The 205830-nt window shown below is 43.3% G+C and overlaps 3 protein-coding genes across 21 annotated transcripts in view; all 3 read right to left on the bottom strand.

The window, feature by feature from the left end:
- Positions 1–19044: 19044 nt before the first annotated feature.
- On the bottom strand, positions 19045–31441 carry Msantd1 (Myb/SANT-like DNA-binding domain containing 1). 5 transcript variants are annotated; one of them, XM_011240753.3, is made up of 4 exons: positions 30931–31441; positions 28119–28383; positions 24355–24630; positions 19045–22710 (listed from the first exon to the last, which is right to left on the bottom strand). In XM_011240753.3, the coding sequence occupies exons 1-4, from the start codon at positions 30944–30946 to the stop codon at positions 22470–22472; spliced, it is 798 nt and encodes a 265-aa protein (XP_011239055.1). In that variant the 5' UTR covers positions 30947–31441; the 3' UTR covers positions 19045–22469. The 5 variants fall into 5 exon arrangements, with proteins under 5 accessions (XP_011239055.1, XP_006504075.1, XP_017176449.1 ...); XM_006504012.4 differs by having other exon boundaries at positions 28119–28330; XM_017320960.2 differs by lacking the exon at positions 24355–24630 and having other exon boundaries at positions 28119–28507.
- A 2058-nt stretch (positions 31442–33499) lies between these two features.
- Htt (huntingtin) lies at positions 33500–184313 on the bottom strand. 4 transcript variants are annotated; one of them, NM_010414.3, is made up of 67 exons: positions 183925–184294; positions 163209–163292; positions 155647–155767; positions 151870–151929; positions 150063–150142; positions 146519–146657; positions 142175–142316; positions 141354–141532; positions 139257–139461; positions 138118–138165; positions 134519–134599; positions 132842–133182; positions 128765–128891; positions 128218–128336; positions 127324–127435; positions 127000–127137; positions 125925–126083; positions 125735–125832; positions 124184–124323; positions 122110–122173; positions 121576–121676; positions 121073–121219; positions 119967–120087; positions 118703–118779; positions 117410–117561; positions 116155–116357; positions 113341–113467; positions 111646–111773; positions 103133–103243; positions 99967–100044; positions 98357–98580; positions 97225–97303; positions 96936–97097; positions 94760–94815; positions 93803–93951; positions 93138–93274; positions 91243–91359; positions 81666–81788; positions 81156–81388; positions 79317–79459; positions 75117–75324; positions 69987–70128; positions 69125–69304; positions 68833–69009; positions 68530–68606; positions 67093–67231; positions 66108–66230; positions 62971–63184; positions 61917–62062; positions 60505–60682; positions 59434–59529; positions 56517–56704; positions 54557–54683; positions 51589–51689; positions 50541–50695; positions 50011–50150; positions 49064–49146; positions 47375–47505; positions 47108–47237; positions 46107–46262; positions 42635–42825; positions 40606–40720; positions 40290–40503; positions 39830–39935; positions 38788–38950; positions 38441–38601; positions 33500–37402 (listed from the first exon to the last, which is right to left on the bottom strand). In NM_010414.3, the coding sequence occupies exons 1-67, from the start codon at positions 184125–184127 to the stop codon at positions 37189–37191; spliced, it is 9363 nt and encodes a 3120-aa protein (NP_034544.1). In that variant the 5' UTR covers positions 184128–184294; the 3' UTR covers positions 33500–37188. The 4 variants fall into 4 exon arrangements, 3 of the variants coding, with proteins under 3 accessions (NP_034544.1, XP_006503807.1, XP_017176172.1); XM_006503744.3 differs by lacking the exon at positions 155647–155767 and having other exon boundaries at positions 36632–37402; positions 183925–184311; XR_376798.3 differs by lacking the exons at positions 33500–37402; positions 38441–38601; positions 38788–38950; ... (11 more) ...; positions 54557–54683; positions 56517–56704 and having other exon boundaries at positions 59448–59529; positions 68530–68601; positions 183925–184313.
- A 6415-nt stretch (positions 184314–190728) lies between these two features.
- Grk4 (G protein-coupled receptor kinase 4) overlaps positions 190729–205830 on the bottom strand; it is a 95056-nt gene continuing 79954 nt past the window's right edge. For 4 of the 12 annotated variants that reach the window (XR_003955585.1, XM_030254136.1, XM_030254137.1 and 1 more), the window contains 5 exons: positions 200663–200871; positions 197718–197855; positions 194342–194479; positions 193767–193898; positions 190729–190890 (listed from right to left, as the gene is read on the bottom strand). Coding sequence is in view for 8 of the 12 variants with exons in the window: in XM_030254136.1 (XP_030109996.1) it covers positions 190840–190890; positions 193767–193898; positions 194342–194479; positions 197718–197855; positions 200663–200871 (668 nt within the window). In the remaining 4 variants the exon portion in view is untranslated. Of the gene's footprint in view, positions 190891–192316; positions 192438–193765; positions 193899–194341; positions 194480–197717; positions 197856–200662; positions 200872–201318; positions 201651–205830 lie in introns of those variants that run through there. The other 8 variants (NM_019497.2, XM_030254135.1, XR_003955582.1 and 5 more) reach the window with 7 other exon arrangements.

The following is a 205830-nucleotide window of genomic DNA, read 5'->3' as shown; positions in this document are numbered from 1 at the left end:
CATACACAGGCCATGTTGTTGATTGAACTCCCTGGCCCTTTCCTAAAATGCTGGCTCAAGAGCTCAGACCCCTCTGTCTGGAAAACTGTCCATCGGATCACCCCTCTTCCATGGTCTGTAGACACCACCAGCTGCACCGTGTTACAAAATTCATGAGAAATAAACAGATGAAATATATTAAATGAAGCATTATGTTTTTCACCAGAACACACGAAAGAAATTAAATAGGACATACTGTTACTAAATAGAGCCTGTGTTAATTAGGAAGACTGTTACCAAATAGAAGATGCATCAATTAATAGACCATATTGTTGCTGAGCAGAACAGAGAATCATTAACTACAGCAGACTGCTCCTGCGTTGGAGCCTTTTATTTCTCTTGGTTCTCAGAAGCCGGGGGATGGGGGACAGGGAGCTCCTGCAGGTATAGGCCTGGGGCAATTTCACAAAGCAGAAAAGGGCTTTGCTGCACAGGTGGATGTCCACATGCATAAGAAGAACGTCTGCATCCTGTGCAGATCCCACTTGGAAATGCTCTTCTTAAGGGACCCATCCATGCTATCAATATCACACTGGAAAGTTGCCAGAATGGCTGGGCATGGCAGCATACAGCTGTAAACATGGGACCTCCAGGCAGAGGCAAGAGGATCAGCAGTTGAAGGCATTTTATATAATAATAATAATTATTATGATGATGATGATTATGGTAATTCTATATAAGGCCAGCCTGGGCTATGTGAGAAAGCAAGGTGAAGTAAATCAGAAAACACCTCAAAGTGACAGCCATAGATGTTTAACTGCTGCTCTCTGGTTCCTTGTGATCAACCCTGGTGATGATGGTGCTGTGAGAGCTTTGAGGTAGAGTAGCTGTACCTCGCTGTGCTGGAGGCATGGGGCAGGGCTGCATGCATAAGTTCCCTGGAGATGAGGAATTTCAGGGAATAGTATCTTATTGCTGCTATTGTGTTTGGGAGCAGGAAGTTAGCCTCAAAGATAGGAACACGTTCCTGCAATATGCAAGATTCTGGGTGCCTCCCTAACAACACAAAAGAGCAGCAGAAGCCAGCATCGAAAATACTGCACTTGGTTTCCTAGTGACTTCCTAATGTGAACTACCAACCTGACCTGCTGTCCCATGAAATCCGAGGTGGCAGCTTTGTCCCTGAGAAGCGACTCTAGCCTCCAAAAGTGTCTGCTCACTGAGCTTTGTGGCCAGTGGAATAGGGACAGGACTGGGATACGCACTTAGCTAGAAGTTAGAAGGGTTGTTGGACCCTTCGTCACAAAGGGACAGGTTGCCTAATGAGAAGTGATCAGGATCAAAGGCTAAACTAAGTCATGTAGATGACACAAGCTGAGGCCTATGGTGGCCTCCACTCAGATTCTAGAGATGTCTTTGGACAGTCTTGGGGCCCCAGCAGAGACTTGTCAATGGTAGGATTCCTGTAGACATAATCCACTACATCCTCATGGAGTCTTCAGGGATGTAGGACTGTAAAGTCACCTAGCCTGGAGAGTTGTAGTTGGGGGAAGCAAGAAGTCATGGGTGTGGCTGCCCAGGGCCAAGCTCATCGTGAGTACTCAGGAGTTAGGACTTGGGGATGATTCTCCAGCTTCAAGATTACCATCCTCCCTCTGGCTTTTGGACTTGCTTGGATCCCTGTGAATGAAGGATGCTTGGAGAACCTGGAAGCCAGGTTAGCTTTGATATGTTAAATAGTTAGCTCAGCTGTTTACCCCAGGTTTGGAACTTAACAGAGCAGCACAGCAAGACAGACAGACAGACAGACAGACACACACACACACACACACACACATCCAGGGATTTAATAGTGACACTTATATCTCGAAGTAACCAAATAGTTGTCTAATTGGACTTAAGGTCCATCAGTAAAAGTAAATCTAGCCAACTATCTATGGCTGGCAAGGCTGTGGACCCTAGAAGAGAACCTACTGTCACTTGCCTAAGCCAGTATAATTTCTAACTGCATTCTAATACTAACTCTTAAAGTATAGCTCTCGCTTCTCATCAATGAAGCTTCCTTTTTCAGATTCAAACTATTACAGAAATCCAAAACTGATCAAAATGCAGAGAGCAATTGATCTTGGGTACCTAGCCCCAAACAATACATACACCATACAACCCTACACCTAAGCCTCAGGCAACATTGCAGATGAAGGGGGCAGAAAGATTATAAGCCAAAGGACCAGGACATCTGCTGTGAAATCATGCCTTTTATATATGAAAGAGAAGCTGCACCCATGAGATCTCAACAGTATGGTCACCTGAACAAAACCTGTACAATGGCAACAACAGTTGGCATACCAATGTGAATGCAGGAAACCGCACAAGGCCCTCTCCCTAGATAAGGAGCTACAAGCTATGGCTACTAAGAAAGGGAAATCAGTCTACCCCAGAGATGAGCTCCCTGATGGGTTACCCAATCCCATGTGGTCAGCCCTAAACACGTGCACTCACGAGCAACACCAAATGGACTCACAGGAGTGTGTGTGTGTGTGTGTGTGTGTGTGTGTGTGTGTGTGTGTGAATTCAAAAGGAAGTGGGAAGGTAAGAGTTGGAAAGGGGGGATGAAATGATGCAATAAAGTGTTTGTGACATTTCCAAAAGTTTAGAATTCAAAAAAGATTCTTTTTTCACAGATTCTAGGCCGTCCTTCTCTGTTTTCTCCTCCTCTTCCTTTTCATAGATAATCTGCATCTATTTATAATCTGTTTCTAGTCTTGAAGGCAGGGATAAACGTCTTGGGAAGAGACTAAAGACTCAGTAGAAGATAGGGACTGCAAACAGACCGAGCTGAACTTTCTCTTTTTGTCTCTTTATGGCTTCAAACTGCTAAGGCAGAAGATAAAATGAACCCTGAGGTTAAACAGGCAGATAGGCATGGCTGAAGGGTGTTCCTCTTCAGATCAGCCTTATAGCATGGTTAAAAGAAAGAGGCATGCAGTTCCTCAGGAAGGGATGAAAAGGTTGACTCCAATTTTTTTCTAAGATTTATTTATTTATTTTATGTATATGAGTACACACTGTAGCTTTACAGATGGTTGTGAGCCTTCATCTGGTTGTTGGAAATTGAATTTAGGACCTCTGCTCTCTTAGGTCAACTCCCCCCCCCCCCAACTCAGTCCCTGCTTGCTCCAGCCCAAGATTTATTTATTATTATTATAAATAAGTACACTGTAGCTGTCTTCTGATACACCAGAAGAGAGCATCAGATCTCATTACGAATGGTTGTGAGCCACCATGTGGTTGCTGGGATTTGAACTCAGGACCTTCGGAAGAGCAGTCAGTGCTCTTAACCACTGAGTCATCTCACCAGTCCGGTTGACTCCAATTAGCAACAGCCTTCCTGAGGATGGAGGCTCCGAACCCCAAGACAACACCCCAATATTCTCTGTAAGGAGAGCAGACTAATCCACTAGTCTAAGATTTGAAGCTATAAACCAAATGGCTCAGAGTGGTGGTCCCAAAACACCTCCACCCTCTTATCAGAGATTCCTTATGGTCAAAAATGGCTCAGTGTAGTAAACCTTGAAGATGATTTTTGGGCTTGTATTTGGCAGAGGAATGTAGGGATTTGTTTGCCTTTGAATGGGAAGATCAAGAGACTGGAAGAAAGTAACAGTGTAGCCAGACCACACTCCTGGGGGGTTCACTGAAGTCTCTTACCACTATCACCACTGAGACTGAAGAGCAATTCATCAAAAACTGTACTGTGGGTCTCTCCTCACTTTTTTCCTCTTAGGATACAAGGCACTCGTGTCTACACCCTAGGCCCCAAACCAAGAAAGAACTTAAATATTTGAGACTAATAGGGTGCTGCAGACTCTGGCTTGATGCCTCCACTGTCAAACCAAAGTCTTGCACACAGATCCTAGACTAGGAACCCCAGCCTCTGCTGGAGGAGGCAAAGGAAATTAAGACCATAGAATTAAGCAGGAATGAGTGCCTGCCCCAGCACCAGCCTTGTCCTCTCTGGAAAAGCCTTTTCATCTTTTTGTAAGCGAAGACAAAGCTGGTGTGCGTGGAGCCCTCTCGGGGTCATGGGAAAAGACTACCACAGCCGACTCGTCAGAGTTGTCAGACCCAGTGCATGGCTCGAATGCATTCAATCTGTAGCCCCCGTGAAAGATGGCTGAAAAGAAACCTCTGCAGCTGTCCAATTGTGTGCATTGCTCCCCAAGTAAAGAAGCCCACAGCAGACGGCTGGGAGATGATTAGAAGACATGAAGAATAAAGCTATTCCTCCTGAGAAGGATGATCTCATCCTAGCCACTAACATCCCTGCAGAATTCCCGAGCCCAGGGACCCATCTGTGCTCATAGAACATTGTTGTTTAAATTTGACTGATTTGTCTGTCCTAACATGAGCAAGATCCCTTTCTTCAGGAAGCAGCACCGGATAGATGGGTCCTTCTGTGTAACTCAGGGGAAAGACATCATAGGTATTCTGAGATCGCTAGAATTAAATTAAAAAAATACTGAATGTGGCTGAATGGCAAAGAACTGGTTTCCCCAGACATTTGAATTATATGCTTTAAACCAGACCCTTATAAATGAGGAGGTATAATAATGACTCCAGCTATGCAATGCATTTAGGTATTTTTCCTGGTGTGTGTGTGTGGTGTGTGTGTGTGCGTGTGTGCGTGAGCATGTGTGCCTGGTTCCTGAGGAGGTCAGATGAGGAAACTGAATCCCCTGGAAACTGAAGTTACAGATGGTTGCTGGCTAAGACACCGGTGCTGGAAACCAAATCTGGGTCCTCTATGAGAACTCCTAACTACTGAGCCATTGCTCCAGACTTTCATACTTTGGGGAAAATCTGAACATGAATGGGGTTAATTAACAGAAAAGGAAAGAATTTGATACACAAGGAACTAATTGCTGAGGTATTGGAAGTCTTGCCTAGGATTACTAATGACTAATGGTTACTGTGAACCACCTCACTGATTGGTGGACATGTCCCTCCTCCCCAGTGCTACAGGCAACTGCGTAATAACATTCTTAGCATTTGGTCTTGAGATTTGAGTTAACACAAAACAGAAACTTGGGTACTGCCTTAGTTAAGGGTACTGTGGCTGTGATAAACCACCATAACCAAAGAAACTGGGAAGGAAAAGGTTTATTTATTTTTAATCACTGTTCATCATCGAAGGAAGTCTGGACAGGAACTCAAACAGGGCAAGAACCTGGAGGCAGGAGCTGATGCAGAGGCCATGGAGGGGTGTCACTCACTAGCTTGTTCCCTCTGCTTTCTTTTAGAACCCAGGACCACCAGCCCTGGGATAACACCACCCATCAATCAGTAAATGAAGAAAATGCCCTATAGGCATGCCTATAACCCAATTTTATAGAGTCCTTTCTCAATCAGGGTCCCCTCCTTTCAGATAACTCTAGCTTGTGGTTGACATAAGACTAGTCAATACAGACACTAACCGGGATTACCATATGCTTTGGTGCCCTCGTTCCTCAGGTAAAGTTGAAATAATATGAATGAGATTCCTTAAATGACAAAGCACTGTGCCAACCCTAGAGACTAAACTTTCTTGGACCAAATACTAGCTGAGAATTTACACAGCTCCTCATGAAATGAGCTACCGAACCAGTAAAGGAGCAATGACATTCCCACCATGGACACTAAGGACCACTTTGTCAAAAACTATGTGATGGGTCTCTCTTCGTCTTGGCTTTCTCTTAGGTTCCAAGGCCTCCTTGTTTAAACCTGCCCACTCGAATTCCCACTCCATCCCTTCCAATTCGGGGACTGAATGAGCTAGAAAGAAAAGAAAGGCTCAAAGATGGCTCGCTGTCAGAGTACTTATTTTTTCTTATAGAAGACCAGGATTTAGTTCCCAGCACCCACATCAGGTGGCTTACAACTGCCTTTGAATTCAGTTTCAAAACATCTCTCTTCTGGGCTCCATAGGCTCCGATATATGCATGCTATACACAAACTCACATGTACATAAATAAGAAAAAATAAACATATCGTTTTAATTTATTTATTTTTTTAAGTCTGAAAGGAAAACAAGTTGGAACCAAATACTGTTCACCACCAGAAGCACGGTTCAAGACAGCTCAAAGAAATTGACACATTACACCTAAATAAAGAAGACTGCTAACAACAGTGCCCAAGCAGAATGGACAAGCTTACCCCCAAAATAACTTTAACTGTTCAGAGACATACATGTCTATCCTTGCCTTATGAAAACTCAGAAAGTCAGAAATTACTTTCTGGGAAGGATAAATGCATGTGTCCTAAGTTCTTCCCCACATGTCTTCTCCACATCTCAATTTAAACGATACTAAATTTAAAGCCTCCCAAACCAGGATGAAGCCTATCCCCCAGGGACATATTCCCACTCCCTCCTAATGGTACTGTCCTTAGAGCCTTCCAAGACAAGATCCAACTAATAAGGGAAGATGCTCCAAGCAACAGTAAGGACATTCAATGCAACCTCAAGCTCAGTGCAGGAGCTACCCATCAGTGGACTATATGAGCTTGGTGTATGGATGTCATATCTGGGGATAAGGGGAGACCCCAAGAACATTCTGTATTACCTTGGTTACTAAACCTAGAGATTCCTAGGGATGACATGAAGATACATGTAGTAGAAATTAAAGATTTAAGACAGCCTAGAGGTTAAAACTGGATGTGGGGGGGGGGGGATGAATGTAGGACTGGAGTTGTTCTGCTTGCACAGGGAAGGCTGGAAACCCAAGAGGTTCTGATCCTGCTTGTATGGACTCAGATGCCTTATAAACAGACTGCATGACATTCCTTTTCCAGGAGGAGGTCCTCTGGAGGGATCCATTTTGTAAGTCCTTATTCTTTCTGTTCCTTGTCACCAAGGTCAACTGAAGTGGGACTAGTGCTTTGGTCCAGACAACTCTCCCCTTCCTAGTGTGTATCCCCCACACTCTAGAGTCAACCTTAATCATCTCATCAAACTACAGACCTTTTGACTCCAGTGAGGTCCCTTGATATGCACATTTACATACATTGATTTTACTGGAGTGGTGAGAGCAGTCCCTGTAGGGTTTAAAGCTAGGAAGCAGATGGCAGTAGGACTTAAATCCATGCTATCCAGAAGGTCTGAGCATCCGGTTTTCCCAGGTCTGGCATGGCCCTGCCAACATTCCTGAGAACCCCTAAGTCTGACAAACTAGATGATTGACCTCTCTCTATTCTGTGGGCCTCATGAGTGACCAGGACTCCAGGAGGGACAGGGACAGCATCTTTTACATCTGAGCTCTCCATATTCACAGATGTCTCCTTTTGATAGCAGACCTCATTAGCTCCTGAAGTGAAGCCAGGGAGGTTTGACTGTGACAAGCAAAGCCCAACCATATTGGGCTAGCTGTGTTTTTAGGACTCCCTTTACAGTGAAGCTGGGGGTTGATGGGAGATAGACAAAGAAAGCCATGCCCTGTGCAGTCCCCAGAGACAAGAAAACCCAGAAGCCTATTCCCTCCCATACCCCAGGACAGGGTCCGGAGCCTTCCCAAAGAAACCAATGGTCCCTGCACAGGGACACAGCCCTGGCCAAGCTGACTGTTTGGAAAAGGTTGTGTATAGAGGGTTTTGAATGAAAGAGAGATGAGCACCTACCTGCCCTACCTTCAGTCAGGGGACCAGTCTTGTGGAAAATGCACTGTGTGGGAATCATGGCTGGGGTGTCAGGCAATGTAACCCTCATCTGTGGCCCATCACCTGGCAAAGCATCCTTCCACAGGAACTCCTATAGGTACCTGAGAGCAAGTGAGAACATGTGTGCCCGTGGAGCCTAGGACCTTCGAGGGGTGAAAGAAGCAACAGAACAGCACACCATGACCACTGAAAACTCACAAGGGGATCTGAGGGCTCAAACCTTAACTTGGTCTCTTTCTGCCCCCCAACCCCCTTCTTTCCTTGATCTGTGTTCTTGGCAAGGACAGGCAAGAGACCAGGTGGGTTTAGTTTCAAGTGGGGCCTCAATCTCCTGCACTGCAGATCATCATACCCTCTTGCAGATAAGAGAGTTATTTAGCTGAGGGAGTGTACTTCATTTTCACGATGAGTCCCTCAAGCCCCTCAGCTTGTCTCTGCCCTCACGGATGCTCTACGGTGGCACCATAGCCATGATGGTTATTGGTTGCTCCACTGATGCATTTGTAGTTGACTGGGCTAAACGGAGGTGGGGCCTGGTTAGAGAAGGTAGGTTTCTGGTAGTGTGTGCCTTAGGAAGACATGCCTCCTGCCCCTACCTTCTCTCTTTTTGTCTCCTGGTTGCCATGAGGTGAGCAACCTCCTCTATCACGTTTGTCCTTTCACCACCATGTTCCACCTCAAAAGCAATGGAGCCAGTCTGTCCCAAAAAGACGACCTCCCAACCCATGAACCAAATAAGCCTTTCCTTTAAAATGACTAAGCAAAAACAAACAAACAAACAAACAAACCTTAAATCTATCTATATTCATCTAATGAACCAATGGCAAAACATTAGAACTAATGTCTTACTGTGGGGTCGGCTGGCCAGATGAGTGGATGCGGGACCCACTGGATTCAACAGCATTGGACTTTGCTTCCCCAAGTAACTTTCTCTGAATTCATTTCGGCAAACCCAGTAATTATGCTGTTAGAGTTCCACATTTCCCTCATAATCTGTGCTCCATTTTCCATTTTGAGAAGCTTTTCCCGGTTGAAGCAGATGCAGCGACACCATCAATTAAATTGTTCAAGCAAATGTTTATAGCTGGGAAAGAGACTCATTTTGTATATCATGGTCAGCCCCCATCATGAGGTTGCCAGTGACATGGTTATCACAGAAAATATTACTGCCTGTGCATGCTCTAATAGAAACCATTATAACGGCTGGGCATGGTGGCACATGCCTTTAATCCCATCACTTGGGAGGCAGAGGCAGGCAGATTTCTGATTTCGAGGCCAGCCTGGTCTACAGAGTGAGTTCCAGGACAGCCAGGGCTGCACAGAGAAACCCTGTTCCGAAAAAAAAAAAAAAAGAAACCATTATGACATATAGCACAATAGCTCACTACTGCGTGTAAGACCCACACAGTGTGCCTAACACGATGTGCCTGAAATCGTCCTTCAGATGTGCCAGTGCTGAGATTCTGTTTTGTAGCTGAATGACCCTGAACTCCTGCTTCTCCTGCTTCTGCCTCCTGGTTGATGGGATGACAGGTATGTATATATACCACCCTGCCTTGCCTTTGAGACATTAAAGATAAATCGCTTTATTTATTTATGTTTTGCCTACATGTATATCTGTGTGCCAAGTGTGTGGAGGTCCGTGGAGGCAGGAAGAGGGAAATGGAGGTAACAGATAATAGTGAACCACCATGTCAGTACTGGGAACTGAACTGGGGTCCTCTGCAAAAGCAGACAGTGCTCTTCACCACTGAGCCACCTCTCCGGTCCCTGAAATGCTCTTCTAAGAAAGGAGATCATTAATGAACTCCAGTCATTAAAAACAGCAGAGAAGCCGGGCGTGGTGGCGCACGCCTTTAATCCCAGCACTCAGGAGGCAGAGGCAGGAGGATTTCTGAGTTCGAGGCCAGCCTGGTCTACAAAGTGAGTTCCAGGACAGCCGGGGCTACACAGAGAAAACCAAGGTGGGGGGGAAACAGCAGAGAGAAGTCCGTGCATAAGCCTTGGCGATCATTTTGATGAGACTTATCTCCCTCATAAGAATGCAGACATTTCCACTCCCTTGTCTATGTCTCAAGAAGGTTTTTCCAAGAGGTAGATGCTATTCTCTCTCCAATTAAAAAGACACTTTACATTTGTCACCCTTATTCTTGTTCCTTTGTCTTTTTGAGGAAGCCTTGGCTAGTGCTATCAACAGCAATGAGCGCATTGAGTGACAGAAACGGAGGGCACTGAAACAGGACTTCGGGCTCTTCCGAAGCCAGGACTTATCTCTCAGGAGCTATGTGGCTGCATCTCCTCCCACTTGCTGTGCATCTCAACCCTGTCTAATTGCTCTTACAGCACTGGGTGGCCATTCCCTCTGTGGGTCTGGGAATGGCGAGAGAAACAGAGGACACATGTTGACTAGAGATGTCCCACCTTTTGGGCACCTGCAGAGCCTGCCTGCCAACTGCTATTGCTGACTTACTGTAACCCCAGAGCCACATCTCCACACAACAGAGTCAAACTCTGCAGGGGACCCGGCACATAAAGCTTTAAGGTGCCAGCCTAGTTTTGGCCTACACATCTTTTCCTTGACCCGAGGCCATGAAGTCAAGATCACTGCCTCCACTGACAACCTTCTTGTGACTGCTTCTATTTACTTATGAGTATTGTGACTTTATCTGCAGCACATGTGTACAGGCGCCTGAGAAAGCCAGGGGTGGTCGAGCCTCTGGAACTGGAGTTACAGGTGTTTGTGAGCTCCCTTGTAAGCCCTGGGAACTGAATCCAGGTTTCTCTGCAAGAGCAGTAAGTACTCTTAACCACTGAGCTGTCTCTACAGCCACATTTATTTGGTTTTTAATATGTAATTGAATCCTTTTGAATAAAATGATTCATTGCTTACATGGTCCAGGTCACAGCAAGAAGATGCTTAGTCAGCCACAGGCTGCACCTCTGAGACAATCACAGGTAGAAAATGACAGGACCTTACTTTCTTTCCAATGTACAGTGTGGAGCAGAACAGGGGAGAGAGAGGAACCTATTCCCCTGAAGGCCCACATAGCAACTACACAGGACTTCCTAGTGGAGAAGTAGTCTAGTGAGCAGGGCCAGGCCCTCTTTTGCCTGCTTCAGCAGACTGGGTTTCTGTCTCCACAGCAGAGTGGAGAAGCGAAGCAAAGTAGCGTGGCATGGCGCACGTCCCCATGCCAACTGGCTGAAGAAGCAACTGGTCCACACAGCCAGTGTCCTCAGCTACCCGACCCCATGTGCTGTCAAGGAGAGGCAAAGCTAATGATAGAGAAGACATTTGGAGATCGCCACAGCACCATGTGAAACACTGACGAGTCCACCAGAAAAAGGACTGCTTCTGTGGAACAGGAGGCAAAGACACCAACAGAGCCACCTAGGCCTCCTGGTTTCTCATCTCCAGCATCTGCCATGGAACGAAAAGTCAGAAAGTATGCAAAGAGGTAGCAGCCCCGGCCTGTAGCCACCAGCAGCTATGGAGAACTGGGTTCCTGAAAGGAAAGCTGGGGCTGTATGGGATGGATGGGAGAGAAGGATGAGACCAAGACAAGTTTCTGATAAAGGTCCAATGTTTACTTTTGAATCTGAACTTAAAAAGGGGGGAACCCATCCCCCACCCCCACTATGTCAGGATCTTGTTGCTTTGTCAGGATCTAGTCAGGACAAGCTCAGCCTCTCAGGAAGCAGAGGTGTAAGACCTGACTAGCCTTACGTCCAGGATGTCCCACTCACAGAAACACAGAGACAGAGATCGATGCAAAAAGCAAGAGGTTTATTGATCTGGCGTATTGGGGTCATCCTGCAATTGGGGCAGAGGCGACCCCAAAACTCCTAGGCACACACTTTTTATACAGTTTAAGGGTAGGGGTTGATAACAACATGAGTTGGTTTAAGCCATGCCAGGTAAGTGCCTTCCAAGTGTTTGGGTTACAGTGTGAATCACCACACACAGCTAGAATCTTTCTTTCTCTCTTTCTCTCTCTCTCTCTCTCTCTCTCTCTCTCTCTCTCTCTCTCTCTCTCTCTTCCTTCCTTCCTTCTTTTCTCTCTCTTCCTTCCTTTCTTTCTCTCTCTCTCTTTCTTTCCTTCCTTCCTTCTCCCTCTTTCTTTTTTAAAGAATTATTTATTTATTTTATATGAGTACACCATTGCTCTCTTCAGACACACCAGAAGAGGACATGAGATCCCATTACAGATGGTTGTGAGCCACCATGTGGTTGCTGGGAATTGAACTCAGGACCTCTGGAAGAGCAGTCGGTGCTCTTAACCGCTGAGCCATCTCTCCAGCCCGTGTGTTACTTTCAAGTGCACACAAATCATTTGCCAAGTGAGGACAGAGACCAGATCATAACATCAGTTGTACTCACTTTAAAAGGACAGAAGTCATTAGAAATCAATAATCATATCCCAAAAACAAAAAATAAAAGTAGCACACATAGGACAAAGGAGAAATCACAGAGAAATTAGAAATATATCTTAAGTAAAAGACATACTATATTAAAGTTAATTATGTACAACTAAAGTCCTTATACAGGTAATGCTATAATTTAAATTTTTTGTTGATGTGGGCCTGGAGAGATGGGTCAGTGGTTAAGAGCACTGGTAGAGGATCTGGGCTTGGTGTCCATCATCCATACTGTGGTTCACAACTGTCTCTAACTCCAGTCCTGGGGAATCCTATGCCCTCTTCTGGTCTCTACAGGTACTGCATGCATGTGATAGCCATACTTTCAGGTCAGATTCTCACATACACACAAATTTTAAAGGAATTTAATGGTTTATATGAGAAAAGATGGTTTGCAATGAATTGCATAAATTTTAAAAATCAGCTGGGTGGTGGTGACACACGCCTTTAATCCCAGCATTTGGGAGGCAGAGGCAGGCAGATTTCTGAGTTCGAGGCCAGCCTGGTCTTCAGAGTGAGTTCCAGGACAGCCAGGGCTATACAGAGAAATCCTGTCTCAAAATAAAATAAAATAAAATAAAATAAAATAAAATAAAATAAAATAAAATAAAAAAAAATAAAAATCAGTGTAGTAATTGACACATATAATTCCAGCAATCAGATGCTGAGGTAGGAGTAGGAGGATCACTAAAAGCTCTAGGCCAGCCTAGGCTACTGTGTCAAAAAAAATGAAGAAGGAAAAGGGGGAAGGAGAGGAGATCGCAGGGAAGGAACTAAGGATGAGAGCAGAGGAAGAAGACGGGAGGGGATGGGAGGAAGAGCACAGAGACCGACAGAGATCCCAGAGCCTGGGTGATGAGAGTGGAAGAGTACAAACAGTTTATGCAACCTGTGAAAACACAGCACTCGGGAGCTTACCCATGAGTGTGCTTAGCCTGGAGTACAGAGCAAGGATCTGTCAAAAGTGTGGGTTAGAGGGAGGGAGGGAGGGAGGGAGGGAGGGAGGGAGGGAGGGAGGGAGGGAGGGGAGAAAAGAGTCTTTTTACTAAGGTCTCTATGGAGTCAAAGACAACTCAGTCAAACTTTCTAAAGACAGAAATTGACAAGGTGATTTAAAAGCTATATAAACGTACAAAAGATACAAAATAGCAAACCCTGATTTTCAGGAGAGAAAGATTGAATGTTTTTGCCACCCAACCTCAAGTCTCCAGGAAGCTGGATTGACAAGGTCCAGTGCACGTGCAGTAGGGAGCATGCCCTCACTGCAGCCTAGAAACACACTCGCCTTTGTTCCAAAAAACCTTCTTAACAAAGCCAATAGAGGAAGGAAACAGTCTTAAACAAATAGTCCTAGAACAGGATAGTGCTACAGGAAAATAGCTCAATGCCAACACACGGCAGTGAATGCAAGGTAGATCCGAGACCTGAACACAATTACAGTTTCTGGGATCAGATGTGGGAAAATAGTTCCATGGCCTCAGTGAAGATTTTGAAGAACACAGGAAGCTTTCTCCATGAAAGAAAAACAAATGAGGTAATTCTGATTGTATCAAAAGTCTCTTCTGCCCAACAAGAGACTGTTTACTTCCACTTCCGGTCAGGATGGCGTCTCAGGATCCACGCTCTGGATCCATCCTACCCCTGCACTGTGATTCCTGGGGCCCAGGACAGTCCAGGCACTAAGGCATGGCTGTGGAGTGGCCTGTCCAGAGAGCAGCATCTGGGGCCAGAGACGTTGATTCAAACATTGAAGCCTGGCTCTAAGTTGTATCTTAGGGACATACACTTGGTTGTAAAGTCCTAAATGCAGGTCCATTTCCGGAGGCTCCTTTCCCCCCTTCAGGGTAGTTGTTTAGGGTTTAATCAGGCTACCCACCCCCATAGCCAACCCCAGGTTCTTCCCAGGTACTCAGCTCCTCCTTGCTTGCCTCCTGTCCAGGGCCCTGGCTCCAGCTGCTCTGCCCGGCTGAGCGCTACTATTTTTGGCTGTAACCTAAGCAGCTGCCCATTAAAATTCCATTAGTTTCGAAGGCTGGAGCTGCAGTTGATATTTCTAATTATTGTGAAATTAAAATTGTCTCTGTAATTTAATGATAATTGCACGAGATGCCAGCTGGTGCCCCAGGAAGCTGCCCTGTTCCTGAGCAGAACTTGGAAAGTCTCTTGAAAGTTCTTTGAATAAGGAAACAGGAAGGGGAGGGGGGGGGCAGCACACAGTTGGAATCTAAATTTCCGGCATCAATAGGCTGTGGGGAACCCAGGCCGCTGAGGAGGTAGCCTGGCTCCCTGAGTAGGTGGGCTGTAATGAGAGGTTGACACCAGCCTTCTCCCAGCACTGAGGACAGGATTGAATAGGGGTGGGGTGGGGTGCCTTGATATATCACAATCCAACCCTCTGGGAGTAAACATGATATTATGGGGAAGGTTCTAGAAACTTACAGAAGCTCTTTCTCAGATAGGCCTTTAATGGACGCTTTTATTTTTGTTTGTTTTGTTGTGGTAGTGGTGGGGATGTTGTTGTTTTTAATGTAGTGAGTCTCCACGGAATGTAGCCAGTTCTGGTTGATTTACTGGCCTCCCTTCCAGCCATGCCTGGAGAACTTACAACTTGAAGCCCTTTGAAGGTTTGCCATGTGCAGACATGTGTGGTCTCTGCTGAAGACCCTGCATGCCTCCCTGTCCCCAGCTGGCCATTGCCCTCCCTCCTGCTCTGCAGTGTTGGGTCTGGGAACCTAAATCCCTCTCTCAAGAGGCTCCTCATGCCTTCCCTCTCTCTGATGCCAGGCCATGGCTCCCTTCTGCTGTCCTCACAGCCATGATGCTGCCTTGATGAATGAGCATCCAGTTCTCACATCCCTAAGGCTCAGGTCAGATGCCATGGTCTGCCGGCTCCCAAGGCCCCATGCCCTGGATGCTACATGGTCAGTGATGCTCTCTCTATGTTAGCTGTCCCTTGAGGCAGGACAGGCTCCAGGTTCTGACCAAGCCTGTGTTCTCAGGCAGAGGCAGAGGCAGAGCACGGCTATCCTGTGGAGAAGAAGCCTTACCCGTCAGCCTCATTGGCAGAATGACCGTTCAGCACAAAGCCATCTCCCGTAGTGAACTTTATTGATTTGCAAGGAGGCTCTGTGCGTGGCTGTTTCTGTTCTTCTATCATTCTGTGTGTAGGTATCTGCTTGGGCAATGATAACTGTCCATCACCCTTCCCCCAAGACAGCTCTGCCGTAAGTGGAGCCTCCCCACAGGGCTCCCTATTCAATTGTTATTGTCCTTTGAGCCAACTCTGTGCTTAGTTTAGTTGAAATGGCTATTTTCAATTTTTACTTCCTGTTAAAACTGTGTTTGGTGGCAGATATGAGAACAATACTGATCCAGTTTGGATTCATTTCTCATTTACATAAGCGAAGCTAAGTTCTGTACCAGTACTATGGTGCCCTAGGGCTTTCATCCTTAAAGTTCCCTCCGAGTGCTATAAAGCCGGGAGCCAGACACCTCCACCTCACTCTTTCTGGTGAAGAAATGAGAGGACATTTGGAAATAGGGTCTGGCAAGATGGCTCAGCAGATTAAAGGCAGTTGGCCAAGCTGGGTAACCTGAGTTCAATTCCTAGAACCCACATGGTAGAGGGAGATAACTGATTCTTGCAAGTTGTCCTCTGACCTCCATGTGCTCATGCCAAGGCCACCAACACACACACACACCAGAAAAATGACAGAAAAAAAAGTACCTGCCTGTCCATTTTTAAAAAGGCTGTTTCATATATTTTGCAGCAACTTTCTCAGATATCTTGCCTGTCATCATAAACTCTGAGGGACATGTGACTGGATTTAGCTAGGAACATTGCTTCCCAAAATAAAGTAGGAAAGAATGAATATTGACAGTGTCAGAAAGTGCTGTGGGCAGGGTCTCCGGATGACAAGGAGAATCTGAGCAGACCTAGACACAAACTCTATGGAGTTAGATAAATAAACCATGGGGCCATTCTGGTCTCTGTGAGGGCAGGACACAGTCCCCACCTCTGAGCCTGGTACCAGGGCAGGACCTAGCACATCTGAAGCCCTTCAGGAAGGGTCTCCTGGGTCAATTGCAGTAACTACCAGGGGAAGTAAGTCCATGGCAGGGTCACAGGTAAGCAAGCACCCACTGGGAGAGTGTGTGTAGTAATTGCCATTATGGGAACTGGACCTTGAGCCTCTGTGGGACAAGATTAGGAGGTGAAGTACAAAAAGAACCAAGCCATTGCAGAATTGGAGCAACCCTAGGTGGCAATTTCCAGGGACAACTGGGCACCAGGCATGTCCTGTTGTGTGGAACTTCTGATGGATCCATGACTTCACAGTAAGGTACCAGGGATGGGTGCCAGTTGGGGGGGGGCACATGGGAGCTCCTGAGGCATCTGTATGCCCACAACCAAGAGCCCTCTGACCCCCTGTCTCTATGTGCGTCATAGCCTCCCCTTTGACCCTGCTTGTCCTAGAACACAAAGTAGAGATTGTGGAGCATTCCTCAACTACCATAGAACAATAATCCACCAGGAACACTCAGGCCCAGTGTCTGCTCAGATGGAGGTCCCTAGAAGAAGCCGGGCCAGGATGGGTACCACTAGAGCAGGGCTACCCAGGCTCCTCCCACCAAGTTCCCAGAAGCTTCAGTTCTTGCCTCAAAGAAGTCTATCTTACATAGCACCCTTTGTCCAACCCATGTCACCTGGATGCTTAAAGCTCTGTCATAATTGATCTTTTTTACTTTAATAACCAAATTACTTTCCAAGTCACCCTGCTCATAAGTCTCTGAGAGCCCAAGTTTCTACCTCTTTCCAAAACACCTTCTAGAATGAATGTCTCTACTACTAACATTTAAGTCTTGCTCTCCAGTAACTTCGTGTTAGGTCATGATTTCAGTGCAGCCTCATATCTTGCCCTCTATACCTGGGCCACTGCTCATCACTATCAGGGTCACTTCTGCCAAACCTGTACAATATCAACAGGGCTTCAAGCTGGGCCTCCTCCTCCGACTGCTCCTTGCAGGCTATGACAGAGCCTTGGCAACTACCCCTAGTGGGAGGCACCACCAAAGCTTCCATCTTGGTGAGACCTCTGGTGTTGATTCCACCTTCTCCACAAGCTGGGCTCTACTGGAATTGCATCTGGATTCCCTTTCTCATCCCCCCCCCCCACCTGAGGACAGCCTGTGCCTGTCTGTGCTGGACTTCTCTCGTGTGTTCCACAGTGATCCTTCATTGGCTCATTTATTCAAGGAACGTGAAAGTTGTTGTCATCTTCTTCTTCCTCTTCTCTTTTTCCTCATTCTCCTTTCTCTTCTTTCTTCTCCTCTCTCCTCTTCTTCCTCCTCCTCCTCTTTCTCCTCCTCTTCCTCCTCTCCCCCCTCCTCCTCCCCTTCCTTCTCCCCCATTTCTTTCTCTCGCCTTCTTTTCTCCTTTTAAGAAGGGTATTATTATGTAGCCATGGCTAACTTGGAACTTACTATGTAGACCATGGTAGCCTCAAACTCAGAGACTTGCTTGCCTCTGCTTCCTCAGTGTAGGGATCAAAGACCTGTGCCACCATGAGCAGCACAACTCTGTAATTTTTTGATGCTATTATAAATGTGATTTTACAGCTGGAGAGATGGCTCAGTGGTTAAGAGCACTGATTGCTCTTCCAGAGGTCCTGAGTTCAATTCCCAGCAACCACATGGTGGCTCACAACCATCTGTAATGGCATCAGATGCCCTCTTCTGCTGTTTCTGAAGAGGGTGACGGTGTACTCATATACATAATATAAATCTTTAAAAAAATTCCTTCAGGCTTTGTGTTTTACAGTCATGAGAGACTAGAGATAATCACAGAATTTCCTCTTCCAGTACATCTAAGCACAGTTGCAGTGACTTTCTTAAGGAAGCCATGCTTGGTTATGGTGTCTGGCATTTATTAATATTTTATTCAGCACCTTTCTCTTCTTCCTTCCATGTGTCATATGCATGTTCCCTTTCTTCCTCTTTCCTTCTGAGTCCTGGGATTACAGGGTGAGCCACCCGTTCTGCTTCAGCATCCGTGACGAGGCACTGGGATGACTGACAGACTGGCTAAGTCTTGACCTTGAGATGATGAAATGGCAGCGCAATGCAGGGCTTTTGTCATGTCTGTGTTGGGCTGACCAAGTAAAGGCCTGTGTGCAGCTGTGTGTGCTCTTTTAAAATACAGCTTACAAAGATTCCTTGAAAAAAAAAACTGGCAGGCCAGGGCACTGGTAGGTATATTCCTGAGACATGAAGCAGGCCTGTTCCTTAAGAGAAGCAGTGGCAACATTTGTTATTGGTAGTAAAATCCACACATTCCTGTAAGAGTCAGACTTTGGAAATACTTGTTCCCACCATGATGAGCTTTCAAACTCCCCACCTAAGGTCTTCCTTCTGAGACTGTCAGTGAGTGGGCAAAGGTGACTAGCTATCTGGCATCCCATCGATGACATGTTGTAATACTAGGAACAGTTGTATCACCATGGGTACAATATTTTCCAAAAATGTCTCCAAATGCCTACTTGGGACCCAAACACACAGAAGGATAAAGAGCCATTGAGGCCTAAGATGAGTCACAAGGAAAGTTTGAGGCTTTAGGGGAAAGTGGCTTAATGTATGAGCATTTGCCTAGCATGTAGGAGACCCTGGGTTCAATCTCCACCCCAGAAAAACAAAAATTCTATCTCCCTAACTCCTCAAGTTTGAGATGGGACAGAGTTGGAATAGCCACATTGATTTGTTCTTTTCTTTCCAGGTAACTATTCCTGTGAGGTTGGACTTCTAGACAGAATCCTGCACTTACGCTCCCAGCAGCAGAGCACACAGACGCCTGGGGAGCCCTAGCTGGTCCCTGAGCCAGAGATTTGTACAAATATAAAGCGATGCCACTTTTCTTGCTGAAACCTTGTTTTAGAAAATACATTTTTCATACATTTGGTCTTGATAGCAACATGTAATAGGTTTATTGTTTTGAAATAAATAACATTTTTATGTCTAAAATTTAATTTTTTAGTAAGGTGTTCTATAGGTATTGGCGCTGCTGCCTGGAACTCTTCAAAGTTCTCTGGGATCCTTGATCACTCTTCTGCGTCACCAGGATCCCTGAGATGATGGTCAAAACTCTACCATGCTCCAGTGATATGCTGAGCTGCTCCGCTGTGGCGCTGTGTGAGTTGTGGAGCTCCTGCTTAGAAAGGAACATCTCCTCAGATGGAGCCTTGAGGCTGTTACGGTCCCTTAGCTAGTGAGTGAGTTCTTGTCCTGAGGCTCTTCCCAGTTTCTGAGTCCCTCGGACTCCCCTGTTGCCATTATAAGTCTCCATGATCGAGCCAACTTATAGAAGGAACGGTTTATTTTGGCTTATGGCTCCAGAGGGATAAAAGACTATCACCACCACAGCACAGAAGTGTGGCAGCAGGCAGGCATGGTGGCAGGGACACCTGGGAACTCTCATCTCAAACCACAAGCAGGAAGCAGACAGAGCTCACTAGGAATCACACAAGTCTTATATTCTCAAAATCTGCCTTCAGTGACAGACCTTCTCCAGCAAGTTCACACCCCTAAGCCTTGAAAACAGCACCACCACCTGGAGACTGAGCATTCGATTGTGTGAGACTGTGGGTGACATTTCTCATCAGCACCACCACAGGCTCCTGCTGTGTGTCCCAGCTCCGCAAACAACTGAGCAAGTCTTCCCACCTTCAGCCTCATTCTTTGCTTCATATAAATTTAAATGTAATTTTTGTCGTTTCACAACAAACTCTACAGTTCCTTCAGAAACATACTGGGATCACATGAATACAATGAGCAGGCTTTCTCTGCAGGCTTTCTGGTGCACTCAGCAACCCACGCCTGCGTACTGTCTTGCATCTTTCAATGACACTGCATATCTTCTCAATGGCTCCTGTCTTTCTGGGTGAATCCACTCTGGGCAGTCTACTACTCTGGTCTCAGTTGAACAGACTCATTTCTCATTCTCAATTTTAATACTTTTAGGTTGAAGCGCTTGAGGTTTTGTGTGTTTGGTCTTCTGGCTCATCAAAAGTGCAGTCTGAAAATAAAGGTAACTGTCATGTCTTCATTCTGTCTCCTATCTTCCTTTGTTTGCTGACTGGTATCTGGTTCTAGATGTCAGAGGATCAGGTAGGAATGATGAAAGAGCTTGATGCGTTTTGTTTTCTGTGTTCATGCTTGGTTGAACCTGGTTAGATATTTCAGTGTTTACTAACAGAGTTATTTTACTCCTCGAATGACCCAGTAGCTAAAGAAGAAACTAGGAAGTCCTCAGGGACACACCAGGTGGTTAACAGCTGAGTCCCACGGAGCGCTGAGGGGGCAAATGAGCAGGCCCAGACCGCTCAGACATTGGCTGCTTCCAAACACACAGCACAAAGATGCTGACACCTGAGGACTAAAATGCAGTGTGCCTCTGCCTTGATTCTGGAACACAGGGGTCTAAACAAGAAGACATTGGCTCTATCCTGAACCTCATTCTGTCCCCTCCTGTGGAGCTTCAAGACACAGGTGGCCGGGGCTTACCTTCGGTGGCCTCTCAGACACCACTACTGTTCCTTCTGGAAGGCTGGAAATCCCCTCTTGAGGCTCAGGAACCTCATGGCAGCCCAGCCTTGGTGGCCCGCAAATGAGAACAGGCAGGTGTGTGTCAGCAGATCACTGTCCATGGTGGGGACCCCAAGCACCTAAGGCTGCAGATGAACTCCAGCAGGCAGCAGGAGGGCAGGCTCCTTGCCTTGGCTCTCAAGTACTACCAGCCCGATTCCCATCCTCCTGGAGCCATCCAACCATTTTTCAGAGAGGGCTGTGGTCACTTGTACTGGTGTCCCAAAGCCAACTATTTGATCTCTGCCAGGTTAAGGACACAGGAACATCACATGGACAGCTGGCACTTTGCATGATATACACCACAGATATCGACAGGTACTCCATCGGTACCACTAAAGGAATGTTTCCCACTGCCTGGGGTTGCCAGCAAAATGCAGAGTCCACAGGACCCGGACTCAGGAGCCCTATGTGAGGGCAGAGGACCCGAGAGCTCAGAGGACCCGAGCAAGGAAGGCCATGCCTGCTTCTCTGTTTCAGCTGCACAAACCATACAGGCCTCCCTATAGGCAGCCTGGGGCAGGGCTCCACACCATCTGGATGGCACAGACTCATCGCCTTTCTCTTATGTCTGGCTGACCGTTATTGGAGAGTCAACAGAGTTGGCACCCTCCCATCAGGATGGTTGGCAGCTGCTTGATAAAGGTTCACTATCACCCTTGACCTTGGAAGTCTATTCTAAGTCTCAGGGCAGACGGCCACATGTAAACATCTAACCCAGCTCTACTGAATCTGGTCTTCTGGGGCTAACACTGGCCTGGTTCCCGTCTCTTCTGTGGCCTCAGTCAAAGAGCCAAGGCCTAGCCAATGAACTATGGATATTCAGTGAGGGGTTCTGGGGAGAGACTTTCATATGGCAGAATGGCAGTGGCAGGCTGGATCAGTGTGCTCAGTCTTCTGCCTATTCCCAACAAGCTGAGAGAAAACACAAACTCCTTCCAGAAGTGCATGGCTCTGGGTGATCTGGCTGCTGGCATCAGGTGTTCTGGCTATTGTTCGCAATGGCTGCTCCCACACGGGATGCTGCTCTTCCTATCTCCACCTCAATCTGGTTCCTTCTGTCACAGGCCCAGCCTTTCCCTTGAACACTTACTCTCACTGGCTACCATTTTTCTGATGACTGAACTAAAGCTTCATAAAGCCAGGAAGACCTATGCCTCACTTAGCACACCACTGTTATCAGCAGGCCAGCAGAGAACAAGCAGCCATGAGTCGGCTGGATCCTGTGCTAATGTGACGCTCCAAACTTACTGAGGGGTGACTGGGTAGAGTTAGCACTATGATAACTGGGTAGTTCAGGAAGCTGCTACAGATCCTGTGGAGGAAAGACATCCCCCTGCACACACATACACACACAACTTGCCTCTGACCTATAGCATTTGCTTTTGTCTACTGAAGAGAATCATCCAAGCCAGCAATTCCCCTTCCCCTTCACACCAGAGAGAGGAAAGCTGGCTTCCAGGCAATAATGGAAAGTTATGTTTAATATCAAAAGCTGTTTCAAGTATCAGATAGAGACTATACTGGAGAGTGGCTTCTGGGACCTTCTCACTACCTGTCGTCTTGGAGTCCCTAGATTAATGCTGGAGATGGGGATCCCAAGGTCTCCCAATGCCACTGGAGTCCTAGAAAGCCCTTCAGAGAAGCACAGAGGCCAGGCTGGAACTCGGCCTGAGTGAGCAGAACTCTGAGCCTGGGTGGGCCTCGGGATAGGACGGCGTGGCACCTGGCATTCTCTCCATGGACTAGACGTTGGACTTGGCAATGATCTTCTCCAGTAGGCTCATCATTCGCTCCTGAAGCTGCAGGCTCTGGACCTGCAGGATGTTCTGCTGGTCCAGCACACGGCGCACCTCTCGGCATGTCTCCTCCATGGCACGGCTCAGCCGGCGCTGTTCCTCCAGCATGGCCTCCAGCAGTCGCAGCTTCTTTTTCTGTAGGTGACAGCTCCGCATCTTGCGTTTCTTCACGGGGCGTTCCTCTGACCTGTTGGGGAGAGACAAGTTAGTCACAGGGACTGGAACATGGGAGCCACCAGACCTTCCCAAACACCCCACTGGATAAACAGGAACACTGAGGCCCCAGGAGCCATATCTAGGTCTCGGGTCTCTGCTCACAGAGGTGAGGAGGGGTCAGAACTCACAGCAAAGAGAACAGCTGGTGAAAGCTAGTGCTGGCTTGTGGGAGGAGCAGGTAGTGCCAAACCCATCTACATCCCACAGCATGGACTATATAGCTCCATGATGTGACAGCACCCCAAGGTCACTGAGCTGATGGAGGGTGCTCACAGGTAAAGATCCTACTCCTGGGAGCAGCAGAGAGAAAGGACCTGGGCACTGTGTGGTACTTGGTGCTCTTAAGGGAAGTGAAGTCTGTAGTCCCCACTGGCCTATGACATGGAGAAATGGGTTCAGAACGAAGGTCTACCCTGAGCCCTCTGTCTCCAAGTATGCCTTTGGCAGTGTGTGTGTGTGTGTGTGTGTGTGTGTGTGTGGTCAGACAGGCCATCTGGGCTCCTCCCCAAGAGTTGCCCCATGGGTGCTCTCTGCTCGTCTAAAAGCCCCTGCTGGACAGCAGGAAGCTGCTAAAGCCTACCAGACCCTAACGCCTATTTGGGGAACTGCCAGTATCTCCCTGTGCTCTGTGTTTTGAGCAAAGTGATCAGCTAGTCTTGGGGACAGAGCCACAGGCGACTGTGCCTGGGAACTGGGCTTGGTAAGCCGCGGGAACAATTGGCCATAAATCTCAGACTTCTTTGTGAGTTTGGTCTGGCTTTAGTACAGACAGATTCTGTCTGGGCCCTTCAGAGAGAGATTCCCTCTAAAGAAGGACTTATTGGGTGAATTAAGCAGATGTTCCCAGCCCTAGGGGCAATGAGTTATGAGACCTCCATAGAGACACCTTTCCTACCTTAGCTGTTGTCAAATAGGCTTGAAAGCCCATAACTCAAAGCCATATTTACTAGTTTCTTCAACTGCCTGACTCCTCTTTTACCTTGGAAACCCTTCCCAAATATCCCTTAGAAGTGCCTGCTCTGGACCCCATGGTCCAAAGCTACAGGGTGTCTCCTACTTGTCCCCCAACTCATAGGCTCTGTGAGTACCCTCAGGCACAGGTGTGTGTTGACAGAGAAGACAGATAATGCAGGCCCACACATTGCTCAGGAGGTACAGACCTATATCTCCATGTTGTGAGGACCTATTGCTGAGATGGGAACCCAAGAGAGGGCCCACGTTGGGATTTGGCAGTCAGGGAAGGCATGCTTGGGGCCTGGCCCTGCATCTTTTCTCCTTGAGGAATACTGATTTAATCCCCATTTTATGGTGGGAGTCAGGGGTCAGAGAGGTCAAAGAACTTTCCATGCAGGTAAGAGGTGATGGAGCCTTGGACAAGCCCGACCTATCCATTGGCAGCAGAGCTCTCACTGCTCTGAGGGTGACCTGGCCCTGAACCAGTCCACAGCTACAGCCTTTGTAGCCGGTCAGGGCAGAGGATATCAGAGCGTGTCACTGTGCCGCTGCCAGCCCCTTGCTCTGAGCGCTGGAACTTTGGTCCTATTTGGGAACAGGACAGGGGACAAAGATGCCAAGGCAGTGCTGGGTCAGGAGAGGGAAAGCGAACACACACTACCTGAACTTAAGGGACAGTAAGCTGGAGGAGCTGTCGGAGCGATCGTCCTCGAAGTGGCCTTCATAGGAGCACTGGGTATACGGTAAGTACAGAGGGGTGGACTTAGCAGACGGCGACAGGGACGCCTCGGTCTGGGACGTAGAGGGCCCCGGCTGCTGGCCATCCGGCAGTTTGCCCTCACAGGACTCAGGGACCTTGGCCAGAATCCTATCAATGGCTAGGTAATAGGGCCAGTCCGGCGGGATGGACTCGCTATCTGTCATGCATTTTAATTTCCTGAAACGAGAGACACAAGAGCCAAGGTGAGAAACAGCAGGTGAAGCCTGTCCTGCCTGACCCTTGGGCAGAGTGGCGCTCAAGAGGTCTAGGTCCCTAGAGGGAGCCATGCTAACACAGGCAGGAGCCACTCTCAGCCAGCATGGTCCTCCTCAGCAAAATCAGCCAGGCTCTAGGGCCCCTGTGACACCGGACAGAAGGTAGAGGCTTTGGGACCTGCGCAGCATGAACAAGGGTACCCATAGGTGCTGGGAGCTTGGGGCTGGTTCCTGCAATCTCTGTTCTTCTGTGGGTTCTAAACTCACTGCAATGAACCGAGTGCTTTTTATGTAAGTTAACCTTTAGCGACGAGACTGTGTGAGATACTGACACAGTAGCAGTTGTAGTCTACAAAGGTGCTTCCAGGAGAGGGAACAGCAGGGCCACAGGAAAACAATACTCACAGTTCTGAGCCTGTATCTTGCACATACACACTATGATCTTGGACAGGTTCGTTAACCTCTCTGAGCCTTCACGTTTTACATTAATAAAATGGGGATGAGAAAGTAAGTCCTTCTTCACAAAGCCAAAGGGAAGAGTTAATAAAATAATGTCTGGTAAGCAGGGGTCCGGGCTCCCACCTGTTCTCCCCGAACCTGCCAGGAAGATGTGTTAGGCCGCATCAATGTAATGCTGCTACCATGTAAGCCCTGAGCTAAGCCTGACCTAGCTCTCAAATGCACAGCCTGCCCAGAGACTGTGGGGCTGGCCGGCCAGTGTCATCTCACACTGCCTCACACCCACCTTCTACTAGTGCCAAAGCCAAAGGCCTGATCAGTGTGACCGGTGCCCTCAAGACCCTATGCCCTGCCTTCTCCAACAGATAGGTTCTGTCTCACTGAGAGGATCTCACATCCCTGTCCTTGGCCATCCCCTGGGAAGAGAGGCTGGGGAGACTGGATACAGGCTGGTTGGAACAGTTTTAGTCTACAGAGAAAGAGGCAACATAGGAGCACTTTGGCCCTCAGGGCCACCTTGGGCCCTCTAGGGTTATTTGCAAGGGCTGGCTGTAGTCTCACTGGTGTCTGAAGATGGAGAGCTGGCTGAATGAGCCCCCAACACAGGTACAGCCAATAACAAGGGGCTGCTGCCCAGGACAGACTGTGGTTCACCAAAGCAGAGGATGGCCTTGGGGAATAGCATCAAGGGCCTAGAGGGCTCCACCACATAGCATGACTGCATCAGAAAGCAGAGGCAGGTCACACAGAACAGAGCAGACTGCTCTGAATGAATAGCAGGCACCATCAAGCTACCTGGGGACACAGGGAAGGTGAAGTTTACCACCATTAGTGCCATTTCAGCCTTCTATACTGGCTCCTCCTCTCCAGAGAACCCCTGCCCCTGCATTCTCTGCTTCACTTAAGCTGGCCAACTCCTTGGAGAAATGAGGACTGTCTTGTCTCCAGTGTGGGGGCCTCATGTTGTATTCCAACAAATCATGGTCCATGGGACCTAGCTACCTGGTCATATTTCCTTTAAGTCAGAACCTTAATATATAAACAGCTCTTATAGAAAAGAAAAGACTGCTGTGAAGTCAGGAATGGGCAGATAAAGAACTGATCAGCTATGAGAAGCCATGGTCTGCATGTGCTTTGTAAGTTGTGAAGTGCCATGACTCCTACCCCTAGACTGCAGTGGCTGATCTTTCCATGTACTCTCATCTCCTGGCTCACAACCACCTCTAGGAATGGAGACAGAATCCCTCCCCTAGGACTCTGAGGGAGGCTTTCAAGATAAATAATGAATAATACAGTTAGACAAAGGGAAGCTAAGGAAAACAACCAGCGGTGCCTCATCTCCCCCAGAAATCCCTTCTTCCTCCAGCACTGGGACAGGATGATGGGGCGTGAGAAAGCCAGGCAAGCCTTTGCCATCGGTGCTATCTTCATGTGTTCATGTCTGTTCCTGCAGGCAACAGACTTGGTCTCAACTCTCTCCTCATCAGACAGAGGCTTCCATGTAACACCAGTTACAATAAATGACTCTGATGCCAGCAAGCCTAAGCAACTGCTAGAGCCGCGGGTTTCTGCTTTCAGGCTCAGCTGTGGACCAGCACTGGGGGTCAGAAATGAGCCATGGACAAGACAGGTTTGAGGCCCTCTCTCTTCTTCCATGGCCCTTATAAGTCAAATCAGTAGTTAGAGATGGAGTTTTAGGGTCTCACAGTCTGTCCAAGGTCTTGTCGGGCCTTATCTCCCAGGGGCACAGGATTCATGGGCCAGGCAGGGGTTCCCCTCCCTTTCTTGGGGCATCTCTTTACTGATGAGGGCATGAGAGCTCTTTTCTTCCATGGATTCTGGCTGGGGACCTTACAGATATGCCTGCAGAGCAAGGTCTGAACCAGCCTCCCTATCTTCCCAACTCACCAGATGAACTACTAGTACATCTGTGAGCCCCAGATAGCACCTCCTATCATGGGATCTGAATGCGATCTTAGGCAGCCCCAGGCCCAGACTGTCTAGTCTGCCTTTTGGGGAAGTACTCTTTACTGTCTGACCTTGATACTCTTCAACTTCTCCTGTGACATGCCCCTCATAAGGGCCTCGTGCACACAACCTTCACTTTATGTTTTGACCTTCATCTTACCCTCTCTACTTTTTTGTGCCTCCAAAGTCCACAATCTCTAGCCCATCCATGATCCCTGCCCTGCACTCGACTCTACAGAGAGGTCAGACCCACCACAGCTACTCCATCCTGAATGCCAGGGATGCTCCAGGCTGTGAACTGTGTATCAGTTCCCCCAGGCTCTCCTTTGGCTGCAAGCTAGGACAGTCAAACTGAGAGGCAGCAAAGTCAGATACACAGATGGGGAGACCCCAGCCTAGAGTTGTGTGCTGCCTGGAGAGCCCCCTAAAATCCTATCTTACCAACCCTGAAGCTGGCCCTGGGCTGGGCTCACCTAGTTCTCGTAGTCTCAGGGTATCGGGGTGAGCCAGGCCTGGGAGTCAAACCTCCTTTTCACTCTAGCTTCAGTTTCCATACATGAAACAGGAACCCCATACCCTGCCCAACTTGGGTACTTGTGGTAGGTGGGACAGGCAGAACCAAGCCTAATTGGTGCCCTGTAGTCCCAGTTGAGGAAGCAGGGTCATAAGATCTGATCTATTTGTCTACTGCTGGGGCGTCACGGCAGGTAGGAGGCAGGTCTAATGTCAGCCTTAGAACCATCCTCACAACGATGCTGCTCCAGCCCTAGTCCCACAAAGTCTATCTGAGGATGCTCTCAGCCTTGCCACTTGAGAGTTAATGATCAGTTCTTTTGCTTGTGGGCCTCAGTTTCCCCATCTTCCCAATGGTAGGCTACACAAACGGTTTTGGAAGGCAATCTTGCCAAGTGGAGTTCTGACAACTAGCCCAGACGACACACACCCGCCCTGCCTCAGAGCACAGAGTGCCGAAGAGTGGAGCAACCTTGCCCGGACCCTCTCGAGACCGTCCCACGTGCTCACCTGTACTGGAAGGTCATGTTGGTGATTTTGATCTTGATCTCCTCGCCTAGCCGTCGCTCCCCAGTCATCTCAAAGAGCTTGCTGGCCATCTTCTCGTACACCTTGGCATTGCGCTTGGTCTGCTTGAGCTCATCAAAGAACTCCTCCCAGACCAGCATGAGGCCGCGCATCTCTGCATCTGTCCAGTTGCGGGCCCTCCGATGCTTCTCCGTCTGAGGAGACACAAGGTAGCCAGGCACTTCGGCTGCTGCCATGTTGGAGGCACCTGCAGGGTTAAGGATGGCACTCAGGCAGGGCCTCAGGCCTGGCCAGCGCACCATGGGCGAGAGGCAGTGCGCTTGTTCACTCGCTTGCTCGAGGCAGCTCCACGCTCAAAATGGGGCCTACATCTGACAGGCAGGAATTTAGTTAAAAGCTTTTAAACGGGAAACGTCATTTTGATGTCATGTTTCCATAGCAACAGAGCAACTGCATAAGCTACAACAACAGAAACCTTTTAACTGAAAGCACAGGAATCAGGGCCGCACTAACGGGCCATCAATATTGCAGTGAGAGGCTGTACCCAAGCCCACTGTGGCTCCCAGCCCTCCTCCCACCCTGCTGGCCCTCTAGGCCCCAGAAGAGACTTGCTTTCACTGTGCCTGACAGGCTCCTACATGGGCATCTAGGCAGTAGTCCCTACCTCAGCCCCACCTGATTTATATAGGTTAGAGTCCAGGGAGGCCCAAGATGGGCAAGTAGTATGCTGAGACATAAGGTGCAGGGTTACAAAGGAGGTGGAGGCCCTGATACTGCCTTGATGGCTGTTCGTGTGGTGAGGTCCTTGCTGAGAGGTCACCCTCTTCTCAGAGGCCTGCCAAGCTTTACTGAAGCCGGTCCTCATAGGGCCCAGCCTTCTCCCCATTGACTCTGCTTCTCTTGTTTAACTAATGCAACCCCCTGGGTGTCAGGTTGTGTGGGTGCTGGGAAGCCAGGCAAGTCAGAGCTAGACCTTGCCTAGCCATGCCGGCCTGAAGGACACAGATGTTGACCTTCAACATGGGGAGAAGCATAAGCACAGCCCTGACGGAAGGGGCAAACCGAGCTGAGCTGAGGAGGCCCCTCAGCTGAGGAAAAGTGGCTGCAGTCAGAGGGTAACTTCAATGTCCTGAGCAGGGCTAGTCCTCAAGAGACACAGCAGTGTTGGGGTGGGGACAGGCAAAACATCAAGAGGAAGGGTTAATATGCCCACAGGGCTAGGCAGGGACCTCAGGCTGAGGAGGCAGCAGAGCAAGAATGTAGAATGTGGAATCCGCAGAGGGGAAAGTTACCACAGGGCATCAATAGCTAACATCTGGAAGGCAAGTCACAAATGAGACTACATGGACCTAAGACCCTCATGCTAGGCTGGCTGTTGTGGACACACAGTCTAGTCTGATCCTAGACTCTCTGGGCCCAGTACTCTATTGGTAGTCATGCCTGGTCTCCAAACAACTAGTTAAAACTCTCTGGTCAGCAGAACAACAGTGGTCTTTGTTGGCTTTCCCCCTGCCTGATCAAAGATAGGAAGAACTTAGACTGGAGAAAGCAATGTCTCTGGGCTTCCTGTGTCCACTGTAAGGAGCATAGTCAGTAACTTACTGGGTAGGGGGAGTGACCTGAGTTTCAATCCAAAATTAGAAATGAAAAGGAGGCAGAGGGTTGCCCCTGGAGGTCTTGCTGTCATTTCATAGGTTCAGGTGAATGTCAGGCTTCCTCTCTGAACCTTGGGAGTCATTTTGGGACTTCCTACTGCTGAGCTAGCAGACAGATACCCACGATTGTTCCATTTCTCCTAAAAGAGTACCCAGAAGGTCTGCAAAAACTCCTCTTCCTGCCAAAGTCAGATAGATACTGAGCATGCCAGGCATACTACTGGCCTGCTGGTTCATTGCTGCCCCCTAGTGCTGAGCATGGAACCTGGGTCTGGTTCTCAGAGCTCAGTGCCTAGAAATTACCTCCTTCCTCCAGGAAGGACCCCCTGTTCTTTAGGCTCAGAAGATTGATCCTTGAGGAGCAAGGAACTAGGAACCTGCCCTACTGCCTCCACAGACAGCATCTCCAGCTAACAAGGAAAGACAAGACAAGCACAACCTGGGGCCTAAAAACTCAGTATGTATATACTAGGCTGGCCCTGTCTCTGCCTCCCGAGTACTGGAATTAAAAGTGTATTGTCACTATGCTTAGCTTCAAGCTGCTAGCTTTTAAACCTAGCTCTGTGTGACCTTAGCAATGGATTCCAGCCTCAGTGTCCTCATCTCTAAAATAACAAGAGCCGGCTAAATGACTATAAATGACTTAGCAAAATGTTGGCCTAAGGGATATGGGGAGATCCTAGGTCCTCATCCGCCATCTCTTAGTCCTTTCTACAAATTTCCTTAGAGTGTCTGGAGTGTTCAAAGCCAGACCAGTGGCTATCTGTTGGCTAATGGATATCACTGCCATTACTCAAGGTCCTATAGTTAGATGGCTGAAGAGGAAAGATCTATAACAGCTGCTTGCCCAAGTTCCAGGATATAGAAGGCACCAGAGCCAGCCTGGCAGGAGCTACTCCATACCAACATAACACTTTGGTTGACACCTAGATGGGGGTAAGATGGGCTCCCACCTCCTCTTCTCAGGCATGTGGGCATCAGCAGTCCCAGGTACAAAGTGGCCTTTGTGGAGGCACCTCCTAGAGCAGAGTCCTTGCCTGGCTTCCATGGACAAGAATGAACAGGTGTTTGTCCAAGCCTCAGCTGCCCCTACCTAGGGTGGGACATTTCCTATTTCTATTCAGGGTAGAGTTCCATACCTTGACACAGCTGCATGGCCTGCTAGGACCCTCAGTTGTCACAGGATGAGAAGGCAGGAGGCTGAGGACTAGGTCCCCAGTAGAACCTGAAGGGAAAGGGGGCAGGTCAGCTTTAGAAAGTATCTCTTAAGAGAGGCCAGGCACTCTGAATGGGGTCAAGACTGGTTCTGTTGTGAGCTGGCGAAACCTACTTAGGCTCCCTGGGTTTGGTTTCCCCTCTACATAATGAGTGTGGGGCAAATCTGAAACTTGTATTTATGGAACCTGTTCAGGATGCAAGAAACCAGGCCTGACTAGGGTGATAGCAGCCAAGCTCAGCCTATATTGATAGAAGCCAGAGTAGAAAATGACCAGTTTTAGTGGGATGCCAGGTAACTTTTGAGAGAACTGAGCCTGTACTGGTGGGAGAAATTTAGGGGTTGAAGACTTGACAAAGGCCTGGAAGTGTATGAAATGTGTGTACATGTGACAGTGGCTAAGTACAGCCTTGACTAAGGTAGTAGGACATGGGTCTAGGAAGCTTTGGAGCACTAAGGCGTTTGAACTGCTCTGGGTGGTTAGTGAGGCACAGCTTATCTCTGTGGTGGGTAGTGAGAGGGATTATGACCTACCTTAGAATTGGATTGTCACAGCAATTCCTGGGGCCTTACAACCTAGCCTGGGATAGAGGCCTGGGCAGCTAGGTAGTTTAGCTTGCACGTTAGACGTTGCTATCACACGTCAATAAGGAGTCCAGACTCTTAACCTTTGACACTCTGCCTTTGTGGCCAGCTCTTCCCACCCCAGCTATGTCCCAAATGTCCACCCTGAGCTTGAAGTGAAGCAGGCATCTCTTTCAGGACCACAACATGGAGGAAGATGAGACTCAGGCTTTCAGGGCTAAGGATGTGTGTGGATCCCAGGAAGGTCTCAGTGATTCTCAAGTACCTGGGTCCACCTCTGCTCATGAGCCTTCCCTGGGCTACCCAAGTAGGTCTTCTTGATTTGGCTGAGCTTTGCCACCTTGTATGGAGGTGAGGCTCACATCCTAGGAAGCCTGGATATAACTCCAGGAAACTTGGACCCTGTCCACTCAATATGTGGACACATATGGCCACAAATGGCACACATACCATGACTACCCATCCCCGTATTCAACACAATCAGGCTGCTTCTTCAAGCTCCTTCAGAATGCTTTTTGGAAAAACTGGAGACAAACACCACAATGAGGCTGAGGGGTACCTCAAGTCATGTGCTCCTACATTCCCCAGGCAGGAGGGCTGGACTTGCTATGGTGAGGGCTTGCGTTCTGCTTTAGTGGCTAGAAGGAATAATGTGCTGCCAATACCCCAGGGAGGCTTACCTTATCCTTTCTGGAATACCACCCATGCCTGTTAGGTCAAAGGTCTGGCTATCCACCAGGAGGGCAGGGGTACTTCATTTTCCTGAAGTGAGCAAAACTCAAGTGTTGATGAAGATCTTTTTGTTTTTGTTTTTGTAGACAGGGTTTCTCTGTATAGCCCTGGCTGTCCTGGAACTCACATTGTAGACCAGGCTGGCCTCAAACTCAGAAATCCCTCCCAAGTGATGGGATTAAAGGTGTGTGCCACCATGCCCGGCGTTGATGAAGACCTTAAGGGCAATATCACCGTAGTCCTAGAGAGGACTGCTGAGGTAGATTCAGGGAGTTGAAGCAATAACATCCATGCTGCCATCAAATGCTTGAGTTACTGGGCAAAGACCTAAACATGGTGGGGCACCTACCAGGCCCTTCCTGCCAAAGGTTCATTATCTTGTACAGAGAACAGACCCTGTGCCATGTCCTAGAAGGGATAGTGGCATGCACTGGGCTCTATAAGACTCCCAAGAGTTATCCTGGCACTAACGTCAGGGTCTGGTGGGTTGAAGGATCAGGTAGACAACTCCTGCCTCACAACTGAAACTTGACAGGCCTTTAGAAAGTGTTCCCCAAACAGCCTTGTTCCTGCAGGTTGGTGGATGAAGTACCTGCATTTCAGGTTTAGCCCAGATACTAAAGAAGGGACCTGGTAAGACAGGCAATGTCATAGACAACCTAAAAGAAGTTGTAACCTACAAAGGACAGGGTAGGTGTTGCAGACACAGCAGGACAAAGGTGGTAAGACCAGTCATGTTGAAGGGCAGAAGAGGATCCATGTGGATCAGGAGCATGTCCAGAAAGGCAGAAGGGCTGGTGGAGAGCATGCAAAGACTCCAAGGACTACTAACTGTGTCCTGTGTGAGGACAGAGCCTCACCACCCCTCTAGAACCCTGGAGCAATGTGTGGAAGCTGAAACAATACCTAGGATCTCACACGACAGGCTTAAAATGCCAATAACTATGAGAACTTGGCACACCATATCTCCCAGACAGGGAGACCACTTCAATAGGGTCTGCGAATACTCCTAGGCCTGGTCCCAATTCCAGGCACACAGTCTCATTCTATACCTAGTATTGCCTGATCTTTACAGTGTCAAGATGGCTGCTGGTAGTATCCTTGCCCCACTGGAGATAAGCAGGATGCTCTCCTCAAATGCTAGAAAGGAGGTTTTATAAGTAAAGCAAGCCTCAAACAGCAACAACAGGTGGTTTAATCGCTTCTTTAATTCAACTGTACAATATCTGCAATTTAAAAATTTTAAATATACATTTCATGTCAGTCCTTCCTTTTGGAAATGGACAGCCAGGTCTAGGCTGGGCTCCGGGGCACACCCATCACAGCCCTCCTAGTTCCCAGTGAAGCCCATGGCATACAGCAGCAAGGCTTGGACAGGAGCCCCCTAGAATGCAGCCAAATCTCTGCAGATAGGTCTCTGCCACCTATTATCTTACACCCAGCTTGCGGCAGAGGGTGTTTCCAGAGACACTTGAGGGGAGCAGTTCCTTCGATGGCTCTAGAGTGTGACAAGCACACATGGAGGGTGGCCCTGAACCTTGATATCATCTTTAGTTGTCACACTGCTCAGCATTGGTTCTTCTTTCCTGGAGGCTCCAGACCCACTGAGGAACAATTCTTTTCCCAACCATGATATCCTGAGCCCACACCCAGCATCAGCAGCTCAGTGTCTTCGACTCCCACATACCAATCCCTGGAGGACAGCTTCATGCCTGTCCTGGTAGCAGCCATGATCCTAGTGCTCAATGCTGAGGGAGGGAGGGAGGGACGGAGGGAGGGAGGGAGGGAGGGAGGGAAGGAGGGAGGGAAGGAGACTGTGTGGGGAAGGATGCTCACAGGTGGCAAGGAGACCAATTCTGCAGCCCCACAATGGGAGGCAAGACTCCTTGTGACGTGGCTGTGAGACAAGCTATTGCTGTATAAAACCTGTCCCATGAGCCGGAAGCAGAGCTGCTTCACTCACTCACGGGAAGGTACTTCCTGCCAGGGAAGGCACCTGTTAGGATTGGTCCCTTCCCTGGCACTGCATTCTACAGGGCAGGAGGTGGTTCCACTCCAGTTCTTCCCTCCTGAAGGGTACATGTGCAGACAAAATGAGAGAACCATAAAGGGCACTTGGCAGTGGCTAAGTCACCTACATGTCAAGGGGGCCATCAGTGGGAGGGAGGGAGGCACATTTTGGAGAAGAAACATGCTGAAGTGCATTGCCAAAAGTTCTACCCTGGTTTTATTAAAATCTTTCCTGACAGTACCACCATGGAAACAGAAACAACATCCCACCTCCTACCCCTAAAACCTCATAGTCAAAATAACTTTTGTTTTTAAATAAAGCTTGGAAATCTTTAGATTTTTGAGGAATTTGATAAAAAGTTTTAGTCCCTCCTGCAGTTAGACAGGTGGGGCAATGTCTCCAGTGAGACTTTAATGAGCTATGGACTTTTAAAAATTGAGTCCCATTCTCAGATGCTAGACTCACAAAGCTGACTGTATGTGGCAGTTGCAAGAAAAGTCTGCTTTCAGAAAAAACAGGCAGGCATTTTTAGAGGCCTTGCATATGTCTTTGAGGATTGTGTGTGTGTTTATGTGTGTACACAAATACATACCTGCCTGTACCCAGGTGCATCTCTAGGTTGTGGCACCCATGAGCAGACAACAACTTTGTGGCAGAGGCTGTCCTTGCCCCATACTAAGAATTGTTTCTGATCACACTAAACAAGAGGCCAACTAAACTTGAGGTTGAGCTCACTGATATAATCCCCTGGTGAATGGCTCTAGATTTTATATTGAGTTTCCTTATGAACATCTACCATGAGGAGTAATCAGGCCTGCACCATGCTCATCTCAGAGCGGTTGGACCAACCTCAGAGTGTGGCAGCAGCACTGTAAGAACTTTCACATGGTCCCCGAGCACTTCTAGGCGGGAAATTGAGGGTGACAAGAAGAAGCCCTAAATCAGCAAAGGGGCATTGGTGAATTTCTTTCATTAAAATTCAGTAGCTTCCCTTAACGTCCTCTTGAAAGACCTAATCCATGTCCACTGTTCCTGTTACCACGCCTTGGGGTGGTTTTTGCCAGGGCAGATAGGAGGAGAGTCAGGCCAAGTGTGAGGCTCCCCACAACCTGTGTTTGGTAGGGAACCTTGCATCCCAGCAGCAAGGCTACTTGTCATGATGGAAAGATAGAGGGAAATTCAAGGGTCTCAAGAAAGCAATCCATGGACTGAAGCACAGTTAGTTAATCACAGGCTGCAAGCTCTTTCCTCCTGTGTAGCCTAGAAACATCTCCAAACTATTCCACTCCCCTACTCTACAGCTGAGAAATACAGATATGACTTAGCGGAACAGCAGAAAATCTGCTTGGTCATATAGTCAAACAGCAAACAGAGTTCCCAAACCAAGCCAGGAAATGAAGGTAGCTCATTTTCATTAACATGACCTGGTTACTCTGGGCTTGGGCTTTGGGAAGAGGTGGCTCTGACCAGCATGGGAAGCTGTCTGAGGCCAGAGGCTGACCTGATTTTGAACCTTCCCTTTGGTGCCTCATCTTGTCAGCTGAGTCCTCCCTGGGCTCTGACAGGCATAGGTCTGTACTCTACTGGGCTGACAGAAGGCAAGATGGGAAGGGGCAAAAGAGGCTCTGGGTCCATTCTTAACTGTTGCTAGGACACCAAGCTTTCCCTTGACTATGAGAAACTGAGACAAACCAACAAACCATAGCTCAGAGACACCTTTGGGGTAATCAGGTCAGCACTTCTCAGGTCCCAACCATGCAGAAGATACAAAGGGACAGACAGCATCCACAATGGTCAGCTGGTGTGTGGGCAGGCTACAGTGCAGGTCAGCCACAACCAGGGATGAGGTTATTGGGATAGCCACTTTGGGTCCAGCAGATGCTGTTTCTACCCAGGCTGAGAGACTAGGAGAGTGCATCAACACCAGGGAGGAGATAGCTTGACAGTCATGCCTGGGAAGGGGAGAGGAGGGCAGCTGCCACAGGGCAAGCCTCTTATAACTCTAACAGTGGAAGTCAGTTTTTCAGTTCCTCAGTTAGGCCACAGGCAGGATTCTCACACAGGCAGTCAATACCAACACCTCTCTCTGTGCTGGCTTAATGGAATGCATAAGAAAAGGGAGCTGTATGAAGTGCAAGTGCCACAGGGTGTTGGGAGGGCTACAGGAGGGACCTGCCCGACTAGACTGAGTAGCTACAGGAGAGGGAGTGGCGGCCAGAAGGCCCCTCCACTTCCATAAACTTTGTCACATGCAGCACAGGCCTTGCCAAGTCACACACTTTACACGGGCATAGGAAAAGTTACATTAAAATTAATCTCTTTACTGATATAATTAAATTTTAACTCCTGAGAAGAAAACACAGAAAGGAAAATGGTGCTGGACACCTGGCAGCCCCAGTTCCCAGCCCCACACACCATTCATTTTGTGTCCAGACACTGGTGTGGCAGGTATGCCTACTGGGTAAATGTGGGAGGGAGCTCTCCAGCCCAGTGGAGCAGGCGGGCTCAGAACCATCTGGCAAGAGCTAGGACTTCTGATCCACATACCAGGGCAGCTGCAACCTGGCGACTATGGCCAGGGGAACACTAGGAAAAAGACAAACACCTGGTCAACCTAGCACTGTCACCAGCTGCAGCGAGGCCAGGACCCAGGACTCAGGCTCAACCCCAACATAGTGCATGTTCCCTGCATAGCCCTCATTGCAAAGCACTCCTGCCATTGCCTGGCTGTCCACTTGACACAAGTGGAAGCCTGCACGGCCAAGGCAGCCCCAGCAGAAGCTTGGAGCAGGCTCCTGGAGGCTCAGGCCCCAGCAGCTGCCTTCTTTCAGCCTTTTGTCCCACAGGCACTACTCAGCAGGTGGTGACCTTGTGAACATTTTGCAAACAAGCAAGCAGCCTGTGGTATGGACTTCCTGGTGCAGCCACCACCTCAAACACAGACTGGAAAGCCCTGCGGTCGAATTCCTCCTCTATCTGGTGTCTGTAGAAGTCTGTGGCAACCAGGCAGAAAAGGTTCACATCCACCTGTTCCAGTTTGCCCATCCTGCTGATGACATGTGGAAGGCTGGTAGAAGAGTTAAGGAGGAACGATGGCAAGGGTGGAAAGACAGCCTCCCCAAGCGGTTCCCCTCCTAAGTCCACCAAGAGGCCCAGGGAAGACTGAGGGCAACCAAAATAGAGGGCAGCCTAGACCACATTAACAGCAGCAGCTGCCTGTAATCCTTTCTCAGCTGCAGCTTGCTGTCTGCCCAGGAGGACAGGGGTGGGTAGGCAGAGAGGCCCAGGAAGTGGGAGTCATGCAGTGCAGACAGGATGCTGGTTCCCAGTGCTCTGCACAACAGCACTTACCTGGGCTGTGCTCCCCACACAGTGCTAGTGGCTGGTGTTCCTGCTCAAACTGCTCCAGTGCAGGGAGGGCAGAGCTAGCTAGCACCCTGCCTGCAAGGCTTTCCCAGTACTTAGGGTGAGGCTGTACTGTCACCACCAAGACAGCTTTGCTGCTAGTAACTCTTGTGGTCTACTGAGAAGGAGGCTGCCAAGAGGAACTCCTGGCATCACTGTTAGGGCGGGAACTGCAGCTTTACTTACGGCTTTCCCCAGGAGGGTGACCACAGCGTAAAGATGAGAGCTAATGAGAAGCAGCATTGAGAAAACCTCAGAGGGACAGATTATGCCAGATGATGGGGCAGCCGCAGGGCCAGTGGCTGGCTGGCCTGAGCTGCCCTGCCTCCCTTTGGACTTCCCTTTCCCTCAGCAGTAAAACTGCCATAAACCCTGGCTGGCAAATGGTTAGACCTTCTGTTTCGTGTCCCTGTCAACATTTTAGGGAAGGGTAAGCATCACCTGTGGGGTTCTTGTTTTTTTGAGACAGGGTTTCTCTGTGTAGCCCTGGCTGTCCTGGAACTCACTCTGTAGACCAGGCTGGCCTGGAACTCAGAAGTCCTCCTGCCTCTGCCTCCCAAGTGCTGGGATTAAAGGCGTGCGCCACCACCACCCACCTGTGAGGTTCTTTAGAGTTTAGGTTTGAAAACATTCAGTGAAACCTGAACTGGATGCTAAGTGAACAAGGAACCTGGCCAAAGTCCCATGGAAGGAAGGATACATCGCAGAAACCCATGGGCTGGTAGATGCGCTAACAAGGAAGCAGGAGAGGCTCCACATGGCCATGGCAACTGGAGTTCTTTGTGTGAAGTTGGACAGGGACAGCATGACCCAGTCCCGGACCATGGATGACTGCCCAGCACTGTGCAGAGTCTGAAAAACCTAGGGACAAGAGAGCCCTGAGCACAGGGTCAGACTGTGGGGTGGGGTGAGGGGACTGGGGCCACAGCTGCCACTCATCTTAAAGGATGAGTCTAGCCCTGATGACAGGCCTACGGCAAGTGTGGGATTGGCTCCCCCTTCCTCCTCCTGCTCTGTCCTTACCCCACAAGGCAAGTACACCCTCACCTTGTAAACTACAGTGGCCATGAACTGTGGGTATGGCTGCTGATTGGACAGGAACTCTCCAATGACTTTGTTCATGACATCTTGAGGTGGAAAGAAGTCATCTAGGAACTGAGGCAGGATCCTTGCCACAACCCTGGCTTCACAGGGAAATCCCTTGCGGATCCTGAAATGAGAGGAGCTGATTTGAGCCTCACCCTGGCTCTTGGCCTCTCAACCTTGCCCATAGAGCCATCATGGACTAAGGCTCAGAGGTCCTTGACCCACAGGAATGTTCCAAGTGGGGCTCAGACCACAACTAGGGTATGAGTTTTAAAAGCCAAAGATGATATCCAGGCTGTTCTTTTGCTGCCCTGATTGATCTGGGCACAAGGTGATCTTTCCCACTCTGGGGAGAATAATGCAGTTGTGGGACAGCCTTGTAAAGGAATAGCAGCAAAAGGGTGGGGTGGTGATATTACTGAAGAGACTCTCCACATCAAAATGTACCAAAACTTTTCACTGTTGTATGTCCTAATACCCAGAGTACTACTGTCAATCAGCAACTTTTCTTCCCTTCAAAATTGGACACCCATCTATGCTCCTGTTGATTCTTCTCTCAACATCCAACACTTTACCCTTACCTCAGCAGCATCCTTAAAGACCGCTGACCTATGATTATTCCACTAATGCCACACAACTGTGGTATACAGCTGAGAAGTACACAAGTGACTCAGACCCTTAGCCATGCCTCCTTCCTGTGGATATGGCCTGAGCCCCACCACAGCACTTGGCTATACTCCAGGAGTATCTATTTCCTCAGCAGTGGCCTATGGGATCCACCAGGGCAGTGGTTTGGTTGTACACCTGCATGGGTCCAGTTGTCTCTGAGTCTGGTTTGCAGGTGGTGCTCTGTGAATATGCATGCACTGGAAAAATGGCTGCAAAGATACATTTTAGAGTTCAAGAGAATGAACAAATACACACAGAAGAACTGCTCTGGCTGTGGCTCTAGGGCAGTCAATGACTACTGAGGTTAGAGGTAGAGATTTGCTGCATGTCTTACCTATCAAAGAGAACAGACACTCGCTCCATAGCTACAATCACAGACTCGCTGTCAGGTGTAGCAGGGCTGGGGTCAGAAGCTCTGCCTGGACTGGCTTTTTCCTTTCCTGAAACAAAAACACTAAGTAGGCTATACAGAACAGAAGCCCAAGAGTTTTGAAATCTGCACTCAGTGGCTCAAACAGGACTTTACCAGATAGGCAGAGATCCTTCAAAAACAGGTGATTACAGTCCCTAGCAAGGCAGGACCCAGCCCAACTTTCTTCCAACTCTCAGGGATGCAGTGGCCAGAGGCAGCTCTGATATCAATACTTGGTGATATCATGTGAGCTACTCTCTTGCCTTGAGCCCTAAATTTCTGGAAAGGTGACCAGGATGTCTTAGGGCCACACTAAGACTGCCACACCATGAGGCCTGGCTTGAGTCTTTGGGTGAGTCTATGACCCTTACAACTCACTCACCTGTGTACATGCAGGTGAGCATCAGGCCTAGGGCTGCCATGGCCCTGTGTGGGCTTTGTACATTCACTCTGTCCACACTTAGCTTGACCAAGGACTCTGTGTCTAGCCGAGATAGCTGCTCAGACAGCAGGAGCCGCTCCAGACCCCGGAGGGCACAGTGGTAAATGATGGAGGGGGTGGACTCCTCACTTCCAGACAGCATTACTCCACACATCTAGACAAGAAGAAAGGCTTATTCTTATCTTCCCCAAAAGCACAATGACCCACTGGTACAGTTAATATGGTAACCTGCCTATGTTCAATAGAGCCCTCTCACCTGTATCACAGATGCTGAAAATTCTGGTCCCACATCCAGAGGGTAGTTTTCCATCAGGTAGAAAGCAGTGGCACACATTACCAGCACATGCTGCTGGCTGTGAATGTTCACGCAGCTAAGAATGGGAGACACATAATCATACCCAGTCACATACAGCAGCCCCTGCCTGTCTGCAGAGGGGACAGTTTTAAAGCATTATCCACCCACATCTATTGAGTACAGAGCTCTGGGGTCATGTCAGCTTCTCCAGGCCTTTTCACCTGGATGGCCTAGGGATTACACTCCAGAGCTGCATGGCCTTAGCTTAGCATGCCATCTCCAATTCTGTACCTGTCCATAGACCACTTCACTCTCCCTGAACATTCTTTATGTTCTTAGTCAGGGTTCTTCAGGGTGTCTGTTTGCTCCATGCATTTGCTAACTTGTAACACTCTAACTCATGGGATCTCCAGTTGGTGCCTCTTTGCCCAATGGCAGCAGCAGGGGCCTGGCTGGAATATGAGTTAGACCAATGGCACCATAAACAAAGGAGCCACACTCTATCTCTTCTACCCCCTTTCAGATCTGTTCAAATGACACTGCCACTCCTAGGAACTGGCCACTGTTTTGTACAGGACCCTCTGCCCAAAGCATTGAGCAAGGTCTATGTGATTATCTGATTTGGACTTGTAAGCTCCTCCTACCTGTCTTCAGTCCTCTGTGTCCTCTTCATTCCTTAGCACAGATTATGATTTCACAGAACCTACCCAAATCTGCTCCAGGCCAGGATGTGTGATCACAGGGGCAATGGGTGGCTGCTTGCCCACCCTGTACATAGTAGGTTACTATTCAGCCAAGGACTACAAGGAAGGCTGGCTACAAGCCACTATCTCTGTTCCAGTTCAACTTGCCACTGCCTGTTGGGCCCCCAAAATGCACTTCTGATCATCTGTCAGAATGCCACCTCCTCCCAGTAGCTGTCTGTCAGCCTAAGACTTTACCATCTCCAAATTTACTCTCCACCTCTCAATCTACAATCCCGTCACAGAACACCTGGACTTTTCCTCCAAGACCCGTTGCATCCCTAGCTCGTGCCTCTGAGTGCCTAGCTATGCTCCATCACACCATAACACCTCCTTCTGCTTCTAAGATAGAGCTGTGATGGACCCAACGTATTTTCAAAAGGACCAGCAACATATCCAGGTACAGCTGCATGTGAGCTGTCTTTAGGGGGAGGTGGGAGATCAGAGCAGGGAAAAGGGCCTCACAGGAAACAAGGTGCTGATCATAAACTGAAGAGGAGGCTGAGTCTGGCAGCACGGGATAAGGCTGCTATCCACACAGCAGTGTGCTAAGTGCCAGTGGAGAGCATCTTGCTAGAAAAATCCAAGAAACCATCTGATGTAGATTTGTGTCCTGTGTCTCATAACTACTATTTCCCTGGGTTTCCTGTCTGCTACTTACCAGGACCTGGCATACACTCTGTTACTCTTTTTGGGACAGGATCTCATCTGTAGCCCTGGCTGGTTTCAAGCTTATGTCAATTTTCCTGCCTTTCCTTCCTTCCTTCCTTCCTTCCTTCCTTCCTTCCTTCCTTCCTTCCTTCCTTCCTTCCTTTCCTTCCTTTCCTTCCTTTCCTTCCTTTCCTTCCTTTCCTTCCTTTCCTTCCTTCTTTCTTTCTTTCTTTCTTTCTTTCTTTCTTTCTTTCTTTCTTTCTTTCTTTCTTTCTTTCTTTCTTTTTGGTTTTTCGAGACAGGGTTTTTCTGTATAGCTCTGCTGGCTGTACTGGAACTCACTTTGTAGACCAGGCTGGCCTCAAACTCAGAAATCTGCCTGCCTCTGCCTCCCGAGTGCTGGGATCAAAGGTGTGCGCCACCACCACCTGGCCTGCCTTCGTTTCTTAAATGCTGGATCATAAGCATTTGTTACCATGTCTGTTCTGGCATATACTTTGAAAATCGAATTAGAGACTTTTATTTTCTTTTTTCTTTTTTCTGTTTTTGTTAAGACCACACCAAAGCCTGTAGCCCACCCAACCAGCCCCACTCACTGGGCTATTCCTTTGAGGTTGGACAGCAGATAGTCACTAACAACTGGAATGAGCTGCTTTGCAGTGTCATCCAAGAGGTCACACTCCAACACATAGAGGATGCCGTGCAGGGCTCCGATCTGGCTGGGCAGGTGGCTGCTCCTCAGTGTGCTCTCCAGTAGGCGGCTGACTGGCTCTGCCACAGTTTTGTCCTGGATACAAGCACAGACATGAGCTGTTGGAGGCAGACTGATGGCTGATTGCCAACAGCCTGCTTCCCTGAGGTTGAAAGAGCCTAGCAATAGTTGCGCACATAGCAGAGTCCACAAAATGATTGAAATTCATCCAGGAGATGTTGGTGTACAGTGCCAACCCTATCTAAACACTTCAAGTTGAGAGAGGGTTTACCTTATGAAGAAAATGTGATTTGTGACCACACTTACTTTCTCTTTTGGAGCTGTGGTATGTGCTGGGCAGCGGGTGTTCCTGTAACCTGCTACTTCTAACAACCCTGGATTCTGAGTTCTGCTGGCCCCTGTAGCAACAGCTCATATATGTTGTCTGCTCCTTGTCTACCTACTGGATGATTTGTGATCTGTATGACTATTCAGGAATAGTATTCACACTGGTTTTCTAGGCTTTACCCAGGAACCTTCTCCTTCAGCTGATTTTTGCCTCATGTCTCTTCACTATAATAAACCTTGGTCTGGATCCTCTGTTGGTAGTTGTGAAGCTCCTGACATTAATTTGTGCTAACCTTGACTGACATGGTATCACTTCCACTAGGTTTTCTAAATGTGGGAGTACACACCTTGAAACATGACTCCTTCAGCACTGAAGACTGCTGTTGTGTTCTGCAATCCAAGGGCAGCATTTCATTGTCTGACTGCCCCACCCCCAGGAAAGGCTGGCTAAGGACTCATTTGATCTCATGATGTAAGAGGCCTTCTGGTCATCTAGCCCTCCAGGGGAGTCTGTATCTGATGGTGTCAGGCTAAAGAGGGTTAACAGTCTTTGCCAGTTACTTCCTTCTCATCCCCCTTCCCAGGCTATCCCCATTGAGCTGTGAGTCCTTCCTAAGGACAGTACAACCTAGGGCTCTGGCCACACTCCTGCAAGCATAACATCAGGATACGTTGTTGAAGGCTGCAGATCTAATGACGGGCAAAGAAAAGTGACAATCTGACACATACTGTGAAACACTGTCCTCTGGACATGACATGGTTATGCCATCTAGAAATCAGAGGAGCTGGGATTACCTGTATTCCTACCAGACTCTCTCTCCCAAGCACAGGATTCTAGTGTTCCCTTATCAGATGCTGCACACCATCCTGCCCCCACTGCACCTGGTCTTGGGAAAGGTTAAGTGAAGGAGGAGACTATGACTCTATTTATGTAGCTTTGGGAGTATTATCACCCATGCCGTGGTAGAATTTTTTAGTATGCAGCTGTTTTGGGGTCCCTCAGCTCCAATAAATAAGCCTTCACTCAAGTTCCTATGAGGAAAGCCAGTTAATACAGTGATTCACAAGCTGGGCTTGGATCATCAGTAGCGCATCTGAGGTGAGCGTCCCTTTCCCCTGGAAAAGCAATGCAGCACAGCTTGTAGCAGCACAAAACAGGCTGGAAGCCTCTCAGAAGACACTGCCTTCAAGCAAGCTGCTTGTATACACAGAGCTGGGAACTGGAGCCATTTGCCATTCTGCCTTGGGGTCGTTTCTTAAAAATGACCATTCTTTATTTGCCTGATGCATTTGATTTACATTTTGCCTGAGGAACTTGGGCTTGAGCACAAAACCACAGTTACAAGGAAAGTTAAGCCACTGAAGCCACCCCAAGAAGGAAAATGGACCTCCCACAAGCACACGGTCAGTCCTGACAGCACCCAGAGGACGCCTGCTTTGAAGAGTGTGCTCACATAGGGGGACTAAGTGCTCATTGTTCCTGTTCTCTGGATGGTGCTATGGCCACCCATGCTGTATACCTGTTCTAGCCCCTAGGTTCAGTGACAACAGATCCTCTAGCAGAGCAGTAAGGAGAGGTGGGAGTCATGCTGTGCCATGATCTATGTGTACTGCTGCTCTGTGAGACTGCACAGGGTTACACAGGTATGTAAAAGATGCCATCAGATAATTGTGGCCACAGTGATAATAGCACTGTCTTACTAACAAGAGAGGGCATGGCACATATGACCCATGGGGAATGGTCCCCAGCAGGCTCTTCCACACTACTCCTGCCAGCAGTCCTAACTACATCACACATAGCAGCCACTCACGTGTCTATGAACAAAGAAGTTTCCTTATTAAAATTACTCTTATTTTTATATGTGGTATACATGTATGTGTCCACATGGTAAATATGCATGTGTACTTGTAGAAGCCAGAAGAGGGTGCCGGTTATGAGCTGACAATGTGAGTGCTAAGAATGAACCCAGATATTCTGTAAGAGAACCAAGTGCTCTTAACCACTGAGCCATCTTTCCAATCCCTAAACAGTTTCTTATGTTGTCACAAAATTGGATCCCAGGAAACAGAGATTAAAAACATGATAATTTTCAACATTTAATGATAACATTTTAACATAATTTAAAAACACAATAATAATTTAATAGTAAGTGACAGGACAAAAGAGCCAATATCAACAGTCTAAGGTCTGTCCCCTTTCCTGAGTGTTGATGCCCTCCAATATGCTCCAACAAGAGGCAGAACCCATAGGCGATTACTTTCACGTGTATGTCTGAACCATGTTCTGAGAAGCACCTAAAAATATGTACATATGAAAGACAACCAAGTAGTACTAGCTAAATGCTGATAACTCGGCAGCAAAATAATGGGAAATGCCGATGAGCTGGAGAAGCCAGGAGGTGCACACCAGGCGTCCCAGAGCACCTTGATTTGGGGCTTCCCAGTCTCGAGAATTATAAGCAGTTCCTATCTGTTGTTTATTTACCCTGTCTAAGGTGTTTTGTGACAGCAACACAACTAGACCAAGAAAATCATGATGTTAAGGATCAAGATCTACATTTCTCAAAGTAGAAGTGAAAGGTTACTATGACAACAAGCTCACCAGGGAAGCCTGTGTAGGCTGAGCAGTACAGTGGGAGCTAGACCCCACCAGAGAAATGGAGTGGGGCTGCCAAGTGACAGACTGGCAGAAGTGTGACCCAGTTTCACTCTGTGCTGTCCTAGTGCTACCATACCTTCTGCATTCTGTATTCTGGAGAGGTGCTCACTGTAACAGCATACAGTGAGCCAAGGGAGACAAGTACTCCAGCCATGCTCACCACATCCCAGTCTCTGTGGGAACAGCACCAAAAGGCACCGAAGTCTTTTAGCTGACCAGAGCCATGGTCCACATGTGCCAGGGAGCTTGGCTTGGGACAGGACTCTGAACTATGCAGATGCATGTAGCACATGTGACCAATACAAGGTCCCAAAGCAGTGCAGTCCCAAGCAGCTTCAATGGGGGCGGCCTCTGCACTACCCTCACTCACCATTCCAAGGACAGCAGCTGCCTTACAGGTGGCAGGCACCAGGTACTGAATGAGGATCTCATCTTCTGAAGGGTGCACTCTCCGTAGTTCTGTCAGCGTCAGATACATCATTTCAAACTGGGTACGTTCGGTGAATAAGTCTGACACTACAAGAAGCTGGAGACATGGAGAATCAGAACAAGAATTACACCTGGAGGGATGTTAGAAAGGCAGCCTAAAATGTGAGCCCCTGTGTAAGTTCTGGGAACAGATCCGGGTCCTTCAGAAAAGCAGCTGTTGTCCTCTTAACTACCACTCTCTCCAGCTCCCTCTATCACTTTCAGACCAAGTCAGTGTCTTAGAGCCTTTCGATCCAGCCCTGACGATATTGAAAGATGTCACTGACGACCCTTTGTTTGGGACTGTCGGGAAGTGTGGAGTAGTGAAGTATAATGAGACTACTCCTTCTCTGACACTGCTCTTCTGAACCAGTGCTTCTTGGAGAGTATTGGCTTAGAAGGATAAGGCACACAGTTGTTTGTTACTACTCTGGAAGAGAGAGACACGCTGGGTCTCTGGAAGGCACACCACTCACTGCTGTTACATTTCAGAGTATTTACCTGATCTGGATCTGAAAAAAAAATATCTGTCTCGCCACCAACTTCACACATTCTGTCCCTCCATACCTGGGAGGCCTGCAGGAGTCCTTTACAGGTTCTGAGACATTAGAGATGAGGTGTGTATGTGTCTATGTGTGCGTATCTGTGTGTGCTTGTTTATTTGTATATATTTGTGTGTGTATGTGTCTGTGTATCTATTTGGTGAATGCATGGCACATGTGTGTATTTATGTATATGGTATCTGGTGCATATAGGTGAAGTTTGTGTAATGTGTCTGTCGCTTGTATTTAGTACACGTGTGTGCATATGTGCCTGTGCATGATTGTGTGTGTGTGTATGCACACGTTCAAGTGTGTGTGTATGGTGTACAGATGCCTCTGGGTGAGGGGAAAGCAAACTTACAGATCGAACCACTTCACTGATCAGGATGACGGGGGTCCTTCTGGCTGCACTGGATGGCAGGATCCATCGGCTGTACAATTCAAGCAGAAACTGCGAACAGGAGTGAATATCAACCCCGGCACGGTGTTTTCTGCAGAGTGTGAAACATGGATATTTTCCCCATACAGAAATGAGAGGTTAGCCTCAAGAGGACCCCAAATAAGTGACTGAGAAGAAATCTCAAATTTCTTATTAAAAAAAAAAAAAAAAAAAAAAGAGCCAGTAAACCTGGAATTGACTGGAGACACAGGTGGTGACGTTGGTGCAGGGACATCACTTTCTTCCTCTTCTTCCTCATCCCATTCCTCCTCTCTCAGGGGTGTGATGTTATTTCCCAGCCACACGGAGTGTATGGACACCTGTCATAGAAGCAGGCACCAGAGATAAGGACATAGGTAAAGGCCTCAGGTTCTTCTTGGGTAGGTACAATCAGGTCTTCCTGGTCTGAGCACATATGGCCACAGTAATGATTCACTCAGACCCAAATGTTACTATCAGTGGAACCCCTGGGTAGTAAGGTAAATGTTCTAAACTGTTGGCAGGTGATGAGTAAGATGCCTGGGGCTCCTGGGCACATGATCATATTCTAGGTTCCATGTCCCTGTTGTCACATTGTCCCTTATGGCTGTGTTGAACTCATCTGTCTGTTTCCTTCAGTACTTGAGGCCAGCTCCAATGTCTGACCTCAGGTTCAAAGCCTGAATGAGTGTCTGGAGAGGGTATGAAGTAAAAGCAACACCAAAGAGTGACACTAAGTGCTTCTAAGTGACAGCTGACCACACCCTGGAGAGAATGCCCATACATGGATTTTATACACCTGGTCCCACTCATTTGTGTTTTCCAATTATAAAACCTGATTTTCTGGGCTGCTTGGTTACAGAAATTTCTCCAAGGATGCAGAAGGAGATGCGTTTGTTTTAGGAAGGTATAAGGAGCAGCCAAGAGCCCCAAGCTCCTAAATGTAGTTGCAGATGAAGTGGTCTTTGCATTCTCAGGATGAACAGTGACTTCCGTTTTGATTGCTCCTCTACAAATCCTCCTGCATTTTTCCTTATGATCTCAGATCTCAGCTTCAGTGAAGACAAGCTGTGAGCTGTGACTCCAGGTGCCAGTGTTCTCCATGCCCAGCCCCTTCTACCATCTCTTTCCCCAAAATGGAGTGGCAGCGCAGCCCGGCAGTTTTTTTTAATAGCTGGCAGGTATCCCAGGCAAGGCAGGGCTAAATCTATACTTTGGCCCCACACAGTCCTACTACATTCAGGTTGCAGACATTGGAGCTGGCCTCAAGTACTGAAGGAAACAGACAGATGAGTTCAACACAGCCATAAGGGACAATGTGACAACAGGGACATGGAACCTAGAATATGATCATGTGCCCAGGAGCCCCAGGCATCTTACTCATCACCTCATCTTCAGAAACACTGCATCAAAAGCACATCACATTCTAACCATCACTGTGACTTATCTTAGGGTGGAAGTTTCTCTGTAAAGGTAGGAAGGCACAGAAGAGTTTGTCTAGAAAGGCAGCAGGTACCACATCTCCCTGACCCTACAGTCAGTAGCTGTCAGCTATCCCTACTGTTCTGAATGAAGTGAACTGTCCAACTGCCAGCTGCCTGCTGAGCTGGATACTTAGCTACCCTCTCAGCTAGCAGCCAGGAAACTTTCAGTAGTGCATCTGCCTGACAGCACTCAGCTGACTCCATTCTCTCCTCCCTGACCTTTCATGCTTCTTGTTTCTCTCCTGTCTCACAAGTTTTATAAACATCTGTATGCTTATATGTAAAATATATTAAAATCTAGAATAAAGTACATAAAAACTTTTCTCTGAATGTGGTATGTGGCTCAAGCTCAAAGTGGTTATAATTCCAGCCTACAGTCCTTATAGAAGGGTGTGGATTGGTAAAACTGACCTACCTGGCCCAGCTTGTAGCTCATGTTGCCTGGCTCCCGCTCTGGGTTGATCTGCAGCAGCAGCTTGTCATGGCTGATAAGAGCACCTGCCAAACATCAGCACAGCACTGCATGAGACCCTGCTCCTGCCTGGACAGATATTTGCCCAATGAGACTGCTCCCCACAGGCAGGATACTCCAGCTATGCAGAGGCTGTAGGTCTTGGAATACTGTCCGTTTGCAGCCTGTTGAGCTGTCAGGCCCAGTGGGCAAACTAGACTATCTCTTCTTCGATGGCTGCCTCAAGTTAACTCCATTGGATCTCACACTGCCCACCCTCCCCCAAGGTACTCTACTGTCCTCCCCACAGCTGTACTCTGAGCTGCCATGCCATCTATCCACACCTCTCTCAAGACGTTCCAGAGCAAGTATGCCATTTCTCACCCATGCTACCTGCACAGAAAGAAGCTCCTCACGGTCTAAGTCCCATGAGTATTTAAAGTCTCAGTGCTCTGTTTACTTCAAAGCTGCCAAAACCGTTTTGGGATAAATGACACATTGCATTTCCATACACAAACTTTCCCAAATAAAGTCTTCAAGGTACTTAAATTTACAACAACAAACAATTCCTAAAACAATTTAGTAATTATGAGATGGAAGCAGTTTGTACAACAATAACATAGTGGGGACAGCAAAGGGAAGGGAAGATGGGCAAAGGGAATGGTAAGGAGGTTTTGGGGGTGGCTCATTCAATATACATTATGTGCTTGTATGAAAATGTCCTTATGAAATACAAAACTTTGTACAATTAACATACACAATGGAAAGAAAGTGCTTTTCATTTAAGTGAGGTGATACACCCTGATGCTCATGGTGGTCTAGACGAAGCATGAGACTTGTGAATGGGGGCAATACACTCAGCACAAAGCCTCCTTGTTAAGCCACACTATTGTTCTAGCTTCTTCCTGTACCTGTAGTAGCTGGTAACAGAGAAGGGACAGGATCCCACGCCTGGTGAGAATGGTGAGTGGCAGTATTCTCTCTCTGGGAAACCATCTCTTGGATTTCTTGTTCTACAATCCCTCTGATCATGCTCAGCTTTCTTCCAAATCTAAAATTCAGAACCAAGGAAAAAACATGTTTGCTTCCTTCAAACATCAGAGAAGTGAAAGCCACCAGGAATTATCTTTCACTTGCCTGAAGCAGCTGGTTTAACAAAAAACAAACCCTTCAGTAGGTGCTCATTCTTGACCCACAAGTCTGAGCCAGAACACCCAGTGAAGTCCATAACATATCAGACTAAATTCTCAGTTGTCACCATTGACAAAAATCCCTTTTGTATCTGTATCTCAGGGCAAGGCCACAGACGAAAAAATTAACAGTACTGAAAGAACCAGTAAGAATTAATTGTTACATCAATTCTTATTACAAAGGAGAGGGCTAGGGGAAGTGGGCTACCTCACCATCCTCTGCACTGGCCCACATAAGAACGCAGGCAAACCTGGTATCGAGAGCCTTCAGTGGCTTGTTCCGGGGCTGTTGCTCCAAGCAGCTTACAGCTGGATTGCCAGCCACAGGCACGGTCATTGCACTGAGCACTAGAGAGGTGATGGCCTGCACAGCCAGGACATGGATCTGGGTTCTTTCTGTGTCTTCCTAGAGAAACAGTCCACACATTGACAACATGATAAGAAGATACCAACTACTCATCCTGCCTCTAATTCACACAGTGCCCATAGGCCACATGGCCTCATACAGGAATATCAGATCACTTAAGAGCTATGGCTTCCCACAGCCAGGGTCTTAAGTCCAAGTTTGCTCAGCACTGGTTATACCTACCTACATACCTGAGACTTGGAGTATCCAAATGTTTGGCATAGAACTCCAAATAGAAATTTACCTTGGAGAAAATTGTTCTTAAATTCTATCATCATTTTAGAACACTGCCTATGGCAGCCTGGCAGTTACAGATGAGTTTGAAGATAATACTGATGGCCTGTGATCTATATAGATTTACCTTCTTCTCTGTCATTTCCACAGTTTACTACATATTTCTTAGAATCAAGGGCTTATATCCCAGTACTTTAACATTCAGAACCTCCTTCATTTTACAAATATATGGCGGTTATTCATGTCATATTAATACTAACAAAGCAATTAAGCTAACAAAGCAAAACCTATAAGTTAGTTAAAACAAACAAACAAACAACAACAGCAATAAAACCCAACCAAACAAGTACATGTGCATGGCCTAGATTCATTGTCTTTTTTGTTTTAGCTCAATGACATTCTTTCAGATCATGGTAAGTAAGTAAAACATAACAGTACTGAAGAACCAGTTCATTGATCATCAGAGTGGAATGTATGTAGTGAAAGACACAACCTAGCTACTGGAAGCCTCAGTCTCCAAGCCTCTCAGGGCATTTGTCTTTACTCTGCACCATCAGTTGGTACATGATCAGCCTGTTTTTCTGTTTCAAAACACAGAGTCACCAGCTTTCACAGCTATAGGATTCCAGTTAGCCACCCCCTAGTTATGGAAGTCTCACCTCTGGTGGGCTCTCTTCCTGTTCCATCACCAGGGGCTGAGTCACCAGGACACCAAGGAGGGTGGCCCAAGTTTCTTCGAACTGGGTACGATTGGTCCACCCTGGGAATCAATCATTACATTAGTTTCCTGACTCGCCAAACCCATGAGGAGACACTGACGATGTAATCCCATCAGTGCTGCTCCTAGGACACCACCTTCAGAGCAATCCTACAGCATGAGGGCTGCCATTCTCTCCATCTATCATAAAGGATATAGCAGCACATGGAGACCAGTTATGCTATCAAGGCCAAGAGGCACAGGCCAGATTGCCCTTCAATCCCCCACTGTATAGGACAGTGACAGGCTGTCTACAAAGGCATTAATCACCTAGGCTAGTCCTGCCCACGAAGCATTTTAAAAGTCTCACCTTAAGTGAGACCTCAGAGCAGACCACAGAACCATAGAGATAATAATTCTGTCTCTATAAAACCAGTGAGATTAAACAGACTGCCAGCGAGATGCCTGACAATCTGAGTCCAATTCTCAATTCAGGGACCACATGGAAGGAGGAGGGAACCAATTCCTGTCAGCTGTCCTCTGCCCTCCATGTGCATGCTGCACTATGAGATGTTCACGTGGGTCCTGCCTCCACAAAGTAAGTAAATGCAAACAGTGAAAGCCACCCCGGAGACAGACTTTAAAAAAAAAAAAAAAAAAAAAGCATGGTATCAGGCTAGGACCACTCTAGCAGTCTAGGAGGCCAATCAGAGAAAGTTCAATAAATAGCTGCACTTGATGTTCCCACCAAGACCCAAAAATATCTACAGCACTCCTTGTAAGGCCAGAATGCAGTAAAGAGGAGCAGAAAAGTAGAGCATCAAGTGCTAGGACCTCCTGGAACATGGGGTATAACTCAGATTCAAGTGAATACTGACACCAGGAGACAGACCCAACTGATAACTGCCCAGGGAAGGCATAAGTGGGCAGGAGCAAAGGCAATGTGCTGGCTAGTTATGTCAACTTGACACAAGCTAGAATCATCTAGGAAGAGGAACTCTCAGTTGAAAAGCTACCCCCAAATATTGGCCTATAAGTAAGTTTGAAGGGAGTTTTCTTAATTAGTGATCAATGTGGTAGGGCCCAGCCTATATTGGTAGAACCACCTCTGGGGTGACAGTCCTGAGTGCTTTGAGAAAGCGGGCTGAGCAAGCCTTGGTGAGCAAGCTGGTAAGTGGCGCTCCTCTATGGCCTCTGCTCCTGTTTCTGCCTCTAGGTTCCTGTCCTGTGTTCCTGCCCTGGCTTCCTTCAGTGATATACTTATAAGCTATAAAGAGAAATAAACCTTTTCTTCCTCAAGTTGCTTTTGGTCATGGTGTTTATCATAGCGACAGAAAAGCAACTAAGATTGGAAGTAAAATGTCCTTCATGGGAGGTGCCGGATTCCTTCTCAGGAGTTACTGCGCACAGTGATGAAGTAGAGGTAGGTTGCTGAGATCCGAATAAGAAAACTTGAAGAATCCCTAGGGCCTAACTTGGACCAGGCAGTGGGTCTGGTGACCAGACTCTTAGGAAATACCCCAGAAGGGAAAGGCTATGAGGACTATAACCACAAAACCAAGTCAGATTGGTGTCCATAGGCTCATACATTTACATCCTTGGTAACTAGGTGATATACTATTTGTGAAGGATTAGGAGGTATGGCCTTGCTGGAGGAGGTTTGTCACTGTGACTGGGCCTTGAGGTTTGAAAAGCCCACACCAGGCCCTGTCTCTCTATCTCTATCTCCCTCTCTCTGCCTGCTGCCTGTGGATTAGGATGTAAAGCTCTCAGCTACTGCTCCGGCACCATGACTGTCTGCTTTCGCCATGATGATAATGAATTAACTTTCTGAAACTATAAGTAAGCCACCAACTAAATGTTTTCCTTCATAAGAGTTGCCTTGGTCATGGTGTCTCTTCACAGAACAGTGATTAAGACACATCCTCAGGCAGGTGGTGGTGGCGCACGCCTTTAATCCCAGCACTTGGGAGGCAGAGGAAAGTGGATTTCTGAGTTCAAGGCCAGCCTGGTCTACAGAGTGAGTTCCAGGACAGCCAGGGCTACACAGAGAACCCTGTCTTGAAAAACAAAAAAACCCAAAAAACAAAAAACAAACAAAAACAAAAGACACACCCTCATCCAGAAAATGGGCAAAAAAGAAGGAATCAAAGAAGGAGGAAGAGGAGAGGGAGGAGGAGGAAGAGAGGGAGGAGGAGGTATAATAATAATAATGATAAGCAGCAGCAGCAGCAGCAGCAATTTAGACTGTGCTTCAGAAAGCAGAAGAGTCCTGACAGGAAAACTACTCATGCTACTGCTTACTGAGACACTAAGTGTATTTTTCATGTTCACATCCGTAGCAAACATAAAAAATAGACCCAGTCTCCATTCTATGGACCACAGCACTGAAGATCCTACCCTGTCAGCAAAGGGATGAGCAGGGCTGTCTGGCCAAATCTACCTTCCCTCATTCTATCACTCTGTCCCTGTGACACCTAGCTTGCCATGTTTTCCCAAGCTGCTCATTCTGCATATAAGAAAAATGATTCGAGTGAGAACACAATGTCAAAGTGGCAAGCAGGAAGACATGAGGACATGACTTCCACTACTTAGTCTGTTGTTGCGGCTCTGGAGACTGACGCCTGGGCTTCCTCGTGCTAGACAAACACTACAGTGAAGCACATCCCCAACCCACCTATATGGCTTAGTTTGAATAGACAATGTGAAGACAGAACTGGCTTCCTCTGACAGTTACAAAGAAGCCTGGTATGCAACCCCCACACTATACTCATCCATCTACACCTAGGTCTACTTTTCACCATAATTCTATTTGTACTGCATCATTACCACCCCAGAACCTTTTCAGTTGCCGAGTGCGATGGCCCTACCCTGAGGCTTCAGGTCTCGGAGGTGGCACATGGGGACTGAAGAGGACTGTGGTGGGATACCTAGGGTGTTGATGCGGTAGATGAACTCCTTGAGGATCTCCTTCTCCTGGAGGAACTCTACAGGGATCTCAGGAAACACTGTGCCAAAATCCCCTCCAGGCTTGGGTGACCACCCGAGTTTCCATACCTGAGAAGATAAAAAGCGTGCCAGGTGGATGGAGATGGCATGAGGAGGACAAGAGACCCCCAGCGTCCAGTGTCCCTTGTCTCTCAACTGCCCTCCCCCCCCTTTACTACTCTGATTTGTCCAGAGCCTGTGCCCTTTCACAGAGGCTCCCACCCTTGTGCCTAGAACCTTCAATGCCAAGCTTGACTCCCAGCACTCTGCCCTGCCCCCCACTCCCCCAAGGCCAGCCCATCACCTGCTTGTTACACCCCTCAGGCTGCCTGTACACAGCCACATTCCTTGTAGGAAATGCTGCTACCCACAAACATCAAGTGTGTTGGAAAAGAGGCAAACACTAATGAAATTCAGTCTCAAGGACAACCCCACTGCTCATTTCTATCAACTGTGAGAGGCTGAGTTTTGCCATTCGATATGTAGATAAGCACCATGCACAAAGGAAGCCCTGAGGTATACCCCACGCTGTTCCAGTGGCAGGACCATCTAGCCAGCTCAGCTATGTGCCTCAGTAAAGCAACGAGGACCTAAGGGAACCTCCCCAGATTTCTACAACACAACCAACCTTCTATAAATCTCTTACACCACCCACAGAAGTCTCTGGAGCATGCCCAGGGGAGGTTCTGCAGTGTTTGCTACAGCTACTTTTCTGCCCAGGGCACTCAAGGTATCGGATTAAGAGTTTTTTGTTTTTTTGAGACAGGGTTTCTTCTGTGTAGCCCTGGCTGTCCTCAAACTCAGAAATCCACCTGTCTCGGTCTTTCAAGTGCTGGGATTAAAGGCGTGCACCACCACTGCCTGGCCTGGATTAAAAGCTCTTGATGGAGATTTACCTACAGCACATAGCCTATGAGGTAGATTCCACAAGAGCCTTCCATGACCCCATACCACCTTCTTATACAGTCTTTATAAGGAATACTCCTGCTCAGGGCTGAGCCTCATGCAGCAGTGTTAGATGATCTCTTGGCTTTCTATTGCTCTCTTCCCAATGTCCACACCTCTCTGTTCTAGAAGCACTTCCAGCATAGGTGGGTCACAGCACTCAGACTGGGCCCCAGCAACTCTAAGGTCCAATGAATGTCATGTTCTAGATGTGAACTTTTCTAGGATCTTACATGCAAGCACACACACGCTGTAGCTATGGCCCAGCAGCAGGCATATGCCCTATCTATGCAGAATAAATCACCCTTTCTTATCTGGCTTCCTGGTCTGGCTCTGCGCTATGATTCAAATCAGCTGCGGGCCACCTTTGCTTTCTTGATGAGGATTTTTGTAGGAAAGAATATGTCTGGTGTGCTATTTTAGCAGACTGAGGTCAGCCTAGCTGTTGTTAACCCTATTTCCATGACTGTGAAGTGGAACAAAACCTAAGAACCAGCCTATTTTAAGTTGATTCATGAAGAAAATTTCAAGAGAAGACCCACAATAGTGGTTGTCCCTAAATGTATGAATCAATCCTTCTTTCTCTCTCTCTCTAGACAGAGTCTCACTATGTAGCTCTGGCTGACCTAGAACTCAGAGATCTGCATGCCTCTGCATGTACCACTATGCCCAGCTCTGTACGAATCTCTTCAGAGGTGACACTTTTGAAGTTTTGAAGTTTAGTACTTCAGTCAGTTTTTTGAAATGCAGTATTTTTACTAATACCTACTACACAGAATGCCTGGGGGACAACACAGTGTCACAACCATATGAAAATGCTGGGACTATCACAGGGAGTGTCACAATAATGAAGACTATGTGACAAGCTGGGCATGTAATTCTAGCTTTGGGAGGTAGAGAGGAGAATCCCAAGTTTGCTGCCTGGTTACATATCAAATTGAGCAAGATCCAACTTACCAGAGGAGGCACACGAGTATAGCTGTTAACTAGGGGGAGTCGGGCCAGACTGATAACAATGTTCTTCAGCACAGCTGTGAGAAATGAAGGCAGGGTGCTGTTCCTCTTGTGGCCCAAGGCCAGCACTGACTGCAGGGATTCCACCATGTCTGCCACCATCTCGCAGGCCGAAGTGACATGACTGAGGTCTACACAGGCAATGGTGATAAAGAGAGAAGTCTGTAAGAATACAGTGTCACCCTTCCTCTGCATGGCCATAGAGAACCCCAGCCTAAGAGCCCTTCCAGTTGACTCAGATTTTTGGGCTGCTCACTTAAGGCCTGAGGTTTTACTTCCTTAGTATGCATCTAAACCCTGCAATTCTTTCCATTTCTACCAGGAATACAGCAATGGTTTTGAACTTGAGTTTCAGCCGTATATGGGAGTTCTAGCAGTGGAGTGAGAAAGCATGAAAACCACCCATCTGCCCTGTAAGAGTCTTGAGGGCAGGGACTGTTCATAGTAACTGAGTCTTGATACAGCATAGAATTTAAGAACAACTTGTTTAGTTGGTGAAAGTTTAAATAAACAGATAGTTACCCTTGTCTATGAGATTCAACAATTTAGGCACTTCCTGGTACAGAAAAAGGATCCTTTTTGAGCTTAAGGAATTTAGCCCCAAGCTAAAAGAAATGATGTGTGTCAGACTAACTTCTAGTAGTACCAGCTTAGATGGGAGAGATGGCTCAGTGGTTAAGAGCACTGTCTGCTCTTTCAGAGGACCTGGGCTTAATTCCAAGCACTCACATAGTAGCTCATAACAATGTATAACTCCATTCCCATGGGATCTAGCACTTTGTTCTGGACTCCCTGGGCACTGCATGCATGTGGTGCAGACCTACAGACAGGCAAAACACCCTCACATATAACATTTTTTTAAAAAAAAATGCTAATCTATGGATGTGACTTAAAAATTTAAAAAGCACCGGGCATGGTGGCGCACACCTTTAATCCCAGCACTCAGGAGGCAGAGGCAGGGGGATTTCTGAGTTCGAGGCCAGTCTGGTTCTCAGAGTGAGTTCCAGGACAGCCAGAGCTACACAGAGAAACCCTGTCTCAAAAAAACAAAACAAAACAAAACAAAACAAAACAAAACAACAACAACAACAACAAAAACCCAATTTTTTTTTTTTTTAAAGCAAAATGCAGGTTGCTTCTTCTGACCAGAACTTCATTAACTGACCTCAAGTCACAGAGGATAAGCAAAACTTCATCTGCCTGAATTAAGTCCTCTCCTGCCACTGGGCCCACCTACCCATTCTCAAGATGGTGGGCATTTATTCCAGTGTTTTCCATGGTCTGATTTCCTTATGTGTGTCTTATCCTCATACCAGAAGCACAGAATAATTTGAGTTGTTGCTCAGGAAACGACCAGACTATGAGGTGAAGTGAACTCCAGGAACTGAAGGGCTCCAGTCAGAAACCAAGTGAGAGCCCAGGCTGTACTAAGATGGCGTTGCTCATGGGCCTCTGTGCAACTATATAATCTTGAGAAAGAATTGAAAAGCTAAAGACAGGGAAGCCCTGTCTTTTAAAATAGTTTCTGGCATTATATAGCTCAGAGTAGACTCAAAGTCATGATCCTCCTGCTTTGGCCTCCTTAGTGCTGCATTTCCAGGCCTGTGTCATAATATTGGGCTGTGACTAGACAGTTTTATACTTGTGATTACAAAGGCTCCTGGTGACCCAAGGAAAAATAATGTTCGATGTTACCTGCTTGTGGAAGAAGTGGTGTAGCTATAGTATTTGAGCCTTTGAGATCAAGTAACTCAAAAAGAGTCTAGAAGCCTGGCAGTTAGGAGTCAAGAACTCAGTTGGCCTTGCCACAACTGTCACAGTAAGAGAGCTGTGGTGGTTTCAATATGCTTGTTCCAGGAGTAGCACTATTAGGAGGTATGGCCTTATTGGAGGAAGTGTGTCACTGTGGAGGTGGGCTTTGAGACCCTCCTCCTAGCTGCTCATGAGATAGTCTCTCCTGGTTGTAGTTGGATCAAGACACAGAACTCTCAGTTTCCCCAGCACCATGTCTGCTGGCACACTGCCATGCTTACTCCCATGATGATAATGGACTGAACCTCTGAACCTGTAAGCCAGCCCCAATTAAATGTTGTTCTTGATAAGACTTGCCTTGGTCACGGTGTCTCTTCACAGCAATGGAAATCGTTAACTAAGATAACAGCTACCCTTGACTCATAAGGAAGATCAGAAAAAGACATTGTTCCTAAGTCTAGATGGTGATTTCATTATTATTTTTCAAAGTAATGACAGCATCTACTACTTAAGAGGTTGAGGTGTGAGAGTCATGAATTCATTGTCAGCCTGGGCTACAGAGGAAGACCCTGTGGCAAAGCAAACATGTCAACAAATGTCACTAAAGAGATGTCTGAAATAGTCACTAAGGTTACCGTATATCATATAGCATCTGCACTAACTTCAAATTCCTTAAAATTTTGAGTTACTCATTCAGAATTTAATACATATTTGCCAGTCACTTACAGCAAACCAAGCAGCAACCTTGAGAGCACAGACAAGGAAAAGATATTTATCCTAAAGTAGCCTAAGTGCTGAGGCTAAGACAGGGGGGTGAGGCAGTGCTTCTCAGGGAAGAGGTACAAATCCAGGTTGTGAGGAAGGATGCAGGATGAGTCAGACCAGCTGATTAAGGAAAGGGGAATCTTCACTAGAAAAACAGGGCTTACAAAACCAGGAACATATATGCAGCCATGGTCAAAAAGCCCTCTTGCCCCTTAAAGTCTAGATGAGCCCTCAGGACAGCAAGAGCAATGTTTCCCAGAGTCCACTTCGTGAGTTTCTTTTGCCAATGAATTGGAAGGCTCCAGAGAAACACAGAAGGGGAAAAAATGGTCCTAAGACTTACTTTGTATATCTGAGTCTACTTCCTCCTTTCTGACAGCTCTTGGAGTATGTGACCTGCTTTCAGGACCGAGAAGCTGGTCTCCAGGTTGTACTGCAACTGAAATTACAGCAGAACATAAACTTTAACTCTTCTTTGTACTTAAGGTACTTCATGCCTGTACAGCCTCATAGAAACGTACGATGACAGGTCAACTGAGGGCTAGATTTCTAGAAGCAGTTTCTGTAAAACTGAAAAGCACTGGAGAACAGCAGATGCAGGCACCAGTGCTTTGGCTAGTCATGAACAGACAAAGACTTGTGCTTCCGCACTGAGGCTTCTAAATGCACCGTCTGCCATCTCCACCCTGAGAGTTTTTATCAGACTATTCACAACTCAATACTGCTAAAAGCGTCACTTTGACTAAGAAGCCTAGCTTTTTAAAATTAATCCCTGGATCTTTGTTTCCAAGTTGACTACAATGCACAGATGAAAACAATTTAAACAATGAAAGATCAAAACACCACTCTATAATGTTTAATTTGAAAACATAAAACTTCAAAACATCCTCTAACATGTAAACTATAATGTCCAATTTTTAAAAATTTTTAGCTAATGACCCTTGTTGAGGACACTGTTCCTTGAAAAGAATGAATCCCTTTTATTTTACAACATATTAGCATTACAATGCAGTATGCAAGCACACACTTCAACTCTAACAGAAGTCATCTATTGAATGTAATCTTATTAATCTTATAATCATCTAGGACTAAGAACATCAAATAGTCAACTAAGACTAAAGATCAAAGGGATAAAACTTAAAAAATATTTTTTAAGAGCTAGAACTCCAAACTCTAAAACAAAATAGCTAGAAAAGCAAATTCAAGTTAAGTTCTAGTGTAATGACAAGGTCTGGGGGTGGACAAATGGGCCTTCTGAAGGCAGCACCTACAATCTATCCATTCCACCCCAAGTCCTAACTTGGTTCTTGGGAAATACAAGACAGGAAGAAAAAATATTCCAGCCTGACATGTATTGCTGATTATCAGTTGAGCTGTGTGAAGACAAGAAAATCATTCATAGACAAAAACTTACTGGCTTCCAGGATGAATCGCACACAATGGATGAGGGAGCAGGCATGAGTCACGTACTCTGGGGAGGACAGCACCCCCCAGAGGCCAGGCACCTGTAGTGCCAGGCAGCAGCAGTCTAGCCCGGCTTGGAGGTCCAGACTCAGTGGGATCTGCTCATGGATCAAATGCCATGACAGGGCCTAAAGGGAAGCACTGTGTTAGAATGCTCACCCAGGACTCTATCTCAGGGACCTCTAGGGAAGCAGTGCCAATAAAAGATATGGAAGACCATGGATAGATGGAGAGGGCAGGAGATCAGACAACCTCCTTGCAGAAGAATGGCCCCTGACCCACATTTCTAGGTTGTCATTCCTAGTTTTCTTAATATTCAGTCCTGATCCACCTATACCCCAAGTTCCAGCCTTCCCTCTGCCAGAATGCCCAACCTTACCCTAGGTGTCTTTTTCCTTTAGAACCATGGGTGCCCATAGAAACTTGATCTGAGCCATATACAAAGCCTCCAGCCAGGGTCTTGAGGGCTCCTGTAACATTGGACTTTTTTTTTTTTTTTTAAAGAAACAGAATGTGTTTTGTTTTGTATCTCAGTCACAACACTGAGTTTTGGAGTATGATTTATGACTAGTGACTTCTAGCAAGTCCCCGAACCTCTCTGAGCTTCTTTCCCCATGTGTGAAATGGGGACAGAGTTTTTATAGGAAACAAGTGTCATGGCATGGCCTGTGCAGCGCAGAGTATGACTAGGAGCTGCCACCCAATACTTTACACACACATTTGCTTTCCTGTCTTCACTGGGCTAAGACAAGCTCAAAGACCACCTAACTTAGCCTGGTTCACCTGGTGCCTTTGTACCATACACCCTCAGGATACTGACTTTCTTCTCTTAGGGTAAGGTGTCAACCCTTGTTCAGGATTGGCAGCACAGCTCTGGCACAGTGAGGCTCTTTCCCAGCATGCCCATGGCAAGGTAATAAAACTATAGTGCACGTATAGATACATTTTGAGGGGCCAAGTGTTTCTGGGTGAAATGTCCAGCTTCACTGCCCAATTTAAAATGTAACACTGTCTAGATTTTATTTAGGACCCACATTAGGTTTATAGTGTAGGGATAACAGGATGTCTTACAGACCTCCTTGCTTCCCAGTGGTGAGGGTGAAAGGCACTCTGTACCATCAGGTGAATCAGACTTTGCCAATAGGTATTCCCTGCCTTCCTGTTTATTCAAATAGGGTCTAGCTGTATACTCAGGCACATCCTTACAGACCAGGAACCCACAATTCTGCCTCTGCCTCCAAGGCAGCTGGGCTAATGTGTGCACTATTGTACTCCACACTGTCGGTTTTCAAGGACTTTCATCTTAGTGCTACTCACATATCCTGTCCTCACAGGGACACATAATTTCAGAGCTGCTCTTACCTCAACTGTCATTACCACAAACTTCACCGTGTCCCCCTCCTTCTCAGGAGGAAGGTGCAAATGAGCAGGCACTTTGGAGAGCACCACCAGGTACTGTGCCAGGGCACGGGCAAGTATGGTCAGAGACTGGTATGATGTGGTATCACCTGAAACATGAGACTGACATGAGTGACTTTGACTGTGAGCACAGGCCCGCCCCTTCAGAAGCCTTCACACAACTATGTGAATTTGAGGTTGCCAAGACCAAGAGAGCAAGCACATCTGTACATGCTCACTCATACGTGCTACATAAAGTCAGGACATGGTTTGCCCTGAGTCTAACCCACTGATCCTGAAGGGCTTAGAACCTGACTTTCTATGTCCAGGTCAAGCAACAAAGAAAGAAGTTTAGAGCTAAGGATTTGGTGCAGTTTCTCAGCTATTTTTGTCAGCCTTTTAGATCAACAGTCCTGACTATATGCGTGCTTGAGGAAAAGCACGGTGCTGAATCTGTAATACTTTTAAAAACGGTGACAACTTGTAGCTAGATAGACAGCTCGGGAGCTGAGAGCATGAGCTGCACTTCCAGAGGACCTAAGTTAAATCTCTAGCTGCCACATAGTGTGTTCACAGCCACCTGTAATTCCAGTCCCATGGGATTTGATGCCATCTTCTGTCTCCATGGGCACTGTATGCATCTGGTGAAGACATACATGCAGACAACTATAACATAATATAAAATAACTAAAACACTAAGATAACTTGAGCTGAGAGGATGAGTCGGTGGATAAGTGCTTCCTGTGCAAGCATGAGGACTTGAGTTTGGAATTTAAGATCTTATGTAAAACCTGGCTGTGGGTGTACACCTGTAACCTCAGCACTTAGGGCTGAGACAGGAGGGTCCTAGAGGCTTGGTCAGCTGATCTACCAGAGTTGGCAGCTCTAGGTTCAATGTGTGACTCAGTGTCCCTCTGGCTTGTCCATTCTGCTACTGCCATTCCTATCACCCATAAAGAGAGACAGAGTGACAGAGAAGATAGACAGACAAGCATCCAAGGGAACTGTATTTAATTACCAAGCAGATCATTCAACTTGTTCCAGTAGGCCGTGGGCTCTATAGGCAGGAAGGGCTGGAAGACTTGATGGACAGCAGGAAGCTGCTGAACAACACTGGTCACCCGGTTCAGAATCACCCCACGGGCTGCTTCAAAGAGGGGACTCTTTTGGCCATTAGCAATCTCGCTCATGCCAAGGCTTAAACAGGGAGCCAAAAGGCTTAGGTTGAACTCCTGGGTCAGAAGTTTACATGCAAGACAAACAACAGCAAAGACAGTAAGCTTTCCTTCAGGCTGGAACACACACAGTTAATGCAATAAGCATTTGTTTCTGAGATAATCCAGACCAAAGAACTGTAAGGAATGCTTCTGAGAATATTCTAGAAACAGAGACACTCAAGCTCCTTATTGTTTGCCATGGGAGGTTTTCTGCACCACACTGGGACTCTGACAGTAAAGTCATCACCAGATGAGCCCTTGGATGTTGTATGTGCAGAACTATCAGTCAAAATAAATCTTTTTCTCTTATGATGTAGCTTGTCTCAAGTAACTTATAATAATAAAAGTGGGAAATACTCTCTAGAAAAGATCTTAGACTACAAATAAAGTTAAAAGACAGATAAAACTAAGTTGAATTCTCTATTTTAAAAAGTATATCCTATGTTATATATATTAATAAATATATCAACAACTCCACTTAACATGCTTAATAAATATTTCTGGTCACTGTCATATTTGAATTTTAAAGTAATATTTTTAATTTTTTAAAATGGTTTTAGAGCTTTATTGTAGAAAGTCAGGGAGAAAGGAGAGAAGGTAGAAAGAGAGAGAGACTGGCCATGGCCACGTGGAGAGAGGGGGGAGGGAAAGAGAGAAAGAGCAATATTTTTAATTTTTATGATCTTATATTTCATTGAAATAATTCTAGGATGACAAATCTTAATTGATGTAGACAGCGCACCAAGTTTAATATGCCATCTAAGAATCCAGTGGGATGCCAAGCAATGCTGCAGCCTGAGAAGGCACACAGAGCATCTTATATTAGACAAAAATCTGCTTAAAAAAACACACACACAACATTTCACATGCCAAAAACTTTTAATTTTCTTTTTTTTTTTTTGATTTGGAGATAGTCTTACTATGTAGCCCTGGCTGGCCTGGAACTTAAGTCAACCAGACATGTCACAAACAGAGATCCTCAAGTGTCTGACTCCCAAGTATTGGAATTAAAGATATGCACTACCATGTCTGGCCTCATATGACAGTTTTTATTATGTTTTGTCAAAAACTTATTTTAAGCCATTTAAGGATTTAGAGAGAGTCACAATTTTTTCAAGTAGAACATAAGCTTTAATATTAAACACTGTATTTCATCATTAGTTCCCCCAAATCAAACATTTCTATGGTCATGGATGGAACTTGCAAGCTGCTAATAGTCCACCTAACGACTTGGAAAATATAACAAACTGGGTCCTGTGCTTTAGATATCTTCCTATGTGAGAACCCTCTCTCTCCACAACACACACACCTTCTATTAACCTGCTCAGTTCCTGCTTCCCCATAACCATTTGGCATGTATCAAGGGGCAATGAGGTCCTTGTCTTCACTGGGCAACAAAGAACCCCACTAAGGTAGTGGCCTAAGAGTGCTTGGCAAAGAAGACAAGGAAGGGAATTGAATGCTTTCAAGGCCTGCACCAGCTCTCAGTATGCTTTCTGGTATTCGAGGGGTAAGTGGAGGAGAATTGCTCTGTATCTAGACAGTACAGGGCATCTGACTACATGAGGTAATTCCTCTATATCTAGAGAGGACGGGGTACCTCACTACATGACAGAATGCCTCTTTATCTACAGGGACAAGGTGCCTCACTACATGATGGGTGTAATGGTTAATACTGATGTCAGCGTAGCAGTTCTACAACTGCTGAGGAGATAATAACCTCTTGGTGTGCCTATCTTGATGAGGTTGAGGTAGGAAGACCCACTTTAACTGTGGGCAGGGATCCTGGACTGAACACAAAGGGCAGAGCAAACTCAGCACTAGCAGTCACTTCTCTCTGCTTTCTGGTCACGGGCACAATGTGACCAGACACATCAAGCTTACCGTGATGCTTCCCCTGCCAAGGATTGTACCCTTGAACTGTAAGCCAAAACAAACCCTCCTCATCTCAACTGCTTTTCCTCAGTGTCTTATCACAGCAACGAGAAAGTAATTAATACAGGGGTTACTAGAGATCAATTTCCAGAAGACAATGAACACACAATACTTTCTTATAGTCAGGAAATGAATGATCAACTGACCATAGCCTATGACCACCCGTTTTCTTTAAAGGTATGAAAGATCAAGTTAAAACAATTTTCTTCTTTTAGGATTCTAGTTTGTTTAAAACGGCATCCTATTCACATCTCATGTGCTAGCTATTCTGGATTATAGCTCTCGTGTGCCATTTTTTGTTAGAGCCTCCCATGTGCTTTGCTTGATGGTGTCCCTTGCTTGAACTCAGGTTTCCCATATATTAATCACACAAAGATGAGACAAATTGTGCTGGCTAGTTTTATCAACTTGGCACAAGCTAAAGTCATCTAAGAGGCGGAAACCTCAGATAAGAAAATGCCACCAAGCCAGGGGGTGGTGGTGCACTCCTTTAATCCCAGCACTTGGGAGCCAGAGACAGGTGGATTTCTGAGTTTGAGGCCAGCCTGATCTACAAAGTGAGTTCCAGGACAACCAGGGCTACACAGAGAAACCCTGTCTCAAAACAAACAAACAAGAAAAAAAATGTCATCAAAAGCCTGTGGGTGTTTTCTTAATTAGTGGTAGATGGCAGAGGACCCAGCCCATAGTGAGTGGTGTCATCCCTGGGTTGGTGGTCGTGGGTTCTGTAAGAAAGTAGGCTGACCAACTATGGAGAACAAGCAAGTAAGCAGTACTCCTCTATGGCCTCTGCATCAGCTCCTGACTCCAGGTTCTGGCCCTGTTAAGTTCCTATCCTGACTTTCTTCAATGATGGTGTTAAGCCAAATAAGCTCTTTCTTCCCCAACTTGCTTTTTGGTCATAGTGTTATATCATAGCAACAGAAACCCTAACTAAGACACAAATCTAACTTTCTGACAAGCAGAGCTGAGGATTTCCTGGACTCAACGGATTATTGCCTACCGAGCTCATCATGAAGTCATTCATATCTTCAGCAGGGATACGGTTGACCAGCTCTGCACCTTCCAGCAGTGCAGAATCTGATCTGGTCCAACACTGGGATCTGACAAGCTGGAGGTACCAGTCCTGAGAAGAAAAGAAAATTGAATGGGACTGGGTAGGCACTTCGGCTTCTCTGGGCTGTGATAGAAGCACCGACGGCTGGCTGTACAGACATCAGACACATCTTGGGCTTACACTCTCTAGACAGCTAGTCTTCCCTCTCTTGTTCTGTGCTTGAATGCCCTCTTCTTTTCCACCTGTGGACCTTCCAGCAGTCCTTGCAAACTCAGCCAAGTTCTCAGTGTTCACAATTTTTGCTCTACCTGCACTCTAGATGATGCACCATCTATACTATACTGGAGTATCTGCCTCCCTCATCTTTCCCAGCAGCCAAAGCCAAAGAAATGCCTCCCACAAAGCTGGAGAGTGAGCCTGGGGCAAATGTGTGTTTTCTGTCATGGGCTGCAGGCTTCTAAAATCTCATCTCCTTGCCTAAAAGGCAAAGGCCCTAACAGTTTCTAATTCTCAAGTGTGAATGAGAAAGGGTACAGATGACAATACATTATATAGCTGGTGGCAGTAGGTGCATCAATTTATAGGAGATAGAAGGTTCAGAGGGGGAGGCAGGCCAAGTTTTGTCAGCATGTGCTGGACAATGTCTGCAGTCATAGGTCCTGGACCACAACCAACTTTTCCTGACTTGCTGACTAGCCACCTGACTTGCCCCCACAGTCCTCCACAAAAGCCTCACATCAGCACTCCTGTTCTCAGTAGGACCTCTTGGCCTCCATCCTGCACTCTAATCCCAAGCAGGGCATCTAATGACCTGAGCTGAGTGTCAGGTCCCATGTATACTGACAGCCACCACTATCCTCATTGTAGACAGAGGCTGTCATTGTCTCCACAGGGTTCCTGGTCATCACACTTAGACATTCGGGACACTTACTTTGTCTGGACTCACTGTTTCCAGAGATGTGTGCCCATCCCCATCCAGTGGGTGGGAAGTGACTGGGGGCAAGGGGCTAAGTGAGTCCTGCACAGTAGAGAGTCGGAATCTGTCCAGCAGTGAATAGAGCCTTTGGTGTCTGGAATAAAAAAGCCAGAGTAGTTTGTTCTTTGGTTTGAAATCTCAGTTTTTGCACAGATGAGTTCTAGAAACATGTAATACCAAGGAGCACTAGGAGCTTCTTAAGACAGGGCAACAGGTTTTGGACTTTCCCTTCAACATTCTAAAGTCATGATGCACATTTACGCCCTAGTTACTTTAAATTACCAAAATTTATACCTCACTGATATTTTCCAGAAGTTTCATTTATGCTCAACATTCCATTAGGCAATGAACTATATAACCGCTAACAAAGCTATTCTATTCTACTCTTTCTTTTCTTGGCAATATTAGAGATTGAACCTAGGGACTTGTGCACACTAGACAAGTGCTTTACCACTGAATTACATAATCCTAGCCATCGTATTTGTAATGTGTGCAAAACAGATAAATTTTAAGATCCAAGTGCACAAACTCCATTTAATCCCCAATAATGACACAATTCATTCCATTAGAAATGGTCATTTCACAGAAAACCATTTCATCTGGCCTAAATTATTTATGAAGTCATAATCTTCCTTATCTTGGTCTATGACTACAACTACTGTCAAACACAATGATAATTTATTCTCTTACTATACAGAGTCAATGTGATACTTCATATGTCAAATGATCAAATGTCAGCATCATGTGGCTCTGCAGATTGAGAAAAATCATCCAGACCATGCCCTGTCCCATTATGAAACACCATGAAAAATCCTCTGAAGATTAAAGTTATGAGAGACCCTCTCGAATGCTCCCTTCCCCCTTCAGCAATGGAAAAGAGGTGAAAGCTTTTCTTAATTTATCTTGTAGTCAAGGAACTACACTTACACTACAGATGGAAATGTTTCTAATAAAGGCTTCTAAAAGACTTTCAAACAATTAGGCAAAAGAATAGCTATGAAGAGATGTCACTTAACATAATGTGCACATGCCAAGAGCCAGGTAGTGCTCTCATGTTTACTCCCTCCAACCTGGCAATTAGGTTCTAGCTTTATTCCCACTCAGTCAGGGTCCAGTAGCAGAGGTAACAAACATACTTCTTATCCCTTCAACAGTCACAAAGTTCAGGAGTCCCTTCTCTGTGCAACAGGTATTTGAGTGCCACTTCTTCATGTCTACTAAAGTGAGACATGACTAAATTTCATCTGATATTTAGATAGTCTTTTCTACTCTGGCATTGCTGTAGTAAACTCACTGTACACTAATTCCTTTGTCTACCTATTTGTTCCTGAACATATCTATGTGTTAATACGCTGGTTGCCCAAGTGCCAGGACCCCACGCTGCAGTCTTACCTTTGTGCAAGCCCACTGTTCTGGAGGTGTTCTTGGATTCTGTTTAGTTCCTCCTCTGGCAACTGGGCCATGCTGCTCTACACAGACAAGAACACATCAGGGCTTTTGTGATATACAACCTCACACCCACTTAAAAAGGATAAATTACTATACACAGTATATCTAAAAAGAGCCGTTGGTCAGATACACAAATAACAAATATGACATACATGCTCTTTATCAGTGGCCAATCAAGACCAGGTCAATAGACCAAATGTTTTGATTGACTTTCTAAGTTTTGATATAAATTACCATTTTCAGTACCTGTAAATTTGCAGCCAAAAGCATTTCTACCCGGCGACAGGCCAGGGTGTCGACCATGCGAGCCAGCGCACGGAAGGGGGTGCCCAGGAGCCTGTCCACATATAGTGTGAGCACAGCACCAGACTGGCTGAGATGGATGCCTTCCAAGCACTGAAGTGTTTTCTTCAGAGTGGTTGGCTAATGTTGAGAAGGAACGAAATTTATTATTCCTCAGACTGATAACTAGTACTGACAAAATCCCAGTATCCCATTTTTAAGTTGGAGAAAGCAAACTGGCAGGCTAAAGACTTACCGTTGAAAGATTTTCACAGCGAGACTGAATTGCCTGGATAAAAAGACCACTAGCTGCAGAATTACGATGAATGGCACTAATAAAGTCTTGTACTGGAGGCTCATGAGACAAGCTGATCAGATCTTGAATGTGATTCACAATGAGCCATGTTAAGTGTTCTGAGTCATGGAGATTCTGACACTAGAAAGATATAATAAAAGATATATTTCAAGTGGACAAGAAGGCTACAAAGTGTAAGAAAAAACACACTTGAAATACAAATTTTGCCTTGGTGAAGACAAGTGTCTGAGTATAAGTAAATGAGAGAAAGGAAGGAAACTTATAGAACCTTACACCTCTGATCACATGTGGTAGAGGCCACAGGAAGCCAAGAACCAAGGGCAACATCCAGCTCCTAGAGACACCAGCAAATGCCTCAATATCAGAGAATTGGCTCCTTGGACAAGTCAAGAGGTAGATGCCCACAGGAGCACGGTGAGCACTCTGGTGTAGCCCTCCCTAGCGACTGGCCTGGAGTTTGCATGCATGGGAACAAAGGAAGCCCCATGTAGGAATACAACTTGCTACCAGGTTGCAGGCCAGCCTAGCATGGGCTGTTCTACTTACTCTGTCTGCAATGCTTAGTAAAGAAAACAGACTCTAAATGCCACAGATTTGATAGAGTTCTTGAATCAAAAAACACAGCTGCCCAATACAAGGAAAAATGTCACCAGACTGCTCTAATTAAACTCCAGAGTAAACATTGCTACCTCTCCTCAGCTTTGATATATCTGTGGCACAGTGAATAATTTGGTTGCCTAGCAGGTGCATATAAGCAGCATCTATGCCACCCTCTACCATAAGAGCTCTTGTGGGCACTTACGACATAATCACAGAAGAGAATAAGGGCCCCTCTTCGCACTATTTCTCTATTGCACATTCCCAGCTGAGCTGCCGAGCCAGAATCCTCCTCTTCGCCAGACTTCTGGGGGTTAAGTGACTTCGTGCAGGACAGACTGTGTCTCCTACAAGGCATGAATATGCAATGAGGGAATGTCTGGGATAGCCACAAACTTAGACACACAATATTGAACAAAGCTATGATGGATTTTCCTTCTCAAACCCACAAGTTATTCCAGATATTGCTCTATCAGACTGGTGGTGTGTGTTTATGCACCTCAGACTTCTGTCCCTAGAAATCATTGAAGGACACAGAGAGTTTAGCAGCCAGATGATTACAGTGCTTGACTGAAGGGCAAAACCCACTATTTAAGGCTGCAATTCCAAATAGCATGTCCATTCCAGAATTCACACTGGCCATGTTTGATAATGGAGCAGTTGTTCTGATATTTCTCATGTTCTACAAACACCTTCAAGTGCCAGGGAGAAGCCTCATTTCACACTTTCCTACTAATTTTCAAAAACATTACTGAGAAAGTCATGGTTGTGGAATTACTGTTCAAAGTGCTTCTTCTCTACTGCAGTGGTTACTCCACTCATACTCCTTTCTCATTGCATCTTTCTAAATATAACCCTGGAGACTTTCAGTTATAGCCAAATATTTAAAAGACCATGTCTGACATATTTCTAGTCTTTTGCTCAGTCTCAATAGGGACAGAAGTCACAGGAGAGAAAGCACACTTGAAATTTGTTGACCAGTCCTGTAAGTCCTCAGTACTAATAGATTATCGATAAAACTTGTGCTGCAAGCTAAAGGTTTGTTAAAGCTGCCAACCATTTCTGCTTCCTAGGTAGCAGATGGATGAATAACCTAGTGTATCTGTAGTGGGATCAACTCAGTAATGCAGGAGCAGACCACAGATCACCACCAGGGAAATAAACTTTAAACTGATCAATGGTTGCTGATCAACAACCGGATGCAGTGTTCATTTCCATGGATTTCTGCTCTGGGCACAGAGTATTCACGGAGGTTCTTATGGACAAGGGAAGGGATGGTGATAAAGGGACAAGAGGGAACTTCCTGGAATGATGGTACTGTTTGTATCTGACAACAGATGGTACAAAAGGCATTTCACCAGGCACCCTCTGTCAGTTAGGAAACATATACAGAACCCCTGCCCTTTCACAGCTGGAGCTTTGTAGCTTACACTCATAGCCACATGTACAGCGAAGAACTACTCACGTACAATAGGTGAAATTTGCAATTAAATAATTAGCAGGAGACATTGTTATGGTTTGAATGTGAAATGGTACTGACTGGAATATAACAGCAACCATAGAAAGAAGAGACAGCTACTAATCAAATCATCACACAAATAATGCTCAATTATGACCTTGCTACTGAGGAGCAGAAGTTACCTAAGTGCAGACCTTGAGATCTAAGCAAATGAGGAAAAGCATGGGCGGCTTCTCTGAAGAATACTGCACTAAAAACTGAAAGTGATAGATAGGTTTCTCATTTTAATATATTGTGTATGGTGAGACGTGGTAATTTTGGAGCTAGAGAGATGGCTTAGTATTGAAGAGCACTGGCTATTCTTCCAGCCAGTGGATTCAATTCCAAGCACCCACATGGTGGCCTACTACTATCTATCACTCCAGTTCCAGGTGATCTCACCCTCATACAGACAAAATACCAACACACATAATAAAGAAGGAAGGAAAGAAAGAAACTGTAATTTCAACTTTGAAAAACTACCAATAACTACTACAATAAAACCAATGTTTGTGTCCAAATCCCACATTCACCAACTCAAGGAAGCTTCTTCTGTACACTCCAATCTGTAGCCCTTTGGATAAATGTTACTATTATTTCTATCACTAGAAATCCCCTCTTGAACTGGCAAGATGGCTCAACAAGTAAAAGCACTTGCTGCACAAGCCTGGCAACCTGAGTTCAATCCCTGGATTCCACAGTGGAAGAAGAAGACTGAGTCACTCCTCAAAGTTGTCCTCTGACCTCTACATGTGGGCTCAGGCACATTAACACAGACACAGACAGACAAAACAGACAGAGAGACAGAGAGAGACACACACAAATATAAATGAAAAGAAACTATGATCCCAATTCTCATAGTTCCAATCCCCTTATAGTAAGGCCTAAGAGCTGACTCTGATTGCTATCTTTTCCACCTTCTTCCCCGGTTTATTGAAAGTGTCAAACAGAAAAGCTTGAAGGAACAATTCAATGAACAGCCCTTGATTTTTGCCTATATTCAACTATTAATATTGGTCATGTTTGAATTCATGAACACACTTTACACATGCAGACTAGGTTCATACCAAATATCCTACTTGGACTCTACACACACTGCACACTCATGTGAAACGTTATTGCAGTCTGAATACTTGCACACATGCATTTCTTTGGCTGCAACACGGATGAATGATTCCAGAGCACACTTCACTATAAACTCTGCAGCAGTTGTCTCCCAAACATGTTCACAGCTACAAAGCCATCACTCACAGAAAACTCATCCTTATATTTATGACTACCCAATAATAATCATTCTAGCAGTCTTATATTCCAGATCCAGAGCACAGCCAAGGATTCTAAAATAAATTCACTTGTCCTACTTGTTTTCTTCTATTAACATAACACTTTCATCTTTTACCACAGATGTTTCAGCGTGTCCAGTAGACATCTTGGTAAAAGATCCATCAGCTAAGGTCAAAATCCATTTTCCTCTTGAACAAACCATAGTATGTCTTTTAATCTTCAACACTATTATACACCAACCGGGTGGGCAGATGTTGCTGAGAATTATGGCTTACTGTGGGCTAAAGCCATTCTTACCTTCTCCTGCCTTCTTGGCTCATCCATAGTTAATGGAGGCTCCCGTGTCTTACCCAACACAACTCAGGCTTGGATGTTTACTAGACTGTCCTGGGAACCTACTGCAAGTTCTCAGGCCCCAATTATTTTTGTTTTTTAAGCCTTTAAACAAATGATTTGTGTGCCTGTGCACCCATGTGCCTGTGGATATCAGAGGACAACATATGGGAACAGATTCCCTTTTTACCATACGGGTCTTAGGGTTAGAACTCAAGTCTCAGGCTTAGCAGGAAGTTCCTTTATGCACTGAGTCTCCTTACTAAGGTCAAAGCTGCCAGGTTTTTGTTTATTTACTTGAGACAAGTTTACTCTGTGTAGCACTGGCAGGCCTGGAACTTGGTTTGTAGATCAGGCTGGCTTTGAATTGACTGAGGTCCACCTGCTTCTGCCTCCTGAAGGCTGAGATTAAAGATAGACTTCATTATACACAGCTCTGAGCTTCAATTTGTAGCTACCACCCTTATCAAAGAAACTTCTCTTTATAGCAAATGAAGACAATCATAGAAAACCACAACTGGACAAAACTAGAGATCCATGGACTGTAGGGGAGTCTAGCCCAGTGGATACATCTACATCACAGTTCCTGCATCTGTGGCTCAGGGAACATTATGAAAGAGGAGCAGAAAGATTGTAAGGGCCAGAATACCAGAAAGTCTGCTGTGAAGCGGTCTAGGAGAGAAATGGATACACAAATAAGACTACAATAAAGGCAGTGTTCATGGGTATATTAATATGGATGGGGGAAGTTTTCATAGATCTTATCCCTAGACAAAAAATATAAGTAGCTAATAACTTTTTGAAAGGAGAATTAGCCTCTTCCAGGGATGAGCCTGCTTACTGGCTGTCTAATGTAGAGTAGCCAACAATGAATCCATATAAACACAAATAACAAAATCAGACACAGTAAATTGAACTTATATATACTGTACATACACACACATACCATTTACATGTTTATGTAACAAATTGGAGAAAAGGCTATCAATGTGAGAAGAGAGGTATAGAGGAGGCTTTGGAGGGTAGTTGGAAGGGGGGAAATGATGTGATTCTATTTCAAATAAAAACATTTTTATAAAAATTTTAAAAAAACTGAAAAAATAGAAAAGAAAGAAAGAGAAGAAAGGAAGGAACACTGGTGGTGCTGAGCTGTCCCTGTGCTAGAGCATCAGTGCAACAACCGCACTGGCAGCAGCAGGGGCTTAGAATATGTGCAAACTCCTAGCCCCTACGAAGCTTCCTGGACTGAAATGCTTTAAGCAGTTTCAGGGCTGATTTACATGTACATGTAAGAACCAGAGAGCTATGTAGCTGGCTTCCTGTCCTAGCTCTTATAATGATCAGTTAATGTGACAGGCTTAAGAGATCCTCTAAGCATTTCAAATGATGTTGTGGGTACCTCTCCAAGTGATCACACGTGGGGGCAGGAAGTAGTGTTTCTATTTCCTTTGCAGATGACATTATAAAGAGCACACAGCAGATGGGCAAAAAATGCCGGACACAGGGATGTAAAAGCATGTCTGGATGGGAGGCTCTGGTCTCCCTACACCAAGCTGAAGAGCTAACAATACCTATACTTTTCCTTAGGAAAAATTTCCCCACAAGTGTTCATAAACTGTCCAGAAAGCACACTGAAGACCGACTCATCGGGGCTCACAGCTTCTAGCTCCCAAACATGCTCATAGAGCTGACTGAGCAAGTCAGTCAGTTAGTACCTGGGCACTGAGATTTAAGACTACAAACTCTTTGCAAAAAAAAAGAGGGCCACCCACAACCAGAAACAGTCTATCTGAATAGTAAAAATAAATTAATAAAATACTTCCAATCAGTTTCGAAATTTGCTAAATAATTACTTCATTATCTAAGAATACCCAGAACACATTTACTCATAACAAAGTTAAGACATTGCAACATGTCTGGCTGTAGAACCAATGAGAGCCGTAGGACGTGGCAGGAGGGATAGAGCCTGACAAGCATAGCCCAAACGATGGAACAGTGTCAAAGCGCTTGTCAAAGAAAATCACAGTCAAACAGTTTGGTCTGAATGCCTGTAGCCAGACCACATTTCCCTACAAAACAGTACCCATGAAAGAAAGATTAATATGCAGCCTGAATTTTACAAAGCTTTATAAAGAATGGAAAATGAGAATGCTCTCAGAGCAGCTTTGCCTCAGGCCAAACACTGGGCTGGGGCCTGGCCCTGGGGAGCTGTGCACCTACTTGGGTGTCTGCTGCACCTCTGCCCACCACCGGTGGTCAGTGTGGTTGATGAGAAGTAGGATCTGACACCAGAGCAGTACCAGGGCTGGGTGCGTGGGCACCATGGATCGGACCCGTGCATTCAGGCTCTCTAGAGTATAGAAGCTGCCTTCACAGCCATCACTGGTGAAGAGTCTAGTGGCAGCTGCTGTGATTCTCCGGAACATTCCTAGAACCAAACAAAAATAAGAAAAACAGATTATGGGGTATGCCTCTACTGTTCTACCTGGTCCAGTACCAGGTGACCAAGGACTATTCATTGTCCTTTTCCATACTTTTATAGCACTTGGCACTTAGAAAATTGTGGCCTTTGTGTGTGCATACTTGTGCTTCTATGTACGTGAGGATGCATGTGTGTACCTGGGTACATATGTGCTGAAGTTAAAAGCTGATGTAGGGTCAATATTACTTCTCTATCTGATTTTTTGACACAAGGTCTCCTACACTGAACCTGGAGCTGGAGCTCACTGATTAGATATACTGGCTGCCAAGGAACGCTTGGAATAAGGTGCTGGCAATCCAAACTCAGCTCTCACACTTTGCACTGCAAGCACTTCTCTGATTAGGGTTTTCCCCAGCCCCAAACTCTAACTTTTCTAAGCAGAAACAGGCACAACTTACTTAACAAGTCAGTCCACTTTTGCACCTCTGATGATTGACACATTCTTTTTGTTTTGTTTTTTCGAGACAGGGTATAGAGACAGGGTTTCTCTGTGTAGCCCTGGCTGTCCTGGAACTCACTCTGTAGACCAGGCTGGCCTCCAACTCAGAAATCCCCCTGTCTCTGCCTCCCAAGTACTAGGATTGAAGGTGTGCGCCACCACTGCCAGGCTCAATTGCCACATTCTTTAGGAGCCCCAAAACAGCTGCTGTGGAGGCCTAGACACAGGTGGCCAGAAAGAGCCAGCCAACACAGGGGAAAGGATTCAGGCCACACCTGGGAGAACACAGAACTGAGCCACAGCCAGCAGACGGAAGCACAAGGGGCTACCCAAGCAAACAGGATAACTGTCAAGAGACCTAAATATATATCTTTATAAACACATAGCTGTTTACTTCAACCCAATCTTAAGACCAAGCAAATACCCAAACAGTAGTTCTGACACCTAGTGTCATACTAAATAAGAAATAGACATTTATATATAATCTATCAGCACTAGGGCAAAGCCTGTATGTCTAACCATTGAATGTTCTTCCAGAAGGATGTATGCATGATGAAAAAAAAAAAAGTGGAACCACTGACCACATGAAGCCATTTAAGCCATTGTGTCTGAAGTTAAACAAAGTCACAAAGTACCTAAGATATGCTATCTGCATTAGCTACCCAGTCACTGGGCAGCTAAAGGTCACTTTGCTGGACAACACTGACACAACACACAGTAAAAATATGCCCTTGAATCTTTTTCCTCTTTGATGTTCCTGAAAAAGGAAGCAAGAGAAGCTAGAGCAACTGGATAGTAAGTAGTGAAACCATATAGCAGCCACACATGGCAGCCCACCAGGTGAGCAGGACACAACATAGACATCTACCATCCAAAGAAGGCAAGAGAAAGCTCTTCTGGTATCAGATCCAAACCAACCAATGGAAAATATTAAAGTGACCAACAAACTAAAAACAACTTGCTATTCATAAACAGGCATACTTCTTGACTTTCAATTTGCTACAGTGACCAATGAAGCATAAATCAAAAGATCTTTAAGGGCCAGACAGTTGGCTCAGTTAGTAAAAACACTTACTGTACAAGCTTAATCCCCAAAACCCATGGAAAATGTCAGATGTGGGGGTGGGCATTTAATTTGTACGGCAAGATGGAAGGCAGAGACAGGAGGATTGGTGAAAAGCTCTTTTTGGCAGTGCAATCACAGAAACAGAAGAAGCGGCCTCAAAACAAGGTGGAAAGAGAGAAGAGATTCCTGAGGAGTTGCCCATCCTGGCATGCACATGACCTGCCTGTCTCTCTCCTGCACACACAACAAACAAGTATATAAATCTTTAGACAAAAAACAATACCTAAATCAATATTAGGAATAAATATAGTTTGAAACTAACACCCATTATCAAAATTAAATTCTGGCACACTACTATGCCAAGGGTGCCAGATACAAGGGAGGCAGTCTACATAATGCCTTTCTCTCTGTTCACCTGAGCAGCTTGCTTTACTCTCTACTCTCTTCTCAACTCCATTTCTCTAGTTTGTTCTTCCAACTCCAAAGGTTGATTCTGCTGACCTCTTTGGGTAAACCAGATAAACCAGGCACCCTCAGAAATGTGTACCAATGAACTTCCTGGGACAGTGGTTGTGTATTGCTGTACTACCCTCCCCACTGACTGTGAAGCTCTACAAGGGCACAAAAAGCACATCTGCTTGTCTCAACCCAGTACGTCAGAGCCCAGTATAGCAACAGGTAAGAATATAAGTCCTGTTGGATGAAGGCTAAGGACAATAACTACTTTTTTCTCCAAGATATGTACATAAAATGCACATAGAACTCCAAATACAGAGCACACCTTCTGACTGGAGAAACACTCTGCCACATCGTCCATTTCCTGGCACTTCTGGCTGGGTTTCTAGAAGTTGCCTCCAGTGTTCTAACAGTTTCTCTGGCCCAAACTATCCGCTCATCATCTGTTTCTTTTCCTTTCTGCCCAGGAGGCAACACACCCCCTTCAAAAGAAGGCTGCTCAAGTTGGTCGGAGCAGCTAGGAGCTCATATGGCCTACATGGGTGAATGGAGGCTAATCAGCATACTTCAGAGGCTCAGACCACGGTGGCTAGAGGCCCTACTTCTGCCACATGAAATGAGTCCCCCAAAGAGCAAGGCCATGATAGAAACTAAAGCTGGAATGTGGAAATATGCTACGAAGACTACAGGATGAAGCCACCATATCACACTCCCACCTACACCCCACCAATTAAACAAACAAGTTTAAAAAATATTCTGTTCTAAGACAGGTCTTCATGTAGATCGTCCTGCCTCAAACTCTCTATGCAGCTGAAGATGAGTTTGAACTTCTGATTCTCTGGGGTGCCATCACGTTTAGGTTAGGTAGAGATCAAAACCAGGGTTTTGTACGTGTCTGGCAATCACTACCAATGGATTCACTGCATTCCCAGCATGACTCTTTAGGTTTATTTGTTTACTGGTGGTGGTGGGGTGCACGTACCTGGAGGCAGAGAATAACTTGGAAGCAGTTCATTCTCTCCTTCTGCCATGTTTGTCTTAGAGATCATACTTAGGTTGTCAGGGTTGCTTACAAACATCTATCTACTAAGGCCTATGGGCCTCCAATTATTTTTTATTGTGGTAAAATACATATAAAATAAAATTTACCACCTTGATAATCTTTAAATATACAGTTCTGGTATTAAATGCACTTATGTTATACAATATCACCATCATCTGTAAAACTGAAAATCCAAAGTCATTAAATCCTCTCCTAAGCCACTGGCAACTACCATTTTGTTTTTTGTCTCTAGATTTGGAGTACTCTGAGTATCTCATCCATCGTCTTTTTGGGCCTGGCTTATTTTGCTTAGCACAATGTCTTCAAGGGTCACCTATGTTGGCTTTTAAATGTTATGTATATGAGTGTTTTGCCTGCATGTATGGATATGCAGCTTGTGTATGTCTGGTGCTGGTAGAGTCTAAAAGACCGCATCAGATCCCTGGAACTGGAGTTACAGTAATGGTGAGCCTCTTCACTGGGAAGTGAAGGAGGGTCTTCTGCAAGAACAGCAAATACTCTTAACTGAGGAGCTATGTCTCCAACACCCCATGTTGTTTCTTATGTCAGAACTATTTTACCTTTTCAGGCTGAAAAATATCCCACATAGACACATTTGACTCTATAACTTATGTATATGCCATATTTGGCTTATCAACCAGCTGAGCATTGGATGTCAGAGTTGCTTCTTTCAGCTATGTAATGAATGCTACTATCAAGATTAGTATACAGCTATCTTCCAAGCACTCTGCTCCTCATCCTGTCAGGTATCTGCCTATCAATGTAATTGCTGGACCACATGGTATCAGATTCACTCCTACTATCAACATTTTCTCACATGGCACAAGGAACATGGAGAACAGTTTCTATGAGAAGCGGGCACTGCTGGAGACAGGGAACACAAAGTATTATGAAGTCTAATCGGATCCACTTACCAGATTTGAATATGTGGATCAGACACATGAGCAGTGTGCCTAGCTCTTGGCAGTAGAACGTATGCTGCTGTTCACTCATGTCCACTTTGAGCTGTTTTGTAACGATGTCTTCTAGAAGAATACCAACCAGCTGTAAAAGAAACCTTCCAAGAAAGGGAGCACATAACAGCAGATTAGGCCATGATCAGTGAGCTGTGCTAAGCACAGTGTGAAATAAAGACCATTGGTTTTTGTAAAGTAAGAAAACACAAAGACAGTACACTAAACCAAGTGAAATGTTTCAGACCATCACTGTGGACTGAGTCTCTCCTTCTCTCTATTACCTTCTTTAAATGTGAAATGGTAATCATACCACTTTCAAAGGCCCATCAAGGCAAATTGACAATGTATTTTTTTAAGCTTTATCAGCTGTAGGAGTGTTACATAAATATAAGACGGTAATTCGCCATAGAAACTTAGTGTAAGCTTCCAAACGCTGACACCATTGCTTACACTAGCAAGATTTTGCTGAAAGGACCCAGATATGGCTGTCTCTTGTGAGACTATTCCAGGGCCTGGCAAACACAGAAGTGGATGCTCACAGTCAGCTATCGGATGGAATACAGGGCCCCAATGGAGGAGCGAGAGAAAGTACCCAAGGAGCTGAAGGGATCTGCAATCCTATAGGTGGAACAACAATATGAACAAACCAATACCCCCCACCCCACCGGAGCTCGTGTCTCTCGCTGCATATGAATCAGAAGATGGCCTAGTCGGCCATCAGTGGAAAGAGAGGCCCATTGGTCGTGCAAACTTTATATGCCTCAGTACAGGGGAACGCCAGGGCCAAGAAGTGGGAGTGGGAGGGTGGGGGAGTGTGTATGGGACTTTTGGGATAGCATTGGAAATGTAAATGAAATAAATACTCAATTAAAAAAAAAAGAAATAAAAAAAGAAACTTAGTGTAACATCAGTTTTAGCCACTCCTTCAACCTAACGGAGGGAAAGCAATGGGCTGCCAGTTGAACCTGCAAACACAAAGGCATCGTGTGTTTATCAGAGACTACAGGTGCTTACCCCTGCAAATGAGAGGTCCTAAGGAGCACATCTGCAGCACAGCTCTAACTTAGTGAAAACTCTAGGAGTCACAGATACTTCTCTGTGCAGAGCGTTGATAAGCAGTCTCCCCTGTCACTGCCCTTGAGGCACTAGCACACCGGGTGTGTGTGTGTGTGTGTGTGTGTGTAGCATGTGAGCTGATCCTGCAGGTATCTGGTAGATGCTATTGACCTTGGCAACGAAAGGTCCTTCAAGTAGCACATGGTGAAAATAAGTACAGGGCTGCTTCTCAGTGGCTTACCCTAGGCTTTGACCATGCTACAGGCAATTCACCCCTTACTGGGCTGCATGCAGGGAAGGCCACCCCTCCTTAATCATGGTGAGCCACTCTTGTCAAGTCTGTCACAAGGACAGACCTTAGGAAAGACATGAAAAAAAAGGTGAGGAAGGTAAGAAGAAAAATCAGGGTTCAAAAGAACTTGCTGATCTGGCAGAGAACCTGGGTTCAGAGAATGACACTTCAACTGTCTGAAACTGCAATTCCAGAGATTCAATGCCTTCTTTTGGCCTCCATGGGTATGAGACACACCCTAAGTATACTTACTTACTCATAGGCAAAACACTCATACACAATCAATAAAAAGAAACAAATCTTTTCATTTTTTTCTTAAAAAAAAAAAAGCTAGGTGAGTGATATCAGCCTCACTAAAGAACAGTGATTATTGTTGGCTACTGCTGCTGCGACACCATAGGATCAGCTAAAAGACATGGTCAGTTTACAGGTTCAGACAGAAAACATACCTTGAGAATGTATCTTCTGGCAAACTCTTTTGTTTCCCTTCGCTGCATTCTCCTAGTGTTACATTACCGCCTCCACCCCTTAACCTGTTAATCACTGGACAGGAGAGCAAGTGTGGAGAGAAGGAGAGCTCCTGAATACGACAAAGAACAATGTCCTCGGTTGACTGGGAAATGAGAACCCTCAGAATGGCGAGGATTCCAGATATCCACAGCTGCACAGTGCTTACAGATGCCTAAAAAGAAAAAAGAAAAGAAAAGAAAAAGAAAAAGAAAATGCATATGCTAAAGCTAAGGAAAGATTAAATTTTCCCTGCTTGTCAATCCCATGGAAGAAAATCATTCAACAGAAAAGTCCCTAGAGCACTGGTTCCAAGTATGGTCCCAGAGAAGCAGATCAGACTCGGTTGGAGATTTGGTAAAACGCAAACCCTCAAGTCCTCCCTCACCAGCTGTGGCAGACCTGGGCTGGGATCTTCCTCCAGTGCATCCCAAACATATGGTGACACTCACCATTGTGCTTGGAGTGATGAACATACTCCGCAAAAGCATGTCCACAGGACGTAGGGAGGAAGGAGCCAAAATCTCAAACAAGGTATTTAACACTCCAAGGGCTTCATGAGAGTCAATATGCATCTGTGGAATTAAGCATCATGGATATGTCTGTAATACGATGGGAATAGCAGCTTCACACACGTCATCACTGCGCCTCTGGGGCACACAATCACCATCATCCTCGCAGTTAAAAGTTAAAAGCATTTTACTTTCAGCAGTGTATCCACTGCATTTTACTCTCAGCAGTAACCTTAGCAAAGTTTCAGGACACTATTTCTCTATGTCTACCCTCCCATCCTTCCTTTTCCTGGGACTAGCTTGTATCCAAATGTCATGCTGCAATCCCAGGGACTTGCTTTTCTCTCTGCTCTGCTGAAACACTCTCTTGCAGGTAACTGCTAGAATCATGTTTACTCAATGTCACCTCCTAAAAAAGGCTTTCTCATTTTGTCACTGTTAGAACAACAAATGCATTCTCTACCCTACACTACCCTCCTCCTCTGCCATCAAAACTACTATCCTCTGATATTGTATATACTTTAATAGTGTATTTATTTCATTGTTATCTAGGTGGGAGAACACTGCTTTTCAATACATTTTCTTCAGTGAAATTTTTCCTATCAGTGCCTGCAATTCTGCCTAGCATATGCAGACAGCAACTACCAATAGAGTATGCCTAAAAGAGTTTATGAGATGCCGAGAAACATGGCTCCCTTGTGCTTTCTACAGAACCTATTTCAAAGTAGTGCCTTGTCATCTGTTAGGAGTTTCATTCAAAGCATAGCCAGAGATCCATCTGGCAGCTGCTCAGACTTCCTGGTAGGACTGTGTATAGACAGGCTCTGTGTTCTATCTTCTGTTGTAATGGTGCTTTGGTGAGAGTCACACAGGTTCCTGTGTTCTGAGGACCACACAGTCCAGGAGCCAGGGCTCTTTGTTTCCACAAGATATGGCACAGCCGGACTACTGCATTTTCTTAATTAACTAGTAAGGGTCATCTGATTACAGAAATTCTGACTAAGTCATAAATTATTGCTAGGTTACTTTGTAAGTGCTATGAAAAAACAAATAAACATAAAGAAAGCTAAGGATCGACACAGCTTCTGGGACAGACCCCATTTCGGGATCCAGACATCTGGGCACCTTCCCCGACAGAGGAGAGGTATCCACCCCGCCTGGAAGGGCTCTGCTGGAGCACCTGGGGAAGCCATCTTTCGTCCTGGTTCCCTCAGAGACTAGTCTGCGCAGGTGAGAGTGTGGACTACAGAAGCTACACAGCTTCTGAGACAGGCCCTCTATCGGGCCTTCATCTTCAGCCAGGAGGCAAGTCCAAACGCCAGATATTGGTGCACCTTCCCTGCAAGAGAAGAGCTTGCCTACAGAGAGTACTCTGACCACTGAGACTCAGGAGAGAGCTAGACTCCCAGGTCTGCTGATAGAGGCTAATAGAATCACAAGAGGAACAAGCTCCAACCAGAGACAACTATAACAACTAACTCTAGAGATTACCAGATGGCAAAAGGCAAACATAAGAATCTTACTAACAGAAACCAAGGCCACTTACCATCATCGGAACCCAGCACTCCCACCTCAGCCAGTCCTGGATACCCCAACACACCCGATAAGCAAGACTCGGGTTTAAAATCATATCTCATGATGCTGATAGAGGACATCAAGAAGGACTTTAATAACTCACTTAAAGAAATACAGGAGAACACTGCTAAACAGGTAGAAGACCTTAAAGAGGAAACACAAAAATCCCTTAAAGAATTTCAGGAAAACACGACCAAACAGGTGATGGAATTGAATAAAACCATCCAAGACATAAAAAGGGAAGTAGACACAATAAAGAAAACCCAAAGTGAGGCAACGCTGGAGATAGAAACCCTAGGAAAGAAATCTGGAACCATATATGCGAGCATCAGCAACAGAATACAAGAGATGGAAGAGAGAATCTCAGGTGCAGAAGATTCCATAGAGAACATAGGCACAACAATCAAAGAAAATGCAAAATGCAAAAAGATCCTAACTCAAAACATCCAGGAAATCCAGGACACAATGAGAAGACCAAACCTACGGATAATAGGAGTAGATGAGAATGAAGATTTTCAACTTAAAGGGCCAGCAAATATCTTCAACAAAATTATAGAAGAAAACTTCCCAAACCTAAAGAAAGACATGCCCATGAACATAAAAGAAGCCTACAGAACTCCAAATAGACTGGACCAGAAAAGAAATTCCTCCCGACACATAATAATCAGAACAACAAATGCACTAAATAAAGATAGAATATTAAAAGCATTAAGGAAAAAGGGTCAAGTAACATATAAAGGCAGGCCTATTAAAATTATAACATACTTCTCACCAGAGACTATTAAAGCCAGAAGATCCTGGACAGATGTTATGCAGACCCTAAGAGAACACAAATGCCAGCCCAAGCTACTATACCCAGCCAAACTCTCAATTACCATAGATGGCGAAACCAAAGTATTCCATGATAAAACCAAATTCACACAATATCTTTCCATGAATCCAGCCCTTCAAAGGATAATAAAGGGAAAACACCAATACAAGGATGGAAACTATACGCTAGGAAAAGCAAGAAAGTAATCCTTCAGCAAACCTAAAAGAAGACAGCCGCAAGAACAGAATCCCAACTCTAACAACAAAAATAATAGGAAGCAACAATTACTTTTCTTTAATTTCTCTTAATATCAATGGACTCAATCCCCTAATAAAAAGACATAGACTAACAGACTGGCTACACAAACAGGACCCAACATTGTGTTGCTTACAGGAAACCTACCTCAGGGAAAAAGACAGACACTACCTCAGAGTGAAAGGCTGGAAAACAATTTCCAAGCAAATGGTCCGAAGAAACAAGTTGGAGTAGCCATTCTAATATCGAATAAAATTGACTTCCAAACCAAAGTTACCAAAAAAGACAAGGAGGGGCACTTCATACTCAACAAAGGTAAAATCTACCAAGAGGAACTCTACAAGGGCAGCCACATTCATTAAAGAAACTTTAGCAAAGCTCAAAGCACACATTGCACCTCACACAATAATAGTGGGAGACTTCAACACCCCACTCTCACCAATGGACAGATCTTGGAAACAGAAACTAAACAGAGACACATGGACACTAACAGAAGTTATGAAACAAATGGATTTAATTAATATCTACAGAACATTTTATCCTAAAACAAAAGGATATACCTTCTTCTCAGTGCCACATCGTACCTCCTCCAAAACTGACCATATAATTGGTCACAAAACAGGCCTCAACAGATACAACATTCCCGTAGAAACTGAACAATACTTTATTCAATGATTCCTTGTCAAGGATGAAATAAAGAGATAGATTAGAGACTTTTTAGAGTTTAATGAAAATGAAGCCACAACATACCCAAACTTATGGGACACAATGAAGGCAGATCTAAGAGGAAAACTCATAGCCCTGAGTGCCTCCAAAAAGGAACTAGAGAGAGCATACACTAGCAGCCTGACAGCACACCCAGAAGCTCTAGAACTAAAGGAAGCAAATTCATCCAAGAGGAGTAGATGGCAGGAAATAATCAAACTCAGGGCTGAAATCTACCAAGTGGAAACAAAAAGAACTATTCAAAGAATCAACCAAATCAGGAGCTGGTTCTTTGAGAAAATCAACAAGATAGATAAACCCTTAGCCAGACTAACTAGAGGGTACAGGGACAGTATCCTAATTAATAAAATCAAAAATGAAAAAGGAGATATAACAACAGAACCTGTGGAAATCCAAAACATCATCAGATCCTACTACAAAAGGCTATACTCAACAAAACTAGAAAACCTGGATGAAATGGACAACTTCCTAGACATATACCAGATACCAAAGTTAAATCAGGATCAGATTAACAATCTAAACATTCCCATTTCCCCTAAAGAAATAGAAGCAGTCATCAATAGTCTCCCAACCAAAAAAAGCCTAGGACCAGATGGGTTTAGTGCAGAGTTCTATCAGATCTTCAAAGAAGACCTAATTCCAACTAATCTCAAATTATGCCACAAAATAGAAACAGAAAGTACTCTACCCTATTCTTCATTCTATGAAGTCACAATTACTCTGATACCTAAACCACACAAAGACTCAACAAAGAAAGAGAACTTCAGACCAATTTCCCTTATGAATATCGATGCAAAAATACTCAATAAAATCCTCGCAAACCGAATCCAAGAACACATCAAAACAATCATCCATCCTGACCAAGCAGGCTTCATCCCAGGGATGCAGGGATGGTTTAATATATGGAAACCCATCAGCGTAATCCACTATATAAACAAACTCAAAGACAAAAACCACATGATCATCTCGTTAGATGCTGAAAAAGATTTTGACAAAATCTAACACCCATTCATGATAAAAGTTTTGGAAAGATCAGGAATTCAAGGCCCATACCTAAACATAATAAAAGCAATCTACAGCAGACCAGTAGCCAACATCAAACTAAATGGAAAGAAACTTGAAGCAATCCCACTAAAATCAGGGACTAGATAAGGATGTCCACTTTCTCCCTACCTATTCAATATAGTGCTTGAAGTTCTAGCCAGAGCAATTCAACAACAAAAGGACATCAAGGGGATACAAATTGGAAAGGAAGAAGTCAAAATATCACTATTTGCAGATAATATGATAGTATATATAACTGACCCCAAAAATTCCACCAGAGAACTCCTAAACCTGATAAACAGCTTCAGTGAAGTAGCTGGATATAAAATTAACTCAAATAAATCAATGGCCTTTTTCTACACAAATGATAAACGGAAAAAGAAAGAAATTAGGGAAACACCCTTCACAATAGTCACAAATAATATAAAATACCTTGGAGTGACTCTACCTAAGGAAGTGAAAGATCTGTATGATAATAACTTCAAGCCTCTGAAGAAAGAAATTGAAGATCTCAGAAGATGGAAAGATCTCCCATGCTCATGGATTGGCAGGATTAATATAGTAAAAATGGCTAACCTTCCGAAAGCAATCTACAGATTCAATGCAATCCCCATCAAAATTCCAACTCAATTCTTCACTGAGATAGAAAGGGCAATTTGCAAATTCATCTGGAAAAATAAAAAGCCTAGGACAGCAAAAACTATTCTCAACAATAAAAGAACCTCTAGTGGAATCACCATGTCTGACATTAAGCTGTACTACAGAGCAATTGTGATAAAAACTGCATAGTACACTGGTACAGTGACAGATGGGTAGATCAATGGAATAGAATTGAAGACCCAGAAATGAATCCTCACCCCTATGGTCACTTGATCTTTGACAAGGGAGCTAAAACCATCCAGTGGAAAAAAGACAGCATTTTCAAGAAATGGTGCTGGCACAACTGGCAGTTATCATGTAGAAGAATGCAAATTGATCCACTCTTTTTTTTTCTTTTTTTTTACACTTTTTTTTATTATTGGGTATTTTATTTCCAATTCTATCCCACAAGTCCCCCACACCCTCCCACACCCACTTCTTGGCCTTGGCGTTCCCCTGTACTGAGGCATATAAAGTCTGCAGGACCAATGGGCCTCTCTTCCACTGATGGCCAGGCCATCTTCTTACATATGCAGCTAGAGACACGAGCTCTGGGGGTGGTGGTGGTGGTGGTGGTGGTGGTGGTGGTGGTGGTGGTGGTGGTGGTGCACTGGTTAGTTCATATTGTTGCTCCACCTATAGGGTTGCAGATCTCCCCAGCTCCCTGGGTACTTCCTCCAGCTCCTCCATTGGGGGCCCTGTGATCCACCCAATAGCTGATTGTGAGCATCCACTTCAGTGTTTGCTAGGCTCCGGCATAGTCTCACAAGAGACAGCTATATCAGGGTCCTTTCAGCAAAATCTCGCTAGTGTATGCAATGGTGTCAGCGTTTGGAGGCTGATTATGGGATGGATCCCCGGGTATGGCAGCCTCTAGATGGTCCATCCTTTTGTCTCAGCTCCAAACTCTGTCTCTGTAGCTCCTTCTATAGGTGCCTTGCTCCCAATTCCAAGATGGGGCAAAGTATCCACACCTTGGTCTTCGTTCTTCCCAAGCTTCATGTGTTTTGCAAATTTTATCTTATATCTTGGGTATTCTAAGTTTCTGGGCTAATATCCACTTATCAGTGAGTACATATCATTTGAGTTCTTTTGTGATTGAGTTACCTCACTCAGGATGATGCCCTCCAGGTCCATCCATTTGCCTAGGAATTTCATAAATTTATTCTTTTTAATAGCTGAGTAGTACTCCATTGTGTAAATGTACCACATTTTCTGTATCCATTCCTCTGTTGAGGGGCATCTGGGTTCTTTCCAGCTTCTGGCTAGTATAAATAAGGCTGCTATGAACATAGTAGAGCATGTATCCTTCTTACCGGTTGGAACATCTTCTGGATATATGCCCAGGAGAGGTATTGCTGGATCCTCTAGTAGTACTATGTCCAATTTTCTGAGGAACCTCCAGACTGACTTCCAGAGTGGTTGTACAAGCTTGCAATCCCACCAACAATGGAGGAGTATTCCTCCTTCTCCACATCCTTGCCAGCATCTGCTGTCACCTGAATTTTTGATCTTAGCCATTTTGACTGGTGTGAGGTGGAATCTCAGGATTGTTTTAATTTGCATTTCCCTGATGATTAAAGATGTTGAACATTTTTTCAGGTGCTTCTCAGCCATTCGGTATTCCTCAGGTGAGAATTCTTTGTTTAGCTCTGAGCCCCATTTTTAATGGGGTTATTTGATTTTCTGGAGTCCACCTTCTTGAGTTCTTTATATATATTGGATATTAGTTCCCTATCTGATTTAGGATAGGTAAAGATCCTTTCCCAATCTGTTGGTGGCCTTTTTGTCTTATTGACGGTGTCTTTTGCCTTACAGAAGCTTTGCAATTTTATGGGGCCCCATTTGTCGATTCTCGATCTTACTGCACAAGCCACTGCTGTTCTATTCAGGAATTTTTCCCCTGTGCCCATATCTTCGAGGCTTTTCCCCACTTTCTCCTCTATAAGTTTCAGTGTCTCTGGTTTTATGTGGAGTTCCTTAATCAACTTAGATTTGACCTTAGTACAAGGAGATAGGAATGGATCAATTCGCATTCTTCTACATGATAACTACCAGTTGTGCCAGCTTTTTCCACTGGATGGTTTTAGCTCCCTTGTCAAAGATCAAGTGACCATAGGTGAGTGGGTACATTTCTGGGTCTTCAATTCTATTCCATTGGTCTACTTGTCTGTCACTATACCAGTACCATGCAGCTTTTTATCACAATTGCTCTGTAGTACAGCTTTAGGTCAGGCATGGTGATTCCACCAGAGGTTCTTTTATCCTTGAGAAGAGTTTTTGCTATCCTAGGTTTTTTGTTATTCCAGATGAATTTGCAGATTGCCCTTTCCAATTCGTTGAAGAATTGAGTTGGAATTTTGATGGGGATTGCATTGAATCTGTAGATTGCTTTTGGCAAGATAGCCATTTTTACAATGTTGATCCTGCCAATCCATGAGCATCGGAGAATTGATCCATTCTTATTTCCTTGTACAAAGCTCAAGTCTAAGTGAATCAAAGACCTCTACATAAGACCAGAGACACTGAAATTAATAGAGGAGAAAGTAGAGAAAAGCCTCGAAGATATGGGCAGAGGGGAAAAATTCCTAAACAGAACAGCAATGGCTTGTGCTGTAAGATAGAGCATTGACAAATGGGACCCCATAAAATTACAAAGCTTCTGTAAGGCAAAAGATACTGTCAATAAGACAAAAAGGCCACCAACAGATTGGGAAAGAATTTTTACCAATCTTAAATCTGATAGGGGACTAATATCCAATATATACAAATAGCTCAAGAAGGTGGACTCCAGAAATTCAAATAACCCCATTAAAAATGGGGTTCAGAGCTAAACAAAGAATTCTTACCTGAGGAAACCTGAATGGCTGAGAAGCACCTGAAAAAATGTTCAACATCCTTAATCATCAGGGAAATGCAAATTAAAACAATCCTGAGATTCCACCTCACACCAGTCAGAATGGCTAAGATCAAAAATGCAGGTGATAGCAGATGCTGGCGAGGATGTGGAGAAAGAGGAACACTCCTCCACTGCTGGTGGGATTACAAGCTTGTACAACCAGTCTGGAGGTTCCTCAGAAAATTGGACATAGTACTATCGGAGGATCCCGCAATACCTCTCATGGGCATATACCCAGAAGAAGTTCCAACTGGTAATAAGAACACCTGCTCCACTATGTTCATAGCAGCCTTATTTATAATAGCCAGAAGCTGGAAAGAACCCAGATGTCTCTCAACAGAAGAATGGATACAGAAAATGTGGTATATTTACACAATGGAGTACTACTCAGCTATTAAAAACAATGGATTTATGAAATTCCTGGACAAATGGATGTATCTGGAAGATATCATCCTGAGTGAGGTAACCCAATCACAAAGGAAGTCATTTGATAATCAATCACTGATAAGTGGATATTAACCCAGAAACATAGGACACCCAAGATACGATTTGCAAAACACAAGAAAATCAAGAAGAGAGATGACCAATGTGTGGATACTTCATTCCTCTTTAGACTAGGGAACAAAATACTTATGAAAGGAGTTATAAAGACAAAGTTTGCAGCTAAGACGAAAGGATGGACTATCCAGAGAATACCCCACCCGGGGATCCATCCCATAATCAGCCACCAAACGCAGACACTATTGCATATGCCAGCAAGACTTTGCTGAAGGGACCCTGATATAGCTGTCTTGTATGAGGTTATGCCAGTGCCTGGCAAATACAGAAGTGGAGGCTCACAGTCATCTATAAGATGGAACACAGGGCCCCCAATGGAGAAGCTAGAGAAAGCACCCAAGGAGCTGAAGGGGTCTGCAACCCTATAGGTGGAACAACAATATGAACTAACCAGTACCCCCAGAGCTTGTGTCTCTAGCTGCATATGTAGCAGAAGACGGCCTAATCGGCCATCACTGGGAAGAGAGGTCCCTTGGTCTTGCAAACTTTATATGCCTCAGTACAGGGGAACGCCAGGGCCAATGAGTGGGAGTGGGTGGGTAGGGGAGCAGAGCGGAGGGAGGGTATAGGGAACTTTTGGGACAGCATTTGAAATGTATATAAAGAAAATATCCAATAAAAAAAAAAAGAAAAGAAAGCTAAGGATCAAATAAAATACCTGACTTACCAGAATACAGGAGTCAGGGTAATAAAATAAGAAAGGACTTAGTTTTCAAGTCAACACTGGGCCAAGCAACTATAGACCTATCACCCTCCAGCTCTGTGAGGATGGAAAACCTCAATAACCTCTCTGACTCTGTGTTCCCTCACTTGGAAAGTGAGAAGACAATTCAACCTCAAAGGGTAATGGAAATAAAAGAAGCCACTTTTCCCACAACCAGCACCAAGACCAACTTTCAGAGCAAGAACCTGTCAGGATATAATGATCACAACCAACCTTCATAAGCATCTCAGTCCACTCTGAAATAAATCACACTACATAATGGCAAACCAGGGCAATGAAGACAAACCTGCTGCTTGGCCAACATGGGCAGGATGATGTCTGCGACCTGCCGAGAGAGCCGTTTCCACTTGTCCTCATTCTCCTTGTGGCACTGCTGCAGGACAAGGATGAACATCTCCAGCACCTGCAAGAATGTTTGGGTAGGATCAGAATGCTTCCTGGCCCAGGGGCCCTCAACTTCCCCATGTTCCACACCGGTCCCAGCTTAGCTGGTAACTCTAAGGTTCAAAGAGATATAATCCCCAGGGAAGACCGAGGAAAGCACACAATCTTCACTCTGTGAAATGTGAATGTGAAGGGAACAAAAAGCCATAGAAGAGATGCAGTAACCTCCAAGGGGATGAGTGCGCTGTGCTGGGCTCCGGAAGACTCATGATGAGTATTTCGACATTTCATAAAGAAGGGATCAAGTGAAAATCAAACTTACATTAATCTGTAGGAGAGCCCAAACACTCCCTTGACTAAATACTGTGGAACAATCTAATATTCCTATGTACTTTAAATCCACTTCAGTGCTCTTTGCAAAGGCATTTTATTGTTGAGTGGCCCTCACTTGCCAACAGTCATACAAAGCTGAGTGTGAGTTTACTGGTGGTCATTTTGGTCATTCTAAATAGATAAACCTGTGACCTGGCAAAGGCTGGTAACAGAGACATCTGGCCCACTGCCCATTTTGTAGATAGCATTTTAGAGGAGCATGGTCAAGTATTCACTTCTGTGCTACAATAGATCAGGAAGTCCACAAAAACTAAGCTGTTCTTTTCGTCTCAAAAAACCCAAACCAAAACCAAAAAATGCACACCACCTCAGAGACAATATACAACGTTAAGCCTAGCCCAACTACCTTATCCCCAAAGCTGCCTTGCTTCAAGGTCCATGTACACTGCCTATGCACACAAGCCCTTATTTCCTGGGCCCTCGAGGATCTCCACGGGGCAGACCCTGATGAGCATGCACAAGGCGTATACTATTCCCAAGGCACTACTAGCTCCACTGTGCTTAGCAAAGGCATGTGCTTACTCTCAAACTACTTTATGCCTTGGCTTAACTAAGCATTAAATATTTAATTAACTATTATAAAGATTGATCAAAACATAAATGAAACAAAGAAAGTACTGTTTCTTTGAAAAAGGCTAACCCTGTCTCAAAAAAAAAAAAGAAAAAGAAAAAGAAAAAGAAAAGCTTGTGGTTTTATGAAGTTTCAGAAACAGGCTGCTGAAAGGAGCTAACAAAATAAGGGAGGAATAATCAAAAGTACAAGTTTTAAAAGGACAAAAATGTTAAAAACTATTTCTACACATGGGCTGATTGAAGCATGTAAAGTCCATGCTCATGCTTAAGAGACACAAGACTATATGAGCACAAATAAAAAACATGGCTGGCCAGGCACGTTGGTGTATGGTTTCAGTCTCAGCACTCGGGAGGCAAATCTCTGTGAGTTTGAGGTTAGCCTGGTCTAGAAGGCAAGCCTAGGACAGCTAGGACTCTATTATACAGAGAAATCCTGTCTCAAAACAACAACAACAATAACAACAACAAACCAAACCAAAACAAAAACCATGACTACGTTAAGATAGAGGTAAATATGCTATCTACTTATTTCAGATTTGACGGTTTTACTATTTTTAAAATGTTAATGGTTTAGATTAACACTGTCAATTACTTGATCCTTGAGCTACATTTGAGAATAAACAGCCCCTGTGACATTAGCATCTCGACTGAAACTCTAGTGGTCAGCCATATGTCTGCTAGCCTTCTGGGCTGTGCCAGCTCCTAGCCTAGTGCACTTTCTCCCTCGCGCCAGAGAGCCCAGTGTTCCCGAGACTGCTCACCACACACAGGACCCGGCTATGGCGTGTCTCTCCATGCTGTGATGTGGGTATCCCTGTGCTTTCCTCTTACCTGATGGTACTGGATGAGTCGTAACAGCATGGAGACCACCACCTCCTTCTGTGTCTCAAGCTCTTTCCCTGCATCAGCTTTATTTGTTCCTCGTAACACAAAGAGGTCATGGACAATGGGCTGCAGAGCAGGTATAGCTATAGGCGCGAAGAGGGAGCAAGTGAGACCACAGGTGGAAATGACTCATGAGAGACAGCTATCAGACTCCAAACAAGTTTTTACAAATGAAAAACAAACAACAAACCAACCAACAAACAAAAGACAAAACATAACACAAAAGTTAAAATTTGACTGTGACAAGCTAGATGTAAAATGTTGTGAGTTTAGGGTGTGATTGGAGGTAAACTGCTTAGCACATGTGAGGGCCCAGATCTGAGCCTATGCCCTCTCTAAAAAAAAGACCAAAGCAAATAAAGATGGTAAAATAAAAATTTTTCTTCATAAATAGAGGCACATATCAGAATCTATCTATACCTTAATGATGTCACTATTTTTTATGGTTTCTACAAGTAGTTTACAAATTTTATGAGTAAGCAATGTGTTCCTTTTTTCTTCTTAAACATCTCTAACCCATGTGCACGCATGACGAGCCCTCATACACATACACACAGCACTTGCAGTCAAAGTGGATGACCGAGGACAACAAGCAGAGATGCACACATTACCATGTGTAACGGCCTTCCTTCCACTGGCCATGATGCCATCACACAGCTGGATGATTTTAGGAATTCCAATGATCTGTTTTGAATGGTAGCGCTCATAAGACAGTAATACCAGGAAGAAAAATATATTTGGAATAATTGCCTCTGATTCCCTAGAAACAAAAACACCCATTTAGACATTTCTTTTTTAAAAAATAAGATGTGTAATCTACATATACAAAAAAAAAAGTTACAAGTCAAGCCCAGGAGAAAGTCCTAAATTAAAGCAGACTCTGAGACCTCATTTAGTCCCACCCGTACCCTTGGTCTTCCTGCCTCTGCCACATGGAGAGCCTGATGGTTACGGTGTGAAGCTGCACCTTAAGCACTGGATGCTAGCAGGTAAGACCTTTCTAGCTCTTCACTTTCCTTTCTTCTCCTGAAAAAATTCAGACACCGAGGAGAAAATGTTCCCTGGTTAAAACTACAGAGTCAAGGTGTCACATAATCAGAACAAGAGCTGAGTCTCGATCTCAGGGAAACTCACAAAACTCTCCATTGTTGCGCCTTTCAAACTACTTGCTAAGAACTGTAATTTTCAAAAATTGCAAATCTGTTATACATACTGCAAGATTATTAAAACTTTAATGTCCAACAAGAAAAACTACAGATAATGCAACTAAAGACCACAATCACTCCCTTTACTAAACCACGGCCTAAAAGTGCTTCCTCTAAAGTTAGGGAACAGGGACCCACTGGGTAAGATGGCACTTAGTGACATGTTACCATCATCACATACTATGAATGTGAAATGAAAACACACTAATGGCTAGATTAGACCTGTTTCTAAGCAAGTCTTGAGAAAGGCTTTCTGCAAGTGGTCAGATGTGTGAAAGTGGAAAGCACCTGTCACTGTAAGGACCTAGGGCTGCACATGTGTACATAACAAGGACAACAACTCAAGTAACTAAGCATCAGTACCTGAACTGGCCCACTTCAATGTACTCAAACTGCTTCAGCACAAACCCGATGAACACCTAATGCAGGGAGAGAAAAGCTGCCGTCAGTCACAGGCTTACACAAAAACCGGGGGTCATTTCTTCAACCCATCTGTGTACTGTTCCCAAGCCCCTACACAGAAGATTAGCTTGTTTATAACCACATTTTCAAAGCTACTGTGAAGTCAGCTAAGTGCAGAGTGCCTTCAGTCATGCCTTTGGGAACACAGTGGTCAAGGCAGACAGGTAGATGTAGGCCTGGAAGCCTCTGGTTAACAGCACTTACCTATGCCAACTACCCTAGCTCGTGCATGAGTGAGGTGGAACGCAAAACTTCCCAGTGCTCTTTTTCTCTCCAAACTCTATTATCTCTTTCTATCCTAATTGCTCTTTTTCACTGTAGACCTGCATAAGGTATCTGTAATAACCAATCCACAGACTCAATGTTATACTGTCTTTGAAATTCACTTTATCAAAGAAATTTGTCTATTTTTTAATTATAGCCTCAGGCAAGTTCTCAGGACTTGGGCAAAAGGCAGCCAGATGGAAGTTTGAGGCCAGCCTGGGCTACGTGGTAGGACTCTATCTCACAAAAGGACAAACTCAAAGGCCATCTGTTCCTCCCCCCCTCACCCCCCCTCACCCCCCCTACCCCCCGCTCGCCCCAATGTGGCGTTGTTTTTTTTGTAATACTACAACTCTCAGTATTCCGGGAAGTTACCTAGTCCTTGGGTAGGTGGGGCTTACAGGCTAACTTCAGGTCTTACAGTTCGCCCTGCTAGGTTTCAATCTTACTTTGGTCCAGTATTTCCTCACTATATCCCCATTCCTCCATTTCGGAATGGGAATGTATATTCTACATCATAGTATAGTAGAAATATGTAATTTTTGATTTTACAAATCCAAGGGTATTACAATTGAGAAATCTCAAACAGGACTTTGTACTTTCCGACTGCAAGACTATAAATGCTTTTGAAGTTGAACTAAATACATTTTGCACTATGACCATGAGCCTAAGAGGGCCAAGGAGTCTCCCCAACTGGCTCATCCTAGTAACTCACTCAGAAAGGGTAGGCCACAATCAGAGCACAAAAATGATGGTCAATTTTCAACAACCTAAAGATAATTTCTTCTCAGTGAAGGCATGGATAGAAGATCTCCCTAGGAATAGAATTTGTATTACAAGCAGGACTATTGGAACTTTATGACCACAGGAACTGCAAGAGGAAGGCAAGGAGAGTTTGAGAAGAGGGGTTCTGATCCAAGTTACACAGCCCCCAGAATGGTGTAAAAGTGATTGGGCCTGTTGATTACATCAGTGCTTGAAAGTATAGTCTGTAAATGATATCTTGATGTTTTAATGTTATTTTTCTTATAATCCATTGAGTTGAATTAGTGCTGCCTATGTGCTACTCCCCTGCAAAGAAAAATGACATTCCTCCCCAAACAGCCATCAGCTGAGCCCCAACATCAGTCATGCTGGGAGGTTGACTGGTTTGATCTTGTGCAGGTGACCACAACTGCTGTGAGTTCGTGACTATGACAGCTCTGGCATTTCACACTTCACAGCATTCCTCCCTACCCTCTAGCTCTCTCTTTTTTCCATCCCCCTCTTCAGCAGTGCTCCCTGAGGGGAGAGGAGGCCTGATGTCCCATTTAGGGTTGAGTACTCAACGACCACTTACTTATGTGACCACTGTCCTCTGAGAAAGAAGCTTCTCTGAGCAAAGCCATCACTTGTTTCTGTTTTATTTATTTTTAGTTTATTGAGACAGGATTTCTCTGTGTAGCCCTGGGTATCCTGGAACTCATTCTGTAGACCAGGCTAGGCTTGAACTCAGAGATCTGCCTGCCTCTGCCTCCCGAGTTCTGGGAATAAAGGCGTGCGCCACCACTGTTTGGCTGATGATCACCTGTTTTACAGAAATCTGAATTTTGCATAAATGACCTGGCCCACCAGAATAAATCTAAAATTCTATCTTACAAGTTAAAGACAGCTTATTATAAAGTTATGAGTGGGTATACAGATGTAGAAAACTTGTGGAAATTTCTAAAGCCTAACCCCACTGGAGTACGGGCCAGTCTTGGGTGGTGTCTTTTCAGGGTAATTTGTATTCAGTTAGGAGAAAGTATAGTGACTACAAGGCCGAGAGACAAACCTGGTCTGAATCCAGTAGACAGTAATTGACCCGTAGCTGAACCAGCTGTGCCAGCAAATCCAAAACCTGCTTCTGCAATTGTACAGATGTTGTCGTGGTGTACTGCTTCAATGCTTTTATAACAAGAGGCTCAAATAACCTAATGTGATTATGAATAGCATTCTATAGGAAAAAGTGAAAGAAACCACAGTTGCAATTAGAATCTTCTGGCAACTAATCTAGAAAAGTCTGAGCTCTGTTTCCACCCCAGTGATATCCGCATGTCATCTCTAGCTGCAGTGCCATTCACCTTATCTGCACGGTTCTTTGTGACGCTTGTTAGGTTCGTCTTCAATTGGGCAGACACTTTCTGGAGTACATCAAACCACCTGCCAAATGGCCCAAAGCAGAAAACAAATATCTTTAATCATCTCCCCTGTACTACTCAGCCATACATCAATTCAACTTCATGTTCAAAAAAATCAGATCATTTCAAAATGAGAGTTAGAAAGGCCATTGGGTTTAGGAGTAGCATGTGCTAGAGACAAGAGGATTCAATTGAGTGTGCAATGCTACAGAAAACTCACTACCCAGCACACTCTCTAAGAGGGCTTGAGAGAGGTGAAAATCAACTCAAAGATAGGTGATATCATTCGGTTTTCTTGGGGGAAGACTGATGGAGGTCACAAGTTCAACATCAGCCTAGGCAATGTAGAGAGAGAACCATCTCATAAAATGTTTGAAAAGACAGCAAAGCAGGTATTATGGCACACACATAAAAGCACACTACCAAGATAAATCCAAGAAAAGGAGCATTTTCCTTGATTCCAATATTGTCTGGTCATCCAAAAAAGGAAAGTAAGAATGCTGCTAACATTACTACACTGAGTAACATCTCAAGTATTTGATAATTATGGTAAAGAAGTTTACAAAACACCTTCTAGGGCTATAATGTAGCTCAGTGGTAAAGTACACGCCTACCATATAAAGCCCTGAAGGGAAGGAGAAAGGGACGGAAGGACTTCCAAATTTCAGCTACTGAAAAAGATTAACATAAATTCATATAGAAATAAAAAAACAACACACCCCAGACTATTTTATGCCCTTCAATACTTCTAAACACGAGCACCACTGTGTGCCATTTTGAAGGTGGTCCTCTGAGTCACAGCATAGAGAAGCACCACTGACACAAGCCACCTTACTATAAACACTGCAAGTACCAAACACTCTCAACAGGTGAGGACAGTGAGTGTGCCACTTCTAGTTTAGGGCAAGATTCGGAACTTAGAACCTATGCTTCACAGGCAGCTTGGGTTCCTCCTCTCTAGCCTGTCACCTCTGGATAGCTGACTACACCATAACTCAGCCAATGACTTTCAAGGAAGGGCTGCACATAACTCGTGTCTGCATCATCAGTGACAAACTTGCACCATAAATATTACCCCGAGGCATCACGCTCCTGCTCCGCCTGCACCATGTTCCTCAGGCTTGCGTCAGCCAAGGCCTGTGTGAAGTGCGTGTATGGTGCCATGAAGCAGTAGTGATATAAGCCGGGCCTCACACTTGAAGAGCCAAGGCGCTGAGCTCGGCACTGAGACTTGCTGGGGTTGGAAGATAAGCCATCAAACTGTGAGGCTAAGTTTGTCCCAAAGAGAGTCTTCAATAGCTAGAATGAAAGAATGGAAACATCAGTACTTCACTTAATATAAATTTAATGTAGATGAGCAGCACAGGCCTGTCTGCAATGCCAGCTAGTGGACAGCGGTTAGGATAGACAGTGGTCAGGATGGAAATAGACAATCTGCAAGTTCCAGGAAAGCCTGGGCAACTTAGGTTACGATAGATGATAGAATAATTTATTTAAACTGACAAAATTGAATGACTGGACACTAATATATATCATACCTTATATTTTACATAACTGTTATAATTATGTTCAATATATATCTGAGAGAAAAGACCTTTTTAATGGACAAAAAGGGGGAAATGTTGTGGGTTTGGTCTAATGCATGCTTGTATGCTAATCATGTTAAAAACCTGTTTGCAGTGTCCTCACACATAAGACACCAAGAGACCCTCCCCACAGTTGGTTCTGGCTGGTCAATAAAGATGCTGAGAGCCAATGGCTGGGCAGGGCATACAGAGGTGGGACTTTTAGGATTCCAGGGCTGGGGACAGGGAGAGAAAGGAAAGAGAGATCCACTATGTTGGGAGAGGAAGAACCAAGATGCCATGCCTGACAGAGAACATAGCCACCATGTAGGAATCAGGGGATTGTGGTCCAAGAGGACTACACATCTGGGTCCAGGGCAGCAAAGATAAAATATAGATGTAGTAAGCAATAACTCGGGGATATCAAAGGGTGGGTTAGCCACATGGTGGTTAGGAAGTGGTTCAGTTCTTGAGGTGTTTAAGACATATAAAAATATAAAGGCTGCATGTATGTGTCTCTCATTCAGGAACCCAAAATATTGGGTGGGTAGCAAGGAGGAGCACCACCACAGCCACCAAGATCGACTGAGTAGCATTAACTGGGAACTGCTACAGAGATCATATTTCAAAAATTTAAAAGTCTCAGTGATAGAGTGCTTTCCTGGAATGCATAAGCCAGGTTCAACCATTAGTACCACTAATGAAAAAATAAAAGGGAAAAAAACAAAAGCAAAAGTAAACATCCGCCGGGACAATCCTTTCCCAGTAGCAAATCCAGCAGGAACGTATGATGGAAGGCTTTGTTGTGAATCCCTAGGAGTTAGCATCCCAGAAGATCCATCGCACCATGTGGTCCCCTGTGCCTGAGATTCTCTGTGGTTCTAAGAGAAACAAGCCCACTGGGGTGCGGTGGCAAAGGCGAAGCAGTGAGGGCCAGAGCTGCTTCTTGATGCCCTCTCCCCCCACAGTCCCAATCACAGAGCACGCGGGAGTGATAGCTAGGGGCACCAAACTCTTCCTCATACCACACCACAGCACCAGCTTCCAAAAAGGAACTAGGCTTTGTCACTTGGCCCAAAGGGGTTAGCTCAAATCCCAAAAGATAGGAAATGACACACACCTGCTGCACACAGACAGTTGCCATCATTGGTTCTCGACTAAAGCAGGATTTCAGGTATCCAAGGACCTCTTCAACACACTGTGAAAGGAAGAGGACAACATCAGTGACTCATAGGTGACCCATTATTGTTGCCACTCAGAAATAGACAGTGACCATATAAACTATATAAATGTCAGAGAAATTCTGAGTAATGCTTTCAATTAATCATCTTAACAATCACAAGAACTCCTGTATCTACAATTGTGTAAAAACTGCTTTCTTGTACATTTACACAACCAATCTGTCACCCAATCATTCAGTAAATAATCAAGTATCTATATCTAATACCTGTTTTCAGGGCAGGCATTATGGAGTGTGCAAAGGAGTCAAAAGCCCTGTACTTGTAGAGTCCTAAATATGATCGGCTGAACAGAACACTGTGAGAGCCACTGCCAATGAGCCTCACCACAGTCTGTATAGAACACTTTGTGTGCTGTAGAAATGATACCAGGTGCTGCAAATACAGATAAAGAATGTAATTCCTGTCCTTCCAGGAGCTCCAGGGTTACAGGGAATCAGGACACTACCACAGGCATCACTATACAATGTAATATTGAGAGACTTCCATCTCTGCATTTACCCTCTCCTGCCTGAAATGATCAAAAAATGTATTTTAAAGATTCCAGCTTTGATATCATAGTTTTCAAACACTGAACATCGGGCCATAGATATCAGTGATCCTGAAAATAAAATACAGACAAAGTCCTAGGATGGCCCTAGATAAGGATCTGAGAGCATTCCCAGGCTGTGGCACAACAAGGGGACAGAAGGCAAGCTGTGAGGGCACAGTGAATCCAAAGACCCCAAGAAAATGGCAGCTCAAATGATATGGCACCAAGAAAACAAGTCATTCAGAGACCCCTGGAGATTGGGGGAGGATGTTCCTTGAGTACTTCAAAGATACTAAGGGAGCTAACAAAACCAAGGCCTGAGAAGCAATCATCAGAAGAACTTGAAGGAGCAGTAGGCACTCACACAAGGCTGAACCTGCTGGCTTCCAGAACAGCAGAAAAAATGGGAGTGTCTAATTTAGGGAAAGACTCTGCCTTAAAGAAATAGGTTGAGAGTTGTAGTGGAGGACTCTAACACTTTTCTGGCCTCCATGTGGACAGGTGCCCACGTAACAAACACGTGTGTATACACACACACACACACACACACACACACACACACACACACACACACAAATAAATAATAAACAAATAATTTAAGTTAAATAAAGATAGGAGATTTGAAAAGAAATAATCAAACTTCTAGTGAGAAAGGCTATAATGTTAATGATAAAAGATATAACAGATGGGATTTTATAGTAGAGCAGATGTGGGGAAAGGAAAACTTAGAGAACCTAAAGACTGTAACAGAAACTACAAAAGGAAAAGTAGATAGTGATTAAAAACAAACAGACCTAAAAGGAGGGGCTGGAAAGACAGTTAAGAGCCGATGCTTTCTTGCAGAGAACCTGAGTTGGGTTCCCAGCACCTACATTAATTGGCTCACAACTCCCAACAACTAAAACTTCAGCAGCTCTGGTGCCCTCTTCTGAATTCTGCCAACACCTCCACTCACACGCACATACATACACACAAACACATTAAAAATGGTAAAAATGAATCTAGAATAATCAAACCCAAATCCTTAAAAAGAGCAACAGTAAACTAAGAGCAATTTTAAGTAACCAAGAATGGGTTTTTAGAAGGTAATTAAGAGATAGAGTGAGGGGAAAAGGTTGGAGAGATATAAGGAAGTAGCCCCAACCTTTCTAAACTGTAGAAAACTATACTTGCCCAAAACCAAGAAACGCAACAAACCTGAGTACAAGAAACACAACTGAAAGGAAAACCACATCAAGCTAAATCATAGTAAAATCACTCAAAAATAGTATGAAGTCTTGGGAGAAGTCATAGGAAAACAATACAGAACAGTAAGGAGATATGTGGGGAAATGTGTATTATACATAATCTAAGCAAAACTCGCACATAATACATTCAATTATGTATAAAAATTAGTATGGAATAACAAGATCTGGACAGTGGGAAAAGGAAAGCATTTTATCAATGTCATGTGATGACACAGACTAATCATACATGGAGCACGGCTCTAAGGTCTATGAGACACTCACATCAATTTTCCCTGTTCATTTGCTTTTGATATGGATTGTCTTTTAGCTCCTACCACAGCTCCCCCAGTTCAGCCTCGGAGGGGTATGTGCCATTATACCTAGCTTACCAGATGTGAACACTATACCCAACTTTCAAACTGATTCTTGAAAAGAGTATCTGTTTACTGACCAAATGTTTGATGAATGTTAATAGTTCAGGCACTGCTGCATGCAATGAAGGGACGAAAATGTAAAATAGTGTGTTGCCTGATAGTATGGGTCAAACAAACAAACAAATGAGGAAGAAAAGCAGGATTCAATCTGTACTGGATTTGTGCAGGTGTCTTTCCTTACCATTATTCCCTAAACAATACAGAATAACAACTACACGGAACTGTTACAAATGCTTGAGGCTGTAAATCATTTCAAGATGACTCAGTCTTATAAGCAGATGTGGGTAGGCTTTCAAAATTTGATACCATTTCATATAAGGAGCGTTAGCATGAATGGATTTTGACATCAGTGGTTGGCAGGCCCTGGACTATATTTCACTTGAAGATGTAAGTTGAAGATGGCTGTCTAACTCACTGTGGAGTATATTAGAAACGAGATGTTCTAGTGGAGTGCAAGCAAAATTGTTAGCAATGGCAGGATTAAGTGTGAGCATATGGGCTGGGAGGAAGATTTATTCTACTCAGAACCACAGAACATGAATGAGCTTAGATCTGCTTTCTGGGCTATGGAAGGAGTAGGTCAGTTACCTTTGTTAATCTGGTTTTGTCTCTTTCCATTTAAAAGCTCAAGGGAGAGAAGAAGGATTCTGTAAGCAAATTTTCAACATGTTCTAGACTGAATGAAAAACTGTGGCAATAAGACCTGACACACTGGTAACAGACCTAACACAGGTGCCCTGGCATCCTGTAGTACTAGGACACAAATAGGATGCAGTCTCCCCTGCCTACACCATGTGACTAGGTATCATCTGAGGTACTCTGACCCAGGTTCAAGGAAAAGAGACCACACACAAACCTTTCCAATGTCCTGCAGTGTCGCCAGCTCTAGAATCTGAGAAAGGACGTCCAAGGCAGAGCGCAGGAACCCCCCAAACTTTTCAGTGCTGTTCTGAAGATCTAAGGTGACCTTGGCAAGGTGGAAGGAGAGAGCACACGGTTACTGGCACCACCGAAGTCTGGTTATCTACAACAAAGACACAAATGCCGTCTGCTGCGGGGAGGTGCTTCTTCATGCTGACCTAGACTCTCACCATCCCGGGGGTGGGGTGGGGGTGGGAGGTGGTCACTGTCAATTCTAGATGTAGTCAAATTAATCTTAGGATGATGAAGATTCTAAAAGCTTTGGCTTAACTGAAGTCTATAACAATTCCCCTATTTCTACAGATTCTGATGGCAGGGGAGGGGCTGATCATGCAAAGAACCAGTTCAAAAAACTTTACAAGAGAATCTGTCCACTGAACTTGAACCTAACCTCCTATGATGAAGAGAATACTGGACAAATGCAGGGAAAAGATACTGAACAGAAAATGAGAATGGGTCTTGATAGTTTCCTGTTGAATGACTACACTTTCCAGCTACCCTTGAGGACTATGGAAGTCACTTATGCCCTAGTATGGGGCGGTATCCCATCTTCTCTAGGCATTTTGGCCATCCCCACATGTGGGTGACAAAAATATTCCCCTTACTGTGGTCACCTAAGGTTAAACCAAGCTTCCCTCCCTCCTTTCCTTCCTTCCCTTCCCTTCCTTTCTTCTTTCCTTTCTTCCTTCCTCCCTCCCTCCCTTCCATCCATCCATCCATCCATCCATCTCTCTACAATTCCTTTAACAATTTAACATATGGTGCCAATGGGAAATCTGAGCTCTAAAACTTTACTAAAGTATAGACCTTCTTTCATCTCAGGCTTTATAAGAGCACTGTGTAAAGTTCTGCATCTCAGGATTTATAAGTTCATTAAGTATGGTTTAAAATTCCAAACAAAAGTTAACTTAAAATTTGTAACAAAAAAGGGTTAATAGGTAAAAGTCTATGTTCAGCTAACCTTAATGTGCTATAGCATACCATGTATGTAAATTGGATTCAACTCTAGCTTAGAAATGCAGAAGGCAAATGCAGAAGGGCTCACCTTCCCAACATTTTGGTTGGTGACTTCATCAGGGTTAAAGTATGACATGTGACCTCAGCTAAGTATGTCATATCCCTCTGCTTACCACTGTATCCTATTTTTTTTGGACTAACAAGGCAACACCAGGCTTCCAAGATGGTTTGTCTTAAAACTGGGTCATCCAAAAAAACCTGTGATATTTTTGCTATCTTTGTTAAGCTTTAGCTATTTGGAGAAACTAAATCATATAAAAAGCTGATATAAAAGTACACTATAAGAGGCCAGTCTCTCTGGACTGTATTTATGTTTAAAGTTTACTTGATATTAAAAAATATATGTGTGTATGTGTAATTTTTTACATGTAAGTTTAAACATATCAGATATAAAATTATAAAACCCTAATCTTATATATTGTAAATTATTTTAATTAACTAAGATATACAAGTTAATGCTCGGTTATCTTATAAATGAACAAATTACTCAATGTGCTCAGAACTATGTTTGTAGTCATGCTAAGTAAAAATTAATTCATTTACAGGAATATAAAGTTGGAGGGAAAAACCAACTTTTGTTTTGTTACATTTTATTTTTTATAGACAGGGTTTCTCTATGAAGCCCTAACTATTCTGGAACTCACACTGTAGACCAGGCTGTATGAACTCAGATCTGCCTACTTCTGCCCCCTAAGTGCTGGGATTAAAGATGTGTGCCATCACAACCGAGCTTGAGTTACTTCTATCTTCTATCACCTAATATTCTGTATATATTGTCAAAATTAAGCCTGAAACAGGTAACTCAAAACAAGGTTAAAGTAAACTTACAGTGTTTAAATTAATGTAGAACAATATTCAAAATCAAGTATATAAAATTAATAATGAAAAGAGAATGCTTAAGTAAAATGAATTAAATTTATAACACACTGGCAGGACACACCCAGGTTCAAGAAATTCCTTAGAACTCTCTGTTCACCTAGAGCCAACTCTTCAGTCTCCTCTGAAGCACTGCAGCCAACACCAGCTGCAGTCTTTCTTGCCCCTATCCATGGCTCCTATAGACCATCTTCTCCTGGCTTCCCTTCCTCAATTCATTGTTGAATCCCAGCCCCTAACTTGGGCAACATTCCTGCTCACCTAGGTCATGCTTGTCAGAAAACCAGGTGGGGTGCCACAAACCTCCGTCTCCTCCCTAGCACTGCTGCAGTCCTCCTTCCCCACTGCTGCCATAGGGCATGCATCCCATGGACCATCACCTCCTGACCTCCTTCTGCTACTCTTCACTACATCCCAGCTTCCAACAACATCAGGCATACTCTGGGAACACACCAGCTGAACACACCAGAGAAACAAGCAACAAAGCACCCAACCAACAAAGACAAACACAGAAGTCAGCACCTAGACCTATAATCACACCAAACCCAGACACCTAGAAGCCTGTGTTAGAAACACAATCAATAACAGCCAGAACAATAAATCTCCACTAGAGCTCACCTGTCCTACCACCATAGGCCCTGAATATTCCAACACAGCTGAAGCTCAAGAAAAAGATCTTAAAACCAACTACATGAAGTTGACAGAGATCCTTAAAGAGAAAACAAGTAAGTCCCTTAAATAATGCCAGAAAACCACAAACAATTGGAAAAAATGAAAACAATATCTTAAAAGAAAGTCAAGAAAATGGAAAACAATAACAATAAAAAAAACAGTTGAAGGAAATGAATAAAACTATTCAGGACCTGAAAATGGAAATAGAAGCAAAAAAAAAAAAAAAAAAAAAAACCAGGGAATTCTAGAAATGAAAAATTTAGGAACTCAAAGAGAAACTACATGGCAAGGTTCACCAATAGAATATGAGAAATGGAAGAGAGAAGCTCAGACATTGAAGATGTCAGAAGAAATGGTACATCAGTCAAAGAAAATGTTAAGTTTAAAAATTTCCTGATATAAATCATCCAGGAAATCTGGGATGCTATGAAAAGACCAAATTTAAGGATAGTAAGAATAGAGGAGGGAGAAGAAACCCAGCTCCAAGGCCTAGAAAATATTTTCAACAAAATCATAGAAGAAAAAAAAATTCTAACCTCAAGAAAGAGATGCCTATAAAGGTACAAGCAGCATACAAATCACTAAATAAATTGGTCCTGAAAAGAAAGAAAAGAAAGTCCTCTGGCCACATAATAATCAAAACACTAGACATACAGAACAAAGAAAGAATATTAAAAGCTGCAAGGGAAAAAGGTCAAGTAACCTACAAAAGCCGACCTATCAGAATTATACTCGACTTCTCAATGGAAACCCTAAAACCCAGAAGAGCCTGAACAAAAGTGCTGCAGTCTCTAAGAGACCACAGATGCCAGCCCAGACTACCATACCCAGCAAACGTTTCAATTACCATAGATGGAAAAAATAAGAAGTTCTCCGATAAAACCAAATTTAAGGAGTATGAATCTACAAATCCAGCACTGAAGAAGATGCTAGAAGAAAAATCCAAGGACATTAACTACACCCATGAAAACACAGGAAATAAACAATCTCACACCAGCAAAAACAAAATGGATGCACACCACCACCACCACCACCACCACCACCACCACCACCATAATAACAAGAAATAACATGCATGAATCAACAATCAAGGGTTATTGATATCTCTCAATGGTCTCAATTCCCCAATAATGGAAACAAATTTCCAAATAAATGGATCTATGAAGCAATCTATAAATGATCTATATGTAAATGATCTGGTATAGCCATTTTACTATTTAACAAGATAGACTTCAAACCAAAACTAATCACAGAGATGGGAAGTACACTACATACTCATCAAAGAAAAAAAATCACCAAGATGACATTTCAGTTTTTTTTTAAAAGAATTATTTATTTATTTTATGTATGTGAGTACACTATAGCTGTCTTCAGACACACTAGAAGAGGGCATCCCATTACAGATGGTTGTGAGCCACCATGTGGTTGCTGGGAATTGAACTCAGGACTATGTCCAACATATGCCCCAAACATAAGGGCACTCAGTTTTGTGAAAGGAACATTACTGAAACTTAAATCACACATTGACCCTCACACACTTATAGGGAAAACTTCAATACCCCACTCTCACAAACGGACAGGACATCCAGACAAAAACTAAACAGAGAAATGTTGGAGCTAAGATATTAGAAATCAAGTGGACCTAACAGATGCTTACAGAACATTTCATCCAAACACGAAAGAACACACCTTCTTCTCAAGCCCGTTCTCTAAATGGACACGTACTTGGATACAAAGCAAGTCTTCCACATATACAAGAAAAATGAAATAACTTCTTGTATCCCATCAAACTACCATGGATTAAAGATGGATATCAACAACAAAACAATAGAAAGCTTACAAACTCAAGGAACTAAGCAACAATAAATAATAGCCTTATTATTAATATTTGAGACAACATACAAAATTCCTCGTACTTGGGAGCAGCGACTATCACGGAGACGCTCTGTTCGGATGCTTCCCTTGGACCCTGACTTTAACTGGCATCTTTTCCAAAGGTCCTGAGTGCTCTCTCCTCATTCAGGAGTCTGATATAAGCCAACGGCTAACAAAAGTTACTTTATCCTACTACATAGCTCTGGTACATGGTCCAGCCAGTTGTATGATTGCATTTAACCTTATGTTAAATTTATAATTTAACCTTATTTTGATTCATGTTAATCTTGATGGCAAAGTTTTATTCATTTAACTTTTGTCTCTTAATTTCCTCACAAGGTTGCACAGTCATTACCTTCTGACTTATGCCCTACATCTTTGTCATCTGTTAGGTTTTATTGTGGCCCCTTGGATGGACCCTCATCTGAGACACTCTAACTGCTGCCCCCTCAGAGGTCAGCCTTGAGGTAGTTATAAAGATCCACCCCCTTAAGCCCATAAAAGCAATCTGGGTCACCTCTGAGAGGGAACTAATGGGCACCGGCCATCTAACTCATCTTTCTTCTTACCACTCTAGACATTTGCATCTATTAACCCCTCTGTCTCATCAGCTCTGATCAGCTTAAATATCCTTTAGGGCCAGCTTGACTCCTTGACTGCTGCAGTACTTCAAAATTTAAAAGGACTAGGTCTAACACTGGGATGAGATTTGTGTTCTCTTCTATGAACGTGCTGTTTCCAGGCCAGTAAATCTTAACTTCTTTGAAAAAGCGTCCACTACAAGCCTATTCCTACGTGTGGGCTTCTGGTTCCCTCCCACCGTGCTTCCTCCCCTAGATCACTCTTTTTCTCCTTATTATACTTATATTTATGTTTTGACCTGTCTTTTAAATGTTTTGCTTACTGAACTTTACCTTACACCTAAACTAAATATTTGACGTAAGCTTTCCCAATAGCCCTCATCCTACAACAGCTACATTTGCTCCTGATATATCTATAAAAAGATCTGTTAGATACTGAGGCAAGCTGACTAAAAGCAACATCGTCCCTTTCACTTTAGGCCAGGTACAACTCTTTCTCTTTTTTTTTTTTTCTTTCTTTTTTCAAGACAGGGTTTCTCTGTGTAGCCCTGGCTGTCCTGGAACTCACTTTGTAGACCAAACTGGCCTTGAACTCAGAAATCCTCCTGCCTCTGCCTCCCAAGTGCTGGGATTTAGGCATGCGCCACCATGGCCGGCTGGGTACAACTCTTTAATCAGAGTCTTTTTATTGTTTCTTATTCCTTCCTTTGCTACTCTAGTTATCTGCTACTTATGCTAATGGAAGCAGTCACTGCCACCCTGAATCCATTCTATCCTCACTGTCTCTTACCAGTCCACTCTACCTCTGCTTCTCCCTACTCCTCAACCTTCCTGGAAATCTTTTACTTCTACTCTGTAACCATGTCATCTGCTTACTGCCCTCTGAGAATTATTTTCCAAGTCTCTTCAGAAATATAAGACAACAGCCCGATCCACCTCAGCTAATCAAGTTAAGACTCTCCCTGATACATGACCAGAGAACCCCTCTTCATTAGACCCAAAACTACTGCTTCCAGCAAAAACCCTCCTCAGCATTAAACAGCTATACATAACTCCCCTGCTCTGAATTTTTTATATCATCTTAAGAGTTAGGAATGATGGTTTGCCACTTAAAGACTATACTTCCCAGCTTCCCTTGCAGACTATGAGAGTTATTTCTGGCCTATAAGGGGCAGCATCCTATCTTCTACAGACATTTTAGGCATCACTTGTAGGTGACAAAATACTCCTCTGCCATGAACATGGTTCTGCCTATTTCTTTCCATCCTCTGTCTCTCTACACTGCTTTTATATAATCTAACAGGTCTAGGTCTGGGGTGCACTGGAATCAGCCTCAGTATGTCAGGGACAGGAAGGGACACCAGCAGTGAGAGAGACCTGAGATCCTACAGCCCAGAACAATGCAGTGATGTTATATGTGGGATCAAAGGCCTAGTGAGGAATGGCTTCACTCCCATCATGCTTCTTTCCCAATTGTGGTGGTTTGAATATGCTTGGCCCAGGGAGTGGCACTATTAGGAGGTATGGCCTTGTTGGAGAAAGTGGATCACTGTAGGGGTGGGCATTGAGACCCTTGTCCTAACTGACTGGAAGCCAGTCTTCTCCTGTCTGCCTTTGGATGAAGATGTACAACTCTCAGTTCCTCTAGCCCTACATCTGCCTAGATGCTGCCATGCTTATGCCTTGATGATATGGACTGAACTTCTGACCCTGTAAGCCAGTCCCAATTAAATGCTTTCCTTTGTAAGAGTTGCCTTGGTCATGGTGCCTGCAGTAAAACCCTAACTAAGACACAGACAACAAGGAAGGCGAAATAGAAGGGGAAGAGGAGAAATAGAACAAGAGGAAGCAGGAGAGGAGTGGGTAGTGAAAGGGACTCAGAGTTAAGAGTGAAGGAAAGACAAGGTAAGAAGACACACTACGGCAGAACAGCTACTCAAAACACTTAAAAGTTACAGAAGAGTTAGTTACAGAAGCAGGGCCAGAGAGCAAAGGAACAGAAATCTGAGATATTGGGGAGGCCAAAACTAAAAGCAAATGCTTGAGGTTTCAGTACAAAAAGAGGATCAAGGTGGGAAGCATGGGAAAGGGCTCCTAATGACAGAGGACGAAAGCACAAACAGCAAGCACCACATGTGCCCTCCTCTACATGGGCTGACAGAGTTCATGAACAGAAGTTCTGAACATTATCACTAGTTCTCAATGAAGCAGCTGCACACCTGGAAAACAGTAAGAAATACCAGGGCTATGTGAATAATCTATTAAGTTCTTTTAAAAATTCTTTTAACTCTCAGATTTCTGAGGTAAGGAAAGGAGCTTTAACAAACAGAAAGGTATCCTGTGATCAAAACATCCATCTCAGTCTACCATTCCCTTAGATTAGCTCTGTCTGAGGGAAGACACACAGCAGACACGATCCTAAAGGGAAAGAATTTCCATGGTTTTTAGAATTAGACAGTCTATTCAAATTTTCACATGTAAAAATAGGTAATATCCAGAAAATTCTAAAGAAAAATGGGGATTATATCAGGAAACCACAATAATTTTAAAATGTGCTTCTACAGGGCATAGTGTCTCATGCCTTTAATCCCAGCACTTGGGAGGCAGAGGCAGGTGGGTCACTGTGAGTTTGAGACACTGATGTTTGAGGCCAGTTCTAGTCAAGCTTGGGCCCCAGTCTCAAAAATAATTCATTAATTAAATAAAAAAATTAAAATGTGCTATTAAATGAGTGAACAACTGATGTAACAAAAACATAAATGAAACTATACAATCATGAGATCTTAACATTTGATAAAAATAGGATTTCAAATCAATAAGGGTAAATCTACAAATCATTCTTTAATGCTGGGATAATCATGGGGAAAAAAAAAGAATGTAAACCCAGACACAATCATCCAATAGCCAATACAAAGCTGAATCAGGACCATCTGGCAAAAGAGTCCCTACACTGACAGAAAACCCTAGCTGACAAGAACACCAAGGTTATAGGTCTATAGTGAGCATCTGCTTTTCTCTCCGGAAGCTACAATTTTGGTTTGAGTTGGGCAGTTGCACTATCTTTTAAGGCTGATAGAGGGAGAAGGCACATGAAACCTGCTTGGCTTGGCTGTGTGTCTTCAGGACATGGCAATGAGCCTCACCTATAAACAGGACTCTGTACTGAGCCCCAGGAGTCCTTGAGGCATATCTTTCTAAACCAAGTATTCTTGGGGAGACAATAAACAAACAACACCCAGAGACCACAGATCTTTGTTCTCATACAAAATTCCTAAATATTTGTAAAGCTTCCATAAACCTAGAAGACAAATGAGAAGCAAAATTTAAATCCTATGTTACAGGGCTTCTTTCTATGTAAGCATGAACATGGGTACATGGACATGCATCCCGCTGGAATACATGTTCAGAAATAAGCAAGGAGCAGTACCTTATAGTTGGCGTGAGTGGCTTTCAGGACATCATGCAGTTTGAGGTAGGAGGGGAGATGGTAGAAACTCCCCAGTGAGGATGATTTACTTGCTGTGACAGGTCCTGAGGTGTCTGATTGTCGAGAGGCTTAGAAAAAAACAAACAAAAACACCAAAACCCAAAAATTAAACTTTTAAATCTAAGGAAAAAACTTCCTAAGTTTAACAGCAATTACTGCAATGATAACTTTTCAGAATGGTCTAGCAGAAACATTCAAGTCTTTCCCCTGACTTCTGAAGTATGTGCTCTGGGAGGTAGTAAGGAATAAAGTAAAATCCTAAGAGCCTGAGAGTAAAAGAATGGAAAGGAATGGTGGGCAGAAGGGCATCAGCTGATGGAGTCATCTGTGGCCTCAGCTGTCCTCTGCTGACCGAAGGGCTGAAGCCAAACACAGGTCCCCTTGGTCTAAGTAAGGCTCCTGAGGTACATGGGGCTGACCTTGAGACAAACGAGTTCTGGGATATTCATTAAGTGCTGTGGACATGCTTTGAAAACTGTAAAGGGTGTATACATTACTACACTGAGACTAAAGAGCCAAGTGACAAGCAGAGCAGTCTCCTGCTCTTCATCTCTATCTAAATTTCTAAGGCTTTCTCACTTGGAGGGCTTGGTTTGAGGGGTCATCAGTTACATTTTCAAGTCCGTAGCTTTTTTTTTTCTTTTCTTTTATTGGTATTTATTTCATTTACATTTCCAATGCTATCCCAAAAGTCCCCCACACGCTCCCCCACCCACTCCGCCACCCACCCACTTCTTGGCTCTGTTGTTCCCCTGTACTGGGGCATATAAAGTTTGCACGACTAATGGGCCTCTCTTTTCACTGATGGCCGACTAGGCCATTTTCTGACTCATATGCAGCTAGAGACACGAGCTCTGGGGGGGTATTGGTTAGTTCATATTGTTGTTCCACCTATAGGATTGCAGATCCCTTCAACTCCTTGGGTACTTGTCTACAAAGCCTGCTGTGAGATGAACATGAACAGAAAGAAAGTAGCCACAAGACAGAGGCATCACTCTGCTTCTCATCCCAAAGGGGCATAGATGGGACTCTGTTACTTCGACTATGACAAAACTCTGGCCCTTTGACCTGATATCTCCCCAAATACAAAAGCCCCTCCAAACATCTGTGTGATTTCTAGATTCCTCCAAATCAGATGACTATCTCCACTGTGTCTTTCTGTCACTGTCCTCTTTGTTTTAGGTAAGTTCTCACTTCATAAACCAAAGTGGCTTCAAACTCTCAATCCACTCTGCCTTCTGAGGGTTAGATTAAAGATACATCATCTCTGGCTTCCACTGTCTTGTTACCTCTCCCAAAACTGATTCCTCATTTGCCTTATCAGAACGCTTCCCATACCATCATCATTTGTTGTGTTTGTTTTTGACTATCACCATCCACATCTATTCCTACACATCTTCTTTGCCTCTTTAATAATAATGCGGAGTTCTTCCTTACAAGAAGGGGAGAGTAAGCACAGAAAAGCAGGCTCCTTTCTATGGCTTGACTCTGTAAAGTGACAGTTTACCACAGACACTTCTGAAGCACCCAGAGAACTCCTCCCTGACTGTACTGCAGAGGACCAGCTTTCCTACTTACGGTGCTTACACTCCTGCACCACAGGCAGCCCTCTGCCCTCCAGAAACGCCTTCCTACCTGCACTGGCCTCACCAACTTTCTTGGGACTCATTGGAGTAGAAGCTTGTTCTCCAGGTTCTTTCTCCTTCCCTTTCCGTCGAATAGGACTTAGAGAAGGGGGGTTTGTTAGAGAAGGCAAGGCTGCCTAAAATAAAAAAATATATAATGGGATAAAATTAATACAGGAGCCAAACCCTAAAAATACTAATATACAGTTCAACCACATATTGGAAAGTACTAGCTCAGGCTACTCATGGCCTTTGAGCTCCTACTAAAGAGCTGGGATACTAGAGATAATTAATTCTACTTTCACCCACATAACTGCACATGGCAGGCATGGCTCTGAACTTCCTCATACCAGCACTGAGAATGGGTTGGAGAAGGGAGGGCCTCCAGGGATTTAAAAGGACCTAAAGTCACTGGCACCCCGGCCATGTCCCCTCTAAGAGAAGGCAATCAGGACATTTTATGTGAACATCACATGAGTAAGCACAGTGAAACATTTACATTTTCATTTTTAAGTGAGGAAACAATGTTCTGAATTAAGCCACTTGCTCAATGTGATAGCTAAAACCCAACAAGTCAACAGCCCAGATGTGACCCATGCTCTCCAATATGCAACCCCAAGGATACACGGGACAATCAGGCTCCTACACACAAAGAAGAAAGGTGGCACAGGATAGACACAACATGGTAAAAGGCAGGCACATCAGGTCTTTGCTGTGCTCCTCACTCCCTTTCTGGCCTCAGCCTCTGCCCTACTCATCTGCTGAAATCAAGAGCATGCAACAGAAGGGAGTGAGCTTCAGAATGAGGTCATGGGGGCAGGACCCTCATAAATAGGATCATTGCTCCTATGAAAAGAGACTCCAGCAGTTCCCATTCCCCATTCTCCATGAGAAGGCCAGACTTACCAGGGGTCAGAATACTCAGCTTTTAGAACTGGGAGAATAAGTAGCCACTGAGGCTCTGTAATGATGGTAGCCCAGACTGCGTGAGTCACTAAGCACCTCTGATCCTCATCAAGCAGACAAGACAAGCAGCATATCAGGATGAATGGCTGTGGTCAGGCAGTGCATGGAAGGAGGCAGGAAGGCTGCAGGGGGCAGGTGAGGAACTATCAAACTGAAGACATTTTTGGTATAAAGAACCTGTGACAAATCCACCAAGTGTATGAGGCCATCAGCAAAATAGTCCGGGAGAAGCACACCCACAGACAAAAAGCAGAGTAATGGCTATCCAGAGACAGGGGCATGGAAGGTTTTTGGAGTCAGTTACAGTTACAGGGTTGACTGTAGTCATGTCCATATAACTCTGTGGTATAATTTAAAACAACAACAACACAATAACAAAAATAACAAGCGCCACCACCATGTGGTGACTCACACTGCAATGCCAGTATTTGGGAGGTTGAACTGAGAGAATCACCATGTGTCAGAGGGCAGTCTGGGATACATAACTTTCAGGTCAGTTGGCCTAGACTCAAACAAAATTAAATTGTATACTTGAATGTTATGGAATATGAATTACTTCAATAATATGATTTCCAAAAATAGGCCAGTGCAGATACACCAGTTTATACCAGAATCCAGAAAAGAGAAGGTATGAATCAATGAACATGTACACTAACACCAAAGGGATGTTTGTGCACATATATGTAGGTATACTTAAGCTGTTTTGTTTTTTTCTGAGACAGGGTTTCTCTGTGTAGCCTTGGATGTCCTGGAACTCACTCTGTAGACCAGGCTGGCCTCAAACTCAGAGATCTACTTCTACCTCCCAAGTGCTAGAATTAAAGGCATGTACCACTACCACCTCACTTTATATAAATTTTAAACAAAGTATTTAGTAGGAAAAATAAAGAATAGTGAGCTGAAATAAAACTATGGTGGCTCCCGTTGCTATCCTGATAAAGTACAAAGTGTGAGAAGAGAAGCAGGTTCAGAGGAGGGAAGAAGATAAGAAGGCCAGGCTCTGGCTGAGGCTTCTGACACATGTGAGACAGCCTCAGAGCATCTACAATATAGCAGGCACACAGGACTAAGGTTCCACAGAGTTGAAGCCAGCCCCCAAAGGATGCAGGCACATCGGCAGCCTGATTCAATAGTCTATTTAGTCAGTTCAGTTTAAGTCACACAGCCACATTTCAAAAACACAAGTGCCTCATGTGGTCAGTGACTACTGTTGTGGCTGGTATGGACATGGAAAATTCCCGCTAGAGCAGAAAGTCAAGAATAAAAAGAAAGTAGATGATCCACAGGACAGCACCTTTAACAGTGGACAAGAAAAACTGAACCCAACAGTAGAGGATGTTGGAAAAAAAACACAGAAAGCCATATCACTTGGGGTAAAAAGTAGCCCAGAGGATAGGAAGGCTGTCAAAGAATCCATACAACTGACATGACTGCCGCAGCAGGAAGTACTCTGAAAGGGGGCAGCAGAAGCCAGACAGACTGGAGTGGAAGAATGGATGGCTCAAGAAGGGGAACAGGGTCCTTCCTGCCAGAAAGGGCCAAAGACCTCAACACACAAGTCCATGCCTGAGCAGATGGAGGGACTTTGTGACTAGGATGATTCTTCAAAGACTTTGCTGTGATGGGGAAGAGAAAGCAAGTGAAGGAACCTGGGGATTAAAGGGAAATTATCACTTCTGAGCTTCATGGCTGACATCAAAACAAAACAAAACAAAATAACTACATCTTTATGTTAAATACAGTGTCTGAATAAGCTTTACTTATAGCAAGAAATAGAGAAGAAACAGACAACTAGCATGATGTTCAGGAAGTCCAGTCATTAGGCAGATGATAATGGCTGCCCCCAAGGAACAGTTACCTTGATTGCTGGTCCAGGAGTCACATCGTCCAAGACATGAGCACAGATATTGATCACCTTCAGCAGGTGGGAGAAAAGCTGCTCCACCAAGGGCACTAGAGTCCGATCCCCCAGAGCAGGCCAGATTTCCTCCTGTCTGGTGGCTGCTGAGTTGGCTTCTTCTTCAGAGGTCCATGAACTTCTCAGAGACTTGGGGGCACTCGCTGAGACATAGGCACACACATTACTCTACCCGCAATGTGTTAGGTGGGAAGAGGTTGTGGCCTAAGTTTCTCACTGATCTGTGCTAACATATGGATGAACCTCTACATCTAAACAGATGTCTCAAACTTACATAAAAGTGCTATTTGGCCCCCAAAACCCAATCTTCCACAAAGTCACCACTCTCCTCCAGCTATGGGTGTGATCCTCACAATCGAGATGCAGCTGGAGATCAGGCCTGGGGATGCTGCCTCCATTATGCTTTCTATCCCCTTTCTCTACACCTAAAGTACACTCTTGGCTCAGTCTTTTCCCATAAACACCTGATCCTCCCTACAAATTCCAGCCCAAACTCAAGTCAGGAGATCTCCATAAAACATATCAATGACAAACAGAACAAGTCAATATTCCTCACTAAGACCTGGTACCCTATCCCCAAGTAGATTCACTGGTTTCAGACCTGGCTGGCTGTATTCTCCATTCTTACTCCTGTCCTCAGGTGATATCCACAGTAACTTATATTCAATATTAAATAACTTTTTAGTTCTCCAAATCCTTACATATGCAATACCTCACCTGCTGTATCCTTTTCTATTAACCTATAAATCTGACCAAATAAGAAGTGTACATCTGCTCTGCTGCTCCTGTGCTTGTCTGTCTGCATCTCCTGCTACTCTATAACCCCTTGAAGAATACAACCCTACCTGCTATAGACCAAGCCACTGCCTGGCACACAGCACCCAGAAAACAAAACTCAAAACAGTTTTATCCACAGTGCAATGGAAGAAAATAAAATCACATCCAAACACCACCACCAAAGGCTCACTGAATTAAACATCTTGTAACCTACACACACACACACACACACACACACACACCTAAAAATACTCAGCACATAACTACTCCCTTCATACACATTCACATAAACAGACAATATCTCAAATCTGTATTAAGGAAACCAGCTGTCTCCCAAAATAACAATTGTATTCTTGTAACTTGAGTACCCCTTAGCAGCAAATCAGAACTCAGTCTAATAGTCTATCTCTGTCAGTACCTGCTAGCAAGTTTCCAGCCAAAATCAAGGCATCCTGATGGGCTGAGAGATCCAGTGGGAACCAAGCTGATGAAAGCAAGGTGAGAATCATGGAGGCCATCCCAACAGTGCAGCTCTTCCTGGACTCATCAGAGGCACTCAGTGGGGGCACTCTGAAAGCAGACATTTCCAAAGTCAAAAATCAAGTTCCAAGCATACAGTCTTGCTCTTTAATGCCCCCGAGAACCACCCATTTTACCTTTTTACCTTATTTGTTGATGTGGTTTGGGTTACTTAAGTCTCACTCTCATTTATGTAGTCCCCATGGCCTGGAACACACTATGTAGCCAGTGCTGTGCTGCAAAATGTGTCAAACCTCCTACCTCTGCTTACCAAGTACTGAGGTTACAAGTGTGAGCCATTATCATTTTAAAACTGCTAATCAACTAACACTCTTCCTGTAAATCACGACTTCACAAAAGTCACTTGGGAAATGAAATCACACAATAGAGTTCATTGAGAGAGCTAGAATGATTATTCTGATGAAGTTCAAATTTTCTTCCCTTTCTGACTTAGCAGACTCCAATGTCAAAGTTGCTCAAAAGTGCAGGACCTATGACTGGAACCTGTAACTGTTGAGTCATGATTCTCACAAAGAAGAGAACAATCATTCTAGATGACAAAGCATGAGACCATTAGTTGGCCATATATTTTACACTCAGAAGAAATCTTTAGATTTCCTTTCAGATATGATTGGAATCCCCAAAGTTTCTCGGTCATCAGCACAAATGAAGGCTTGCTTATTAGTGCTGAGAAAACTAAATTATACCCAGACAGCAGTAGGCCATCTACTGGAGAAATTATTTTGTAAGGGAACATAATAGAGCACACTCTTATAGCTCATTACAACTCTGGATGCTAACTGACTTTAAAATTACCTAGTAATTTTAGAAAGAATCAAACTAATGAGAAAGTTTTTACCTGTATATGAAAATGCCTTAATGAGTCCACAGATGATACCCTCAGACCCCTAAAGATGCTTTCAAGCACCTGACATTCATAAGAGTCACAACTGCTTCAGCATCCCCAACAGTTCTCTCACCAATTTCACACATCTCACACGGCAGAAACAAGGATTCCAGCATATATTAAAAAAAAAAAAAAAAAAAAAAGAGGCAAAGAGATCCAACATAAAAGGAAAAGGAGGGGATGGAAAGGGAGAAAGGGGAATGAAGTTGGAGTAGAAAAGAGAGACCCGGCAGCTGTGCTTGCTCTGGGTGGGTAGCTGACTTGTACACTGAGGAATGTACATACCCACAGTGCCATCCTAAACTCCAAGTGCAAACTGGAAAGGCTGCTGAGAGAAGACACAAGGCTTCACAGCATCCAAACTGCAGAAGAAAGGAATGGAAAAATCATACCCAAACACCACCAAAGGCTTACTGAATTAAACCTACACACATACACACACACACACACACACACAACAAATGAAATGAAAACTGAGACCAGTAAGCAATTACAGGGTAGTCATCCTACCACTAGACACTGCATACTTTAAACAAAAGAGCTGGACACAACTGTCAGTAAAACACTGTTACAGCTGACAGATAGGCAGCTAGCAGCTTCTGCTAGGAACTCTAGTTCCCCAGGGAGACTCAAAGTCTCCCTAGAAGGTTCTCTCTTCCTCCCTCAAGACCTCAGCTCAAAATGATTAAAATAAACCTCCAGATCAGACCCATGCTTTGACATGTGCAGATCACAATTGAAATGAATCTCCTATCTTGAACAAATTTAAATTTGAAAGGCATTTAGAAGACAGCTGAAATCTCAACTGTGTGACTCTCAACAATGTCCAAGTATTTCTTCCATTGTACAAATAAAGGTCTTTTGAGGAACCATTACACAATAATTCTGCATAATATTCTATTTCTGATTTTAAAAGTTACATGTGATTATTTTAGAAAATTTATGAATACTTGAAAACTGTATGTAAGAAAATGAAAGTTAGTCACAACCCTAAAAATCATCCTAGCAATTTTTTGCTTGTCCTTTCTCTGAGTTTGTAAAGACTGTCTGTACACATATGAATATTACTTTTTTAACCTAGAATCAAACTACATTTCCAAGACATTTTTATTCTATCTCTGCCATTCAACATTAAAACTTAGGTTACATGTCTCTATATCATTAAGTTTCTCCAAAGCAACACATCAACACGTGTCTAACATATTACTATATGTTATTTAGCATTTTATTGTAATTGGAATATAACCATTATTGGATTCTTATATATTAGGTTTTTTTCTACCTGCGTCTGCCTCCCAAGTGCTAAGATTAAAGGCACGAGCCAGTATCATCCAGCCCATTTTAGAACTTTTATTTGATGACTTTCTAGGTTGGATAAATTTACAATTTAGATTGGATAATATTACAATGAGTATGTGCTACTTTGGAATCTGTTGAAAGAACTACACTTTTTTATAAAGCACCTCAAGAGAGAGAGGCCTCACACAGGTCCTTCCCATTGTAAAAGACGTGCAAGGCAATTATCTTAAGCCCAAGCGAGAAAACTTACTGTGAGTGCCCGTGTTGTTGACGTAATGAGTTCATGAGAAACTGCGGCAACAACTCTTGAGAGATTGTTTTCCATGGTGACATCTGTTATACTTGGCAGTAAGCTATAGCCTCTATAGATTCTAGTAAGAAAAATGCAGAGGCTCTAAAAGCATATATTTTTCATGATCAAATGACATTTAAACGTGTATGATTAAGGTCCAGAAGAAAGGAAAGCAGCATTGACTTTAGAGTAAACCAGAGGCTGGGAATGAGGCTGGGTCTGGCTCAGCAGCAGAGCGCTTGCTTAGCATGCAAAAGGTCTTTCCAAAAAGACTGGAATAAGTTTTTCATCATTAAAAAAAAAAAAAAGGCCTGACTTCTCCTTCACTAGATGCCCCTACACACTCATTACCGTGTGCTGCTGGTGGTTGATTTTTTTTTTTTTTAAAGTTGTTTTTTCCATGAGAAAAGATGAGAGTCATTTAGGAGTAATGACTTTAAAATTTGATGAGTTGAGTTCCCAATTCAGGGAAAAAAAAAACCAAAAAACAAATTACCAGGTGAGCTTGGAAGTCTTTTGGTTGAGTTGTGTTTTTGTTGTTTCAAATCATCAAAAAAAGAAAGGTATCCTGTATATCCAGTCTTAAGAATTTAAAAGACAAGTGTCCCAAGGGCATGTTTTACTACTCTTACTGCAATCTTCCTTACAAACTAGATTTCCAACGAACCCAGTACATTCACTGTGATCTTTTGCTCTGCCATTCTACTGGCCAGGTAGAAGAGGTTACGTGGCCAACAGACCCTGCCCATGTGCTAGCAATATAGGCCTGAGAATCAAGACTACACACAGCCGTCTGACCCTTGGCATCAGCCCACCCACTCATTAGCTAAATTCACTAAAAGAGTGAAACTTTTCCATGGACTGGTTTTCAGATGGCATGTGACATTCACAAGCAAAAATACAATTATCAGATGAAGACCTTAAAGAACTCATTGCAAGACTGAGGACATCACCGTTATGTGACTGAGAAGGGACTTAAACTGTCACAGGGGGCTGTGGCAAACCATGGTGTCTCAGATAAATATCCTGTTAATGAACAAAGCAAGGTGCTGGGGGCAGCGTACCTGGTGATGGTGCTGACAGAAAAGTGTGATGGTGGCTGGGTCTCATGCATGAGGAGCTTCAGGTAGACACTGCTCTGATCCCTCGCTACAGCCACAACTGGATCAGCTTGTCCTTGGTCACACTTGTAAAACAGCTTTGGGACAAGCCTGCCGTGACAGGAAAACTGATCTACTCAGGAGGTATGTGAAATTCACCCGTCACTACACCTTTTCCCAGATGCTAACCCAACCTATGCCCATGACAGCCATCAGAGCTGTGCACAGCAATTACATCCAGGAGGTAGAAAGAAGCAGAACTCTCTTTCATTCTTAGTGCTGATCTCTAAACTACAAATTTGACAATGAAAGCACATTAGTTTTATAATAAAAGGATAGTGATTTGTTTTTTCAAATTATCACTTTAGTAAGTTTTTAAAATAATTAAATGGGATTCCTTTTGCCTCTCCCATTCTCTTACTATATATTTCAACCAAAGAGTAAAGAAATAAATACTGATAAAACACCTTGTTAATGATGTTGCAGCAACATGTCGAACCCTGGGGTCTTCATCTCCAAGCAAATAAATGACCACATTATTGAGTACTCGTTCTTGTAGTTTTAGAAACTTTAGAGACAGAAAATAAAAATATTTTAATTTCTATAATGTTGTTTTTCTTGGTTTTTTATTTGGGGGAATTTGGATTTTTTGAAATACAGTCTCATTATGTGGCTTTGGCTATTTGAAACTCACTAATTAGATAAGGTTGGCTAGTGCTGAACTCACCAAGATCTGCCTGCCTCTCTCTCCCAAGTGCTGGAATTAAAGTCATGGGCTGCTATATCTAGTTAGTTAAGGAAGGCACTTTGGAAAGCTAGTCAGGAAGAACTCAGGGTGACTTATTTCAAATCCATGCCACATACTGACAAGTTTCATGACATAAAGTGTTGAAGATATAGCACAACACAGGCTTTCAGCAGGATTCATACCACCAGGGAGACCCTGCTCAGAATGTTTCCAGAAGATAGGGGCCCACAGTCTCACAAAATGAACTGCTTACCCCTGTATAATGATGAGCCCCTCGGTGTAAACTTTCTGCTTTTGCCTCCAAAAAACTCACGAGCCTAACAAAAGAGCACATTCAACAGAGATGTCATTCACTTAGCAGACACAGTGCTGGCCTGTAGCTCTCAGCTCAACATGAAAACAGTCTCTCAGAGGCAGCTGAGGCAATTTGTCTTCTACAAATTCTTGACTAAACAAGTAAGACTGGATAAACCGTTTTTCATCAAAATACAAACCTACTACTTCATGAGTAAGTGTTCCATGAGTGAGCTTAAATACAGAGAGGACAGCACACTGAAACTCCCACCCAAGTGACCAGCTGTGTGCCCTGTTCCACAGTCCTAATTGCAACAACAGAATAATCCTTCTTTCAGAGATCGTCTGAAGATGAGACACAATAACCCACAAGGTCTACAGTGGCTTTAACAATCAATCAAACAGGCTGGAGAGATGACTCCATGGTTAAGAGCATAGGCTGCTCTTCCAGAGGAGCAGGGTTCAATTCCCAGAAGCTACAGAAGCTTACAACTCTATAACTCCAGTTCCAAGGCTTGCAACTTCCTTTTTCTAGATTCCATGGGCACTACATGCATATGGTACAAACACAGACATAGAGGAAAAACAAAACAAAAACAAAATCAAGCAAACAACAATAACCACACACACACAAAAAAAGTGAATAAAAAAAGGAACATTGCCCTTCTAAAAGGGACTGTTAAAAGAACTGCTAACTAAAACTTGCTCTAAGGAAATGAAAGATCTAATATGCTAAATTTTGGAATTTTTTTGTTTTTGTTTTGGAGTGGGGGCATTTAATGGTTAAAAAAATGTGTATTTAGAATTTTCCAGCTGGACTCAGTTTAGATAATCTCAATTTTACTTGCAGCACCCAAAGCATCATAATCAGGAAGTAGTCAACCATGCTGTCTTCTCTCCATCAGACCACATCAGTGTCCCAGAGCTGTTTATAGCCTGTTTGATCCTGTGCTTGTTGGTCTTGGCAACCACAATCAACATACTTGTCTTCTAGCTTCTTCATGACTGACTGGTTAGGGGACAGACTAGATTATGGTGGCACTGTCAAGCTTCATTTCTCCTAGGAGTGTTCTGATGAGGGTATGTGGACTGCCCAAGGGGAAGGTGGCTGATGTTAGGGCACCTTCCACACTGCCTTTTAAACTTTCCCTGTCTTCACTTTGACTTCAGTTTTGGGAGGGGCAAGAGTTCTCTACTTCACTTTCAGCACCATGCTGGCGAAAAGCCACCTTTTTCTTTGAGACAGGGACTCTCCCTACTATGCTAGGCAAAGTGGCTGACCAGCAAGGCCCATGGAGCCAGCTGCCTCCACTTCTCCAGCACTATGGTTACCACCACACCTGCTTTCACGTAGGTGCTGCTATCAAACTCAAGCTCTGCTTGTGTGGCCACCACCCATCTCCCCAGTCCTCAAGTTATTTTTTTAAACTGCAACAAAATACTATTCGGCTATCTCCCTTAAATCAGAATAAAGGTACATTAAAAAAAAAAACAACAACAACAAAAAAAAACCAAGCAGAGTTGATAGCCTATTTTAAAAGTCTGAAACAAGGTTTCTCAAAACAAACAACTCAGTGGGGCTAGAAAGCTAGCTCAGCATTTAAAAATGCGTTCAGGTCTTCCAGGGACCTGGAGTGTAGTCTCGGCAGACATGTTAAGAGGCTTAAACCATCTTACTTTGCCCCAGGGGCTATGACGCCTCTGGTCTTCTCAGGCACTTGCACTCATGTGCACAAACCCATATGCCTAATACAGACAGACAGGTTTGGACAAAATTAAAAATAATATAACTGATTTTTTTTTTTACTCCTACCATCTAGAAAAACAGGACAACCAGAAAAACTTATCTCATTTAAAATAGCAAAATCTCCAAGTTCAGAGTTCAATAAAAAGTACTGTGACTATCACATGTTCTCTAACTAAACTGGAGATGAGCTGAACAGACAGTACACATGACAGCCATGCCAACTGCAGAGACCTCAGGACTTTCAATTTTTAATTTGAACTTCTGAATTGTAACTTGGCTCCCTTACCTGAAGTCAATCTCTGCCAGAGTGTCCAGCAGTTCGGTCCTCACCAGCCAGTAGGAGCTGTTCTTCAGAGGCAGCATATCAATAAGCAGTTGTAATCCCAAGTCACTGTAGCTGCTGCTGCAAAGACTCAGGACACAGTGCTGAAAGCCCATCCCACCACAGAAGGCATCAGGTCAGACACCGCACCGCGTCTTTGAACAGCACTCTTATGCATGCACCTGTTTGTTCTAGTCTATCTTTAAGCAGCAACAAGAAGCAATACAGGTTCCCAGAAGTACTCAAGATACATCTTTATCTTATTATGCTTGAGTTTAAAAGTAAATGTGCCCATTATATTTTGTTTCTTTCTGCCTCTGATTACTTGCCTTGACTCTTGAGCCTCAATCTCAGGAACACTAACCACTGGTTTAGAGGAAGATGACACAACATAGTCCTGCCACATGTGAAAAGAAGTCTCAGGTCCAGCATAAGGAGAAGAGACCCATATCAAAGAGTATCTTAGATGTGACTCAACTTTCTTGATGGACAAGGAAGGAATCAAGGTGGATCTTATATTGCTATAGGACCTTCAGCCTCAGAGCTTAAAGGCATTAATTATCCTGTAGTTATCCTATACAAGGATAACACACTTATATCTATCAGCATAGCACCTGTGCTATCAGCATGCCTTCATTGCTCAAAAGACACAACTAACTAAAACTTAACTTAAAAAAAAAAAAAAAAAAAAAAAGCAAAAAAACCCAATGGTGCTGGGGGCTGGAAAGATGGCTCACTGGTCAAAAGTGCCTACTTACTGCTCTTCTGAAGGACCCGAGTTTGGTTCCCAGCATCCACATCAGGTGGCTCATAGTCACCTAGAATTCCAGTTTTAGGGGATCCAGTGCCCTCTTCTGGCATCTGTTGCTATTACCCTCACAGATAGAAACTCACACTCTGACATACTCTGACACACACACACACACACACACACATATACACCATTAAAAAAATAAAATCTTTTTAAAAAATTAGATCTAGAAAAACACTACTTTGAGGCCATTACATTTCTAAAAAGAATGATAGTCCCTTCCTGAGACTTAATCACTGTTTTTGTTTTGATTTTCTCTAGTTAAATTTTCTGCTACTGAATGCCCAATTGTGACTTATGATGCAGCTAATAGGAAATGTTTCACCTTACTGTCACTTGAGGAATCAAGGCTCTTTTAGTAAAGGCCCAGTTAAATAACACCCATAATTTCATTGCAGCTCAACATTCTAGTATCTTAAAACAGTAATTGTAATTATTCAACAAACTTTATATTTCAAAATAGCAAAGGTATATTTCTAAACACTATCTTTAGAGAAAAGAACGTTTCAAATAAGGAGTCCAAGAATTAAAAGTTTTAATGAATTTTAATATGATGGCAACGTTTTTTCAAAGGCTGAGTGGTAAATTTCGGAAAAGAACTGTTTACAACTTACGGAAATGTGACCTATTAAGCTCCAAATTTAACTGTATCAATGGTAAGCTCACTAAGGCAAGGAACAGTTTATGTAAAGCATTGTACTCACCCTCACAGCTGTACAAGCCAACTTGCAAGTAACAGAAGATTCATCCTTCAACGTTTTCTGCAGTAAAGGAATGCAGTCCACCAGAGAAAATGTATTTCCTAACCAGAAAAATGAGCAAGAAATATCTCTATAGAAACATGAACATGGGCAGAGTATCCAGAAAAGACACCAGAGCAAACTGTCCCGTTACCTGTCAGGGTTCTGATGTTGCCCAGCCAGTCACCAACACGGAGACGGGACCTACTGAGGATGGAGTAGACAAGGGTCCCACAGAGAATGGCAGTAGCTCCTCGGACCTGTGGGTCTCCATGATCGATGTAGTTCAAGATGTCAGAAACATACTGTTCCTCTGCGGACATAAATGGCCCAGCTGTACCTTCTTCCATCATCAAATTTATATACAAATGAAGCAAGCTTAAGGGAACATTTGCAAAGGACCTGACTATAATTTCCTAAGTAGTAAAAGATGTTTGGGATTTAGTTTCTAGAGTTCTCACGTTGAAATTATCTCAATACGTCAGGATTTCTAAATTGTGATTCCAGGTTGTCAGATTAAAAAAAAAGCCAGGCGTGGTGGCGCACGCCTTTAATCCCAGCACTCGGGAGGCAGAGGCAGGTGGATTTCTGAGTTCAAGGCCAGCCTGGTCTACAAAGTGAGTTCCAGGACAGCCAGGGCTACACAGAGAAACCCTGTCTCGAAAAGCCAAAAATAAAAAAAAAAAAATTAAAAAATAAAATCAAGCTTCTGACATTTCTTTTGAAAATAAAGATCAGAAACAATCAATCTATTATATATTTGTTATCTTTAAACTCAATAACACAGATTTGCCTTATCACTCAAAGAAAGAAAGAAGGTGGCAGATACTTTCTACTCCAGAACAACTATGTCCAAAAGCAGACCCAGTGTCACGGTGCTGTCCTGACCAGGCTTAGCCTGAACATGGATGTGGCCCAGAGCAATTTAATATGGATGTGGCCCAGAGCAATTTAACAATGCAGCTTATGATTTAAGAAGAAATAAGTATGTGTATAAATAACTTTCACATTTCCAGATTTCTACTTTATGACTTATGTAGTCATTTGTATGTAACTACACATAGGGGAGTCATGGGACTAAGAACATGACCATATGCACACCTGGAGAGTTCTAACACAGCTGAAACATATAAGCTACCTAGAAACACTACTCTAAGACAAAAGAAGGCAAGACTGTGAGATAGCTTAAGTACAAATTAGCTGGTGAAAAAAAGTGAATTGTAACATACCAGTACTTTCCGTGGTATTAAGAGGTACTTTGTACAGTCTGCTGAAGAACGACTCTGGATGAAGGGCCACAGCCGCACCAATGCAGCTGAGGGCCAGGGCCTTCACACTGACTCTCACGTCTCTGTCTGGAACCAGTGCTGCAAAGGAACCACCCAGGCCCCTTTAGCCTTTTCCAAGGAACAAAACTCACCCTCTCATTCCCTCCCTCTGACAGCAGAAATGGAAAGTAAACGACCCCAATAACCAGACACCAACAGACCAACAAACTGACTCCTGAACCTGTAAGTGTCCCCTCAACTCTGTACCTACTCTGCTATGCTTACCTTTCTTTTCACCAGTTAACAAAAAGGAAGCAGATAAAAGACGGACACAATGTACCAGAGGAGCAGAATCATCATCATTAGGCTGTCCTATGTCACCTTTGATTCGGCAAGGCTAGAACAGAGAAGTAAACATTTGATTCACTAGTTCAGTCACGAAAGTAATCCACATCAGGGTGCTAGACACAGAGATGCCTATGCTTGGCCACCCCCATAGCTGATCTCAAACAGAACGTAACTGGAACCCTAAAACACAGGGCCGTAGGATGCAGCAAGAGACAAGCTTAGTATGGAGAAGGTTCACTAGACAGGAAGGTGCTAAAACATAGCATTCAGGAAAGGCTGTTCACATTGGCAAGGCACAATTGTCTACTGAAAACTATGAGTTCTAGTCCAGCCAGGTCTATATAGTGAGACCCTGTCTGAAAAAAAAAAAGGTCGAAAGGATATAAAAGAACCTAGAGCACTCTCAAAGGAAGTAATTTTGATGATACAATTAAATGACAAAACATATTCCTGACCTTAAGGAATTTAAGTTAACTGTAAATTTATATGTAATATGCTTGTAAAGCAAACAGAGAAAGAGAGAGGTGTTTTAATCAGTTGAGTGAGCAAAAACAAGAACTGCTGCAAAGCTCTGCACAAGCCTCAAATGAGGCAGGGTGGAGCTCAGCACAGGGTGCATCTGTGTAGGGAGGAGTCTCTGGAGGCAGAACTAATGCAACTGTTAAGAGTTTGGGTATCCCTGGTGAGGCATAAACAGACAAGGCCTGGGAGTGTCCAGTGTTTCTAGGGGAAAGAAATAAGCCAGAGATGGGCTAGGAACAAATGGAATTGGCAAAAGCCAGAACAATTCCAACCCCTCACACACAAGCTGTTCCTTCCTATGAAGCTCACCTTGCTTTCTGGATCACTGGCTTCAGCAACCTCATCTCTTGTTACATACTTATCTATACTGCTGTCGGAAGGCTGCCTGCTATGGCCCATTCTTTCCAACAAGTGTGCCTGTTGAAGGGCTTTAAAAATAGAAATCATAAATAAGTGACAAGTCCAATCAAAATATGTATATATTTATATAGAGATAATATACAAGTACCAATTTAAATCAGTCTGATTATACCTAAATTGCCATTTTCATTTTGAATTGAAATGAAAATTAATGCCATTTTCAATTTAAAAAATAATGATACCAAAAGGTTTCTTTTTGAAATAAAGATAAAAAAGTCTCGCTGGCTAGTGGTGGTTCATGCCTTTAATCCCAGCATTTGGATGACAGAGGCATAAAGATCTTCCAAGTTTGAGACCAGCTTGGTCTATAGAGTAAGTTCCAGGACAGCTAATGCTGCAAAGAGAAACTCCGTCTGGACAAACAAAAACAAACAAACAAACAAGAAAAGATAAAGATGTCTAAGGCTAAAAACATTTCCATCATATAAGAGCTTACCCAGAGAAGAGTTTCTGAAAACATCTGAGACTTCACCAGAAAGAACACCTGCAGCTCCCTCCTCATCGTCCTCCTGTGGCTGTCCTATCTGCATGCCTAAATACTGGCTATCGGCACCATCTAACACCTGTACAGATAAAGGGGGACTGTCAGGGGAAAGCCCTTCAACATGAAGGAAAAGCCACCAACAGAGCTGAGCACGCAGAATGCAAAGACCATGTTGCATCAGTAACACATACAGAATGCAAAGGGCAATTACCTAGTCAGTGGCCACAGGTAAATGCATGTGTTAAAAGCAACAAGCAAGAGCTCTTCACTACTATGGCAAGAAAAGCTTTGCTGTGGGATGCCACCTGGACAAGGCCTGCACTAGATAGGAAGTAACATTCTGGGGATAGGCTTGTGGAACCCTGCTCCTTCCTAAGGATATATAAGTGGTTAATGATCGCTGGGATAAACATACTCTTCAATGGTATAGATGTTTATAAGTTGCGCATGCCCTGGTGGGTAGCCGTGGCTTGTGTTCCTTTGAAGTAGTGTTAAATAAACTAACTGGCTTGTCAAACTAGACTTAGGTGGAATCATTACTTTGGTCTGTCACTGGTATCCTATCTGTGGTAATCAGATATTTGTTTGTCTCCCCCAGGAGAAGGTCATACCAACCTTTTATAGCTCTAGAAAACGTAAAGAAATTTCTGTTTGTAAACATTTTTGATATTACAAAAGTACAGAGACAAAGTTTGAAGCTAAGACAAAAGAATGGACCATCCAGAGACTACCCCACCCAGGGATCCATTCCATAATCAGCCACCAAACTCAGATACTATTGCATACGCCAGCAAGATTTTGCTGAAAGGACCCAGATATGGCTGTCTCTTGTGAGGCTATGCCAGTACCTGGCAAATACAGAAGTGGATGCTCACAGTCAGCTATAAGATGGAACACAAGGCTCCCAATGGAGGAGTTAGAGAAAGTACCCAAGAAGCTGAAAGGGTCTGCAACCCTATAGGTGGAACAACAATATGAACTAGTCAGTACCCCAGAGCTCGTGTCTCTAGCTGCATATGTAGCAGAAGATGGCCTAGTCGGCCATCATTGGGAAGAGAGGCCACTTGGTCTTACAAACGTTATATGCCCCAGTACAGGGGAACGCCAGGGTCAAGAAGTGGGAGTGGGTGGGTAGGGGAGCTGGGTGGGGGGAGGGTATAGGGGACTTTCGGGATAGTATTTGAAATGTAAATGAAGAAAATAGCTAATAAAAAAATTGAAAAAAAAAGACATAAGGTTGGAAAGAGAAGTGGAAAGTAGATCTGGGAGTAGTTAGTCAGAAAGATGAGGGGTAAACCTCAAAATACAAGCATGCAATTCTCAATGAGTTAATATTTTTAAAACCTTGTCTTCCTGAACAAACTGTACAATAAGTTAGAAAAAAAGACAAGGCTTCCAGATAAGTCTAACAATAGGTTATCTGCATTAAATTTATATATACTTCCCATGCCCAGACAGATTCTGTGGTAAAAAAGTTGCTGGAAAGAACAGCAAAGTAAACCCAGTGAGAACTCAAAGATAGAACTGCAGCCTATAGTTAAAACCTCTTAGGACATCTTTAACGTGTATGTGACCTAACAACCTCTTTTGTTTGGTTGGTTTGGTTTGGTTTGGTTTGACACAGGCACAGGGTTTATCTGTGTACCAATGGGTGTCCTGGAACTCAATTGTAGATCAAGGTAGCCCAGAACTTAAGAGACACCACTTGCTCTGCATGGTGCCTTGCTTCCTGCCATGATGATAATAGACTGAACCTCTGAAACTGTAAGCCAGCCCCAATTATGTTTCCTTTTTTTTTTTTTTTTTTTTTTTTTTTTTAAAGAACACTGTAGCTGTCTTCAGACACCCAAGAAGAGGGTGTCAGATCTCATTACAGATGGTTGTGAGCAACCATGTGGTTGCTGGGATTTGAACTCAGGATCTCTGGAAGAGCAGTCAGTGCTCTTAACTGCTGAGCCATCTCTCCAGCCCTATGTTTCCTTCTTAAGAGTTGCCTTTGTTGTAGCCAGGCACGCCTTTAATCCCAGCACTTGGGAGGCAGAGGCAGGCGGATTTCTGAGTTCGAGGCCAGCCTGGTCTACAAAGTGAGTTCCAGGACAGCCAGGGCTATACAGAGAAACCTTGCCTCGAAAAACAAAAACAAAACAAAACAACAACAAACAAACAAACAAACAAACAAAAAGAGTTGGCTTTGTCATGGTGTCTCTTCACAACAATAAAATCCGAACTAAGACTGTGTATGTGGAATGTGTATGGGGGGTGGAGGGAGGAGGTTTGAGGTGGAGTGGTAACACAAGCAAACAGTGGGTATATGCATATTTGTAAGCATGGGTGTGGAGGTGAGAGGTCAATGTCAGGTGTTTTCCTCAGTTGTTCTTTATGGTATTTTTGAGTCAAGGTCTCTCAGTGAACCTGGAGCTCACCCATTTGGGTGTTTCTACCTTCCCAGAGCTGGGATTACAAAAGTGTGTGGTCACAAAGACCAGCTTTTTTTTTTTTTTTTTTTTTTTTTAATATTCTAGGCTGGGTGTGATAGCTCACCCCTTTAATCCCAGTATTTGGGAGGGAGATGCAGGTGGATCTCTTTGAGTTCAACCAGCCTGGTCTACAAAGTAGGTAGAGGACACTCAGGGCTATTATACAAAGAAACCCTGTCTCAAAAAGACCTATGTATAGGCTCTATATAGAATATATATAGGTTATATATTATGTAATATATGTATATTCTATATAGACTATTATATTCTATAGTACATATATATCAAGATATATGCATATTCTATAGTAGCTAAGCATTTAATTACATTACTTAAAGCTGGATGTAGAAACTATTCTACTTTTAGGTGTATAGCCAAAAGAATTGAAAACAGAGTCTTTGAAATACTTAGTAGACCTATTATTCATAATTGTGACATTATCCATAATTGTCAAGATGTGAGAGTAACCCACATGTTTTCTAACAGATGAGACAATAATCAAAATGTAGTTCTATCCATGCAATGGAATATTAATCATCCCTTAAAAAATGAAAATTCTCACACATGCTACATGGAGGCATTATGTTAAGTAAGTCAGCCATAGAAGGATAATACTTCATGATAAACATACTGCATGAAGGACCTACAGTCCTTAAACTTGTACTATAAAAAACAGACCACTGGCTTCCAGGAGGGCACAGCCTTTACAGAAGGTCAGGTTTCAGAAGATGAAGACTTAATGGAGGTGTATGGTGGTGATTAATATACCACTTAACTGTAGGAATGATCTATGAGATAATTTTGCTATTTTACTACACTAAGAAGAGAAAGAGGAAGAGGAGAAGAAAATGACTATTTAGAATGCAGGCCAAGTGTGGTTCATGCCCACATTCACAAGAGTCCAAAGCTTAAGCAGGCAGATCTCAAATTTAAGGTCAGCCTGGGCTAGGACCCTGTTTCAGAAATATAAAACAAAAAAACAAAGTGACAAGCAAGTTTAAAAAAACAAAACACACAAACAAACAAACAAAAAATACCCCACAATTCAGCACACACTTGCACCAAACTTTCTGATTATATAATCTTTAAGGTGATTCCTGTCTATGAACTCAGACATCACAGGGATAGAAATATGCACATCCTACTTTAAAATGGAATGTGGTATAAGTACATTGAGAGGTCAAAAAGTGCTAAAAATAATACAGAGTACTAATATCACCACCCACATTAAGACCACAGATACTTTCAATAACAAGCTCCTTGAAAAATTGAAAGTAGTTATTTAAACAGGCCTAATCAGGTATTAAAAATATATCATGTGTACAAGGTGCATATAAGTAACCTCACTTTAATCTCCATGGCTCAATACAAATGATACTAGGCAATTTCTACAGTGAAGACATCCAACAAGGCTCTCTGTTAACCATCTGAGCTGGGGGCCTCTTACTATTATGTGTAGTAACACAGAAAAAATGAGCAGGAGGGTCCAAGTGTGGGCATCCAAGAATAAGCTCAGAAGACAAAAGAACCAGGGCACCCTCTGCCCACTCACAATTTCAGAACTGTCCGAAGGAGTCACAGCTGAATCAGGTCCTTCAGTGGTGGTCTGAGAACTGTCACTGATGGGTGAGGAGGCCTGGGTCCCATCATTCAGGTCCATGGCAGGGTCGGATGGGACAGCACTGAACTGGCTGGAGCTGTGGCTCAAGATGTCCTCCTCATCCCCATCAGTAGCAGCACTGGTCAGGTCACAGCCGGACAAATCCACAGAGTCTGCTTGAAGTGTGTGCTGGGATCTAGGCTGCTCAGTGATGATGTCGTGACCAACAGAACCAGGAGTGGAAACACCTGAAGAAGCAGCGAGCTCTCCACCAATCTCACTCTTCACAGAGGCTAGAGACACAGAGAAACTCAGTTGTCAAATGGCCAGAGGAAACTGTAGCTAAGGAATCCAACTGTGCAAAATGACAAAAAGTTCACTGTATTGAATGTTCTAACTATTAAACAGCTTGGAGCATAGTGAAGAAAAAGTCAAGGAGCACAGTTCAGCTGGGTGAACAAGTGAATTCTTCATGGCTGTGAATATTTTCAAGCTGAAGCTCTTACTGCATCTCTAAAGCCACACATAGAATGTGTGTTGCTGAGAAGCAGCTGGGGCAGGGACAAGCAGCTGGGGCAGGGACAAGCAGACTTCCAGAAACTCTACATAGGCAACAACAGAACACTAGTGAGCGCAGTACCCTTTAGGATCAGCTTGCTTTCTTCCAAGTCGTGTTGTTCATCTCCACTCCAATCCTAACCTCCTCTAGGATAAACACACTCCATCTTTTCCTAGTTTAATTTTGAAATTCCCTCTTACAAACACTATGTGAGATCAAAGTCACTTCAGTGCCATTCTATAATAGTAAAATCCAGTATGTAACATTTATTCATCCTTAGACGTTTGGAAGAACTTGCAAAAAAAAGGGGGGGGTTGATTTACATTGCAGGGAATGAAAGGTTCTGATGGTTGGGAACACTGAGATTATACCAATAAAAGCGAGCTTTCAGAATGCTGACAGGATGGTTTGTCTTATAAAACAAAACATTAAATATAAAAACAAAATCACTTCAAAACCATGAACAAGGTATGAGCAGTGGCTTGTGATGAAGGAAACTGGGTCAGAGGCACTTGAGTTTTACACTAGTCTAGGCAGCCCAAAATTTCTGTCCTGTGACTTGTTTATCTTGTAAGCAGGGAAAATCCATTGACATTATTCAGGTTTCCTCCCCAAGGATCTTTGTCTTATCTTTATTTACCTAACAGCAAACATAACTAAAGCTGTTTGCATTTTATCTATTTATTAGTGTCTTAAAATAATACCTGTGTTTTATAGAAAACACAAAGAATCTTATGTAACCACTTGTGAGCAAAAATATATCCTTTCAAGTTAAATTACCCAGACAGTTCTTCAACCCACTGTCCTGATCATAGACCATTTAATTCAGGAGACAACTCCATCTATCATCCACTCCAAAAGGATATGCTCAAGGATAATAAATCAATATTTGAATAGCCTAAAACAAGAAAAGCACATAGCCAAACACATTTAGAGTGAACATTATAAAAGCAGCTGAATTATAAAAGCTGCTCGCAATGCTGTGTGCAGGCTGAGGTGCTGAAAGGAGCACGAGATGGCGGATAATAACTAGAGGCTGACACTGGCAGCTCATGGCTGCCACCGAGTACCTGCAAAGGCTGAGCTGCTGACATCTGACCTGGACTCCGAGTCATCTTCCAAGGCTTCTTCCTCTCCTAAGAGCACTTTGCCTAGTAAATAATACAGCAATATTCCTTTTTAGTTTTGCTAAAAATAATGTTGGGTTTTTTTAGCTTGAATAAATAGTCAGGCATGATGGTGCACACTTTTACTCCCAACACTCAGGAGATAGAAAGCATGCCAGTTTCTATGAGCGTGAGGTCAGCCCCATCTACACAGTGAGTTTTAGTCCAAACCAAAGCTATATAATGGCTCTATCTCAAAAGACAAAAATCAAATAAGCATATATTCTGAATTGAAAATCACAGGCATATTTAATTTACCATAGTACAATTTATCCATCATAAATTAAATATTACTACAATGTTAAAGGATGGATAAAAGAGTAACTTTTAGAATACTGTAAAACCAATTAAGAGGCAGAAGTAATTACTATTGAACTATACCACATAATAACTTTTTATTGATTTAGATTACTGTTGTAGTTAAATAATTTACTACCAGTTAATAAATGAATGAGTAGCTTATGACTGAAAAGGTCCAATTCTATCAGTCAGGCCTTGGGATATCCATGTTCTAATGGAATATCCATGGCAAATACGAAGTTGTATGTCAAACTCCAACATATAAATAAGTCACTTTCATTTTATTATCTTTTTAGTCTACACAGTAGCTAAAAATCTGAAAAGACAAAATATTTCCTAGTAGAATTTTAGAAATATACCTTATAGCTTATATAGTTATATTAGGAAGAAAAATCAGATTTAATATCTTTACAGTTACATTATATATAAACATTAATTGACATCAAGTTACACTTTGAACTTGTCAGCTTGATTGAAAGAAGATATACTTAGGGAATTTTCAGAGAGGGTTAACTAAAAGGGAAGACTGGTGCTTGGTGTGGGTAGCATTGTTCTCATGTTGAAATAAAAAACTTAGAGGAAGCACACCAACACAGGTATAACAACCTGCCTTCTGGTTGCTGCTCGAACAAATCTGCCCTGCTGTGACAGACCAAGACCTCTGAAACAGTGGCCAAAGTAAATCTTTCCCTTGAAGTTATTCACTTCAGGTATATTCTCATACACGGGAAAACTAAACCAGATACTATCTAGCTGTTAGCTTCTCATGTTACTGTTCTTCAAGTAATAAGAGCTGTGATACTTTCCATGAAATTACATGATATAACATTAAAGGCACAAGCTAATTAGCAAAGAGAACACAAATCTATGCAAAAATCAACACAGCAACTAGACATAAATACAAACAGAACCTTTTATTAACAAAACATGTGGTTTAAAATAATCAAATAAAACTCAAGAACAGTGAATTTGAATTTTAATGAAGCAGTTTCTACTCTCCAAGTCAGTGGCTGATTATGATCTGGGAAAAGTTCCCCCAGGGCAGATCCCATGAAGATGGAAAAAGGAGAGGGGCTGCCAACAGAGAAGAGACTCCTGGCCCCCTTTGACCTTTGCTGAGGTCTATGTGCTCCACAACTCTGTTTTTATCTATCTTATATCTGGCAGATTACACTTGTCTTAGTTAGGGCTTCTATAGCTGTGATAAAACTCCAAGACCAAAAGTAACTTGGGAAAAAACTGAGGGGAATTGGGGAAGGGACCTGGAGGCAGGAACTGAAGCAGAGACCTTGGAGAATGCTGCTTACTGGCTTGCTCAGTTGGCTTTCTTATAGAACCCAGAACCAACAGCCCAAGGGTGGCAGTGCCCAGAGTTTAAGCCGGGCCTTTCTATATCATCAATCAAGAAAATGCATAACAGGTTTGTCCACAGACCTTTCTAATGAGGACATTTTTTTCAACTAAGGTTCCTACTTCCAAAATGACTCTACCTTGTATCAAGTTGACAAAAACTAGCCAACACAACACTTGAAAAAAACAGAATCTTCATTATAACAAAAAAAGTTTTAAAATCACCAGTCTAAATAAAAAATCATCAGGAGATTCAGGAAATAGTAAAGATGAGAACTTATCTCAATAACATCACCTTTGTCCCCATCTCTGGACAAAGTGACTGTGGAGTAAATTATCAAAGTGATTTTACCAAGTGCCCAGTGATCTCTCCTAGATCAAGAATAGAGAGTAATATTTCTTAGAATTCTACTCTCCTTTAAACATTGGCAATGCTTTCTAAAATCAGTATTTCTTACAGCAATGGATCAAACATTCGGCTTTCTCTTTAAGAGGCAAGGTCTTCCCAGTTGCCCAAAAGACTTCTGTCTCAGCCTCCGGGTAACATCTAGCTCCCAAATTCTTCAAGTAAATGTTCTCTTAATTCAATGGCAACTACAATGTTTTTCCTGGGAAGAACTTACTCAAAAGTGAGGTGTACTGTCATCCTAGCAAGTGGGAAGTACAGGAAGAGATACTGAGTTCAAGGCCAGCTCACACTACACAGTAAGGCCCCGTCTCAAAACTTAAAAAAAGGAAAAACACACAAACCCTCACTTAACATAGCAAATAATACTGAGCTTTAAGTTTTAAATGCTCAAATTATGACAAAGAAAACAAACTCATCTTTTAAGATTTTAAAAATAAAGATGACAGCAATTCTTTTCCACAGAAATTCATAATATAAAATGAAATTTCAGCTGCTGCAAAGTGACCAAGTATATAAAACTATCAGGTCATATCAGAAACTCTGGAATAAAAATAGGTCAGAAAACACATATGCAAGAAGTTAAATATGTCTGAAAACTGATAACTAGGCATGAACAAAATGAAGAACCAAACAAAATAAACTATTTAATATGCCTAATAATAAAATTCATCAAGAAGAGAAGTTAGGTTGGAGAGAGCACTGGCTGCTCTTCCAGAGGTCCTGAGTTCAATTCCCAGCAACCACATGGGAATCACAACCATCTGTAATGGGAATCGCATGCCCTCTTCTGGTGTCCGAAGACAGCGACAGTGTACTCACATAAATAAAACAAATAAATAAATGTTTAAAAAGAAACAAGCAAAAAACAGAAGTTACTTTTCTAAAGTATAGTGGTGCACTCTCTAAAGTGATGCTGAGCCCAGCTGCATCTTTAAGATTTTAGTGGAAAACAGCTAGACACAGCAGTTTCTATACCATTGTTCTTCAGCAGTCACAAGCCAGGGAAACAGCTGCAAGAGTCTATAGCATGGCTGGGTGGTGGTGGAGCACGCCTTTAATCCCAGCACTTGGGAGGCAGAGGCAGGTGGATTTCTGAGTTCGATGCCAGCCTGGTCTACAGAGTGAGTTCCAGGACGGCCAGGGCTACACAGAGAAACCCTGTCTCAAAAATCCAAAAAAACAAAAAACAAAACAAAAAAAGAGTCTATAGCCTGCATGTTTAAAATATTTGTTCTCTGGTCCCTTATAGAGTTTGCTGACCTTTGACCTCGAACATTAGACATAATGTGATATAAACAATTTTTAAACAGCAGAAAATGTCAGATTCCAGCAATATCCATACACTTCATCTCCTGAGAGGAAATATAAGCAGAATCTAGTGCATTATGCAAACACAGAAACAGCAGTTCAACTCAACACAAGACTCAGATTTTGAGATAATCACCTTTCTGCTTTCTTGAGAGGACAGGGCTGCACGAGGAACCCCCTCCAGCTGTAAATCATAGAAAGTAACAAGAAAGTAAGATTACAAGCTGCTAAAATCTGCAAGAAATTCAAAAATCCTCAAAAAGCTTAACTCAAATCCTAAAACAGACAATGTGGACATATTTCCATAGGACATGTTTAAACACCACAGTGTCACACTTTAAAGGTGAAAATTACACTCATGTTCAAATACACAGTTTTAAAGATATGACTAGAATGTCAAAAAAGCTCATATAAACTGCTCTTTAAAAGCCAAATTAAAACTGTAAGATCTCACATTATTGGACAAGCATAGGCCAGACATAAGCTTTCATTGGAAACAGTTACCAGGGTGTATGACATACTTTCCACAAAAATAAAAATTCTTTAACAAGGACAGCAGTAAAACAGTTTCTGCTCATAGTCCAGGCAAATTTTTAAGCGCACAAGGTCACAATAGTATTTCCCAGGCAGACTGTCTCTAATGTGTAGCTATAATAAATATGGCTCCTCAATGTATATACTGTGGCAAGCCATGATAAGTCAGGGTCAGCAGAATTTGTCACAGCCTGCTAAATGCCAGGTCACTTCTAAAGGCTGGCAAGCCCAGATTCCTATCTGTCCCACCATCTAAGACTAGCTCATGTCAGACAGGTCAGGCTGCCAATGCCTAGTCTATGGATCAAACTCTTTGAGCATCAAAAAGACGAGACCAGGTTAAAGAGGTATCTTCAAGGATGAGGAATAGAAAGGGTTCTCTAAAGTCAGGATCCAAGTAGAAAAAGAACACTAAATTCCCAAAAAAAGACATAAAAATCTATTCATCCCTGACAATCAAACATGAGAGTCCTGGAAACTGCCTAATATTTCTATTTCACTGCATCCAAAATGGAGGTGACAAGCCAGAAAGGCAGGAGACCAAGCTTTAAAGGTGTGGCCTCATTGTGTCATCTAGCTTTCTAAACTGTAGATTTATTTGCAAAAGCAGCAAGACGCCTACATTGTAAGCTTGGGCAAGGAATTTCGGCATGGGTAGCTCAGCGCAGTACAGCCCCATAAAGCAACAGAAGGAAACATGCCTCCATGCACAATGGTTAGAAGACCTTGCTGAGAACACACCTAAAAGCTCCACGATGCTCCCGCTGCGGCCTCGGCCCCGGGCCTCTTCTTGAACCAGAGTGAGCTGCCCAAGCCCTCCTGGTGTGGTCAGTGCTTGCAGGAGTTCAGGTGGAGGGGTACGGAAGAGCTGCTGCAGGAGCTCCAGTGCCCCTGTCACCACATTGTGGTCTTGGTGCTGAGTATGATGCAAAGTCAGTTCATAAACCTAGGAGCAGAAACACAGGTCTTACATCATGTTTAAAATGCATCCCAGGGCGGGAGAGATGGCTCAGCGGTTAAGAGAAAGCAGGTGCTGGAATGACAGGGGGGTGAAGGAGATGGGTCACTCAGCCCCAGCTGCCAACAAAGACAACATCCATCATCAGCTAAGCGCTAATCAGGTCATAGAAAAGAATGCATTTGCTGGTTTAGTGAATTGGAAGTTTTTAGTTCTTTTGTTGAGACAAGGTCTCATTCTGCAATCCAGGCTGCCCTGGTGCTTCCAGAGGTTCTGAGTTCAATTTCCAGCAACCACATGGTGGCTCACAACCATCTACAATGGGATCTGATGCCCTCTTCTGGCACAGAGGTGTACATGCAGACAGAGCACACACAGAAAATAAATAAATCTTAAAATGCTTAAAAACAAAAACAAAATTAATAAATACATAAGCATCCCAGATTTCACTTTTGTTTTCACTGGTCTTTGTCAACAAAATTGTGCCTTAGTTTTTCCCTGTAAAGACCTATTACTTCCATAGGTAGGGTTATTATTGTCTGTGCTATTTTCTGAATTCCTATGGTTTTTAATTTTCATTTATAGTAACTCCTTGGAAATACATAGAGCACTTCCTCTAGAACACCAGTAAGCAAACTCAGGATCTTCATTTCCCAAAACTGATGAACAGAAAAGACAATAATCCCAATGGACACTGCTATGGAAGCAAGTGGGGACATCCGATCATCAGAAACACAGCTCTGAATGCCAGGGGGAAAATAGCCACACATGTTAAGGATGGCAGTCAAAATTTTTTGGTGTTTTTAATACTATACCATACTATAGAAAGAATGAGTTTGTTAGTTTTTTCTTTAAATTTACCAGGGGAAAAAAGCCCACAAGTTTAAACCTTGATTTCAGATAACACATAATTTTGCAATATAAATAATTATATCCTGGACAATTTTAACCATTCTTATACAATCACTATATAAAATCAATGCTTCACAGGCACTCTATATTTTTACTTTGCAAAGTTTGCCAACCCTAGCATTAGTTGGTAAGATAAAAGCAAAAAATAAACAAATGCAGGCTAGAGAGATGGCTCAGCAGTTAAGAGCTGCTTTTGCAAAGGAACCCAGCACCCACATGGCAGTTTACAACAGTCTGTAAATCAACTTCCAGTAGATCCAACTCCCTCAAAAAGATATATGTGCAGGCCAAACACCAATGTACAATAAAAAAAACCAAAACCATGCATTTTATTTTTTAAAGGTTGGTGTAGAATAAAAAAGGAAGAGCGAAAGCCTCCCAGGAAGCTGCCTTAAGGCTTAGCTTTAGCTCTTCTCACGCAACCTGTATGCATATGCATGCCCCTAAATCCTGACTGGCAAACTGCTAGCCACAGCCACATCTGGCTTTCTACTCCCCATTTTGGCTTTTTTGAGATCTAGTCTCATCGTACAGCTACAGAGAGCTTGGGGTTCCTACATAGGCCAGGCATTTGCAGAACTTGTACTTTTCTCTTGACACCCCAAGTACTGGGGTCACAGGCATACAAAACTGTACCTTCATTGTGTGCCTGCTTCTGTGGATGAAGTCTCACTGGAATATGGCCACATTTATGGGCTATTTGTGGCTCAAACTACATCACTGGGGGAGTTCAGTGAAGATAGTTGGAATGCAAAGCTTAACACACATACACTCTGGCCCTTTGTGGAAAACATGTGTGCTCCCTGTTTTAAGCAAACAACTCATACCTGATCTGTGGACACACATCTCCTGACTCCTCAGCAGCAAAAGGAACACACCATCTCCCAGCTACTTCCTCTGTCCCAGCACTTGCGGAAAGATGCTACTTCTTTCATGTCCCACATGAACTTATCACTATTCACCCTTACCTGGACAAGCTGCTCTGTAGAAGGAGAGACTTCCATTTCTTTCCGTGTCACCCCAAAGCTGCCTTTTAGACTTGTGTCCTTGACCTGCTGCTGGAGCAAGGGCACTAGACACCTCAATGTGAGCAACACACCGAGGATCAGGAGAGTGGAGTGCTCTTCTTCCATGGGAACCAGCAGACCTGCAAAGACAACCAAAGGGGCTCAACAGCCAGTCCACTGCTCAGAGACCCACAGTACATGCTGGTGAAAAAGGGAGACCTACAGGAGTGCCCTGTTGTAAACCTAGCAGTAAAAGGGAAAGGTGACATAAGCGAGACTGAGAAACACAGGCTGTGCACACTCAGATCAAAAGCAGCCTTGCAGCATAAAATATATCCTTAGCTTGGCAGGACCTTATAGGGAGTGGAACTGTATGTGGAATTCAGAGAGTTGTATCAAATGTCCATGTGGAATTCAGAGAGTTGTATCAAATGTCCATATGCTCATTCCAGCAAGACTTGTTCATGTTGATTTTGACAGGAGAGAGGGGGTAGGGGAATGTCAGTTTCCCTAGAGTACCCACAGCGTGCTGAAGCATAGCCTCAGGCCTCTGATACAGAAGGACAGGAAGGTGGATGAGGTTGTGTACCAGCTGGGTGTCCTAGAGACACAGCCGCAGCTGAAAAGTCTCCGAGACCATTTATGGGCTTGCAACATCCCCTACACACTTCACATTTAGCAGTCAGCAGCTGCAAATGGTCTAATCATGATGGCAAGGGTCAGTGTAGTTTAGAAGATTGAGCAGATGCTAAGACTGGGCCAGCAGGCCCTTTCTCTCTTACCTAGGAGGACATTAAGGAGCCAGTTGTAGAAGTACTGTGTCCTCCTAGAATGTTGGCAGATGCTCACGGCTGAGCCGGCTGCTGTCCGCCGCACGGTGGGAGAGCTTGACTTCAGATTTGCTATGAAAGCTTTCAACAGAACCTGAGAACAAACAAAACCAAGATGATGAAAACTGAAGCTCCCATGGAGCTTATTACACATTTCACAGAATTCTAAAACTTATAGGACAAAAACTGTGACAAGATGACACATTTTTCATAGATGGAGCAAAAAATACCAAATTTTCAATAGTCACCAAGTATTTATTAGCAGTATATTTACTTCCTTATTAATCGCATTAGGAAGGCTGTGTGCTAGGTCAAATGATAAAGGAATTTGTAGCCAAGGTTGATGGCCTAAGTTCCATCCTCAGAACCCACATGAATAAGAAATACACACACACACATTCATCAGGAACTTGTTCACTGTGTCAGTCTCAGTGTCTATAGGCTACTCGTGGTATACCAGAACAGAGGTAGTAAGAACACTATATAAAGTTTTTAAAAAACTTGACAATAATAAGGAAAAAGCACTAGACAAATACAGTGATAATCTGGCCTAAGACTTTTCTGCAGAAGTGCTGCTGTACTAAAACATCCTCCCTAGACTGGTGCCTCTGTGAGTGGAAGCCTGCAACTTTATAGGCATGACAGCATACCACATACCACTTTCTAAGAAATCACAGAGAAGATATTCCTAGTAATCTCCAGAATAAGCCCATAATGTTCTTCCTGACCCCTCCACCTTCTCCTTTCATTTATTTAACCTTGTCTCTCTTGTCTTTGTTTCATTTGCCTATGTCCCTCCTTTATCTCATTCACTCACTATTTCCACACTTAGCCTAACTAACTGTTGACTTCATAGCACATTCCATAGTAGAACTGCCATTGTCAGTTTCAGGGCCACTGGTGATACATTCATTGGTGGCTGCAACTGATTGTAAGTATGTCTCTGTATATCTTGTATGGCTAGCTGATGATGATATAGCGCGTGCGCACGTGCACACACACACATCCCACACACCCCACAAATGATATTCAGACCAATAAAAGTGCTAATAGAAATAAACACACACGTAAGAATGGTAAAAAGGGAAACTCAGAGTTACTCTTTCCTGTGGACCCTCTCAGCCCTACCTTCTAGCCCTTCCCCATTCCTTCATGTCAGCCTGTTTACCGAGAAACACTTTATGTGAGGACGACACCCCCCCCCCCCCCAGTCCATACCAGGGTGAGACTCTGGCAATTTTCATCCTAGTTCCATCTCTCAGGATATCACCCCCAGTACTATGGCAGCCTGTGTGCAAGTGTCCTCTTACTGTGGGTCCATTCTGTGGAGACTCCACTACTACATAAGACCTAGAACCCCATCTCTCCAGACACTCTGTCCGCTGCAGCCTCCTTACAGGCGTCCCTCTTTACACCACACACCTAACTCCTTGGGGATCCTGCCTCTTGGTGTGGACAGGATCTTCCAGTTCTGTACTACAAAACAAAGATTGAATTCTCCTGAGGAAAAAGTGATCTGCATACCAAAGGAATTTTTAGGGATGTCAAATCCCAACTGCTTCCTGCACAACCCTTTGGGAAGCAAACCTAGACAGAAGACAGCAGCCAGAAAGAGGAGAGCAGTAAAGGAGTCTCCAGGATGACAGAATTTACAAACTCAAGAATCACTGGCCATATTAAGCAGGATGTGGGACGATAACTGCCAAAGGAGATAGGCCATCTATTGAGCAAGCTAACGAGTAAGAAATGGCACTTCTGTTTGAGACTTCAGAAACAACCAATAATTATTAGGTTTAGAAAACAAAAAGGTGTTCAAAATCATATACGATTAGCCATCACTATTGATAAGGGCATAATAAAGTACATATTCAATATATACAGGACTATTGTAAAAAGAAACAAGTGTTAGAGCCAAATTCACCTCTTCTACAGTTAAAAAACAAATGTAAAATTTAAAAATCTAAACCCAGGGAAGCAAGCATTATTGTTTGCCTCTGACACAGAACCAAGATAAGTAGGACAGGGTGGCACTATTTGTTTCTAGAGCACAGCAATGATACATGGGCAGAAGAATGACTAGATCTCTTAAATGTCACAGGTTCATGAAGGAAGTAGTTAGTAAGTATGGGGGGGAGGGCGGAGAGATAGCTCAGTGGATAAGAGCACTGACTGCTCTTCCAAAGGTCCTGAGTTCAAATCCCAGCAACCACATGGTGGCTCACAGCCACCCATAATGAGATCTGATGTCTGCCTCTGGTGCATCTGAAGACAGCTACAGTGTACTTTTTTAATAATAATAAATACATCTTTGGGCCTGAGCAAGCAGGGTTGACCGGAGCAAGTACAGCCAACCAGAGCAAGCAGAAGTCCTAAAATTCAATTCCCAACAACCACATGAAGCTCACAACCATCTGTACAGCTACAGATACATACAAAAAAAAAAAAAAAAAAAAAAAAAAAGGAAAGTATTACCTTACTCAAATGGCATCTATATCATGGAAAGATCCAGAACCAACCACTGTGTGTGTGTGTGTGTGTGTGTATACACCTGTCCCCTGGCTCTGACAGCAGTTATCACAGAGACTCTTGACAGTATTGCAGTACTCATTTCTGCACCATCAGGAGCTTCCACCCCTCCAAGGAGGGAGGAATAACACTGACAGCAGCAGCAGATGCCAGGAAAGCAAGAGCCTCCCAGGACCCCACAGGGATGGCATTAGCTGAAATACCCCACAAAGGAGAAAGAGAACCTGTTGAGACCATATTCAGAGGTTAGGCATGGCCCCCTGGTTGAGGGATTGAGCCACCCACCCATCTCCAAAATATTAACCAAGAATTGCTCCTGTCTAAAGGAAATACAGGGACAAAAAGTGGAACAGAGACTGAAGGAAAGGCCATCTAGAGACTGCCCCACCTGGGGATCCATCCCACATGCAGACACCAAACCCAGAGACACTACTGCTGATGTCAAGAAGTGCTTGCTGACCGGAGCCTGATACAGCTATCTCCTGTATCGCCAGATCCTGACCAATACAGATGCAGAGGCTCACAGCCAACCATCAGACTGAGCACAGGGACCCCAATGGAGCAGATAGGAGAAGGACTGAAGGAGCTAAAGGGGCCTTATCTGACATCAATAGGAGGGGAGGCCTTTGGTCCTATAAAGGTTTGATACCCCAGTGTAGAGGAATGCTAGGGCAGTGAGGCAGGAGTGAGTGGGAGGGTGGGTGGGTGGATAAGCACCCTCATAGAAGCAGGGTGAGGGTGGTGATAAGATAGGGGGTTTGCAGAAGGGAAACTGGGAAAGGGGATAACATTTGAAATGTAAACAAATAAAATGTCCAATTTAAAAAAAAAAAAAAAGTAAGCCTCAGGTTCAGGGAAACTCAACCTCAAAAAGAACAGGCAGAGAGTGATAAAGACGGACACCTAGCACCTTCTTCTAGCCTCCATTCACACACAGGCTCATACAGACAGACACACAGACAGACAGACATACACACACGCACACGCACTTACACAGATAAACAATGAGAAAAGGTAGAAGCTGGAGAGTGGGCTCAGGGCTTAAGAGAACTAGTTACTCTTTCAGAGGATCCAGATTCAGTTTGCAGCACCCATGTGGTGGCGCACAATCATCTATAACTTTAGTTCTAGGATATCCAACACTTTTCTGGCTTCTGAGAACAGTAGGCATGTATACAGTACATTGACAAAACACCCAAACATATAAAATAAATACTTTAAAAATAAAAACTGGGGCTGGTGAGATGGCTCAGTGGGTAAGAGCACCCGACTGCTCTTCCGAAGGTCTGGAGTTCAAATCCCAGCAACCACATGGTGGCTCACAACCATCCGTAACGATATAATAAATAAATAAATTAAAAAAAAAATACTTTTTCAAAAAGATAAAATCAAAGCCAAGAATCTTGCAACCCACAAATTATGTAATAAGTTGCTTTCTGGGCACTATGAACCAAACTCGAGTCCTGGTGGCTTTAGGGCGCCCACACCCACAAGGCCCATTAACTCTTCTTCACTCTTTCCTATGAAGTCTCTTTTCCTTAGCTGGCTCAAGTGGCCAACCCAGTATACCTAAATCCACTCTGGGGAAATGCCTTTGAATTTGCATCTATAAGCTATTTCCCTTGACAACTTACCCCATGAAAGGAAAGCAGAAGTAAAAAGAAGTTCTTGAGATGTCTCTCAGTGAAGCCAAAAGGACACCAGAAGCAATCTCAAATGACTTTCTCCCCAAAGCCACACAAGACTCATGCCAAGAGGCAACAGCCATACCTTAATTTCATTGTCATTTGCGAAATTGCCAAAAGAAGCCATAATTTTAGGAACAGCTGCAGCCAAGGTCTCCTGAACTGATTCCTCCGGTCTTTTGCTTGTTCGGGTCAGGCATGGAAGAAGATTCACCAGGTAAGGCCTGTATGTGCAAGAGGAATACTCATCATTCTTCAGGTCTCCTCTGTTAAGAAACAACAAGCTCATGGTTCCCTGTCAGGAAAAAACCTAGTTTTATAGGTGAATTAGTCCTCAATGGAGACCACAATGCTCAACTACAAGTACAGGAGGCATAAATGCTGATGAAGTTCAATTGTCTGTCATCTCTCCCATGAGTTACAAAGAATATTAAGAAGCTGGGTGTAGGGACAAGCAAGATGGCTTTGTGGGTAAAGAAGGAGAAGCCTGAAGACCCAAGTTTGATCTCTGGGACCCACATAGAGGAAAGGAAGAATTAACTATAAGTTATCCTCACCCAAAGGCATGGTACACATATAAAGACACACAGACAAATAAAATGTAATTTAAAAAGTTGGATTTAAATTATTATTTGCTGAGTGTTGGTATTAGCTCCTCTTTGAAGGTCTGGTAGAATTCTGCACTAAAGCCATCTGGCCCTGGGCTTCTTTTTGGTTGGAAGGTTTTTAATGACGTCTTCTATTTCTTTAGGGGATATAGGACTGTTTAGATAGTTTACATGATCTTGATTTAACTTTAGGACATGGTATATGTCTAGAAAATCAACCATTTCATCTAGATTTTTCCAGTTTTGTTGAGTTTTGTTGGGCTTTTGTAGTAGGACCTGATGATTTCCTCAGGTTCTGTTGTTATGTCTCCCTTTTCAGTTCTGATTTTGTTAGTTTGGATACTGTCTCTGTGCCCCTTAGTTTGGCTAGGGGCTTATCTATCTTGTTGATTTTCAAAGATCCAGCTTTTGGTTTTGTTGATTCTTTTATCAGTTTCTTTGTTTCTCTTTGGTTGATTTTGGCCCTGAGTTTGACTATTTCCTCCTGTCTACTCCTTTTGGACACGTTTGCTTCTTTCTGTTCTAGGGCTTTCAGGTATTCTGTTAAGTTACTAATGTACGATCTCTCCAATTTCTTTTTCTTCTTTTTTTGGGTTTGAAAAACTTTGGGAGGGCAGATCAGGAGAGGGATAAAGACTGGACTGTAAAAAAATATTAAAGATAAATATTTAAAAAATTTGTCACAAATTATAGCAATTATTAAAATATAATTTAAATAGGAAACAATAGATTAAAAACTACTACTTTAAAAACACAAACTGGAGGGAACAAAGGAGATAGCTTATGCACCAAGCACAGGATATGAGTTCGATCCCTATCATCCACATAAAAACCCAGACATAGTAGTGCTCATTTGTAATCCCTGCACTAGGAAGTCAGAAACCAGTGATTCTCTGAGGTTAAGGGGCAGCCAGCCAAGTCGCATCAGCAGATCCTAGGGCAGTGAAGACTTTATCTTATCAAACAAGCTGGACAGCTCCTGAGGAACCATGCCCAGGAATGACACTCCTCTTACCTTTCTATATACAGGTACTGGTATGTACCCTTATACAGTAACTTTTGAAAAACAAAATAAAATGTGGACATCATTTTACTGAAAAAGTCATGTTAAAAGCTACTGTGGGCTAGCTGTTTCCTGTACACTTGACATGACCATCCCTACCATGAAGCAGAGTAGCTGTGGTGACTTATATGGAGACCTTGGAGCCACAAGCAGACAACAAAGCAAGGAGAACTACAGAGCAGGTGCCTAGGTCTATGGGATAGTCTGATAATACTCCCTTTTGGGGAGAAAAAGAAAATGTCATAAGACCCCAAGATTCCAATCATCATTCCTTTGTACTACAGGGATACATAACCTTAGAAGGACTGAGTTATGTAAAAGGCAAACTAACTGGAGGTGAAGCTTCAAAGGCATAGCTACTTATAAGTTGTCCGTGCTTTTGTATATAAGCCAAATAAACCCATTAATTTGGCATGCCAGACATTATGGGACTTTTGTTTGGTAACCCAGCTTCTTTTAATTAGAAATCAACACAAGTTTCTTTTATGCTCTCCAGGAGAGCTGCACAATCTCTAGGGGTAAAAAAGTGGTCAAATTAAATGGGGACTTCAAACAACAATTCCTTACCTTAGACAGAAAAACGAGGATGGAGTAGGGTGTCTGCTATAGTGGGGCCAAGGCCCTCTTATATAGCAATTAGGCCTACAGATACTACAGCCATCTTTGTTAGGCAGAAATCAGTTACAACTTAGAAGATAAGGAGGCTAGAATGCTTGCAGAAGGAGGTGATTATTTTCTGAGACATCAAGCTATCTTGAGGAAATAAAACCTATTTGAAGAACTAAATTGGATCAATGAATCAATATAGTATTTCTTTAGTGATGAGATAGGAAAGGGCCAGCAAAGGCTAAATTATCTCTTGCCTTGAGTGGGAAGTCTAGATTTTATCTAAACAACACTAGGGAATAATTAAGAGAGTTTAAGGAAGGGCCTGTGACAGGACAGTCATACTTTTGAACAGCTATTTTGTCTGCTGTGTTGTAAACCTGGGATGTATTACCTCAATAATATGACAATTTTCAAAGTAAGGCACTTGAGCTGGAAATGTGGAAGTGTGGAAGCGCACACTTAGGCATGCCTAGCCTTAGCACCAAAGCCAACACAAAAATAAACATATCAGCAGAGCAAAAGTAAAAGTTCTATAGAAAGAAACTTCCTTCGTGGTTACATCTTTCTGGCCACATAAAATTCTTACTGAAACTTAACCTAAATTGAACACATCATTGTTCCTTGTTAGTGTGAAGATTTAGAGCACTCTACTATGTTTCTCACGGATACAGTCTTTGGGACATACGCAGTACATTTTACCAACTGAGGAGAAAAAGGAAAGAACGGTATAACTACAATCCTGTTTTGTTACTCAAGCCACAAAGCCAGATGTGTGGGCTGACAATGAGACTCAGCAGTAAAGCAATTGCCTAGCATGCCTGAGCTCCTGGATTTAATACCTAACACCATAGGAGTCAAAGACAATCAACAAGTTCAAATTTTATGCACAGTTCATCTACTTCTCCAACCCAAGTACTATACAAATGATTATTTTTCAATAATTGCTAACTCTGCTGCTGATGGGATCAGGGACAGTTGTCATTCATCCAGTAAGTATTCCTTAACCAACACATTGAGTGCTCACTACATTCGTGTTGGAAATGAAGCACAGAATAAGATGGTGAGACTATGTTACTCTGGAAATACATCCCACAAGTCTCTTGGGGAATGATGGGACAAGAAAGAAGCACATTAATAGAGGACATAAGAGTATTCCTAATAGAGATGGGTCTTTGGAAAGAAATATAAGAACAAAATGCTGACAGCAACCAGACAGGACATAGCTAGGCAACACAGAGTGGACAAGAATGATGTCTCAAGGTGTAGACATATGCACTGGAACAAAAAAGACAGGCAGGACTAGCTATTTACCAAACAAATCTTAAAAATAATACAGAGGTACAACTTACCTGCACTTCTGAGGTCGAACCAGGTGAGCCAGCTCAGCAAACCTCCACAGGGCAGCACGCAAACTTCGAGGAGCACCATTCTAAGTGGAGTTAACAAGTGATGTGTTACATTTAAGAGTCACATGCACTTTCTACAGCTAGGTCTATGATATTGGAGCTGCTTGCATCCTCTCTTGGAGAGTTAAACATTCTCTTTCTCTGTTAATTTAATCAGAGAAAGTCAAAATTAACAGTGTGAAATAGATGGTAATTACTTCAAAGATTTTTAAAATCCAGAGGGCTTCAATTATAAAAATACAGATTTAAAAAAAGAAAAGGAAGAACGAAAGAAAGATTGATTTAGATAGGTGTCCGAAACAATGGTTTATGCTCTTTATTGATAATATTCAAATTATGAGAGGAGGTTTAGAGTTTAAGAGTAAGAAGCCATCTCAAGTGTTATGCGAAATACCAAGGGATTTGTGTTACTTCTAAAATTTACAATGAGAGTCAATATAATTGGGAAAATTGAAAGACACTTGAAGAGTATTTGGCATAATTCTAACACCTCTCTGGATGTTTTAATTTTGCATATTGAGATTATGAATTTAAAGAATGGTACTCTGCTGAGCTCTGACGCTGCAGGTATTGTCGATAAAATTATTCATGAATATATGTCAGTATTTCCATCTTGGTCAAGCTTCAAGAATGGCACATATAGCTTGATCATGATAGCCCTTTTTGTCCTGGGAATATTTTTATTCCTGCCCACTGTAATAAAACTTGCCTTTAATAGCATCAACATGTTGGTGGCCAAAATACATGGTTTGAAACTAAAAATGAACCCCCAGACAGAATTATTAATTTAATAGGCCGGCAGCCATTGACGCTGACGGGTAAGTTCTGCACAGAGCCTTACCAACCTAAGACAGAAATGCACGACTTTGATAATAGATATTCCACGACATGTAAGGAAGGCATTCTTGTTAGAACCACCTAAGACAGGTGCAGTCTTGTTTATGAAATAAAAAAGGGGGAGATGTGGAGAGCTTTTTGGGACCACTTAGCAGAAATCTGACACTAGGCCATGACAAGGAAGTAAGCTCAGGCAGGAATGTAATTTTAGGCTAGAACAGGCTTCAGGCATGAATATGACTTTGAGCTAAGACAGGGAAGTAGGCCCAGATATTTTGGTCATCCAGATAAGCCCTTAGAAACAGTCATCACGGGAGTGATCAAGAGACTTTCTTTATTGCCTAGCTTGTTCCTTGACTGTTTGTGTCTATTGTACTGCTTAACCTTATTACTTGCATGTAACTAAAATATTATAAAAGTAGATGGGGGGGGAAACCTGCCTTCAACCTCAGAACTGGCTGGGGTCATGCTAGAGAGAGAGAGAGAGAGAGAGAGAGAGAGAGAGAGAGAGAGAGAGAGAGAGAGAGAAGAGAAGAGAAGAGAGAAGAGAAGTAAGTTGTTGGTTGGTTGCTTGGTTGCTAGGAGTTACAGCTCAGGGGTTAAGAGCACTTGCTGCTCTTGCAGAGGACCTCAAAAGGCACTGCACATACACGGTGCAGAGATGTACACACAGGCAACTCATACACATATAATAAAACAAAAAAAAATCTTTAAAAAATTTAAGGTGGTGCTATAAATTTCTATTTCAATTAATGAAAATGAGGAGTACGTTTTTAAAGAAAACTAAACTCTGCTTCACCAAATGGCACTTCTTCCTAACAGTGTTATTTAATAACTTGCAAGTTAGAAATCTCATAGGGTACTCAACAGTAAAACAGTATCATCTTCTCAATAATGCAGAGCAAACACCCACCTTTTTAATTTCCTTATAGAGTTCTAACTGTAGCCTTGGAAGATTAGAATCCATCAAAGCCTGCAAAGAAATAGAAGAGACTTGTTATAGAAGATACATTCTACCTATAGATCTAAATTCTACCCATAAAGCTAAATGGTAACCAAAAGTTCAAATTTTAAGGAAAAGTAACATTAACAGCAACTAAATAAGAAGCTATATATTAAGAAAAAAGTAAACACATATAAAAATTACAGAATATTCTAAATACAGGTCTTTACCAGGATAAAAACAGAAGATAACATTTATAGTAATCAAATACTATATAATATCAAATTAAAATTAACCCTAAAGCTTTCAGAGTAAGCACACAGTCTTCACTGGCTCACCTGGACAGCTCAGGTGAAAGTCTCTAAGTAAGCAAGATATGAGGATTGTACTTGTAGGATCTGAGCCCTTCTCTCTGACAGGGAACATGTAACAACAGAATCATCTTTTTTTGAAGTTCTAAACTTGCAAAATGATGAGGATGCTCACAGCCCCAACTCCCTGACCCACCCAGGTCTCAGTGTCAGCTAGGAAGTCTTACAGTCCTCAGAGCTCATTTCTTGACCTTTCCTGATCACTTTGGGGCTAACTCAGAAATAAGGTATGAAGGTTTGACTGAAAATGGCTCCACAGGCCCATAGGGAATGGCACTATTAGTAGGTGGGGCCTTGTTGGAGGAAGTGTGTCACTGGGGGTGGGCTTTGAGGTTTCAGATGCTCAAGACAGGGCCAATGGCAGTCTTTTCTTCCTATTGCCAGTGCAGATATAGAATTCTATGCTACCTCTCTAGCACCATGCCTGCCTGCATGCTGCCATGCTTCCCACCATGATGATGAACTAAACCTGTGAACTGTGACCCAGCCCCAACTAAGTGTTTTCCTTACAAGAGTTGCTGTACTCATGGTGCCTATTCACAGCAATAAAACTCTAACTAAAACATAAGGTTCATGTATCTGACTTCGAGCCACAATCAAGGCTAATAGCATAAAGTCCACATTAGAGAAAATCACCCTATTCTTGTCCCTAAGAACTTTCTCTTCTAAAATGGCATGTCAAAAAAATGTGAGGAAGTGACCCAGCTCTCCTTTTCAGGCACATGCAAACCTGATATCTAGAGACCAAGGAGAGATGAGATGGTTAGCTGTGTCAACCTGACATAACCTAGATTACCTGGGAATAGTCTCATTAAGATCCTGTCTAGATCAGGTTGTCCTGTGGCCATATTTGTGAGGGACTATTTTGATTGCCTTAATTGATGTGAGATGACCAATGCTGAAAATGAGTAACACCGCTGCCTAAGTTTTAGACCTAGGACAGATTAAAGTAGAGGAAGACAGCTGAGCAACAAGCACACACACATTCTTTTCCTTTCTGCCCTTGACTGCGACTGTGACCAACTGCTTTGCGTTCTAGTTGCTTTGAGTTCACTAGAATGATGGACTGTTACCTGAAGTTCTAAATCAAGTTCTTTCTCCCTTCAGTTTTTTGCCAGGATATTTATCATAGCCAAAGAGATGAAACTAGGACACAGGGATCATTCACTGGGCCATGAGTTTCAAAGGTAAAACAGAGGCACACTTTGGAAAATTGATTCAGAAGAAGTATAACATTCTACCAACTTTTTTTGAAAAATTCATTTTATGTGTGCCTGAGTGTATGTATATGTACAGGAACATACAGAGGTCAGAAGAAGGCACAGGACCCCCTGAAATTTGGGTTACAAGTGGTTATACGACATCTTATGGTACTGGGAACTGAAGTCAGGTCTTCTGCAAAAGCAGTAACTTCTCTTCTTAACCAATCTCTCTGGCCCCACCAGGAAATTTCAGACCCTGATTCTGCTGCTGTAGTTTGAACAAAAGAAGCAAACCATGCTGACAAACATTAAAAGACTACTTTCAAATGAAATTTAAGAGTACATCAAATACTGTTTGAGCTATATAAATGTTTATGAACCAAAATCTACTTTATTTTGTAGTAGAGAAAACAAAAGCTCAACTCTGTTAAGGGTAGAGCATGGCTCTTCCATGAGTCCTTCATGGGGTGATAATAGAGCTCATTATAGCTTCCTTTACCCCCAACTCCCAACCTGCCTCCACACATAGCTGACAAAACACACTCTGACACCATCCTAGCTCATGCCTTCCCCTCAGCTGGGGTCCTTCTTTTCATTCCCTATCAAAACTGGCTTCCACACAAAGCCAGTGATCTGCAAGAGGCCTTCATTTTCTACCAAGACACAAAATACTTAAACTGACCCTCAAGACACACCATTTTTCACAGCCTAAAAAGGGCCTGCTCTCCTCTCTGAGACAAACCTCCAGGTAGTAGGTAAAAATGGGAGGGTCTTTCCTGACTCCAGAATACCACTTCTATCTTCTTGGGAAAAAAAAAAATTACTACCTTCTTTCTGCTCTGCATTTTATACCATGGGTGAGTTCTGGACACATTCACTTTACCACCCAAGACTTGAAAGCAGGAATACACATCCTGGCTATCAGAACTCAATGTATTTTGAACATAAAAGACAAGTAATATCTGCCCATTTTCGGGGCTAGAAATTGGTCTTTATAGTACATACACTAATTCTTTCAAGAAAAGAAAAGTCCCAGACTAGAAAGTGAACCATTCCCTACACTTGGCCTGAAGCCATCCCATTCTCCCATCTTGCCTCGCCTTTCCTCTATCATAGTGAATAGCTGGATCCTGGTCCACCTTACTGGCTTATCCTGAACATTGCAGCAGTTGAAAAGGCAGAAACATGAAAGCAGCTATAAGCAGAAGGGAAAGAATGAAGATTGGCCTGACTCAGGGCTGTGCTGTAAAAGCTGGAATTCCTGACATTGACTAGAAACCACAAAGAAACAGGAAGAAAGTGGAGATAGGCAGCCAAAGATCCAGAACATAAAGCTGCAAGCTACAACAGTGGTCTGTGGCCTCAAACATGCACCAAGCCAACCTGACCAGCATCAGCCACGGCAGAAGAGAGGTTTGAGAGGAAAAGCTGCTTGCACTTGAAGTAACAAGGATATGGTCAATTTAGAGTCACATTGTTCTCTCTGCCCTTCCTAATGCCCACCTGCATTAGGATGAGGGCGGGGAAGGAGGACTTCAATCTTCTTTCATAGCAGAAAACTGAACAAAGAAACAGACTGGAGTTGCAGTGGTCTGCACTCAGTACTAGGAAGCAATGACATAGTGAGACAGGTGCCCAGCCTTTTCACCTCTTCTGGCACTGCACCTGAGTGGCTATTGCTTCCTGGCTCCATTCTCCTGTCTGTACTCTCCTCTCTCCCCATTCAGGTCATGCTACCTCCAATTAACCTAACCTGAGAAGCTACATCTTCACCAACAAGCAGTATTGTCTGACCTCCACTAAGAGGGGCAGGAAAAGAAATGAAGGAAGGCATGCAAGACTTCATTCCCCCCACACCCACCTTTGTGCCCCCAGGGCTCTGAGGTTCTCCAAGCAATGCCCAAACAAAAGTGGCAGCCCATAGAGACATTCCTCTTAAGAAATAGGCAGCCAGTGGTCACACAGATGCCCTTCAGAATGGACCTATGAACTATAAGGGTGCAAAAAAAAAAAAGTTCCGCAGGAACACATTTAGCTGTTTATGGGAAAATACCCCAGGTCCTCCAAGCCACATGCCCAAAATGGAAAAAATGTAGGTATCTGGAGCTTTGTCTCTTAAGGCATGACAATTACAGGAGCACGCATCACCATTATCATCATTATGGGGCGCTTACTTTGATGACTTTGTTGAGGCACTCATCAGCCACCATTCTGACATCTGACTCCGCATCGTCACTGCACAGCAGAAACAGTTCCATAGCGATGCCCAAGAGTTTCTGAAATTCTGGAGAATTTCTAAGTAAAAAAGAGAGAGAGAGAGAGAGAGAGAGAGAGAGAGAGAGAGAGGTTGTCATCGTCATGACAGATCTAGGAGAACTGATGACAAAATGCAAAGAGCAATCTAAATGGAATTTTAGGACAAGAAAGAACATTTCATAAAAATTAAGAATATCGGCGTAAAGGTGGACTGTGGTGAGCAGCATATTGGTACTGATCCCCTTTTCTTTTTAAGATTTCATTGAAACATCTTTAGAAGATACTGTCTAGGATTCTCAAATCTCAGGTAATCATATGCTTTGTAAAAAGGTAGATTTACTTTTAGATAGCATCCTTGAAGCCTTGAAAACCCAGCAAGTCAATACATCTCCTTTATTTCTTTTCAATCTTACTTTCAATGTGCATAAAGGTCCAACTACATTTCCCTAGATTCCACAGGCTTACAGGCTTTTCTGTTGCAAGAAACCGAATACTGGTATCACAATCTGGGTACTATTTGTAAAGTATTTTAGTAAGTTTAGTTGAGAAAACCTGTTTGGTATGTCATGATCCAACAAGCTAAGCCCGCCCATTAGAAGAGGAGGCTGGTGGGCCACTTGAGTGGAAAACTCTAAAGTATCTCAAACCTGTAACACAAGGCATATTTGAAAGTGATTCTGGTGACTTAAGAATGGGGCATGCCATTTCTAAAACATCAAAAGCAGACTGTTGTACTAGGATCTTAATCTAAAGGACTATGATCTATACAGTCACCTTCTCTTTTACCTCTAATTAAAAAATTCTAGCATGTGATTTTAATCCCAGCACCAGGGAGGCAGAGGCAGGGGGATCTTTATGAGTTCTAGGCAAGCTAGATCTACACAATGAGACTCTGGCTCAAAAGGCATTGAAAGACATCCATAAACCTAAGAGAAAGAAAAGGGATCAATAATTCTCAACACATACAGAGCAAAAAGACATGTCACTCAGCAATGCCATAGACCTTACTGGAAAGGAATACAGTAATAAACTAGGATGAAAGGCGGAAAGTCTGACACTAGAGGCTTTCCCTCAGACATCAGTCTTAGCAGTGCCAAAACAGAAATTAATGACAGCTCTAAGCATGGGCTCAGGATTCCTTCCAGTAGCATCAATATAATAAGAAAGAAGTAAGGCTAATTACTCAACAGACATATCTAAAATATACTTTCTACATGTAGTCAGCAAATAACAGCAGGCCTGCCTGATAACCTGATTTCAATATTCAGAACACACATCATAAAAAGAGAACCATCACCTGAAAGTTGGCTTCTGACTTACACACAAGCACTATGTCAATGCATACCCATTGACATAACACACACAAAACTAACCAATCAACATAAAATAAAGAAAAAAAGAAAAAGAAAAGATTGTGCTGTATAGCAAGCTTTTTCAGAGTCAGGGACTTCTGAAGGAATGCTTGTTATGACTCAGAAAGTGGCTGAGCAAGGTGGCACATGCCTTTAATCCCAGTACTCAGGAGAAAGAAGTAGGAAATCTCTGTGAGTTCAAGGCCAACCTGATCTAAATAGTACATTTAAGGACTGGCTGGACTAAAGAAACTCCATTTCAAAAAACAAACAAAGAAACAAAGAGACTCAAGGAAGGAAACAGCCCAGAAATCTTAGGAAGTCCCTGAAGTTTATCAGATTCACAATGACTCTCTGTCCCCAAATTTCCTGAACAGAACACCAATGGCTTATGCTCTAAGATCAAGAATTTAAAAATGTGACCTTAAACAAAAACAAAAACAAACAAAAAAAACCCAACAACAACAAAAACAGCAACCAATAGATTGGGAAAAGATCTTTACCAACCCTACATCCAATAGAGGGCTAGTATCCAATATATACAAAGAACTCAAGAGAACCAAATAACCCTATTAAAAATGGGGTACAGAGCTAAACAAAGAATTCACAACCGAGGAATATCAAATGGCTGAGAAGCACCTAAAGAAATGTTCAATACCCTTAGTCATCAGAGAAATGCAAATCAAAACAACCCTGAGACTCCACCTCACACCAGTCAGAATGGCTAAGATAAAAAACTCAGGTGACAGCAGATGCTGGTGAGGATGTGGAGAAAGGGAAACACTCCTCCATTGCTGGTGGGATTGCAAACTTGTACAACCACTCTGGAAGTCAGTTTGGCGGTTCCTCAGAAAACTGGACATAGTACTACCTGAGGACCCAGCTATACCACTCCTGGGCATATACCCAGAAGACATTCCAACATATAATAAGGACATATGTTCCACTATGTTCATAGCAGCCTTATTTATAATAGCCAGGAGCTGGAAAGAAACTAGATGTCCTTCAACAGAGGAATGGATACAGAAAATGTGGTACACTTACACAATGGAGTACTATCAGTCATTAAAAATGATGAATTTATGAAATTCTTAGGCAAATGAATGGAACTAGAAAATATCATCCTGAGTGTGGTAACCCAATCATAAAAGAACACAAATGGTATACACTCACCTATAAGTGGATATTAGCCCAAAAGCTCCAAATACCCAAGATACAGACCACAATTCACAGACCACATGAAGCTCAAGAAGAAGAAAGACCTAAGTGTGGGTACTTCAGTCCTCCTTAGGAGAACAAAATACTCACAGGAACAAATATGGAGATAGTATAGAGCAGAGACTGAATGAAAGGCCATCCAGAGACTGTCCCACTTGGGGATTCATCCCATATACAGTTATCAAACCCAGAGACTATTGTAGATGCCAAGAAGTGCATGTTGAAAGGAACCTGATATGGCTGTCTCCTGAGAGGCCCTGCCAGAGCATTACAAATACAGAGGCAGATACTCGCAGCCAACCATTGGACTGAGCATGGGGTCCCCAATAGAGGAGTTGGAGAAAGGACTGAAGGAGTTGAAGGGGTTTGCAACCCCATGGGAAGAACAACAATATCAACCAACCAGACCCCCAGAGCTCCCAGGGACTAAGCCATTAACAAAGGAGTACACATGGCTTCAGCTGCTTATGTAGCAGAGGATGGCCTTGTCAGGCATTAATGGGAGGAGAGGTCCTTGGTCCTATGAAGGCTCGATAGATGCCCCAGTATAGGGGAATCAAGGGCAGGGAAGTGGGAGTTGGTGGGTGGCTGGGTGGGTGGAGGAACACCCTCATAGAAGCAGGAGAAGGGAGGATGGGATAGGGGGGTTCTGGGGGGGGGGACCGGGAAAGGGGATAACATTTGAAATGTAAATAAAGAAAATATCCAATATAAAAAAAAAAGGAACTGCACAATTGGCATATAAAAAAGAAGCAGGAGAGCAAACCATGAGAGGAAGCCAGTAAGCAGAGCTACTCTTTTTTTTTTTTTTTAATTTATTTATTTAAGTACACTGTAGGTGTCTTCAGACACCACAGAAGAGGGCATCAGATCTCATTACAGATGGTTGTGAGCTACCATGTGGTTGCTATGAACTCAGGACCTTCAGAAGAGCAGTCAGTGCTCTTACCTGCTGAGCCATCCATCCCCCCAGCACTCCTCTATTATCTCTGTATCAGTTCCTTTCCCTCAGTGGACTGTGATGTAGACGGATAGGCTGAGATAAACCCTTCCCTCCCCAAGTTGCTTTTAGTCAGTGTTTTATCACAACAATATAAACCCTGACTAAGACTCCTGGGTTATATAAGTAGTAAGGACTGCTGAGGGGAGGGGGATTCCTGAACTGCTGAAGTCTAAGTTGCGCAGAGAGTTCCAGGGTTCTAGCTTTAGTGAGCTGTGTCCCATGCCAGGGTGGGATTTTGGTGATGCCTTTTGAGTCATCCATGATCCTATAAGGAACCACTCACCCATACCACTGTAAGTAACCCTTATGCATCCACTGGTTCACCAAATTGGATTTTAGAGGCATCTATACTTTAGTTTGTTAATGCTTCCCTATGAGTTGAGCAAACATTTGTTCCTATGTTGTCTGTCATGCAACAGGTTGCTGCTGCATGCATGAGACACATTTCTGTAATCCCAGCACCCAAGCAGCACAGGCAAGAGGATCACTAGTTCTACATCAGTACATAATCTTGTCTGAGAGAGGGGAGGGGGAGAGGGATCAAGAGAGGGACAGAGACAGACAGACAGACATCTCCTATGTTTATCCATCTGCTAGCAATCCTTTGGACAGATCCAGATTCTATCTGGTATAATTTTCTATCTGCTTGAAACACTTCCTTTAAAATGTCTTAAACTCACTGCTTGTCAGACAGAGGGTACTCCTCAGAGGTATGTCTGAGAACCTCTTTATTTCACCTTTTCATTTTACAAGAGATTTTTACTGAGGATAGAATGACTTACAGATGGCACTTCCCTGGATTTTGGCAGGCATTTCCTATAAGAAGTAGGCTGTCTCCTTATTTTAGTTCAGGCTCAGCCTTTTTCCTGTCTTGTTTCTTCTTCCCATACCCTCAACCTTTTGCTTCTTAGACATTAAAAAAAAAAAAAGTTAAACTGTTTAAATGTTTCTTATACTGTTTTAGTGCTTGTGTATGCTAACCTAGTTTAATTTCTGGGCCAACATTGACTAACTGTTCTTGTTACAAATTGTAACTTCCTATACTTTGTTGCATTTCTGATTGATTTTTATTGTGGTCAGATTTTATTTTTAAGACACCACTTTAATCTGTCTCTATTATGGCCCCAAGTGTCTTCCCTCTGAAAAAAATTCTGATGATTTTTGTTGCCAATGTGAATGGTGATGCTTAAAGTACAACACATATCAAGCTCCTGGTTCTGGTAACAGAAGTCCATGCTGAGACACATGGAAGACTGGAAGAAGAGAGCACAGAGGGGCCATGCTTCCCTCCCATACCTTACCCTCTGAGTCTCTACAATCTGGCTGCTACTGAGCTATAGCTTTGTAGCAAGCCAGAAAATGTTAGTATTTTCTTGAGTTCTGCAAGCCACGCTAGCACACCACAAACTCCTCAACCTAAGGAGAAAGGTCATTCAAATCTCAGATTAGTCACTCAGTGGCCTCCCACAAGCCTGTGACTACTACATGAAGAACAGCCCATGAGACAAAGCTGTATAACTATGTGGGTTGTGAGATTAACTTCAAGAAAACACTGAATTAACCTACTAAAATGCATAGTTGGTTTCAGTTTCAGAATGGGGGATTAGATCTTCAACATACAGACGGGTTGGGGAGATACACATTTAGTCCATAATAACTAATAAAGATGAACTTCTAATATAGAAAACACGAAATAAACATTGAGCCCACCCTGATTCCTTCCTTCTTTCCTTTTTGTTTGAGAAGAAGTCATGCTTTTATAAAGCCTGAAAGAGGGCTCTATAAAAAGTCTCTAAGTCATGAACCTCCTGCCTCTGCCTGAGTAGTAGCCAAGTCAAATTTCTTTCTTGAAATATGTGTATTGTGTGTGTGTGTGTGTTATGTATTTTCTTATTAGGATAATACTCTGCTCTGTAATGGTTCACCCTACAGACTATTAAGCCTTTAATTTATATAAATTGCCAATACAATCCCCAAGTTGAATTTACTTTCAGTTTTGATTATGGGGAATTTTGACATTGAAGCTATATTCTAAAGCCAAGTGTCCTAGCTAGTTTTCTGACCAAGGTGACATAAGCTAAACTCGTCTTTGAAGAAACTTCAATTGAGAAAATGCCTCCATAAAATGGGACTTTAGGCAGAAGAGTCTATAGTGCATTTTCTTAAATAATGATTGGTGGGGAAGGGCCAGGCTCATTGTGGATGGGAACACCCCTGGGCTCATGCTCCTGGCTTCTATAAAGCAGGCCAATCAAGCCATGAAGAATAAGCCAGCAAGCAGTACCCCTCCACAGTCTGTATGAGATCCTGCCCTGATTTCTACAGTGATAGACTGTTACACACATGTATAAGTGAAAGATGCTTTTGATCATGGTATTTCATCACAGCAATAGAAACTCTAAGAGATCAGGTCTATAGTCTAAGCATTCAGGAGGCAGAAGAAGAGGAGCAGGAACTCAAAGTCATCTTTTGCTATACAGTGAGTTTGAAGCCATCCTGGGCTAAATGAGACCTTGTCTCAGACAAACAAACAGAAAGTAGGAGGCTCAGTAGATAAGAGCACTTGCTATTCTTGCAGAGAGGACCTAAGTTTGTTTCCCAGCATCCACACAGCAACTTATGACCATCTTTTAATTCCAGTTCCAGGAACTCCAGTACCTTCTTATGGTCTCTGTGGGTGCCAGGCACATACAGGGAACAAATATAAAATAGGGACAAAACACTCATTCATTTATTTAAAAATAAATAAACCTTAAAAGAATACAAATTAAATTACTAACATGCCATTCAATTATCATATGACTAAAATTCTCATATATAAGATGACAAGAAGAAAACATTTCCTATAAGAGAACCCAGATACCCTTATAGCACAACTACAAATGTGGTAAAACGTCCTGATTTTAAATGGATTTTTCTTGATGCAGGGTTTTGCTATGTTGCCCAGGCTAATACCAAATTCAAGATCCTCCTGTCTCAGCCTGCCAAATACTGGGATTGCAAGCATGTACCAAAATACGCTTAGCCTAAATGAACTTTTAAGAGATAGCTAGGGGTACAAAGAACATGGTAATGCATTAATAGTGAAAACACAGAGTATTTAGATATAGTTTGGGGTGGGGTGGAGTTTCAAGACAGAGTTTCTCTGTGTAAGCTCTAGCCATCCTGGAACTCACTCTGTAGACCAGGTTGGCCTTGAGAGTCACCTGTTTCTGCCTCCCAAGTGCTGGGATTAAAGAAATGCACTACCACAGCCCAGCAACCAGTTTGTTGTTGTTGTTGTTGTTGTGCTGGGATTAAAGAAATGCACTACCACAGCCCAGCAACCAGTTTGTTGTTGTTGTTCTTCTTCTTCTTCTTCTTCCTTCTTCCTTCTTCCTTCTTCCTTCTTCCTTCTTCTTCCTTCTTCTTCCTTCCTTCTTCCTTCCTTCTTCCTTCCTTCTTCCTTCCTTCTTCCTTCCTTCTTCCTTCCTTCTTCCTTCCTTCTTCTTCTTCTTCTTCTTCTTCTTCTTCTTCTTCTTCTTCTTCTTCTTCTTCTTTGTTTTCTGTTTTTTATGAGTTAAAGGTTTCTTTGTGTAGGTCCTGGTACTGGCTCTGTAGTCCAGGCTATCCCTGAACTCACCAAGATCTGCCTGCCTCTGCCTCCTGAATGCCAGGTTACAGGTATATCCACCACCACCCAACTCAGTAATTACCAGAGAGATCTTTTAAACAAAAAAAGAAAAACAACAACAAAAATAACCAAAAACAAAAAGAAAAGAAGAGGCTGGGGAGATGGCTCAGCACTGGCTACCCAGCAACCCATCTATAAAGGGATCTGATGCCCTCTTCTGTCATGGAGGCATGCATGCAAGCAGAATACTCATATACATAAATATATAAATCTTTTTTTTAAAAAGCCAATTACCTGAGAGACTGTGCCACAATGTTTTCACATATTGTTAGACAATGATTCACACGGTCTTTCTTGGTGGCTGAGAGTTCCTTCTTTCTACAAAAAAACAAGAGGAAAAGAAATGAGCATCCACTGAGGTGACTACTTCGTTTGTTTCTATATTTCATTCATTCCTAAGTACGTTTTGGCTACTACTAGTGAATCATAAACTCCATGCTGGGAAGAGGGCAGCATGAGGAAGGGATGACGACAGATGAGGTCTACTAAGAGCTTCCTCACACGACACTCAGAAAAGTCAGACATGTGAAAAAAAAGTAGCTTATGTCTTCCCAGAAAGAGACTTTTTCTGACCGGTCACGTAAACTGCTGGTCACCCACCAAAATTTGCCTAACACAAGCACATAACTTCCTCCCATAAATGTATTGGGAATGCAAGTGATATACAGAATTCCTATTGTATCTGAATGTCCAAGCTATCTTCCTCCAATCAGAACAAACATGCCCAACACTCGAGTGTCAATTATATAAATAAAGACAATAAGAAGAGTGCAGAGCAGCACGGCAGCATCGTGGGTCCCTTTATCATCTTCAGAAGCACAGGCTCCCACACCTCCCATCCTCATAAGAAGCTCACTGCAGCAATGCTAGAATGGAAATCTAGCAAGCGCTCCTCATCCACCTGCTGAAAGATAAACAAAAGCAATAGCCAAACAATGGAAACGTATCTAAGAAAAGGAAGTAACTACTAACAGGAAACAAGGACAGATCACAATGCACTACACTTGAGGAAGAACTTAGTAAGACTCCGACAACCAACACAGGGCCATTCTATTTTTAGAACAAATCAAAACTGTAAGAATTAAAATATGACCAGTAATGTCAGGGTGAGGAGATGACAGCAAAGCAGCATAGGGAGCTTCGGGTAGCGACAGAACCAACCTAACTCCTGATTATGGAAGCAAGACAGCTCAGATGGTAAAATGACTCGCCACACAAGCCTGAGGATCTGCATGTGATCCCTTAGTGAGGGTTTCTATTCCTGCACAAACATCACGACCAAGAAGCAAGTTGGGGAGGAAAGGGTTTATTTGGCTTACACTTCCATACTGCTGTTCATCACCAAAGGAAGTCAGGACTGGAACTCAAGCAGGTCAGGAAGCAGGAGCTGATGCAGAGGCCATGGAGGGATGTTCTTTACTGGCTTGCCTCACCTGGCTTGCTCAGCCTGCTCTCTTATAGAACCAAGACTACCAGCCCAGAGATGGTCCCACCCACAAGGGGCCTTTCCCCCTTGATCACTAATTGAGAAAATGCCTTACAGTTGGATCTCGTGGAGGCATTTCCTCAATTGAAGCTCCTTTCTCTGTGATAACTCCAGCTGTGTCAAGTTGACACAAAACTAGCCAGTACAATCCCTGGAGCTCACAATAGAAAAACTTAACTCTAATGTTGTCCTCTGACCTCCACCCGCATTCCTTTGCACATGGGACATGCAAACACACACTCAAACACTTGACATGTACATGCACACCATATAATAATAGTAAATTTATGAATCCTGATTATGGTAGTCACAGGGATTGCATTAGTTAAATCTCAGAATTGTATACCAAAAAGAACATTTCCTCACACTGTAAAGAAAATACTATGAGAATAAAATGCTTTCTTCTCTAAATCACTTGTAATAAGCCTCTGTTGCAACAGCTTAGGTTTTTACCTACCTTAAAATAGCCATTAGGATGCTTCCAGAACACTAACCCCATTAAACATTTTAGGAAGCAAACTAAAGCACCAACCCATTATCCTTTGATTTGCACAGGAAAAATCTGTCCCAGGTTTTAAATGAACTGAAATTACACGTCTTAAAGGGGTCATGCTACACCAGTACCAAGTAGTGACAAAAAGGCTACCTGATGGTGATGAGATGGCTCAGCAATTAAGCACACCAGCTGCTCTTCCAGAGGTTCTGAGTTCAATTCCCTTCAATTGCCAGCAACCACATGGTGGCTCTGACCATCAAAAAGGGCATCTGTTGCCCTTTTCTGGCATGCTGGTGTACATGCAGCACAGCACTAATACATTCATTAAATAATAAAGCAAAAAGTGTAAACAAAAAAAGAAGGCTGACAACACTGAACTCAGTGACCTAATTACATTTATTATGGAAACATTCATTATCTGAGATTTTCAGTCACCTCGGATCCAAAGCCAAACTAACCAAGTCCCTTTGCTCTCGCCAACTTTCCCAATTGTAACTGACAAGACTCAGCTAAACTCAGACAGCATGGTAAATAGGTACTTTTGACAGGTCCACCATGATCAGTGGTATATGGCTGCCCAAATAAACAGGTCTAGGCCTCATCCACTTTCAAGAGGAAAGACTACTGCCCTCGGGAATTGTCATAAAGAGATTCCCAACGTCCCCTCGGGCTTTGACAAGTTTATGAGGCATGTGTCCACAGAAGCAGTATGTCAACATGCCAACTTTTCTGTAGTTAAAAATTACTGATGGAGTTGTATCACCTAGTAGAATCATGGAGGAAGTGGCTATTAATAAAGAATTTAAGGGGAAAAAAAATCAGACCTGAAAAGATGACTTAGTGTTAACATTTGCTGTACAAACAAAGGGGCCAAATCCAGATCCCCAAAACCCATTTAAATGCAAAGTGACAATGCAGCAGCCACTTGTGAATCCAGCATTGAAAGGAGAGATGGGACTTGAGTCCTTGAGCTAGCTGGCTATCAAAGCCTGAGTTTGACTAAGAGATCCTGCCTCGAAGAACAAAGTACAAAAAGATAAGGGAGATTCCCGACATCAATCTTAGAGGCCTCCATACTGTAAAACACACCATACACACATGTCTGCCTCCATACAAACACCACACACATCCACAAGTTAAAAAAAGATTAAAAAAAAAAAAACCCAACAGTTTCACACGAACTACATGTCTGATAAACTAGGTAGGCCTATGGAGCATTTATCTTACATCTTTGAAGTAATACAAATGAGTTGGAAAAAGTTTTCTCTGGTATTCATTCTTGCTCTCCCTCCTTCATGAGATAACCCCATAGGATAAAGGTGGCAACAAAGAATATGATACCACCTCTTATGGCTTGCCACCTTCGACTTAGTCAAGCTTATCAAACTATGACTTATAGACAATACCAATCTTAACAATGAAATGAAAATTCATAATTCTTTTTGAGGCACTGGGCACCTTGGGGGAAGCTCTTATTTACCAAGGGCCCTTCTCTGGCTCCTGCTGGCACTTCTTCAGACAGTGTGCCTTAGATTGTATCCCCAGAAGTGAAGGTGAAGGGACCATATCTTATCTATATTACTAGCACTCAGTACCCATACTATACAGAGTTCCACAAGAGCTCATCAAATGAAGTAAATTCCCAATATGGGAGAATACATTACAGAAATTATCAGTACTAGTTTCTTGGGTGAATCTTCGGCAACTCTGAAGATAAAGGACAATGATCTTTAACTTTACACTTATGTATCTAAAATCAAGAGATCAAAGAAAGGTAGAAATAATAAAGCTTCATCTAAAATGTCCTGAACTCAAATTCTTTAGTCTGGTAAGAAAATTGCTTGACTAGATGGGGGAGTGGAGAGGGACAAAGCCAGGAGGGAGGGGTTGAAAACAGCAGAAAGGAAAGGACCAAGGAGACAGCTAATCTTAACTGACATCATCTGGAATCAACTAAAACCCAAGCACTGGGCATATCTGTGAGGGACTTTCTTGATTGGATTACTGAAGGTGGGAAGACCCACCCTAAATCTAGGTCACCTTCTGGTGGCAGCTCACATAAATGGACATGGAAGGAAGACTTTGCTGCTTGCCCTCGTGCCCTCACTCTCCACAGCTGATCCATCTATCACAGTGGTTACGAACCATCCTAATGCTGAGATCCTTTAATAAGCTTCCTCAAGTCATAATGAACCCCAACCATAACATTATTCTCATCGTACAGTATTTCATAACTGTAATTTTTGCTACTGTTATGAATCACCACATAAATATCTGTGTTTTTCAATGGTCTTAGGTGACCCGTGTGAAAGGGCCGTTGGACCCCCCAAATGTTGAGAACTAATTTATCCTGTTGCTGAGGGATTCCTCCACTGGTATTGGAACCTACTTTTTCAGAACTCCAACACAGACTAAAGACCCCACACCTCTCTAGGAATCTTCCAGGACTCCAGCAACAGACTGGGACTGCCGAGACATTCAATTTGAACAACTGTTGGATTCTTGGCCTTTCTGTCAGAGGAAAGTCACTGTTGGACTACCCAGACCACAACTTATAAAGCAACATAAAAAATTCCCTTTTAAAAATGTACATGTGTGTGTGTGTGTATATATATATATATATGTATATATACATATATACACATTTTATATACCATATATAGTAGTTTGAACGAGAATGGCCCCATGGACTCATGCTTAAATGTTTGGTTCTAGTTAATGGACCTGTCTGTCTGTATCTCTTTCTATGTTTGTCTCTCTCTCTGTGTCTCTGTCTGTCTCTGTCTCTGTCTGTCTCTGACTCTCTCTCTCTCTCTCTGTCTCTCTCTCTCTCTGCCTCTCTCTCTCTCTTTCTCTCCCTGCCTGCAAACTGCTAGTCAGATGTGAGTTCTCAGCTACTTCTCAGCACCATAGCTGCCTGACTCTACAATCCTGCCATGATGATAAGAACTAAGCCTCTGAAACTGTAAGCAAGCCCCAATTAAATGCTTCTGTTTAAGTTGCCTTGGTTATAGTGTTTCATCACTAAAGAACAATAACTAAGACATACACACACACATATACATCTTTTCAGTTCAGCTCCTTTAGAGAACCCTGACAAATACAAACAATGCAACTCTCCAAAGTTGTCCTCTAACTTCCACAGGCCCACAGCAGGTACACTCACATGAGCACACACACATACAAACATACACGTGCAAAGATCACTTGTTCACAGATTCACATCACTAAGAGGTCACTGTCAAAAACGGGACAATAAACCATCACAGACAACCAAAGAAAAGACAAATCTCAAGTTTTCTCTTTTACCTCATCCCAAACTATTTACAACAAACTAAACCCTTTTCAGGAAAAATTTGACCCTTCCTAATATCATAAAATTTTGCTAGTTCCCAATAGTTGCTAGTTTGACTTAAAATTCAAACAATAGTTATTAAGTGCCTGCTTTGTGTGAAAAGCAAGCCATCTACTTGCTCTTACAATAATGATATTGTTCCTCTTTTCTTATATCCATCATGCATCTGTTCTCTGGCCCTGTACATTCTAAGAGCAGCACAACTCTTCTATCAGAATCTATCTCTCATGGTGCCAGATTTAAAATTCAGGCCAGAACATCCAGACCTTATGTTGCAGGATATTTGATCACACAATGAACTCTAAGATTGTGTTATTTACTGACAAAAAAACAAAAAACAAAAAACAAAACCAACAACAACAACAAAACTTATTTCTCGTTGTGGTGTGGCTAAGCCCTTAGCATACACCTAAGCCACTTCTGGCTGGAATACAAACACACCCTTTAATCTCAATCAATGAGGGTAAAAGTAGTTTATAGAAGTCTAATTGAATAGCAGACAAAGTGATGAATTAGAGAAAGATTTGCTAGAATAGGATCTGCCCAACTCTCACCAGAAGAAAAAGGGGGAAAAAAAGCTACTTGCAGAGGAGGGCAGAGAGAGGAAGGAGGCAGTTTTCCCTGGACCGTGATAGAGAGACAGGTTATAGAGAGAGGACAAACTAGACACAGGTGAAGCTAGAACAAGCCAGAGAATAAGAAGGAGCCAGAAAATTAGAACAGATTGTCAAAGTTAGTGTAAGGCCAAGCAGAACAATGCAGGAGAAGCCAAGAGAGAGAAACCAGATTCAATCAGTCAGCTTGGAGAGGAGTCTGAGCCAGAACAGCTAACTGAATTGAATCAGCAGCCAGAGATCAGAAAGAACAAGAAAGGGTGAGCTTATGGAGCAATAAGTTTCAGAAGTTGAAAATAGTCTCGGCATAAATTAGATTGTATGGAGGCTAGCACCTTTGGGTACTAAGTCTAGGTTAATGGACAGAGGCAGTAAGCCTTGGAGACAATTACTCCAGGAGAATAAAAGATAGTTTTACAGTCTTATAACAAGCATTTCCTCTTAGCATACCAAGTACTCTTATTTAAAGTATGAGAGTCAGAATGCACTCTCAGAACAGAGATGACACTAACCAAAAATATCAGAAAATGAAAATCCTTCTGCTATACTCTGCAGGTCAGAAGCTAGAACTTCTAATACAGACTTCTCAGCCAATTAGAACACGATCCCAATATTATAACTTGGCAGCATTCAAGAGACGGAACCAGGAGAATCAGGAATTTGACAAGAGCCTTGAATATACAGTGCAAGACTTTGTCTCAAAACAACAAATCAATTTGACCTCAGGCTACCTTTCAACTTCATTCCTTAGATTCTCCAACCTGCAGGGGACTCTAGCCCTTTAAACTTTAGCTTAAAAAGAGGAGAGACAGAATAGAAATGATAAAGCTGCAGGTGTTTGGCATACATCTTCCAGCTGAGTTCTGTAAAGCACCCACCCCTCTTCTTCTCTCACTCCTGGCTGGCCTGGAACCCAGTCTAGCCCTCTCAAGAAGTCAAGATCCTCCTGCCTCATCTCTGGCTCTTAGTGCTAGAACTGCAGCCCTCACCACCACACCTAGCCTAGGTCCCAGCCTGAAATAACATTTTTTTCTACCTCATTCTGTCCAATAAGAAAATCTGATATAAAATAAATAAATAAACATCTGTAGCTATTTCATTCCTTATGAAATTAGATGGGATTTTTAGAGATAAGTCAGACTGATTTGTTTTTTATGAAAAATAAAATAGCTCAGGGTAGGAACTGTATCAATAGGGTAAAAACAACCTTGGCTCTTCAACCACTTGAAACTACATCTTCAAAATGAAAACAAGCTTCAGCCAAACTATTTTAAGTGCAACAAAGCAATCTACACAGGCTCACAATTGTGGGGGCATGTAAAATCCAGGCTCTAGAGCACACTGTAACAAATTAAGAACTACTTCTAAAAATATAAATTTGGCCTTCATAATTAAATTCATTTTTTAAAAGATTTATTTATTTTATTTATATGAGTACACTGTAGGTGTCTTCAGACACACCAGAAGAGGGTGTCAGATCCCATTACAGATGGTTGTGAGCCACCATGTGGTTGCTGAGAATTGAACTCAGGACCTTTGGAAGAACAGTCAGTGTTCTTAATCACTGAACCATCTCTCCAGCCCCCATATCTAAATTCTTAACTTTAGAATTACACTCATTGTTCTTTTAAATATGTGATTACAGGGCTTGGAGAGATGGCTCAATGGTTCTGAGTGCTTATTGCTAATCCAAAAAAACTCCAAGTTCAGTTACCCAGGACCTATATCAGGTGGCTCACAACCACCTTTAACTCCAGAAACATAGGATCCAATACCCTCTTCAGGGTACATGCACTCATGTGCATATAGACTTCCATACAGATACATATATAGACACCTAATTAAAAATAAAAATCTTAACAATGTGATTCCACATTAAGAGAAGAGGGTAGACTGAACCGCTCAAGGAATTTTAAAACATTCCTCTTCTTCCTCTTCCTCCTCTCCCCTCCTCTTCCTCCTCCCCCTCCACGAACACATGTAACGTACACTCCATACTGGGGGCAAGACTGAAGTCTGGAAGCTGTCCTGCCTATAAGAAGCACAGCAGCCTGGAGCATGAATGCATAGCTTCTGATTCTTCAACAGTTGCTCTCTGATTTTTGTCAAGTCCTATCCTTACATGACAGTGTTGCTGAACACTTAGACCACTTTCAGAAAGGTTTGGCGTTTTTGTTTTGTCTTGTTTCAAGACAGACAGGTAGTCCTGGCTGTCCTGAAACGCTGTAGACCAGGCTAGCCTCAAACTCACAGAGATCTAGCTGCCTCTGCTCCCCAAGTGCTGGGGTTAAAGGTATGTGCTGCCACCACCACCTGAGTAGAAAGATTTTTTTTTTTAAATGTATATGAGTACACTGTAGCTGTCTTCAGGCACACCAGAAGAGGGCATCAGATCCCATTACAGATGGTTGTGAGCCACCACGTGGTTCCTGGGAATCACACTCAGGACCTCTAGAAGAGCAAGTTAGTGTTCTTAAACACTGAACCATCTCTCCAGCACCAGAAAGATTTTTTTAAAAGGTTAAATCAACATCTGATTTGGAACTATAGGATATACTTTCTCAAGAAGTGATAATACTGAAAAACTACACTTAAACACACATATTCACACACACAAAATCATGCAGCAACACTTAGACTATCAAAATGGTCTTTTAAGCAACAAAACCCTTCAATCTTCCAATAGCAAAGGACAACAATATGACAATATTGTCTAAGGACAACGATGTGACAATATTGTCTATGTGGGAGACAGAAGATGCCATCTAGGAAAGACATAAGAATCAGTATGAAGGACAAAGGTTCTTCAAATACTAAGACAGACCGGGGCATAATGTACTGTACAATGAAAAGTATTATTAGCAAGAGATGGTCCTTATTTTAAGATAACTAGAACCAAACATGGTGAACATCTTCACTCCTAGAATGCAGGGAGTAGAGATAGGAGAACCACAGCATGCTCTAGGCCAGCATGAGCTACAACACAAAACTCTGTCCTAAACAACCCCAGAACAAAGTGAGAAATAATTATGCCAAAAGAACCTGCCATGCCTGTGGTGGTGGCACATACCTTTAATCCCAGCACTTGGGAGGCAGAGGCAGGCAGATCTCTGTGAGTTTTAGGCCAGCCTGCTCTACAGAGGGAGTTCCAGGACAGCCAGGGCTACAAAGAGAAACCCTGTGTTTAAAAAAAAGAGAGAGAGAGAGACCCACCCACTGCCATCCCACTGCCATGACACAGGGCACTGGCAGGGAAAAAAGTCCAGAAGACCTGCCTGCCACACTGCAGAGAGGGGTGGGGGAGGACACTGCTGCCATGTCACATGGGTAGCTGTAGACACCTAGAGGTCTGCATGCCACCATGCCAAACAGCACAAGCAGAGGAGATCACCCAGAGGCATACCAGCATCATGGCTTGCCTGCAGCAGGAGTCTCTGCAATGTGCAAGTATGTGGTGGACAGAAGGAAGAGAAAGAGAAGCAGAACAGCCTGCGCAGTATGAAGAGAGAAGGAACTGAGACATGAGGGGGAAGAGGAAGAGCCTATTGTGAGTAGCTAGCCCTGCCACTTGAAGCCATGGTGAAGTACCAACTCCTGCTGCTACTGAGGACCATGTCTGGATCTGTGGCCATGCAGTGGCAGGGATTGATGTTGATGTCGTGACTCACATTATCACTAGAAACCATGGGGATGTCCCTGGTCTGTGCAGCCATGTATCTGTACAGAACTGGCTTTGGCACTCTAGAGAGCTGGCACACCTCTCACCAGCAGCAGTACTCAGGAGAGTAGGTCCTGAATCTTAACTGGGCAGCAGAGTAGAGCTGGCCCTGGTGGCAGGTGCACAGGTGACCTAGCCTCAAGGGTGAGATAGAGGGAGAGCTGGACTGGTCACTCATCTGCCATTGGGTGGTGTGTGTGTGTTTTGGGGCAGGGAGGTGTCCTCCCTCCTCATGACCCTGCTTCTTACAAATGATAGCATCGAGTGGCCTAGCAGTGCTGGAGAACAGCCCTGGTGATGCAGATGCAGGAGAGCCAGCAGGCTGACCAGCACAACTACCACCCAGGCCCAGATCCAGGGCTTTGAGTTGGCGCACCCCAACATCTACATCATCTGTGAACCGTTGGAGTACATAAAAGAGCCGGTCCTGCTGATCCAAAGCTGCAGGAACTTGATGACACAGAGTAACAACTGAATAAACCAAGAGGAGTCCTGGAGAAGATCCAATATTAATGGTGTGACATAAGTCAGAGACCTTGAATCAGATCAGTGACTCATTGCAATGATCATCTGCATGTCAAGATGTGCAGACAGAGGGGTATACAGTGGCACACACTGTGACATGATACAGTTTCTACTATGAGATGTTTTCTATACATTATTGGTTTTTCTGTTTGTGTGGTTTTTCTTTTCTTTTGAAGGGGGGGATGCAAGGGCAGAGGGGGGAAACGGGTCAGGGAGATGAGTGGGGTACATGATATAAAACTCACAAAGAATTAATAAAAAGTTTTTTTTTTAAAAAAAAACCTACTTAATGTGAATTCTTTTAATAATATAAACTTAATAACAATAAAAGGGAGGAAATACACACAGAACATGGAGGAAACTGGTGAAAAAAGAAGTACCCACATTAGAAGAACAAACAAGAAGTCTATTTTACACCACACACAAAAACAAGTCAACTTCATTGGGCAAATCAATATGCCATTTATGCAACAGTATCAGGAAACGTCTCATGATCTCAAGTTGATGAAAAATTCATCAAAAAAGAAATAAAAGCACTTACCATAATGGAAAAGTATGACAAATTAGAAGTCACCAAAATGGGAACTGCTCATTAAAAAGCACCATTTTGTGAGGGAAAAGACAGGCCAGCATATGAGATATCCTCACAGCAGCATTTGTCAAAGTTTAATAACCCAAGCATGCACTAATAAGATGAGAAAAACAGGGCATATTCATACAAAACAGACAAACTAAATGGGTGACCAACAACACTGAAGAAAAGGAGCTTTGACACAGTGTGAGTTATGAATAGGAGGAGCTCTACGATTCTAGTCATGTGATATTCAAAACTGAATAGGCACTGTGGTTAAATTCAGTGGTTAAATGTGTATGAAATTTGCTCAAAGCCAAGTTTAATCTCTGTCATAACTCCTGTCTCCAAAAGAAACCCAAATAAGATTGTTTAAAGGTGCACTTCCCACAGCACTGAAGGAAGAGAACCCTGAGGCCCCAGAGCTCGTTTCTGACTGTCAGTGGTAACGAAACTTTACAATTACACATGCACATTTTAATACATGTATGTGTGCTTTGGCACTCACATGGAGATCAAAAGACAACTTGTGGAAACTGGTCCTCTCTTTCTACCACATGGGTCCCAGAGATCAAACTCAGAATGTTAGCAAGCACTTCACTATTTTACTAGCTCACAAAGTTTTGTATTGGTTCAGTTTTGGTTCTTTTTGACTACAGGGTCTGACTATGTTGCCCTAGATGTCCTATAACTCACCATGTAGACCAGACTGGCCTCAAACTCACAGAGATCCTGAGTGCTGGGATTAAGTATGAGGGGCACCACGCCCGGCCTACACACAGTTTTTTGTTTGTTTTGTTTTGTTTTTTAATTAAAAGAAACAAGTACTCACTGATAAGTGGATATTAGCCCAGAAACTTAGAATACCCAAGATACAAGATACAAAGCACATGAAACTCAAGAAGAACAAAGACCAAATTGTGGACACTTTGCCCCTTCTTAGAATTGGGAACAAAACACCCATGGAAGGAGTTACAGAGACAAAGTTTGGAGCTGAGACAAAAGGATGGACCATCTAGAGACTACCATATCTAGGGGTTCCATCCCATAATCAGCCACCAAATACAGACACCATTGCATACACTAGCAAGATTTTGCTGAAAGGACCCTGATATAGCTGTCTCTTGTGAGACTATGCCGGGGCCTAGCAAACATAGAAGTGAATGCTCACAGTCAGCTATTGGATGGATCACAGGGCCCCCAATGGAGGAGGCTAGAGAAAGTATCCAAGGAGCTAAAGGGATCTGCAACCCTATAGGTGGAACAACGATATGAACTAACCAGTACCCCCTGGAGCTCGTGTCTCTAGTTGCTTATGTATCAGAAGATGGCCTAGTCAGCCATCACTGGAAAGAGAGGCCCATTGGACTTGCAAACTTTATATGCCCCAGTACAGGGGAATGCCAGGGCCAAGAAGTGGGAGTGGGTGGGTAGGGGAGTGGGGTGGAGGGTATGGGGGATTTTTGGGCTAGCATTGGAAATGTAAATGAGGAAAATACCTAATTAAAAAAATTTAAAAAAAGAAACAAGTTTTTAAAACATGAAACTGGTAAGTAGAAAAAAATAACTTGAAAAACAAAAGTAGGAGTATGAAAAGTGCCATATGTCTAATCAAGTTCAGATTATAACTCTATACATGTAATAAGTACTTCCTGAGAACTTGCCATGAACCTGATAGTCTAGATTTAGTGACTAAAAAACAAACAATTCCCATCCAGCTCCTTCCAGAGTAGGAGACACATGCAAAGAACTAACATATCAGTCACACTAGCAAAATGAGAAAGGGACAGGACCGCACATCACCTCCTCAGTCCTCACAACTATCCCCACCCTAAGTATGAAGCGATCAGCTTAGAAAGGATCTATCAGCAGAGAAGAAAATCACACCCAGGGCTAATAAAGGAAAGGCTGTACCCAGTGTGCAAACACACAAACACACACCAATGTTTTATTTAATCATACAAATGCTGGTTGACTAAAGAGCCAAGGCCTAGGATTTGCCCACGATATACTCTCTATCATAGAAAAGGACTTCGCCGGGTGTGGTGGCGCACACCTTTAATCCCAGCACTCGGGAGGCAGAGGCAGGCGGATTTCTGAGTTCGAGGCCAACCTGGTTTACAAAGTGAGTTCCAGGACAGCCAGGGCTACACAGAGAAACCCTGTCTCGAAAAAGAAAAAAAAGAGAGAGAGAAAAGGACTTCTATACCAGTCTTTCCTGCTCTTAAGTTAACTGAATGCAACAGAAGATACTAGAATGTATAATTTTAAAAAAATGACCCTATTCATAGACATGTACAATTACAATGTCAAGTGAAAATTGTAATATACTTTTTTTGTAATATACTTTTAAAAGCAATGTTAAAAAGGAAGAGTAACAGTGGTGGCTGGTGGTCACAATGGAACACTGTGTTTTTACAATCATAGATTGTATACTCAAAATGGTTATGTTTTATGTGATGTTATTTTGCCACAAGGGGAAAACAAAATAACCAAAGATCTAACATTACAGGAAAAAAAGATACATAAGTAAAATCATATAATGAGTAGGCATTAGGAATCAGCTTGCTCAATGGCCTATAATCTCCACTATTTACCTGAGCTGCTGCAGGTATCAGCAGCTGAATTCCTTCTTGTTGTTAGGTAGCTTAACTACCTATTGACGACTTCTAAACTGATTCCAGCTTGAGGCTATTACCCCTAGATCTGTTAATCATTTGCATACAGGTTTTATGAGACTGTTAATTTTAGATTCTCCAGAATTAATGTTCAGGAGAACAATTGTTGTTTTGTGTAGTGATTATTCATTACTTACAGAATGTAAATGATGTGTGAAAAAAAACTTATAGAGCTGGAGAGATGGCTCAATTGTTAAGAGCACTGATTGCTCTTCCAGAGGTCTTGAGTTCAATTCCCAGCAACCACATGGTGGCTCACAACCATCTGTAATGGAATCTGATGCCTTCTTCTGATGTGTCTGAAGACAGCTACAATATATGTGTGTGTGTGTGTGTGTGTGTGTGTGTGTGTGTGTGTGTATACATATATGTGTGTGTATATATATATATAATCTTTTTTAAAAAAACTTATAGAAACTATTTTGAAAGCTAATTTAAAAGTATAAGTGTTTTTTAAAGGAGTTTCAACATAGGTATGTACATGACAATGTATCCTCAGAAAACATGTGCTAAGCATGAGATACCTCTTACAAGTTATTAGTCATGGAGGTCCCAGAAACACCTTCCTATCCAAACAACACAGGTTATTTCTATCACTCTTGGTTGCCCAATGTAACTATATAATAGTAAAACCCTATTGATGAAGATACAACACACTTTGGTTGCATAGAAGACATAGAGAAATCAAGATAGAACTGATCTGAAAACTTCCTCTTGGCTGGTTAGGTTTTATAATGCCAGGTGTTTTGCAGGCCACTGGAGGAGAAAAGACATCAATGGTCTTACTAAGCACTGGACCCTGAATGCTATAATATAGACAAAGGCGAAATGTGACCACTAGTGCAACAGTGATGTAAAGAATACAAAGATAACCCACAGTTTTCTGACTAGACTTAAAGTGTGCGCCAAAGGTACACACCTAGTCAAAAGCCCATGACTCAGGGGAAGGAGGTTACAGGTCCTAAAACAGGACCCTACTACTGCTGTTTTGCTAAGTAGACATGTTGTTAGACTACCTTCTACATATTTATGTTTGGGAGCCCGATGTGGTGGTGCATGCTTTTAATTCCAGCATTTGGGAGGCAGAGGCAAGTGAACCTGAGTTTAAGACCAGCCTGGTCTACAAAGTGAGTTCCAGGATGGCCAGGCTACAGAAAAACCCAGTCTCAAAAAACAAACCAACCAAATAAACAAACAAGAGTAAATATTTACATTTATACCTACAGACTAGTGCTACTGTCAGGCCTTGGCCAAAGAAACCTCTTTCTGCAGTGGGCAGCAACTCAAAAACTCATAGTATACTGAGAATAAGTGACTGATAAATGTCAGCCTAAATGTGACATCTAAATTGACCCCCACACCCAGGTTCAGGGAAGGGAAGGGGTAGAGAGAATTTATGAGCCAGGTTTTATAGAGCTCAATGAAATTCTGCCTTCCAGACATGGCATGGCTGCTGTAATAATAAACTCACTGCAGTTATGGTTACCACACAAGAACTGGGTGGGAGATAAACCTTTAGTCCCTACACTGGGAGGCAGAAGCACTCATCTCTGTGTGTTTGAGGCCAGCCTGATCTACAGAGCTAGTAGTTCCAGGACAGCCAGGGCTACACAGAGAAAGCCTGCCTCAGGGAAAACAAACAAACAAACAAAAACAAACAAACAAACAAAAACCAGTCAACATTCCATTCCAGCAAGCAACACTAACTGGATTCAGTGGGTCATTAAAAAAAGGCATGGAGGTGGGAGAAGGACATGCTGAGGTATAGATGGGAGGGAGATAGTAGGGGCCCTGTGGGAGAAGGACATGCTGAGGTATAGATGGGAAGGAGATAGTAGGGGCCCTGTGGGAGAAGGACATGCTGAGGTATAGATGGGAGGGAGATAGTAGGGGCCCTGTGGGAGAAGGACATGCTGAGGTGTAGATGGGAAGGAGATAGTAGGGGCCCTGTGGGAGAAGGACATGCTGAGGTGTAGATGGGAGGGAGATAGTAGGGGCCCTGTGGGAGAAGGACATGCTGAGGTGTAGATGGGAAGGAGATAGTAGGGGCCCTGTGGGAGAAGGACATGCTGAGGTGTAGATGGGAGGGAGATAGTAGGGGCCCTGTGGGAGAAGGACATGCTGAGGTATAGATGGGAGGGAGAGAGTAGGGACCCTGTGGGAGAAGGACATGCTGAGGTGTAGATGGGAGGGAGATAGTAGGGGCCCTGCATGAGATTCAGATACATTGTATACATGCATGAAACTGTCAAAGAATAAATAAAACATTTTCTTTAAAAAAAAATAATAAAAGAATGTTTCATGACTTGAAAATTTTAAGAAATTCCAATTCTATGTACTCATTCTCTTACATATTTTCTATGGCTGCTTTCATGCCACAGTGGCAGAGCTGACTGGCTGTGATGGCATTATAGCCACAGAGCCTTAACCGTTTACTATCTGGTCATGAAGTTCACCAATATTGATGGATAGAATCACAAGGGACCCAGAATAACTAAAGCAACATTGAAAAAGACAATGTTGGGGGGCATACTTTATGATTTGAGATCATGATATAAACCAGTAATCAAGACTGTATAGTACTGGCATAGAACAGACACACAATCAATGGCAAAAATGGAAGTAGAAACATTTACATATGGACAGGTAATAATTTTCAACAAAGATGTCAATACAGTTCAATGAGAAAAAAACATTCTCTTTAGCCAAATGCTAAATTACACGTGCAAAAGAAAAGAGTCAGACATCTACCTTAACCACAAATTCAAAATGAGTCAGGCTTACAAACAACTCTTAGAAAAAGAGGGAGTAAATAAATCTTTGTGATTTCAGATAAAAGAGTGATTTATTAAGTATCTAACATACCGTAGCTAAAGACAAAATTAAACTTCATCAAAACTTAAAATGTCTATGCTTTGAAGAACATAAGAAAGTGAGGCAAGTCTAAATCCTGAGTTTAACTCTTCAGCATTCAGCGTTAAAACTGGGTGTGGTTATTCACGTCTGTAACCTCACTATGGTGAACAGGGACAGACAGATCCCCAATATTTGCTGGTCAGTCAGCTTACTAGAAATCCATTGGTAACTTTAGGTTTATTCAGAGAAGTGGCGAGCAATAGAGGAAGACACTCAATATTCTTTTGGCCTCTGCAAACCCCTAACACATATATACACTCCACACCATTCAAGAGATAGATGTACTGGCCCCCCCAACCCCCCACTGTGATGGGCCATACCTATGGTCCCAGTACTTGGGAATCTGTGCCATGAAGATTTGAAGCCAACTTAGACTACACAATATACCAGGCCAGCCAAAAGTACATAGCAAACTTTGATCTCAAAAGAAAACAAAAAAAGAAATTGAAAGAACAATCTTAGCCTGGCAGTGGTGGCACATACATTTAATATCAGCACTTGAAAAGCAGAAGCAGGCAGATCTCTGAGTTCCAGGCCAGCCTGGTCTACAGAGTGATTTTCAGGACAGTCAAGGCTACATAGAGAGACCTGTCTCAACAAAACAAAACAAAACAAACAACAACAACAAAGGCAAGGCAATCCACAGAAAGGCTTTTAAACTTATATCTCATAAGGAAATAGTATCCAGAACACATAACAAAATTTTTAAAAAATGTGCAAGAATGAAGACTTAGACTTGGAGTCTGTGCTCCTGATCTAATTGTTAAACTTCCTACACTTATTTTGTCTTAGAATAAATCCTCACCTTTCCCGTTCTCTGTAGCTTTCATTGCTACGTTCTCTATTTGGAGATAAATGCAGTAACTGATAACACCAATGAAGCCTCCCTCAACCCTTTGCTTCACCCCCACTACAACTCTTACCGTCACTCATTTCATCCAGCAAAAACATGACATCACTAATCCCCACACAGGAAAGCCTTTGACAACTTCCCCTTGCAGGAATACTCCTCTTCCATACACCCTCCTGGTAGATTTCTGACTCTTCAGATATTTATTCAAAAATAAGCCTTCAACTAAGCAGATATTATTTAAACACCCTGTCTAAAACATGTCAAGCCCTGGCATTTCCTAATCCCCTTCCCTACTTTACTGCATGCGCCTCATCACTCACTATGAACAAACTATTCTGCTTACTGTCTATGTCTCTCCCAAGAATTTTAGCTTCATGAGACATGACTTTGTTCCCTGCTAAAACCTGCAACTAGAACAATGCTAGGCACATAGGAGATGATCAGCAAATATTGATAAATGAATGACTATGCTCAGGAAGACTAATGAGGACTATTAAGGGTGAATGTCAACTGTTCAAGGCCTATCAGATCGACAGCAGCTAGCAGAGCAGAGAACAAGTTCTCAGCTACTTCAACAGAGGCCCACATATGGCTGTGACACTGGTTCTACAGAACACAATGAGAGTCACAAAAGCAGAACAGACTCATTCTAAAACTGTTTTGGCTGTTCTCATTTCGAAAAAAAGGACTTTTAACTGAGTCAAGTGGACAAAATGCCAAAAATCAAAGCTTCCAAGCAGTGAGTTTGTTACTTATTATTAATGAACACTTGGTTTTTCAACAGCAAAGTACATAGAAATATGAGATAGATGCTAATGGAGCTAATTTTGGAAAATGTTAGTTAGTTATATACAGTGTAGTAACAAGTTATTTTATTAAAATAAAAGCTTTTAAAAGCTTTTGTTCCAAAATACTTTTGTTTGTAAATAATTTAAAATTCTGTCCTAACATATGCCCAAATTTTATCTGGAAGGACAAATGAAGTGTAACAGAGCTTGCTCCTGGGTACAAAGTTAGGAAAATGGGGAGGGAGATGTTTTCATTATTTAACCATTTTTATCTTTGGGACTGTATCATGTTAATGAATTACTTTTGCAAACTAATTTGTGTTCGAAGCAGGCACAGAACAATCTCTCTCTCTCTCTTCCTCCCTCCCTCTCTCTCTCTCCCTCTCTCTCCCTCATACACACACACACACACACACACACACACACACACACACACACAGAGGTTTATAGAAGATATGGGGAATATGTAAACTTCCACAATTCCTCTCACCCAGAGGCAGAGTCATGGTAATAATCAAAATAACTAGACAATACTTGTGTCAGGGTACTCTGGTGGAGTCAGCTTGTGAGGCAAAAATGCCAAAAAGCTGCTCATGAGAAATGAATTTCTAGGACTCTCCTCCTGGATATTCTGGCGAAAGCCAACTCTCCAGTTTGGATCGGTTTGTCAGGCGAAAAGCCTGGAAGCTGTTTCACGAGGATAAGAGTCCAGGGAAATTTTCCTCCCAGAGTTATGGCATCTCTTTCCCTAACCCATTATATTCAAATTTCCACCACATTAATCTAGTGTATAGATTCACGTGCACTCTATTAAGCATCACCTTATAGTAAATGCCTTTTAATATTGTATTCTAACATAGCTAAAGCCTTTCCCCAGTGTTCTTAGATTCCAGATAGCAGCAAGGAGCTTAACCCATTCAGTAAACAATTAAGCACTTGCCATTTTACTCAGCTGTTTACAGATAGAGACTAAAAGTCTCACTGAGATAGAAATGTTTTACTACAGGCTTCATTCCATGTCAAGTATAAGTTGATATACTACCCTGATAAGGGGGAACTCTCCAGACAGGATAAGTTTTACTAGACCTAAGAATTTAGAGCTCAGTGATAGCACATTACTCTTAAGGCCTGTCAAGAGTTAACAACCCCCTGATGCTTTTAACCTTAAAGTGTGAAATTCTTGCCTGGCATTAGGCTGATCCTAGGCAGGGCTTGTTATCCCTAATGTAAACATTTAATTAGTCCCTGCAAATTCCTTTCTGCTGTAACTGGTGAATTTCAGTGTATCTTGTCTTTTTGTGATTTGTATCCTCTGATAATTCGTTGTTATATAAGTCTGAAGCTCAACCAGAACATTACATTCAGATTCAACACCTCTCTTGTGTGTGGCTGATTGTCATTTTCATCCGACTCCTTACCCATCTGCCTAAGAAATCCCGTTCCTCGAAGACCAGGGACCTAGAGGGTCTGTGGCATACTTGGACAGCCCAGCATGGTGCCACATGCCTTTAATCCCAGAGAGAGGAGGCAGAGGCAGGAGGATGGATCTCTCTGAGTTCAGGTCAAGAGTTACATAGTGAGACTCTCAAAAGCAAAAAGAAACTACTTATCTAGAGGATAAGAAGTTTTCTATTCACACTTTTCACCTTATAGAAGGAAATTTTATTCCTATATTTTGTTCTATCAAGTAAGCCACCTTTTCTCCCCAAATCTTTATTTAAAAAAAAAAAAAAAAACAAACTCTCAGGACTGGGAACATAGCTCAATGATATCACCAGAACACTTATTTTCTAAGTGAGTTTTAATGATGACATTCTTTAGTAGGTTGTTCCCAAAAGTTCTCCTTATTAATTATACAAATCCAGATTAGAAATAAAATGCCCAGAGTTGAGAGAAAGGACTGAGCTGCAAGAGAGCACAGGGCTCAACACTCAGCATGGATTTCCAGGAAATGTTTTGAGCGTCTCTTTTCTCTTAGAGCACTGTGACTCATGGTCTCTCTTCTGTTTCAATATTCTCTCCAGTCACAAGCAGCTAGCTTCCAAAGATCTATAAGATGTCAGCAAAGAACTAAACAGGAACTTTTACTGGCACAAAGTCAGAGTCAGAGTGGCCTATGTTCTAAAACAAGCCTGTCTGCAACACTAGTAAAATTCATTCCCCGGTGAAAACTGAGCACCACCAATGTATCCGTTTTATATAGAACAAAAAATCGATAGGCAGTTAAGTATAAGTCGACTCTTTCATATATATGCACACATATAGTTTTTTATTAATAATCACACCTAAGTAACTCACCATGTACTTGACAAATACAACTCATCCAACTGCCTGCAGACACACAGAAGCACACCTCTCTGGCTATGCTTAAAACCTGGTTTAACTACACTACACCACAAACTAAATGAAACGCCAGGAGAGTACGAAGTGCCTCGAGTCACAGGCTGCTTCAAGTGTCACTTGGAAAAAGAATATCCCATTGGATGCGTTCACACTCCCCCGCCCTCAGCACTCCCGCCGAGACCTCCTAAAAGCATTATGTCATCCACTACCCGCACATCTCTCACGCTGTCCTGCACTCCCAGCTCTTAGGCCTGATGAGGAGGTAACCCTAGAGATCTCTGCCTCTCCAAGTTCTCTTCACAACAGTCATGTGCGCCACCGCCCCAGTTTCTCCAGAAGAGAGAAACAAGTTCGTTCCCTAACTTCGCAAACTGGGAACGGCGAAGGCACTGGAGTCGTGACGCCCCTCAGCGAGTCCCTGGCTGGCCTGACCCGGCTCTGTCTCCTCTGAGGGAGGCCAGAGACCCCGCAAGACGAGGGCCCGGGCCGGGAAAGCCTGGCCTCAGGGAGGTACCGCGACCCTCTGGACAGGGAACAGTGTTGGCCATGCCCAGCACGCAGGCCAGGGGCGCGGGGCCCGGGCGGGAGCTGCGGCGCCCGGACTCACGGTCGGTGCAGCGGTTCCTCTGCCGGACCTGGCAGCGGCGGTGGTGGCGGCGGCGGCTGCCCCTGAGGCGGCGGCTGAGGGGGTTGAGGCGGAGGCGGCGGCGGCGGTGGCGGCGGCGCCTGCGGCGGTGGCTGCTGCTGCTGTTGCTGCTGAAACGACTTGAGCGACTCGAAAGCCTTCATCAGCTTTTCCAGGGTTGCCATGACGGCTTCCTGCCCGATGGGACAGACCCTGAAGACTTGGAGCCTACTGGCACTACGCGGCGCCACTTAGCAGCAAGGCAATGAATGGGGCTCTGCGCGGCAGGCAGAAGCGGAACCAAGGCGCTCAGCCATCTTGGGCCCGTCCCGGCAACCCTCGCGGCGAGTGCGTCCCGTGACGTCATGCCGGCGGAGACGAGGCCACGCCAGACCCGCAGAATTGACAGGCGGATGCGTCGTCCTCTTTCCCGAAGTCAGGACGCAGGCCTGCGGGGCCTCTGCTAGTTTAAGACTCTCCGCCCCGCCGATGTGGCCCCGCCCCTTCCCGCAAAAGCCAGCCCCCCTTAGTGAAGAGGGCCAAGCAAGAGGATGAGGTGGGCGGGGCGGGCTGCTAGATGAGGGACGGAGCTGAGCGGAGAGTGGGCTTTAGGGCGGCTCCCTGGCACCAGCGATAGAAAAGAAGTGAGGAGGTGGGCAGAGGAGTTGGGGAGACCCGGAAGGAAGAAAAGGTTGGAAAGGGGAATGACAGCGAAGAAATTTTCCTGCGTAAAGCCACCCTACACCTGGAGTCACCGGGAAAGCGATTGTGGAGCTCGGAACCCGAAACCCAAAGCAGCTCTCTCTTCCACAAGCCAGGTGGTGGCCTGAGCTTCCCGAACGCAGCGTGCTGGGAGCTCCCTGCAATGAGAAGGGAACCAGAGTGACCTGTATTCAGGACCAAAGAACCCTTTATGATCCGTGGACCCCGAAGCCCCAGAAGTGTCTGCAGTAGAGAAGGCTGAGAAAGGGTTTCAAGCAGGCAGCGAAGGCTGAGAAAGGGTTTCAGGCAGGCAGCAGTAGTTACTGTCCAAAGAAAGGCTGTGTTTCATGCAACTTTGGTCACACACTCTACATTGAGACACGGACCCTGGAAAGTGCTGTGGCAACCAGCCAGGACCTACAAGGGGTCTCATTGCCACCAGCGCTGAAGTCCTTGTCTCTAGAGCCTCCATCTCCCAAAGGTGAGCAATTAAAGCAGGAAGCTGAAAATGGTGTGGATACACCCAAGCTGCCCCTGCAGTCTGCCCAGCAAAAAGTGTTGGCTTCAACCGGGCATGGTGGTGCATGCCTTTAATCACAGCACTTGTAGAATGCTTTTTGAGTAGCATGCACGAAGCTCTGAGTTCAATCCCTGCATTTTATAAACCAGGGGTGGTAATCATGTACTCTGCAGGTAGAACGAGGATCAGGAGTTCCAGGTTTTCCTTGGCTTCATAGTGAATTCAAGTCAGCATGGGCTGTATCAGAACTTGTCTCAAAAGAAAAAGGAAAAGGAAAAAGCCAAGCAGTGATAGAACACACCTTTAATCTCAGCAGTCTGGAGGCAGAGGCAGGCAGATCTCTGAGTTATAGGTCAGCCTGTTCTACAAAGTGAGTTCCAGGACAGCCAGAGCTACATAGAAACCCTGTCTCAAACAAACAAACAAAACCGTTCCGGCTTCAGAAAAAGCTGTCTGGAGGTGATCCATGCAGTGAGAAACCCAATGAAGCTTCAGGCTACCTGTAAGAATCAAATGCCCTATTCCATGGCCATAAGGCACTCCATTTTCTCGAAATGGCCAAGTATACAGAAACCAACACTGTTACTGTAGGGGTATAAGCCCGCCGCTGTTAAACTGGGAAGGAGAGCAGAGAAACAGCCTTTAGATTCTATGTCCCCTCTGTTACTAATGGCACTATTAGATGCACAGTGCCAGTGCTAGCTCTCACATGAGGCAGCCTCTAACAGCTGGCCAGGGTTGGTAGTTGCTAGTAGGCAGACTTGGAAGAAGGCCCAGTGAGCCCTGTCTCTTAGCATTCTCTAGGTTATGATGTCCCTGCTCCCAAGTAAGGGCAGCTAGTAACTGACTTCTAACCAATACAAGACAAAGATAATGGGATGTCACACATTTGTTAGGCTACAAATGTAACTTCAGTCTTGCTAACTACCAACTTCTCAGCTTATATACATTGATGAAGAACAATTGGCAAGACTTAACATAAAGAACTACCCATGGCCAACAGTCAAGACAGATATTGGTGGTCCATCAGCCATGTATGAAGTAAACCCTGACAATACCACTAAAGCTCCAAGGTGATTCTTTTGAAGCCAAGTTCTCAGATAAGGCACTGGTACCTAATTGCCCGCTGTGAGAAGTGCTAACAGAGGACCTATGTGAGCTGGGCCCAGATTCTGGAACCACAGAAACTGGATAGTTATAAATATGTTTTGCTAGGCAACTATACTCTGGTAATTTGTTTGGCAACAATAGGTATATTGGTTGGCTTACACTGCTGTATCAGGGTACCACTGCCTGGGAGCTATCAATAGTTGTTTATATTCTCAAAGTCCTTCAAACTAAAAATACAAAATCAAGATGTTGGTAGAGCATCTTCCACTTGAGGCCTCACATCATCATCATCCCTCTGTGTCTGTGTCCTAATTTATATGAAAACATAAGTAACTGAATTAAGATCTAGTAACTTCACTTCCGATAAAGACTTTCAGGACTTAGTACATGCCTGTAATCCCAGCAGTAGGGAGGCTGAGACAGGAGGATTTAAAGTTCAAGGACAGCTTTAGCTGCCTAGTGAGTTCCAAACCAAACTGGCTACACAGACCCATCAGAAAGGGAAAGAAAGAAGGCTACCATCTGCTCTCCAAACACAGACCAGTCTGATATTCTAAGGAGTTAGTGTTTCAGTATATAAATTAGTAGGTGATAACAGAAATAGTTCCATTCATAAAACCAAATGCATTCTAGCAGTTACTCTGACCTGACCTTATTCAGAAATACAACCTGGTTTTTGTTTGTTTTGTTTTAAAATCTGGGCAATTTGCCATTTAGCTAAAATACCATAGCTAACTACTAAATAAGTCCTGGCCTAAGTAAGTCTACCACCTACCTTGCTACATCCTTGGGCTGGCTCTGCTAGCTGCCAGTGGCTTTCCTTGGCAGACATTGCACATTCCTGTGATCTCCGATGCAGCTTCAGCTTCACTCACACCATCATACATCACTTTCTCAGGGACAGCTTAAAGAAGCTCCAATCCTGCAAGCAACTGCCTGGTCTCCCAGGATGCCCTGTTGTCCATAGGGTTTAGTACAAGAGTGAAAATAAAGACCCATGTACAAGTATTTTTAGAACACACACACATGAATGTGCCATGCATATAGCAATTTGCTATATAACTGGCCTTTTAGATATTGTCTCCTAATGCAAGGCGAAGGGTCAACAGAACAACCTTAAGCTGCTTTTGTTAACTATTTTGATACAGCAATGATATAAGTACTACTACAGATCACTGGTACTAAGAGTGGGGTTGTTGCAGTGATAAAGATGACCGGATGTTTCTTGGGCTTCTGGGAACTTGTTTATGGGGCAGAATATGGAAGAGTTTGGAACTTAAGAGGAAAAAAAAGTGGAATACTATCTGCAGAGTTTAATGGGCCTTTCTGGTGGAAGCCTAGATGACAAAAATTTTGAGAGAGGGGGTAGAAATTATTCATAAGGAGTATGAAAAGATATCATAAGAATAAGGATATTGGTCCATATTCCCAACACTCACTTTAAGAAGTTAGGTCTTGAAATCCAGAGAGATGGTTCAGCAGTTATGAGCTTGTATTGCTTTTGCAAAGGACCTGGTATGGCTCACAGCACCCACACAGGAGAGCACAATTATCCAGGGAATCTAACTCCCTTCTTCTGACTTCTAAGAAGACAGAGTGATCACAAAGCACCAAGTGTTAGATTTCAGAGTGCAGAATAAAGAGACAGAGGCAGAAAGAGACCGGAATCTGACTTCAAAGGAGACTTTATTTCTGTAGGAGAAGGGAGTCTTTGAGGAGGTAATACTTGGAGTTTATATAGAGGCGTGAGGATGAGGAGTAATGTTACGTGCAAGTCTGTAGTCTCTCCTTTCTGCAATTGTCTAGTCAGTCCTTTCTAGAGTTCACTGATAATACTCTGAGCAAGGCCAGCTATAATCTCATAGGAATTCTTTTTTTACAACCAAGGCACTCTATCACCAGGCCTAAATGTGGTACATATACATACATGCAGGCAAAACATTCATAAATATATTTTTTAAAACTTTTTAAAAAGCCAAGTATAGTTGCATGCTTCTGTAATCCCAGAGCTGGAATAGATAAGACAGGTGGACCCCCAGAGCTCATAGCCAACAAGTCTAGGCAATTGGTGAGTACCAGATTCAGTGAGTGAAAGACCTCACCTCTAAAGATAAGGTGAAGAGCAATTAAGGAAGATGCATATACAAAGGATACTGAGAGAGATGTAAACAGACAGTCAGTGCCCTGGCTCATGAAGCTTCAGAGGGGAATGAGAACTTGATCAGGTACTAGCATGTGATAGTAACATGTGATAGTCTAGCAAACAACCTATTCAGTGAATGTCCAAAGAATTTGAGTGAGGCTTAATTTGAATATAATGGATTAATGTTTTTGGTGGAAATATCAAGGCAGGATTTCATTCAGGTTGTGCCATGGTTACTGCTTACTGTTCTTATCCAAGTCTACAGTCAGAGACAGAGAGAGAAGGAGAGAGGGTGGAGGAAGAAAAGGGGAGACCAGAACAGAAAGATCACTGTGAAGTTTGGCAAGAAAAGATATTTGACAAGGAGAGGACAGATGAAGAATCATGGCATTAAATCATGGCATAAAGATAAGACCTCCAACCTACTGATGTTTCCATCTTGTGGAAATGCACACTCATTTACTAGAAGGGAATGAATCTAAAATGAAAATGCTGCTGAAGGAATTGCTTACTAGTACTTAGGGAAAATGTTTCCCAAGATCATCAAAGGCACCAATGCAACTGTGATCCATGGGGATCGGGCTCCATCCCAAGTCGGCAGCAGAGTTCTGGCAGTGTTGTTATACACATGGTATAGATGTTATAAGAATGAAAGAGATGGGATTAGGGAGGTCATAGAGTCTTTTAAGAATCTCTAAGGCTAAACATTATGTGGCAAGTTTGAAGTCCTTGTAAACAGATCCTAGGCTTTCACCATATAAAATTTGTGAAGGTGAAGCTGAAGTTGCAATTGTCTTTTCTTTTATTGTTGTTGAGACAAAATAGTCCCGACAAAAGCAACTGAAAGGTTGGAGAGAGATGGTCATCAGGTAAAGGCACTTGATGTCAAGCCTAATGAAATGAGTTCAAGCCCTGGAACCTGTATGGTAGAAGAAAAAAATCAAATTCTGTACGTTGTCTTCTGACCTCTGTGAGAATATTTCCTGAAAGGATTAACTGAGAACTGGAGACACTCCCCTAGAGTAGGCCGAACCTTCTGGAGGCAGCCAGAAAAAAGTCAAAGGAAAGAGGTCGGAAGGAAAAGCAGGCTGCTCTTCAAAGGCTACATTTGACCATATTACTGTCATGCTTCATGGACATTATAACCCAGCTTCTTCAACCTTCTAACATAGACTGAAAATCAATAATTCTCCAGGAGTCCTTCAAGCCTTCAGTTCCAAATTGCTAAGGCTTCCAGACTCAAGGACTGAACAGCTATCAGGTTCTCAGCCCATACTGTGTAAGCTAATCTGACTTATCCTCTTTATAACATATTCCATCAGCTCGGTTCTTCTAGAGAACCTTGACTAGAATTTCCTGGTATGGATCCCACTAAAGTGATAATACAGAAATGAAGCCCTCCTCACTACAGCATCACCATATGTCATAGTCACTTATGCAATTGGAACACAAGTATCACAAAAGCACCAACAGTTCCAGGGAGAGGCCCTCCACTGTGGCCAGCACTAGTGGCCATATTCATTAATGAAGTCTACATCAAGTATAACATTCCTCCCAGGAGGCAAGCTATATTCTTTCCTGATCCCAGTCAGTTTCATATTAGAAAATCAAGATTAGAAGTGTTCATGTTTCAGAGCATGACTTTACAACTCCAATTGGCCCTCAGATGTATGTCAAGAACCAAGATGTAGTGCTCATCATCCAAATAGCAGTAGTGAAATGGAAATGTGATCCATATGACAATATAACACCGGCTTAAAGAACTGCATTCAACTCAGTAAGGAACAGTCCAAGTAGATGAGGAAGCAGAGAACTGGCTGGAACTGGATTTGAGTCAGAGCATAAGAGACGTCAATGGACTATAGGGAAAAGTTTCTCACTTTGCATGTGATATAGCATAGTCCCAGGAAAATGGTGTGTGGCTTCAGATAACATTTAACTACTCATTGGGCCTAAAATCTACCCCAGACCTCCAAGGGTAAGGGAGTACCAAAGCAGGTAGGGAAGAGGAGATTGAAAAGAAAGAAAAGAAAGGAAGAACCTATGATTCTGGGAGGGAGTTTTGAATTTATAAAAGTAGCATTCATAGTTCAGCAAGAACCTAAGCAAAGTTGAAGGAAAAGTGAATGGGGTTCTGAAAAGTATTGGAACAGATATAGAGAAAAGACTTTGAAAACTGCCCAAATGCACAAGACATCCACACTTAGGAGTTTCAGGACACACAGCGGTATTCTCGGGGTTCTTCTTTAATCCAGCTTCAGTAAAAGACAATACAAATATTAATGTAAAAAATACATGAAAGCACACTATAAACAGTGTTACAGACAGTTTATTACAATTTATGGAAAGGACAAGACACTGAGTATGTGATAGATTCCTTCTTAACACCAAGGTCTTGCTCTGTGGTCTGCACAGTGAATGGTCAGTGTTCTGTTGGCTCCCTCTCCTCACTGAGGGCAATGTTCAGGCAGCCCTGCAACAAACAGCACAATGGCCAACCTCAGCTATGTCTCTAATGCCAAGATGGCTTTGCTTCCTTAAGTAGCCATGAGTTCTATAAGCATAGATTCAAACAACCCCGAATCAAAAATACTCAAAAAATGTTTTAAGTCAAATGACAATAAGTCGTATAAGTTTAAAAGCATGCTATGATGACTATTTGTATATTGTATTATGTATTTATGTAATCTAGAGATGATTTAAAGTAATCAGAAGTTCTGTGGCTTGTATGTAAACACTGTCTACTTATAAAAGAGACATGAGCACTTTCACACTTTGGCATCTTGGAACCAATTTCCAAAGATACCTAGGAACAAATGATATAATGTTCTTGAACTAGGAGGATACTAATTATGAGGCCAACAAAAACTTAAAGTATATTTTTCTTATTTACTTCAAGAAATTAATTCTAAAGGTCTTCCCAGCTACTCAGGAAACTGAGACATGAAGATCTCAACTGTAAGACTAACACAGACAACTTAGTGTACCCATTTTAAAAACATTTTAAAAATAAAAGATGGGGGAATGAGCATGTAGCTCATTATTTAAGAGTATTTATCATTATACAAATGGTCCTAACTTCTATCCCTATGCTTAATTTATGTACAGAGGCATATGCTTAATTTATATACAGAGGTATTGCCTCAAGATGAGTTTTGCTGCTTCGTTACTGTTGCATACTAAATCACATTCAATAATTGAGTGAGTGCAGAAGACAAATGAGACTCACTGGCTCCTCCACCAACAGGTATCATGGTAAGAAGGTGCTTCATATTGTACAACTCTATTCTATCAGTGGTAAGACCTTCAGTGGATGTTATTATGGGCTCCGAGTAAGGAGGAACATCTAATAGGACTTAACTGTATGCAGAAATAGACTCATTTGATCAGTTCATTTAGCTATCCCCTAGTTAAGAGAGAAAATGTGGTCATAACAACAATCACTTTGGGATATTGAAGTGATATTATCCACTGAAGTCTTGTTTTTCTGTATTGAAAAAAATACAAATTAGGATGCTATCAAAAAATCTTAGTAAATTCCTCAAGAAACAATAGGTACAAGGAAAAAGAAAAAAGGGGGGGATTGAAAGGTTAAAAAGCAAAACAATCCAATCATAGGACCATTTGCTTGGTGAAGTTATTTTCTAACCTTTTTAGGTGTGTTACCACTTACTCTTAATCCCAGCATGCAGGAGGCTAAGGTAGGAAGACAGGAGGGCAGAGTCTTCCCTGGCTATAGAGCAAGAGTAATGTTACTACAGAAAATCCCTTTAAACAATTTCCACTTTTAGAAGGGAACCTGCTTTTCCTGTGTACTTGGACATGAGAGATCAGTAGTGGAAATCAGAACATGGAGAACTAAACATGCATTGTTTGTGGGCATTCCATCAGATGCTGACCTTTAAGCAAAGTCAAAATGCTTTGTCACCAAAATAGAAAGCAGCTTCAGTGCTAAGAGTCATTGCTTTGTAGATCAGAGCAATCTTTCCACTAACAGCAAGCAGCATTGTGAAGACTTTTCTGGATAATCGATAAAAAGAATCATATTGCTTAACTATATTAAACCAATGTGTGTGTTTGTGTGTGGGGGGGTGTCCATCCTTCTCTCTCTGTAGGTCTGTCTCCTCCTCCTTCTCCTCTCCCTCCTCTTCTTCTTCCTCCTCTTCCTTCTCCTCTGACAAGGACTCACTATATAGTGGAGCTGGCCTCAAACTCACAGTAATTCTTTTACCTTTAATCCCAGCATTCAGGAGGCAGAGGCAGGTGGATCTCTGAGTTCAAGACCAGCCTAGTCTATAAAACGAGACCAGGTGGTGATAATTCACCTACATCATGGCAAGGTAGGTGTTCCGTCATGTTCCTGGAACTCTGGCTCCTGTCGAAGTTACCGCCCCATTACCCCCCCCCCCCCATAAGAGAAGCATGGGTAGTAGTCACTTAGGCAATGTCCCAAGCTTTTGACCTTTAGGCTAAACTCCTCCCAGTTACCTAGCAACAGTAAAGATAGCAGCATACCTTAAGAGGGGCTGTTTGGCCCCTCCTCACTCTCTTGCTCTCTTGCTCTTACTCCTCTTACTCCCCTTACTCTCCTCTCTCCTTTCCTCTCTCCTTTCACTCTCTTCCTCTCTCTCCCTCTTACTCTCTAGCCTTTCTTCTCTCTTTCTCTTTCCCCCTTCTCTCCTCCTGGCCATGGCTGGTCTCTCTCTCTCTCTCTCTCTCTCTCTCTCTCTCTCTCTCTCTCTCTACCTTCTCTCTTTCCCCCTGCCTTTCTACAATAAAGCTCTAAAACCACAGACTGCCTCTGTTCATCAAGGCCTGCTGCACTTACTCTCACCTATGTGGGAACCTCTTTCCCTCAGCCCTCTCTCCCATAACCCCAGGGCTACAGGGTGTCGCCTCAGGGTCCCCGGTTGGGGGCTGCCCCTTGTCCACCCCCTGTAGAGTGGGGTCAGTGGCTTAGATGCCCACCCAGGGCAGAGTGGAAAGTATCTGGCAGCCCTCCCACGTCTGCTTGCCCAGAGCATAGGAGGAACTCTGGCTGGACGTGGGCTAGCCTCCCTCCCCCCTCTTTCCCCTGCTACTCCTTTTAGTTTCCACAAGAGAAACCTTGTCTTGAAATCCACCACTACCACCACCACCAAAAGTGCTATTTTACTTAGAAAACATTTTCCTTTTGCTATATATACGTACATATTGGAGGGGGGGGTGTAAATACACATGGACATACCCCAAGTCCTTGTTTCTACTATGCAAATGTCCTACCCTAAGCAACAGCCCCAGCCACAATAGTTTACTTTTGCAAAAGAGTTTGTTTTTTGTTTTTGTTTGTTTGTTTGTTTGTTTTTTTACCGTTCTTCTGAAGAGTCTACGGAAGAAGTTTCTCTTTGGTCTGAGAATGGAGGAACACATCTTGTATTTTTCAAGTGATGACAAATCGTCTTCATTTTCATTGAGATCCTTGAAACATCCAGATTCAATCATCTGTATGCATAGAAGACAGGACAAAGCATCTTTGGAGACACCACAAGAGGTTCTGTGATCTCCTAATGTTATCAGCTCTCACCCGGTACCTGACCTCAATGTGGGGCACCTTATAGCTCCCAGACCTTCTCTGGATCCACATTCCTAGACTCCTGGTTTCTGCACTCTCAGAATAAAAAAAAAGTGCCTCTTGTTCCTCTTTCTTGAAGTTTACCTCCCAAAATGCTATTTCCACTGCAGCCAAGCTACTAGCTAGCCCTGCTTATGGAACAGGACTCTAGGTAGCAGGCAATTCCCAAGATCACCTTTTTCTCACCTCCTGTAACTAGGACCAGAATAGCTGCCATGCTTCTGGCATAGTCTTGATTTACCTGTGATCTAATCCTCATGGCCAGACACACACACACCATTGTTAAACCTACTCTGCTAGAACGAAGTAGTACCTCATTCTGCCAGGGGATGGTGACAGACCCTGTCGCAAATTCAGCGTAGAAGATTTCATCATTGGTATCCAGGTTGACTCCTTTCACCACAGAGAACTGCCCAATATCCAAGATGTTCCTACAATAAATGGCCTGAGGCTGGGCACCAAGAACAAAAAGAGGCATCAGCCTATGAGACATCTTGAATAATTCTTTTCTTGTTTTTGTTGGTTATGTTTTTCTCGAATTTTGAGACAGGGATAGGCAGCCTAGGCTATCCTTGTCTCACAATCTAGCTGCCTTAACCATCCCAGTACTATATCTAGTTTATAAGACTTTTGTTTTTAATTTTCAGATGCTGAGGATTAGACATAGGACCTGCATATGTTGGGAAAGCACCCTGCCACTTAACTACAGTCCCAATCCTAAAGCAACTCTGAGCTCCCTTAATGTAAATGAACCAGTCCATACGTACTCCTCCCCACCCCTTCTTTATTGCCAAGGCTCTCTTTTCAAAGGAATTTTCTAATTTACACCATGCATATTCTGTGACACAGCAGTTCCTGTGTCATTTTTCTCAAGGAATTTTTTATATTAATTTATTTTATGTTTGTGAGTACACAGTTGCTCTCTTCAGACACACCAGAAGAGGGCATCAGATGGTTGTGAGCCACCATGTGGTTGCTGGAAATTGAACTTAGGACCTCTGGAAGAGCAGTCAGTGCTCTTAACTATTAAGCTATCTCTCCAGCCCTCTTGGGGAACTTTTAGTGTCAAAGATCCTGCTGGGTCTTTTGTTTCAGCCCTCCATACACAGGTGTTCATATAACCCCTCACAAGGATCTCTTTCCTTCTCTACGGGAAAAAAAAAATTGCAAAGACTAAAGCTATAGAAGGATGGTATGGTTATTTCTGTGGGAGACAGAGAGCTGTGAACAGGCATGAAGACCACTGGCTGTAGGATCCCCCACTGACAGTTTTTACCCTGCTTCTGGCCTTGAGCATCTATGCTGGCTGGTTTTGTGTGTTAACTTGACACAAACTGGAGTTATAGCAGAGAAAGGAGCCTCCTTGAGGAAATGCCTCCATGAGATCCAGCTGTAAGGCATTTTCTCAATTAGTGATCAAGGGTAGGAGAGCCCATTGTGGGTGGTGCCATCCCTGGGCTGGTAGTCCTGGGTTCTATAAGAAAGCAAGCTAAGCAAGCCAGGGGAAGCAAGCCAGTAAGTAACATTCTTTCATGGCCTCTGCATCAGCTCCTGCTTCCTGACCTGCTTGAGTTCCAGTCCTGACTTCCTTGATGATGAACAGCAATGTGAGAAGTGTAAGCGGAATAAACCCTTTCCTCCCCAACATGCTTCTTGGTCATGATGTTTATGCAGGAATAGAAACCCTGACTAAGCATCTTTTTTTGTTTTGTTTTGTTTTGTTTTGTTTTGTTTTGTTGAGACAGGGTTTCTCTGTGTAGCCCTGGCTGTCCTGGAACTCACCCTGTAGACCAGGCTGTCCTCGAACTCAGAAATCCACCTGCCTCTGCCTCTGCCTCCTCCTCCCAAGTGCTGGGATTAAAGGCATGAGCCACCACTGCCCGGCCTGACTAAGCATCTTACCTGCAAAGTACCTCTCCCTAGCATTTGGATGAAAAGAAGAAGCAACATTCTTTTTTTTTAATTATTTATTTATGTAAATTATTTTTTTACCCTCCATATTCCATTCCCACCCCCTCATCCACCCTCCAAGTGTTCCACATCCCACACCTCCTCACCACCTCCACCCCTGTCTCCACGTGGATGCCTCCAACCCCCATCCCACCTGACCTCTAAACTCCCTGGGGCCACCAGTCTCTTGAGGGTTAGGTGCATCATCTCTGAATAAACACAGACCCAGATGTCCTCTACTGTATCAGCCTCATATCAGCTGGTGTATGCTGCCTGTTTGGTGGTCCAGTGTTTGAGAGATCTCGGGGGTCCAGATTAATTGAAACTGCTGGTCCTCCTACGGGATTCCCTTCTCCTCAGCTTCTATCAGCCTTCCCTAAGACAACAACAGGGGTCAGCTGCTTCTGTCCATTGGTTGGGTGCAAATATCTGCATCTGACTCTTTCAGCTGAGAAGCAACATTCTTGCTAGCAATTTTTCTTCTAAGATTAGGGCCCAGGCTTGCAGTCTCTACCTTGTCCAGAGAGCGTCCAGAGTTTGCTAAACTGCCTCCAAATGAGGTAATTTGTTTAAGACAAGGACATAGACAGTCTAGGATGGCCCCTGTTCACTGTGTTCCCCCTCCCTCCTGACAAACCACCTTGGCCTGTTTTCCCTGCATTTCACCCAGTAGCCCCATCTCCAGACTTGACAGCCAGATGAAGTCCACATTATGCATGCCTTGCTGTCAGCAACACTTTCCCAGAATGCCAGTCAGTTTGTCTTCCTGCATGTCTCTCCAAGCAGAGGCACTCTCTTATCTACCTTTTGCCTTCAGCCTAGAGCTATGTTGGAGATAGTGCACATGCCTTGACTATGTCAAGTAGAAATTAGTTCCAAGGAAGTAGTTGCCACTATAACAAGTATTATGGATATTAAGCAAGCATATAAAGTCTGAAGAAGTCTTAATAAAAATATATTAACTGTAGATTTATCTTAATTCCATCCAACAATGAAAACTTACCTATGTTCCCATTTTTAGAATGTGTGTATTGCAGACTACTTAAGAGTCCAGGTTATCTTCCCTTAATCATCTTTTTATCAGTAGTTCATTTATTATATGTTATATTTACTAATATACTTATTATGTCCTATACTATGTACCAAGCACAGACAAGTGCCAGGCCCTGTGCTTTTGGAGGCATGACAGTTTTATGCCAATAGCATATTCATGATGAAGCAGAGATATTGACAGCTCCAGTCTCAATAGCATGTGAGAAGTAGCGAGGGCTGAACATTCCAGACTAAAGCACAGTCCAGTATAAGGACTGAGCACATGGATGGAGGTAAACTCAGCATTGAGGTCATAACAGGAACACTGGCACACAGAGGGCCTTAAAGGGCATGCCAAGGAAGTCTGAAATGTCATTGAGAATTGGAAGAAAGACAGGGAGTTTGGCTACTCTAGCAGTGATAGACTGCACACAACAGGCCTGGAAGCCAGAAGCTACTAAGGGTCTACCTGAGGATATGGAAGTGGTAGGATGGAAGAGGGAGAAGGGAGAAGGAAGGAAGGAAGAGCAAGGAGGAGGAAAGAGGAAAAGAAGAAGGAAAGAAAGGAGAAAGAAAGAAGAGAAGAAAAAATATCAGATCTCAGATTTCATAGAGCAGAACCCACATGTTTCAAGTGTGTTTTAACAAAAGACTGTTATGGGAATCAGTGTTCTTGGGGACCTAGCTACTCTGGGTAACATACTTACATCAGGAATGAAAGGTGGATCTAACATATTTGCTTCCAGCCTGCTGAAGTTTATATCCTTGAATATTGGGTGCTGCTTTACAGCAGAGACTCCATCCCTCTGGCAGCCCAGTCTCTTACTTGGATCTTTGATGAGTAACTACACAAGAGAGAAACGATCAAATGAAGCTATTAGGATAAAAATGTAATCAAAACTGTCTTCTTTAACTACCCAGAGTCAAGGCTACACTGAGAAACTCTATCTTGAAAAGCCAAAAAAACAAATAAAACAAAAAACAAAACAAAACAAAAACAAAGATCCCCAACAATCAAAGTAGTAGGGGTAGCAGAAAGGATATATATCCAAGTTAATAACCACTGTAGTGACTAAGTATCAACCAAACTGTGCAAATTCAGACTTAAGATTATGGTTCCACAGAGTAAAACTTAGGTCTTGCCATGACTGATCAAGAGATGGAAGCTTGAAGAGCCATGCCTCCTGGTGAACCCCTTTAATCTCAGCACTTGGGCAAAGGCAGGTGGATTTCTTGAAGTCAACTTGATCTACATGGTGAGTTCTAGGCCAATCAGAGCTATATAAAATCTGTCTCAAGAAAAATATGCCATTTGAGTAAGTCAATCATCAAGTAAAAATATTATAAAAATTAAGAGATAAATACTAAGGAAATATAGTTTTAAATTCAGAACAATTATTTCAATGCTGTTGAATTTATAAAAAGAAATTATTAGAGTACTAAGGATCCCAAGTCAAAATTTGAGCAAGTTTCCTTCTAGAAACTGTATATATTTAACTCTCTTTCTTTCTCCTGTCTATAACATCATCTCTACTCCCCACACCACCATTTTTGGTTTTATTTATGTATTTGTGTGAGTGTGGATGCATGCCACAGTGCATGTGTGGAGGTCAGGGTTCAATTTTCTACATTCCACCTTTTTGAGGCAACAACTGCTGCTGTGTTGTATGCTCCTGGCTGACTGGTCTTACAAACTTCCAGATCATTCTCCTATCTCTGCCACCTATTCTAACCCTAGGAGTACAGGGATTACAGGTATGTGCCACTACATTTGGCTTTTGACATAGATTCTTAGTCTTATAGCCTAGGTTGATCTTGAAATCTTCATATGCATATCTGCACCTCCAGGCTGCTGAGATTAGAGCCAGGTGCCACTACACACCCAAAAATCTCAGGGGGAGGGGATGAGCCAAGGTTTCACTATCTCGTTCTGGCTGTCCTGGAACTTAGATCTAGCTGCCATGAACTCACAGAGATCTGCCTGCTTCTGCCTCCCAAGGATTGGGAATCAAAGGCGTGTGCCACCACTGCCTGACTAAAGTATTCATTACATATTTATAACTGTCACAAACTCAAAGAAGCCTTTCTTCAGACTTACTATCAATCAAAAAAAGTTGGCCCAAGTTCTTGTCCCTTCTCTGCTCTTGGGCAAGTTTCTATGTGTATCCTAAGATGCTTTCCTACAATTCATTTGTGGGGAAACATAACCCATTGTTTAAGAGCCAGTTGTTTCTCTTCACAGTAGCTACTGAGCATGATGGTTGATTGTAGCTGTTAAATGGACCCAATCTAGAATCACTTGGAAAGGGAGTCTTAAAGAGACTTGTCCAGATTAGGCTTACTTGTGGGTATTTTTTTTTTTAATTTTTAACTCTCATACATTATACCCCCAGCCCCCAAAAAAGAAAGCAGACCTTCTAGGGTTATCAGACAAATATAGCATAACAAATTATAATAAGGCTAGGCACAAACCCTCCTATAAAGGCTGGATGAGGCAAACCAGTAAGAGAAAAAGGGCATTCTTGTGAGGGGCTTCTTTTCCTTTTATTTTTCTTTTTTCTTTCTTTTTTCTATTTTTATTTATTTATTTATTTATTTATTTATTTATTTATTTACTAGTTTTTTTGAGACAGGGTTTCTTTGTATAGTCCTGGCTGTCCTGGAACTAACTCTGTAGACCAGGCTGGTCTTGAACTCAGAAATCTGCCTGCCTCTGCCTCCCAAGTGCTGGGATTAAAGGTGTGCGCCACCACTGCCCAGCTTTTGTGAGGGGTTTCTTAATTGCATTAACTGACTCAATAAACCCTGATTGAAAGAAAAATTTTTAAAAATTCATCAAAGGACAGCAAAAGAAAAAAATGCCTATAGGCACTGTTTTAAGGTAAGCAAGTGACAAAGAAATTTTAGTGTGTATGCAGCCAGCAGTTGGTGGAAAAAAAACAAAAACAAAAAACAAAAAAACAAGCAAACAAACAAAAAAACAGCCCTAAGGGCAGATGGAGATGGCACCCAACTGCTACTGGCTTGATCTATGATTATATGTTAGGACTTGCTCTCTGGCATCACATGTCTCATGGATGATGAAGGTCTGAATATGATAATCAAATATGTAAGGAAGGCGTCAATCTGGCCCATGCTACCCTTGCAGTTAGGATGTCTGTGATGATTTAAAGAAAAATAAATTGGCAGAGGCAATCTTCCCATTTCAAAGTATAATAGCATTAAAATTTTTATATTTAATTTCACATACAATAAGTCAATGAACTAGACTTAGCAGCTGTTTTTTGAAAACAGAGTAATTTGACTCCATTCTTCCTTTCAATAACAGCAGTATAGAAGAGGCATCATGAATTTTCCTCAGGCTTTGCTTGAGTTGCCCAGTCATTTCCCAGGTTTGAGCTGGAAACTTTTATGGACTCTCACAGTCTGCCTAAAACGAAATTCCAGACAAGAGTACCAGGAAGGAGCTAGGTTACTGAAAGGTCTGGCTTTCCCCTCAGCCTGGTCTTGGTGTTGAACCAGGACTTTTAAGCTGGGAGGGGTGGCTATCCTGCTTCTGAATCCTGCCTTCCTTCTTAACTATTGCCTTCTGAACCATCAAAAGAGAGGAGGTGAATTAAATGCTTCCCTGCCTCCGTGGCACCTGACCCACCATGCTGCAGATGGACTTGGCATCCTCTGAAAACCTCTCAGAGTACTCCTCAGTTTCATTCTTCACTCTTCTTTCCAATTCCTCCCGGTTGACTTTTTCTTTATATTTTCTGAATGGAGAATGTCCCGCAATCATTTCATATATCAAACAGCCAAGTCCCCACCAGTCAGGACTAAATGTATACTTTTCATGATTGATAATTTCTGGAGCTACATAACAAATACAGGAAATTTAAAAAAAATATTGGTTTTAAATATTTTCATAATTAATTCCAAGTAATATATTAATTTAATATTTGTTACAATATGATCTAAGAACCTTAAAAACATGCTAAGTTTTTAAAAATCACAGCCAGGCAGTAATGATGCATGCTTCTAATCCCAGCACTGGGGAGGCAGAGGCAAGTGGATGTCTGCTGAATTTGAGGAGGCCAGATCAATTAACAGAGTTAGTTCCAGGGCATCTGAGGATACCCAAAGAAACTCTGTCTTGACCAACCCACCACCCAAAATAAAAAGAATCTTAAAGAGTCAAAGATCATATGATTATATTTATATGGACCATATGATTATGTAAAATATGCAGAATATACAAATTCAGAGAGACTGAGCATAAATTCAAGGTTAAAAGGCCTGGTATTAGAAGTGATAAATAGGAAGTAGTTGCTAACAAGTCATTAAAATCTGAAGTGAAGAATGTTCTGAAATTAGATAAAGTAACGGTAATGTGTATTGATGGATACACGACTTTGTAAATGGACTAATAGCCATTGAATTATATACTTCAAATAGTTGGGTTCTTTGATGTGGAAAGGATAATTGAAGCTGTGTCTGTATATCTATACTAAATAAATTTGCTTTCTACAAGGTGGGTAAAATGTCACTGGAGAGAAAGCTTGCCTCTTGGGGTGCTCCCATCACTCAAATGTTCCCATGGGTGCCTCAAGTGCAGTGTCATCTGTTCCCAAATCAGAAGGAATCCCAGAAATCTACAAGGGGAGAAATGTCAGGCTCTGAAAGAATCATCTTACCCTTTATCTTTGGAAAAGTATGAATTTGATTAATTTCCCAGAGATCAGATGGGTAAGGCTTGTATGCCCACATGCATGGACACTAACTACATGAGGAGACTTGTGGCTTTGCCTGACGGCCACACAACCACATAAACTCAGGACTCTCTATGGGCACCACTCGTTATTTATAGAAAGAGTGCTGTAGAAGTCTAGAGGTCTTGCCAAGTGCCTTTAATCACAGTACTAGGGGTACCCATAGAGATCTCTGAGTTTGAGACCAGTCTAATCTACAGAGTGAGTTCCAAGACAGGCATGGCTAGGCAAAGAAACTCTGTCTCAAAAAACAAGACAAAAAAGAAAGGAAGGAGGGAAGGAAGGAAAGGGAGGGAGGGAGGGAGGGAGGGAGGGAGGGAGGGAGGGAGGGAGGGAGGGAGGGGAAAGGAAAGAAAGAAGAGGGCTGTAGACTAGGAGATTCTTCATTCCCTCTAGATCACTGGTTCTCAACCTTTGGGTCTCGGCCCTAGTAAGGTTGAACTACTCTACTCTTTCACATGGGTTACCTGAGACTATCATAAAACATGTTTATTTATTTTGTGATTCATAACAGCAGCAAAATTATAGTTATGAAGTAGCAAAAATATAATTTTATGGTTGGGGGTCATCACAACATGAGGAACTGTATTAAAGGGTCGCCAGAATTAGGAAGATTGAGGACCACTGCTCTAGATCCTTAACACCATTTACTAAGAGACTGAATTAAATTTTAACATTGGGATGACATTTGAAAGTAATGGCATTTATGTTAGGAAACAGCCATTCTTTAGGGAAGTAGCATCAGTTGTTATTTTAACTCATGGGCTGAGCACTCATGGGCTCAAATGCTGTTGCATAGACAACTCAGATATTGGGATTTTTTTCGAGCCTCTGTTTCTCCAATTATTTTGTAAATTAAAGTACCTTAATTAGGAGAACTGAAACTACACAATTTTTATAGTTCCAACTGTATTTTTCCCTATGGTTCAGATTTCTCTGTTAAAATGTAGCTATATTATCAGCTGCTTTTAAAAGATGTCTCAACTCTCTGTTCCCCCAGACCCAACCCCCCAGTTTTATTCCTAGCTCTGCAGCCTCCTTCCCACATGGATCCCACAGACCTTCCCTTTTAACTTCCTTATCCCTACTTGTTCCTTTGTCAAGCCCCAAACCCCAGAAAGCACCCCATGGTACCCCAGGACCAGTCCTGCCAGAGAAACAAGTAAGTTGACAGTGGATGCACACCTCTCCTGTTCCTCCTGACCCAATCCCCACCTCACCCCAGGCTCATCCCTAGCTCTGTAGCAGAAAACCTGCTGCAGTCTCCCTTTCTTCTCTGACCCTATCCTAAACAGATCACAAAGATCTTCTCCTCCAACCTTCCTTCTCCCAACTCATCCCATTATCCCAGCCTCCAATGCCAGCAGGCATACATTGGAAACCTATTAGCTGAGGAGGCCAGGGAAACAGATCCAGAGAAAATTTCCTACCAGGAACACACTTACTACACTCTCTTAAAGTTCAGGGAGTTAGTAGAAACCAATGAAAAACACTCATCTAGTAGAGACAATAACAGGTATCATAATAAAAACCTATAGTCATCTCAATTCCAGATAACTAGGTTTCAGTATAAAAATGCAATCAATAACAACCAGGACAATATGTCTCAACTGAAGCCAAATAACCTTACTACAGCAGGCACTGAATATTGCAACATATCTGATGCCTCCCAAAAAATGACCTTAAAATCAACTATATGAAGATGATAGCAATCCTTAAAGAGTAAATGAATAAATCCCTTAAAAAAAAAGCCAAGACAAAAATACATAAAACTATTCAAGGCCTGAAAATGAGAATCAAAAAAACTGAGGGAATTCCAGATATAAAAAATTTGGGAATTCAAACAGGAACTACAAGGTAAGCTTCACCAAGTAAATATGAGAGATTGAAGAAAAGAGAGAATCTCAGACATTGAAGATGTCAGAAGAAATGGTACATCAGTCAAAGAAAATGTTAAGCCTTAAAAATTTCCTGACACAAAACATCCAGGAAATCTGGGATGCTATGAAAAGAGCAAATTTAAGGATAATAAGAATAGAAGAGGAAGAAACCCAGCTCAAAGGCCCAGAAAATATTTTCAACAGAATCATAAAAGAAAAAAATTCTAACCTAAAGAAAGAGATGCCTATAAAGGTACAAGAAACATACAGAACACCAAGTAGATTTGGCCTGAAAAGAAAGTTCTCTGACCACATAATAATCAAAATACTAAACATACAGAACAAAGGAAAATGCCAAGTAACAAACAAAAGCATATCTATTAGGATTATATTTGCTTTCTCAATGGAGACCCTAAAAGCCAGAAAAGAAGTACTGCAGTCTCTGAGACCACAGATGCCAGACCAGACTATTATACCCAGCAAAACTCCCAATCAACATGGATGGAGAAAATAAGACATACCATGATAAAACCAAATTTTAACAATATTTATATACAAATCCAGTCCTAGAGAGGGTTATGGAAGGAACACTCCATCACAACCATCAAAACAGAGGGACTAAATAATCCCGGATCACTAAAATTCAAAAAAAGAAAACACATGTATACACACACACACACACACCTACACACGCACACACCAAGACCACTACCATTACTACCATCAATAACAAAATAACAGAAATCAACAATCATTGGTCATTGATATCTCTCAATATCAAGGATCTTAATCCCCCCAATAAAAAGACTCAGACTAAGAGAATGAATGGGAAAACAGGGCCCATTCTTTTGCTGTACCCAAGAGAAACACCTCAATATCAAAGACAGGCATAAGAGTAAAGGATTGGAAAAGGATATTCCAAGCAAATGGACCTAAGAAACAGCTTGTGTAGCCATTTTAATATCTAAGAAAACAGACTTTAAACCAAAACCAATCAAAAGAAATTGAATCTTCTGGAGTGTGGTCATGCTAGGTCTCTTTTTGTGAGCACTCCATAGCCTCAGTAATAGCGTTGGATCCCACTTTGGGCCTGTTGCTGGACCTTCTTTTCCTCAGGCTCCTCTCCATTTCCATCCCTGTAGTTCTTTCAGGCAAATAATTATAGGTGAGAGTTGTGACTGTAGGATGGCAACCCTCCCTCATTTGATGCCCTGTCTTCCCGAGATCTTTCTAACACTGGACCACCAAACAGGCTGCATACACCAGCTGATATGAGGTCCCCCCAACACATATACAGCAAAGGACTGCCAAGTCTAGGTTCAATCAGAGATGATGCACTTAACCCTCAAGAGACTAGAGGCCCCAGTGAGTTTAGAGGTCAGGTGGAATGAGGGGTGGGGGATGGGGTCATCCTCCTGGAGTCAGGGGGATGGGGAGGAGATAAGGGATATGGAACAGTCGAAGGGAGACAGGGGTGGTAGGAGGAAATAAAATCTGGATTGTAAATTAATCAATTAATTAATTAATAAGAGATTGGAAAAGACACTTTGTATTCATCAAAGGAAAAAAATCCACCAAGATGATATTTCAGTTCTTAACACAAAGGGCACCCGCTTTTGTAAAAGAAACACTACTACAGCTTAAATGACATATTGATATTCACACACTAACAGTGGGAAATTTTAGTGCCACACTCTTACCAATAGATAGGTCATGTACACAAAAACTAAACAGAGAAATGCTGGAGCTTAAAGACATTATAGACCAAATGGATCTAACAGATATTTATAGAATATTTTACCCAAACACAAAAGGATACACCTTCTCTGCACCTCATGGAACTTTCTCCAAAATTGACTACGCACTTGGGCACAAAAAAAGCTTCAACAAACAGAAGAAAATAGAAATAACTCTCTGCATCCAATCAGACCATTATAGATTAAAGCTGGACATCAATAACAGAAACAATACAAAGCTTACAAACTCATGGAAACAACTCTGTACTGAATGAAAAATGGATCAAGACAGAAATAGAGAAGTTAAAGACTTTCTAGATTTGAATGAAAATGAATACACATTATACCCAAGCTTGTAGGACACAATGAAAGTAGTTCTAAGAAGAAAGTTCATAGCCCTAAGTACCTACAGTAAACAAACAAAAAACTGGAGAGGTCTAATACTAG

The sequence above is a fragment of the Mus musculus genome, chromosome 5 (genome assembly GCF_000001635.26).
Source record: "Mus musculus strain C57BL/6J chromosome 5, GRCm38.p6 C57BL/6J".
Classification (NCBI taxonomy): domain Eukaryota; kingdom Metazoa; phylum Chordata; class Mammalia; order Rodentia; family Muridae; genus Mus; species Mus musculus.
The sequence above is the reverse complement of the archived record's forward strand: the minus strand, read 5'-3'. Positions and strand labels throughout refer to the sequence as shown.

Coding starts and splice junctions, on each gene's coding strand:
- Htt (NM_010414.3), bottom strand. CDS start 184,127: ATGGCAACCCTGGAAAAGCTGATGAAGGCTTTCGAGTCGCTCAAGTCG. Junction 151,930..155,646: donor GCCTCAACAAAGTCATCAAA/GTAAGCGCCCCA, acceptor ATTTCTTTGCAG/GCTTTGATGGATTCTAATCT. Junction 138,166..139,256: donor GAGCATCGTGGAGCTTTTAG/GTGTGTTCTCAG, acceptor TATGATTTACAG/CTGGAGGGGGTTCCTCGTGC.
- Msantd1 (NM_207277.1), bottom strand. CDS start 28,438: ATGGTGCGCTGGCCAGGCCTGAGGCCCTGCCTGAGTGCCATCCTTAAC. Junction 24,631..28,118: donor AACATGACCTTCCAGTACAG/GTGAGCACGTGG, acceptor CTCTCGTTTCAG/GAAATTAAAATGCATGACAG. Junction 22,711..24,354: donor TTACTGTCCCTTAAGTTCAG/GTAGTGTGTGTT, acceptor TCTCCCCAACAG/GTCAGAGGAACGCCCCGTGA.